Here is a 243,793-nt window from a genome sequence, read left to right on the forward strand (position 1 = left end):
AATTCCAGGTGGCACCAGGGATGGCACCTAGAGCTTTGTACACACTAGGCACAAATTCCATCAAGGCCCCTGCAGAAGAGAAGACAGCAGAAGGAGCAGGAAAACAAATTTTTACCTACTTTGTTTTCTATTTTTGTTTTCAGTTTTCTTGAAGCACAGTCTCATATAGCCCAAGCTGGCTGGGCTGAGCTACACCCCAAGGCACTTTCACTGGCTCTGCAAAATCATGAGCATACGCTCTGCATCATGACACATAGGCTGAGCAGACCCACTATGCGCCTTTCTCTCTTCTAGAAAATAACAGAGGCTTGAGAGTCACGGCCGAGAAGGGCTGTGATGGGGACAGGAAGAAAGGGACTAGGGGCTCTGTCCTCAAGGAACCTTCTAATGCCTCAGGGGCAATAATGAAACTGCCCTATGTGGAAGGCTGTTCTTTTGGGAAGTTCACGGGGGAAAGCAGCCTCACAAGAAAACCTGAGAGGTTTGTTTTCAGTGTATGAGCTCTCCATTAATTCATTCAACATGCTTTTACTAAAAACCTATGTGCCAGGCATGGCTGTAGAGTCTAAGTCCTAGGGAGCAGGGGCCAGGTAAGAGCTCTGCCCTCCGGGACTTTGTGCCTGATGGGAAGACAGGCAATACACAAGTGTGTGTGTGCTATCCCTTTGTAAGGAGATGGCCACACACCCAGGTTCTTAGTCCTGACTGCTCAGGCCAAGAACCGCCTTTGTGGTCACGACACACAGAAACTTAAGGGAATTCTTTCACATTTTCTGGCTCCATTTCTTCATCTGTAAACTGGGAATGGGACTAATAAAATTCAATTCAGAGTTGCTATTCAAATTAGTTCCGTAGCCTAGATAGGGTTCAGAACATCGTCAGCTCTGCTATGCTTGTGTAGTACTGTGTGTGTGTGTGCGTGTGTGTGTCTGTCTGTCTGTCTGTCTGTCTGTGTGTCTGTGTGTCTGTCTGAGTCTGTGAGTGTGCCTATGTATCTCTGTGTGTGTGAACATAGATTCCCTCTTTATAAATACAGATAAGACAATGAGTTCAGGAGCACTTGCTGCTCTTGCCCAACGTCTGGGTTCAGCTCCCATCACCCACATCTGATGCCCTCTTCTGGCCTCCATTGGCACTGTCAACATGACACATATACAAGCAAACATACATACATATAAACACACATACATACATACATACATATAAATGAGAAGAAATGTTTATAAAAGCTTAAAGTTGACGATACAGGGTCATGCTTGGATTGACAAGAGAGCAAGATACTAAAAGTGACTAATAAAAAGAGGGAGAAAAATGGTATGAAACATGATTAGTGAGGGGGCTGGTATTTTCATAGCTTGACATGCCGTGGGGATCTTTGGCAGTATTCTAAGAATAAAAGTCAGTGGAGAGTAACAAGACTTTTATATTTTATATTTTAATTTCTTTGTTTTCACAGAAGTTCATCAGAAATAGGAAAAAAGGCTGCCATCTAATCCCCCAAATCCACTGGAATGGATCCAGAAGTGAAAGTTAAGTTTGGAGAGATATTTGTGTTCGCATGTTCACAGCGCTCAAAAGGCTTCAGCCCGAATGTCATCAGCACCTGAAAGCATGGAACGGCTGTGGTACATCCATGTAAAGGAATATTATTCAGCCTTACAAAGGAGGCAGCTCTGATACAGGCACCACATGGATGGACCTTTTGGGCCTTGTCTAAGTGAAACAAATCAGCTGAGAAAGACAAACACCGGGTTTCACATATATCTAGAAGAGTCATAGGTATTGAAACCAGAAGCAGAACGGGAATTACAAGGAACTAAGGTGGAGAGCTCTTGGTTCGTGGGTCTTGAGTTGTTGAAGAGTTATGGACGTGTAGATTCAGACGCCCCTGGAGCTGGAGTTTCAGGAAATGTAATCCACCCAGTGTGGGTGCTGGAAATTGAACTGGCGTTCCCCGGCAGAGCAGTACATCTCTCCAGGCCTGTTTTCACAATTTATTTTCAAGATTTTATTCTATTTTTTTTAATATTTATTTTATATGCATTAGCATTTTGCCTACTTGTATGTCTGTGTGAGAATGTTGGATCCCCTGGAATTGGAGTTACATTGTTGAAATGCCATATGGGGTGCTAGGTCCTCTGGAAGTGCAGCCAACGCTCTTAACTGCTGAGCCATCTCTACAGACCCCTGATTTTATTCTGTTTTTAATTATGTGCATGTGTGTGCATATGTGAGTACAGATGCCCAGAGTCTAGAAGAGTGCATAGGATGCCCTGGAGCTGGAGTTACAGAGTGAGTCACCCAATGTGGGTGCTGGGAACCAGACTCTAGTTCTATGCAAGAGCTGCATGTGTTCTTGACTGCTGAACCATCTCTCCAGCCCTGTGCCACACTTTCTGAAAGCATCTTCTGTGTCTGAAAAGCAGACTGGCAACAAGTGAAGAGTAGAAGTGGGGACTCCTCGCATGGCCTACTTATCAGTTGCTGTGTAAGGCACCAGTGGAAAACATCACTCACAACAAACCCAGGTTTTGCTGTCTCTGGGGCTCCTGTGGGTCACCTGCACTCAACTAGGTGGTTTTGATTTTGGTTTTTACAAGACAGGGTTTCTCTGTGTAGCCTTTGCTGTCCTGGAACTCAGAAAGAGTTTGAGGCCAGAGGCCAGAGATCCCCCTGCCTCTGCCTCCTGAGCACTAGGATTAAAGGCGCACAGTCCACTGCCTGGCTGTCTCCTGTTTTGTTTTGTTTTGTTTTGTTTTGTTTTGTTTTGTTTTGTTTTTTGAATCAGGTTTTGGCTATGTATCTCAAACTGGCTTTGAAGTCAATTGTAGTAACTCAGGCTGTTCTTAAGTGCAATCCTCCTGCCTCAGTTTCCCAACTGCTGGGATTATAAAATATGTGCCATCACACACAACTTCACATAGTCTTTTCACTCAGAATCTCTAGCAAAGTATTTAGACTTCCCCTAAAGAAATCTAAAGCCTCTCTGGGCTTCTGCTTCCTGACCTAGAAGATGAAATCAGTGGCTTGTTGCTCCCTGTCAGGTCAGTGAGAATCACGGTGTAATGGCAGCTGTCTGGAATCCGTTACCGTACACCTTAGCACTGGGAAAACCACCCACGCTGCAATCCTAAAATGTCTTTCCAGGCACAGGCCCGCGTGAGACTGACTGAAAGCCCTTGGCCAAGTCACTCCACCTCACTCTGTCTGTGAAGGCCGCCTCTAAGTTGGCTGCTATGCCAGTCATTTTTTGTGACACTCAAGCACAAGAAAAGAACACATTCTTGAAAAGGCATAGTGTGTCAGATGGAAGACATCACTATCATGTCAGCCATTATCACGTCCGCCAATGCCTAGGTGAGAGGCGTGGTCACGAGAATGGTTTGGGTTAGAATCCACCCTTTTGCTGAGACCCAGGAGTTCCAGCTGTGCACAGGAGCAGCCTGGAGGGATGTCACCCAGCTGTGCGCAGGAGCAGCCTGGAGGGATGTCCTAGAGAGCTGCTGTAAAACACAACCCTGCCGTGCAAGTCAATCGTCCACATGACACCAGATTCGGTGAGTGCAATATATGCAAACATATATGCAAGCTCAGAGAGAGAAAATGTGTTATTGGATTTCACACACACGCATACACACAGAGATACATACACACACAGGACCGCTAAAGGGTAAAATGTAGCAACTACGACATGGAAGGAAAGAAACAGCAGGCAGTAAGTGGAGACAGAGAAAAACCCAACCAACACCTGTCTTCAAACTGGAGATGTTTCTGGGTCCAGACCTGCTTTGGAATACAGGGCAAGGTGGTGAGACAACTCCAGCGTTCCACTGGCCACAGAGACATTCAGGTCTTAAGGTCTCATCTGAAACACAGCCACACAACCAGACAGCCTGGTGTTCAATTTATTCTCTGCAGAAGGATAAAAGAACCATGTAAAACTTGTGTGGATGTGAAGGTGGGTTCTAAGAGAGGGGAGAGCAGCTGCTTACACACCCAATCATGCCCTTCAGGCAGGGAGCACACGCACACTAAAGACAGAAATGGTCCTTGCTCTCAAAGCGTTCTTCTGTTTTCATTATTATTAAAGGCTATAGTCAGTGTTGACTGGGGGAGGGGGATGCGCCCAAATCAGAGGCATACACAATAAAAATGCTATTATGGACTTTTGTGAATATAAATAGTTTTTAAAATGAGGTGCTGAGACTGGCATCTTAGATGCTGCCTGGAAAAGAGTCTGGGGTATATATTCCAGCATTCGCACTGGTCACCAGGTTCACCTAGATGCTGCAAATTGCTCTGGCTAATTCTTTTGCAATGAATAGCAAATGTAGTCTGGTCTTGGGGCAAAGAAAGGAGATGCGGATTAAAGTCAAGGGCAGATAAAGGGCAGAGGAAAGGGGCTTGAAGCTCCATGAAGGAAAATTGAAGAGGACAAAAGAGTAAGAATAAAATGGAGCCAGAACTGTTTCCCCAGGGACTCTGTCAAACCGTTTGTTCCTCGTTGGATCTAAAGGTGACGGTCAGCTGCCTGGCTAGCTGAGTCAGCAGAACATGGACTCTTAACCAGGGCGGTGAGTTTGAACTCCACACTGGGCAGTGTCTGCTTTTGTCTGGCCATATGGCTGGATATTGGCTCAGTGGTTAAGAGCACTTGTCCTAAAGGGCTCAAGTTTGATTCCCAGTACCCATATGAAGGCTCACCACCTTCTCAGGCACCAGACACACATGTGGTACACAGACCTACCTACAGGCAAAACACTCAGATACATAAAAGAAATAAGGGTTTTTGTTTTTGTTTTTCCATTGTTTTCCAGCCTGATCTACAGAGTAAGTTCAAGGACAGCCAGGGCTACCTACACAAAGAAACTTAGGGTGTTGTTTTTTTAAAGATGAGCATCATAGGATGGTCTTAGCCACCATCCTGGGCACCCAGGGCACCAGTTTGTCTCCCCTGCGTTCTGGGAAAAGAATTGCAATAATTCCTGTGTACTCGACAGAAACGGAATAGTCCCAGAGCAGGTGCTTCCGCCAAGATTGTTAATCGTATCACATGCGCAGAGCTCCAAATTGCTAAGGGAAAAGAGGCCTCTAAGGAACTCCACCATGGAGGTCAAGGTCCACAGAACAATGTAAACCAAGCCTAAGAAGGGGGTTTGTGGTGGGGGAGCAGCGAACACAGGATGTGGGGGTCAGGCCAGGCTGGGGATCCGTGCAGCTGACTCAGTGGGTTAGGGCACCTGCTGCCGAGACTGACCACCTGAGTTCACCGGCCAGAGCCCACATGGCGGAGCGGGAGCGCCACCTGCCAAGTAATTGTCCCCCGATATCTGCACTGAGTGCAAGTGTTCCGTACCCCAACATAAGTAAATATAAAAACTTCAAAAATAATAGTAGGTTGAACCCAGAACCCAGAGTCAGCCCAAGGCTGGAAAGAAGGACTAGAAAGACCTCTGTGCATCTTTTAGATCAGCAAGGCACAAAACACCTGCTCAGCTCTGCCAGGGTGTGGGTGGGTGGTCTTGGGGACCCAAGGCCTGTGGCTGGCAGTTGGAGGAGGCCTGGAGTCTGCCAAGGGAGTTTGCCATCTCTATCGGTCCTGTCACCTACCGGCACCAGATCCTCAGGGTCTAAGGGACAAATAGTCAGAACCAAGCCGGTGGCACATCCTTTAATCCCAGCCCTCTGGGGGGCAGAGGCAGAGTTGCTGTGAGTTCGAGGCCTGCCTGGTCTACAAAGGGAGTCCAGACAAGGTTTTTGGTTTTGTTGGTTTGTGGGTTTTATTTAGGGGTGGAAGTATGGAGACAAGATCAAATGTAGCCCGGGGCCTCTTCCTCCAAAGTGCTAGAACTATAGACATGTGCCACCACACCTGGTTTGTATGATGCTAAGGATCAAATCCAGGGCTTTGTATGTGCTAGACAAGCACTCTACCAATTGAACTACATTACCCCCTTCCTCAAGCCCTGTAACTTGTTATTTATTATTACTATTATTTTACAGGACCCTGAGAGTTTGCCTGGTGTCTTAAAGTTTCTACTGATATGATAAAACACCATGACCAAAAGCATATTGGGGATAAAGGGGATTATTTCATCATACAGCTTGCAGACCATCATCCCATGAAGTCAGGAGGCAGGAGCTGATACAGAGGCTGTGGACAAGTGCTTCTTGTTGACTTGCTTCTCATGTCTTGCTCAGCTTACCCCCCCCTCCTTGAGACAGTGTTTCCCTGTGTAGCCTTGACTGTCCTAGAACTCAATCTGTAAACTAGGCTGACCTCGAACTCAGAGATCCACCTGCCTCTGCCCCAAAAGTGCTGGAATTAAGGATGTACACCACCACGCCAGGTTGTTTCTTTCTTATACCAACTAGGACCACCTGCTCAAGAATGGCACTGCCCACAGTGGGCTGGGCCCTCTCTTACCAATTACTAATTAAGAAAATGCCCCACAGGCTTGGCCACAATGACATTTTTCTCAATTGTGGTTCCCTCTTCTCAGATAACTCTAGTTGTGTCAAAACAAAGCAAAACAAAACCAACTAGGCCAGCTGGTGTCTAGAGGAGACCCTGGGCTCCTGAGTCACCTAGAATTATTGAGACTGTGGTAGTGATTCGGCTATGAGTCTTCCTGGGGCCAAAGGAAGAACAATATGGTTTGAGCAACAAATCTCCGCAGTGGACTCAGTGATATCCAGCATACTGGTGGGATTTGGAGAAGTGGTAGGCTCCTGAGGACTCTGCCCCAGCCGGTGCATTAGTCCCTTGATGGAGTCATAACACAATGGTGCTATTAAAAGGTGATGAAAAGTCAGAAAAAGCAAAAGGAGGTCACTCGGTGTGCATGCTTCAAGTCTATGTCTTGCCCTGGCTCCTTCCCATATTCCCTTGTGCTCTGCTTCCTGGCCGCCATGATGTGAGCTGCTCTGTTCCACCTTGCCCTCCCACCCACCACAGCAAACTGACACTCCCCCGCAAACCATGAGCCAATATAAATCTTTCCTTTCCTCCAGATAAATAATAAATATTCTTCCTAGGGTTCTCCACTCCCCAGAACAACCCCAGACTTGGTGTGCTGACACTAGAGACCTTTCCCAATCCTGCCTTCAACTTCCTGACCTGCATTCTGTCACAACCCAAGCCATGTTCCGTATTGCCACAGACACATAACTGCTGCTATTTCTTTTCTTCTTTGCCTATATTCGGGTCAGCCGTGACCTCTGCTACTCAGCCATCAGGCCCCTAGGGTGCTATTTCTCTTCTGAGTGTACAGACTGTAGAATCCCTGCTTAAACTGTTGACTCTCCGTACACGCAATCTCTTGTCTACCTTGCATTGCATGCTGCCATTGTTGAACACCTTTTCACTGTATATCCTTATACTCCTTAGGCTGAAAGCTCTTTCCTGTTGAGGCACCATCCACATGATTGGCATGTGTACAGTCATGCATGTCCACGGACATGTATGTGTGTGCTTGAGGAGACCAGAGGTCAGTTTCAAGAATCTTCTTCTTATTGCTCTCTGCCATATTCTTTGAGTCAGGGTCTCTCATTGGTCTCTCATTGCACCTGAAACTTGCTGATTCAGAGACTGACTGGACCGGAAGACCGTGGGATCTGCTTGTCTCCATGTCCCCAAACCTGTGCTGGGGTGACAGGTGTGTGCTACTACACTTGGCTTTTGTTTCTGTTCTTAGAATCCTCATTCTGACTGTTAAGCTGGCACAGAAGCCCTAAGCTGATGGATTCATCCCCCTATCCCCACCTGAGGTTTTTGAATGTGTCCTATGCTAGAGCCCTGAACAACTTTTCAGTTAGGAGAAAGCCTGGAGAAGAAAATCACATATTTGCTATACATTGATTTGGGGGGTAGAGGCTACACCATGGCGCACATGTGGAGGTCAGAGGACAAATTACAGGAGCCTGGTTTCCCCCTCACCATATGGTTCCCAGGATATTGAGCTCAGATGGCCAGACTTGGTCATAAGGGATTTTACCTGCTAAAGCATAAGTTTTTACATTTTATTTATTCATTTATTTATTTTGGGGTTTTTTTTGTGGTGGGGGAGTAGACAGGATTTCTCTGTGTAACAACCCTGGCTGTCTTGGAACTCACTTTGTAGAACAGGCTGGCCTTGAACTCACAGAGATCTGTCTGCCTCTGCCTCTCCAGTGCTGGGATTAAAGGCGTGTTTTTGTTTGTTTGTTTGTTTGTTTGTTTGTTTGTTTGTTTTTTAAAGAGTCTCTTAACCCCAGTTCTCGAAGTTACTGTGTAGCCAGTTCCTATCCTCCTGTCTTGGCCTCAAGAGCCAGGATTAGAGGAAGGCACTAAGAACATGCTAAGAATATTCTTCTCCTTGGCTTCTGGGAAGCCTCCAGGTAAGACAGCATTCTCTAGACCCAAGGCAAGTGCTCTGTGTCCTCTGACCTCCACCATCAACTCAGATTAAAAATTCAAGAGCTTCACCAGAAACACCTGCCATGGGTCACCCGAGCCAAAAAATTTTGCAAAGCTGCCAGCTTCTAACTCAATAAGGTTGAGGGCAACTTTGGCTCATGACGGGAATCCCTACCACTAGGGCTACAACAGGCACCAGTCCTCATGGAGTAGCAGCATGTCCATGGCCCCACGAGGACACACACACATCCCTGTACACAGGCAGAGACAGCTTAATAAGCCCTGGCTGGATTCTGAAACTTCTTTCCCCAATAGCCCATGGAATTGAATTTCTGCTCTAAGTGCGTACGTGGATATGCGTTTTCCATTACTTGTTTAGGCAGACTATAAAACATTACTGTTGGAGGAGCCACCGATTTATGAACAGGTTGGAGGCTGTTGTGAGCTATTTGAAACTTTGAATGTGTTCTTTCCCCGGAAGCAAGAGTGTTTAGGTCTGTCAACAGGAGCCCACTTAACCCGTAAAGTGCTGTGCTCAAATGCAAAGATGAAATCTTCATTTTCTTCATTTGGGTTTGCAAGCTTCACACAGATGCCTTCAGCGGCCAAGGTGCAGCATGAAGGCAGAAGTGGGGGTAGGCATGGGAACTGGGGACTGACAGACACTGCGCCACATACAGACCTTCCAAAGGGCCAACCACCCTCCAGTCTCTAGTACAAGGCTGCCACAGGAAAGAACAAACCTAAAGCACCAACCAGGAACAGCCAAAACACAAATTTGTATGTGAAAAGAAATTGGTGACTAATTGGAAAATTTTCTCAGCACAATGCCAACAAAACATGAAACACATCACGCATGCTCAATGATGTTGCTGGTTGGGAAGAAGGTATTTTTATTCTACGTGTCAACAGCAGAGAAGTGTTTCCTCACTTCTGGGTAGGTGGGTGGCTCATCCTGGGCCAAGACAAGGCTCTTCTTTACATGGAGAAGTTTCATGCATCAAAGGGCTCCTGGCTCTGAGCTATCCCTCTCTGGTTCCAAAACCAACTTTAAGGATATAAGCTCTGTATCTGGAGGCCAGAGGTTAGAGTGGAGTGTCTTCCTCAGTCTTTTTCCACCTTATTTTTAAAATCATCTTTACATTGGTTTATACGAGTATGAGTATTTTGCCTGCTTGTATGTATGTGTACCATGCACATGGCTGGTGCATGAGGTCAGAGGAGGGTATCAGATCCCCTGGAAGTGAAGGTGCAAATGCTTGTGGGCCACCAGGTGGGTCTAGGAACCAAATCCGGGGCCTCTGAAGGAGCTGCAAGTGCTCGTAACTGCTGAGCAATCTCTCTGGCCCACCACACCACACCACACATGGACCTTTTTTTTTTTTTTTAAGATTTATTTATTTATTTATTATGTATACAATGTTGTGTCTGTCTCTCACTGAACCTGGAGTTCACTAATTTTGCTAGAATATGCGGCCAGCAATCCACAGGGATTCCGTCTCTGCCGTCCCAGTGCTGAGATCTCAGGTGCACTGGGGACCTGAACTCAAGCCTTCATGCTTGTGTGTCAGGCGCTTTACGCACTGAGCCCCTTCGGAGGTCCCCTCCATTGCTTTTAGATCTGTCACAGTCTGCTGTTTACGGGTTTGTGGAGGTTAGAATGCCATGCTTCGCTTTTGTTGTTGTTAGCATCTGTTACTGCTTTGCCATTGTTGCTCTGACTCGTTGGTGGTGGCGGCTTATCCAAATGGGGTCTGCCATGTTGCCAACGCTGACGTCCATCTTCCTATGCAGCCCAGGCCGTCCTGAGCTCAAAATCCTCCTGCCTCTGCCTCCCAAATGCTGGAATCACTGGCAAGTGCCACCAAGCCCAGTTCTGTTTTATCTGATTATAAATGTGATATGGCTTCACTACAGCAAATTTAGAATTCCTCTAAAAAGAATCATTGTTAGTAGTTTATTTTTCTTTTAATTTTTTTCATTAGATAAGCACAAAGGATTAAATGATATCTCATGCATATGTGTTCCTCTTATCTCTGGAGTCTGTGGACTTAAACAGGGGTCTTGGGAGATACAGTTAAGTTAAAGATGTTGAAATCAAGAGACCATGCTGGGTTTTCCAGGCAGGTTCAAAGTGCACGAGGAATGTTCCCGCCGGACTGTCTTGACCTGACAACTGCCCACATAATGACACGCAGACGTTTTATTAACATGAAAGCTTGGCCTTCGCTTAGCCTTGTTCCCAGCTCATAGAACTTAAATTACCCCGTTTTGCTAATCCGAGTTCTGCCACGGGCTTGTTACCTTTTCTCAGTCCTGGCACCAATTTCTTTCTCCTTATCTGACTGGCGAATCCCCACCCCCATTCTTTCCCAGCATTCCTCTCTCTACCCAGAAGTCCCACCTCGTCTCTCCTGCCTTGCTATAGGCTATGCCGTTTAGTTTTTCTTTTCTTTTTCTTTTTTTTTGGGGGGTGGGGTTTTTGGTTTTGTTTTTTCGGTTTTTTGAAAACAGGGTTTCTCTGTGTAGCCCTGGCTGTCCTAGATTTGCTTTGTTGACCAGGCTAGCCGAGAACTCACAGAGATGTGCCTGGGATTAAAGGTGTGCACCATCTCACCCAGCTGACCAGACAGTTCTTGTGTGTGTGTGTGTGTGTGTGTGTGTGTGTGTGTGTGTGTGTTGATGTTTTGCTTGCATGTATATCTATGTGAGGGTATCTGATCTTGGAGTTACAGACAGTTGTGAACTGCCCTATAGATGCTGGGATTTGAACCTGGGTCCTTTGGAAGAGCAGTCAGTTCTCGTAACTGCTGAGCCATTTCTCCAGCCCCTGACCATTCAGTTCTTTATTAAACCAATCAGAATATGTTGGAGAAGAATGTTTACAAAACACTAAGACAGGTAATGCTTCATAAAAATAACAATACCAAAATCTGGCCTGCACTCAGACCTCTGTCAGGTTCATAAACCAGCACTGGAATAATAAAGACAACCTTTACATGCTGCACAAGGAGATTACCCCAACAGAATATCTTTACAAAAGGCAGACATGAGGGGGTATGGCTCATGGGTAAGGAACACTTGCTGAACAGGCGTGAGGTCCTGACTTCAGATCCCCAGCAGGCATGGAAAAGCTGGGTGTGGACGAACGCCTGTGAAGCCAGCATTATGGGGAGGAGGAGGCAGTAAGGCAGGAACACTGCAGGGCTCTCTGGCCAGTCAACCTGGCGAAGGCACGGGTTCAGTGAGAGGTCCTGTCTCATAGGAATAAGGTGGAGCGTGCAACAGAAAACCACGCCATGACCTGCGCTGACCTCTGTACCCGTGCACAAGCATGTTTGCATGCACACAGAAACGCAGAAGAGGAGGGTGCCCTGTTACTCTGAGACTGGCAGAGTGGAAGAGTGCTGACAGCTCTGTCCTCAGCAGCTTTGGACACCAGCGTGGTTGATGCCATTGCCCAGGACCTAGCTGCTCCATCAGAGGAAGTGAGACAGTTATGAGTTACCCTGTAACTGAACATGTGGGGCCTGAGCCACTCATTGGCCACCGGAGGTGGTGTGGATTGCCGACAGGTGGCTGAGGGCCTCTGAAGCAGCCCACGGGTCTTCAGAACTACCCCATCCACTTGATGGCTTGCCTGCATCCTTTGAGCTGCTTGTCTGTCACTCGGGGCCGGTGGTACCACTGCCTGTCCACCCTGAGGGATTGGAGTCACTGACTACTTGGTCCTGCTTGGTGACTGCTTAGGTCCTACACTGGTGTTACCATCCCGGTGATCCAGCATAACAGTATTGGCCGAAGCTAGCCCTCCATCAGGCCACCCAGAGCTCAGAGGGAATTCCTGCCTGGCTTCCTGACACTTGGACTCTTAGCCTAATTGAATGGACTGACCGTGGGCCAAACTTGCAACGGTTCAGATGAGAAGGAGATTATCTTTCGGTCTGGTGTTTAGAATCCCCTCCTCTAGTCATGGTGGGTGGTGGGTGTACATGTGTGTATAGGTACATGTATGTGTGCATTTCGAGGTCAGAGGACAATCTTCTTGATGGTCATTCCTTAGGTACTATACACATTGGTTTTTCTCTTCTCTTTTTTTTCAAGAAAAGGAAAAAAGACTTTTCTGTGTAGCCTTAGCTGTCCTGTACTCTCTCTCTCTCTGTAGAGCAGGCTGGCCTCAAACTGACAGAAATCTACCTGCCTCTGCCTCCCTGAGTGCTGGGATTACAGGCATGTGCCAAGCTCACATTGTTTTTTGAGGCAAGGCCTCTCATTAGCCAACTATGCTTGGCTGACTGGCCAGCAAACGGCCACAGAACTGTGCCTCTTTGCCTTCCTACCTCTGAGATCACATTCACACCCAGGCTGTTTTCTTTTATACTGGTGTGGTGGTTTGAGAGGATTTGGCCCCCATAGACTCATGTGCTGATTGCTTGGTCGTAGGGAGGGGCACTACTAGGAGGTGTGGCCTTGTTGGAGGAAGTGTGTCACTGTGGAGGTGGGGCTTTGAGGTCTTAAATGCTCAAGCCATGCCCAGTGTGAAACACATCCAGTCTCCTGCTGCCTTCAGATCCAGATGTGGAACTCTCAGCTCCTGCTCCAGCACCGTGTCTGCCTGCACGCTGCCTTGCTCCCCGCCATGTGGATAATGGCTAAACCTCTGAAGCTGTAACCCAGCTTAACTTAAAGGTTTTCCTTTGTGTGCATTGCCTGAGTCATGGTATCTCCTCACAGCAATAAAACCTTAACTAAGGCTGATGGATTCTAGGGATCGAACTCGCTTGTGTTTACAAGGCAAGCTCTTTCCTGACTAATCCATCTCCTCAGCCCTCAGTCTCAGAATTCTGAATTACATCAACAGACGTCTTTGGAACTCTTGGTCTTTCTTGGAGCCCCATGGACAAGCTCCACCTTTGCAGTATGTCATTCACACCTTGTCCTTTGAAAGTTGTCAGTAGTTTTCCTAAGTCTGTGTTGGCCTCGAGGAGAGGTTAGGACTGACTGCTTCCTGTGCTGAGAGACTACCCAGACATCCCCACTCCGCTCTCCAACACACCCACTCCCGTCACACACCCCCTTTCTCTTTGTGGAGCCTTTGGAAAGAATCCTGCCGGACTTCAGATTTCTGATCTCCAGAATCATGACAGAACAAATCTATGTTTTTCCCAGGTCTGTGGTAATTTGACACAGCAGTCCTAGGAAACAAATCCGAACAACTCACAAACATTTGTGACGGTCAGGTTTTCAGCACCATGACAAGTCCCCAAGGGAAATGACTCAGACAGTAAAGAATGATTTGGGCTCATGGTTTCAGCCCCTGGTTGGCTGGCCCTGTGCTTCTGGCCTGAGGTGAAGGAAAAAAACATGGTGTGAGCAAGCAGATTGGGGTCCATAGTTACTTTTCTGTAGTTGTGGTCAAATATGCTGACAAAAGCAACGCAGGGGAGAAAGGGTTCATTTGAGCTCCCAGCTCAAGGGTATCATCCTTCATGGCAGAGAAGTCACAGTGGCAAGAGCATGAGGAGGCCAGTCACATTGCATCTACAGTCAGGAAACAGAATGATGAATGCTGGCACTCAGCTCACTTTTTTATTCCATCTAGGAGTCCATCCCATGGAACCGTGCTGCCCAGAGGTAAGGTAGGTCATGTCACCAAGGTTAACCTAATCTACCTAGTCCCTCACAGGCACGCCAAAGGCTTGTCTCCTAGGTGATTCCAGAGCCTATCAAGTTGACAACAAACAACTATCTTTTTTTATTTTTATTTTTTTTTTGTTTTGTTTTTTGTTTAAGACAGGGTTTCTCTGCATAGCCTTGGCTATCCTGGACTCGCTTTGTAGACCAGACTGACCTTATACTCACAGCGATCCACCTGCCTCTGCCTCCCGGAGTGCTGGGACTAACAGGTGTGGGCTACCCACCCAGCTTAAGTTAACTATTTCTTGAGGACACATGGAAACATGAAGATCTGCCTTTTCCTTCTCAGTGAGTACAGTATGGTCTGAGTGTGCTCTGTCACTGTTTTTCTGGATTTTAAGTGTTTAGGGTACTAATACTGCAATGACAAGCTGGAGTTGGCCCTCTTCCCTTTGCTACCGTGGAAGTCATTTTCACTACCATTGCAGTCATTGTGTATGTGTGGATAGACATATGTAAGGACGTACACAAATAGATATATTTAAGGTGTCATTACCTCTCCACCACGTCCGGCTCAAAGCTGAATGTGCCTGGGTGACTGCTTTGACCATGGATTATAATGCATAAAGACCTCACTGCACATGTTCCTGCTCTTTAAAACAAGCAACTCTCACTCAGACACACATTTCCCATAGAAGACAGCATGGTGGTCCACACCCATAATCTCAGTACTCTGGAGGTAGAGGCAGGAAGGTCACCACACGTTCAAGGCAAGTTTGGGCTATGTAACAGGTTCTAGGTCCACTAGTGTGATAAAGCAAAATACTGTCTAAAAACCAAAATATTCTAATATTGAATAGACTTTTAAAAATGTCCTCCCCCCGAATAGTCACAAAAATGCTTATACTATTACACATAATAGTGGAAATTTTCTAAACATCCATCAAAAGTGAATGAATAAAGCATGGTTTATTGATAAAACGAAATGCTATTGAACAGCTTTTAAAAAATAAAATTGATGACATATGACACGGATAGACCTTAAAAACATTGTGCTTGGAGCTGAATGTGTGACTTAGTGGCAGACAGAGCACTTGCCTAGAATGCACAAGACCATGGGTTCAATACCCAGTAGTGAAGAAAAAGAAAACATTCTAAATGGGAAAAAAAAGGCAGTCACACAGAAATACATACTTCTAATTTTATAAAATGACCATAATATGCCAGTTATAAAGGCACAAAGTAAAATTATGTGTGCTTGGGTAGAAGGGAGTGGGGGGAAGGGGAGTGGGGAAGGGGAGTGGGGGGTAGAGTGAAGAATGGGGTAGGAGGGAGGGGGGATAGAGTGAAGAATGGGGTAGGAGGGAGGGGGGATAGAGTGAAGAATGGGGTAGGAGGGAGGCGGATAGAGGAAGAATGGGGTAGGAGGGAGGGGGATAGAGGAAGAATGGGGTAGGAGGGTGGGGGATAGAGGAAGAATGGGGCTGCAGAAACTGCTCGGCAGCTGTGAGCACTCGCTGTGCTGCATTGGCACAGGGCCAGGTTGAGTGGCCAGCACCCACACTGGGCTGCTCGTGACAAGCTGACAGAGGTCTAACATCCACATCTGGCTTCCTCAAGCACTGCACATACGTGGAACACATTCAGGCAAGCAGGTGCACACATATACACACAAATAAAAATGTTTTGAAAGAATGGGACTTCCTTTTTAGATAATCAAAATGTGTTAAACTTATCTATGAAGGATTGAGCACATCTGTTAATAACCCACGAATTACATACCTAACCTATGTTTGTAATTAGATAGGCGTGGTGCCTGTGACGTGGGGAACATAAAAGGTATATAACCATAATAAATGTGGTTATTTGTATTTCTATTTCGTCGAATATATTTATAATTACATGTGTTTTTATTTCATTCCCTTTTGGTGCTGGGCCTTTGACATGCTGAGCAAGTGCCCTACCACTGAGCTACACTCCCAGCCCCAGAGCACCTCTGAAGGGAGCACCGCGTCCAGAAAGCTGCTAAGAAATTAAGTGGCTGCGGGAAGGAAGCTTGCGCACTGTGAGTGGTGTGCCGTGGCCTGCTTGGTGTTAACCAGCTGTATCCCGTTTATTTGGTTTTCCTTCTTACGTTTCACCCAGGTGATGGACGTAATGGGCCATGGACAGGAAACTCCACGTTACCAGGATCATAAATCTCATGCCAGCATTAGCCAATACGTAGGGTATGTGACTCCAATGCTGCATGTATGGCGGTTAAGTCTGCATCCTCTAATGAAGAGGCTTATGCAGGTTATTGTCTGCAGATTCATATGCACTGAAATAGCAGCACTTCCAGGGCTCAAAGCCTGCCCCTGCCCTCCGACTTCAGGATCAGGGACTGGCAGGTGCTGGGAGCTTCAGAGAAGGGGAGTGCTGTTCTGAGATCACTGTACTGCCTCGAGCTAATTAAAGAACAATGTGTGTAGAACTGGAAGGACACCAAAATGCCTTCCAGTCACAGAAGATAAGGCCTGGGGAGCTAAACGGTAAACACGATCAGATTATTCTGGTTTCTAAGATCTAAGACCGTTCTCTTGTCGAAAAAGACAATGTTTTTTATGATATCTCGTGTGTGTGTGTGTGTGTGTGTGTGTGTGTACATTAAAGCGGGGTGAGGAGAAAGCCTCTCATCTTAAATTTACAATTCTGATCTTCAAGAGATGCTGGCTGTCCCTCACCTGTCACAGGGGTGCTAAGAATGGACCCTGACCTGGAGGACACAGCTCCCCTCCTCTTTGTGAGGAAGTGCTGGTCAGAAGTGTAACCTTGCTGCCCTCCCGAAGGGGGCCCATGCTCTGGGGGAGAGAAGGACTAACTCTGTACAGGGAAGGCTTCAGAGTGAGGTCTGGGCCTAGGGAGATTCAGCTCTGAAGTGTGCAACTGTTGTTCACTGAGCCATCTCACCAGGCTGAGACTGTTGTAAATGATTTTGGTAGACAGAATTCTAACACATTCCAAGATTCTTGGCCCTTGGGTGTAGACACACTTTATCTCAGTTACTTCTTCAAATGAGAATCTTGGTAGTGGCGTGCAGGGCCTTGCAGAGGAGATTCATATCTAAGTGTGGGGGGGCATGCGCCTTTAATCCCAGCGCTAAGGACACCAAGGTACATGCATCTTTGGGAGTTCGAGGCTACCAGACTACACAGAAAGACCCAAAATTAAGAATAACTGCAATTTTTTTCTTTATTCACTTTGTATCCCGAATAACTGCAATTTTAAGTTCTCTTGCTTTATAACCAGATATAAAAGTATTAGTGTGCCTTTCAATTTACTTATTAAACAATGAAAATAAGTAATGTTTCTAATATCTTATTTAACTTATTCTGGAGGTTCAGAATTCTGGTTGAGTATTCCTTGTTTTCTTAAACTTTCTGTTGTATTTCCATAAACTTTCTGTTGTATTTATCTTGATTTCAAAATTCTTAGTCTATTGACACAGATATAAAATGGGATTTGTTCACCCCAGCTCAGATACATTCAGTAACAAAATAGAGTGGAAAAACTTTGTGTGATAAATTTACCTTTGAAATAAGTATTTATCATGACCCACAAAAACACTTCTACAAGATGGGCAAAAACTTAATCTCATCAAAGAAAAATCAATCAAAAAATTAAACCACAACAGCAATGTTTCTATTTTGGAATTGTAATTGGCAAGCCAGGTGACTGAGTTTCTTTCTGTTCTGCCTTGAGACTCAGGGTTTTCTTCTCCCTTTCTGTGTTAATCAATGAAGCTTAGCTTCTAATTAATGTTGAAGTACCCAGACCTTTGAGCTGCTTGAAAAAAGGTATTGTTAAAACACAAACCGGTTTGCTTGTTTCTTTTTTGTCTCCAATAATTGGATACATTTTAACTGTGGTATGTGAAAGGCCAAGGTTTTCACTATCAGATATTCCCATGAAAGGGACTAGGTGAGGCACTTACTTTGAAAAAGAAAAAAAAAAAAGAAAGAAAAAGAAAAAAAAAAAATCAATGAAACAGCACCTCCTAGTGGTAGAACACTGGAGTTATCAGTAGATACAGTGAAAATCTGGTTCAGATAGTTACAAGCGTAAAATCATTTACTCTTAAATTAGATTGAATTAAACCAAGTGCAGTGGCACACACCTTTAATCCCAGTACTTGGGGGAGACCTACAGATCACTGTGAGTCTGAGGCCAGCCTGGTCCAGGACAGCCAAGGCTACACAAAGAAACCCTGTCTCGAAAAAACAAAAAAAAATTAGAGTTAGCAGAACATCTCAAAATAATCATTGGGAGGTGGGTTATTGGGGTTCCTTGAGTGTTGTGAATGCCAAGGCAAATATCAATATTAACCTTCAACATATAGGAAGTGGATTTTTTTTTCCTAAGCTGCCATGGGGTACAAGTGAAAGTAGTTGACTCCTTAGGTGACGGAATAAATGTAGACATCCACGTGACCTTAGAACCACTGATTCATTAGCGTCAGGACCAAGTACCACTGTGCAGCCATGTCTTACAGCAGAGACTGCTAACGCTGCAGAAGTCAGGGAAACGGTAAGGTCAATGCCTGCGCGACTGTTTCCTGTAACCCTGTCACTGTGCTCCTGTGGCCCACTGTGGAACGTGCCCCTGTCCCACAACTCCCCATGTTCACTAGGCAGAAGGCTGTACACCTGGGCCATTGCTCTAAGAATTCAACAGCCTGCTTAGGTTCCAAACTGACTTTGCCACTCACTTGGTGTGTGGCCCGGGCGGTTGAGTCAATCCTTCCTTCCTTCCTCACTTCTTTTCCTGGAAAATATAATGTCTAACAGTAACATTGTCAAGGAAAAGTGCTTTTAGAACTAAATGTGAGAATACAGCAAGCACAAACTGGGCACGAGGCTGCACAGTAGAAGCTGAAGTAGCGGGAATGAAACATGGAGGCCCTGGGCTACACAGCAAGCCTTTCTCCTCAAAGAAAAAGGAAGGAAAGAAGAGGAACAGAAGGGATGTATTCGGTCAATCTCAGCGGTCAGCTTGGCAAACCCCAGAACCACCTGGAGAGGTAGCCTGTGGGGGTGACCTGTAGGGTGACCTGTGGGGAGGTAGGCCTGTGGGGTGGCTTGTGGGGTGACCTGTGGGGGTTCTCTTGATAGGCCGACTGGGGTGAACAGCCCCACTGCGGCAGTACCGTTACCTGGGATAGGATGTGAACACAGCATCACACTCACCCTCTCTGATCCCCAACTGTGGACAGGGGACCCGCTGCCTCGCTCCCCAGCTACCCTGTCTCCCCTGCCTTGATGGACTGCTTCCTGGAGCTGTGGGCCAAGACAACCCGTCTCCATTAAGACGCTTCTGTTGGGCATTTTATTACATTTTATTTCGTTTGTATGTACGCGCATTCCACTGTGCACCTGCCACAGCACACATGTGATGTCAGAGGACAACTTACAGGGGTCCACTCTCTGCTGTGGGCCCTGGGGATCAAGCCTGGGTCCTCAGTCTTGGCAGCAGATTTCCTTGCCACTAAGCCATCTCACCAGCCACGTTTGAGTATTTTATCACAGCAACAGAAAAGGAAGAGGACAGGAAAGAGAAAAAGAGAGAGGAAAGAGGAAAAGAAAAGCCAGAAGCTAGAAGCCAGGCGTGGTGGTCCCGACACTCAGGGAGGCAGATGCAGGCAGTTCACAGAGTTTGAGGCCAGCCTGGACTACAAAGCAAGAAGGGGGGGAGAGGAAAGAAAAGAAAAGAAAAGAAAAGAAAAGAAAAGAAAAAGGTGCTAGAACAATCAGTGGCCAAGAAGCCCCAGCTGTGACTAACGGGTACAACACAGATTGCCCAGCCCTTCAAAGAGTTGCAAGCTTCACATTATCTTTAACTCTTGGGATCATACAAGCTATCAACAGTACTCACTTGATCTAAGCCAAATGGCCGAGAAGCAATCAACAGTAATGTACTGCTTGAGAGCAGACTGCGGATGAGACCAGAACCTCTGCGTTCTTACTTGGCATCCTGCTGCATTGTTTGACTGTTGCAGTAAGCACGTTGTATGCTAGTCAAAACAAATCAATAAGAAGCAAATAGACACGGAATATTTCAACGTGTGCTTCTGCAATGCGCTCTGGTCCTTAGAGCGCATCTTCTGAAATTTCTTCTGTAGATTTACCATCCTGGATCTCTCAGGCCTGGCAAGTTGCTCCTTCCCTCCCAAGGCTAACCTTCAGATGAGACTTTATGATCCAGTGACACCGAGTTCTGCATTCCCCAAGTGCTTCTGTAGGAAGGCCTGTTGGTGCGATGGCTGGTCCGCAGTGTGAACACACTGATGCTCAGACAAGGGAAGATGGAAGCCGTGCACCGGGGAAATGGAACTCTGGGCCACTTTGTGCTGGAAGCTGCCACAGTGCACTGCTATCTGGGCAGCACTCAGTCCATCTACACTTAGGTGGTCAGGAAAGAAGCAACCAAAGAAAGAAGCAGGGCATCGGATGCCCTGCCCAATGTGGCGCTGTTGCTGAACAAAGCCAGAACCCGGCACACCTGCCCCACCCGCTAGAGAACTGCACAGTTTGACATGACTGTAGAAATCACCAAACTGCCCCATGGTGCTCAGTATCTATTGAGGGGTGTTTGCTCATCGTCTGTTTTAAACACAGCCTTGCAACTATTAGACAAGGATCTTAACGTCCTCCACCAAGCCACACCTCTAGCCACCTCAATCTCTTTTAACTGGAAGTACATTTTGGTAATGATAGCTGGTCTTGAACTTGAGCTTGCTTTTCCTTCCCCTGCCTGCCAAGTGCTGGGATTCTCATGTGCTCAGACCCACCCATCCCCCACTATCCCCATGGAAGGGTTTATTTCTCCTGTCCACTGGGTATGGAGAGGCCAAGCTCTGCTCTGCTCTACAGTCTTTCAGGAACCAAAGTAGATAGGAGCTTTACTATCTTTAATGCCAGTTTGCTAATGCCCTAGGCTTTGGCATCCAGCTGGTACAACAATTAGAAAAGGCATGTAGGTAGGGAGTTGGGTGGGGGAGTATTATGAGCCATTGCAGGAAATGGTGCCACTATGACATTCTGCCAAAAGGAACCCAGACACATGGCCACCACCCATCTACCTGTGAGAAAGAACATGGCTCATCCATGTGCCTCGAGAAAATGTGGACATAAATTTTGCAGAGAGTTCTATTATCCTAACTACCATAAGGGGTTGAATGTGAAGTAAGAAATCTAGGTGTAGAGATGGGGGCTTCCGCCCAAAGAGATAGAACACCCAAGCGAAGGATAGACAGTGAGTTCAGCTAAAATTGTCCCAAATAATGAGGGTGAAGTTGGTGGTGAAACGGATTGACTCATTTAGGGTTACTGGGCTTGGGCAGAGCATAACTTGCTTGTTTAGTTCAAAAGGTTCATGTTGTCAGCTTTCAGACCCTGAAGAACACACTTCCTCCTCTGTGTGGTCATGTGACTAGTTCTGACAGCATTTCTCTGTGGTAGAGTTATTTGTTGGTGTGAGCTCTCTAGAGGACTCTCTAGAGCCCAACAATGTTCCAAAGAGAGTCTTCCTCCATTGGTCTGAGTCCTGCAGAAAGTTAGATAAGTGATGTTCGTCACCCATGCAGCATCTTGTCCTGAGAAACCGAGAATGCTTGTAATTAGCTACATTTTATTTAAAGTATATGAGTGTAGTAGAGCAGATGTCTTTACTTGCTGAGCCATCTCACTGGTTTTGTTGGTTTGTTGGTTGATTGGTTTGGTTTGGTTTGGTTTTCAAGACAGGGTTCCTCTGTGTAGGCTGTCCTAGAACTCACTCTGTAAACCAAGATGGCCTTGAACTCAGAGATCCACCTGCCTCAGCCTAGAATTAAAGCTACCACATGAGCTACCACCACCCACCCTTAAAAACTAGTGTTTTTAACTAGTTTGCTCTGCCTTTTTCAATCCAAAGGTCTCAGATGGCCAACAAGACAAAACCCAACCAACCAATCAAAAGATCCTTGCTTATTACAGATCATCACTTCTAAGAACTAAGGAATCATACGGGTGTGGTGGCACATGCCTTTAATCCCAGCACTCCGGCAGACAGAGGCAGGCTGTGAGTTTGAGGCCAGCCTGGTCTACAAAGTGAGTCCAGGACAACCAAGGCTACACAGAGAAACCCTGTCTCAAAAAAAAAAAAAAAAAGTATTAAAAAAAAAAAAGGAGTCATGTTTCTCAACATAATATATAAAGCCAGAGAAGAAAAGGAGAGGGTGGGAGGGAAAGAGAGGCTAAGGATATGGCTCAGTGTTTACCTGGAATGCACAAAGCCCTGAGTTCCATCCCCAGGTACCTGTAATCCCAGCACTTAGCTACCAGAGGGATGATCAGAAGTTCAGCTACATGACAAACTTGAGGCCAGCGTGGGTACCTGAGACGATCTCACAAATAAGTAATTTACACATTATCGTCCTAATACACACACAGGAGATATGCAGTGGGCTTTGTAATTATTTTCTGAGATAGCAGCTTGTGCACCCCAGGCTGGCCTCTGACTGATGGCCTTGAACCTTTGTTTATATTGTTTCTATCTCCCAAGTGATGGACTTAGAAGCCTGTGTGGAGCCACGCCCAGTTTTGGGGGGCTTTTTTGGCGCTTAGGACAGAACTTTGTGCATGCTCGGCAAGCACTCTACAAACTAAAGCTACATCCCTGCCTTATTTTAAATACTGATAAAATCAGCTCTCAATAGAAGCCTAGATATGCCCTATTCCTTAAAGAATTGTTCATTTGCAGACAATTTCAAGCTACAAAGTGCTGAAGAGAGATATTAAGGGCAGATTAGTACCTAATCAAAGTCATTCCTCCAATCCCATAGAACCAGCAGCTCTAAAAAGACAAGAAGGGAACTGGGGACAGACTTGTGGACAGTTGTATAAAGCCTTTTTTATTTTTATCTAGGGAACAACTTGGCCTACTCGCTGTCCTCTGGGCTTTCTGGAACTGACTCCTGCCTGAGAGGGCCTCCCTCTTTGCACGGTCGCCTGCGTGCCAGCTCTACACTATTTTCCCACCTGTGCAGGTCTCCCCTGAGCTTCACCCTGAGTAATTTGACACAGAGGTACAAGGAGGAGGAGAAACTGGACCTGGTTCACCTAGACAGCATTGGAAGAGCCCCGAGTTTGCAGCCAGCTGGGCCCGCTTGCCAAGCAGTAAATTCCTTAGGCGCAGGCCCTGTGTTTTATTCACCTGTGAATAGATACATGAGTTGAGCAGTCTCTACTTTGAACATTGGTTCTGCCACTTAATAACGAGGTATCCTTGGGCGCCTAAGCTCCCTAATGCACAGCCTATAAAACGGGGATACAAGTAAACACCTTTGATTTAAGGAAGCTAAACGACATTCCGACACTGCGCTGTGAGAAGCTGCTAATGTATCTGCAGTGGCCTGAGTGCTTGGAGAAGAGTGTGTGGTCTCCCAAGATACTGTCCTTTTTGTCAAGCGCTACAAGCACAGTACGTTGTGATTGTGTCAATGGCGGTTTTAAGAATCCCTTTGCCAGAGGCTGCCGAGGCTATAAAAGTTGTACAGTGTTCACCCCAGGACTGGCTTTCATTTTATCTGTTTGAATGTTTACATGTATTGAAGTTTAATATAAGCATATTTCGAAGGAGAAAACATGTTTGACCAGCAGGGTTACCAGCTTATTTGCTGAGCCTTTCAATTTTTTCAGATGCTGCAAAAGCAAGAACAAGAAAACTCTAGTTATTATCCCTGCTAATACGGCAGCCTTTCTCACACTCGCCTGTGGCTAGATACAAAGTAAAATAATCTTGTGAGTCGGGGCTTTTAGACTAGCGGCCACCTCCCACCGTCAAGCCCGATGATCCTTCCGGTGAACAGGTTATCTACACTCATCCCGGCCCTGAGGCGACTAGGGCTTAGAGAGGCGGCAGGCGCGGGCGGGGCCGGGCCCAGGCGGCTCTCCGCCCCGGGCGAGGTAGAGCCCGGTGGCGGGAACGCTCCTGCCGCTGCCGGCCGGACCAGGCCTGAGGGGCGGGCCCCAAGCCTCGGCCTCGCCTCCGCCCGCCGCCCGCCGCTTCCCGGCCGCCGTGCCGGGCGACGCGGCCAGCATGCTGCAGAAGCGGGAGAAAGTGCTGCTGCTGAGGACCTTCCAGGGCCGGACGTTGAGGATCGTGCGCGAGCACTACCTGCGGCCCAGCGTGGCCTGCAACAGCCCGCTGTGCCCGCAACCCGCCGCCTGCCGCAACGGTCAGGGCAGGGACGGACGGGGAGGCCGGGGCGGAGCAAGGGAGGCCGGGGCCTGACGTAGCGAGGGCTGCCGAGCGCGAGCGAAGGGAGCCGGGGCCCGAGGAGCCGAGGCAGCCCGGGCCTGGCGTCGCGGTGTGAAGCGAGCCGGGACCTGAGGCGCGGGGGCGGCTTGGGCCTGGCGTCAAGGGCGGAGCCGGGCCCTCGCGGGACCGCGGGCAGCCGGAGCGAGCTGGGGCCGCCGGGGAGACGTCCCGGAGCGTCCCAGTGTCCGGTCGGCCCTCCTGCTGGTCGGAAGTAGGCGGCGCCGGCCTGCTGCGTCAGGGGCGCCTCTCTCAGGACTTGCCTACCGCTATGGCCCGGTCAAACGGGAGGCCCCGAGGGCCCGCAGGCACCGGGTGCTTGGGGTTCCCGAGGGCCCTGAGGCCTCCCTCTTTCCGCCCGCAGCTCGGTGGCAGTGAAGCAGGAGAGGCCCGCCCGAATGTGGCCGCCCTTGTCTTGCTCCTGAACGCGCCGCTGGGCGTTTGGCACAGCCTGCTCTGCTGCTCTGCTCCTCTGCTGGCCCTCCAGCGTGACAGCCTCTTCGTCCAGGATTTGAAACTTGGGCTGGGGACTGCTGAAGGCCCGACCTTTTCAGGCTGCAGGGTTGCTGTTTGTTGCCTCTAGCGGGAAATGAGCGTGAGGGGTCTTTTCACAATGTCCGATTGAGGTCACAGCTTGACCAAACAGTTACCAGCTGAGTGGAAGCCCTACCCACAGCCCCTGGATTGTACAGCACAGCCTTTCTGGGACATTCTCTTCAACCCTTAGGAGCAGTGTAGCCATGTTCAGAAGCTTCCGACAGAACAGCCTTGAAATTTTTGGGTACACACAAGTGATTAACACACATACACTCTTGCACTTATACATATGTGCATATATGTGTACATACGTGTAGAGATAGATGTAGGTGTATAATGGGCATGTAAGAATCCGATAGTTCTCATGGACGTCAGTGGTCCGTTAACAGAAATTTAGCTTCTTCCAAGGATGTACTTATTTTTAAAATATCAGTCATCCTCCTGCGAAGTACAAGCAACAGCATAGACCATGTTCGGCTCGTATTTAATCACAGTTGAGAGAGAGAGAAGGCGGCAGTGAATCTGCTCTGAACTTTGGGCCTCTACCAAAATAGATTTGTCTTGTCTTTTAAAAACTTCAAGGTGAAATTAAGATGAGAAGTTATTTTGCACACCAGGGGCACTGTGACATTGAAATAGTCATAAACCAGGTTTGAAAATGTTACCTAATCGCTTCCGCTCTGAATTATGTTTCAGATGGGAAGCTCTTGTCTGCTGAAGTGACTCATTATGTGATCCCAGACTGGAAAGTTGTCCAGGATTACCTTGAGGTCCTCGAGTTCCCCGAGTTGAAGGGAATTATTTTCATGCAAACGGCTTGTCAAGCTGTGCAGCATCAGAGAGGCCGGAGGTATCTGTTTTGTATTATTTATTTATTTATAGAACAGGTTCCCCTACCCTCTTCAGAAAAGGTCCCTTGTTGGCGGGGAAGAGGAAGAGTTCGTTATTTTGTCAGAAAGGAGTTTTGAAACTAATTTGGTATTCTCTTTGCTGCCGAGGAATGCAGTAACATTTTATATGTGCGGATCAACACCTGGCCAAAAGATCTGACTGTAGATCAATAATCTGCAGTGTCCCCAGGATGTAGGTATTTAAGATTCTATGGTGAATTGGCTTCTGATTTACATATTTATAGGTAGCACAGTTATTTTGCTAGTAATGCATATTATTTAATCCTATTTATAGATATATTGTTTCAGGAGCATTCTTTTCTTGGGAAAAGAATACTTTTAAATCTTATCTTCCTTTGTGGATACAAATTGTACTTACAGTGATTTATTCAATACAATTAAAAAATAGCTCATTCTTATTTTTAGATTAGTCCTGGAACTATCAGCCACAGTAATTGTATTTTCTGAACAAAACATTTCTAATTGGACCAGTTTAAAATACTTGCCTTGTACCTAAATGAAAGAGTAATTGCCCCTTTCTGTGCAAATACCCTAAAATACAGTTTTGCTTCTTTTAACAATGGAAACTTTTATGACCTGAACTTAAAGACTATGGGAAAAGCAGGTTAGAATTTTAAACTCAAACCCTCAACACCCCAAGTTATTTAACAAGCAGAAGCTGTATTTATTCTGTTTTTAAGATGTTTTGGTTTCTTCAGACTTTGGTAGGAAAAGATAAAGTTTTTTATATTTGTATATGAAAATGATAAATTGTCCTTATGCTCAGTTCAGAAAAATATACATTAGCTGGGATGTGCATGGTTTTTTTTTTCAAATTGAGTATTTTAAAATGAGCTTGAAGTTTACTTTATTCAGACACAGAGCTATAGATGTTTACACATCCAGGTTTAAGCACTGCTGCAGGTGTCATATTTCAATTTCTTTTACTAAAATCAATTTGTTGTTACCGTTGTGAGGCTCACACACTGCAAGCCTCTTCAACTTCTGCTTTCTAAAGTGTTTTTAATATTAGGATTGTTTTGCAAACCAATTCCTGGGACAACCGAAAGCAAAGAGTTAGAATTTAAATGTCCTTTCTCCTGAATGTTCATAGTAAACTTGATCAAGAGCTACTGCTGTTGGGTTTTGCTGTGTTTTACCCTGTGTCTTAGTATTCTATATGATAAAGCAAAAGGTGAGAAGTTGGAAAGTGACCTTGCTGCCCCTGATTCTTCATTAGGTAAGCACTTTGTCAGCTTACACTGCTGATGGCTTTAACAGGTGAACCTAGCAGAGAACGTTCTCCTGGATATCTTATAGCCAGGCATAGTGGTAGACACCTGTAATCCCAGCAGTTGTAAAGTAGAAGGGTCAGCTCTAGGTCAGCCTCAGTTATACAGAAAGCTTGAAGCCAGTATAGACTGTATGAGACTCTGTCTTAACAAACAAACATGCATAATTGTGTTGGTATTTAGCTATAAATCTATTTATATTCTTCATCCTTAATAAACCTTAAAACCAAATTAGACCTTTAAGTTTAATAAACAGCACAATATTATAAAACTATAAATGTATTACAGTAGTCCCCTGGTTTATAAAAGGAGTTGGTCCTAGGAACCCAAAGCTACCAAAATCTTCAGCTGTTCAAGTTCTAGATATAAAATGGCATGGGGACAGCTGGAGAGATGGTGCAGCAGTTAAGACCATTTGTCACTGTTACAGAGGACCCAGGTCTGATCCCCTCAACCTCGGGGTGGTTCACAACCATCCAAAACTCCAGTTCCAGGGGATCCAATGCCCTCCCACTTCTGACCTCTGTGGGCACCAAACATTTTTGTGGTATGCAGACATACATTCAGGCAAAACAGCCACACATAAAATGAATAAATATAATTTTAAAAATTTAAAAATAAATCAAATCATAAAATGGCATTGGGCCAACAAAGGGGCTCAGCATGTAAAGGAGCTTGCCACCAAGCCTGAGGACTTAGTTCAGTCCACAGGGTAATGTGGATACAGAGGAGAGAGCCTCAGATCCCTCCGATTGTCCTCTGACCTGCACCTGTACACTATGACCTGCCCATCCCCCCAAAAGATAAGTATACTAACAGTTCCTCCCCCAAAAGATAAGTATACTAACAGTTGTTTTAAATAGCATGGTGTTTGCATATACCCTTCACTCATCAAGGATGAGGCTCTGAATCATCTCTAGGTTACTAAAGCACCGAAAGCAGCCCAAGCTGTGTAGACTGTTGTCATACTGCGTTGTGAGGAACAAGGACAGAGAAAGGCACCCATTCTTGCTGCAGCCAGCTCTTTGGCTTCTAGATGTTCTCCGTCTGTAGATGAAGTGCTCCCCAGTGAGGAACATGGGTACACAGGGGCGGCTCCCGGGAAGTGGAATTGTGTCATTTTAAGGAAATGAAAGCACCAGAGTTAGATTTAACAACAGAGAGATATAACCTGTAATCCTGTTGTGTGTTTTATATTTTGATCTCAAGAATACTAATGCAGAGAGTGCCTGTTTGCATAAATAAACTGCAGAGAACAATTGAATAATGTCAAGTCTCTGATTGTTCAGGATAATCACACATCTGTCACCTAGCAATCCTCAACTGCTTATTTAATGAAGGGGCACTCGATGGCTCCGAGAGGCTCTCACACAGTCACGCATTCAGGTGTCATGTGTTCATCCAGATGTTTATCCAGAGACTGCTAGACTGAGAACACAGCAGTACACAAAAGCAGATCCAGTCCCGAGAGAGGACAGACGCGCTCAAATAATCTTGCACAGATGTAGAGCCACACCTGTAGCAGATGTTCTGCAGTACCAGGACATGGCTAGAGCAGAGCCCCAGCCAACCAGGGAGCAGGGAAGGGCTTTACTGAGTGAGCTGCCTACAGTGAACGCTTACGGACAAGGAGGAGACCAGGCAAAGTGAAAAAGCTCTCTAGGAAAAGGAGGAGAAAAGGCACACTCAAGGAACTGAAAAGACGCTTGGAAGGCCTTACAGGCTTTGGGGATGTCAAGGAAGGGTTTTATTCAAGATAGCATGATGTCAGGTTACTGTTTTAGAAGATTGCTGGGTTCGGGTGAAAAGAGTCCTGGAGGAAAGAAAATGGAGGCTGCAGCTGTAAGAGATGAGGTGTTATATTAGCCTGTTGTACGTTACTCTGACAAACGCTTGAGGTAAATTACTTTTCTCCTTTGTATAAAGCCACCAGCAATTCAGTCCTGGGACTCTACCTGATGACTTTTGAATCCTAACTACTTCCTGGAATCCTACTTTTATGCACAGGAGTTTGGTTGACTTTTCATACTGAATATCTCACGAGGGGATGAAATTTCAATGCACTAGAGAACACATTGAAACCTATAGTGAGGTTACTGGCAGCTTAGATATAGGCGGAAATGGGTGCTCCCAAGACCTATTCAGTAGGTGGGAATCAATAACATTTTCTAAGTATGTAACCATGGGAACTGGAAGTACATCCGTAACCATGGGAACTGGAAGAATGTCCATGTTGAAACCAAAAACACTGGCTTTATTCCTAGTGGATTTGTTTTACGTTAAAATTTTTGTTATTTGTGTGTGTGTGTGTGTGTGTGTATGTGTGTATATACACAATGAAATATATGTGCTATGAGTGTGTGTGAGTGGAGGTCAGAAGACAACCTTTGGGACCCACTACAGGAGCCAGTGATTACACTCATGTTATCAGTTCTGCACAGTTATTTTTTACGGAGCTCTCTCATTGGTCCCACAGCTTAATTCACGATAGCTAGCAAGTAACAACAACCCAAGTGACCTTCAGTTGGTAATGTTTAGGAAAACATGGTATATCCAAAAAAAAGGACTGAACATGTTAACACTTAGATGAACCTTGAAAACATTGTGCTAAGTGAAAGAAGCCAGCTACACACACACACACACACACACACACACACACACACACACATATATATATAAAATAATTATGCTGGAGCCAGAAAGAGGCTCAGGCAGTTGCCACCAAGCCTGACAACCTGAGTTCAATCCCTGGTACATACATGGGGGAAGGAGAGCACTAACTTCTATAGGTTGTCTCCTGACCTGCACGTTTGTGCTGTGCTATGCTATGCACAGGCTTATACACAGGCACATATGCATGCTAAGTAAATCAACTAGCTTAAAAAGTTAATCACATACAATTTTATTTACATAAAATGTCCTGAATAGACAAAAATAGAGATAGAAAATCGGTTAGTGTTTGCCAGGGGTTGGGGACTAACTGCTTAATGAACACAAGTTTCTTTTTAGGGGAATGAAATGCTCTGGAATTAGAGAGTGATAATATTTGCATAACTGTGGGTAAAAGCTATCGGGTTACACATTTTCAAAGGGTAATTTTTTTTTATCTTTTTTCTGAGACAGGGTTTCTCTGTGTAGCCCTGCCTGTCCTGGACTTGCTTTGTACACCAGGCTGGCCTCAAACTCACTGAGATCTGCCTGCCTCTGTCTCCTGGAGTGCTGGGATTATAGACGTGTGCCACCGAGCCCAATGGTTAAATGAATCTGTGTGTGTGTGAATTATATATGGATAAAGTTATTTTATAAATATTTATTTATTTACTTATTTTTGAGATAGGGGTTCTTACTATAGCCCTGGCTGGCCTGGAACTTACTGTGTAGACCAGCCTGGCCTAAACTCATAGAGATCCTCTTGCATCTTATGTCCCAAGCAGTGGTATTGAAGGTGTGTGCAACCATGCATGGCTTTAATTTATAGAACTTAGTAATGATTTTAGATGTGTGATGGGGAGAAGGTGGTGTCAAGGATAGCCCTAAGGTTTGGCTCAGGTAACTAGACAGAGGAAGAACACTTGAGGCAAGAACAGGAAATTCTACATAGATCCTGGGTTGTCTGAGGCCTCGAAAAGAGTAGCATTTTAGTCAGCATTGCAGACACAGTGGTGTATTAGCCAGTTTTCTGTTGCTGTAACAAGTTTACCGAGATCATTGACTCACAAAAAAGAAAGATTTGTTTTCACATGTGACTTGATATGTTCCAGTCTGTGATCTCTTGGTCCTGTTGCTTTGGGCCTGTAATGAGGTGGCACATCAGGTGAGGAACATTTGGCAGGGCAAAGCCACACCCTCATGACTGGGAAGCTGAGACCAGAGTCCTGGAGTCTTCTTTAGGTGCACATCCCAAATGACCTGAAGACCTCTTCTCTGGGGGAGTCCGAGAGGTCTGCTACCTGCAAAGAAACTAACCACAGGAGGCAAGAAGGAAACTTAGTTCAGCACGGCTTGGTTAGTCCAGCTGGTTCAAAATTCCGGAATCTGACCCCAAGCAGTTTATTTTTTATGTATTTAAACACAGTAAAACTTTGGGGAAAAGTTTCCTCCTGACAGTCCTCACAACAGAACTTAAAGCATGACTGCATCGAAATTCCCTTACAAAGTGCACATCTTTCACAGAGCATCTGTGACCTCTTCCACGAGAATGGGTTCTGTTGGCTGAGAAACAGTGCTCAGGATAAGGGCCTAGGGAGCCAGGGTTTTTAATAAGCATGAGAGCAAACACTGTTGCGAAGTACATGGGACCTCTTTCATAAGAATGGCTGTATAGACTGAGAAACAGTGCCCAGAGTCTGGGAGGTTCAGGTGAGGGCTGGCTGCATAGACTAGCAAAAGGTTACCAGGTTATCACCAACATCCACTCCAGCCTTCCAGGTGAACAGGTGTCAGTTTCTTCTGTTGAAGAAAGAGGTCTGCGTGTATAACAACTCTGGTTTCTCTAGTTCTGTCTGTACGCATGTGGACCTCGAGTCTTCTGTGCTCCTTAAAGGTTCCACCATTCCTAAATAGCATCACTGTGGGTCATTTAACATAACCTTGGAGGACATCCAGATCCAAACTGCAAGTTGGGAGTGCTAGTACAGGCCTACATCCTAACACTTAGGAGGCTGAGGCAGGGGAACAAAGTAAGTTTGAGGCCAGGTATGGTGGTGCACCGCCTTTAATCCCAGCCCTCAGGAGGCAGAGGCAGGCAAAACTCTGGGACTACACAGTGAAACCTGTCTCAAAAAGCATTTGAGTACTGGAAAGATGGCTCAGTGGCTAAAAGCATTCACTGCTCTCCTGAAGGTACTAGTTCAATTCTCAACACCCACATGGCAGCTCACAATTGTCTGATGTTGTCCTCTGGTGTGCAGATGTACATGCAGACAAGTGCCCATTTACATAAAATAAGTAAATAAATCTTTAAAAAAAAAAGAAAAGAAACAATTTGTAACCAACCTGAGTTTGATTTATGGGCGGGCATTGGCTCCATAGCAAGACCCTGTCTCAAAATGTTCTATTTTGTTTTTTGTTTTAAAGCCCAAGCGTTAGCTGGGTGTGTTGGTATGTCCCTGTCATCCTAACTACTTAGGAAGCTGCAACAGGAGAAATGATAGTAGGTCAAAGCCAGCCAAGGCAATAGACCAAGACTCTTAAAAATAAAAATAAAAAAATGAAGGTCAGCAGACAGCTCAGCAGGTGAAGGCACTTGCCACCAAGGCTGGCGACCTGAGGTCAGTCTCTGGGACACAGACAGAAGGAGAAAAGCATGTCCTGCAAGCTGTCCTCTGACCTCCATGTGCCTGAGGAAATAAATGTGGTTTTTATTATTATTATTATTAAGATTACAGCATTTGATTGTTGAGATACTTCAAAATTCACTCCTTAAATTCCATAAAAGTATGGCTGATAGCACTAGAAACATAAACATTGAAATTGTAGAAGGCCTGAAAGTGGATCTAGGAGACCCGAGAGTGGCACTGCGAAGCCTAGCAAAGAAAGACACAGCTGATTTCCCCGTTCTTCCTCTTTCTAGCCCTTGCTGGGTATTACCAGCAGAGGGGGCTGTTGCACCTGTAGGCAAGGCCATCATCAAATAATAAAAAGCCATCAAGCTGGGCATGGTGCCATGCTCGTATACTCCCAGCACTTGGGAAGCCGAGACAGAAGGCTTACCTGAACCCAGGAGTTCAGAGCTAGCCTGGGCAACATAGCAAAATGGTATACCTCTCTCTCTCTACCCCATCCCCAATATTCAGTCTAAAGAAGTTACTTTAGCCATCTCCAGGATTTGGAAAACATCTAAGCCTGTCTATGTTTTTGTTTTGTTTTGTTTTTTCAGTAAGACTGAAACTTGTTTTAAGAGAATCTCATGTAGCCCAGGCTGTCTCAAACTCCTTGTAGCCAAGGATTACCTTAGACATCTAATCTTCCTACCTCTCCCAAGTCCTATGGTCAGAGCTGTTCTCCACATAATCTGGCGTAAGACTGGCATGTTTAAGATTGAAGATCTTGACTGTCTAAACCACTGCCATCACTCTGGTGAAATTTGTTCAAGGTGCTACGAAGCTTCTCTCTGCTAACTTCACACAGGCTGCTGTCTACCTAATGCTATCATAAACACTGCAAAGCCTGACTAACAGAAATTATGACTGTATTGTATGGGTGCACTACTAAATTATAGCCATAAGCCTGCACCTCTCCAAGAAGCCCTGACTGTCGCACTTGGAGTGATTCACTGCTGAGTTGCCTTCTTCCCATCAGTATTCTCATGCTGTTAGTCCATTCCCTTTATCTGGCTGACAAATGGGAACACACAGAACCCTTATAAAGTGGAACAGAGTTGTTCTCTGCCCTCTAAAACAAGCCCCCCCCATCACACATGTACAATAATATCAAATACAATTTAAAATGAAGGTGATGCTGGATATGGCCTTTAATCCCAGCAGTTGGGGGAGAGAGGCAGATTGATCTCTGAGTTCAAGGCCTGCCTGGTTTACATGGGAAAGCCTATCTCAAAAAATGATAAATGAATAAAGTGAGGGCGATGTGTGTAGAGCTGGCAGAGGTAATGGATTATGAAGATGGCACTCTATTCAGACCCCAAAGCCCAGGCTTACGGCAGTGCTGACCCAGGTGCTATGCCTACATTCCTTATGGCCCTTATGGTTGAGGACTGAGGACAGATGGAGCAATGTGTCTGCTGCCCTGAATGCTCTGTCCCCACTCGTCACATTTGGGCTATTTCTCTGGCTTTCTTCTACGTGTGCTTTAGGTCTCAGGCCTGCTCCAGGGAGCCACACCAGCCTTCCCATGTCCTTTCACCATTTATTCCACCAAAGCGAGTGATTCTGTGGGGTTTCTTTGTTGTTGTTGTTTAGCAAAGTACCATAGCTCCTTTTTTTTAATTTTCATAAAATATATATACATACATAAAACTCAATTTTTGGAGGGCAGAGCAATTTGCAGAGTGCGTGTCAATCGTGTGAAGCCCTAGTTTTGGTCCCCAGCACCACATAATCAAGGTAGGTGGAGGCAGAAAGATCACTCCATCATGTTTGACATGAGCCTAGGCTCTATGGGATGCTGTCATTTGTTGTTGTTTGGTTGCTTTGGGTTTTTTGTTTTGTTTTTTGAGGCAAGGTTTCTCTGTATAGCCCTAGCTGTCCTGGAGCTCAATTTGTAGACCAGGCTGGCCTTGAACTCACAGTGATCTTCCTGTTCCTGCTTCCCAAATTCTGTGGGTGTTTTGTTTTGTTTTGTTTTTGAGACAAAGTCTCTCTACATAGCCCTAGCTGTCCAGGAACTCACTATGTGGACCAGGCCAGCCTCTAACTCACAGACAGACATCTGCCTTCCTTTGCCTCCTGAGTGCTAGGATTAAAGGCATGTGCTACCATGCCTGGATGAAAACCTGTCTTTAAAAAAAATTATATTTCCTTAATTCTTAAGTATATAGTTTAGTGACACCATTGTGCAGCTAGGTCCACTACCCCAAGCTTCAGAGTCTTCATCTCCCCGACTAAAAGTCTGGACTGCTCAAATGCCACCTCTCCCTTCCTGACCTCAACCCCTAGAAAGGAGTCTGCTTTCTGCTTCCGTGTCTCTACTCTAGCTGCCTCCACAGCTGGAGCCACGTGTTTGTTCTTTTGTGACTGGCTTATTCACTCAGGGTGTGCCCAGGTTCACGCATGTGACAGCAGGTGCCCGAGCCCCCTTGCAAAGGCTGACTAATATTGACACTGGGTCATTTATTCCTTGTCATTCAGTTGTGTCCACCTTTTGGCTGCTGTAAAAGGTGCCACTGTGAATGCAAGTGCCGAGATAATCTGTCTGAACCCTGTTTTTGTTTGGTTGAGTTTTGTGGTTTTATCTATGTGTATACTTACTTAGTCAACTGGGTTCAGGGTTTGCCCCAGGGCCTCGGGCATGGTAGGCAAGTGCTCCACCCTGAGCTTCATCATGAGCCTCCAGTTCTCTCTTTCTCTTTCACCCAGAAATGGCCTTGCTGAATTATAAGGCAATTCTGATTTTGAGTTTTATCTGGTCAGAATAGCTGTTTGGCTTGCTGTAGTCAGGCTGCTGCATGTGGGGCCTGGCCTGTCTAGATGGTGTCTCCAGGGGCATGTAGTGAAGTAGTGCTCACCCGCTCTAGCCAAAGGCCTGGCCTCGGAAGGTGGCAAACACTTGCTGAAGGAAGGGTGTTATCCAGGGTGATAACCAAAGTAAGCGCAAGGCCTTGGCTTGGATCCCAGCACCTCAAAACTGGCAACCCAACCAATTCCCTTTGAAGTAACTGCCTGAATGTTTTCTGTAATCTCTTGATTACAGGCTCTTAGAAAGCTCTTTTCCAGAAGCTGACCCATGGTAGACTTGCTGTTTGGGCACAGTTCTGCCTCACATCACTAGAAAACTGTCTTGATGGGGAAACTTAGACTTTGTGTTACTGTCTCACAGATGGGTCTCTCTCTATTATCATGGAGACTGCATAAATACAATTCACAGATAAACCTTTAATCTTTTCACTTTACATGACCCTGTCTAGGCCTACCAGCTAATGTGAACTGTATTCATGCTTAAAAGTACCATTTGCCAACAAAATAGGAACCAAAAAAGGTGCCAAGCTCTACTTGCCTCTGTGTGCTGCAGTTACAAGAAGGCAGATAATGTAACTGCATAGTAAAATGGCCAGACATCTCCAAGGGAAAGCAGAAGGCGTCTAATCGATCTGCAAACTAATTAATGAGGCCTTCCCCAAGTGCAGGCAACTAACAGGCACAACTGAGAACCACTAACACCAAGCACACCAAAGTCAATACAAACAGTTGCTCTCGGGTGGGTTGGTCTGTTTCCTTCCTTTTTATTATTATCAGTGTGCATGTGTGTGCGCGCGCATGTGCACATTCCTGTGTGCGTGTGTGTGTGTGTGTGTGTGTACACGTGTGCAGGCGCGCCCGCGATGCCACAGCGTGTGTGGAGGTCAGAGGACGACCTCGGCTGCTGGTCTCTGCCTCTCCCTTTGTTGCCCTGCCGCCCACACCAGACTCACTTCTGGAGCTTTCCTGTTTCCACCTGTCTCCCAGCATAAGCACGGGGATGGCAAACACTCTCACCTGGTTTTATTTGGGTTCTGAAAAATTTGAACTGAGGTCCTCGTGTGTGTGTGGCAAGCACTTTACCTACTTGCCATCCTCACAGCCCTTATTTTGTCTTTCACCACCCTCGAACTCATTGCTCTGCCTCAGTCTCCGGAGTGCTAGGACATTTCTTGGGTTTTAAACAATCCATCTGTCACTCTGAAGTGCCTCATCTGTTTTGATCCTTGGCAGGAGGTGGCAGGAGATGAGTACCTGCTGAGTTAGATTTATTCTGCCCCCTGTGTTGCAGACAGTATAACAAACTGCGAAACCTGCTGAAGGATGCTCGCCATGACTGTGTGCTCTTCGCCAACGAGTTCCAGCAGCGCTGTTACCTCCCCCGGGAAAAGGGGGAGGCCGTGGAGAAGTGGCAGACCAGGTGCGCAGCAAGTCCCGCCCTTCCCACAGGCTGTTCTCTTCCCTTGCCTGTGGCCCTTCGGGGCTGCTCTGTGCTGGGCCAGACTGCAGCAGCAGCTCCTGTACACTGTCAATGTTTCACATATGCCGTCTGAATACATGAGTGTTAGATTTGGGATTAAGGAGGCGAAGGTACCCTCCCTGAGATTGCCTAGACCCAAACCAGGACCGGCAGGTCCTACCAGTGGTGTAGAAGGCTTACCTTTGATGCCTTGAATAAAAACATGACTCAATCTAATGTCCTTGGCCAGTCTCACTAAAAGGAAAGTGTTCTAGAAAATGCAATGACTTAGTTTAGGTCTGCACAGAAGTACAGTGTGAAGCCAGCACTTGGGTGTGGCATGCTTGCAGAGAGTGGTTCCCAGGGCAGGATTGGAAGTGACGACAGTAAGATGGGGGAAGCAGTGGAGGGTGTGAGGCTAATGGAAAGGGGAGGCTCGGTCCTGCTGGGAACTTGGAGAGGCCCCTTGGAGTACTTCACAAGGTGGCCCAAGTGCAAGATCCCAGGCGCTTAGCTAATTGCCCCTGAGTGTTAACTTCAAGGTTCCTTGGAGTGGAATGTGAGTGCCTATAGCACTGCAGAGGAGACAGACACTGCCCACATGGACCTTCCGGGTTTATGTACTTCACTGGGAATGTGGTGCAGTCTTGAACCCAGCTCTCTAGACCCAGACTTCAGCTCTTAGCGGAAGATTGCAGGCCTAGCATGTGGTTTCCTTTCAGGTCTTAGGTTACCAGCTAAAGCCGGGTTTTGTCTTAGCTGGGTCCTTGTTTCTCATCCTCAGCAGTGTTGCCGGTCATTCCCCATGTGAGGGTAGCTCAGCCTCCAGTTAGAAAGTGTTAGACAGAGTCTGGAGCTTTCTAAACAAAAGCAGGAACTAAAAGTGGTTTTATGGGGTGTAAACATCTAGGAAGAAGAGATGGGAGGAGCTTTCTGATTCCTTTTTGTCTCTCACAGAGGGCCCAGCCCCCTGGTCCTCTAGAGTAGATACCCAGGAAGTATTTGTTATATAAAGCAAGAACAAACAAACAAATGAATGAATAATTATGGGCACAGGGTGACAGATAGGGGCCGATGTGTGCTATGGCTGAGGGTCTTACTATGCTTTGCTGTCCCAGGAGCATTTACAACTCGGCTGTTTGGTACTATCACCACTGTGAGGACAGAATGCCCATCGTTATGGTGACAGAAGATGAAGAGGCCATCCAACAGTATGGAAGTGAAACAGAAGGCGTGTTCGTCATTTCTTTCAAGGTATTTCCAATGACGCGTGCCCAGGCACGCACACACATTCAGTATAGACTCAGTATAGAGCCCTTGGCAACACAGATAAGACAAAGACTTCAAACCTGTAGTCCTAATACTAGAGAGGCTGACGCAGGAGGCTTGCTGAAAGTTTGAGGCTACCCTGGGCTACAGAGAGCCTGACTTAGAAACAAATAAGAGGGAGGGGGGGTGCACACCTTTAATCCCAACACTTGGGATGAAGAGGCAGTTATAGCTCTATGATTTTAAGGACAAATCGAGTTCCAGAACAGCCAGCACTGTGCTGTTACACCAAGAAACCCTGTTCCGAAGGATAAAAACAAACAAACAAAGATGGTGGAGGGGGGTTGAGGGGGAACATAGAAGGAAGACTTTAAGATGGTCCATATTGGGAGCTGGAGGAATGGCTTGGTGGTTTGGAGGACTTGTTGCTCTCACAGAGGACCTGGGTTCAGTTCCCAACACCTACAGGGACTTCTGACTTCCTGAAGCACGAGAAGCATCTATGTATGTATGTATGTGGTGCACATACATACAGACAAGTAAAACACTCATGCACATAGAGTAAATAGGTCTTTTAAAAATGGTCCATAGTATTATTGGTGACCAAGTGGCCTTGTAAGACCTGGGGTCTCACAGCTCAGGAGTTCAATCGCGCCCTTCCCAGAAACTCCCCCAGACCAAGACTCGTTGCAAAAGCAAGAGGTTTATTAACCATTGTACAACGGGGTCACCCCTGCCGGTCAGCAAAGAGTGGCACCGGGAGACAAAGGCCTTTAGGTTTTTAAAAGAAAAATTGTGGGAAATTTGAAGTTGCAGTTTTGGTAATTTAGGATTGGATGAGGAAGTTATAAAGTAAGATAATTGGTTAGTTTTAGGTGCTCAAGCTTGGCCAGTCCTGCCAAGTGTGAATGCAGCTGCAATTTAAGGTGGGGGTGGTTAACTCATCCTTGAAGATTAGGGGCTACAGACTTTTGGCTGGAGGTCAAAAGCTACTCAGAAGTCTAGGTTTGTTGCTAAGAAACGCTATCTCAAGGACAAGGGTCTGATCCTTCTTTTGCTGAAGGTCATTGCTTGCTTGCCCTTTTTTTTATATCTGTCCTCACAGATAGGGTCACATTCCTTCACTCTCTGGAAAGGTACTAAGAGGCTTTAGCTTAACCTGGACCTAAAACTCAAAACTATAGGCTTTAGAAGACATATAGGTTACAAAGTTAGCCTAACCCTTTCAGCCCTTTAGCAAGTCCAGGCTGACTCCTGGAACTATGGGGAACACAGAACTCAAGAGCACCCCAGTAAGCCTCTGCTGTCAGTAAGCTGTGCTTGTGTGCGTTGTGTGTTTGTATTCTATGTCACATGTGTATGGTGTGTACATTGGTGTGTGTGTGTGTGTGTGTGTGTGTGTGTCAGTACTGGAGATTGACTGAACCCAGGGTCTCACCATACTAAGCATGCACTACCACTGACCTTCCGCCCCTAGTTGTGTGTGTAGTTTCCATAGGTGACGAGGAAGGCAGGTTAACACTAAAATTGCCAGTGATCTCTCTTTTTTTTAAAAAAAAAAACCTACAAAATGGTAGTTTTATTTGTTTCCTCCTCATTAGCAGTAATCAACATGTTTTTGTGGCCAGCGTAAGTATGTTACTAATAGTAATATGAATGTGTTGTTTCCTTCAGTTCTTGCAGCAGTTCACTGAGGTCGAGCAGAATCCTATTGTACTAGTAAGAAAAATGAAGCACGGAGAAGCTAAGTCACTTGCCCACAGGCATTTGCTACAAAATGGCTGGGGTCAGGCTTCAAAGCTTTTAGCCACTGTGCTGACCTGCCTTCCAGACTATTATTATAATTATCATATACAAAGGCAAACTGTTTTAAGTCCAGTCTCCCTTTTTTTCTTTCATTCTTTCACTCTCTCCTCTCTTCTTCTCACTCCGTGTATGTCTTTCTGTCTGTCTGTATATATGTATATATGCACATATGTGTGTGTGTGTATAATCTGCTCCACCCGAAAGGCTATGTATACCAGACAGATCTCAAACTTCCTGCATAGGTAAGGATGACCTTGAACTTCTGATCTTCCAGTGGAAAGTGGAGACTTGCAAGGGCTAGGATTATAGGTGTGCACCATCACCTGGTTTATGTAGTGCTAAAAATGAAACCCAGGGCTTTGTGCCTTCTACCAGCTGAGCCACGATCCTACCCGTTAAAGCCATTCTTGTATGCCAGCCACCCCTCACTGCTCCCCATCAGAACTGTGAGGAAGAGTAGGGGCACTTGAGGAGTTGGGGTGAGGCATTATTTGTATGCAGGGTCACAGGCACGTCGTTTTATTAGTGTCAGTTGCTTCAAGCTGTCATAGCAACACCATCCTCCTAGCTCTTAAAGTCCTTTCTGAGAGGTCAGACTGACTGTTGACCTCTTCACAGGTGGCAGGGCTCTCCTGTCTGTCCAGTTGGCCAATCAAATCTACTGGCTTTTTGCATTTTCTGATGCAAAAACCAAAATGCAGCCTCCATGATCCCTGTCAGTTTATAGAATGTCCAGCTTGATTTTGAATTATAGATTCCATAAGGGTTCCCATGTGCATGTATTGCTAAAGATTTGCCAATAGAATTTTCTTGACTGTGCTATAAAAATGTGTTCTGGAGTGCCAGAGAATTCCAGGGACGCTAGATATTAATGGCAGTGTCACTTGCTTTTTCTGTTGCAATATATCATGTCTTGTTCCCACAGAGGACAGTTGACTAAAATTACATTTTTCTACTTTTTTGAGAATTACTTTTTGTAGTCCAGTAGTATAGGACAGTTTTATTTTGTAGAGCAGTTCTTGAGCAAATTTTGTGACCAAGGGCCCCATAGAGGTGAATGATAGCAGAAAAAGAGAGAGATGGTCAAGTTCAGATGAGAGAGAGCAGCACTCTTTGGGGACTTCCAAGTTAGATGCAAGAACCAGTTCTGCATGAAGAGGTTGTTTCCTAACACAAGTGTGGCGTTAAGTGACGCATGAGTACAGAGTTGCCATGCTGACGCACATGTGGACAGAACTTTTAGGTGAAAAAAGGGAAGAAAAGCTGTCCAAACAGGATATGAAATTGACAGGAGAAATGCTGGCTTCCACACAGGGATGTTTTCTTTCCTTTATAATTTGAGAAAAGAGAATGTATCTTAGCCTTAAACTAAGTTGAAATCACATGTAAGAAGGTAAAAATACATAATAGGTTTTCCTATATATAGATAGGATTCCTTGTAGACCATCATGTGCAGATGGAAAACAGATTGTGTATGTGTGTGTGTGTTCATCTGTGTGTGCAGGTACAGCCACAGAAACCAGAGGAGGACACTGGCTGTCTTGCTCTATTGCTCTCTAACCTTATTTATCCCCTTGAAATAATTTACTTACTGACCCAGAAGCTAGGCCATTGGCTAGCAGGCCCCAGCAATCCTCCTGTCTCCTAAGTCCTCACTGCTCAGCACAGGCATATCTGTAGCCAAGCCACACTTTTTATGCAGGTGCTGGGATTTGAACTCAGGTCTTCATGCAAGTACTCTTACACTCTTGGTTTTGTGGTAGTGCTAGGATGAAGGATCAGCATCTCACTGCATTTCTCTGTGCCTTTACTAAACACAGAATTACCTGGACAACTTCTGGCCGGATTTAAAGGCTGCCCATGAGCTCTGTGATTCCATCCTTCAGTCTCGCCGGGAAAGGGAGAGTGAGAGTCAGGAAACCCATGGGAAGGAGTACCCAGAACACCTTCCCTTGGAAGTGCTTGAGGCAGGCATCAAATCTGGACGCTACATCCAGGTGAGCGTGGCAGTGAAGGGTGGGGTCAGTAACAACCGGCATACTTTTTTCTCCTCTCAGCTTGCGTTTCACTCCAGGGCTCTGAGTCTGATGCCTGTCCACAGGATGGGCTTCAGTAAGCAGAGGTGCCCAGCTCAACATTGTTTGGGAACCATTTTCCCATAGTTCTTAACTGTCTAGTTCTAAGCTTTCCATGTGTCATACAAGTATACCGGTAGCCTCAGTCACTGAAAAAGACACATTTTTGCATTAGGGTGTAGAGGTAATAGCAGCATCCTCACATCTGTGAATTTGTCTTCACTCCTTTGCAATTTTCCTGCCCAGCTGGAGGATTAGAATCTTTGTGGTTTCCCAGGACCCAGAACCCAGGGGCTCTCAAAGTTTGGGGAAAGATGTGGATACAGTAAGTCCTCAGCTTTGACCTGTTTACCCACATCCATTTCCTGTGTTCCTGGGTGGCTGTGTGCAGTCTTGTGCTTCCACCACAATCAAGAATCAGAACTACTCTATTTTTCAATTCTAACCAGCAATGTACAAGTATCTGATGGTAGCCAAAGCCTGAGGGTAGCAAGCTAAAGTCCATGCCTTAGTATAATCAGTATGTCTGGCCCTTGGTGTAGTTCAAGCTAGCAGTGTATTCCTTCAAGGAAAGAGGCCATAGTGGTTAAGGCAGTGATCACAGTCTGCTAAGAATGTGATCTTTTTCATAATTCTTTAAAAACTGGGTCAAGAAAGAACTTTGTTCACACTGATTTTTGCTTATGATTTTAGGGAATTCTGAACGTCAACAAGCATAGAGCTCAGATAGAAGCTTTTGTTCGCCTACAAGGAGCCAGCAGTAAGGACTCAGGTTCGGTACCAACCACACATTTCCATGCTGCTTTTCTGGTTCTGGCATTATACTTGAAGGAAGCATGAACTGTCATGCAGCCCTGTACACACTGGGCTTTACAGATTTTAGGGGTTTCCCCATGTTTACAGTTGGTTGGGAGGTGTTAATCTAGGAACTGAACCTAGGGCTTTGCTTATACTATTTGTCTATCATTTCTGGCTTTTTTTTTTTTTTAATTCTTTAAAAACTAAGCTGGGAATGATGGCACATGCTTTTAATCCTAGTATTTGGAGTCAGAGACAGGATCTTTGTGAATTTAAGGTGAGCCTGGTCTACAAAGAGAGTTCTAGGACAGCCAGGACTGCATAGAGAGACCCTGCCTCAAAAAAAAAATGTCAAGATAATTAAAGGAGCATGTAATACTATGCACATCCACTGCAGTTAGTCTGACTGTGCTGCAGATTTTAAACCACTGTTTCTGGGCAGCTGCAGCCCTAGCCTCTGCTTTGTTGCAGTGCCTAAAATGCTGTACAGGGAGAGGCGGCTTGCAGCCCAGGCTGTGGTATGAATGCTCCTGTACTGCCTCTGTGTGCTCTCCCGTGATCACTTCTCAGGCAGAATGAGAAAACAGACGAAATACAAAGAGGGGGAAGAAGAAACTTTGGTGATGAGAAGGGGTGTCTGGGTTGAAGGCGGCTGAGGAACAGTGGCTCCAGGGCTTTTGTTGTCGGCCCCTCTGCAGGTTTGCATCTTGTCTGTGTGGTTGATCAACACACTGACCATTCCTTTGGCTATGCAGGGCCCTGAAAGGATGAGCATAAGTCTAGTGTAGGCTCACAGTTACATGCAGAAAAGTAATATCAACCTTGAAAGCAATGGGATAGAATCAAAACAAAAGAACAGAACGGTGAAATGTGGTCATTATACATTATATACCTGTGTGAGACTGTCTCAAATTTAATAACTTTTTATTTAAAAAAACTGATGGATGGTGCCTTGTATGAGCTCATTATCCACAGTGGCATGGGAGCAGTCTAAGTTCACCCCAACCGGGTAGAACACAAGTTTAAGCCAAACATGGTGGCACCTGTAACCCCAAAGCTCAGGAGATGAGGAGGACAGTCACATGTCTGAGGCCACCCTGGGGCCAGGGTGTATGTGTGTGTGCTATAGGAGCAGAACTAATAGAATGGATGTATACACTGGCTTGCACACACGGTCCTGGTAGTCCAACAATAGCTGACTCGCACTGGAGAGCCTGAGCATCCAGTGACTGCCCTGTCCGTGAGCCGCTTGTCTCAGCAGGCCTGATACGGTGCTGAAGGCCTAGAGGATTTCTGCAGGGCTGCTGGCCTTCAGTGTACACCGGAAGCCTGAAGAGGTTAGCTCTGATATCAGTGAAGGCTGCTGCAGCAGCAGGACAGTGGACTTGCCATCCAGGGTGAAGAGAGCAGGGAGAGCAAATCCACATCCTTCCATCTGGCTCCCGCCAGAAGGTGCCACCACAGTTAGGGTGGGTTTTCTTGCTTCCAATAATCTATGAAGGACATCCCTCACAGCGCCTGGCCACTTGTGTTCAGTTGATTTCAGAAGCAGTCAAGTTGACAGCCAAGGTTACATAGGAGAGCCATGGGGCGTGTCCAAGTACACTCACCGTTACGTGCGCTTTTGGAGGTTGATGTTGAATATCTTCCTCTGTTGTTCTCTACTTTTATTTGTGTGTGTGTGTGTGTGTGTGTGTGTGTGTGTGTGTATAGTAGTATATTGCATGTTTGTGTGTCCCTGGCTTTTATGTGGGTGCTGGGGTTCAGGACTCAGGTAGTCATGCTTATAAGGCAGGCTGACCCATTTTCCCATCTCCTCCACATTCTTTGAAACAGCATCTCTCACTGAATATGAAGCCTCTTTTGGCTAGACTGACTGGCCAGTGAGCTCCCAGGATCCCCGTCTCCAGCCCTCCCAATGCATGGGTTACTGCCTCACTGTACCTGGCATTTTACATAGTTTCCAAAGCTAAACTCAGATCCTCATGCTTATTTGGCAAGCACTTCACTCGATGAGCCATCTCTCGAGCCCCCTGGCAGGAGGAAACTTAGCAGCAGTATGACTCGGTTTGGGGTACAGTGCATTTGAAATGCCTACTGCTGTGGCAGCCACCGACTCACAGCTTCTCTGTGCTGTGCACACAGGCTTGGTCAGTGACGTCCTCATCCATGGCACGAAGGCTCGGAACCGCTCCATCCATGGAGATGTGGTGGTAGTGGAGCTGCTCCCCAAAAACGAGTGGAAAGGAAGAACTGCTGCCCTGTGTGAGAATGACAGTGAAGACAAGGCCTCAGGCGAGTCCCCAAGTGAGCCCATGCCCACAGGTGAGCCCCCCAGGAAGTAGAATTCTGCCCTGATTTTGTGCTTGTTTAATGAAAATTGTGTCTCTTCATCCTGTATAATGTGATGTTTTGATACTGGTATATATTGCTAATGGCTAAATCCAGCTAATTGGCGAATGTATTACCTCACACACCATGGTTTTAGAAAGTAACCTTATATTTATTTTTATGCATAGGGGTGTTTAACCTGTGCATGTCTGGTGCCCACTGAGGCTAGAGTAGGGTATTGACTGCCCTGGAATTTGAATTATAGATGCTGGTGAGCTATCACGGGTGCTGGAAACTAAACCCAGATCCTCTGGAAGAGCAGCTCTTAACCACGAAGTCCTCTCATCAGCCCCCAAATATGATCGTTTATTATATGATGTGTCTGTGTGTGCCTGCTCATGAGCGCTGGTGAGCATGCCATGTCATATGTGTAGAGGTCAAAGAACAACCTCCAGTGTTGGTTCTGCTTCTGCCTACTTAAGAAGGCTACCTGGCTTTACATGAGTTCTGAGGATTTGAACTCAGGTTCTCATACTTGTGTGGCAGTGCTTTTATTCACTGAGCCATCTCTCTAGCCACCTTGTGTGTGTGGTGAGAACTTACAATCTGCTCTTCTGCTGACAGGTTAGATTCAAAGCATTGATGTTACTAAAATAAGACATGCTCTCTACGTTATCTGCAGTTTATTTAATTGTTGTTTTTTTGGCATGTTTTTTGTTGTTGTTGTTTTGTTTTGTTTTTTGTTTGGTTTGGTTTTTTGAGGTGCTCTGGCTGTCCTGGAACTCCTCCTGTCTCCACCCCCATAGCAGTGGGATCATAAGTATACACAACCATACCTGACCCCTTGTGGGTTTATTTTAACTTCTTCAGCACCTAAAGCAACAAAAAGTCACTCGTGGCATTATATGGTTCCCAGCTTCTGCCTCTTTTCTCTGCCTCAGTTTAGGATGACATTTTCCTTCCACATCCTCTCTTTTTTTCATCCTACAGGATGTTTTCTTGCCAGTTTGAAATTCCTCTCCTACTCCTCTAAATCTGCTTGTATCCAATGTCCCAGGACCCTCATGCCCAATAATGAGCACAAGGTCACCTCCTTGTGCTCATTATTGTGGATGTGCTGCTCCGTGGACTTCAGGGAGCCCAGGTCCCCTTACCTCCTGCCCTCCTGGCTGCCTGTCTCAGCCTCTTTCCTGGCTCTTCTCTTTCTGCCACTTCCTGGGTGTGCAGTGCTCTGCCCTGGGCTTCTGTTCTCTGCACTCTCTAGACTGTCTTTGACTTTGTGTCTACAGCCAGTATCTCTTCCTCCAGTTGCCTTTATGGCATCTTTTCCTGGATGTCCAGTGGATGTCTCTGCCTGAAGATGCTTCAAAAGATTCCTGACTTCTCTTTGTGGAAGACAACCCAGCACCAACATGCATGAGATTGTTTACAGGGCACTGTAGAAGATTAGACATGCACCTGCAGCCAGATATGCTGGAATAAAAAATGAAAAATGAGTTGTTTGTAAATGGATAATTGTTTGTTTGTTTTGTTTTGTTTTAGATTTTTCAAGACAGGCTTTCTCTGTGTAGCCTTGGCTGTCCTGGACTCATTTTGTAGACCAGCTGCCCTCAAACTCACAGCAATCTACCTGCCTCTGCTTCCCCAAATGCTGGGATTACAGGTGTGTACCACTGCACCCAGCTTGTTACTGTTTTTAATTCTTCAATTATTCTTCAATATTCTTTAGAATTCTTCAGTTCTTTAATGGTAATCATTTGTTAAAGTTATATAAATTACTGTCAAATTTGAAAAAAATGATTCCTGACTTCTTCCCTAAGCCTGCTTTCCCTGCATTGTTCCTCGTCTCAGTTCTAACAAACAGTTGGACCACCCAAGAGGCTGGAACTGTCTCAGACGTTTTACACATCCACAGTGAATCTGCAGGCACTGGATCAGGTGCCCTGTGGTGGGATCATCACATTAGCCTCCCAGTATTCTCTCAGTCGTCCTTTAAAATGAGTTGAGTGGCAAGTGGCCGAGTTAGTAACACGCATGCCGTGAGGAGGACCTGAATATGATAGTGAGAACTCACGTTTGAAAATAGGCACAGTGGCACATGCTTGCAGTCACAGCACTGAGGGGGTGGATCACACAAGAGGATTGCTGGGACTTGCTGGCCACCCAGCTTAGCCTCAGGTGGGCTTCAGGTCAATGAGAGACCGCATCTCAAACATGAAGGTTACTGGCTCTCATAGAATGATGCCTGAGATTGACTTCTCTCTGAAAACATATACATACACACATATAAAATTTTTGGAAGAAAAGGAAAAAGCATTTGTAGTTAGTGTGGTTATCTTTTCTTGGCTTCAGTGCTATATATTAGATGTAAGATGTGTATTCTTTGCTGCACTGCACCGAGTGGAGCTGTTGAGAGAACACAGGTGACTGTGGAAGCACAGGGGTTAAAGACAAGTGACAAGCCAGGCATGGAGATACACACCTTTAATCCCAGCATTGGGAGACAGGGGCAGGTGGATCTGAGTTTGAGACCAGCCATTCTTCATAGTGAGTTCTAGGACAGCCAGAGCTACACAGAGAAGCCCTATCTCAAAAACAAACAACAGGCAAATGAAAGGCTGGGCCCACTGGCCACACTTCTGTCTTAGCACTGAGGAGACAGAGGCAAGGGATTACCTTGATTTCTAGACCAGGTCTAGCAACACCTTGTTTGAAAAAAAGCATTGGCCAGAGCTGGGCTTGGTGTTGCATACCTTTAATTCTTGCATTTGAGAAGCAGAGGCAGCCAGATCTCTGTGGAGTTCAAAGCCAGTCTGGTTTACATAATGAGTTCCAAGACAGCCAGGTTTACTTGTGATGAGACCCTAACTCAAAAAAAAAAAAAAAAAAAAAAAACAAAAACAGTGACTAAATAAGTAAGTCAGGAGTGAAAAGCATTAGCTATTCCTGGTATAGACAATCTGAGTTTGGGGAGATAATGGCAGTTGAGTCAATGAGACACAGTCTGAATGTCATGTTGGGAGCTGCAGAAAAAGGAAATGCTGACAGTATTTTTTGTTGTTGTTTTTGTTTGAGACAGGGTCTCTCTATGTAGCCTTGACTGTCCTGGAACTCTCTTTGTAGACCAGGCTGGCTTTGAACTCACAGAAATTCACCTGCCTCTGCCTCCCTAGTGCTGGAGGTGTGAATGGTTTCTTTTTTTTTTTTTTAAGTTATTCATCTTTTTTTAAAAATTCACATTCAAAATGCTAAGAAAGCAGGTCTTGGACTGCATCTGAGCTATGTGGATGAGCTTAAAAGCAAGGGCTGTGCATTCCTCTTTTTGTTTTACTTTATTTTTTATTTGTATTTACTTACTTACTTATTTTTGGGTTTTTTGAGACAAGGTTTCTCTGTGTAACAGCCCTGGCTATTCTGGATGCACTTTGTAGACCAGGCTGGCCTCAGACCCACAGAGATCCACATGCCTCTGCTTCTTGAGTTCTGGGACTAAAGGCGTGCGACATCGCCGCTCAGTGGGCTGTGCATTTCTTGTTCACTTCCTTGCTGCTCTGCCCTCACAGCGCAGAGGTAATAACCAGTCTTTACTATGTTTGTCTTCCTGAAGGCCGGGTAGTGGGCATCCTTCAGAAGAACTGGCGAGATTATGTAGTGACATTTCCATCCAAAGAAGAGGTCCAGTCTCAGGGCAAAAATGCTCAGAAGATCCTCGTCACACCATGGGATTACAGAATCCCCAAAATCCGCATCAGCACTCAGCAGGCAGAGGCCCTCCAGGTACTGCCATTGTGCTCCTATTCTGCCTGTCTTTGCAGGCTTTTGAGCAGCACCAGGAAGCATTGTTAATTCTTTGCATATGAGGAAATAAATTATTGATGGTATCTGGCACTCTGAGATACTGTTTTTAAACATTCTAAATATATAAGAACCATCTATTAAGTAGTCCATGGTTAATAAATGAAGGCCAGAGAGAAATTGTCCTAGAAAGAGCTGTCTAGGACAATCTGATGAACATATATTATCCAGCTGTCCAGCTCAGAAACTTTGAGTACACAGAGTTTGCCAACACAAACAAGCACCCTTCCAGGGAAAGATCCAGATACGATCCGAGCATCCTGCAGGGGTGATGTAGTATGTCTGCACAGATCGATTGTCCATGTAGGATGGAGCACCAGAGAGAAGGTATAAACAAGAAAGGCAGATGTAGCTTTTGCTCGGGGCACAGTGGAGGCAATGCATGACTTAATTCCACTAGTGCTTTGCAGTTTGTAAATGAGACACTGAAGCAGAGCGTCCTCAAGCCTTGTCTGTCAGCCTTCTGTGGACCCTCAGAGGCCAGTTAAGACTATTGTACTTTCCATTTCCAGGGTGTCTGGAGTTGCTGGGCAATGGAGAGGTCCAGCTTACACTGATACCATCTTTCCTGCCAAGGAGCATCTTAAGACTAAAAAGAAATTAGAAAGTAATCCCCATACTAGAAACTGAGAGCATTGTTTTAGTTATTTTTTTAGGATTTACTTTACTTTTAATTACATGTGTGTGGGCATGTGTCTATGAGTGCAGGTGCTCATACAGCAGGAGTAGGTGTCGGTCTCCTGGCACTAGACTTACAGGGGATTGTGAGCTGTTGTTTTAAAAGTTAATTATAGCCGGGTGTGGTGGTGCATGCCTTTAAATCCCAGCACTGGGGAGGCAGAGGCAGAGAGCTCGGATCTCTGAGCTCAAGGCCAGCATGATCTACAAAGCTATTTCCAGGCCAGCCAGAGCTATTTAGAAAAACCCTGTCTCAGAAAACAAAAAAGAAAAAAAAAAGTTAATTAGGTCCTTACATTATTGGGTTGTTCACCTTGTATTTCAGGTGTTAACTAAAATGTATTACAGTTGGCTTTAACAGACTTAAGTTTCTGTCCCAGTTGTTTGAAGGAAAGGGATAATGCCTCCTTGCATACCATCAGGCCATCTGGAAGAGTGGCAAGAACCACAACCGGGAAGCAAAATAAGCTACTGCAAGCCACTGTTTGAAGACTGGCCTCTCGGTGCTCTGTGTGGCTCATCTGGGCTAGTTTGATGCTTTAGATTGGACCACCTAACCCCAGCTTTGGTTCACACTGTAATCTTTTTCTCTTTGTACAGGACTTCAGGGTGGTTGTGCGCATTGATACCTGGGAGACAACATCAGTGTATCCAAATGGACACTTCGTGCGTGTCTTGGGGAGAATTGGTGATCTGGAAGGGGAGATTGCAACCATCCTGGTAGAGAACAGTATTTCTGTTGCCCCCTTCTCGGAAGCCCAGGTAAGAATTCCCTTAGGTCTTTGATCCAGAGACATATATTTCTTTCTGTTTTTGTTGCTGTTTCATCATAAAGAAAAAAGAAAATTGTGGCGGGGGGAGGGAGGGAGAGGAGGGAGGTAGAGAGAGTTAAATTGTGCATGCAATTGGAGGCCAGAAGTCAACATCTAGCCGTATTCTTCTTGATCCCTCTCTGCCTTATTTTAATTTTATTTATGTATGCACGTGTCTGTTTGTGCAGAGCCACATGGGTAGCAAGAAAAGGATATTGGATCCCTGGATCTGGCTGTAGTAAGCTGACATGGGTGCTAGGAATCAAACTTGGGTCCTCTGGAAAAGCAGCAAATGCCCGTAACTGCTGAGCTCTCTCTCCAGCCCCTTCCTCCTCAATTTTTGCGACAGGATGTCCCACAGAATGTGGAACTCTCTAAATCAGTAAGGCTGGGAGCCATTGAGCCCCAGAGGTCCTCTTGGCTCCACCTCTTCAGCCCTAGGATTACAGGTGTGCACTGATGCTCCCAGCTTTTTATGTGGGAGCTAGGGGTCCAAACTTGGGTCCTCATGTTTGTGTAGCAGGCCCTTTCCTCACTGAGCCATCTCCCCATCTCTGAAAAAACTTCATAGTATGTAACAACCCATTGTCTAAAGCCACAGAAAAAGGAAAACAAAATCTCACCCATCCCAATTCTGAACTTGAACCAAACTAAAGTCAACTCCAAGTACAGCCTTACAACTTTCCAACTGTGCTCAATATGGCATGTCAGAGCCTTGTAGTCAGTGTCCACCCCCCCAGCCCTAGGCCACCATGATCACCCCCTCCCTCCTCCTCTTTTTTCTTGTCCTTCTCCTCTTCTTCTTCCCTTTTTTTTTTTTTTTTTTTTTTAATGTTGTTTGGAGACAAGGTCATATTATGTAGCCATGGCTGGACTTAAACTCACAGAGATTGACCTGCCTCTGCCTGAGGAGTGCTGGGATTAAGGCAGAGGAAGAGTGCACCACACCTGTCCTGCATATCTTCTTTACAGACCCAGCAGAGCTCTGCCCCACCAGAGGTGGATGGGTCAAAAGATGAGGCTCATTGGGAAGTGGTTTTTGTAACCTTTACAGAAAACACACGTCCAATGGACATGAAATACCAGGGATTCTATTACTTTATGGCCTTTCACAATCTCATAAATCTCCTTTATTATTCTCTCATGGCCATATCCATTGTATGCACTTATATTACATTCTGCCTTTTTCACATAAAATTGTTTCTATATATTGACATAGCCTACTTATTTTTAGTAGTTAAGACAAATTGCTGAAATTAATTTACCCTAGTTTGCTTAAACATTCCTCAATTGTTGGACATTGGTAGTGTTTAATTTTTCAGTATTAGGGAAAAATGTTACTTGAAACATTTTTTTAATCAGTTGCCTTTTCTATTCTTTTTGATCATTCTCTTGTAATGTAATCCTTAAAGTTAAATTACCAAGTCAAAGGGCATAAAAATTTAAATAGGTTTGTTATATATTGGCTGATAGTTTTCCAGAAAAACATTGCCCCAGTGTGAATTACCATCAAGAACACATGGGTGTTCCTATTTTTATTATAGCTTCTGACAGAACAGGAGCCACAGTAAGAAAATGTTTTAAACTATTTTACATTATTAAATTTAGAATATTTTACATAATTAAAATTTTATGTTTAACATTAGTTTCTGAAAATTATTTGTTGGCTTGCTTGGCACCTCTTCGTGGAAATGTTAGACTGAAATGAAGTAGGACTCCAACTTCCCCAGGACTACAGCTCTCTCTCCCCTGTAGCCTACTTAGCTGCAAATTGATAGTGGAAACAGGTAATCATAGAGAGAAAGTGCCCAGATTGCTCATGCCCCAGGTATCTTGAAGGAATAAACTTTTTTTAAAATTTTTGCTTTTTGTTTGTTTGTTTTGGTTTTTTTGTTTTGGTTTTTTTGGAGACAGGGTTTCTCTGTGTCGCCTTGGTTATCCTGGACTCACTTTGCAGACCAGGATAACCGGCAGAAATCCACCTGCCTCAGCCTCCCGGAGTGCTGGGATAACAAATGCACACCACCATGCCTGGCTCAGGAATAAACTTTTTTTAAAAAAGATTTGTTTATTTATTTTGCATTTATGCCTGCATTTATGCTGCATGCCCGAAGAGGGCACCAGATGGTTGTGAGCCACCGTGTGGTTGCTGGGAATTGAACTCAGGACCTCTGGAAGAGCAGCCAGTGCTCTTAACCTGTGAGCCATCTCTTTAGCCCAGGAATACACCTTTTTGGGGGAAAAAATCATGTTTTGTTTTTTTTTTTCTCCCCAGGGCTTGGCTTGAATTAAAAGCTCAACTCAGGGAGCAGGGCTTTCTCTGACATGAACTCAGTAGCTGGCTCTTTGATCACCCGCCCCCCTCGAGGGGGGAGCAGCCTTACCAGGCCACAGAAGAAGACAATGCAGCCAGTCCTGATGAGACCTGATAGACTAGGGTCAGATGGAAGGGGAGGAGGACATCCCCTATCAGTGGACTAGGGGAGATGCAGAGGGGGAGAAGAGGGAAGGAGGGTGGGATTGGAAACAACGGAGGGGGCCACAGCTGGGATACAAATTGAATAAATTGTAATAAATGATAATAATTGAAAAAGTTAAAAAAATAAATGCAGAAAAAAAACTCTAAAAAAAAAAAAAAGCTCAACTCAAGGATGCATTGTCACCTATTCACTCTTGCTGACAGAAGTCAGGGGACATTTCCTACAAGACCACAAGGTCTTCAAAACTGTCTTTTCTGCTGACTCCTGACTTCCAGAGCCCAGCCCAGTACCTGATTCTTACAAGCCACTTAATGAAGTTATTAATCAAAAGAAGACAAATAAGGCTAGGAAGATGCCTAGTCAGTAACATACTTCCTATACAATCTTGAAAATCTGAGTTCCAATCCAAACCCACTTAAATAGCTGGGCATGATGACACATGCTTGTAATAATCCTAGTTCTGCAGGAGACAGAAAGAGAGTTTTAGGGTTTAATGGCCATCCAGTCTAGCATGATTGGAGCGTTCCAGGCCAGTGAACAATGACTGTCTCAAGGAACAGGGTAGGTGGTGTCTTCATGGATGTCTGATGCCAAAAGAGGCCAGAAGAGGACATAGGAACCCCAGGAATTGGGGTTACAGACAGTTGTGAGCCACCATATGAGTGCTAAGAATTGACCATGGGTCCTCTGGAAGAGTAGCCATTGATCTTAACCACTGCGCCATTTCTCCAGCCGCTTTCAAGAAAGTGAAGTTTTGTTATTGTAAGCTTTCTCTGTGTAGCCTTGGCTGTCCTGGACTTGCTTTGTAGACCAGGCTGGCCTCAAGCTCAGCATTCCGCCTGTCTCTGCCTCCTGAGTGCTGGGATTTCAGGAATGCGCCACCATGCCCAGCTAAGAGTGGGTTTTTAAAGATCCTGTGATGCATGGAATTCTGAATATTTGGTCTCTGGTGCAGATGTGTGAGATGCCAGTGAACACACCAGAAAACCCTTGGAAAGTGAGTCCCAAGGAAGAACGAGAACGGAAGGACCTGAGGAACACCCACCTTGTATTCAGCATCGACCCCAAAGGTTGTGAAGATGTAGATGACACACTTTCAGTCAGAACCTTGAGTAATGGCAACCTGGAGCTGGGGGTCCACATAGCTGACGTCACACACTTCGTGGCCCCAAACTCTTACACTGATATTGAAGCCAGAACGAGGTAACCCTGTTGGAAGTCAGCACTGTATGTGTGTTTGTGTCTGTGCTAGTTTCAGATTAGTTAGCTCTCCTGTTTGTGCAGTTCTAACAGGCTCTTCTGGGTTTTCCGAAGGCCCCCTCCTTCTGGAAAATAGTGCCTTGCTTAGTTTCTGTCCTTTCTTAACCTTTTTTACTCATGGTTTCCTCTAAAGTTAAAATGAGTAATTTTCACATGTAATACAGAATTCCATATAGATGCTGGATCATTACGCCAATATTCTTCTCATACAACCAAGATTCATGTCACTTTTACTTTCTACATCAGTGGAAGAATATTCAGCCAAAGCAGTGTGACTTGGTCAAGTAGGCACACGGGAACCATTTAATTAGGCAGCCGCTCCGCTTTATGAAAAGCAGTAGCCCCAGGGGAATCCAGCCTGGGGCTTGGCTGTTTACCTCCTGCTGCCCACACTGTCAGAAGTTCCCTGGGCTGCTGAAGGTCAGTCACCAAATGTGTCTTTCCAGGGCCACCACTTACTACCTAGCAGACCGCCGCTACGACATGCTGCCCGCCGTCCTCAGCGCAGATCTCTGCTCCCTCCTGGGGGGCGTGGACAGGTGAGCCTGAGTCTCCACTGCAGGGCTGTCTCCGCCCGCAGCTTCCCCCCCCCCCCCGCAGCCTCCCCACTCCTCTCTCTGCTCCCCACTTCCTCCTTCCCTTCCATCTTCCATATATGGTTTCAGGGAGCTTTCTTTTTCCAGCCGCCTCCCTTCTTTCTGCTCTCCTGATGCTCGCTCTCTGAAGCCAGGCACAGGCTGAGGAGAATGCAGTACACTCCCCAGTGGTACGCCTCCTCAGAAGGCTCAGGAGCTTAGGAGTTTGCGGTAATCAGTGAATACACAATTAAGTCAGATAGCCCAGAACTAGCAGGCTCGAAAAGACAGAAGAAAGATCCCTTCCTATTATTTTTCTCCTCAGGTACTGATTTCTTGGATATTTTTGTATAAGCCTGACTTTGGTGGCACAGACCTTTAATCCCAGCACTCAGGGAGGCAAGGGCAGGCAGATTGCTGTGGGTTCAAGGACAGAAACCCTGTCTTGAAAAACAAAGCAAGCATAAACACACATACACAGCTGGAGCAATAGCCCAGAGGTTAAGAACACTGACTGTTCTTCCAAAGGTCCTGAGTTCAATTCACACAACCACAAGGTGGCTCACAACCATCTATAATGAGATCTGATGCCCCCTCTTCTGGCGTTCAGGTGTACATGCAGGCAGAACACAGTATACAGAAATAAGTAAATAAATAAATCTTTTTAAAAACCAGATATGGATGTGTAACTTTATTTTTTATAAAAATACTAGAATAAAGTGGGTATAAAGAGCAGACTCACGTTAAAAATGCTGACCTTTCTGAGCAAAGTGCTTCTGTTTCTAACAAAATATATATATGTTGAAACAGAGCATGTGTGTGTGTGTGCCATTATATATATATTTTGTACACACACGTTATTCAGCACTTAAATTTATTTCCCTTTTTTTTTTTGAGAGAAGGTAGCAGGGATACTGTTCTTAAACTCAATTGGAAGCAAAGGGTTACGTATGTTGAACTTCTGACCCTCCTGCTTCCACGTGTACACCAGCATATCTGGCGTACACAGTGCTGGGGATCCAGGCCAGAGCTTCATTCAAGCTCAGCAAAGCAACTGAGCCTCCAATTCCTTTTTTAAAACATTCGTTTTATTTTACTCTGTGTCTTGAGTATTTGGCCTGCATGTATGTATGTGCCCCTTATATGTGTATAGTGCTTGCAGAGGCCGGAAGAGGGCATCAGATCCCCTGGAACTGGAGTTACAGACAGTCGTGAGCCCCCCGTGGGTTCTAGGAACTGAACCCGAACTGCTGCTCTGGAAGAGCAGCCAGCTCTGGGACGCCTCACCAGCACTGTTCTCTCTCTCTCTCTTAAAGTACTTAAATCTCTCTGGAGAAATTGATGGAAGCAGAACTTATGTCAGGGTGTTTAGGGCCATACAGTCCGATTGCCCTCACAGAGGCAGCAGCCATCTGTTCTACAGCAATAGACTGGAGAATGCTTTCCCACAGCCTGACCCGTCTACCCTGCTGTGTCCTTTCATCCAAGTCAGTCTTCTGGAGAAGGAGTATATTAATTTTAGTTTCTGTTATGTGTAAAGTTAAGCATTTTTGTTAAAGGATACGTATGTGTTCTTTGCTGTGAACGACTTCATATTCCTTTCTATTTTTATTTGGGTTTGTGATTTATTACTGATTTGTAAAAACTCTTTACATACTAGGAATATTGGCCCCTTTAAAAATGTATGAGTTGTAAATATATTGGCTTTTTTAATAAAATGTTTTGGTAGAAGAATGGCTCTTTGCTAAATGAGCTTTTTGCTAATTAACCTATCATCAAGATTGATACTGAGCTGGCTGTCACCTTGTAGGATTTAAAGGCTTTGCTCTAGTTTCCTGGGTACCAAACAGACTTGACTCGGTGCCAAGCTATTCTCATCAAAATGAAGAACTGTAAGGTTTTTCATATTGTGTGTGAACTCCTTTCAGAGTTGCTCAAAGTTTAACAGAGCCCAGTCAGACTTCGTTACTGACACAGGGTCTCGCTATGTAGCCCTAACTGGCCTGGAACTCACTGTGGCTGGCTGGCCGCAGACTGTCTCAGACTGTCTTTGGGAGGCCTATTTTTGCCTCCCAGGTGCTGGCGTTAAAAGCATGTACCACCACATCCAGTCTGATTTAGTTTTTAAGGTTAAACTATGTGTGTATATGAGTGTGTGCATGCACGTGTACATAGAAGGGAGATTATGTGTGTGATGGAGTGATTAAAGAAGTGGCACCAAAACTCTGTAGCAAGTCATTTCTTTCAAATTCGATTCAATATCAAGTTCTGCTCGCTTCTAAAATAGAAAGGATCAGGGCTGGAGAGATGGCCCAGGAGCTAAGAGTGCTGGCCACTCTTCCGGCCAACTCCAGGTTTGATTGCCAGCTCCTACATAAAGCTCACAACTGCCTGTAATTTCAGTTTCAGGAGATCTGACACTCTCTCCTGGCCTCCTTGAACAGCAGGCACAAACCTGGTGTTCAGACATACATGCAGGCAAAACAGCCGTAGACATTAAATGAAGAATAACAATTTTACAAAAAAGAGTGGAAGCCCTGCAAGACAGCACAGTGGTAAAGACACCTGCTGCTTTGTCTTGAGTTTGATCTTCAGGGCCAACATGGTGGAGGAGATCTGGCTCTCACAAGCTGTCCCCTGACCTCCACACGTCACAGTACTCACATGTGCACCCATACACATAAACACACATCAAATAAATAAAATTTATAACTTCTTAAGAAAATAAAATGGAATAGTGATACTGTTGCTGTCCCTGACTGTATAGGTATGCTGTGAGTATCCTGTGGGAATTGGATAAAACCTCGTATGAAATTAAGAAGGTGTGGTATGGCAGAACCATTATCCGATCAGGCTACAAACTCTTCTACGAGGCAGCCCAGGAGCTGCTGGATGGAAACTTCGACATCGTTGAGGACATCCCAGAGTTCAAAGCCTTAGAAGAGCAGAGCCGACAGGCCAAACTGGAGGAGTTAGTGTGGGCCATTGGAAAGTTGACAGACATAGCTCGCCATGTCCGAGCAAAAAGAGACCGCTGCGGTGCCCTGGAGCTGGAAGGTGTAGAGGTTCGAGTCCAGCTGGATGACAAGAAGAACATTCATGACCTCATTCCCAAGCAGCCCCTGGAGGTTCATGAGACGGTGGCCGAATGCATGATCCTCGCCAACCACTGGGTGGCCAAGAAGATCTGGGAGAGTTTCCCCCACCAGGCTTTGCTGCGCCAGCACCCTCCTCCACACCAGGAGTTTTTCTCAGAGCTCCGGGAATGTGCTAAAGCAAAAGGCTTCTTCATAGACACACGGTAAATCCTCTTGAGGAGGCAGAGGGATAGCAGAGAGTACTGTGCTTTTGTTTATCTTATGGTTACTCCTAAAATAGAGTGTGTAGCCAGGCACATTGATGTATTGGAGCCTGAGGCAGCCAGATCACCAGATTGAGGCCAGCCTAGCCTACCCAAAGAGGAGTTAAAAATTATGTTGTCATCAAGCACAAGGTCCTAATTAAAATGCCTTTTCTCAGTTTAGCAAATGGGTTTCTCTAGCTTCTGTGTTCCAGTCACAGAGTCTGGGGTCATTGGTTGAGTCGCCTGCGCACAGATCACACAGACCAGGGCCTGTCAAACATCCTTTTGGTGGATCTGTAGAATGCTGAGGTGGTGACCCTGTCATTCATGGTTTACTTACGGGATAGGTAGCCTAGCAGAATTAAGTGCTTTGCCATAATTTACGTGTTGGGTCAACCAGGGTTAGGATCTTCATCCAAGGCCATTGGGCCTAGAAGCTCCTCTCAGTGGTCATTTTCCAGTTCACCTCTGTCTTCCATATCTCTCTTATCCAGCTGCTCAGAATTATGTTACATTCCTGGTTTTATTTTTAATATAAAAATATGTTCCTAAAGATTTAAAATTTTATATTCAGAGTAAATAAATCTCTCTCTGGCTCTTTAAAAAACGTAAAGCGAGTTGGAGGTGGCACACGCCTTTAATCCCAGCACTTGGGAGGCAGAGGCAGGTGGGTCTCTGTGACTTCAAGGCCAGCCCGGTCTACAGACTTGAGTTCCAGCACAGCCAGGACTACACAGAGAAACCTTGTCAAAAAAAAAACAAAGCCATAAAAGCAACGTAGGTCCACTTGTGAGTGTCAAGTTTCATTCTGCTTTTGGAGTCGCTGTTCCCCCGCTCAGCCTCTGGAATGCAAACTCGTGGAGTATGCCCCCATGCCGATTCCTTTGTTTTTTAAAACTCCCTCTGGCTAAATGAGTCTTGATAAATAAAAAACAAAAAGCCCATTCTTTGGGCTGTATATGATGCTTACAGTTGAGTGTATTAAAAATGTAGCTCTCCAGAAGTGGTGGTTGACCCCTTTAATCCTGGCACTCAGGAGGCAGAGGCAGGCAGATCTCTTAAGTTTCAGGCCAGCCTGGTCCACAGAGTAAGTTCTAGACTGCCACGGCTATACAGAGAAATCCTGTCTCAAAAAAGCAAAATAAATAAATCCATAAATTCTGATAGTCTTTCTTTGTTTAAGCTTTAAAAGCAAACTATGTTTCTGTATTAAAAGAAAATTGTGGCAAAAACTGCTGGCATATGAAGATATTTAAAGTGTGGAGTGGAAAGTGCTACTTGTACATTGCCTTTGGGGACTCATCAAGGTTTCTCTGTTTCTTGTTAGGTCCAATAAAACCCTGGCTGACTCTCTGGATAGTGCCAACGACCCCAACGACCCTCTGGTAAACAAGCTGCTACGCTCCATGGCTACCCAGGCCATGTCCAATGCTCTCTACTTCTCTACCGGGTCCTGTGCAGAGCAGGAGTTCCAGCATTACGGTGACTGACAGCTTTGTCTTAACGCAGGGCTTAGCCCTGAGTGCAGCCTCTCCAGGGTGCCCGGGTGTGTCTTTTATTCTGATGTCTTGATTTCTTTTGAAGGTCTTGCGTTAGATAAATACACCCACTTTACTTCTCCAATAAGAAGATATTCAGACATTGTAGTACATCGACTACTAATGGCAGCCATTTCAAAAGACAAGAAAATGGAAAGTAAAGAAAATTTGTTCAGCAACAAAGATCTCGAGGAGTTATGCAGACATATCAACAACAGAAACCGAGTAAGAAGGAATTTCAAACTCTTACCCCTCATCTCATAAGAAAGTATCCACTTTGCTGCGTAAAACAGTGGAGTACCATGTGTATTTAAAACGCCATAGTTATCGTAACCAGTGCACTTAGGAGCATTCTGAGATAACATGAATCTGAGGGCTTTTTGCTGTTGCCTGATGTTTGTTTGTGAGACAGCGTCTCACTCTGTAGACCAGTGGTGTGCACCCCCGTGCCTGGCACTTCTGTTTTGTGTTGTGTTTTTAGATGAGGTCTCACTGTTCTTCTCCGGCTTAGTTTCCACTCCGGGGACTCAAGTGACCCTCCAGCTCAGCTGCTCTGTGCACTATGCCAGGCTTAGCTGAGGCTTGACAGTGGAGTAGAGATCTAACCCAAAAGGTAGCGATAAAAAGGTTTAAGCAGCTGGGTGTGGTGTAACCCCCACATTCAGGAAGCTACGCTGGTCTACATTAAAAAGACTTCATATATAATAAAAGCCAGGCATGGTGGCAGATGCCTTCAGTCCAGTACTTGGGAGGCAGAGGCAGGCAGATCTCTGTGAGTTTGAGGCCAGCCTGGTCTACAAGAGTGAGTTCCAGGACAGCATGGGCTACATAGTGAGAGCCTGTCTCAAAAAAAAAAAAAAAAAAAGTTAGCATTGGCTAGATTTAATAGTGGGTATCTCTGTACAACAAGATCATAGGTAATAATTTTTCTTTAAATTATAATTACATACATATACATATATGTATATATTAAACATACATATATGTGTATTATGCATACATATATATATGTATGTATTATAATTTAAGAAAATTTAAGAATATATATGTATGTATATTCAAGTAAAAGTCAAAGGACAATTTGTAGGAGTTGGTAATCTCCTTCTACCATCTTCATCCCAAGGATGGCACTCAGGTTTGGCAATAAATGCCTTTAACCACTAAACCATCTCATCAGTCTTTAAATTTGTGTGTGTGTGTGTGTGTGTGTGTGTGTGTGTGTGTGTGTGTTTGTGAGAGAGAGAGAGAGAGAGAGAGAGAGAGAGAGAGAGAGAGAGACAGAGCAAGAATTCATGTGTAACGGCACCTGTGGGTGTACAGGGCAACCTCTGAGAGTTAGCTCTTGCCTTCCTTCCATCTTGTTTCTGAGACAGCCTTGCTTGTGCTGCTGCACTGTGCGCACCGGGCTGGCCAGCCGGTGTGGCTGTGAGCTTCTGGCCAGTTCTCCAGCTCTGCCTGTCCCTCCATCGTGTGGTAGGAGTGCTGGGATTACAGATGTGCACCCCACGGCCAACCTGTACACGGGTCTGGGGCTTCACATGGGTGAGAAGGTTTCCATTTGCCACTGAGCCCTTCCTTCACATCTCATCTGCTGCTCGAGCTTTTGTTTTGTTTTGAGGAGGAGTTGCTCTGTCTCTTTTTTTTGGTTTAGTTGAGACAAGGGCTTACTCTGGATGGCCTTAAACTTATGGTGATCCTTCTGTCTCAGCCTCCCAAGTGCTGGTGTTGGAGGCATGTAAAAGCTGTCTCTGTGGGAGTGTTTGGGGTTTCTTCCTGGACGTCAGGGAACTCTGCTGTGGTTGCACTTCTTACAGGCGGCACAGCGTGCTCAGAAGCAGTCCACCGAGCTCTTCCAGTGCATGTACTTTAAAGACAGAGACCCAGACACCGAGGAGCGCTGCGTCGCTGATGGAGTTATTTATTCAATTAGAACAAATGGTGTACTTGTGTTTATACCAAGGTATGTTACTTCTCATGTGGTAGTTAGGAAGAAATCATAGGTAAACTTTTACCAGTGTTAAACACAATTCTATATAACTTACTAAAGTATTTATTTAAACCTGGGTTGTGTAGATCAAAGGTGGAGTGCTTGCCTAACACATCTGGAGTCTAGCATCACATGAAACCAGGTGGGGTGACACATGCCTGTAAAGCAAGATGGTCAGACGTTCTGGATTTTGATGCCAGATTATGCTATATGAGACCTTATCTCAAAAAAAGAATATAAACTTGGCATGGTGGCACAGCACTCCAGAAGCAGAAACAAGGCCAGCCTGGTCTTCAAAGCAAGCTCTAGGCCAGCCAGGGCTACACAGGGAGACCTTCGCAAACAAACTATATATTCACATATATAATGCTATTATGCATATGTAGATGTATGTATGTATAGATATATACTATAGATATATAGTAGTCATGAAACTGCTGTATGTACATGGTGTAATATACAGTCAGGAAATACAGGGAGCAATTGGGAACACATGTAGACGCACACCTCTATCAGCCTTGGATTTTTTCTTAGCTAGAAAAATACTGTTTTTCATCTGCTCTTGTAAAAATGTTTTTGGAGGTAAACCACAGGAAAAGTGACTAAGCAGACTAAGACCTGCGTGCTAAGAATACATCAACTGTTTTTCCCCGTCAATATTCAGGTTTGGGATTAAAGGTGCTGCTTATCTAAAGAATAAAGATGGCTTAGTGATCTCATGTGGCCCAGAGAACAGCTCCGAATGGAAACCAGGATCCCTGCACCGATCTCAAAACAAGGTCACCTCTACCACAGCGGGAGGGCAGTCTGTTACATTTCATCTTTTTGACCATGTAACAGTAAGTGTGCATTGTGTTGTTTTTACGGTGAAGGGGAAAGAACAAGATGTAGTAACACGGATTTCTCTGTACCAGGTACGAATTTCTGTTCAAGCCTTGCGCTGCCATTCTGATACAATCAGGCTTGAAATAATAAGCAACAAACCATATATGACACCCAGCACAGAACTCTGTCATCAGAGCGCCCTCTTGCTGAAGAGTGAGTTAGTGAAAGAAGTGACCCGATCTGTGGAGGAAGCTCAGCTTGCCCAGGAGGTGAAAGACAAGGTTCTTCAGGAGGAGTATCAGGAATACTGCCAGACAAAGGGAAGAAGTCTTTACATGCTTCTGGAGGAGATAAGGGACCTCGCTCTTCTGGATGTTTCAGACAGCTGTACAATGTGAAATACTTGTGCTTCATTAAAGAGCGTTGTTTTAGGTGTTGTGCTTCTCAGTCTTTTGTGTCACATGATGCTTAAGATGGTGATTAAGTGGGTACCTCATATAGGCATGCTATGCTCTCATACCTCATTGAAGTACAGCAGTCAGGCACGCTGGCACATACATGTGATCCCAGCACTGAAGGCAGAGGCAGGTAAATCTCTGTGGGTTTGAGGCCAGCCAAGGCTACACAGAGAAACCCCGTCTTGGAAAACAAAACAAACATGAAGTAGAACTATACAAACTGGCCTCTCTATTTGGTTGCTTTGTTTTTTCAAGATAGTCTCACTCTGTGGCCTTGGCTAGCCTAGAACACACTATGTAGACCAAGTTATTCATTGAGCTCCTCCTACCGCTGCCTCCTGACTGCTGGGATTTAAGGTAATGTGCTACTACACTTGGCTCAAACCAGTTCTTTCAAATGAAGTTTTATTTGTTTGAGTTTGGTTAGATTGGGGGGGAAGGGATGTCGTTTTTGTTTTTTCAAGACAGGGTTTCACGTATAGCCCTGGCTGTCCCTGAACTCACTTTGTGGAACGGGCTAACCTTGAACTCAGAGCTCACTTGTGTCTACCTCCTGGGGTGCTGGGTGGGCATCACTTATCCTGGCTTAGGAATGGAAGCCACTGCAGCACCCTCACCCTTCCCTAAGGCAAAGCTCAAAGACCACCCCCCCCCTTTCTTTTTGGACCATTTCTTTAAAACGACCATCTTTGTTACTAAAAGCTGTCTCCAGTCTTCAGTTTTTTTCTCCACTCATGTGGGAACTTGCTGCCAAGAAAAAGACCATAAACTTCAACTCTAGTTAGTCCCTCCAAGCTCATAAAGCAAGCAAAAGCTCCAGTCAAGTTCTCTCTTCATCTAGCCCCATCACTCCTGGCCTCCTAGTCATCAATCCCAAATCCTAAATATTTTTTGCACACATGCTACCCAATCCTCAGAATCCCTTCTGCCAACTGTTTCCTATGACCCTTGTTAAACACTGTCTCTCACAATACTCTCCAAGGCTCTTCCAACAAATCAGTAACATGGAGTTGGAGTAGCACCGTTTCTGGAAGGTCTTACACACCCTCCAGAAGCCCTCCAGCACACTCACAGCCTGAAAACATTCTCTGAACTTGCCTGCCATCATTAATGGGGAGGCAGCGTCAGCCTTTTATGTGATATTTTAAACGTTAAAGCGACTCATCAAAATACGCAAGCCAGGTGTTGTGGGACACACCTTTAATCTCACCACACTAGGCAGACAAGCAGGCAGATCCCTTTAAGTTTTGAGACCAACTGAGGTAACAGTCTGGGAGAAAAGACCAGATGATGTATACACTTGTGGTCCTACCACTTAAAGACAAAAGCAGGAAGTTCACCAGGACAATGGAATGAAGTCTCAACAAAACTGTCAAAACCCTTAATCAGCAAAAAGTTTAATTAACTAAACCATGGTGAGAAACTCGACTTCTGACAGTTTGCAAAATACATTTATTTCTTTATAAAAACTGACCTAATAGTCAGTACATATTTACATTTTAAAACATCATTCAATTTAGTGAGAAAGAGTTCAGTGCAAACTAAAAATAACTTAAAAAGGCAGATTTATACAGAACACCAAAAAGAATAGACTTACTAAAATAGGAAACACAATTACAAAGTCACTGTATTTTAAAGAGGAATCCACAGAAGTCTTATAACACAAAGTAGAAAAAAAAATTACAAATAACTCCATATTTGCAGGATTCTGTTGTGGAGGGCTGGCTCCTTGGAACATTCTGGATTAGTCTGAGTTACTATGGTCCAGCTGTGTTTCCTCTTCTTTGAACTGTTCCTCCTCATTTGTACTGGCAGAAGGAACATCAGGTGGACCATTTGCAGTGTCTGTGTTTAATCCATTTGACTCCTCTTGATCCTCACCAATACTGCTCTCAACTGTCGGTGCCCAGGATGTACTCATTAACACGTCTGAAAAAGAAATATCATTACTCATTATAAGCAACTGATCCAATCTTAGCAAATACAACTCTCTCTAAACTTAGTTGGTAGAAATCAAATCTATAATCACCTAATTATGTTACTAAGTCTAAATATAAGCCAGTTTCTCACACATGCATAAAGCACACTTCAAATGCCAAGGGTCCTGGGGAAGTGGGTGTAACTCAGTCATAGAATCAACAGCTTAGCAAACATGAGATCCTGCAATCAATCCTGACACTCTCAACAGTGAAAGCTCAAACTCTACAATCTTAATCTTCAATCTTACTCAAATGTAACTTCTCATTCAAAATGAAACAAGAGATTCAAAAAATCAGATGCAGGAGAGGCAAGATGACTCTGTGGGCAAAGGTCAAGCCTGACTGACCTAATAGTGGGAGGAAAGGACCAACTCCCAAGTTATCCTGACTTGTATACGAAAGCATATATGTGCACATGCGTGTACGCATGCAAACAGAGTGTCAAGAAAAATAGTTAAGCTTTATGTCAAAGTAATTGATAATTCAGAAAATTTAAGCCCGGGATAATGGCATATGTCTGTTAATGCCAGCATTTAGAACCCTGTCTGAAGAAAAAGAAACTTGAAGATAATTTGTATTTGGGCAAATTTATAGAAAGAAAACAAGCCGTAAATCCCTATTGTCTGGTAAACTTTGAAATGGCAAGAGGCCACTGATAATCTTCATTACATCATATGAAGATTTTTAGTGTCATTTTTACTTATGTGCTGGTCATGTGTAGGAGCCTCTTGAGGTCAGATATCCTGGAACTATAGTTACAATCATGAAACACCTGACATGGGTGCAGGGAAGCCAATTCTGGTACTCTGGAACTGTAGCAAGTGCTCCTAACCAATGAGCCATCTCTCAATCCCATCACGACTTTTCACATTATAAACTTTTTTTGTGAAGATAAAAACTAAGCATTACCTTAACTGAAAATTAAGACTAGGTCACAACAATGGCTTGAGAATTGTTGTATTTGATGACTTTTTTTTTTTTTTTTTTTTTTTTAGTTTTTCAACAGAGTGTTTCTCTGTGCAGCCTTGGCTGTCCTAACTTACTAAGTAGGCCAGGCTGGCCTCAAACTCAAGAGATCCTCTGCCTCCAAGACCTGGGATTAAAAGGCGTGCACTACCACCACAGCTAGCTTTTCTTTTCTTTTTTTTTTTTTTGAGACAGGGTTTCTCTGTATAGCCTTGATTGGTCCTGGATCTTCCTTTGTAGAACAGACTGGCCTCAAACTCACAGGGATCTGCCCGCCTACCTCTTAAGTGCTGGCCTTGAACTCAACAGAGATCTGCCTGTCTCTGCCTCCCAGGGTGCTGGTATCAAAGATGTGAGGCACTGCTCCCAGCTTGGATGAGACATTTTATAACATGGTATTTACTTACTATAGTTCTTCTTTTTTAGGCATTTATGTATTTATTTCCTTTCTTTCTTCTGAAATAGGGTTTCTCTGTGTAACAAGTCCTGGTTGTCCTGGAATTCCTTTTTGAACAACTTGATGTCAAACTCAGAGAGCTTCACCTGCCTCTGCCTCTGCCTCCAGAGCAGGGGTTAAAGGCGAGTGTCACACCTCTCAACTGGGTGAGACATTTTGCAACATGGTTATTTACTTACTATCATCTTTTTGTTTGTTTTTATTTATATGTACATGTGTCTGTAGCACAAGTGTGCAGGACAAAGGAGGCCAGAAAAGGGCACTGGATCTCCTAGAACTGCAGTTGTAAACACACAATGTAGGTACTGAGAACCAAACTCAAGTCCTTTGCAGGAGTAGCAGGTGCTTTTATTCAAGCAAAATGTATACATAAAAAAAATTTAAGGACAGTTTTGGGGCTGGAGAGATGGCTCAGGAGTTAAGAGTATACTGTTCTTGCAGACCTGAGTTCAGTTCCAGCACCCACATCAAGCAGCTTACCATACCCTAAAACTCAATGCCTCTAGACTCACCTGAACTCACATACAGATATACATACATACATACATATATATATATATATATATATATATATATATATCAGACACATAATTTAAAATAATAATATATAGGTTTAATAAACATACTGGTTCTGAAACCAGTTTGTTTAGAAAAAACAAAACAAAACAAAACAGATTTTTGCTGATGTCCAGAGTAGAACATAGGCATTAATATGAATAAAGACTTGGGTCCAATTCCAAATATCAAAAATAATGAAATATAAACAGGAAGTTTGGCTAGCCCGTAGTGGTGCACATCTTTAATCCCAGCACTTGGAAGGCAGAGGCTGACAAATCTTTTAGTTTGAGGCCAGCCTGGTCTACATAATGAGTTCCAGGACAGCCAAGGCTACAGGGAGACACCCTGTCTTAAAATACAAACAGGCGGCCTAGAAAGATGGCTCAGAGGTTAAGAACACGCGCTGTTCTTCAAAAGGTCCTGAGTTCAATTCCTAGCAACCACATGGTGGCTCATAACCATCCATAGTAAGATCTGGTGTGCAGGCAGAATGTTGTATAAATAATAAATAAATCTTAAAAAACAAAAACCAAAAAAACTAGCTGGCTTGGTTTAAAACAAACAAACAAAAAACTACAAAGTTTAAGGTAATTCTTAAAGTGAAAAAGAGATGTACAGGTAAGTAAACTATAAAAAGTACAACTCAAAAAAAAAAAATGTAATAAAAAGCTTTTTAGTAGCCAAGTGCATGGCACACACCTGTAATCCCATCTCCAAGGAGGCAGAAGACTGTTAAGTGGGTAAGTGGGAAGTTAACTTGTGTAACGCAGGAAGACCTGAACTCAAACTACAAATGTAATGAAAGGATGAGGGTACAGTTCAGTTTAAGAGTGCTCACCCATTTCAATCTCCAGTTTCTGCCAGTCCCTAAAAAAGCATTTAGTACCCTATTTACAACATAGGAAATGATTGCTAATCTTCAGTGAACACAGAAGACACTATATTTACTACTTTCATGAACTGGGGCTGTGGGGAAAGGCTATAATCTGAGCTCTCAGGAGGCTGAGGAAAGATAAAGGCAAGTTCAAGGCCTGTCTATGTTACAGAATTAGGTTAAAGCTAGCCTGGGAAACCTATTAATATCCTGTCTCACAAAAAAGAAAAAAAGGGGGGGATCATTGAGGATGTAGCTCAGTATTATCCTGCCTGCCTAGTATGTGCAAAGTGGTGGATTCAATCCCCAGGACTAAAATGTATTGATTCCACTATAAGAATTTTCCTAAGTATAATCCTAAAAATGAGTATAGAGTGCTTTGAAGTCAAAGAATATATTGTTGAAAAATTTGGCACTATTAGACAGTTATTCAGAAAACCATCTTAAACTTAAAACATTCTTTAAGGATTCCAATAACAAACATAGATACACTGACATACTCTCTAAAATACACATAAACTTAACATCATTTCTCTATTCCTAGAGGTATGTTATTTCAAGAGACAGTAAAGAAGTTAAAATTTCTAACATGCCCTTGATATTATATGGTAGCTCATAAAAAAAACAGCATAAAATTTACCATTTTCTAGGGACTGGCTATTACTCAGTAGCTTTGCCTGCCTTCTTTCCAAGGCCAGCTGTTTATTTCTCTCAATTCTCTGTTGCTGCTCTTCTGTTAGGCTTCTACTTGATTCAGAAGCCAAATTCTTGCTGTCAGATGAACTTGTCACAAAGGGATCAAATCCAGCAGTAGTTGCATCGAGGTTGTTAGTTTCCTCAACTTCATCTGTGCAGAAAATAAAAAAGTTAATACAACTGTAGTAATAGACATGCTAGAGAAAGAACTTACACAACATTCAACTCAAGAAGTTTTAAAGAGGCCAGTGGCCTGACCTGAAGAAACAATTTGTGAGGTAAGAGAATATAGCCAGTACTGGATGATTCAGGTAAAAGAAAGAGTCCCAAATCACTCTTATGGCAAGCTGTATGTTCCATCAAGTGGACATGTTAAACATGTTAAAGGGGTCTGGAGCAGTGGGTCAGTTGGTAAGCATGCACAAAGCCCTGGGTTGAGCCCTAGGACTTCATAAACTGGGTGTGGTGGCAAGCTCCTGTAATCCCAGTACATGGGAGGTAGAGGCCAGGGATCGTCATCAGTAGTGAGCTCAAGGTGAACCTGAGAAATAAAAGACCCTGTCTCAAAAAGAAAAACACACAGGAAGTCAAATGTGGTAGCATAGACCTGTAATTCCAGCACACCAGAGGTGGAAGCAGGGGGATTAAAAGTTCTAGGCTCTAGGTTTAAATCCAGCAAGTTTAAAGCTAGCCTGAGCTACCTAAGCTCCCCTCCCCCATTCTTTCCTTTTGGTTTTTCGTGACAGGATTTCTCTGTGTAGCCCTGGCTGTCCTGAACCTCAATCTGTAGATCAGGAAGGTCTTGCTCTCGGAGATCCAAAAGCTTTCAAATTCCAGTCTATTTAAACAAGTGGTTCTTAACCTATGGGTCATAACCCCTTGCAGAGCAGCAAACAACTCTTTCACAGGGTTGCCTAATACCACCAGAAAGTAGAGATTATTACAGTTTTGAAGTAGGAGCAAAAAGAATGTTAAGGTGGGAGTCACCACATCAACATAAGGAACTGTATTAAAGGGTCACAGCATTCGGAAGGTTGAGAACCACTGATTTAAACCATGAGAGGATGCTGAATGGAGCCAATTATTACCCACCATATATATTACTAGTTAAAAAAAAAATAAGTATAAGGGGCTGGAGAGACAGCTTAGTGGTTAAGAGTACTTGCTGCTCTTGCAGAGAGGACCAGTTTGTTTCCAGCATCCAAGTGAGGCAGTTCACAAACTCCTGTAAACCCAGCTCCAGTGTATAGGTAACTATACTCACACATGCACATATCCACATACAGATGCACCCATAATTAAAAATAAACATTTAAGGTTTTAAAAATATTTATGTATGGAACCATCGCACAGAAGATCTGATAACTCTACAGACTCTGTCGGCAGGAACCATTTGTTTTAATGTGTGTGACTGTCTACGGTTGCACTGTATAACTAACAATGCAATCAATACCAGGAACAGTCACATACAACTTCCTAAAGTCCCATAGGAATGGATCTGGTTTTTTGGATTTTCTTTTGAAACATAGTCTTGTATAAACAAAGTTAGCATCAAATCCACTATGTAGTCAAGGATGGCCTTGAACTTTCGAGTCTCCTACTTTCCCCCTCACATGTGTTGGGATTTACAGGCATGTGTTATCACACACAGCTCAAGGGTCTACATGTTGAGTGTAATGGAAATATTCATTAACAAATTATTCTACCTAATTCCCCAGAGCCAGTTTTTCTAATGACTTCTATGGACATGAACACTCTAGTTTGATATGTGTATGTACTAACAAAAACTGTAAAAGATCAATGAAGTCCGCAGCTTCTCAAACAAGCTTCACAACCTTTCTTTAATCCCTGGAACCTATATAATAGAAAAACCAACTCCAGAAGTTTTCTTGATCTCCACACACACGCCATGGCACATGAACACAAAATTAACATAAATGTTTAAAAATTCCCTATTTTGTACATAAATACTTTCTTTTTTTAAAGATTTATTTATTTATTAAGTATACAATGATTTGTCTGCATGTGTACCTGCAGGCCACAAGAGGGCACCTGTTGGTATAATGTTCTTTTAGAATGTATATACTTTATCCTTGTTCATTCAAATGCTGATTTCTCTCCCCCACTCTCTGGTTTCAATCCGAACACTGCATTGTGATACCTATTTTAAGCATCACCTATCTCAGCTTTGTGTAAACATGACAAAATAAAACAACCAGCCACAATGTTGAGCAATGGAGAGGAAGGAGTAGGATGAAGAGGGGAGGAGCCAGAGAACAGGAAGGAGTGGGAGACAGAGGAGAAGGAGAGGAAGAGGTGCAGAGGCTGGGAGAGCAGAAGCTGGAGGAGGTCTTGGAAGGCGGTGGAGAGATGGATGGGACCTAAGATATCACTAAAAGCAAGTATAATGGGTAAAATCTGAATGGTAGGAAACTACGTGGGCTTGGAGCTTATAGGATGGAATGACTATTGCCCAGCATTGTGATCTAGGTTAATCCAGCCCCATAAATACTTTCCATAACACATCTAATGACATTAAAATCATATCTTTTTTGATTGCTTATATGTATGAGACAGGGTCTCAGTATGTGGTCCTGGCTGTCCTTAGAGCTCCTTATGCAGACCAAGCTGGCCTCAAACTCAGAGAGCTCTGCTAGCTTCTGCTTCCTGAGTGCTGGGATTAAAGGTAAGTGTTACTACCATGCCAGGCCAAATTGGATTAGGAAATTTCAAAAGTGAAGGAGTCAAGGAAGATAACATGGACTTGTGGAAAGTACAATGACATACATATCAAAATCTCATAATAAAGACATCCTTTTGGGGAGAGGAGGTAAGACAAGGTCTCTTTCTATGTAGCCTTGGCTGTCCTGAAACTCACTATGTAGATCAGGTTGGCCTTCAACTCCTAAGTGCTACAGTTAAAAGCATGTGCCACCACACCTAGCTGAAACTCATTCTTTCACATGCTAACTAAATATTATAATAATAATAAACAAGTATCAAATATAAATACTGCTGGGCCGAGGAGATTTCTCAGTGGGTAAAGGCACCTGCTGCCAAGCCTGGTGACCGAAGTGCAATCCCTGGGATTGACAAGGTAGTGGTTGTCCTCTGTGGCCTATACCCACAGGAATAAACAGGAGTTCATTACACGTACACTTAACTACAGTCTAGATTTAACTCAAAGTACAGCGATTAACTACAATTACATAAATATGAGCCTAGGCTGTATATATTGCCTACTACAGCTAAACCCATTTCTAAAAACTAAGTTATAATAAAGTAAATAAACTTGTGATTACCATTATTGTTAACAAAATCTTCATGTACAATAGGGAGATCAAGTCGAATTCGTTTTAAACAGGTCTGAAAAAAAAAACATTTTTTTCCATTTTTATCAATAAGTTAGGGAGGGAACAATCACTTATTCATATCTGAAAGAGCTGTTCTTCTAATAATGACTATTAATTTTCCTGTCTAACAAGACAGATTTCAAAAGGAAGACTCCTAAATAGCAATTCAGCCTTAAGTAAGCCCATCCTTGTACTACTTAGCATTGTGAATGACATTCACGATAATCACACTTACCTGAACCTCCTTTTTATTTCCTAGGTTTTCAACTCTGTCAATAAAATCTTCAAACTGCAGTTTGGGGAATAGCCTATGTGCCCAGTGCTCCATGTGTCTGATTAGCGTTTTCAAGTCTTCAGCCTGGCACATAAAAATAAAAATGCTGAACAGAAGACTCAATCTCACAACTGACCCTGTCAGCAGATTTTAGCATTTAAAGGCAATGCCAAAGTCACTGCTATCATATTTATAAGGCTAAGAAACTTTCAGAAAGAAACAGAAAAATCTAAAAGCTTGAAGAATCACAATCTCAAAAAGCATTGGGTAAAAAAGCAGTGGATATAGATTTTGTTTTAGACACAGATTTTTAGAAATTCAAGGGAAAAATAGCACTACAAGACTGGGAAGACAATTTGGTTGGTTAAGTGGCTGGGGAATAAGCTATCTCTAGCCCCACATTAAAAAATAAATAAAAATAAAAACATAGTGGCTTGTTCTGGCTAGTTTTATGTAAACTTGAGGGAGCCTCAATTGAGAAAATGCCTCAGTGAGGCTGGGCTATAGGAAGCCCTATAGGGTATTTTCTCAATTAGTGATTGATGTAGGAGGGCCCAGCCTATTGTGGGTGGGGCCACCCTGGCAGGTGGTCCTGAGTTCTGTAAGAAAGCAGGCTGAGCAGGCCAGAGAGCAAGCCAGGGAGCAGCCTTAGCCTTTGAGCTTCAGCTCCTGCCTCCAATTCCTGCCTTGTTTAGAGTACCTGTCCGACTACCTTCAATGTAACAGTGATATGGAAGTGGAAGCCAAATAAATGCTTCGCTCCCTAACTTGCTTTTTGTCGTGGTGTTTCACCACAGCGACAGAAATAATCGGACAGTGGCAGATCTTATAATCTTAGTGGCAAAGAAACAAAAACAGGTTGATTCTGAGGCTCACTGGATAGAGCGGGAGGAGACACACCTGAGGTTGACCTCTGGCGACCACACCCACACATGCATAAGCACATACAAACACTGCGAGGAAACAGCAATACACAAATAGAAAAATGTTTTAAAATAATCATATGTGCGTCTTTTCAGACGTGTACAGTAAAACCATGTCAAGGTCCGTTATAGGAATTACTAAATACTCTGAGTTTCCTGAATCAAAGAGAACAAAGCTTTGAGAATTCAGAAATATACTCTATAACCCCATAGGGGAAAAAAAGAGACTGGTGCTAACAGTTAAACACTCTCAAACCATAACATCCCTCTGAATTTAAAACACAAATTAAGATTACTAAAAAATCAAGTCCCATAAGCTTAACATGTTATAAATTCCTGGCTTTATTGTAAAACACCACATTTTTCACTAACAATACCATAATCTATAAGAATGATTAAAAGCACAGACCCTGGAATAGAAAACAAATTTAAATACAAATTTTCTAGCTTTCTGTGCCTACTTCTTGAAACATTTAAACGATATACATCCACAGGATTATTGTGAGAGTTTAAACAAGCAAAGTACCCCACAGTGTCAACACTGACACACTGGCTACTGCTCTAATCTAAACTTGACTAGAAGGCAACAGCACTGAGGAGGCAGAGGCAGGCAGATCTCTGAGCTCAGGGTCAGCCTGGTCAACAAAGCAAGTTCCAGGACAGACGGCCTACACAAAGAAACCCCATCTCAAACAAACAAACAAAAAAAAAACACATACTGCTCTTCCAGAGGACTGAGTTCAGTTTCTGCACCCACATCAGACATCTTACAATTGCCTCTAACTCTAACTCCATGGGATTAGAGACTCTGATGTAAATTTTTCAAAAGCCATGTTAAACATGGTAGCAAAAAAAAAATGAGACTACACAAGATGTTCTTTTAATTCTTCCACCTACCCTTTCTATGTCACTGCAGCTATTTCTCTAGAGGTGATGATTAACAATAGTTATCTCTGATATATTAAGTGATTCCTACAAACGTAATAGAGCCAGTTTCAGTGTTATTTGAAAAAAAAAAAAAAAAAAAAAAAAAGCTCTAAAATAAGACAGGTGTGATGACACAAGCCTTTAATCCCACCACTTGGGAGGCAGATCTCTATGGGTTCTGCTCTATGGCTGTGAAGGGACACCATGACCAATGCAACTCTTACAAAAGAAAGCATTTAAGTGGTGTCTTGCTTATAGTTTCAAAGGCTTATTATCATATGATTGGGAGCATAGTGACATGCAGGCAGGGCAGGCACTGAGCAGCAGCTGAGAGCTACAACTCTGACCCATGCGCAGAGAGAGCAGGCCTGGGCCTGGTATTAGTTTTTGAAACCTCAAAGCCCAACCACAACCACAGTGACACACTTCCTCCAGCAGGGCACACCTCCTCAATCTCTCCAATCCTTTCCAACAGTGCCACTCCCTGGTGAGTAGGTGCTTGAATACATGAGGGTAACATTCTTGTTCAAACACAGCTAGCCAGGGCTATATAGTGGGACTGGCTCAAAAAAATTTATAATAAATAAATAAATAGAAGGCTAAATTAAAACCAGGACTAGGATGCACTCCAGTAGTAACGTTTAGTATATGTTCTAGCACTTGCCCTGGATCCAATGCTCATTACTAAGAAATAAAGATCAATCAAACATTTCTTACCTCATGGCCTTTCCCCTTGAATTTTACCTTATCAAATACATGCCTTAAGGCTGGAAGCCCTCTCTCTGAAGTTAATCTGTAGGAGAAATATATTTCAAATTAGGTTTTCTAGCCATGTCATAACGAAGACCATGAGAAGAAAACATTTCTTTCTGAATTGGAAAAGCAAATGTTTACAGGGGAAGAAACATATTTACGGAACTCTATGTGACCAGTGAATCATCCAACCAAAGCTTGTAACAGTAGAAGAAAAACACTAACTGTGTGAAAATCTGTAAGTGTATAAAAGCAAATGTGCAGGGCTCAGGCTGCTCTTACCAGAGGTCCTGAGTTCAATTCCCAGCAACATGGTGACTCACAACCATCTGAGATCTGGTGTCCTCTTCTGGCATGCAGGTGCATATGCAGATAGAGCACTCATAAAATAAATAAGTCTTAAAAAACAAAAGACAGTAAATGTGCATACCTAGTGGCATCTAACTTGGGTAGATTCCTTTTAACTGTTCTCTTTGGCGGCACAGGAACAGGTGCTCCACTCCCTGATTCTAGTGAAACAGACCAAGATTTAGTATTTAAAAGTTTAAGCACTGGGCTATCAAAATAGCTCAGTGGATAAAGGAACTAGCCACAAAGCATGACTATCTAAGTTCAATTCCCCATATCCACATGGCGGAAGGGAGAGCTGGCAAGTTGTCCTCTATCTCCATATGCACATAGTGGCACCTGTGTGCCCACATATATTCAGATCCTGGCTGTCCTGTAACTCACTCTGTACACAAGGCTGGCCTAGAGTTCACAGACATCTGCCTGCCTCTACCTCCCAAGTGCTGAGATTAAAGGCCTTATGTCACCAGCCAGGATTTTCTTTTTTTCAGTTCGAGCCTTATTTGCAAAATATATCATTTCTAAGCTAATCTGACAGATAACTGAACAAGGAACATTTCAGCAGGCTAAAGCAGGAGGACTGTGAGAACAAGCCTTGTCCAGGATACACTGTGAGACGACAAGCTTGGTGACACACACATTTAATCCCAGTACTTGGAAGACAGAGGCAAATGGATCTCTGAGTTTGAGGCCACCCTGATCTACAGAGTTCCAGGGCAGCCTGCACTATATGAAGAAATTCTGTCTCATAAAACCAAACAATAACAAAACCAACAAATTAAAGGGACAGGTTTGTAAAAAAAAATTTTTTTAATCTTTTACGTATACGGGTGTAACATCTGCACATACGTGTGCACAGGAGGACATCAGATCCTGTAGTGTTTGTGAACCTCTATGCAGTTGCTAAGAACTGGACTCAGGACCTCTGGAAGAGCAGCCAGTACTCTTAAACACTTAGCCAGCTCTCCAGCCCCTGTGAAATTCTTGATACAGACCTTCATCAGGTTCAGCTTCTGCACGATCTCTCTCTGGAGAGGCTGGAGGTGGGAAGGGAGGAAAAGTTTCATCTTCTGTATGTTCATAATCTGGCATGTCAAAGAAACCATTTTCTTCTTGCTCTAACATCTTTTCCTCCAAGAGAAAAATAAAGTTATTTTTACCCATCAAAACAATCTTATCAAACAATCTAGTTCATCAACAGTGAAAGCTTTGTTCCAATCACTTAAGCCATATTTCAAATTCACACAAGATTTTTTTAAAGTAGAGAAGTTAGTAAGTTTAGAAAATGACTAATCAGAACTGAGTTGTAATACAGCCTCTACCACTAAATAACTGCATTTTTTAAAATGTTTATGCACATTGGTGTTTTGCCTGCATAAATGTCTGTGTAGCACATGCATACAGTGCCCGTGAAGACCAAAGACATCACACCACTAAAATCTGAGTTATAGTTATGAACTGCCAAGAACGTGGGAATCAAACCCAGGCCCTCTGGAAGAGCAGCCAGTGCTCTTTAATACTGATCCATCTCTCCAGCCCCCAGATTACTAATTGTTATTCTTCCAACCTAGACTACAACATGGGACTGTAGATCTCTAAAGACTTTTTTTTTTTTTTTTTTTTGCTCTTTGGAGACAGAGTTTCTCTGTGTAGCCCTGGCTGTCCTAAAACTCGCTTTGTAGACCATGCTGGCCTCAAACTCAGAGGTCCAACTGCCTCTGCCTCCTAAATGCTGGGATTAAGGTCGTGCACCACCACCACCACCACCACCAGGGGAGATTGCAGATCTCTACTGTCCATTTGCAGCGCTCAACTGTCTCAAGGGCATTTATTAACTAATATACAAAACTGGATTTTTTTGGTTTTGGTTTTTTGAGATAAGGTTTGTGTAGTGTAGTCGTCTGTCCTGGAACTCACTCTGCAGAGCAGGCTGGCCTTGCACTCAAGAGATCTGCCTGCCTCTGCCTCCCTAGTGATGGGATTAAGGGTGTGTGCCATCACCTCCAAGACTACAAACCCGAATTTCTAAATGTCCTCAATTCAGCGACACCCATCAAGCTGTTCAAGTTAAAAACTTACAAGCCATCTTTGACACTTCCTCCCTGTATTTAATATAACCTGTCTGTAGAAAGAATTGTGTTTAAAAAAAAAAAAAAGTAACAGAAATGTTATGTGAATGTTTTTGTTTCTAACCCAGGTGTGGGATACGGGCTGCTTCAGAGTGACCACAGCAGCTAACTAGCAGGGACGTGATCTTGCCAGCTGAAAATAGTTTACGTTTGGAATTATGGGGACTCTTGAGAGGGTATAAATCCAAGAGCCCCAAGAGGGACTGGGGTGGCTGCTGCTCCCCCTGCCTCCACCACCGTCCCTCTTGCTGATGCTGTTTGCTCCTGCTGCTGTTGCTGGATGCTGAAGAGATATCCTGACCACGAAGACCCAACTGACCCCAAGAAACGTAACATCCCTAATCAGCAGGAAGTAGTCTAACCGTATCAATGGCCCTTTCCCTCTAACCTTCTTTCTCTCCTACCTAGTGTTGGAGGAGGATAGAAGGGATAGGGGTGTAAGGAGTAGGAAAAAACTCATAGTCAAAAGTCCAGCTAATTTAATTTCCTAAGTATTTCTTTAATATTTCTCCTTACCTCTATGATCACTTCCCAATACTTCTTGTTTCAAGCACACCATTATTTCCATTCCTCTGCCTCTTTCAACAAATTCGTAATACAGCTGGACTGAACTTTTGAAAATGTAAAGCTGACATCACGCTGAATTCAGTTTAAGGACTCTGGTAGAGCTGGATGCTATGGGACACATGTTAATTCCAGCACTCAGGAGGCAGAGGCAGACAGATCTCTGAATTGAGGCCAACAACTCCCAGGACAGCTGGGGCTTAAGAGACACCATCTCCAAAAAAAGAAAAAAATCTCAATGGGGGAAAAAAAAGCTTTAAAATATACATTATCATAATATAAATTTTGCCAGGCTACAGGAGAAACCCATTCTTTAAAAATCTTGGGCTGCAGAGATGGCTGGGGGCTGAGAACACACACTGCTTCTACAAGGACCTGAGTTCGGTTGCCAGCACCCACAGCTGGGTAGCTCACTAACACCTGTAACTACAGCTTCAGGCGGTCTGACACACCTGGCCTCCTCATGTGCACACATCCCCCACCACACAACTCTGAAAACTACAGATATTAGACTCAGGACATGTCAGAAACATCCCAAACCTAAACTTTTAAGCTTCATTATTATATTTTTATTTATTTTTGGTGTTGTGTGTGTAATGTCCATGGACATATTGGCATGGCGGAGGTCAGAGGGCAACCCTGGAGTCAGTTCCCTCCACCTTTACCTGAGATCTGGGTATCAAACTCAGTAAGACTTACTTCCCAAGCACTTTGTTTACCTTACAAGCTAGCCCCAATTCTATGTTTCTATGACCATAAATACACAAAAACAAAGTCCTGCCTCCTGATAATAAACCCGCTAAGTCTTTGAGTAAGTTTTATGAACCACAGAATTTGGGAACCGAGGGCTAGTGATTGTAGCTCTACCTACGACCACTCAGCCTTGGGTTCTAGCCCACAACAAGCACCCCAAGTCTCCAAACATCAAGTACATTGAATCCCATGCTAATGGGAGTTTGAAAACAGGACTTAAAACTACAATAACCAGCAAATCACCAGTAAAGCGCGAGGTGGGGCTTATTAGGAAACAGGTCTCTCTTAGTATTTGTAAAGAATTAGGTATTCACCTCGCTACTTTCCTTGACAACTCTCACAGCATTTTAGACACTGATGAGTATGTCTCTATTTCCTCTCCTGGTCCTCCTCCTAGAGAACCGTGGGTAACAAAACCAACATCCGACCCACGATTCCTTCCCAGACCTGTTTGCAACGTACAACTTTTCCCAGCATCCTCACTCAGGCCCCAGCCTGGCTGCCATCTCTAAGACCCCACAGCTCCCCTGCCTCCTCCCTCCCCTCCAGGCAGCTTCATCCCATTCTCTGTTCCGACGCTCGGTGCCAAGGTTTGTGCGCCGCGGAAGACGCTGCCTCGGGTGCAGGTCCGCCATCTTCACCCTCGGGGCGCCTCCTCCCGCACCCCCGGTCCTTCTCAGCCCCACGTCAGCCTGGCTCTTGCGACCCCAGTTCCCGCGCCCCGTGCCGGACGAGGAGCACGGACGCTCCTTCCAACACTGACCTCACAGAACCCCGGTCTCACCTCCCCTAACGGCGGCCGCGGCCGAGCGCGCGAACAACGATTCTCGCGAGAATTTCCCTCCGCGAGAACAGCTTGGCGCCAAAGGTGTGGGCGGGGCTCGTGACCTCAGGCCCCGCCCCCGGAATCCCACCTTCCCATCCCGCGCATCTTGAAAAGCGTGTGAAGTTCTAGGCACTTTATTAACTTCGGAAATAGGTGTCCGAGCCTGGCACGGCTGCGCAAGCCTGTAATGCTAGCACTTAGGGAGTCAGAGGCAGGCGATCTCTGTGAGTTCGAGGCCAACCTCGTCTACAAAGTGAGTCCAGGACAGCCAAGGCTACACAAGAAACCTTGTCTTGAAAAAACAAAAGAAAAGAAACGAGAAATAGGTTTCTGGTCTTAGAAACCGAGTGGTGGAAGCCAGGCATGATAGTGCATGCCTGGAATCCCAGCACTAGGGAAGCTGAGAAAGGAGGATCGTCAAAAAATAAAAATAAGAAAAAAAGTAAAAGAAAGAAAATTACTGCTTCTTCAAAATAGCAAGATGTCTTGACTATGAATTTTATTTATTAAATAAAGATATGAGGAAAAGATTATAGTTTAGAATTAGAAGAAATATATCCAAAGAAATATATCCAAACTGTTCTGTTTTCTTTTAAAATATTAAGTCCGGGTCACCCCTTTCATCACAAGCAGATCTCTTGAAGTTCAAGCCTGGGTCTACAAGGAAAGCTCCAGTGCTACACAGTGATACCCTGTTTCCAAAGCAAACAATAAGAAGGGAGGCCAGGACAGTGGAGAGAGCTCAGGGGGTGAAGTGCTTACCTCACAAACGCCTCTGAGTTCAGATCTCCATTACCTAGTTAAAAACAGCCTGATAAAGCCCATAATCCCAGTTAAGGGGAGGCATAATAGGGTTTCTGGAGCTGGCTAACCAGCCATTCTAGCTTAACTGTTTAGCACCAGGTACAAAGAGAGACCCCGTCTCAAAAAAAAAAAGGGGGGGGGAGAGGGGACTTGTTGCTCATGGAGAGGACTAAAGTTTGGCTTCCAGTATTCACATAATGAATGACACACAGCCAAATCTAAGACCAAAGTATCTGAGGCCCTTTTCTGTCCTCCAGGGCATCCAGCACGCTAGTGGTTTACATACAAAACCACATATTAAAAAAATAAAAAAAAAAAAAGATTGGTGGGACTGGAGAAATGGCTCAGAGTTGAAGAGCACTTGGCTGCTCTTCCAGAGGCCCAGAGTTCAATGCCAAGCCACCCACAACCATCTATAATCTGCTGCCCTCTTCTGGCCTGCAGATGTGCAAATAAATCTTAAAAAAAATAAATAAATAAAATTATGAGATTGTGAACAACCAATGCTCACTCCTCTTGACTCTGTACTCCCACATCTACATACAAAATAAAAATAGAGCTGGGTGGGGCCTGAAAGATTGCTCAACAGTTAAGAGTATTTGCTGCTCCTGTGTTAATCCCAAAGATTTGAGGAAAAAGACACAACCAATTCATGGCCAAAGCAAGCTTTTCTTTTTTGGGGGGGGGGTGGTGTTTGTTCTAGACAGAATTTCTCAGTGTAGCCTTATCTGTCCTGGAACTCTAAGAGCAGGCTACAGAGCAGGCGGGCTTCGAACTCACAAAGATCCTCCTGCCTCAGCTTCCCAAGTGCTGAGATTAAAGGAGTGTGCCACCACACCTGGAAAAGCAAGCTTTTTTTTTTTTAATTTTCTTTTTTATTCCTATGCAAGTGGGGTTCAAGAGATCAGCCTTGGGCTGGAGAGATGGCTCAGAGTACTGCCTGCTCTTCCAGAGGTCCTGAGTTCAATTTCCAGCAACCACATGGTGGCTTACAACCATCTATAATAAGGTCCAGTGTCTTCTTCTGGCATGCAAGTGTATGTGCAGATAGAACATTGTATACATAATAAATAAAATATTTTAAAAAAAAAGAGATCAGCCTTAGATGTGAGAAAGACAAGGTGTTTAAAGCTCAGGAGTGAGGATTTCCAAATGGGGGGGTTGGTGGGCAAAATAGGGTTACAAGAGCAGAACATAAGCATAGCAAACTAATCAAAATGACTTCCTAAAACAAACACTGATTGTGCCATGGTCATAACAAGGCAGTCATAACAACTTTTTGAACCAATAGGGTTGCAAGATGATTATTACAACTTTTTAAAACCAAGACACTACAATACAGTACAGAAACATTTGTAGCGAAGGTTACAGGTGGGGCATTGCTCAATCCTTGAAAAACAGAAGTTTAATTATATACATGAGTGAGCCTAACTTGTCTTTACTATAAGATGGCTTGTAAGCCTAAAATGGAGGCAGGCTGGTTCATCACTTACAGAGAATGGAAGTTCTCTTCCCAGAACCCACATGGCTACTCACAAACACCTGTAATTCAAGTTCCAGGGGATCTGGTGCCCTCTTCTTCTAAACTCTGGGGGCACTGCACACACCAGTGTAGTTAACATGCAGATAAACTAGTCATACATATAAAATAAAAATAAATAAATCTTTAAAACATAATTAGAACTGGAACAATCTCTTATCAGATGAAGGTACTTGCCACCAAACCTGACTGAGCTCAGTCCTGAGACCCTCTAAGTGAAAGAGAACTCTTTTTTTATTTTCTTTACAGTTTTCTAAAAAAGATTTATTTATTTACTATGTATATAGATCTCATTCTAGATAGTTGTGAGCCATTATGTGATTGCTGGGAATCGAACTCAGGTTCTCTAGGAAGAGCAGCCAGTAGCTCTTAACCTCTGAGCCATCTCTCCAGGCCCTGAGAACACACTCTTAAAACATGTTCTTTGTTTTCTACCTGTCAACTATAATGTACCCCCCACAATTAATTAATTGATTTCAAGCCAGGGTTTCTCTGTGTAGCCCTAGCTATCCTGGAACTCAATCTATGGACCAAGCTGGCCTCACACTCAAAGATCTGCCTGCCTCTACTTCCCAAGTGCTGGAATTAAAGGCGTGCACCACTGTCACCACCATCCAGTGATAATATAACTCTTAAAAGTTTAAAAATACAAGCCAGGAACTCAGGAGTCAGAGGCAGGTGGGTCTCTGACTTTCAGGCCATCCTCAAAGGTCCAGGACAGCCAGGGCTACACAGAGAAACCCCGGCTTGAAAAACCATAAATTAATAAATAAGTATAAAAATATAACTTACTGCTCTCTGGAAGCCTGGGGTTGGATTCCCAGCACCTACAAACAAAACAATACAGACAATTTTATTATTGTAAATAAATAAATATTGTTAATAATGTAATGTTTAAAAACAAAAAGAAAGCATAAACATGTAATTCAACCTGACACCAAGTTAATGTTTTTCATCTGACTATATATTTGTCTCCTTTCCTATTCCCCTGTACCTCATCCTACTACAGCTTTCTTTTTTTTTCCCTTCTTCCTCTTTTTTTCTTTCTTTTTTTAACAGAATATTACTATATAGCCCTGGCTGGCCTGCTGAGATTAAAGATGCTCATCATTACACCCAGATTTTGTTCTTTCTTCCTTTCTTTCCTTCTTTTTCTTTTTTCTTTCTTTTTTTTTATATTTTGATTTTTTTTTAAGACAGGGTTTCCCTGTATAGACTTGGCCATCCTGGACTCCTTTTAGACCAGGCTGGCCTTGAACTCACAGTGCTCCACCCGCCTCCGCCTCCCTGAGTGCTGGGGTTAAAGGTGAGCACCACCACACCGGCTTTCTCAGCTTTCTTAGGCTTAGAGCCAGCTGACACGCCCAGGATGGGAGTAGTAGGCACGTATGTGGCCACTGCAACGAGCTAAGGAGGGTACAGTGTTCTTCCATCAGCACTTCTCTCTCTAACGGGACTGCATCTATCAGGGCAAGAAAAGTGTTCTCTCTGTTATCCAAATAGAATTTGATTCAATCGGAATGGCGGAGGAGGTTTGTTCTCTTTGAAGATCTCTTTGTAGACCAGGCTGGCCTGGAACTCAGAGATCTTCCTGCCTCTAACCCCCGAGTGCTGGAGACAGCCATTGTTGAATCACAGCCTATATGTCACTCTAACAAATCCCACATAATTTTTCATATGTATGTTCTATATTTTCATAGACATATCTATGTATATACACTTTAATTCTATGTGTTCTGTTTCTTTACAGAACCCTAATATACACTACTAAACAGTGTCCTTGAGATGTCTTCGCTCATCTGGCCTGTCCCCATTTCAGCTTGTGTTTTCTAGAATATCTGAGCTGGAGAGATGCCTCCGTAGTCAAGAGCTCTTGCTGCTCTTGCAGAGAACTGAAGTTCAGTTCCCAGCACCTAACTGAACTGCTCACATACACCTGCGACTCCAGCTACAGGGCATCTATAGTGGCTGAAATGAGAAGAGGTTGTTTGAATGTTTGGTCCTATTTGGTGGACCTGTTTGGGAAGGATTTAGAGGTGTGGTCTCGTTGGAGGAGGTGTGTCACTGAGGGGGAGCTTTGAGGATTCAAAAAGCCCTCACCATTCCCAGTTAGTTCTCTCCGGCTCATGTTTGTGGATCAGAATGTAAATGCTCCGCTAGTGCCCCAGTGCCATGCCTGCCTGCTCGCTGCCATGTACCCAACCATGATGCTCTAACTAACCTCCTGAAACTGCAGGCCCCAAATAAACTCTCTCATAAGTTGCCTTGGTCATGGTTTCTTGTCACAGCAATGTAAAAGTAACTAAGCCTGTTAGGAGCCTTTCTGTTAAAGGAGCTCTCATAAAGCAGGTGGGCTTTCTGGAAGGGGATCCCATATTTTTGCAAGATCTGTTGCTTCCAGTCTCTGACACTCATTCTTTGTGCACAGCTGCATCTCTCTAAATTCTGGTATGGTGTGACTCATTACTTTCCAGGTATTTATTGCTGTTCAGAATAATCAATTCTTGCTTATAGAATTTTTGATTTGATTCAAACAATTTAAATGTGAAATTGTTTTAAAACTTCTAAAACAACTTTAGAAAGTTTATGGCTTCAATAAATACCTTTGTGGACCTCCAGATACCTCTAGGATACAGGTTTGAGACAGATTTGTGTCCTCAAGATAAGCCTTCATTACAAATCCTGGTATACACCATAAATATAGGCAAGTTGGTTTAAACTTCCCATGAACCCAAATTATATTGGGACTACCAAACAATTTTTAATTAAGTACAAACCTTGAAGAAAGTATACACAAACTGTTCTGTTATAATTCCTTATACCTTGTCACCTTATGGCATTATATACTGTCATTTTAATTTTACTTTGTTTCTTGGAATGAAAGACAGTTAAGATTATTACCCCAAAGGTAACTGAAAAATGTGTAGCCAGGTCAGTCTTAATTGAAAAGACAGATATTTTTGTAACTTTTAGTCTGTACTAACCTTTAGGCCTTGTCAACCTTTGTCACTATGAGCTCACTATGAACTTATGTAATGGATACATAGATAAGAAATGTTTAGTTTTAAAACATGTAACCTGTTGTATTTTAGAATTCAGATGTGTTTGTACTTAATTGCCTTCTTTGACTATGAGGTAATTCCTTTTCTGAGTATAAATACCATAAAAAAAAGTTTTAAAAGTTCTTAACTTCATCCATCCTCTTCCTTGAGCATGTGTGTGTACGAATGGTCTTGCTTACTTTCTCCCCCTTTTTCCTTTTCTTAGCGATTAACAAACAAGTTGACAGCGATTCAGTATCCAACTAGGACAAGCAGGAAAAAGTTACTTGAGCCTGTGGAGGCCTGCCCCTCGGCAGGAACTAACCTCGTATCAAAGGGCCCCTTTTTTACAACCCCTTGCAGTTTTGGCTAGAAATCACTTTTTACAGTCCTGGCTGCAGGGAAACGGTGACCAGTTAAAGTTTTCCTCCTTGGTAGCAGTGTAGCCAGTCCCTAGACCTAGAGAAGGAATCCTGGGCTCCCTCCCCACTTCTTTTTCTTTCAATCATCCTTCCTGATCTGTTGCTCATAGGTTGCCTGAGCCATCAGCTCAACGACCCAAGAGATAAAGCGAACTGGGAACTCTGTATTCCAGTCCCAGATCCTACCCGGGCCCTGGAACCTGGCCAAAGCAGAGAGAGACTTTGGCAATCGGACCCTAGACTTTAACATAAAGACAGGATCTGATGCCTTCCTGTCCCCCATGCTCCTGAGTGCTGGGATCAAAGGCATCACCACCACGCCCAGAAAAAAAATGTTTTTAAAAACTTAGAATGTTATGTAAGTGGAGTTGTACGATAAGAACCTATTTGGCGCACGGCTTCTTTGATTCATCACGGTTATTCTAAGATTCACCCATGTTGCAGAGGTTAAAAGTTCTGAGTAGGATGCTATTTTACAGATACACCTCAGTTTCTGACCTCGCAAATGCTAGGCAAATGCTCTACCACTGAGCCATATTGACAACCACCGGTCACCCTTTCTCGTTTAAAAGATTTTTAGCTGAGTTTTGGTGACTCAGACCTTTAATCCCGGCACTCAAGAGGCAGAGGCAAAGCTCTGAGTTTGAAGCCAGCTTAGTCTACAATGAGTTCTAGAACAGCCAAGGCTGCATGGAAAAACCTTGTCTGAAAAAAAAATTTTAAGTTTTATTTTTAATTATTGGTGAGAGACGACAGAGACAAAGAAACAGAGAGACCAAGAGAGGCAGAGAGGAAAGATTGCATGAACATGAATGCAGTGCTAGGGGAGGCCGGAAGAGGGCAGTAGAAGCCATTTTAGATAAATAGTTCAGACGTATACCCAGAGCGGTGGCACACCTTGAGGCAGAGGCAGGAGGATCTTTGTGGGTTTGAGGCCAGTCTGGTCTACAAAGCGGGTTCAGGACAGCCAGGGCTACACAGAGAGACCCTGTCAATCTGGCAGCAGCAGCTCCTGATGAAGAGTCAAGGGTGAAGCCTAAATCCTCTGCAATGGCCTCTTCTGCTTCCTCAGTTCCTCAGGGCAGCCATTCCAACTGCAATGAAACCACTGGGGACATTTTGATGACCTTTTTTTGTTTGTTTTGTTTTTCGTTTGTTTGCTTGTTTGTTTGTTTTTCAAGATAGGGTTTCTCTATGTAGCCTTGTCTTTCCTGGGCTCCAGCTCACAGAGATCTGCCTGCCTCTGCCTCCTTGAGTGCTGGGATTACAGGCTTGCACCACCTTGCCCAGCCTGTAACCATTTTTAACGGTCACTTATCCTTAATTTAAAGAGATGATCCACCGAGGTGGAGGATGATGTGAGCTCAGCCACTGTCTGAGGGTGTGGCCTAAACCAGTTGGGATGCCAGATCCTGTAACCTTCTTCGGAGGAGCCCAGGGGTTGTCAGATGTGGTGCCTTGGCACTTCCCCCACCCCTGTGTAGCACAGTGAAAGAAGACACTCAGGACATACCAGCTCCTTAAGAAAAGTCTTACTTCCTTTTCATTCCAAATCCCAGACCTCGTAGGTTATTCTCAAATCTGATTGAGATTAAACAGATCTCTATCTCTTTGCCAGGACATTCACCCAAATGCTCGTGGTGGCGGCCTCACCCTTCTCCTCCTCTTTTACACGTTTTTCTACCCTGTGGGAAATTCCTGCATCATCCTTTTCCTGCCAAGTGCTTTGCAAAGATTACACACAGGAAATGTAAATGGAGGGAGTGACCTTTTGAGCTGCAGCGATCTTGGAGGCTGTGAGAAGAGCCTCTTAGGTGGAAGTGTGCTGTGTATCTCTAAAAACACTCTTGCTCAGAGGCAGGTTGGTTTATATTTAGATTTTTATTTCCGAAAATTAACCACATGACACCTAATCCTGAACTTGTGCATATTTTAAGGTATTGTAAACTGGACTGGAGAAACAGCTCAGTGGTTAAGAGCACTGGCTGCTCTTCCAGGTGGTCCTGAGTGCAATTCCCAGCAACCACATGGTGGCTCACAACCATCTGTAATGAGATCTGGTGCCCTCGTCCAGTGTGCACGAAAACAGAGCACTCGTATGTGTAAATTAATTAATTAAATTTAAAAAAAATGTATTAGAAACTAATTATTGGTATCCCTGATGTATTTTATAGTTTTATGTGCCCCCAAGGAACAAGAAATCTCTCCACAATGTGCCAGATTACTGTACCAGAACAGGCCCATAAAATATGAAGTATCGCTTATTTTATGATGGTGATAACATCATGTCACTAGGTTTCTGCTAAACCATACAGGATTTATCTTTGCTCTTTTCTAGATTTTCTCTGAATCAGAGACCTTTGGGATTGAAGCCCATATCAGCATTTGATACTGGACTTACATTTAAAGAAAGAGTGGGAAACTGGGGGGCCAGAGAAATGGCTCAGCAGTTACAAGCACTTGCATACAAACATAGACAAACACACATACATGTTAAGAAACAAAAATAAAACTGAATGGAAAGAATCACAGGACAAGGGAAATGATGGTAAGAAAAGCATTTGGGCTGGAGCTGCAGCTCAGTTGGTACTGTTGGTATCGTGTTCTTGTGGAATGTACACAATTCACCTTTGTTCATTCAAATGCTGATTTCTCTACCCCACTCTCTGGTTTCAGTCCAGACATTGCATCACGATGTTTATTCTAAGCATCACCTGTCTCAAGTTTGTGTAAACATGCCACCATTTGTTCTCTATATTGTCAATAAAACAACCAGCCAATGCTGTGCAATGGAGAGAAGGAAGGAGAAAGAAGCCAGTGGGAAGAGTCAGAGAGTAGAGTTGGCAGAAGAGGACTTGGAACCATGAGGAGAGATGAACCAGACCCAAGATATGACTAAAACCAAATATGATGTGGGAAATCTGACTGGGAGGAAACTATGCAGACTTGGGGATTTAGGGTGGAGTAATTATTGCCCAGCACTGTGTTCAAGGTTAACTAAATACATCTTAGTCTCTGTGTGGTGATTTGGGTATACAGCTGGTTTAGGAATAACCGCTATTTAACTAAAAGAATAAATATTAATATTTAACAACATGGTATAATGCTTGCTTAGCCGTCAAGAAACCTTGAGTTTGAGGATCCCCATTACAATATAACCCAAAAGTGCTGTGCTCATTTGTAGTCTCAGAACCCAGGAGACAGACAGGAGGAAGAGATACCCAAAGTTATCCGTGTTTAGAGTACATGAGACCCTGTGTCAAATAAAGTAAATAAATGGTAAAAAGCATCTGGCGGAGTCAGAACTCGAATACCTGACTATAGTGTAGGGTGTGAAGTATGATAGTGAAAGCAAAACCAAAAGTGCCATTTCCTCATATTAAATAACTTCGGATTGCGATAATCAGGAATTTCTTTTTCAGAAGTTTTGGGGTTGTGTTTATTTCTTAAAGGTCATTACTTTTTTCTTTTTTTAAAAAATAATTTATTTAATTTTACCTTACGTTCATTAGTGTGAAGGTATGATGTTGTAAGCCACCATGTGGGTGCTGAGATTGAACCCTGGTCCTCTGGAAGAGCAGACAGTGCTCTTAACCACTGAACCATCTTTCTATCCCCTCTGGTTTTTGTTTTTTTGTTTTGTTTTGTTTTGTTGTTTTGCATTTATTTTTGCTTTTTCTTTTGAGACCACGTTTCTCTGTGTAGCTTTGGCTGTCCTGGACTCACTTTGTAGAACAGGCTTGCCTCGAACTCATAGAGCTCCGCCTGCTTCTGCTTCTCTAAACACTGGGATTAAAGGCGTGTGCCACCATGCCTGGGTTTTTACAAGTTTTTTAAAATATTTATTTATTTACTTACTTACTTATTGTTTATGAGTGTTTTGCCTGCATGTATGTATATGTGTGTGTGTGTGTGTGTGTATGTATGTACATATGTATTCAAGTGCACACCATTTGCACACCTGGTACCAGTGGAGGCCAGAAGAGATTACTGGATCCTCTGGAACTGGAGTCACAGACAGTTGTGAGAGGACATGCAGGTTCCAGGAACCAAACCTGGGGTTCTGCGAGAGCAGCTAGTGGGATGGAGGTAGGCTCACCAGCGAAGAAAACTTGTTGCTCTTGCAGAGAGTGAGTTTGGTTTCTAGCACCCATGTCAGCGGCCCACAACTGCCTGGAACTCCAGCTCCAGGGGACCAGATGCCTTGGGCTTCCAAGAACACCTCCACCCATATGCACACATGCACACACGCACATCTGTACACAGTTAAGAATAATAAAAATGGCTGTTTTAAAGAAAGAAGGCATGCTCTTCACTGCTGCTCCAGCTCTCCAGGCCCCGGTCAGAAAATTCTTCTTTTGGATTTCACAAATGTATCTTCTCTAAGAGCAAAAGACTGTACTTTTTAAGGGAACAAATATGAGCTGGCCTCTAAAATAAAACGGTAGTGGGCTGTTGAGTAGCTGTGCAGAGCATCGGCTGCTCTTCAGAGGACCAGATTTGGTTCCCAGCAGCTTTGGTGGCTCGTACCCATCTGTTAACTCCGTTTCCGGGAATCTGACACCGTTTCTGGTCTCCATAGGCACCAGGGGTGCAAATGGTACTCGGACACACATGCAGTCAGAACACCCATACCCACAAAATAAAATGGCTGGATGGTGGTGGCACACGCCTTTAATCCTAGCACTCAGGAGTCAGAGGCAGGCGTATCTCTGTGAGTTCGAGGACAGCCTGGTCTACACACACACACACACACACACACACACACACACAAACACACACAAACACAAACAGCTTGTAAGCTGGTAGTCTGCGCAGCCATACTCACTAGAAGCAGCTAGTCATGAAGCCAGCACAGCTGCTTCTCGCCGTTCCAGCAAAGCTGAGTGGACTGCTGCACTTGTGGTTGTTCTGTCTCTAACCTGCATTATGGTTCAAGTTATGTCTTTTCCTGAGAAAAGTTATGTCTGAGTACTTTTAGGAAAATTTAAAATTAACTTTATCTGGCCACTATTTGGAAGAATTCCTTGTGCCCTGGAGATCATTAAGCACAGATAAGCACATAGCTAGAGGAGGCCATTACTCCAGGAATTTTCTTGGGGTATCTGCCCCTGAGCTAACTCAAACAGTATATTGCTGCAGGGTAAACAGAGACTATTGACAAACCCTGAGCGGCCAGGAGAATAAGTTACAGATTCAAGGCCTCTTTGTATTATAGGCTTAGAGGTCTCTAAAAATGGAGTTTAAAGATAGGGGGTTGTACAGGATACACTCCTGAAGGAATAAAATTCAGTAAATAGAGCAGATTGACTGACGTAAACTTTTCCTACTTTATAGCATAAATGATGATATATTTAGTAGATGATGTTAGGTATTAGTATTTGCTATTCATCAAAAGTCTGGTTCGGATAGTTTCTGTTTGTCTGCAGTGCTCTCATACTACAAACATTGCCAGCCTAAAAGCAGGCTGTCATATAATAAGTGTTTGCTTTGGAGGAGACCTTCTTTAGATTCTTCAGATTAGAGTTATAGGCCTAAGAATAATAAAATCTGTCCTGTTTGTATTTCTAATTGTAACTGAACTTACAACCCTGGACACATAACGAAAAATCAAATACATACTCTGTACCACTTGGATAATCATTAGTTTGTCTTTGTTCTATGAAGCTTGTATAAATAAAGTAGCACCTGGTGGCTAGTAAGTCAGAGCCACACAAGCGGCCTGATGGCTAGACAGTCAGCCATGAGATTCCCGGACCATCTCGCCTGGCTCACTCCCTCCCCTCACTGATCCTTTCATCTTCGGGCTGCCCTGTCGGCAAAGACCCTAGGACTCTTTCCCTGTGCTAGGGAAGCCCCTCCCCACACAGGGCCCTGGGCAGGTAGCATACGAAGATTCAGTGATGCTGTGCTCGGTGATAGCAGTGATGTGAATGTGGCTGAGGGTAGTAAGCTCGGGACTCCCTCAGGTGAACAGACTGTCACTGACAGTTAGGACAGTTGATACTGCTTTTCTATACTTTATGCTTATACAAATACACTAATTATACCAGAGTTTTGTGGCTTTGGGGTTTTTGCTTAGTTGTTAGGTTTTGTTTTGCTGGGTGGTTTTTTGAGACAGAGTCTCTAGAACCCAGGCTGCCCCCAACTTACCACAAAGCTGATTTTTTCCTGGAAACCTAGTTCTCTTACCACTCTCTCCTGTCAGCTGTGTAAATCTAAAAGCACGAAACGCTCAGAGAAAAGAATGTTTTATTTTGTGTAACTCGACAACAACACAGAGCCTTGCCATAGTGCTGGCTGGCCTGGGACTCTCTGTGGAGCAGGCTGGCTTCAATTGCACAACATATCTCTTGCATCTGTAGTGCTGGGGTTAAAGGCATGCGTTGCTATGCCAAGCTTTTCTTTATTTTTCTTGTCACGGTAGAAAATATTTCTCCCATTAAATCATTTGTATAGCCACAAGGGTGGCAAATGCCTTCAATCCAAGTTCTTGGGTGGCAAAGGTAGTTGCAGCTCCTTGAATTTGAGGTCTACGTAGCAAGTCCAAAGCCAGCCTGATTCAAAGCACCTTGAAAACCCTGCCAGCTCACCTTCCTGTTGCCCCTGAAGAAAACCACCATTACAGCTTCTGTCACTGTAGATTGGGTTTGGCAGTTTTTAAACTTCATATACAATAAGAAAAAATGGGTGGCAGTGGTACATGCCTTTAATCCCAGCACTAGGGGCAAAGAGGCAGGAGAATCTTTAAAGGCCAGAGAGTTAAAAAAAAAAAAAAAAAAAAGTACTACATTATTGTGTCTAATTTTTTTTTTCTAATTTGGGGGCAAAGAGCATTTTCTGCTCTTCCAGAAGACCTGGATTTGCTTCCTATCCCCCACATCAGGTAGCTCACAATCACTTGCAAACTCTAGCTCCAGAGGGACCTCTGTGGTCACCTGTACTCAGGTGCATATAGTCAACATATAGACAACAACACATAAACATAAATAATTGTGAATATATATTTTAATGTAGGGGGCTGCAGAGGCATGGGCATGTAAGAGCAGACGAGCTGGCCCTTCCCCTCACCTGGACACCGGGAGAGCTGGCCCCCATGGTGTAGGCATGGGAGAGCTGGCAGGCTGACCAGCTTAGCTGCCTCCCGGGGCCCAGATGCAGGGCCTTGAGTGGCTCACCCCCAAATCTTCCCCATCTATGAGCTGCTGGAGCTCGTGAAGGGGCCGGCCCTGCACATCCAGAGCTGCAAAAGCTCCATGACTCGGGGTAACAGCAAGAGGTCCATGAGTCTCGGTGAGGGTCTAGGACTGACAGTGCAGCAGAAGGCAGAGGCCTCAAGCTAGCCAGTGACTCAGTGCGGTAAACATTCGCAAGTGAAGATGCTGGTGCCAAGTGGCATACTGTGTGGCACTGCAACTTCCAATGCCACCATGACAAACGAATATGTGATGGAGAGGTGGGAAAGATGGAGGAAGGATTGGCTCGGGATGGTGCATGCACAGAAGGCTGTGGTTAATAGAGGAGCAGGCCATTGCCCAGAGGGGTCACAGAGACGGGATTTTGTTGGTTTGTTTGTTTGGTTTTTCTTTTTTCTTTTCCTCTTTTCTTTTTCTTTCTTTTTTTTTAAGATTTATTGTTTATGCAGAATACTGCCTGCATGTATATGTACGCACCAGAAGAGCCCCCAGGTGCTTGCTAGGAATAGAACTTAGGACCTTTGGAAGAACAGTCAGTGCTTTTGACCTCTGAGCCATCTCTCTGGCCCTTCTTTTTTTTTTTTAAATTTTAAATTTTAATTTTCTTTTGGGGTGGAGATTTCAAGGGTGAAGGGCAGATATAGAAGGACTGGAAGATGAGGAGGATTGGGGTACTTATGTGAAATTTCCAAAGATTCAATAAAAAATATGTGAAGAACATTTAGGGGGCTGGTGCGTTGATTCATCAGGTAAATGTGCTTGCCACCAGGCTGACAACCTGATTTCAGTCCTGGAACCTACGTGGTGGGAGGAAAGAACTGATTCCTGAAAGTTTCCACTGACCTTCGTGAGTACTCCGTGGTACATGCACACCCAGACAAACATACACGGCTCTGCATACCCATACATGCTCTTGCTCTCTCTGTCTCTGTCTCTCTCACATGCACACACACGCAAGTATAAGATGTTCAATTAATTCGGTTTAGTGTGTATGTGTGTGTGATGTATGAACACATATATGTACAGGTGTGCAAGCTTGTGTGTGCACAAGGACATCAGAGGAAAACACTGAGTGCCTGTTCCATCACTCTCCCTCTGACTCCCCTGAGCCTCTCACTGACCCTGAAGTGAGGCTGCCAGCTACCAGCCTGTCATCTTCCTGCCTCTCCTCCCCAAACAGTGTTGGGGCCACACCTGGCTTTATGAGGGTTCTTGGGATTCCATGTGCTTGAGCAGCAAGTGTCTTAACCCGACAAATCCTTTCCCCATTGTTATTTTTTTCTTTCTCCCCAATGGGAAGTTTGTGATTCATTTGTTGGCGTTTTGGTCACTTTACAATGACCTACAGCATGGGATAAATGGTGGATAAATGTGCTATTTACCTGCTCACTGTTAGTGGACACTTGGGCTGTTTCTCCAAAACTATTACAAACAGTGTCGTTATGAACATGTTTGAACATGTTTGCCTGGACACGGACATTGATTTCTATAGGTGTACAGTGCATCAAACAGAATAGCTGTGTGGCAGGGGAGATGTGCAGTGTTAGTCTTAGCAGACACGGTCAGGCAGACTTCCAAATTAGTTACACAAATTTCTTTGCCTAGCCTTGGTGGGAGGGAGCCACAGGGGTCTGTCTGATGAGTGTTTCTATGGCTGTGATGAAACGCCGTGGCCAAAATGCGACTTGGGGAGGAAAGGTTTGCTTTGCTTACCCATCCACATCACAGTTCATCACTGGGGAAGTCAAGGCAAGAACCTGGAGGCAGAACCTGACGTAAAGGCCACGGAGGCACCCCACCACCTACTTCATCCCTGTGGCTTGCTCTGCCTGTTTTCTTACGTCATCCAGGACTACCCGCCCAGGAGTGGCACCACGCATGTCAATCATCAATCCACAAAATACACAGAGGCTTGTCAGAGGGCCAGTCTGGTGTGGGGGCCATGTTCTCAATTCAGGTTCCTTCTAGTGATTCTAGTGTGTGCCTAATAGAACAATCGGGCAGCACAGCCTTCCACATCCTTATCAATAGTTTTTCTGTTGTTCCTGTTCCATTTTATTTTGTTTTTTCTTATGATGTTGGGACTCAAACCAGGGCTTTTCGGATGCTTGACGAGCGCTCTAATATCAAGCCACATGTTGAGCCCAGAAATTAACTTGGGTGAATGAATCTTTTGGGATGGGGAATTATGAATACTGGGAAGGGCAGAGAAGAAAGGAACAAATTAAAACAGACCCCCCCCCCTTTTTGTTTTACTTGAGACAGGGTTTCTCTGTGTAGCCTTGGTGGTCTTTTTTTTTTTTTTAAGATTTATTTCTTTATTATTTATACAGTATATAGTATTCTGCCTGCATGTGTGCCTGTAAGGCAGAAAGAGGGCACCAGATCTCATTATTGATGGCTGGAGTCACCATGTGGTTGCTGGGAATTGAACTCAGGACCTTTGGAAGAACACCAAGTGCTCTTAACCTCCGAGCCATCTCTCCAGCCCTGCCTTGGTGATCTTGTACTCACTTTGTAGACCAAGCTGGCCTCAGAGATCTGCCTGCCTCAGCCTCCCGGAGTGCTGGGAAAACAGACCCCTTCACCCAAAGATCTTTGGCTTACAGTTCTAAAACGTATTAATTCTTACTGGTTGAAAATTCTGGACAAGGGGCTGGAGAGATGGCTCAGAGGTTAAGAGCACTGGCTGCTTTTCCAGAGGTCCTGAGTTCAATTCCCAGCAACCACATTATGGCTCACAATCATCTACAATGAGATCTGGTGCCCTCTTCTGGCGTGCAGATGTACATGCAAACACAACATTATATATGTAATAAATAATAAATCTTAAAACAAAAGATTCTTTGCTTTAAAAAAAAAAAGAAATTTCTGGACTAAAAAAAGCATTCTTGCCCAATATTTCATCATATAGCTGCGCTCCTGATGATGTGATCATTTCTCTTTTGCTGTCTATCTAGGCAGTTTCAGCCATTTAAGCTATTCGTGGATCATTCTTTTATATGGTTTCCTAATTTCCCCACAAAAGATTCATCAAAATGGGATTACTGAGTCAAATTGTGCAAATATTTTTGAAACCAAATTGTTTCCCAGAATGCCTCCATAAACGATTCTTCTCCCACCAGATTATGTTCACATGAAGAAAACCCACCCACAGCTATTTATGTAGCTCCTGTGTGTTAGGCTCTGTTCACAGTTTCATTTAGGACACTCCTCTGCTGTAGTAGCTAGCATAATTCTCATGTTATAGGTGAATTAGCTGAGATCCAAGAACATTACATGTCACACTGAAAGGCAGAAATAGAAGTACTCCCGCGTACCACTGTTTCAAATTCATATTCTTTGTACATTTTATCATACAGTGTGGGACAGTAATGGCCCAGGATTAATGGAGTAAGGCTCAAGGCAGCTTCAACCCTGGAAGCCTCAGAGGAGGACAACCGGAGTTGGCTCCCTCCCCTCCCAGCCTTGTGACATACAGTCGCTGCCCCCCCAACAAGCCCAGTAAGAAGTCAGTACCTTGACAATTGTCAGGCTCCTTGTTTGACCTTATGGGGTCTTCCACCCGTGAGTATGCAGATGATGTGTGTCTTCCAACACTTCCGTCCTGGCCAATTATACACAGCCGTACAAAATCTTGCCCCAGAGACCCTGGCTACCTTCCCAAGGGCATAAATATCGCTCTCCAACCAACAAACAAATTCTTTTCTGAAGCTGTTCCCAGGTGTGTATTGCCTGTGCACTAACTGAACTGACCAAGATCAAGATTGCACCCACAGACCCACTCTACTCCCCCACATCCCTCCACACTCCATCCCACCCCAACCCTTACACCCATGGCTAAGCTTCCCTCCAGCCCTGCCTCATGTGCAATGGGCCTGGTGTTGTGAAATATAATGTGTGAGGGGGTACCTTGGCGGACCTATGCCAAGTATGCCCCTGAGAAATTACAACATGCAGCAGATCTGGTATAAGCAGGCTTATTGGGGGAAGGGAGAGGAGTGAGGGCCTGGAGTAGGAGTAGAGGCAAATGGGAGCAGAGCCATGAATGCAGAGAGAGGGGAGAGAGAGAAGGGGGCACTGAGGACAGAAGGGGGAGAGAGAGAGAGCTGAGGTGGCAGATGGTCCTTTTATCAGGCTGCACACAGCTGTCCCACCTGGTGTAGGTAACAGGTTATGATGTAATTGCTAGGTCCCTGAGGGCAGGCCAGCAGAATAGCCTGTGTGCTGACATTCCACCCTTTTTGCTTAATTAAAAATGAGAAACTAGGAAGGGAGGGTGAGGCAGGAATGAAGGGTTATGTTCTTTAGACTGCTTCCTGCTGACTTGGGGCAACACATCTTTGCAGCCCCTAAGAAAATTGGGATGCTGGCCAAGTCCTGGGGAAGGTAGCTGTTTCACTGCTGTTCAGGATCTGTGAGACCATCGGTAGCTAGGAAAGCCCAGGACTAGCAGTCTGTGAGCCTGGACAGGAGCACCTGGGGCTATCCTGGATGTAGATCTTGGGGAAACACCTGGATTTGGCAGGATGCTCAGGAGTGGATTTGAGAGAAACTGCTGTGGTGGAAAAGGTGCAGCGTTGTCCTTTGTCCCATCTGGCTCTGACCTGTTGCATACTTGGAGAGGAGACATTTACAAAGCATGGGGAGGGAAAGCAGACAGAAAGAAACAGGGCTTGGAGAAAAGAAAAAAGTAATTAAAAAAAAATTTTTTTTCATGTTCCCCCGATTGGTGGTGTATTGAGGCCAGACTTGGTACATTTAAAAGCTAGGTGTATCAGGACACAGCTTCCATGGATGAGGTACAGATGAGTTCCAAGCCTGGATTCCCAGATTCCCAAAGAACCCAGGGGAGACTAAACTGAGAAGTCACAAGCTGTCCTGGCAAATCTTCATCCATCCAGACAGGGGCCAGGGCTAAAAGCACAAGCAGATATTGCTTATTCAGTACCAGGATTTTCGAGAGAAGCCAGGAAGGTGAAAAACCGTGCTGGAAAAATAAAGCCTCATTCAGGGAAGTGGTCAGACTCAGACAAGGATTTAAGCTGAGGTAGAGAGAGAACTCACAAAGTGCTGGTGTTTGGGTGGAATGCCATTGGTGGAGCAGAGACAGTCATTGGTGGAGCAGAAACAGCCATTGGTGGAGCAGAGACAGCCATTGGTGGAGCAGAGACAGCCATTGGTGGAGCAGAAAGCCAATCTGTTGCAGGTGGGTATAGAAGCTGAAGAGAGCTCAGTGTGCCCAGATACCAGGAGAGGCCCCGAAGTCACAGCACCAATGCTAGGAAATATAATGTGGTGAGGCGGTACCGTGGTGGGCCCGTGTCAAGGTGTGTCCCTGAGAAATTACACCATGTAATAGATCTGGCATAAGGAGGTTTATTGGGGGGAGGGAGAGGAGTGAGGGCCTGGAGTAGGGGCAGAGACAGAGGAGTGGACATGCAGACAGGCAGACAGGTGAGAGCAGGGCCATGAGGGCAGAGAAGAGGAGTCAGAGAGAGGGGAGGCACCAAGGACAGGAGGGGGAGAGAGATAGCTGGGAACAGAGGGAGCTGGGGTGGCAGGCTGTCCTTTTATTGGGCCACACATACCTGTTGGCTCGTGGTAGCGGCTGCAGGTCATGATTTTAGCTTCTTACTGACTGGGGACTACGACATCTTTATGGACTCTAAAAAAACTGTGATGCTGGCCAAGTCCTGCGAGAGCTGGATGTTTCACTGCTGTCCAGGATCTGTGATACCATCTGTGGCTAGGAAAGTGCGGGCCTAGCTGAAGCAGTCTGTGAGACTTGGGGCTGTCTTGGGTATAGATCTTGAGGAAACACCCATTTCCTTCCTATTCCTGATGGTGGGATCTATTTCCCTTTCCCTTGTCCTGGGACACACCCCTCTTCCAAATACCAAGACCACAGGCCTAAACATTTCAAATGCACACTCAAGAAAAAAAATTTCTCCCTAAATTCCTTTAACTTTATCTTCTACCCCTAACATACACATCTGTTCCATGCGTGGGATACTTGATATTGTCAACTTAACAGGATCGAGACCTGTCAGAGATAACCCTCTGGGCATGTCTATGAGGGAGCCTCTACCTCGGGTTAACTCAAGAGGGAACACCCACGCTAAATGTGGATGACACTATTCCCTGGGCTGGGGTTCACCACTAAGTGACAAGGAGAAAGAGAACTGAAACTGTTTCCATCTCTGAGCTTCCTGACCATGGATGTTGTCACCTCAGGCTCCTGCCACCATGTTTTCCTACCATGAAGACATAAGCCTATCCTACTTTAAGTGCTAAGAGGACAGTAACTAATGCAGTTGTATCTATCATACTAGCTATTGGATCAACCATGTTGTACATAAACAACCTTCCATCTAAATTGCCAGGCCTTCTTCACCTGGATGTCTTGCTGGCTGGACCTGGAGCTCTTTGGCTACTAGAAAAAAAATCCACTTAGGGCTTCCTCTCTGCCTGGAAGTTAGGTCTCCTCCCTCCACTTTCTAAAGCCTCCTGGCCTGCTAGGTGGCCCACACCTGCCCTGGAACGCCCAGCGCAGATGCTTATTTGTTCCTTATGACTAGTATCTTTAAGTCTGAGCAGTTTTGTTTTTCGAGACAAGAGTTTCTCCGTGTAGCCCTGGCTGTCCTGGAACTTGCTCTGTAGACCAGGCTGGCCTCTAACTCAGAGATTTGCCTGCCCCTGCCTCCCAAGTGCTGAGATCAAACGCATGGCTCAAGTCTGAGTAGTTTAAAAAGAGGAAGTTTGAATGTGCTATGCATTTTCAGTAATTTATTTATTTTGTTTTATGTGTGTGTTTTGCCTGCATGTACATATGTGTACCATGTGTGTGCCTGGTGCCCTTGGAGGTCAGCAGAGAATGGGGCTGTCCTGGAACTGGAGGGCTGGATACATGTGAACCACCATGCAGGTGCTGGGAGCAAACCTGGGCTCTCAGCAAGAGCAACAAGTCCTCTAACCATTGAGCCATGCCTCTAGCTCCTGAAACTGCGTTTTCTTCCTTAATGTTCCACCTCTTTGTATTTAACCAAAAAGTCTATGCTGAGGCTATGACCATTCTATGCTGCCCAGGCTCATTGTGAAGACATATGAACCACTGAACTATTTGATCAATTCCCATCTTATGCTCCAACAAGTATCATAGAATGATAGGATGAATTAATACTTGTTTATTTTGGTGTTGGCAGCTTAAATGGAAAGTCTGTAGACTAAACTCAGGGTCTTTGGGTGGGGGCCCAGGGTAGACAGAGTCTTATGTGGCTTAGGTTAGGCTTGAACTTGCTGGGTACCTGAGGATAACTTTCTGATCCTCTGGTCTCCATTTGCTGATTGTAGGCCCCACTATATTTATGCAGTGCTGAATTTACTTTTTTAAGATTTACTTTATTTATTATTATAATTATCATAACATCATCATCATTTTGGTATTTCAAGACAGGTTTCTCTGTGTAGCTTTGGCTGTCCTGGAACTTACTTTGTAGATGTGGCTAGCCTCAAACTCAGAGATCTGCCTGTCTCTGCCTCCTGAGTACTTGGGTTAAAGGTGTGTGCCTGATTTTATTTTTAATGATGTTTGTATGTGTGTGGCTAGGTATGTGCACAAAAGTACAAGTACCTCAGAGGCCAAAGACATTGGATTCCCTAGAGCTGGAGCTACAGGTGGTTGTCAATTGCCCAAACATGAATTCAGGGAACCCAACTCAGGTCCTGCAAGAGCAATAAACAGTCTCCACTTCTGCACTCTCTGTCCAGGCTTGAAGGAGAGTTTTTAAGGCTTGGAAAACAAAAAAAGAGGATGTGCGATCGGTTCCATTTAGGTTGGCTGACCCATTAATTAGATTTCAATCTGCTCTCAAAATAGGCTGCACCAATTTACCACCTCATTAGCACGGATGTAGCTGTCTACAGCTATTTTAGCAGAATTAAAATAGAAAAATACATGCCAGTTTGGCGTAAGGAGTCTCTCGACAAGTTTTCTTGTATTTTGACCCAGGGTCTCACAATGCATACCTGACTGGCCTTGGACTTGCTATGTTGACCAAGCTGTCCTCAAACGCAGACATCAGGGTAGACAGAGTCTTATGTGGCTTAGGTTGTTAGAATCTGTTACTCTATTCCACCTGGCCTCAGACACGCAAAGGGGTCCTTTTTTGTTTATTTTGTACTTGTTTCTGGGTCACCATGACCCAGCCCAGGGAAGGAGATAAGGAGGCAGTGCAGCACTAAGCCGAGGCATTAACCTACGCGCAAACATCTCCTTCGGCACCCACCTGGGTACGGCTGGTCAGCAGAGGGCGCCGGAAAGCCTGCCTTTGACCCCGCCCGAGGCCAGCGCGCCGCGCCCCCGTGACGTATTTCCGCGTCATCTGCCGCTGAGGTCAGCTCCCATTGGCTGTCGGGGAAGCGCGGAGGCGGAGTCAAGCAGGCGTGCGGGAAGCGCTGCAGCCCAGCGGAGGCGGGGCTTGTCCGCTTCCCCGCCCCTCCTCCGCCCTCCGGTCTCCACTGGGACGTCTGTGCGCGGCGTCGGGGTGCGCGGTGGCGGCTGAGGCTTGTACTTTCTCCGTGGTCGGGGCTGTAGCTGAGCTGTGGGGAGTGCGCAGCGGGGCCGCCGGAGCCGAGGAACGCGCGCGCGGAGACAGGAGAGTCCCGGGCCGCCGAACGCGCGCAGCGGGTTCTCCGCGTGGGTTGGGCGGAGGGTCCCGGGAGCGCGGCACAGACACAGCCGCCGGGACTAAGGGCAGAGCCGAGGGAGGAAGCGAGAAGCGGCCGCGCGCTCCCTGCTGAGTTGCAGGCTGTTTCCCCGCTGCAAGATGCCCAAGAAGAAGCCGACGCCCATCCAGCTGAACCCGGCCCCCGATGGCTCGGCGGTTAACGGGACCAGCTCGGCCGAGTGAGTACCGGGAGTGGCCGGGAGGCCGCCACTGCCAGGCTCGGCTCCGTCACGTACGGCCCTGCTGGCGGGGGTCGAGGAACTCTGGCTGCCGGGCTATCGGTGACTAAGCACTGATTGCGCGCCTGACTCACACCGGCCGTGCACCCTGCGAGTCCCGATCCCCTCTATCTCCCAACCCGGTGTGTCGCCCCTGGCCACCGATGTCAGTCTTCGCCTAAGAAAACGAAACATAGTCTCCCCTGCTATTGCCTGAAGGGCAGTCTCTTGGATTCTGGCCTGTAATGGGAAGCAGAGCAGATTTAGGTCGCTTCTGCGTCTTTGAGACCTCCTCGGGGTCTGAGTGTGGACTTGGGATGGGTGAGCCCCATTACTTTCGGTGCCTGACACCTGTGGGGCCTTGTGGCCGGTTGATCGCCTGGCCAGCGGGGGCGTGTGTGCAGACTTCCCCATGGCTTTCCTCTGGCTCACTTTGGGGACTCCCTATCCGTGGCCTTTCTGGGGAACTGCCTTGCTCGAGAGAAGAGTCTTTCCTTGTCTGTCCGGTCATGCAACAGTTCGTCCCCTCACCAGGTAGTCTCCTAGCTTTGCCTTTTTGACCGCGAGCCGGAAATTGGCCCCAGACATAAGAACCTTGACCATGGAAATAAAACCAAAGGTGCTCAGTATCTGCAGCAGCCAGAATTGTTTACAGAAGGCAGTTTATTTCATAAGGTGGGTTTCTGAGCCCATCTGTTGGCTTCTTCCTACTAGATGGAGAAATCGCTAGAACAGATTAAATTCTTTATCATTACCTGACAGCAGGAGACTTGAGGTATCTGACAAAATGAAAGTAGCTTCGGACATTCTGCCCTTTGGAGAGTATGGTAACTCCCTTCTTTAGATTGTAACCACTTGGGACCTGTTGTCATTGTATCTATCATTGATAAAGGCTGTAATGGCAGGGCTGGTAGTGGATTTGTGCGAGCTTAGCCAGGTTATTAAGACCTCCTCCAGACATCTCTTCTTTAGTCCATCTCGGACCATGGGAGTTGTCCTTGATGTTGAGTTGGGGCAGTATTACCAGCGCTTGTTCAGTTTGTATGTTTAGCATTTTGCCCCCAGTAAAACAGACAGCAAGCCTCCTCCCCCCCTAGTAAAACAGACAGCAAGCCTCCCTCCCCCAGTAAAACAGACAGCAAGCCTCCTCCCCCCCCCCCCTTCTAGGAAGGTATTCTTCGGTAACTATTTTCAGGACAGACGTTTATGTGAGAGGTTGGAGTGGGATGGGCAGGGTCTGTATATGTAACCCAAGCTGGTGCAGAACTTGAAATTCTGACTTACCTTCCTGAGAGCTGGAGTTATGGGCGGGCAGTTGCTATGATGTTAGATTAGCACAAGCTTTTTATTTTTAATTATTGTACTTTTAATTATGGATGTGTATTGTGTCTGCATGAGGGCCTGTGCACGAGTGCAGTTGCTAAAGGCATCAGATTCCCTGGACTAGTTAGAGGCAGTTGTGAGCCACGGGTGCTGCAAACTGAGCTCAGGTCCCCTGTCCCCTGCAAAAACAGTAATGGCTCTTAACTCCAAACTGCTGAGCCATCTGTCCAGCCCTTGGGATAAGGTTTGTTCACTGTGGAGTCTTGTCAAAGGTTAGGGCCTTATCTTCCTTCAAATCTTTGAGTTTGGAAGTGGAAATACCTGTGGTCGTTCTCTTGTACATTCTGATATTGTAGCTGTACTCTTGTAAAGGGAAGGGAGGCTCATAAAAAGAACTGAGTAGGGTACCACGGGAGGGGCCCTGTGAAAGTGCATGCCCGGCAAACCTGATGACCTGAAATCGTCCCCAGATCCTGCAGTGGATGTAGAGAATCAGCTCCTGAAAGTTATCCCTTGACCTCAACACAAATAACTGTGGAATGTGCATGCTCACACTTACACATAATAATAAAATAATTTCTTAATTAAGTTTTTTGTTTGTTTGAGATAGGGTCTCGCTATGGAGTTTTGACTGTGCTGGAACTCTCTGTATAGACCAGGCTGACCTCTAACTTGAAAAGGTCCGTCTGCCTCTGTATCCCAAGTGCTAGATTACAGGCATATACCACCATTCCCAGCTGTTTTTTTTTTTTTTTTCCCATCCCATCTATGTTTTTGTTTTGTTTTAGAAACAGAATCAGGAATCTAAGAAGAAACTACCTCTGAGTTGATGGCAGAAAAATTTGGATGGAATTGTGAGGTTTTTAACAGTAGTTAGCTTTAGAGGTTGTATGCTGGATCAGGCTGGACTTGAAGCCTGGTTCTGTTACTTGCAGTTTTGTGAGCGTGAGCCTGAAAAAGTCTCTTATAATCTCTGAGCCTAGGCTTCCTTGTTTATTTTTTTTTCATAATAGGTGGTCCGAATAATAGAACCAACTTAGAGTGATTCATTGTGATTGAATGAACCTTCCCAGACTGTCCACCTCTGGTGCCTTGTATTGGTTGTTGAGAAGGCTGCTGGACCTTGACAGGTCATGTCCGTTGGTGGTGGTGGATGGGTGTGTTAAGGTGCCTTTGGACAAACAACCCTTTAGCTTGGTTTTCTGTGCAATCTGTGTCTACCTCCATGACTCATTGCTGGGTGACAATAGGACACATTTCTGTGTAGGCTGCTGCAGACAAACAGGGACTGTTCCCCTTGTTTCCTAGCACTAATGGTGAGGGTGCACAGTGAGCTGTACACAACCTCACATCTCACCCAGGGGTGTGTTCACATTCACCCAGGGCTGTGTTTCTCAAGCAGAGCCTCCTATCTTGAACTGTCAGCAGAAAAAACCCTTGTGCTTCTGATCTTTGTGCTTACACCATGGCCTATTTCAAACATGAGACAATGTGAAGTAAAAAAGAGGAAGAAGAAAATACCCACTGATGGGTGAAGAATTCTTGGTGTCAAACTGTCAAGGTTGCTTTTCCTCAGGTATCCTGAACTTGCTGTTGATATAACACTTACTCATCCTAGGAAGAAGCTAGTAATATGGGCCCTGTAGTAATATGGGTCCCTAGGGAAAAGTGTAGAAATAATCTTTTTTACTTAAAATATGAGAGCATATTGCTAGACTCCTAAGTATTATAATGAAATAAATTAAAAGTAAGATTGCGTCGCTGTGCCCTCCCTGTTCCATTGCAGTTAGAATAAAGTCCCAACTCCTCCTGCTGGGCTGAGGAACTCTGAGTTGCCTGCCTGCGCCCCTATCCCTGCCTGCGCCCCACCACTCCCTTCTCTAACCACATTTCCTGTGGCTTCTTTCTCTTGCCCTCTTTCGCTTCCTCCAGAGATGGGCCGTACTCCCTCCTGGCCTTTGTACATACTGTTTTCTTTGTAGTTAATCCATTTTTTCTTTCTTGCTAGAAAAGAAGCAATTCTCACCTTTGGTTAAAAATCCTGTCCTTATAGACCACCAAAAGTATGTCCCCTCTTCATATCTCTTCATGTTTTAATGAGACTTACCTACCATTGTGATATTGTGATTTTTGGTTTTTTGTTTGCTTTTTTTTTTTTTTTTTTTAGTACTGGGGACTGAACTCAGAGTCCGACACATACATTAAGAGACAGTTCCACCCGTGCACAATGGCACAGACCTGTAATCCCAGCACTCTGGGAGGCAGAGGCAGGCAGATCTCTTGAGTTTGAGGCCAGCTTGGTCTACAAAATGAATCCAGAAAAGCCAAGGCCACACAGAAATCCTGTCTGAAAAAACCAAAAATGACAACAACAAAACAACATAGAGTTCCAACATATATAGATGTGTATTTATATATATATATATATATATATATATATAATTATTATTTTTTTAACACGGGAATTTAAACATCCTTTACACGGAGCTGGAGGGATGGCTCAGTGGTTAAGAGCACTAACTGCTCTTCCAAGTTGGATTGCCAGCACCTACATGGCAGCTTACAACTGTCTGTAGCTTCAGTTTCAGGGGACCCGACATCTACATACAGATATCCATGCTGGCAAAACACCAATGCACCCAAAAATAAAAATAAATAAATTATAAAAGTCCTTTACATCGTAAATGGTAAGCACTGAGTTTCCCTTCTTTTGACTAAACACTCTGTAAACAAAAGCTAGAATTGTACCTGAGACAGCATAGGTACACAATTGTTGAACGAACCAATGGGCCAATAAGATTTCTAATATGAGGCAGAGGCAGGCAGATCTCTTGAGTTTGAGGCTAGCCTGGTCTACAGAGCCAGTCCAGGACAGTCAGGGTGACACAGAGAAACCCTGCCTCATTTTTTTGGAGCCAGTCTCACTGTGCAGTCTTGGCTGTTTTGGAACTCGTGAAATAGACCAGGCTGGCCTGAAACTCACAGAGATTTGCTTGCTTCTCTCTTCCCAGTGTTGGGATTAAAAGTGTGTGCCACCACACCCAGCCTTATTTTCTTTATATAGTTTATTCTACATTTTTATTTATCACTGCTTTTCACGTATAAAATGGGAATTTATTTGAGGAATACTTCATAGGCCACTTTATACAGTAAAACAGACAATTGTATGTTTTTACAATGAGTTCAATGATACAGAAGTTTTGAATAGACAAAACCATATTTGTAAAAACACAGGTCAGAAGGTATGGGGCATATATTCGTGTCACGGTGGGTAGCTACTCCCAGCTTTACAGTTGCAGGCAGCTGAAGTACTGTTACGGGCGGCCCTGGTCTGGGCTGACACATACATTAAGAGACAGTTCCACCCGTGCACAATGGCACAGACCTGTAATCCCAGCACTCTGGGAGGCAGAGGCAGGCAGATTCAAAATGTGCTGGGGTCCCTAATTTCAGGCAGTTACTGAAGAGGCTGAGATTTTAAGAAACCTCTTTCCACAAGGCAGCTGTGGCTGTTGAGTGTGGAGGAGTCAGCTTTGCTAGCATACAGAAAACAAGTGAGAACTATTTCACTGTTTACAAAATGTGGACATGGTTGTAAATAACATAAAGATGTGTATCACAGCAAGTTTTTGAGGAAAATCATTGCTGGTGTTTTAACATAGCAAAAGAAAAATTGAAAACAAAAACAAAACAAGTGTGAAAGAAAATTGCCCTTAAAACTTTATAGCGGATCACAAATAGCTGCACATATGTTGTCTGTGACTTGGCGCTTTCTCCTTCCATAGGTTTAAAGCCCAGTGTAGGGAATGGCTTTCCTTAGAAACGGTCACATTTTTTTTTTCTTTCTTTCTTTCTTTTTTTTTTTTTTTGGTTTTTGGAGACAGGCTTTCTCTGTGTAGCCTTGGCTGTCCTGGACTCACTTTGTAGACCAGGCTGGCCTGGAACTCAGAGATCCATTTGTCTCTGCCTCTCTGAGTGCTGGGATTACAGGCATGCGTCACTGTGCCCGGCTTTTAGACTCACATTTTTTTTCTGCATTTTGAAACTTGTCTGTGATTTTTTTTATACATTTTTTATCTATAACTTTTGTGTGTGCGCGCATGTGTGTGCCACACACACCAGTGAGGGTCAGAGGGCAGCTTCCGGGGTCTATTCTACTCCATGGGTCCCAGGCTTTAAACTTAGGTTGCTGTGTTTGGTGCTAGTGCCCTCACCTGAGGAGCCATCTCTGGCTTTCCTCATTTTCTTCAAAACAGTGCTTTTAATCTTTTGAGAAGCCGTGTGTTCTGAGTAGAAATGGAGGTGCTGAGGTCAGCTATTTCCCAGGACTTAACTTCTGTTTGATGACAGGCAAGTCCCTTGTATTTTCATTGTAAGTTTCCTTATCTGTGAAGTGGGATGTTAATGGTTCACCCTGACCAACCTGTCTTGACCTAGTCAGGTTGTCTGTTTTTTTCCGCTGGGCTTCAGAGTCCTCTGCACTATAGGTTAGGCACATCTCCATCTTAGAGTGACTGATGCTTGAACTTTCCCTTCATTCTCTACCCTTTTATTTTGTCTGTTTTTTGTTGTTTGTTTGTACTGCTGACCATTAATATTGCATAGAACATGTCTAGCTGTCCTCTGCCCCTACTGAAGTGCAGACTTTTTTATGGCTGGGCCTTTGTTTTGTCCTTATGCAGTTTGTAGAACAGCATCTGGCACATAGTAGGTATTCAGTCATCTGCTGATGAAGTGGTTGGACAGGTTCTATCTTAATTATTTAATTTTAATTAATTATTTATTTAGGTTGTTTGAGACAGGGTTTTTCTCTGTGGCACTGGCTGTCCTAGACTCATTTTGTAGACCAGGCTGACCTCAAACTCACAGAGATCCACCTGCCTTTGCCTCCCGAGTGCTGTGATTAAAGGCATGCACCACCACTGCCCGGCTTCTACCTTAAATTTTAAGCTAGGCACGGTGGCACATGGTTTTAATCCCAGTGCTTTGGGCTCAGAGACAGGCAGCTCTCTATGAGTCTGAGGCCAGCTTGGTCTGAATGGTAAGCTGCAGGCCCGTCAGGGAGACATAGTTCCTGCCTCAAAAATAAGGGGTTAGAGGCAGCTCAGTGGTTAAGAGCACATGACTGCTTTTCCAGAAGACTAGTACGATGGCTCACAACTTCTATAACTTGAGTCCCAGCATTTATAACTTGATCCAGCATTTCCTGGCCTCCATGGCACTACTATATGGATGTGATGCACAGATGTACATTCAGGCAAAACATACACATACAATTAATAAATAAAATGTTCAAAAATATCAAAGACAAAAAACCAAACAACAAAAAGAACTGAATTGTTTCATTACTTCTGTATTCTATGGTCTTAGCTGTCCTGGAAGATTTTTTTTTTGGTTTTTCAAAACAGGGTTTCTCTGTGTAGCCCTGACTGTCCTAGAAATCACTCTGTAGACCAGGCTGTCCTCGAACTCAAAGATATATGCCTGCTTCTGCCTCCCAAGTGCTGGGATGAAAGGCATGTGCCACCAAACCCGGCTGACAAAAGTGCTTGCTGTGTAGGCTGGTCTGGAACTCTCCATCTTCCTATCTCTGCCTCCTGAGTCATGTGGTTATAGATAGGTTACTACCATGTCTGCTTTATGTGCTTGTGACATGATTACCTGGAGGTTTTGAATTGGTTTTGCACTGAATTTTGAACTTGGATGCTTCCTTGATTCATTAAAGCAATTCCTAACACTGGTGCTGTCCTTTAGAACAGATCAGGTGAAAAGTAAGGTCTTGTGAGGTGTGTGTCTGAGAAGAATGTCTGCTGTTTTAGCGGGCTTGGTGTGGTGAAGAGACTCAAAAATTACAGCCTGGGACGGGGAATGGCTCACGTGGTAGAGTGTGTCCCTAGCCTTCACGATGCCTTGGGTTTGATCTCCAGCACTGACTAGACTGGGCAGAGTACTTGCAAGTGAAGGCATAAGGGAAATAGGAGCTCCAGGTCATCTGCAGCTATGTAGTTTGAGGCAGCCTGGGCTACCTGATGAGACCCAGTCTCGTGAGTGTGAGATGCAACCTTTTACTCTCATGTATTGATGACCTTTGAAAAAAAGAGAGAGACTAGCCCTTGCTACTATCCATTCAGTTTGGTTTTCCTGTTTCCCAAGCTTATCTAGTCATGCCCTACTCAAGTTGCTACTTTACTGGCCTGACTTTCCCTCAGCACACTGTTCCTTAGCCTGTCTGGTCAGGCTCACTTGAGCCTTTACCATCCTGCTTTACTTTGCTGCATTGTTGATTGCTGCTTCTTTCTTTCTTAGTTTGTGGTGCTGAGGTTCAAACCTAGGGTCTTATTCAACACTCCCCCCGCTATGCTGCATGCCAGAAGAGCGCACCAGATCACTACAGATGGTTATGAGCCACCATGTGGTTGCTGGGAATTGAACTCAGGACCTTTAGGAAGAACAGCCAGTGTTCTTAATCTCTGAGCCATCTCTCCCGCCCCCTCTTTCTGCTCTTTTTTAACGTTTTCATTTTGAGAGAGGGTCTCATTGAGTGTTATATTGCCACACAACAGATCTGGTATGAAGGAGATTTATTGTGGGAAAGGGGTAGGGGAGAGACAGAGACAGACAGAGGGACAGAGGGAGAAACAGCGATGGTGGGCTGGTCCTTTTTATCTGGTGTATATCTGGTGAGCACTCTGCAGTGGCAGATGAAGGCATCAGAGGTTGCTAGGCAACCTAGAAGCAGGCTGTTGGAATAACACTGAGTGACCCAAGCTAGCCTTGAACTCTGTAGGGCTGGCAGGCCTTACACTCATGAGCCTCCTGCCTCAGCCTCCTGGGGATACAGGTCTGTACTACCGCTTTAATTTTAGTGTCATTGTTTTTAATGAATTGTATATATTTACACATATTACATCATCATACAATTTTTAATTTACATATTTTTCTCCTTCACTTGGTAGGGAAACACCCTGTGTGAGCCTCTGGGTTGACAGTACTGATGAGGTACTTAGCAGAGTTAAGAAGACCAAACCTGGCTTGGTGCTGCATACTTGATTTCTAGCTACTCAGGAGTGTGAGAGGTAGGAGAATGGCCTGAGCTCAAGAGTGGAAGACCAGTCTGGGTAATTTAGTGAGGTCCTATCTCAGAGGAAAAAAACAAATAAACACAACAACAACCTAGCCACATTCACAAACTCTGAAAGGACTGGACACACCAACACCGAAATCTCAACACAAAGGAGATTTATTTGCCCCAGAGGGACAAAGGGCAGGGGGTAGGAGACAAAGACAGGAGACAGAGGACTAGGGAGAAGGGGACAGGAACAAGGGATATTTGCCTGGGAGGGACAAAGGACTGCCTCTGGATAGAGTGGAGACAGATGTGGCCCATAGGTAAATGGAAATTTAGGAAGGGAAAAGGGAAACCCTGTGTTATAATGAGGTGTTTAATTTTGATTGGGTGTGTTAATTAGGTGAGTGGAAAGGGGGCTTTTGAGTGCTATCAATACTTTGGTAGCTGGACCTTGGTGGTCAGCCTCAGGAGGAGGAAGTGGCCAATTAAGGAAATAGTCCTTGGTGGCTAGTTTTAGGAATTTAATCTTGTTTAGCAAGGCAGAGGGAGTGGGGGGAGGGCAAGGCTTGCAAGAACCATGTTTGCTCTATTCCAGACTATGAGAGCCCTTCAGATTCCGTGATACCTTTCCTGGTGTGAGTGGTTGATTCCACCAGCATCATGAAGTCTGGGTCAAGCAATGGTGAATCTTGCAGACATTTTGAGAAACTGAATCCAGAAAACTCATGGATGGGAAGCCAATGAAGTAGGCCTGAGAAGAAATTTAAGGATTCCAGTTTTTTAAAACTATCCAGCTTTCTTGTTGCCGCTTACTACGAATATTTTCCCCCAAGTTTGGTTTAAATTTTTTTTTCAATAAATGTAATTACATCATTTCTCTCTCCAGAGCCTTCCATATACCCTTCCTTGCTCTATTTCAAATCCATTGCCTCCGTTTTCATTAATTGTGGTTACATATGTGTATATACATACATATTCATATTCCTAGGCATAACCTGTTCAGTTTGTATAATGTTATTCATATGTACGTTTTCAGGGCTGGCTATTCGGTATTGGATAATCAACGTGCTCTTCCCTGGGGAAAAGGATTCGTCCCGCTCTCAGCATTCTCTAGTTGCCTGTAGGTCTTTGTGTGGGTCGAGGCCTGCTGGGCTTTCCCTGTGCCTGCTTTGGCATGTGCATTGGCATGTGTTTCCACCCCCTCTTCTCCAGTATTCCCTGAGTTTTAGGTGTGAGAGTGCTTTGTAGATGTCGTTGGGACTGGGCTTTGTGACTGCATTTTGATTGGTTGTGGTTTTCTGTAATAGTCTTTGTTGCAAAGAGAAGATCCCTGAGAGTTGAGGACTACACTTTTCTGTGGGTATAAGGACAAATGTTTGGATTGTTGTAGGAATTAATGCTGGTTTAGTAAAGGGAGTGTAAGTCCTTTAAGATCCGTGACTTCAGTAGCCCTGGGAAGTTTGCTAGGTTTCCAGTACCAGGCAGTACTTTTGTTGAGCTGTGTCCATTTATTTGTTTGTTTTTGACCTCATGCTCTGTGCCCTGGTTCTGTTGTCCTAGATGCTAGGAAAGCTGTTGGGAGGCTGATTTTACCTCTTTGCTGAGTTAACTTTGTCTGAATGAATGGAGTTCTGTTTTAAAAGCACAGGTGTTCTGAGTCCTGGTAAAGGGCCAGACTTGAAATGCTGATCCTGCCTCAGATTTCTCCCTATCTTTGTCAGGGGCATCCTGCTTTGATGTCAGAGAGGAGTCAGATTAAGTAGGGGCTTGGGAGCTAAACAAAGAGCTGTGACCTTTTCTCTTTGAATAGTTGACCTTCCAGGCCAACTCTAGAAATCTTGATATATAAACAGTCTTTTAAGAACCTGCACCCACCAAATTCTCCACCTTTGCTTATTCTGTTATGTACTTTCATTTTTAACTATTTATTTATTTAGCGAGAACACAACTTGCCAGAGCGGGTTCTCTCCTACCAGGTAATTCCCAGGGGTTGAACAGGCTTGGCCTCAAGTGCCTTTACCTGCTGAGCCAAAACTTACTGGCCCAAACCAGCATCTTTCAGATCTTTTGCTTTAGACAGGGTTGAAAGGCTGACCTCAACTTTGAGATCTTTTGCCTCCGATTCCCAAGAGCTGGGATTATAAGTGTGTGCCCTCATGTATGGTTTAGCTAGCCCCATGTCTGGTTTAGCCAGCTGAGATCAGCTGATGATTGTTGCCCCTTTTACACGTAGACACACTCATTACACTTGCCACTTTTAGTGAAGAGTAGATGTGATCAAGTTTGGCTTTCTATGCATGTGACTTCCTTGGTCATTTAGGTAATTTCCATGTTGGATTTTTTTTTTTTTTGTGTGTGTGTGTGTGTGTGGTTTTTTTTTTCTTTCTTTCTTTCTTTTTTTAAGAAAGGGTCTCAATATGTAGCCCTGAGTGTCCTGGAACTCACTCTGTAGACCAGGCTGGCCTCAAAAATCGGAGAGATCTGCCTGCCTCTGCCTCCTTCGTGCTGTGATTAAAGACGTGTGCCATTGCCTTAGTTAGGGTGACTATTACTGTGATGAAACACCATTACCAAAAGCAACTTGTGGAGGAAAGGGTTTATTTAGCTTCCACTTCCTTAGTCTAATCACTAAAGGAAGTCAGGACAAGAACTCAAGCAGGGCAGGAACCTGGAGGCAGGAGCTGATGCAGAGGCCACTGAGGGGTTCTGCTTACTGGTTGCTCTCTGTGGCTTGCTCAGCCTACCTTCTTACAGAACTGAGGACCACCAATCCAGGATGGCAACCACAGCGGGCTGGGTCCTCCCACATCACTAATTAAGAACATGCCACCTGCCAGGTGCAGGGCTTTAATCCCAGCACTCTGGAGGCAGAGGCAGGTGGATCTCTGAATTCTTGGATCTCTGATTTCTCGGCCAGCCTTGTCTACAAAGTGAGTTTCAGCAGAGCTGGGGCTAAACAGAGAAACCCTGTCTCAAAAAACAAACAAGAACAAAAAGATAAAAAAGGTAAGAAAAACACACACGCAAGGAATTGCTCCACGACTTGCCTACACCCAATGTTATGGTCGAGTCCTCTTAATTAAGCCTTCTGTCTCTCAAGTGACAATAGTTTGTATCAAGTTGACATAAAACTATGTAGCACAGCCATGATTTCCAGAGTTTTATTACTTAATGATACTCTGGTAAATGTTTTCAAACTAGTATATTTTATTTGCCAAATCATAGGTAATAAACCCTGCTACTTCTGTTATTACAGAAATAGGTTAGACTGAGGCTTAGGACATTTTTTTTTAGGTATTTTTTTAATAGTTTCTTGATAGTTCAGAGGCAGTATGAGGGCTCCTTTAAATAGCCAAGTTCATTCCTTTAGTTAGTCACTTATTTATTTGTTTGTTTGTCTGTTTTGAGGTAGGGTCTTTCTGTGTAGCCTTGGTGATCCTGAACTCCGTCTGTAGACCAGGCTGGCCTCGAACTCACAGAGTTCCAATTGCTTCTGCCTCCGAGTCCTGGGATTAGAGTGGAAAGCCACCACTGTCCCGTTTATTCACCATATTTTTGAGATGGAATTATTTTCTGCTTTTCATATTAGTTTAGTACTTACTGGGTTCTTACTGGATCTTCTGTGCTGGGAGCTGCCTGTAGGTAACTCAGACGGGTAAGAGACTCTGCCTCTAAGGTCTTCAGGTGCAATATGGAAAGGAAAGGAGGTGACTGCAGGGGGGAAAATGGCTGCAGAGTAAGAAAAGTACCCCCAAAGAGTACAAAGACAGCCGTGTAGCAGTCCTCCCTGCGAGGAGGACCAACCCGCCATCCGGGAGATGAGGAGCTGCTGTCCCTGAGGTGATGACATTTGAACTGGGTCTTGAAGGATAGCTAGTATTTCCATGGGAATGGGGGAGGGGCGTGGCAGGAAGAGCTAGAAGAGCAGTTCACAGCAGAGGGAAGCTGGAGAAGTGTCTGGAGGGACAAGGCGGCCAGCTCTTCAACAGTCACCCCAGCAGGTCACGGGAGATGAAGCTGGAGAGGTAGGTTGGGGTTGTGCTGTTTTACCAGCTGAACATTTGGACAAGTCACATTCAGCCCCCAACCTTTTCTGATTTTATTTTATATATTTTTTTGAGATAGGATCTTGCAGCCCAGATTGGCCACCAAGGGTAGATCACCTTACCTAGGCTGCCAAAGGCTGGGATATCAGGCATGTGCCACACAGTGCCTGGCTTGTGCTTTGATTGTCAAGTTTTCTAAATTTTTTTAACCTTCACAAGTATGCCATGTGTACAGGATAGCCTACTTTTCATCAGCATTAGAAATTTGCTGCTTCTCCAAATCGGCTGGAGTATGTGGCTTCCTTTTTGCTCTCCATCTGTCCCATGTGGGATTAGTGTATTGGAGAGAGGTATCAGCTGAAGTTAATTTTTTTCCACCGTGTGTTCTAGTGTTTTACTGGACTTTATTAAATGTTATTTACTCCTTTGCTTACATTTACTTGTTTTTTGTGGTATTTTGACTTACTTTATTTTATTTTTTAAATAGTTTGGATAGTCCTTTTTTTTTTTTCTTCTTAAGTTGATGGGGTTAAAGAAAACAGTATTTTCACAGGGTATCTTACCAGGTGTTCTTGTGTTTTGGCTTTCTCGTTCTGATCTGATTTTCTTTTGAGTAATGTTCTCATGTCCTTAGTTAATATTTGATGCTATTATAATTGAGCATTTTAATTTGTTTTTAAAAAATCAGTTGTAGTTAAAGTTGGATGAAGTGTTCATGTGTATGCTTTGTTAAGTGTATTACCTTTGATTGACTGTATATACAGTTTTGGATTGATTGGTGTTGTCTGCAAGACTCAGCTTTCCCATCCACAGTCGTGGTTGCTCTCAGGGCCAGCTCTTGTGTCTCAGGAGTATCATGGATGAGGCTTCCAGAGGATGTCCTGCAGGGACGCATCTGTTCTTTTAGCTAACAAGCTCTATAGGAGAGATTGCTGGAACAGATGAGCCCGCGACTCCTCATGCTGGAGCCTGGTACTTTAACCAAGGAGGGGAGGGGCTGCTACACCCCCAGGGCTGAGGTGGGAGATAGTGGACTTTTAACTGTCTTGTGGATATAGTGCATGATTTCAGACACTCAATGGCTTGGAAAGTTGCCAAGTTTCCCCAGTGCTGATATTTGGTAACTTTATCCAAAAGTGTTTTCAAGCAATAATGTCAGTCTTTCAGAAAGTGTAAATGTAACAATAAGAAAATTTGAGAGCCAGTCATGGTATTCCATGTCTTTAATCTCAGCAGTCTGTTCTGTGTGAGTTCAAAGCCAGCCTACTCTACCTAACAAGTTCCAGGCCAGCCAAAGCCTGGGACTTTAAATAAAATAAAATAAAATAAAATAAAATAAAATAAAATAAAAAAAAAAAGAGAAGAAAATGGTACAGGGGACAAGCCTGTTGGAAGGTTAGTTGTAGAAGTAGAGGCAGTGGTCCCCTTGAGATGGACGCCATTCTGAAACTGACTTACTGACTCTAACTATTCACAAGAAAATTTCAGTACCTCAGATACACTTAGGTGCATTCCCCTTTCAGAAAGAAGCTAGCAGAGTGACTAATCTGCCCGGGCTCCAGACCCAGGGAGTTTAAGGGACAAGCCTGGCCAACTAGACTATCTTTGTTGTCCTTAGAGTTTTGTGTGGATCCAGGGTGATTCCATTTCCTTTTTTACTGAGTTACGGTAGATCATATGAGATACTAGGTTTGATACCAGGACTACAAAATAAAACAAAATAAAATGAAAGAGCTTCACCACAGTGAGTCCGGAGTTGAAGTTCTTTGTCCTCTTTGCCTTTGTACTTCCCTCTGGTAAACAGCCCCTCAGAGAGTCTCCTTGTCCGATGAGACTTCAGAATCTTAACAGAAATTCCAGCTGAATGTTTGTATAATGGCTTATTCAGATTCACACACAAGTCCTGCCTTTTTGAGCTTTATGGCTTTAGGGAGACAGGAAGGGAAGAGCCTCTTAATATCCCAATAATTACTACTGTTGGAGAAAATTTCTGTGTTTCTCTGACTCATTTGTGTCTACTAATAAACCTTTGTCATTGAGGGCTGGCAAGATGTTTTAGCGGTTTCCGGGCACCTGCCTTGCTTGATGACCCTGGGATCCGTATGGTGGAAGGTGAGAACCAGCCTCTGTCTACACCTTGTCCAGTGGCACATGTCTACACACAGACACATGCATCAGTGTAATAACTGTAACAGCTTAGTCCTTGAAGCCACAGGCTGGCTGGTGCCTCCGTTTCAGGAAGGACCAATGGGCTGCCTGGGCTAGGCTTCTTACCACATCACATTAATGTAGAGACTTTAGCACTTTTATTATTCTTTTTGTTGTTGTTTGTTTTGATTTTTGAGACAGGGTTTCTCAGTGTAGCTCTGGCTGTCCTGGACTCACTTTGTAGACCAGGCTGGACTTAAACTCAGAGATCTACCTGCCTCTGCCTCCTGAGTGCTGGGAGCAAATGTGTGCGCTCCCACCACTGCTGAGCTACTTTTATTATTCTTATACTGGAGCATTTCTTTTACAACAGTCTCTTGTCTTATTTAGTTTTGGTAACTAAGTTACTCCTAGGTTAACCATAAATGGAATTTGTCGCATTCCCGTTTCAGAGTGTGGTAATTAGAAAACAGTCCTAAGGAATTTTCATATAAAAAAACAGTATGTCATCCTAGGCAGGGGAAGAGAAGGGGAGAGAGTTAGGAAAGTACCAGAACAAGCAACAGGTGTTCCAGTTGCATTGAGTCATGTTTCAGCTTGGTTACAGTCACAGGAGGAGTGTAAATCGCCTGACCATGTGAGCAGAGGTGACAGAGGGTGAGCGGAAGTCAGTGGTTCCGGAGGCACTGAGCTTTTGCATTACCAGAGGCTTGCCCACCACTGGGGGGGAACAGCTGGGGTCCTGGAACAGCTCCTGCTTTCCTAATGGACAAGGCTATGTGTGAGACCAAAGCTTTCAGTCTACAAGGTAATAAAAGTGATGCATGCAGGAAGGAGGGTAGATGGAGTCAAGACTAAAGGGGAACTGGAGGGACAGCTGGCACACGGGGGGGCCTTTTGGTCTCTGTAGTCACTGACAGTCTACAGGAACGGTCATAGGAGTCCATTATACCAATATCGGATGTGAAGCTCAGGGAAGCTGAGTGATTTCATAAGCTTGTGTAACTGGTAAGTTGTGGATCTGGGTTTAGAGCCTAGGTGGGCCTAGACCAGCATCATTTCCCACTCTACTGTGTAAAGCACAGGAGGATTTTGTACTTTTCAAAGCGAGACATTACCCATATAGAGCTACTTATATCTAAGTTAACTGAAATCCATTACAGTTTAAATACCAGTTTTTCTCAGCTGCACTAGTCACCTTTAAAAGCCTTTAAATTTAAATGGCCACTGTGGCAACTGTATTGGGTAGCATACATATGGATCATTTCTATCATTGCATAATGTTTGTGGGTGCTGGTCTAAAAGTCAGTCTTATCCCTTAGTTAATTCATGCCCCTCCGCTTAAAGGATAAAATGAGGGATGAAAAAGGAGGCAACACTTAATCCATGCCATCAGCCTGGCTGCACAGTGGAGTCTCTTATGCCCTCCATTACCCCTTAAAACACGTCATAGAATAGAGAGATAAAAAAGGAGTGACTTTTCTATGCCTCCAGCTTCACTCAGGCTGTAGCTACATTCTTTCTTCTGAAGCTTTTCTCTCAAGTTCAAAGGCCATATCCCGTTGGCTTCCCCCAAGGAAATGAAAGATGTTGGTTGGAAAGGAATTCCACGCTTAATGTATGAAGTGGCACTTGGATCCCTCTGCTTCCTTCTCTGCCTTCCTTCCAGGCACTTTGTAATTGAACTTGCAGCTGCTAACCATGTGTCTTCCAAACGTTCGAATGACAGAGGTTTGTCTGCCTCAGATGCTAGCAGCTGCCTGCTCTTTGCTGTCAACGTACATGTGGGTCAGATAGATTTAGATTCTCACCAGAAAGACAATGGATATTTTTTTCTTTTAATTCTCCTGCCTCTGTCTACCTGGTACTGGGATTGTAGGCATGTACCACCACACCTAGCTCCAAAATTACAGTGGGCTTCTAATTTAGTTAAGGATAAAGATACTTAATGTTCCCCTTTTTTTTTTTTAAAGTTTTATTTATTTATTATGTATACAATGTTCTGTCTGCATGTAGACCCTCACAGAAAGGGCACCAGATCTCATTATAGATGGTTATGAGGCACCATGTGCTTCCTGGGAATTGAACTCAGGACGTTTGGAAGAGCAGCCAGTGCTCTTAATCTCTGAGCCATCTCTCCAGCCCCATTAATGTTCTTTTAACTGATACTGGGTGCATATCTGATATTCTAGGAACTGGCTTGTAAGATAGACTAAAAAGACTTCCTCCCTCTCTCCTTCCCTCCTTCCTTTTTTCTTTTGACAGGGACTCACTATGAAGCTCTGATTAACCTGCCTCTTCCTAAGTGCTGGGACTAAAGGTGTGTGTCACCATGCCTGACCCTAAAAGGACTTCAGATGAAAACTGAAAAATGGGGCTGGGTGTGGTGGTGCATGCTTTTAATCTCAGCACTTGGGAGGCAGAGGCAGGTGGATCTTCTGTTATTTTATGGCCAGCCTGGTCTAAGTATCATGATAGCCAGCCAAGGCTACATAGTGAGAACATGTCTCACCAAAAAAATTTTTTTTTTGAAAAATGCATTGAATTCTTATCTGAATTATGTGTCAATATTTGCCATCTATGCATCTGCCTATTTAGTCTCTGAGTTGAGTAGAGGCTTCTTTTAGTTCATAGCTCTAAAGTAAACTGAAGAATCATGTATAAATATCCTCGGAGTCAAGCTATTAAAGACATTTAAATTATACTCTCCAGTGTCTAAATGGCAATCTGAAGAGCATGTGCTTGCATTTGGGGGATGGGCATGTGGGAGTGAAAAAGGAGGCATTGTATGGAGATAATATTTTTAAGACATCAGTGTGATTAACAGACTCAGGGTTTAGAAAATTACCCTTTAGAAACTGAGAAATTAAAGTTTATGTTTCTTCTTAAATGTTAAAGCCCAATGTAGGAATCTGTTCAGAGTGATTAGAGTGCAGACATTGGAATAATAGAAAGTATCTGGAAAAGTGTCTTCTTGGAGTGCAAGGACAGGAAGAGACAGGACATTAATGATGGTGGAAACAGCTGGAAAGGGTCTCCAGGAGCTCTGACATCTGGCCAGATGATGCGGGGAGGAAGCAGAGTATCTAGAGGACCATTGTTTTGGGAAGTTTGGTTTGTCTAATTTCTAGACACTTAAGATGGGCTGAGAATTTTGGTGTGAGGAGGATTCCATACTTAACTCTGTGGTGCTCATGTGGTGCAGACTGTTCAGCGCAAAGTCCAGCATCCTAAAAGGATTAGGGATGGGCCATCACTTCTCTGGTTCATCTGAATTCAGAGACTAACCATTTTTCAAGGGATCTAAAAGTCTTCAGCCTTCAATCTTCACCTTAGGGCTTTGGAATGGAGGTACTGTATATGTAAAGTGTGTGCTTTGAGCTTCTTCCCTGGTATAGCTGTTAGCCTGACACTTGACCATTCTGTGCCCAGGCTGCTTCTCTAGAGTGGTGGTGACAGTAATGGCTTTGTGTCTTAGGGTGTAGACCAGATGGGCCACCATGCAGCATATTTTTAGGTTTCAAGTAGGTAGATTAAATTTTATTCATGGAAGGAACCTTAGAGATGTCCTTTTGTGGTCCTGTTGTTTGGCAGAAAAAGAATCTGGGTCTAGAAAGAAGGGTTAGGAGAAGTTGGCGTGCACATAGCAATTCTATTTTGAATCTTCGTTCTGAGCGGCACAGCCTCTGCTAGTGCTGTACAGCAGAAAGGGTTGGCATCAGCCAACTTAAGTCTGAATTGTGATTCTGCTTTTTACTCTCTTTGTGCTCTTATGCATGTGCCTTCACCTCCCTGAGTCTGTTTCCGCATCTGTAAAATGAGGTAAAACATGTCCCAACAGAAAGGATTCCTATACTCTTGTGGAGTAGACAGTGTTGTGTGATTAACAGGAATGATGGTAATGGGCAGGACTAGACCCCAGCCTAGGGCCTTTACTCTCTTTGAGGTGAGCCGAGAGAAAATTCTCACCTTTCAGAGAGCCTCTAATGCTAGAACTCTTCAGCTGTTCTTTATCCACACAGATTCGGAATAGAGACAACACCGGACATTCTTGCAATTTTTTGTGATGTGCAGGAAGCAGACGAATTATTTTCAGTGAAACAGGAGTCTGCAAAAGGTGCCTAGGAAACAACTGCCTAGTGCGTCCTAATATAGACTCCTCCCGGCCCTGCTGGCTGGCCATCTGCCTGTCCGACACCACCAGGAAGCTTAGCTTTTTTCTTCAGTTTAAGGAGGATTTCCTGGGCTTTGCGTGGATGTGTGACCCGGTTGGGGAGGTGTAGTAAGGAGGGGCAGTCACTGGCCCTTGTGAACTGGGAGATGATATCCCAGTGACTGAAGCCAGCTGGTGGAGATCAGCAGAAGGTTCATCTAAACATGTTTCTCTGACCCCTGCCCATACTGTCTTCACTGGGGAGTCCCTTTGAGTCCTCAGTGAGTGTTGAAACCCAAATCTATGTCAGAGTAAAGTGTAGGTCACCTCTTCAGTAGGTCCATTGAAGACCTTTCTTTCACCCCTCCTACCCTTCACACCTCAGTCCGTCCAGTCCACTCTGACTTGGGGAAGTCTGGGCTAATGATTCTCTGTGTGTGTGATGTGTGTCAGTGTAGGCTTGCATGTCACAATCTACATTAGAGGTCGGGAGCAGCTTTTAGGAGTCTGTTCTGTATACTCCAGGCTAGCTGGCCCATGGACTTCTGGGAGATTTTCTTGTCTCTTGTTTCTTGTTTTCTACCTCACAGTAGGAGTGCTGGCTGAGATTACAGATACGATGAGCTACTGAATCCGACTTTCAGGGGGTTCTGAGGATTTAACTCAGGTTATTATGCTTGCGTGACAAATGCTTTTACTCATTGAGCCATCTCATTGCCTCTGGATCATCATGTTGAAACAAAAACAAACTGCGTTTATTTATGTGGTGTGTGTGTGTATGTGTATGCGTGCGTGTGCGTGTACATATGTACAGGTGTATGTGACCTACAGTGTGTGTATAGGTCAGAGGACTGTTTGCTCTTTCCCTCTCCCATATGTACCCGGGGTGGAAATCCGACGGTCAGGCTTGCAGCAAGCACCTTTACTTGTTGAGCTAGGGCAGGCTTGTCTTCTTTGCCCTCATTGTATAACACATCCCCTATTGTCTGTGTCAACTTCCTTCCCCATAACAAAATTCCGAGAAAATCAGATCATTAAAAAAAAAAAAAAAAAAGAGACTGGGACTGGGTATTCAGAAGGTGGAGTCAGAAAAATTGAGAGATTGAGGTCAGCCTGGCCTATAGAGCAAGACCTGGTCCCCTCATCCCACAAGAGAAAGGGAAAAGAGGGAGCAGGAAGGGGAGATAGAGGAGGGAGGCGAGAAGGAGGTTTGTGGTATTGAGGTTCCCATCCATTGATTGCTGCCATTGATTTGGGCCTTGATTAGGCACTACATCATGATGGCAGCGCATATTAGAGTAAAACTGCTCCCTTCGTTATAAGAAAAAATAAAAGAGAAAAGGAAGAGAATGGGGCCTGACAGGTCCCCTTGTGGGCACCTTCCATGATGTGGGTTAGTACCTAGCTCCATGCCCCCATCACCTTCCAATACAACTCAGGGTGAAGGCTATACCTCTTACACTTGGGCCTTTGGGGACTTTTCAGAGCCAACGGAAGCTCTTGGGATCTGATTTGGAAGTCGTGCTGATGACTAAACAAGAGCTGACATGGAATCAAGACAGGGTAGAGACTATGGTGGTAAAGGGCACATCTGATAGTCTCTGAGGTCCAACTTTAGCTTTATTAGTGGTTGCTGGTTTTGTCTTATATAGCATTTGTGCTGTTAGATTCAGTGTGCTCGCTCTTGTTTTCATGTCTGTTTGTTCCCTTATGAAATCCTATGGCATGGGATGTGCCCTCTCTACTTGATGGGCAGGGAAGCAGTTTCCTGTTGCAGGACTTGTGCATGTCACACAGGCCATTGAGTTCTGTTTCCTGCTCTTCAGCAGACAGCCCCTTCCCAGCCCAGACTAGGAAACATTTAGCAAGCATATACTGGCGGTGACATTATATTGTTTTATGTTGTGCTCTCAGCCCTGTGCCTGTCATGGAGGGAGGTTCAATGAAGGCTTGAGAGGCTGAATGGATTGGCAAGCCTTTTTAGAATGCCATGCTTTCAGCTCTCCCTAGCAACCTGTAAATGCTGTGCTCATGATGGATATGTGACATGGTGGCTGAATTTACAAGGCACCTGGTGGCTTTTCACACTCCCCCTCATGCCTCTCTGGGGACTAGGATAGGACAGATGGCCACAGACACAGTATTCTCAGCTTTGCACCCTCTCTGCAAATCACAGTTGAGGGAAAGTTAAGTTTTTGCAGCAACACAGTTTTGGTGGTGTGATTTCATGCTGCCGGTAAGTTGCTTTAACACCAGCTAGAGCACACCTCAGCAGCACTCATTTAGGAACAGCTTAAGCTCATGGGGTGGCTGTGGTTCCCACCAAACCTCCTACCCCCTTAATAAATTGAGACTGGTCAGGTTAACTTTCTGAGCCAGGCCGTTTCTGGGTCCAAAATTAAATTAATCATCTTTTTCTCATTAACACCTTTAATTCCTTCTCCCCTAGTATTGACATCTGCCTTTAAAATGTTAGAGGTGAAAACACTTATAATGGTTCAGCTTCCTTCTCATGTGTGGGCTCAAAGAGACCAATGCCAGAGAGACTGAGCAGCTTACTTGGGATGGGAATTGGTGAAGACCTGAACCCGGGGCTCCTGCCTTCTCTGAGAGCAGGGCTCTTGCTTTCTGTTCTGGCCTACTGCCTGCCCTTCACTGCTGTCTTAAGAACGGGAAAGCTCTATGATAAAGAATGGAATAAAGGTAGATCTTTGTTCATGCTAAAGGCCCCAGTATTAGGATATATTTAAAAATGCCATGCACTCAACAGATCCAGAAATGAATAGATTTATTTGGGGGAGGGAAAGGGAAGAGGAGTTAGAGGAGAAAGAGCTCCGCCCCCCCCCCCCCCAAAAAAAAAGTCAGAGAGGAGGGAAGGGGAAAGAAACCAAAGCAGAGAGAGAGTAGGTGGGAGTGGCAGATGGGTTCTATCTGGAGCACCTGGGCCAGGTGATGACATAGAAGGCAGGTGGTGACTTTGTCAGGACCCTAAAGGTCCCTGAGGGCAGGCCAGTTGAATTGCCTGAACAACAACGTAACACCCAGCCCAGAGTGAATTAACTTCCTTGTATTGGTTTTTTGTTTTTTTTGGGTTTTTTTCCTTTGTTTTTTTTTTTTTTTTTTCTAAGATAGGATTTTTCTGTGTAGCCCTGGCTATGCTGGAACTCACTCTGTAGACCAGGCTGGCTTTGGATTCAGAGATTTACCTGCCTCTGCCTCCTGAGTGCTAGGATTGAAGTTTTATGCCACCATTGCCCAGCTTTTGTTTAAATTTTTTTGAAAGCTCTGTCTGTCTATCTATCTATCCATCCATCCATCCATCCATCCATCCATCCGGTATTCTGCCATACACACCAGAAGAGGGCATCAGATCTCACTATAGATGGTTGTAAGCCACCATGTGGTTGCTGGGAATTGAATTCAGGACCTCTGGAAGAACAGCCAGTGTTCTTAATCTTTTAGCCATCTCTCCAGCTCCTGTTTTTTAAATTTTTAATTATTGTTGGTATTATTATTATTGACAGGGTCTTGCTGTATTCCTGGCTGGTCTGAAATTCAGCTTTATAGCCCAGGCTGGTCTTAAGCTTATGCCAGTTTTCCTGCCTCAGCTCCTTGACTGGTTGAGCTACCATGAATGATGAGCTGCCATGCCCAGATCTAGATTTCTTGATTAAAAACAAAACAAAAAACTTCCTCTTAGCTGGGCTTGGTGGGGCGGAGGCAGGCAGATCTCTGTGAGTTTGAGGCCAGCCTGGTCTACAAAGTGAGTCCAGGATAGCCAAGGCTACACAGAGAAACCCTGTCTCAAAAACAAAAAACCCACAAAACAACAAAACCCAAAACAAACAAACAAACCCTTCTTCCTAAACCAGGCAGTGTTGACAAAACCCTTTAATACCAACACTTGAGAGGCAGAGGCAGGTGGATCTCTGTGAGTTTGAGGCCAGCCAGGTTTACAGAGTTCCAGGACAGCCAAGTCTACACAGAGAAACCATGTCTCAAAAACCCAAACCAAACCAACCAAACAAAGAAAAAATGCTCCTTCAAAAAAAGAAAAAAGAAAAGAAAAGAAAAAACAAAACAACCAAAAACCCAACAACACCTCCTTACCCCTTATTCCCCCCCCCTTCAGCCAATCTTCCTCTAACCAGATTTGGTAGGACAGTCTTGTAATCCCAGCATTCAGGAAGCTGAGGCAGGTGGGTTGGCAGTTTCAGGCCAGTCTGGGCTACATTGCAAGCCCTATCTCAAAAATAAAACAATACTGCCCTCAGTAATTGTGCTGCTTGGACTAGTTTCTTACCACTCTTACTCATCATTTTCTCATGTGGCAGTTAGCCATTTCTAAGTCCTGAAAGAGTTAATGCTCCTCTCAGAATAGCCAGGTGCCACCCAGGAAGCCGTGGAGAGGCAGGATGTGGCAAACCCGTGGGTAAATTGGACCCTTCTCTTTTGGAAGAAAAGAAAGTGAAGTGTAGAGAACAGGCAGGTCTCTGCTCTGAGAATGTGGTTCTTCTCTAACCTGGGCAGACCCAGAGTGACCCAGGTCCTGAGAGTGCAAGGTGTGCTGACTTTGGAGTGACCAGCTTGTCCCACAGCTAATGCTATGCAGTGGACTGTTGTCTTTTGCTTTGTAATCTCAATCACTGCTGCGTTCTCACCTCCCTAGTGGTCTTTCTTCTGTCTTGTTTTGTTTTTTTGAGAGAGGGTTTCTCTTGTGTAGCCCTGGCTGTCCTGGAACTCACTCTGTAGACCAGTAGATCCATCTCCCAAGTGCTAGGATTACAGGTGTGTACCACCATGCCCAGCTAGGTCTATCTTTTAATTGCCTCTGAGCATCTACATTAGTTGTAATTTAGAATCCAAGAAGCTAGATAGGTGTACAGCTTCTGGAAAATCACCTCTCTAGTGCATTTACCTAAGTATTCGTTCAGAACACATTCCTACCCATTCTCATGCTCATAGCAGCCCCCACGCCACAGGGCAGCATTGTTCTGCTCACCGCTAGAGAGCTCTTTTCTCAGCCGCCCAGCTGCCCGCCGGGTTGCTCGTTGCTCGTTGCCTTCTTGCCTTCCCCTTTCATATTTGCCTCAGGCCTTTGTTACCAATTCCTGGCCTACTGTGTCAGGTACACTACTTTGTTAGTGTGTCTGCTACTTGTAAGCCTGTAGCTCTCGGCTGGTTCCAAGAGTAGATTTAGAATCCTCCTGCCCCTATGGTAACTTTGGGAACTAACTTAGACGATTTAGGTCACACTGGACTGGTTAAGGGCATAGTCTTTTTCAAGACTGCTCTTATTTTAGACACTGCCAGGCTGCTTGCACTTCTGACGAAGTAGCTACGAATCCACGGTTCTCATTACCTTCTCAGGTTCCAGAATATGCTGGAGTAATTATAGAATGCCAGGAAGTACTGATTGCTATTCTAATTACAATTTATTACATGAAAAGTGTAATAATCAAGATCATTCAAAAGAAGAGACACAAAGAGAGAGGCTTGGGAGAGCTGCAAAAAAGCACTAGTGTCCTCTCCTTGTGCTCCTCTATATGTGTACACACACACACACACACACACACACACACACACACACCACATACCCAAGTCTTGGTGTCTGGGGTTCTTTGCAGTGTTAGCTTAATCACTGGCCCTGTGATAAAATTCAGTCTTCAGCCTCCTACATTCTCTGCAAATTTTGCTGATAACACTTGTTTCAAAGCCCAGTTAATTAGTTGTATGCTTAGCCTTTCTACTATGGCCAACCTTTCTCTCTATCTTTTTTAATTAAGATTTATTTATTCACTTATGTATACAATGTTCCATCTGCATGTAGGCTTGCAGGCCGTAAGAGGGCACCAGATCTCACTATAGATAGTTATGAGCCACCATATGGTTGCTAGGAATAGAACTCAGGACCTCTGGAAGAGCAGCTGGTACTCTTTACCTCTGAGCCATCTCTCCAGCCCCTTCCTTTTTTTTTTTTTTATCTCTTCAGTAGATGGTCTAGGGACCCACTAGGAGTCAGTTATCCCTAGGGCGTACCATGAAGAACGGACACACCAATTACTCAGGAATTGCATGGTGTACAGGCTGCCTCCCACAGAGGACAAAGTCCAGCCGAGTTGTTCATTATACAACAACCCCCTACCACAAAGCTGGCTCCTCATTTGCCAGAAATGTGGTCTCACTGTTACTCTCTCTCTCTCTCTCCTGTTCAGATGTTTATACAGTGTACCAGCTAACTTTAATTTGTCCCATATCATTGTCACTGTCCACAGGTACTGTGCGTTCTCCTTGTCTCTAAGTTCCCTGCCCTGTAAATTCCATCCTCCTTCCTGTTAGACCCCTGGCTCTCAATACAAAACTCATTTTACTTTCTTACTTTAGAATTTGTTCTTGTACCAGCACTCTGGAGGCTGAGGCAGAGGGATTGCCCTGAGTTTGAGGCCAGCATGGGTTATAGAAACTGTATCTCAAACAAAACAACCAAAAACACGCACAAAATCTCACCAAAACCAAACCAGTTTGTTATTGAATAATAAAATGTATATTATAACCTCATATGTATAAAATACACTAGAGCTAGATGTGGTAGTACACATCTCTAATTCCAGTACTTTGTGGGTGGATGCCAGAAGATCAGAGAGTCCAAGGTCCTTTCAGTGCTGATAAGCTGCCTAAAACATAATGAATATTCTTAAAACTCACTGAATTTATTGCAAGAAAGGTGGCACGCACCAGCCCCACAAAGTGACAGAGTATGAGAAGGATAAGGATTCTCTGTGTGTCCAGGGAAAGTAGCATTGTGACAGGAAGCAGAGTGGCTGTGGTGGGAGATTAAGCCTACTTTACGGATAAAGGCTAAAACTACAGAGGAGGTTGAACCCTGGGTTGAGTGTCATGAGCCCAGTTGCCGCTCTAATAGAGTGCTGCCTGTTAAGATGCAAGCTGCTTGGACTGGGAGTTCAAAGGGCCTATGATCCAGTTCAAAGCTGATTTAATTATATATACAAAATCGTGAGGTTATATTCACTTCATTTGGTTGTAGTTGGTCTTTTGAGGGGAGAAAATAAACTGTTGCTGCCAACAACAACAAAAAGAATTCAAGGTCTTTTTGCATAAAAAGAAAATTTGAGGCTACTCTAGACTGCTGGAGAGCCTATCTGGAAAACAGATAGAAATGGACTTAGGAGGAGTGTCTTAGTTACAGTTTACTGATGTGATGAAAGCTCATGACCAAAAGAAACTTACAGAGGAGAGACTTTATTTTGCTTATACTTCTAGGTAATAGTTATTTACTGAGGAAGTCATGACAGGAAATCAAGCAGGGTGGGAATCTGGAGGCAAGAGCTGATACAGAGGTCATGGAAGGGTACTGCTTACTAGATTGCTCCTCATGGCTTGCTCAGTCTGCTTTCTTTGTTCCTTTTTAACTTTTTGATTCAGTGTGAATTTCATATCATACACGCCAGTTTACTCATCTCCTCATTCCTCCATATCTGCCTTCTGCCCTTACAACCTCTCCCCAAAAGAAAACAAACCAAAAAAGTCTAGCCATAGAAGTTGTAGTGTGTCACAGTGTATGTCACACAGTATACTCTTTTGCCCAAACAGCTTTTCTTGCAAATGATCACTGCAGTGAGTTATTGGTCTGGTTCAAGGCCTCTGGCTTTTGTTACACTGTACTCCCTGGGACTCCTCTTGGATATTTTGTTGATGCCCTGTGTCATGGAGACCTTGCAGCTTTGGTTTCGGAGGGACAGCCCCTTCATGCATTCCAGCAGTTTATAGATGACTTTGGGCTGGGCCAGCTCAAAGCCCTGGATCTGGGTCTGGTGATAGCTGAGTTGGTCTGCCTGGTAACTTGCCCATGCTCATGCCAGCTGGGCCAGCTCACCAATATTGCCCAGGCAGGGAGCACAGCCAGCTCTCCTGAGTGCTGCAGCTGGTGAGGGGCAGGGTCAGCTAGCTCATCCACTCTCTTGCCCTTGGGCCCAGCTCTCCCACACTGCCCAGTTGAGGGGCATGGCCAGTTCTCCCGTGGTCACGCCCAGGGGTGGCTCACTCACAGTCATGCCTCCAGGACCAGCTCTTCTGTGCTGCACATCACCCTGCCTTCTTACAGCCCAGAGGTGTCACCTGCCACAATGGGCTTGTCCCCCCCCCCAATGCTGATCACTAATGCTCCAGAGCAGTGGTTCTCAACCTTCCTAATGCTACAACCCTTTAATACAGTTCCTTATGCTGTGGTGGTGACCCTGCAACTGTAAATTTATATTCATTACTCTAAGTTAGCTACTTGAATGGTAATGTAAATATCTGTGTTTTCTGATGGTCTTAGGCAACCTGTGAACGAAAGGCTCTTTCGACCCCAAAAGGAGTCTCAACCCAGAGCTTGAGAACTACTATCCTACAGGCTACATAAAGCCAGATTTTATGGAGACCTTTTCTCAGTTGAGGTTAGCTCTTTTCAGATGACTCCAGCTTGTGTCAAGTTGGCAAAAAAAGCTAGACAGCATGAGGAATCTGGGAGAATGTCTACTCAATATTAACAGTTCTCTGAGGGAAGCTAACACGTTACTTTTTTCTAGACTGGTTGGAAGTTTATATAATGAGCACCCATTATTTATATGCTTAGGAAAAATCACCTCCAATTCCTTACCATGGTGTATTGTGTCCTTCCTAGTCTGACTCACCTCTACTCTTGACTTTCTGAATGCAGTTTTTCTTTGGCTACTTGGAACATGCAAATTACAGATGACCAAGCCGACCTCTTTTCACTTTCTATGTCCCTCAAGACTTAGAAATTACCATTTCTGACCTCTGCTTTCTTTTCTTCACCTTAGATGGAATGTGGGGTGTCGTCTCTATTGTGCCTGTCGCCCTCTATGCCCACCTCACCTTCTGCATTTTGACTCACCTTATGAGTAGAGTGTTTGCTGGCTGTGTTTGGCTAACACCAAAATACCCTACCTGTCTGCTTACTACCTGCCTTAGTTACCTGTTGTTTATCTCTTTGCTTGTCTTCCTGTCTCTTACACATCCACTGCACACAGAATATTGCCTTGGGAGGTCAGGGATCAGGTGGCCTTCCCCAGCCCTGTCTCCCAGCCTTTACACATAGGTCCTGCATGTATGCTCCAGAAGTCCTTCTGGCCCTTTCATGGCTATAGGATAGCTGGATGTTACCAGAGGTTTACTCACTTTTCCTGTCCCATGTCTTCCTCTGCATCAGAGCAGTCTAGAAGTTTCCATTCTCACAGTTAGTCTTTGGGAATCCCTCTTCCCTTTATGTGACCTTTCTGTTTGTTTTTGCTGTGTCTTGAAGAAGTATGGAATTTGGCCTCCTTGTTTGTTTTTCCCCAAACAAGAGCGAGACCAAAATATACACAAAGCTGCTGTGTGCTAAAGGTCTAGGGTGGGGAGGGTGTTCTCTGCTGCAGCAATAAAGACACATTAACATGGAGGCGTCTTTGGGCTTAAAGGACATTTGGCTTTCTGCTGTGGTCTATCCTTTCCTTCCTCTCTGGCTGCTTCTCAGCTTCTCCCCAAAGAAGACTTCTATTTATTTCATTTTGTAAAATAGTTGTCTTCTTCAGTGTCCTCTCTTATGTGTTGCTAGACTCTCTGCCTGTTTCTAGGCTTAGGCCCAGGAGCAGAGCAGAAGCTTGGAACTGTAGGTGCTTGCTTCCTGCTCTTGATAGTCTGTGCTATGAATAGGATTATTAGCACAGACCTCTTTGCCCACCTTCCACTTTCTTTCAGAAGATAGAAGCAAACACTGGCAGCTGATGCCATTCATTCATTCATTCACTTATTTATTTCGAGGCAGAGGCAGAGTTTCTCTGTGTAACAGCCCTGGCTGTCCTGGAACTCACTCCGTAGAACAGGCTGGCCTCGAACTCACAAACATTCACTTGCCTCTCCCCCCCCCCCCCCCCCCCGTACAAGGATTGGTTTTGTGCCACACCCAGCTCTCCAGCTCCTAGTCTCACATGTGCTGAGTACCCATTTCACCTCTGAGCTAAACTGGAGCCCAGCTAAAATGTGGTTGGTTTGTTTGTGGTTTTTGTTTTTCTTAACTCTTTGCCAGTTTGTTTTTTTGGGGGGAGGGTGTTGAGGCAGGGTCTCTATACATATCCCTGACTGTCTGGCACTCACTATTTAGACTAGGTTGGCCTCAAATTCACAGAGATCCGTCTGCTTCTGCCTCCTGACTGCTGGGGTAAAGGTGTGTGCCACCATACCCAGCTTACCAGTCTGATTCAGATAATTAGTTTTTCTGGGTCTCAGGTTGTCTTCCAGGTAGATTTGACTTCTGTCAGGCTAGTTGCTGTTAACTTGGAGGCCTGACTAGTAATTTTCCATCATTAGTTGAAAAACTCCAGAATCTAAGCAATCACATTTATACTGCTGGTCCTGATAAAGAGTGGGCTGGGTTAGACTGTTTCCCAGAGGGGATTTGTCCTAAGGGTTGAGACTTGTGACTCAGCTTTAGGCTGGGACAAGGGTTCCTTAGTAACAAACATGCTTCTGTGTGTAAGGGAGAATACAGAGCTAGAGAATTGAATCTTTCTCAGAGTAAACACAATTGCACATACATTTTAATTTAATTTAATTTTGGCGTGTGTGTGTGTGTGTGTGTGTGTTGTCTGCCTGCCTGCCTGCCTGTCTGTCTTTCTAGAAGAGGGTGTTGGATATGCTGGTGCTGGAGTTACAGGTAGTTCTGAGCTACCTGATGCTGGGAAGCGAACTTGGGTCCTTTGGAAGAACAGTGAGTGCTCTTAAATGCTGAGCCATTTGTCCAGCCCTGTTTTGTTTTGTTTTGTTTAAATTATTTATTACAATTTATTCACTTTGTATTCCAGCTGTAGCCCCCTCCCTCATCCCCTCTCAATCCCACCCTCCCTCCCTTATCTCCTCCCATGCTCCTCTCCAAGTCCACTGATAGGGGAGGTCCTCCTCCCCTTCCATCTGACCCTAGTCTATCAGGTCTCATCAGGACTGGCTGCATTGTCTTTCTCTGTGGCCTGGTAAGACTGTCCCCCCCCCCGGGGGGGGTGATCAAAGAGCCAGCCACAGAGTTAAAAATATGGAAGCTTCAGGAATTTGCGTGTCATCCTTGAGCAGGGGCTATGCTAATCCTCTCTGTATCAGTCCAATTATATGTGCTGCTGAAATGAGCACTGGTTTTGTTTTTTGAGACAGTGTTTCTCTTAGGCCAGGCTGGTCTTGACCTGTCTATGAAGCCAAGGAAAACCTTTAACACTTGCTGCTCCTGTCTCTAAGAATTTGGCCCGTTTTATTTGATATGGATCAAACCCAGGCCTTTGAGCATGCTGAGCAAGCACTCTCTCAGCCTGGCCACATTCCATTAGAGACACATTGCACCTCACGGTTTGTCTCCTCGGGCTACTTCTGAGCTCTGGTGTTGATCTTCTCCTTGGGAGTCTGGCTGCCTGCTGATGGAGTCTGCAGTCTAGGATGTGGTCACATTGCACCTTCTCCCTCACTGGAGAGCTGTGTAGACCAGGAGTGGTGGTGCAGTGCATGAATTCTAGGCAAAATTTGGTCCCCCCCACTGGGGTCTGGACAAACAGCCCAGCAGTTAACAGCACTGGCTGCTTGGTTCCCAGCATCCCACATGGCTGTTCACACCCTTTCCAACTGTAGTTCAAGGAGATCCAGTGCCCTCTTCTGGCCTCTGTGAGCACTGCATGCTTGTGGTGCACAGCAGATATGCAGGCAAAACACCCATTCACATAGAAATAAATAAAAATTTAAAAACTCAAACCTCAAAACCCCAGACGTTTGCACAGGGAGTTCTTTTTTTTTTTTTTTTTTTTTGAGACAAGGGCTCCTTCAAACTTACTATGTAACCAAGGCTAATCTTGAATCATCCTCATCCTGCCTCCGGCATATGAACCACCAACACTTCCTGGCTTGTTTGGGGAGTTTCTAAGAATTCTTTGTTTGTCTGTTTTTGTTTTTTGAAACAGGGTTTCTCTGTGTATCCTTGGCTGTCCTGGACTCATTTTGTAGACCCGCTTGGCCTTGAACTCAGATCCAACTGCCTGTGCCTCCCTGAGTGCTGGGATCACAGGTGTGCGGCACTGCACCCAGCTGCTAAGGATTCGTTACTCAGATTCTCAAGAACAGGAAATGACTATTTCTAAGGTGATAGTGCGGCAGCTTGTTCTTTAGAAACAACCAGCTCCACCTTCCCACAGAGCCAGGCTCATATGCTTCTGTGAGGAAGACGATGGAGTTTTCATCTGGGTTGCCCTTAGTCACGTCTTCCTGTTTAGCGTTCTGGGGCTTCCTAGAGTACTAGCTTTGATCCTTTAGGGCCTCCACCGTCTTCTCCATCTCTTCCACCAGCGAGCCTTGTTTCAGCAGTGTTCATCCTCTTCCCTCAGAGTGTCAGCCTGGGAGTTCCTCATCACTTTTTGCAGAGTCCTAATCCCTTTACCTTGGGGAACAAAGTCACTAATAGGGAAGTGCCTGGTCTCGGGATGAGCCACGGCGTTTTGTCTGGAAGACTGGAGCCTCTTCATTTGTGCTTTGGAGGAAAAGTCAAAGCTTGGTGTTCCAGACCCTACCATGGAAGGATTCCATAATTGTTACTAGTCTCAAATGAATTAATAGGTATGCCTTGTCCTAGTATTTGAGAGGCTCATCCCTGCATCTAAATTTTACTTTGTATCAGATTATCATATCTCTTTGTCCTTCCATCTTTTTATTTGTTTCCCCTCCCCCAGAACTTTTAATTCCTTCCTGTACTGTAGAAGAGTCATCCTTTAGGAATTGTTTCATTGGTGCTAGTTTTTTCTACCGTGGTTAGAAGGAACTCGGGGCTGTTACCGTCGTCAGGAAGCAGCGTGCCGCCACCCTCTGACTCAGGGTGTTGTTCGGCAGTTTGTTCAGCCTGTGTCTGGGAGTGGGTGGTCCCATCACTCTAGGAGTATATGCGTGTGTCTGTCCTAGTGTGACTGAAAAAACATGTTGTGGGAAGGTAATTTGTTTGATTGCAGAATCCTGCTGGATTCCCACGGGTAAATTTTTGTCATTTTTGCTTAGGAGGATAGGAATATGACTCTTCTTTTTAATTAAATCTGTTTTGTTTTTGTTTTGGCTTCTGTACAAGTTTGTTTATTGGTTGGAAGCTACCTGATTTCAAAGGGAGATAAACATTTGTTCTAACTCTGATTTTTTTTTTCTTTCTCTTTCAGATTTTTTTTTTCTTTCTTTTCTGTGACAAGGTTTCTCTGTGTATCTCTGGCTGTCCTGAACTCACTTTATAGACTAGGCTGGTCTTGAACTCATAGAATCCGACTACCTCTGCCTCCCCGACTGCTGGTTTTACAGGCATGTGCTACCATGGCTTGCTTCTTTTAGATTTTCAAGACAAGGTTTCTCTGTGTAGCACTGGCTGTCCTTGAATCACTCTGTAGTCCAGGCTGACCTTGAACGCTGAGATTTATCTGCCTCTGCCTTCCAAGTGCCAGGACTAAAGACATGCACTACCACTGCTCAGTAGATATTTTTTCTGTTAAGCACTGTTTTCCCAACACTTACTTTTTGATTATATATATTTTCACAACTTCTGTTTTTCTTCTTTTAAACAAGGTCTCACTTTGTAGCTCTGGCTGGCCTACAGTGTAGACCAGCTGACCTTAAATTCCCAGAGTTTCTGTAGGCCAATTGCTAGGATAAAAAAGCATGTGCCACCTAACCCAGGTGATTAATTCTATTTATGATCATTTTCTGCAGAATAAGTGCCCTTTTGGTTCTCCCCTGCTCTCCCCTCCCCCCAACACACAAGGCTTTAACTCTGTAGCCCAGGCTGGCCTGAATGTCTTGGCAGCCATTGACCTTCACCTTCTAGGATTATAGTGTGGAATGCTATACCTGGCTTTCCATTCTTTTTGTTACCTAAATTCTGTTTATCTTAGTCCAATTCCTTAGTTCAACTCAAATCCCTTATCACTACAAAACTAGTAGATTTTGGTTACCTAAAACCTCAGCCTTCTGTGAGCATTAGGGAAGCCTTTGGGCACTAGGCATGCTTGTGTTGCACGGGCATACATTCAGGCAAAACATTTAGACACACAAAAATAAAATAAATGAATAAGAACAAACCTGTGGGAGCCCCCTGGAGCTGGAATTACAAATGGGTGTCCTCTGTAAGAACAGAGAGGGCTCTGAACCTCGGAGCCACCCACTCCCGTGTCCCTGAAAAAGCCTTTGAAGCATGGTTTCCCCTGATGCTCATGTCACTCACTGCACTCATAAAAAGCATACTATCTAAATAAGTTGTACATTTCCCCTACATTAGTTATTTGTTGTGGAAACATTAATATAGGAATTTTAATTTTATACTTCACCATAACTGATTTCAGTAATTCTGTTTCCTCTTAGTGCTTATTGAGATTGATTCATTTTCCCTAATAGACTGTCATGCCCAGCTTCTTTTCTGCCTTAACTACTCTTTGCCCCACTAACCTGCAGTCAGTCACCCATGGTTTGACTGGAGACTGATAGAGCTATTTCTCTTCATCTTTTTGTTTCTTACTCCCACTGGAGCTCTTCAGCCTCTCAACTTGAGACTCTCAGCCTTATTCTGCACATCCATTGCTTGCTGTTCTATTGATATGACACACTTGGAGCTCAGAGATAGGCAAAAAGCTTTCCCTTCCCAATTTTCTTTCTCCCGCATCTTTTTCTTTGTGGTGTGGAAACTGAGAACCAGAAAAGTGGATGGAGAGTGGTGGAGGGTGTGTAAGGGGCGTCGCCCTCTCTTCTTCCCTGCTTCCTGCAGCAGCTTCATTTCTGCTGCCAAATACCGTGGGCTAGGGGAGACTTGATAGCTCCCTGGTTCTCTAGTGAGGCGTCCCCTACGTGGGGGTTCTTATCCCCTTGCAGCACAATGACTGGTTGTTTTTCTTTGCTCTCTTATTAGTGCACTCTTGGCAAAGACAGAGCCTGCCACCAAGCCACCAAGCCTCGTCAAGCTGGCTGTGCTGATGTGCACTTATGGTTTGTGTCTGGAAGCTTTAGAATCCCAGTTCTTTTGTCATGACAACGTATATATCAACCTTAGGCCAGCTTCTAACTTCAGTAGCTATAAGAGGGAAGTGTGAGATCTTGAAAATTGTGTGTCATGCTTGTGTGTAATTCCTGTACTTGGGAGGTGTAGGCAGGAAGATCAGAAGTTCTAGGCCAGTCTTGACATAATGAGTTCAGGGCCGACCTGAGCTACCTGAGACTGTCTCAAAAAAAAAACAAAAACAAAAACAAAAACAAAACAAAACAACAACAACAAAAAAAAACAACTTAAATAAGCTGGCCATAGTGGCACACATCTTTAATCCAAGGACTTAGGAGGCAGGAGCAGGCAGATCTCTGTGAGTTGGAGGCAGCCTGGTCTATATAATGAGTTCCAGGACAGCTACAGGCACAAGTAAGACCCTGTCTTGGGAGGGTGGGCATCTTGTCCTCTCTGGCCCTCAGTTTCCTGTTCTATAAAATGAGGATTGAATGTATTTGGTGTTCTTTAAGGTCTCTCCTTACTGCTTAACTGAAACTGTTAAGCTACAATTGAAAAATCCCAGTATGGCAAGGTAATTATAATTAGGCTCTGCAGGTCAGGGAGGAAGAGGGAAGAGCTGTTTTTATCTGGAGGATCAGCCTTTCATTGTGCTTTTCTGATGTCTCCAGGATTCAAGTGACAACCGTTGTTTTTCTATGCATTGCCATCTCAAGCCCATAATCTTCTTGTAGCTCTGTGAACCTGTGTTTACAGTTAGACAGCCGCGGTGCAGAATTCACATTTCACTGCGCTGCTTTTCACATGAGGGGGTTTGAGTGGATCACAGTTGGTCTCTGGAGAGAGGGAGGAGAGGGGGAAAGAGAGAGAGAGAGACTTGGCTTGGCTATTAGAGCTCTAGTTTTGTTTTAAAATCTCTAGGGTCATTTTTGTTGATTTTAGTTAAAAAGGGTCCTCTGAGCTTTGTGGGTTTGTGATGTGGATCAGGTGTGACACCCTCTCTCCTAATTTACCTTTACCTGAAGCATTTCATCTTGGAAGGAAAAACAACTTCCCTGTGCAGGAGGAAGTGAATAATTTCCCTTATTGATTGGTTTCTTTTCAGTGAGTGGAAGCCGAGTTGCTGCCAGAATCTTCACTTACCTCAGATCCACTGGTTTGTCTTTCGTTCTCTGAAAAGAATAGTGAAAGTGCTTTAAGAATTCTTGAGGGAAGTCGGGAAAGAGACCCTGTTGTTGCTGCCCTGGTGCCCCTCCTGCTTCCACTCTTTTAGAAGCAGGTTAGAATGTCAGGACTTCTCCTGAGCTTGCTGCTTGTCTCTGCCTTGCTGAGGTATGACCGTCACAGCAGACAGCCCATCCTGAGGGTCTAGTGGGACTAGGACTTTGAAAAGCACAAATCAGCAATCATTTCTTTAGCAAGGAAGGGATTAGACCCTGGGCATGGAGGTAAGAAAGGAGAGAAGGAAGGAACCCATGGACTTGGTTTCTCCTGGAAGATGCTAACTTGATTTGTACCTGTTCTGCTCCTTTCCTCCCATTCCCTTCCTCCCCCCTCAGCTCTCTCCGTAGACCAGGCTGGCATCAGAGATCTGCCTGCTTTTGCCTTCTGAGTGCTGGGATCGAAGGTGTGTGTCACACCAGCCTGGCTTCTCCTTCCTTTTAAATCCATCTTGGGAATAGAACTCGGGTCACCAGGCTTGCATCCCAGTTTCCTTTCCTCACTGAGCCATCTCTCTGGCCCTCTTCTTTCCTTTTAGACAACATCACTGTGGAGCGCAGGCTGGCCTGAGACTTGTGGCAATCCTTCTGCCTCTGTCTCTTGTGTGCTAGGATTAGCATTTGCCATAACAGTTAAGGTTGTTTCTGCAGAGCTAGGCAAGTGATGAGTCAGCACCCCCTTTCTCACCTTGGGGAGCAAGATCCTACTGGCATGAAGGATTTCTAGTTGAGAGGCAGAGGTGCTGTGCCCCTGTGGGGCCGATAACAGCTTGTTGTGCAGGGGGATGTACTTGTATCTGAGACAAAGGCCTTGTGTGTGGGTGCTATCCTCAGATGCCATTGAGCCCTGGGATGGAAGTTGACTCCTTTGAAATATGCAACTTGTGGAGTAGGCATTAGGTTCAGGTCAGTTCTCTGTTGCTGCTTTGAATCTTGTCTGTGCTGCTCACTCAGAGCTGCTTGGGTCTCTTCCCCCGCCTGCCTGTTCTTGACTTGGCGCTAGTGATCTGTTTGGTCTGTTCTAGTGGCAGGGTGTTGGTGGGTGACTGCGCAGGTGTAAAGCACTGAGTACAGTGTGAGGAAAGAGCATGCTCTCTCCCGGCTGCTCTTCAGCTCTCCTTACGCATGAGGTGCATGCGTGCGTGCGTGTGTGTGTTGGGGAATTTCTGTTCTGAGATAATGTCTTACTATGTATTCCAGTCCAGTCTGGCTTAGATCTCAGGTTCTTCCTGTTTTTTTTTTTTTGTTTGTTTGTTTTTTGTTGTTTTTTTTTTTTTTTTTTTTTGAGATAGTGTTTCTTTGTGTAACAGCTCTGGTTGTCCTGGAACTCATTTTGTAGACCAGGCTGGCCTTGAATTTACAGAGATCTGCCTGCCTCTGCCTCCCAAGTGCTGGGATTAAAGGTGAGCACTGCCACGCTTGGTTGCCTCCGCCTCTTGAATGTTTGGGTTATAGTAAGTATCCTCTATCCTGCCGAATTTATGTGGTGGTCAGACTCAGGCAGGGCCCTGTGCATGTTAGCTGATCATTACTAGCTGAGCTACATCCTTACTCTTAGCCTATTTAACTTTGACAGTAGCTTTTGGATTCTGAATTCTGTTTGTCCTCCTAAGCTGTCTAGGCAGCTGTAATGTCACCCAGGTTTGGGGGACGGTGTCTGTCTGCATTTGACATGTGTTTCGAAATGTGGCTACAGTGGGTGCTTTTGTGAAGAGATCTGAGAGGGAGGAGAGCAGAGTGCGAGTGCACCTCTGACCCTTAGTGTGCTCAGGGTCTCACAAGCAAGGGGCATGGCCCTGTGAAGCTTACTAAATAAACATTTTAGCAGGATGAGAGCATTTGACCAACTGCTTCAGGCTTCTCACCAACCTTGACAAAAGGCTGTTGGGTGGCTTAAGTGGACATTTACTTTGTCATGCTGTTGCAGCTGGATGTCTAAGAGCAGAGTATCAGCGCAGTATGGTTCTGGGGAAGGCCCTCTTCCTGGTTTGAGAAAAGCTGCCTTCTCTTTGTGTGCTTGTGTGGAACTGACTGTGTGTACTGGGAGCAAGAGGGTCACTCAAGAGGGTCAAGCAAGAGGTTCCTGACTAGCATCCTACTTTATGACCTCCTTTAGTCTTACCTACCTTCTGAAAGGCCTGTTCCATATACATGTGTGTATGAGTGTGGGAGGGTGCGCACGGGCATGGCACCATCCTTTTTCCCCAGAGCTACTCAGTGAGGCATGCCAGTATCTTCATCCTGTGGCTTCTCCTGCCCCATGGTGGACCAACCTGTATGTATGCTGGAGCCATGCAGTCTCTGTTCCCTGTCTTCTTGGCTTTTGGAGAGGGTGTGAAGGAAGAGTGAAGGATTGTTTCTACCTTGACTGGCATATCTGGGGGTCACCAGCATTCTGATGTCCTGTTTGTCGCTTGTATCCTTTGGGAAATGAAATCAGATTAACCCACAACCCACAAGATTAACCAACAGGCTTCACTGAACATTCCCAAAGCTCTATATGAAACACTGAGGTGTCTGCGGCATTGCCACATGGTGACTGCTTCCTGCCATGCCCACCTGATTTCTGCAAGATAGTTGTTCCCAAGCCCATTTACACAGTTGGAGGCCTCGTAGCTCAGTTGTTTACATCAGATAGACTGATGAAATGCAGCTGCAAATCAAGTGCTTTTCTGTTTTAAAGACCAGGTAAAAGCTGATGAAATAGTAAGGCCAAGTTGCTGTCAGATTAGAGGAGCAATAAGACTGGGGGAATGAGAAGTGCTGGTCTGTGGACTGGACTTGCTCTCCATGTGTCTACATTTCCACTTTATCTCAGAGAGTCAGGACTTGGAAATCATGATGATATTTTGTATTCTGGTTCACATAAGAACTCTTTTAATCTCAGCACTTGGGAGGCAGGTAGATCTCTGTGAGTTCAAGGCCTGGTCTACATAGCAAATTCCAGGATGGCTAGGACTGCAAAGAGAGACCCTGTGCATTTCTGTGTGTGTATATATGAGTACAGGTCCAAAGGCCTTGGATCCTCTGGTGCTGGAGTTACACGTGGTTGTAAGCAGCCTAACATGTGTGCTGGGAACAGAGTTCCTGTCCTCTAGAAGCAGTAAGTACTCTTAACTTCGGAGCCATCTCTTCAGCTTCTGGTGAGGCTTCTTAAACTGGGATTTTAATGTAGTTTTAGGTTGCTTATTCTCACTTTCAGTAGATTCCTTGTTCCTCTTGTAGACCTTTAGTGTAAGGAGAGAAATCCAGGGTCCTCATTTTTCTAATGAGGAAGCTGCATTGTGAGAAGTACAGCAGGTTGGTGGGAAAGCCTGAGGGGTGACTGGAATGGGCAGAGCCCTGTGAGTAGAACTTTTCCTTTTAACTTTTTCCTTGGATTCCCTGTGGACTTGGCCTCCAAGGTGGAGGACTTCAGGGCAGAGTGCCTGTGGGTGCTGACATGGGTCCTCTCTTTGCAGGACCAACCTGGAGGCCTTACAGAAGAAACTGGAGGAGCTGGAGCTGGACGAGCAGCAGCGGAAGCGGCTGGAGGCCTTCCTGACGCAGAAGCAGAAGGTGGGCGAGCTGAAGGATGATGACTTTGACAAGATCAGTGAGCTGGGGGCCGGCAACGGCGGAGTGGTGTTCAAGGTCTCCCACAAGCCATCAGGCCTGGTGATGGCCAGGAAGGTGAGCTCATGATTGTCCTATCAATTGGTAGTCCATGAATGGGTGAAAGTCTATCTATCTATCTTTGGTGCAGTTTGTGAACTTGCTGTCTGTCAGACTGGGAAATACTAAGGTCTGAGAGTGTGATAATCCCGGTTTCTAGTCTGGGGAATAACAATGGTTGGTTCTCCTTCCACTTTCTGTGCTCTGGAAAGGACACCACATAGATTTGTCAAAGTGTAAAAGGGGCTGCTTTTTTCACACCCAGACCAGTGAATGGTGCTCAGAGCAAAGCCGAGTGGCATGCTTAGTCTTCAGCTGATTCCTTTTCCTGTCTACTCTGAGTTGTCTGTCTGTAGAGAGCTGCGTTCTTTCATGTTTTCCAGCGTGCCGTGGTGTCCCCCCCCCTTGTTTTTGTTGTGCTGTTCCTTCTAGCTTCCCAACAACGTCCATCTTTGGTACTCAGCTCTGTGTATCCCCTGTCAGCTGTTGCAGCTCCTCAGTGTCATATGTCATACTTACTGTCTATGGCTTGACCTTATTCAAAACATTAAACGTGTCTGTCACTTGTCTCCTGGTTGGAGCAAGGGACATTGTTGAAACACATTAGGGAGCAGCTGAGCTGATTTTGGATAATCAATCCTATCAGATTCCTGAAGTCAAGGAGGAACCTCGTGGTTGCCTCAGTTCTGCATGCCTGTGTACACCACAGCCCAACTGAATCCTGTCCAGAAGGCCACATTCTCCTCATCTCTTAGCTCCTCAGGTCATTTTGGAGTAAGCCTTCTACTTAGCTTTGTTCTTCAGATGGGTGAGCTCCCTGATTGCCATTCTTGGAGCCCAGACTGGAGACACAGCTGACTCCTCATTACAGCACCTGTGCTAACACCTGCTTGTGCATTGGCATTCAGCCCTCAATTAATAGAGACTTGGCTTTAAAAATGGCCTGTTTGGGGCGGGGAAGGGGAAGATGTGCTCAGTGGGTCAAAGTTTGTAAGTATGCTATACAGGTAGGAGTACTCATTCAAATCACCAGACCCTACAGAACAGCTAGATTTGTGGCATGAGTATCTGTGATCCCAGCATTTCCACAGTGTGATAGGAGCTTGTGGCCCAATTCGCCTGCATATGTAGCAGGAAATCAGAGACCAGGGGCAGAACAGATGGTTCAGTGGGTAAAAGCAGTTACTGCTCTTGCAGAGGATCTTGGTGGGTTCCAACAGCTACATGGCTGCTTGAAACCGTTTGTAACTCCAGTTCCAGGGGTTCTTGCACACACATGGTGCACATACACATACTCAGATATACACACAATAAAAAGACAACAAATAAAAAACAAAACAGATGCTGTCTCAAACAGAAGTTAAGGACAGATGTACAAGGTTGTCCTCTGAGCTCCATGTGCACCATGGCCTGAGGGCTCTTATATTCACACACCTACTTGCGCACACACACATACATAGACACTCTCGTATATACACACAGAAAGCAGAGGTAAATTAATAGTAATTCTAATAAGCAACTTTTAAGTAGCTTATTTTTGCAAGTGTAGTGTTTCCTGCCTATAATAAGTGCTTGAGAGACTGAGGCAGGAGGACTGTGATTTTCCTGACTCAGCTACAAACTGAGTTTAAGGCTAACCTGGGCAATATAGTGAGGTCCTTTTTCAAAATAATAAAGAGAGAGCTGGAATGTAGCTTAGTGGTGGAATACTCATATAGCATATGCAAGGTTCTGTGTCCAGTCATCAGTACTGTAAAAAACAAAGCCAAAAGCAGTTTCTCTTCAGGAACTTAAATCGTTGAAGAGAGACTTTCTTAATCCTTTTCTTAAGCTTTCCCCTCACATCTCTCCCTCAGCTAATTCACCTGGAGATCAAACCTGCAATCCGGAACCAGATCATCCGGGAGCTGCAGGTGCTGCACGAGTGCAACTCCCCGTACATCGTGGGCTTCTACGGGGCCTTCTACAGCGACGGCGAGATCAGCATCTGCATGGAGCACATGGTATGCAGCTGCCTGTCGGCCTGGTGGCCTGGGAGCAGGCTCCCTCTGACCTACTGCTCCTCACTCTGACCACAACTCTTCCCTGGCTTCCCAGTCCACACCCCAGAAGCCAGGGAACCTGAGGGCCTGACTTTGGGATCTGGTATAGTCACAGGATGACAGCCCTGCTCTCTTTTTTTAAAGAGTGCTAGATACCAGGAATTCTGACAGGCTTTTCTAGAGTATATTTCCTAGTTTCCTAGTTTTCTCCTATTTTGATGACCATAAACTTTTGATATGGCTCAGAGTGAGCTAGTTACAAGGTTCTGGGGTAATGAAGATAAAGACAGGGTTATGAAGTTTCTGTCTTCAGAAGGTTTATAACATACTTTAAGGGCAACCTGAGTGCTGGAACCAGCCGCAGGTAATTTGGGACACGACGGAGAGAGTGGGGATTAGGAAATTACAGGTTAAAGGAAAGATACAGAAAACTTGGGATAGTTAGGGAGGGCATTCAGTTAATACTGAAGCCCCAAGTTTATCCAACAGCTCCTTTTTAAAGACAAAGCAAAATAATTCACATCAGTACAAGGATGGGGTTCATGGAACAGTCAAACTTGCTTTCCTAAACCATTTCTCTGTATAGCATATGTGGTCCAAGGTTACACAGACACGTTAAAGAAACTTGGCAAAACATCCTGCATATTGCTGTTTCAAGGTAAAGGACAGGGTAAAAACATGTTTTTCACAGAATACTCAATAACAAAGCAGTTTGCCAAGCAAGCAGCTGTCCAAACACACAGCTTGAGAAAGAACTGTGGCTTCTCACACCTGAGAGGTTTTTTTGGGGGGATGAAGAGAGCAGTAATCCCCCCACCTCCATACACTAGTGAAAGGTTAGGGTGAGTAAGTGAGTGAGTGTTTATGGGCCAATTAAGTGATCAGGAGCTAGACTGCAGCCTTCCTTTTCTTCCCAGCAACGATGACAATAACAATGTCAAAATGTTTATGCTTGTTGGGTGTATAGTATGTCAAGTGTCATCCTAACAAATTAGTATTTTCTTGTATTCTCATAGTCCCCTTTAAAAAGACACATTTCATTTATTTTGTGTGCATGTGCGCGCTCAAGTACCATGGCATACATATGGAGGCTAACTTGTGAGAGTTGGTTCTTTCCTTTCATTCTGTGGTCCTAGGAATCAACTCAGGTTGTGAAGTGTTGAGGCAAGTACCTTTCCTCACTGAGCCATCTCACTAGCCCCACAGCCAGATTTTTATCTCACCTAGGGAGGAATTAATGCACAAAGAAACTCAGGCCATTCAGTTAGTAAGCCCTGATCAGCTATGCCCACTGCCTGTACTTGGTTGCCTGGATAGAGACAGGACTGGAGTTCTTTCTGTCCCTTAAGCCTAGGATCGCTGGTTTTGTAGCTGATGGACTGGCACGGGAACTCTGGGAATTGGTTGTTTATTTTTTTTATTGCATAAATATAAGTAAGGCTATTGTCATGTCTGCCACCATGCCCTATCCCTATCTGGTATCATTCCCCAGCTCCCTCTGCGCCCGCGCCTTTTCAGTGTGCAGGGGACGGGGATGTAGGCCCTTGTGCATAGTGGGTAAGTGCTTTACTCCTAAGCTAATCCCGGCTCGGCCACTGTCTTAAAAATTCACAGTATTCCTGACACCCTGGTATAGCGCAGGTACTTAGTAAGTCTGTGGTTACTTAACACCATTTGTCTTAGTTAGGCACCTATTGCTATGATAAACACCACAACCAAAAGCAACTTGGAGAGAATAGAGTCTATTTCAACTTTCAACTCCCAGGTGATACTCCATTATTGAGAGAAGTCAGGGAGGGAGCTGATGCAGAGGCCATGGATGAGTGCTGCTTGCTGGCTTGCTCCCAGTGGCTTCTTCAGCCTGCTTTCTCATAGCACCTAGGACCAGCAGCCCAGGGGTGGCACTGCCCACAACAGTGTGGGCCTTCCCACAGCAATCATCGTTCAGGAGAATGTACCACAGGTTGCCCACAGGCTGATCTGGTGGAGGGATTTTCTCAGTTAAGGTTCCCTCTTCTAAAATAGCTCTGGCTTGTGTCAACCTGACATAAAACACACCGTTTCATTGTGACCTTGAGTAGACGTCATCTGTTTTGGTGCTGGGCAGGTTAGAATGACAGATGTCAGTCTGTCAGTCTCCCCTCCAATTCAGAGTATGCATTTTGCAAGCGCTAGCTCCTGCTTTATTCCCATGGGCCTGCCAGTTCAGAGTCAGGGAGTCTACAGTCCTGATAGCTTTTGTGCTTTCAGCCTGCCACAGTGGCTGGTGTCTCCTGTGCCCATTTCCTTTCTGACTGACTTTCAGAATGGTGCCTGGTCTGAATGGATCTTTCCTCCTCCACCTGAGGAGTCTTTGCTGGTCTCCCTGCCACCCACCCCCACCCTAACACATGCACCCCCCCACACTGTTTTGATATCTCATTTTTATGATCAAAAGGGCCATATGTACTGTTGCAGGCATCTGCCAACAATTGTGGGTGCGGTTTAGAACTTGGGGCCTGGAACCAACTTCTGTATGTCTCAAGGTAGAGAGAAGGCTTTCGTTCCTTTTTGCTTCAGCTAGAGTGTGGCTGTGTTGGTGGGAGCGTGGAGCTCTTCTGGATCTGCTGCAGCCCTGGCTGGGGGAAGGGGATTCCAGCTTGGGCCTTGGCTGAGGCCCCTTAGCACTTCCCAGACAGGGTCTCGTTATATAACCCTGACTGGCTTGAAATTACTCAGAGATCTGCCTGGCTTTGTCTTCTGAGCCTTGGGGTTAAAGGCCATGCCACCAAGCCTGACAGGACTGTTGCACAACTTTTCCTTCTCCTTCCTCCTTCTCCTGTTTTTGCTGTTGTTTGTTTGCTTGTTTTTTTTAAGGGTCTTTCTATGTAGCCATGTAGGGCTTGTAACTTACAATGTAGACCAGACTGGCTTTGAAGTTACAGTGTTCCTCCTGCCTGTGCCTATTTTTTCTTTTTCCTTTTTTTTTTTTTTTTTTTTTTTTTTTTTAGTTTTAGCCCAAAAAGAGTTTTGGTGCAATTAGAAAGGGAAGAAGAGAACTTAGATCAATGCTGATAAGCCAGAAAGAGAGAGGGCCAGAGTAGCCTCTGTCTACTTAGGTCTTGCTAAAAGCAGTAGAAGGTGGGTGGTGGCATCACCAGTTATAATAGCATCTACCTTTCAACTCTGTTGTCACTTGCCAAGGCCTTTTCACATTATGTAAGTTATTAATCGTGTCACTGCCATCTCATGAGATGGATTGTCAAATCCCTCAGCTGACAGGTTGAGCTAGCTACTAAGGTCCTGGGAGGTTTTTATAATTGGCTTAAATCACGTAGCCAGTGAGTGTCGGAGTCTAAGCGGGTCTGCTTCCTTTGGTTTCATGCTCTCCCCTCTCTGCACAGGTGCTATACTTGTGGGATTCTGCTTCTCAGCAGAGAAATGATTGGATGATCTTCTCTAGGGCTCTCTTTCTGAGTGTACACTCGGTGTTTTTATGGTTTTGGACACTTGCAGCCAGTCACAATTAACATTAGTTAATCAACATGGGTCCTGATTCACAAACACTTATTTTCTGTGCTTATCGTGTGCAAGGTGTCACATGAGTTGCCCTGAGGACTGGGATGATGGAGCTGTGCACAGGCGAGTGGCTGTGTCTCTGTGCTCTCAGTTTAGCTGTCAGAGCTGCTGAGCACCTCTGCCATTCAAACCCACTCTGCCGAGGGAGGCATCAGAAGTTCTCTCCACTACCTGCTGGCTCCATGCACCCAAATGTCTCCATCTAATGTGGGAGCGAAGAAGCGGCTCGTAGGTTAGTGGGATTGCACTTGAGGGGACTTGCTGTGGGGGCTGAGTTTAGGCCCCAAACATTGATAATGGGCCGAAAGGGCCTTGGTCAGGACAGGCGCTGGGAGGGAAAGAGTTTAGCCATGGAAACAGCAACAAGGCTTCAGTTGCTGTGAGAAAGAACGGTACCTTTTCCTTCTTTCATTTTATTTTGTACATTTTTTTTCTGTGGTGCTGTGGCTAGAACTCTGTGCTTAGTCCATGCTGGGATAAGGGCTGTCCCAGTGACCTCCAGCCCAGAGACAGTGTTTTTACACTAGAGAAGAACTCAGTGTCCTGAGGGTCTAGAAAGGACTCTGTCTGGACCCTTGTGATCCTTCCTCGGTCTCTGACAGGCCAGCCTGCATCAGAGCCTCTTAACTGTAAAAACTGGCTGCCGCTTGCCTCCAAGGTGAGGTCATGTGAAGAACTCTGCTCTGTGGTCACATCCCAATCTCTAAAAGGTTTTGGTCCCCACTGTCACAGTCTGTTTGACATTCTGTGTCATTAATATGAATTTCCAAAAGGTGATTAGAAAAAATTCCAAGCCTTTTGAAAGCCAAAGGAATTTACACTGTACAGTAACCACTACTTTTTTGAGATGCATCTTAATGTCAGTTTGTGTCATCAGCATGCACTGTCCATTTTCTGGTGCACTCAGCCAGGGATTTACCTCCCATAGAAGTAAATCTGAATTTTGAGAGCCAAGGGAAAAGGACACTCCCTTACCAGAATGGAATGCGCTTGTCTTCAGAGAGGAGGATTTCTGCTTAATTGGTAGCTGAGCAACCAGGGAGAAGGGAGTTGGAGTTGATGGTTTTAAGGCAAGAGTAAAAGCTTTTGAGCTATTATTTTCATAAAGCATTTGTCTCTTCTATAGAACACCATCACAAAAGTACCATTGACTTAGTTAATAATTGGCTTCTAAAAATAAGCACCATGTCAGCAGTGGTAGTCAGTGATGGCAAGTTCTTGGCAGCAGTGAAGCAGAACTAGAGTGCTGCAGGGTTGGTGCAGGGGGCTGGGCAGTCCTGATTAGCTCGCGCTCCTGGTGTCTTGAGAGCCCATTGTTCTCCCTCAACACTGCTTGTCACTCCAGAGGGTAAAGGGAAGGAGTCTTTTTAACAGCTTTCCTTTCTTTCTCTTCTTTCTTTTGGCTAGGGAAGCATGCACTGTAAGCTGAGAGCTTGCTCTCTATCCTTTGCCCTTTCTCCCTCTCTCCTTTTATTCTTCCCTTTCTCCCTCCTTCCCTTCATGTCTCTCAGCTGATGTTCTCATCTTAAAATACTAGGAGCAGATCCCTTTACTTCTTCCTCCTTCACTTCTGCCTCCATCAAGTATCAGTTTTCCAGATGGAAACTTGGCCACTTCTAATCCAATCTGATCAGCCATTCATGGGCCCTTCATGGACCCATGGTGAAATAGAAATACTTCCTCACCAACCCCTGGAAAGGTCGTATGTATTCGGTTAGCTGCCTTACCCTCTGTCCTTTGCTGAGGGTAGGGTCATTTGAAAGGTAGTGCCATTATTCCTTGCCTAAATGGAGGAAGAAACAAGAGAAACCCAGGGTTAGCTTTCTGTTCCATTTGAATCCAGTTTCACAGAGCAGCTTTGTTACCTTATTTTATATAGTCTTCATGATTAAGTCAAACTATTCAAACTAAGGAGCCAAAACTATATTTAGTTAGAGGCAAATTAGAAGTAGCTTGTCAGCTGGTTGTGCTGGCGCACTCCTTTAATCCCAGCGCTCAGGAGAGGCAGAGGCAGGTGGATCACTGTGAGTTCGAGGCCAGCCTAGTCTACAAAGACAGTCCAGGATAGGCAAGGCTACCCAGAGAAACCTTGTCTCGACGGTTTTCTGTGCTCTCCGCATTGGTGGAGGAAACTGAGAGATGCTGTGGTGTTTGTAGGAGCCTGCTGACATGGGGAGGGGGTGTTCCTTGGATGTGGTATTGCCCTGATTAGGCCAGAAGAGGCCTGTGGCACTGAAGGCAGCCAGAATCACGGGACCAGTTTGATGGCACGAGCTCAGCATGGCCACAGCCTGGGTAGAGGCTCTTGGACAGTAAGTGTATGTTTAAAGCATGTTCTCTGACTCTGTGCTTCTAATCCCTGGAGGTTCACTGTCACATGGAAGCTCTAGTTTGAGTTTCAGAATTCTCTACTCTTCTTGGTTGGCTCACCTTACCAAGATTGTGCTAGGGTATTCATTGTGATCAGATTGTGCTAGGGTATTCATTGTGTGATACTCAGGGATGTCCCTGTGCTAAACTGTCCTGTGCTTGATAGTCTATACTGTTATATTTGTGAGCACCTCTGTGTGTGTGTGTCGATGTGCATGCACATGCTTATCACCCGTATGTGCACATGAGAAGTCCAGAGGTTGGCAGCAATTGTGTTCTTTAGTTACTCTTAACCTTACTGTTTTGAAACATAGTGAACCTGGAGCTCAGTTTCATCTAGAGTGGCTGGCCGGCGAACTTCCAGGGTTTCCTCGTCTCCCAGCCCTTTAGTGTTAACCCCAACCCTGTAGCCTTCTCTCCGCAAAAGAAAATAAAAGTTAATGAAAAACAAGTTGGGCATGATGGCCCACGCCTTTGATCCCAGCACTCGGGAGGCAGAGGCAGGCAGATCTCTGTGAGTTCAAGGCCAGCCTGGTCTATAAAGCAAGTTCCAGTACAGCCAGGGGAACCCTGTCTCAAAAAATAAACAGATGAACAACAACAAAAACCTTAATTTAAAAAAATGACCAAAAAACCATCTCACCAACTGCTCTGGGGAGCAAGCTGCTCCTCCAACAACCTCAGCGTTTTCTCTCATATATCATAGCTGTCTAGTCTCCAGTTTCTCATGTACTGCTCGCTCCTGGTCTTTCTTGCCTCTCCATCACATATTTCTTCAACGTAGTGTCATGCAGATCCTGGGTGGTTCTGCAGGGCCAGCCCCTTCACATGCTCCAGCAGCTCATCGGTGGAGTAGATGTTGGGGTCGTTCAACTCAAAGCCCTGGTTCTGGGCCTCCACTGGGCCCCAGGCTGCTTTGTTGCATCCTGGAGAGAGGTGAGGCTATCTTGGCAGGGTCCTTAGCTGGCAGCTCAGACGGAAGACATCTGGATGGCCTTGGGTGGTAACAGGGGCCACTGACAGCAACACAGCCTCTGGCTGTATTTATACCAGCAATCCACTTAAGGCCCTCAGTGGCTCCATGGGCCTCAGGCCTAATCATGGCCTCTGGTGGCTACACATGACACTCACACCAATGTGGTCCCCAAGACCACAAAGCCTGAGAGCATCACCAAGTCAGCAGCACAGACCTTCTTTCTTGCCTACCTAGTGGTGGGGGGTTGGAAGGGTGGAGAAGGGTGCTAGAAAAAGGAACCAAATAAAGTAGCCAAAAGGCTCAGCCACAGTGCTATTCATCTTACATGGTTCTGGATTTATTAGTTAAAAAGTTTGAGGCTAGAAGGTAGAACTTTTTATATATTTCCCCGTTTGTTATTTGCTATAGGCCACACCATTTTGTAAGACTTGTAGAATGAATGATTGTCTCCTATGACGTTTTTCTTTTGATTTTTTGTTGATTGATAGAAGAAGACTAGATTCAATTGAAATGAAAGTGATAAAGCAACTAATGCTTCTGGCTTAGAGCACACCTGCTGTTCTTGCAGAGGACCCAGGCTTGGTTCCCAGCACCCACATTGTGGCTTAAGCTGTTCCTAACTCCAAGTCTAAGAGATCCAGTCCTCTCTTCTGTTCCTGGAGGATATTTATTTATTATGATTTCATGTGTGTGAGTGTTTGCCTGCATGTACATGTGTGCACCACATGTACGCTGGTCCCCTGAGAGACCAAAAGAAGACATTGGAACCCTCGGAACTGGAATTAAAGATGGCTATGAGATGCCATGTGGGTTCTGAGAGCCAAAGAGTCCTTTCCATGAACAAGTACTCAACTGTTGAGCCATCTCTCCCAAGACCCCATTAAATTTTTTTTTGTGTTTATTTTTATTTTTTATACATTGGTGTTTGACTGCATGTGTGTCTATGTGAGGGTGTTGGATCCCCTGGAGCAGGACTTACAGATAGTTGTAAGCTGCCATGTGGGTGCTGGGAATTGAACCTGGGTTCTCTGGAAGAGTAGTCAATACTCTTAACCATTGAGCTTTCCAGCCCTCCCCCCCCCATTTATAATTTTAAAAGTGTGTGTGCGTGCGTGCGCGCGCCCCAGCACACATGTGGAGGACAAAGGACAGCTTTTGCGAATTGTTTTTCTCTTTCTGCTATGGGTTCTGGGCACTGAACTCAAGCATTTTAATCACTGAGCTGTGGCGTTGCCCCCAAGGAGATCACTACTATATCAAATTCTTATGATACTTTAAATGTTGAGTGCTGCATGTGTATTACAGCCCATGATTACAGTAGTAGCGTTAGAATTATTCACAGCACTTTACGAGTTGAAGAACTTGTTTAGAGTCCACTAGTTAGTAAGCCGCAGAGTTCGTGCTCAGACTTGTCGGGTTGGCTGTGGAGCCTGCACAGCTGACACTGTCCTATGCTGTCAGTCAGTGCAAAGCAAGCCTTTCTCATGACCATTGTGTATAAGCCATTTGTTTAAAGAAGCTCAGAGGATTTCGTTTGATCATTTGAAGCCTGCCTCAGTTCTTTGACAGCTGGATCAAACTGAAGGATAGTAATTTGTCAGGCAGGTGTGTTGCATGTGAGATTCACTTTCTTCTGAAGTTTAATAGTTGAGGTGATCGAAACATTGTCACTAACTGGTCTGATATTCTTGTTTTTAGGATGGTGGATCCTTGGATCAAGTTCTGAAGAAAGCTGGAAGAATTCCTGAGCAAATTTTAGGAAAAGTTAGCATTGCTGTAAGTATGTAATAAAGTTTTTTCTTCTAAAGTAATGAATTGAGAGGAATTGGATAAGAGAGAAAGGTAAGTCAGTGAAGGGAGTTTATTTCAAAAATAGTGGGTGTTTTTGTTTGTTTGTTTGTTTGTTTTTTAATGGAGGATGGCCTGGAATTTCTGATCCTTAAGCTCCTGCTGATCCCACTGTGCTCCCTGGTTTATGCTGTGCTCAGGATTGAACTATGGCCCTGTGTATGCAAGGCAAGCCAGTTGAGCGAAACTTGTGTCTGAAAAACAGGGCAAGATATCTGAGAAAATTGTTATTGGTAGTAGCAAAAAAGCCCTTTAAAATTGCCAATTTAGAAAATAATTTCTCACAGGGTGTTTTGAAAAGTTACTTTGGCCATCCTTAGCTTAAGCTAATAGTAATAGAACACGTGTTTATAGAACTTGAGTTACAGCTGCTTGATAAGGCAGACTTGTTGTTAGTGTAAATGTTTAAGAAGAGCTGCTGTAAGCTAGGCTTGAGGTATTACATGCCTGTCATACCAGCACTCTGAGGCAGAGGCAAGAGGATATCTGTGAGTCCAAGGCCAGCCTGGTCTACTGAGCAAGTTCCAGCACAGCCAGGGCTACACAGAGAAACCCTGCTTCAGAAAAACAAAACAAAAACCAGAAGAGTTGTTTTTCTAAGCCAGTACCATTTCAGTTTCCCTTCTTTTTACCTTCTTCTTTTCCAGGTGATAAAAGGCCTGACGTATCTTCGGGAGAAGCACAAGATTATGCACAGAGGTGAGAAAGTATTGCTAGATGTTTTATTCTAAAGGTTGTCACATCTTTTTTTTATGTGTTTAGTTTTGTTTTGGAATAAAAATTCTTTACTAAACTGGGTATAGTGGTGCATACCTTTAGTCCTAGCACTTGGGAGGCAGGCACAGGTATATCTCTGTAAGTTTGAGGGCAGCCAGAGCTAGATAGTGAGACCCTGTTTCAAAACAAAACAAAACAAAACAAACCCAGCCATGGTGCCGTGTGCATTTAATATTAGCCCTTGGGAGGCAGAAGTAGGTGAATAGCTGAGTTCAGGGCCACCCTGAACTACAAATCAAGCTCCAGGACAGCTAGGACTACTGGAGAGATCCTGCCTCAAACAAAACAAAAAGCTTAATGTCCATAAATACAGTTGTGCTGGAACACAGCCGTATTTTCTTGCTTGAATATTTTCTGTGGTTGCTTTGGCATTTTTGAACAGTCACTTGTGAAAGAAATGACTCAAATCCTAAAATTTTACTGTCTAGTTTTTTACTAAAAAAAGCTTCTTGAGAGGCTTGGATAGCTCAATTGGTAAGGCTCCTGAGCCTGAATCTGAGAGTTCAGGGTTCAGTTCCCTGCCACCTTTCCAGGCAGCCCCTGGAAGTGTAAGAGTGGCTCAGATCGTGGCTCAGAATTCAAACAAAAGAGAGCACTGAGAAAAATAAGAAAGCTTCCTGACCTGAGTTAAGAGGAAGAACTGCCTTGGAAAATGTAAGCACAAAACTTGGCTTTCAGCTTGTCTCTGTAAGTTCTCGAAGAATGACAGCTTTATGTTCTGAATAGATTGTACAGGTGGGAGAGAAGATACTTTTCCTGACCCTTGAGCTCTGGAAAGAATTCCTTTCATACCAAACTTTTGATGTAGTCTGGTCTTTGTGCTCCCAGTAACACATCCACAGTAAGTGGGAGGTTTTTATTTGTTGGGTTTGGTTTTTTGTTTGGTTGGGTTTGGTTTTGTTCTTTTGAAACAGGGTTTTTCTAGGTAGCTCTGGCTGCTTGGAAATCTCTGTGTAGACCAGGGTGGCTTAAAATTCACAGAGCTCTGCCTGCCTCTGCCTTCCGAGTGCTTGAAACTAAAGGTGTGTACTGCCACAAGCCAGCATAGTTTTGAAGGGGACACAGAGCTGAGTGTGAGCAGTGGTGGCGTATCCCTTGACCGCTGTCCTATTGACATGCACTCTAGAAGAGGGCCTGAATGCCTTGGCACGAGTTATGTGAAAGTGTGGTTTTCAGAGCCTTGTCCCCCCTGAGCGCCAAGACACTCCACAACAGCTTAGCAGAAGCCGGGATTTCAGCCTCTAAATTCTTGTCACTTCAGACATGTCATCCATCCATAAGCAGGATCTGAAGGGGCTCAGGTCTGGTTCTGTCTTAATATGTAAGCTGTTGTAGTGAACTCATGCATAGCGTGTTTCTAGATGACTTCTGTGTTTCGTCAGGCACTGTCCTGCCTGCCGGGCTCTTCTGACAGAAAGTCAGGGTGACCAGCCGGCATCTGTTTGAGACTCTCCTCCCATCTTTGTATGCGGAGGCATGCCTCCTGTGCCTTAAGTTGTAGGAGGCTGCCCTTCCTCCTTGTCTCAGCTGTATGAGCAGGAGTGCCAAGAGGACAGTGGAGTACTGGGAGAGGGGCCTCCCTCCTCTTGCCTCTGTCTAGACTGTTCAGCCTTGCAGATGGAGGGTGAGAGGCTGATTTTAGCTGGAATCCAGTAGGCTGGTTTCTTGGCTAGAAATATTAGTCTTTCTCTCTGGAACTATCCTGTATGCCAATCCCTATGGCTGCATATGATTTTATCTCTCAGTTCCTCAAGAGCCAGGCAGGACCAGACACTGGAAGATGAGAGTTTTCCTGCTTGGGAAGAGTCATGGAGGGGGAGGTATTTGAGGTAGCTTTGAAGCTAAGTTCAAAGTTGTACATGTGGTTGTAGCCTAGAAAGGCTTCCTAGGTGGAATGAAACAGGCATACAGAGACTGGAGAGACAGAATCCTCCGTGCAGAGGTGAGGGTCAGGAACTAAAGAAGTGGTTCCTGCGTTGGGAAGGGGCTTCCGCTTGCCTGGCGTTGGAGTTTCCTGTGGCTCCTGGGAGCAGTGGAGTGTTCTTGCACAGGGTGAGTGGGGCTGGTCTCTAAGGATAAGGATGCTGTGACTAAGGCAGTCTTGTTAAGGGAAGGCAGTTCTTGAGGAGTTGCCACAGCCACTGACAGAATGTGAGTGAGTGAGGGTGGTGGCACTGTGAAGGGGCAGGAGGGCACATCGGGGAGAGGTGGATAGGTTTTCTCAACAGCCCCTAGAGAGCAGAGGGCAGGTACCAGCTGGGAGGGGTGGTGTCAGGAGGACTTGCTCTTGGTCATTTTGGAGGCAGTGTCACATTAAGAGGGACCCATCTGCTGTCCTGGTAACAAACCTGGGGCCAGGGCTGCCAGTCTCTTAAGAGGTAACATCCAGAAAGCATCTCATCCACCGAGAAACTGGCTTCATCTGGAAGTTTCATTACATGGTTATCACTCTAAAGGTGGTTTTATTAACCACTATCAAAACAATATGGAAGCCAGCTCATAAGGCCTGACATCATGTAGGAACAACAGAGTCATTCTCAGCTTGAGGCTAGGAGCCATGTTAATTAGAGGCAGCTGTTGTGGGATTGTCTTCTACATGGGAATAGCTGATTTCAAGTTTTCTTGCTTGGAGGTAAGTGCTGATTGGCCCCACACAGTGCCTGCCCCCCCCCCCCCCAAGTTCCTGTTACTAGGTGGTGGCTGCAATACTGTATATTCTGGGAGCTACTGTCTATCAGGTGGCCTCCAAACCATGTCTTTCCTTTTGGCATTCTGGTTGCAGGTCACACTTTGTGGGTGGTTCCTTCCAACTCTACCATTGGAAGGAGAGTGGTCCCAGCAGAGAGATCCCAGCAAAGTTGTCAGTAATTTTTCAGGCTTACCTCTTCCATTTTTTGGGATAGCCCAAGACCAGATGACACTCTGGCCAATGATTGTCTAATAGCACCAAGGAGATGGCATTTAGTAAAAGCCCACAGGGCTGGATGTGGTGGTACATGCCTTTAATCTCCTAGCATTTGGGAGTTGAAGACAGGCAGATCTCTGGGTTCAAGGCCAGCATGCTTTACATCACAAGTTCCAGGCCATCCAGGGCTAAGAAATGAGACTTTTCTCTCTTCTCTCTCACTCCCCCCAATTAAAACCCAGAAGGCAAACATTGAACGCATAGTTCTGGAAGGTAGTTCATGCCCTAACAGGTTCTGGTCCAAGTTGGAGAAACAAGACTATAGGAAAAGTCAGATTAAAGATTGATGGGTAGACTGATGCAAAAGGGTTGGAATATGTTCCCTTTCTCCCTGTCAGGAAAAGGCTAGGAGTTTAGAAGGAGTATGATCGGCAGCAAGTGAGCTGCAGATGAAGCTGGTGTTGACCACATTGTTACTGGTTACTGTCTGTCTGGGTCTAGACTCAACAAGGACTAAATTCTGTCCTTAAATTGTCAGTCTGTTGGGGTTATTAATGTTTATTATTGACATATCTTTTAGTTAAGCAGTGGTTATTCCTAAACAGTGCTATAACCAAATCACCACACAGAGACTAGGATTTATTTAATTAACCTAGAGCACAATGCTGGACAATAGTTACTCCATCCTAAACCTCCAAGCCGGCATAGTTTTCTACCATTCAGATTTCATCCATTATACTTGCTTTTAGTCATATCTTAGGTCCAGTTCATTTGTCCACGTGGTTCCAAGACCTTTCCTGCTGATTCTCCTCCTCTCCTCCCTCCTCTTCCACACCGGACCAGGATGTCCCACTCCATCCTCTCCATTGCTCAGCATTGTGGCTGGTTGTTTAATTGACAATATAGAGAACAAATGGTGGCGTGTTTACACAAACTTGAGACAGGTGAAGCTTAGAGTAAGCATCACAATGCAATGTCTGGATTGAAACCAGATAGTGGGGGAGAGAAATCAGCATTTGAGTGAACAAGGGTAAATTGTATACATTCCAAAAGAACATTATACCAACATTTCCCCGTTTAAGTCCAATAAAAGGCTTCTTTTAATGTAATAATAATTATGAAATTATGAAAACTGTTAGGTAAAATCTACATGTGCAATATCCAGTTCATGTGTATTTAGCAACTTAGGAGAAAGTATCTGATTATCCTATCTATCTTGACAAGTTAAAAGTTCTATACCTAAATTAACTTTTATCCTTATTGGTATTAACTATGTGAAAGGATTTCTTAACTTCTAAACAACTTAAGCTTAATTGTAGAACTATAACTATTTGGTCTTCAACCCCATCAGAGACTTGAGAAGGAATAAAATTAGTTAGCTAGAGTAAATAGGAAGTGTATGTTAGCAGCTTCCAAAAAAATGAAAAAAATAGACAGAGACAATTTGCTGCCTGAACAGTTACCCATAAGTCTCTATAACTTTAGTTGGAGCATCATCTTCAGCCTTCTGGCTCAGAATATTTGACAGATATAAATGTGAACCAGGAGCTATTTAAGACTTGCTTACCCTGTCTTGGCAGAGTTCAGCAGTCGACTTGTCCTGCATTTATGTTTGCCCATTTCTGGCAGAATTTGTCTGTTATGAAGCAAGAGTATTTTCTTTACCCGAGTGGCTTGTTTGCCATCTCCATATGGAGGTTCTTCGATGCTCATCATCTTCTTTGAGATAGGCTGGGTGCTGCCAGGAAATGACCTGTTTCATTTTCAAAGAATCTTTAAAATAATAAGGACATTTTAAAATGCCATATTCTGTAGGTCTCTGAAGTTTTTGAAGACTACCTGTCTTTATGTAATCCACCTAGCTATAAAACCGCATCTATCTGTTAAACCTAGGATGTATACTCCTGAGATAAATTAGACTAGCATCTGACATGACTAGGAGGTGATTAGCAATTAACTTGCATTACCTAATACCCTAAACAGTTTGTAATAGCAGTTCAAAAATATTGGAAGTAAGCTTGAATCAATATACTAAATATTATACTAAATAATATTTAGTATGCTAAATATACTAAAATTTACCAATATCAGTCTCTCCTAAGTGGTCCTTTAAGGACCTCTCTAGACCAAGAAGGACTGGTTAGTGGCCTCTTGTCTTCTTGTCTGTTTTTTTTTTTTTTTTTTTTTTAAATGATGCCTAACTTTGGTGGAGCCTGGGTCCACATAGAACCATGTTCCCTACCCGAGTTAAAGCAAATATGAGGCCTGTCACCTCATACCTCTTATTTTCCTCCTTTTCCTCTTACTGAGCAGATAGGATGAACAGGTTAAAACAGATTTTTAGCTAATTTTTCTTCTTGAATCGTGTCTGATTAGTATGCAAGGTAGTGAGGTCTGTTCCTGTCAGCAAGGGGCTGATTGGCTTTGAGATGGACAGCAAGCCTGCTTTTCTTCTACGGTAACACAAATAGCACTTAAAGCAGGTGTCCTGGTGAGTGAGGTGTTTGTGTGTGTTTTGTTTTGTTTGTTAACAAGCTAGGGTTATCTAGAAAGAAGGAAAGATTGAGAAAAATTCATCCATAAGATTGACCTTCAGGGAGCTGGAGAGATGACTCAGTGGCTAAGAGCACTGTCTGCTCTTCCAGAAGTCCTGAGTTCAATTCCCAGCAACCACATGGTGGCTCACAACCATCTATACTGGGATCTGATGGCTTCTGGTGTGCAGGTGTACATGCAGATATAACATTCATGTATATAAAATAAGTAAGTAAATAAATCTTTAAAAAAAAAGATTGACCTTTAGGCAAGTCTTTGTTTGTTTTGTGTGTGGCTTTTTGAGATAAGCTTTCTCTGTGTAACTCTGTCTGTTCTGGAACTCACTCTGTAGACCAGGCTGTTCTGGACCTCAAAGGAGATTTGCCTGCCTCTGCCTTCCAAGTGCTGGGACTAAAGGCGTACGCTGCTGCTGCTGCCATTACCACCCAGCTAAGTCTTATTTTCTGGATTAATAATTTATGTAGGAGGGCTCAGCTTACTCTGAATGGTGCCACCGCTGGGCTAGTCATCCTGAGTGGTGTAAGACAGCAAGCTGAGCAAACCATGGGGAGAAGGCAGTAAGCAGCGCTCTGCCATGGCTTCTGCTTCAGCTGCTGCTTCCACGTTCCTGCCCTGGCTTCCTTCAGTGATGCAGTATGATTTGAGTGTTGCTTTTGGTCATAATGGTTTTTGTTTGGTTTGATTTTTTTTTTTTTTTGAGACAGGGTTTCTCTGTGTAGCCTTGGCTTTGTAGACCAGGCTGACCTCAAACTCACAGAGATCTACTTGCCTCTGCCTCCTGAATGCTGGAATTAAAGACATGCACCACTTCCGCCCGGCTTGGTCAGAGTGTTTTATCACAACAGTAGAAATATAACTAAGCAGGGTTCGTGTGTGTGTGTGTGTGTGTGTGTGTGTGTGTGTGTGTGTGTGTATGTATGTGCAAGTGGGTGTGTGCATGTAGGTGTGGAGGCTTAGAAGTCAACATTATATGTCTTCCTTAGTTGGTTTGCTCTATTTTTTGAGACAAGGTCTCTCACTGGGCCTGGAGCTCACTGAACCTTTAGCTAGCCTGGTTGGTCAGTGAGCCTCAGGGATCCTTCTGTTTCTGCCTTAAGCACTGAGATTACAAGTGTTTACTATTATGACCCACATTTTATATGTGTGCTGGGGATCAAACACGTGTCTGTGCACACACTCCACTGCATTGGCCATCACCCTAACTTCAGTGTAGGTGTCTTTGATAGGAAGGCTAGTTTTTTCTCAAGGAACTTCATTGTGAGGCCTCAGTTTCCATGTCTATATCTTTGTCAGATGTTGCTATAGGGTCATAGAAATGAGAAAACAGAGACCCAGGGTTGGAAGGATTTCCCTTGCTGACTCCTTTTTCCTTCCTCCCGAACCCCACTTACTATGCTTGCTGAGTGTGACGCCTATATGTCTTGCTCTGGCTTCTCTTATATTCTGTTCAGAATGGTATGTGCTATCACAAGGGAACCCTGGACCCAGTAATGTTTCAGTGACAAGATAGTGTGCCCATTGCTGTCAGTCTTGGTGAACATTGAGTTGGTGAAAGGGTACAGGAGGGCAGAACATGAAAGCATTTCAAAACCTAATGTGTCTTAGATAGGAGAGAGAAAAGTCTTCTATTTGTTTTGTTTGTTTATTTATTTATTATTTATATAGTGTTCTACCCACATATATACCTGCATGCCAGAAGAGGGCACCAGATCTCACTGTAGATGGGTGTGGTTGCTGGGAATTGGAACTCAGGACCTTTGGAAGAACAGCCAGTGCTCTTAACCTCTGAGCCATCTCTCCAGCCTGAGAGAAAAATCTTTTAAATGTGGTTGCTGGGCTCAGCTGTAAAATTTTGAGAGTGGAGGGGATAAAAATAGTTGCTGGTTAGGACTGACAAGCATTCCTCTGTGGCTCTGCTTGCTGCTTGAACTCAGCTGTAACCAGAGGAGGAAGACACCTGAAAGGCCTCTTGCAGTTAGATTCTGGAGGAGGAGAATGGGCTGGAGCTGTGAAAGCAGCATCATGTGGTGACTAGACAGGTAGGGTTTCTCTCACACCTGGATTTCCGGGATTTCAGCCTGCCCCAAGTCTGCCCATTGCCAGAAAGGCTTGTTGCCACAGCCAACTACATCTTGCTGATGGCTTTGCCAAGCCTCAAGGCATGCCTCCTATGGTATGTGTGAGCTTTGTAGTCAGCGCCCAGGCTGTCTAGTCTGGCTAGAGCACTCCATCAGTAGTCTGGAATTCAAACCCTAAAATTTGCTCTCAGGTTGCCCAGCTGTTAGGACAGAGCCATGGTTTTCATCTGCTCAGAGTTCCTAGTACCCTCACATTGCTACTGTGAGGAGCAAAGGAAGGGTGTTAAACAGATCTAAACCTTCAGGTTGGGTCTGTTGGCTTGCCCACAGTCCTAGCCTGCCCCAGCTGCCCTTAGCTGCCCCAACGACATCCATTCTTCTTAGGAAGCGGAACACCGGGTAGGACTGGAACCTCTGTCAGCTCTCTGGGGAAAGAAGTTTATGTGGAAAAAAGATTACATTTACAGGTGATGGCTAATTGAAGGCTTTGGATTTTTTGGAGGTTTTTTTGTTTACTTTTTTGTTAAATCTTTGCTTCTTAGTTCTCTGAGGTCACGGGTAGCCACACAAAGCTCTATGAAGAATATGAGTAGAGTCATTTGAGTAAGCTCGTTTCTCCATCTTAGGAAGGCTCTTTATGCTCTGCTGAGCATGCTGGGAGCAGGGCTCATTTGAAACCTAAAGTCACCATTTCAAAAAAAATCTCATTAGGGAATGGGGATGTAGCTCAGCTGGTACTGTTTGCCGAGCATGCATGAGGTCCTAGGTGTATCACCAGCACTGCTTAAACCTTGTGTGGTGGCCTACATTCTTAATCCCAGTACTTGGGAGGTGGGGGCAAGAGGATCCGAAGTTCAGTATCATCCTCAGCTTCATTGCGAGTTTGAAGCCAGCCTAGATTCACAAGACCCCTGTCTTAAAAATAAGTAAATAATAGCAAATACAATAGCTCATTTACCTTTAAAACAATTTCAGTCCTCACCGTCCACGGTCCTCACTTCTGGATCCAGCCACAGATGCTGCTGCCAGGCATCTGTACGTCACTCTGCTTGCTCCTCTGTGGGGCTCTTGCCCCTTCTTCCCATTCCCTCCTGATTCTCTTGGGTTCCCACCCCTACACCTGTCTCCTGCCCTTCTTTTCCTCTGCACCTGTCCATTAAGTTTCATCTTAGGGAATGCAGCTTAACAAAAAAAAACAACAAAAAAAACAAAAACAACAACAACAACAAAAAGGAACCATAGAGGGAATTCCCGGAAGGGCTGCTCTGCCTCTTTCAACTGCCTGCTAGTCTGGCCAGCTGCCATCAGGTGGGTGACACCAGTTCACCTCTCACAGAGGATTGAGGCACAGCTCTGTGCTCTCATGGCCTGTGTATACTATCCTTCTGGGGAATCACAGCCTTGAGGACAAGGACTGTGCACTTTTGCTCATTGCTTAGTGCAGGAGCTCTATGTTTGTAACATAACCAAGTGGCTCCTGAAGCATTTTACATAGATCCCTTGTTTTAACAGGTATCCAGAATATTAATATCCAGAATATAAAATATCCAGAAGTTAAACTTGCCAATATGTGCTTTGAACAGTGGTTATTTTGGTGGCAAAAAAGAGTACTTTATTCACTTAGCTATACATGAAACTTCTGTTGTTGTTGTTTGTTTTGTTTTCCTATTTGGTGCTAGGGATAGAGCCCAGGCCTCCAGAGTGCTAGCTACATAAGCACCCTTCCACTGAGCTGAACCCTCTGCCCTGATCCTTGCTGTGTTTTGAAGAAGAGATTCCACATTGCCGAAGACAGTGGACCAGATCGGGCAGGAAAGGGAGCCCCGTTTAGCGTCCTGTGGGCCTCTTAGCACTTTACACAGAATGCTGTTGGCTTAGCAGCGCCTGGTCCTGAAGGGTTGGGAGAGAACTGGAGGCTGGAGAAGCCATTCAGAAGGGCTGGGCCTCTCTTATCAGTCACCTTTGAGGCTTCTGCTGGGAGTGTGGGAAGAAGCTAAGGTAACTCTCCCACATTAGGAAGGGGACTCAGAGGGACTAGACACCAGAAGTGGACACCAGAGGGTGGGTAGACAGGAGGACATTTCAGATATAGGGAACAGCAAAAAGAGGGCGAGGAGGCAGGACTTACGCTGGGCAGTTAGAGGCAGGCCAGCTTGAGTTAGAGCGAGGTAGGTGGGAAGATGAGAAACACTGGAAAGTTTGCAAAGCCAGGAAAGGGAGCTTTGGACTGTGTTTCAAGACAGATGGGAGCCATGGCAGTGTTTGTCTCAGAGCTATCCCGGAGGAGTTGTGGTTGCCATGTTTGGGGTAGAGGGGAAACCTGGGGAGAGGAGGAATATGGGGAGGGGCTGGTGGCTTTGGGGAGCTATCCCAAGGTGCCTTTCGAGATTAGGAAAGTAATTCATTCTGGCCTTGTTCTGTACTTTTTATTTCCAAAGAAGAGTTATCCGGGCTAACTGGGTGGGGGTGGGGTGAGGTGGGGGTGAGGGTTCATACTCTGGCAGCATAGCGTGTTAGGTCCCCTGGTCACCAGGAGGGACCCTGTGCAGTGGATCTGACTCTCAGGACCTGAAGGGTAAGAACAGGGTAAAGCCTCTCATTCTCTCCAGCTCCAGTGATCTCTGCAGCCTGGGGCGGGTCTAGGAGACTGAAGCTAGAGCTCAGAACCACATAAGGGAGAGCAGGGTTATGTAAGCTTGAATGCAGAGGCCTGCTTGCCATGTGACTAGAAATCAGATGCAAAGACAGCTAGAGGCAGCTCAGCCTCAGAGAGCAGCAGCTGCAGTGGAGAGGGAGAGAAGCAGCAGGGTCAGCGAGTGCAGCCACCAGAGGGGATGCTCTGGGCTGAGGAAGTCAAGGCAGCTATCTCTGGGGATGGTGTAGGTGTAGCATACGTGTGGATTAGATCTGCGCTCTGTGATGTGAGCCGCCCTGGTCAGAGAGGCCAGGGGTAGCTAAAGACTGCATGTAGTGTGGGTAGCAGGGCTCAAGCCAGTGCACCCCTCTTGCTTCAGGTCAAACCAGAAAGGCCATGGGAAGCATCTGGGATGGCTGAGGGGTGGTGGGAGAAGGCTCATGTTGGAAGGCCTCTCATGTGTTGTTCCTACCACCCCTCAAGCACACCTCATCCTTGGCTCTTTCTAGGTTGGCTCCATACCCTGAACATGTGACCTCTGAGGTCTGTTTTCCGAGAGGGCCACTGCAGGGCAAGGACTAGGGCCTCTTCTTAGAAGCTGCTGTTGGAAAAGGGACAGCTGGCCTCTTGCCACCTAACTAGTGTTCCGTAGTCCTCCAGTGGAGGTCCCTGCAGACATGTGCTTACACCTGCACTCAGTGCATTTTTACTCTGCTCTCACCTGGCTGTGTACAAAGACCACCTGGCATCTTACACCATTCACTGGTTGGTTGATCTCTTCACACCAGTAGCGTGTGCACTGGATGTTACTGGGAACTTGGCAGCATGTCCCTCCCTGCCCTTTCCCTGGTACTGCAGGGTTTTTACCTTTGAGGCAAGTGCTCAGTTAGTTACCAGTCTGTGAGAGACTGCTGAGGAATGTGCTATCAGGATGCTACACAGAGGGAAATTTTTGCTCTGTAACCTTGAATAAGCCCTGGACCCTTAGATCTGCGTTGGAAGTGGGGAAGGAGCCAGATACACATAAGATTTCTCCTAGTGCTTCAACTCTGAGGGTCTCTGTAGGAGGTGGAGTTGCAGAGAGGTCTCTGGCTCCTTAGAGATGCTAGACCTGGACCCAGCTCTAGCGTTTAGGAGTGATAGTGAAGGCTGCATCTTGGAAAGATCACACTTCGGTGTTCTTTGTGTATCATGTATCATGTACATGGCGAGTGTAGATATGCTCATTCAGTGGGGTTTGTGTTAGCTTGGGGCTTACCAAGGTGAGGCAGACTTGAAGAGCCCTTTCTGCCTTGCCTGGTGTGAAATGAGGCAGAAGATGACATGGGCCAGCTGCAATATTAGAAGGCAGTGTCCCCTCCACCCCCAGTTTATCCTTGGGAAGATTTTAGAATCTGTTTAAGAATAAACAAGTGAACCAGGCAGGTGGTGCCATTGCATGCCTTTAATCCCAGCACTCTGGAGGCAGACACAGATGGATCTCTTGAGTTCAAGGACACCCTGGTCTACAGAGCAAGTTCCAGGAAAGCCAGGACTATACAGAATAGTCTCTGTCTCAAATAATAAGAAGTTAGCTGGGTTTGGTGGCACACACCTGTGGCCCCAGTACTGGGAGCTGAGGAAGAGCTTATGGTTACACTGTGTCTTGCTAGTAGGGCTGCCTGAAATAACAGACTTTTTTTTTTTTTTTTCCCTCTGTAAAGACAGGGTTTCTCTGTAGCTCTGGTTGTCCTAGAACTGGCTCTGTAGACTAAGCTAACCTCAAGTTCAAAGGTCTGCCTGCCTCTGCCTCCTAAGAGCTGGCATACCCTGCTCCAGACTTTGAAATTTTGACTGTTTGAAATTATGACTCCTTCTGGTGAGTCATATGGCCAGGTCTGATTCCTCAAGGAGTAGACATCTATTACCTTTGGAGTTTGCAAGTCAAAGACTGCCTGTGATGGCGCTTGTGATGTGGTATATAGAGCACTGACTCCTCCCCTTCCCAAGCCACCCTGCGTTAATGCTCTCATTTCCTGTTTTTAATTCTTCACAGATGTCAAGCCTTCCAACATTCTAGTGAACTCACGTGGGGAGATAAAACTCTGTGATTTTGGGGTCAGCGGGCAGCTGATTGATTCCATGGCCAACTCCTTCGTGGGCACAAGGTCCTACATGTCGGTAGGAACTGAAGTTCTTTTTCTCTGGTGTCTCTGTAGGCTTCATTCTTAGCATCAGCAGTCACGTTTTATAGACCATGGAGCCCCAGATTTGTGCTGCGTGGTGATGGATAAGGATTAAGAAATGAGGCACAGTGGGCCTCTTGGGGCGAGCAAGTGTCTTACTTTCATAAGTATTCACATATAATTGGGGTCTCAGGCACCAGAAGAGATTGCGCTGTCCTCACTCCAGAGTCTGGCTTCCATTCTAAAGAGACTGAGAATCTACCAGACATCTTATGTGATTGTCAGACCCTCAAACCCAAGAGACTTGCGCCTGAGCACACCCTTCCTGGCCTTCCTGGTCCCAAACGTTTTATCCTCTGGGGGCCCTGCTTGGAAAGTCTGTTTGGAATTGTTTTCTGCATTCTGCCCCTTTCCTCCCTGTCTACTCCCTGTCTACTGCATGACTCTAACAGGAGCTGGACTGCCCTTTAGTCCAGTTCCTGTTAGAGTCTGCTCTAGTGTAACCAGTACCCTATCTTAGCAGTCTTCTCTCCTGAGCCCAACTCTCTTGGCTCTCACTGTCACCGGAGTGCTGCATGAAGTGGTCCCGAGCCCATGATTGTGTCATGGAGTTTTTCTCCTTCCTATACCATAAGCTTCAGCCCAGGGGTCTTTCCTCGGGCTTGGCGGCAGTCTGGCACATTGAGGGTGTTAGGAAAGGCTGGTGAGTGGGTGATGTGGGGTTGACTAAATGAGAGCGTCTTTGGATAGCTTATTTCTAAGTATAGCAGGGAAAGATGGAAGTCTGTGGGGAGTGCCTTAGAGGCAGTGCACGGGAGGGTGAGAGTAAGGGTAGTTTCCACAGAACCAAGGTAGAAGTCCAGAGAGTCAGGACAGGTCTATGGGCCAGAGTGTTTCCAGCACAGTCAAAGAGCTGTCACATCCTTGAAGGTCTCATATATCTGCAGTTGCACTATCAGCAGAGATGATGGTTCCTATGTAGGGGGTGAGCAAAGCTAGAGCTAGGAAGCCAGCAGCCCTTATGTGGGGGTTAGGTCCATCTCCCCATTGCTCCCTGCTGGTCCGCAGCCCCACTGTGGCTTTAGGTACTGTCAGTATCACAACACTCTTACCCCACACCTCCTCTCCAGTGGCTACAGGGGAGTTGTGCTCTTTGCATCCTGATTGTTTCTTCTCTAGATGGGGAAGCTGAGTAGCTTGCACCTTCAGTTGCCAACTCTCAAGTTCAAATTCAGTTAGGCCTTGAGACTTTCTGATCCATAGTTTAGTTGGGTTTTTGTGGTTATATGGTCAGATTAAGTAGTCTGGTGTTAGAATTGGTGGCAAATCCTGTGGGAGAAGCTAGTTAGGCGTCTAAATAAATGCACTATGATCAGAATGAAGGTTTTTTTGTAGGGTCCTTGAAATGCATGTCTGCTTGAACTAATGCTCAGTATGGACTCTATGCTGTTTGCTCCCTCGTGTTTCCCACTGTTGTCAGCACGTGCTCCAATAGTGCCCTTCCACATCTAAAGGTTCTCATTTCATTTGACCACGTGTTCTAGAGTAGTAAGTAGAATGGACATTGTGTTGTTATCACTGTTTCCAGTTAGCACCAGTGATGATTTTTATATATAAAAAATTCCATGTTATATGTAGGGAGCCTGAAGTTCAGGATCCCATTGTGTACAGTCTCCTAGTTGGAATTCATGTTCAGCCTCTCATGTGGGTTTGACAGGCTACCTGTGTGTGCAGGACAGGGCCCAGTCTGGACAAAGCAGGAACCACAAGCAGCCGGGACCTGACTTTGCAGATGCTGCCAGCTGAGGCAGGGGCCAGGGAAAATGGAACAGTAAGGAAAGGTTAGAAATGGAGGCCACATGCAAGATGCTGGAAGAGCTCTTAACTCTGTGAGGTGCCAGAGTAAGGGACCCTAGAAGCGGAAGGCACCAGAGCAGTGCTAGGAGCCTGGCTAGAGCAAGTGGTGTGACCATCTGTTTCCTCCGTAGCCTGAGAGACTCCAGGGGACTCACTATTCCGTGCAGTCGGACATCTGGAGCATGGGGCTCTCTCTGGTGGAGATGGCGGTTGGGAGGTACCCCATCCCTCCTCCTGACACCAAGGAGCTGGAGCTGCTGTTTGGATGCCATGTGGAGGGAGATGCAGCTGAAACACCACCCAGGCCGAGGACCCCTGGGAGGCCCCTCAGCTGTGAGTAGCTTGCTGTCCCCAGTGAGGACTGTGGGATCCCTCACTGTTGCAGATCTTTGGGCGGAGGCTGGGTCCTGGCTGTGTAGCAGGGTCATTGGGTGTAGAGAACTGTTGCTCTTGCTGACGATGTCTACTCTGCTGGATGCTCGCTGGGACCCAGGTGTGTGCACTTACCGACCATAGTTTGCTTTTTTAATAATGTGGATCTTTTAAAATTATGATGAGGTTCACATGACATAAAAATCTATATGATTAAGTATATATAATCATTAAGTGGTTTGTAGTATATCTTTCTCTGGTGTACAGCCACCACCACAGTGTTTTTCTAGAAAGTTTTTATCACCCCGGGATCATCTTTCCCATCACCAGTTACTCTTCCTTTCCCCGTAGCCCTTCCCTGGCAACTACTAATCTACTCACTTCCTGTCTCCATGGATCTGCCTAGCATGTCTGATTTTGAAAGCAGTCTGGTCACAAGCACTGCTATAATCTCTGTTTTAGAGAAGAAGAACCTGAGGCACAGAACACTGTCCTTCCAAGGCCACATAGACTTAGAAGTGGCTGGTCTGACTGCTGAGTACCAACTTTGGAGCAGCACGTGCTTCTGAGTGGTGTACACGGAGGGAGATACTTGACACTTGGGGAGTGTTCTCATCCATCCTTTTCAGTTTTGCTTATTAGGGTTTTTGTTTATTTTTGGGGTTTTGTTTGTTCTGTTTTTTAAGATTTTTTTTTTTTTTTTAAGTTTTGTTTTGGTTTTTGAGGCACGATGTAACTCTGAGTGACCAAAACTTGCTATGTAGACCAGCCTGGCCTCCACTCCCTGCCTTTGCCTTCTGAGTGCTAGAATTAAATACATGTGCCAACACATCTGGCCAGCCTTGTAATTTTTATGAGACTTCTGCTGGAGTGCCCACCCGACCAGGGAGACGGTCTTTATCCTGACCATACCCATGTGGCTGAATATGTGCAGGAAGGGAGAGGTTCATAAGCAACCGATGGAGGGGCTGGCTTGTGATGTTGGGCTAGGAAAGGAAGAAGTCCATGCTCAGGCAGAATTAAAAACAAGTTCTGGGCCTGAGTGTGTGGCTTAGTGATAAGGCTTGCTTACCGCTTGGGAGGCTGTGGGTTCTACCTACACAAGCCAAGCCCAAATGTAGCCTGGCGCTTATTTAGTTATGTCATTGGCTGCCCTGTACGTGCAGAGATGGGAAGATGAATTCCCTTTCCAAAGCTGTACACTTTGACTCCGTGGTTAACCGCTTTGCCCGAGGTCACACATCTAGACTGGTGCTGAGCCCAGACTGGTAGCCACGCCTTCTGGAGCCCCTCAGGTTCAGGCGTTGTCCAAAGTGGCCTTTTACGGTCCTCCATCCATGTTTAACCCTTTGACTCAGATTGATGAGTATCTACATGTTTGTCATTTTCTTCCTTCTTTTTCTTTATAAATCTTCAGCATATGGAATGGATAGCCGACCTCCCATGGCAATTTTTGAATTGTTGGATTACATAGTCAATGAGGTAAGTGCTGCCAGGTTTCCTTGACGTTGGGTTTAATTACTCAAGAAAGTAGTTACGGGCTGGTGAGATGGCTTAGTGGTTAAGCACAGTAGCTGCTCTTACAGAAAACCGGGTTCAATTCCCATCACCCACAGAACAGCTCACAACCACCCATAACTTAAGGTCCAAGGGAACTGACACCCTTCTCTGTGGGCGCTGCATGCATGTGGTGCACAGACATGCATCCTGGCAAAAAAAATAAAAACAAAACAAAAATCCAAACAACCAGCTAAATAAACAAACAAAAATAAAAAAAAAACCATATATAAAATAAAACGGGGGGGGGGAGGAACAAGGGAAAAGAAAAACAACAATAAAAATAGTACTTATGAGTGTGTAGCGGCAGACCTGTGATGCCAATACTCAGTGAGACAGAAGAGTTCCCAGCCTGAGGCAGGCCTTGAACTGCATACATAGTAAGGTCCCTGTCTCAGAAGAGGGGTGAGAGGGAAAGCCATGGCTGATTTGGTCAAGATGCCTGTGATTGTTCACATGCTGTGGTCCTCGGGATGCCTGTGCTTTGCTCTTGGAATTGTCAGCTCAGAGTCCTTCCTTCTTTCCCAACTTCAGGGGCCTCTCAGTCACCCAGTGATATTTGCCTGTCTTCATTTACTAGGCTGTCCAGTGCATTTACAAAGTTCTGAGCACAAGAGGTGTGAGGAGGGGGAAGTGGGATGGACCAACGATGGAAAAGCAGGAGCCCCTAGTCTCCATGGTGGTTAAGTGGGGCGAGGGAGGGGTTCATGAATGTAGAACTACAACATAAAGGTTCGGGTTCTTATTTTAAGTGCTGCTAAAAAGCTGTGACTATAGAAAGAGATGTGGAATATGTTATCAATTCTGTGAAAGAAGGAAATTACTTCTGGGGGAGGTGGCTCAGACCTGTAATCTGAGCACCTGGGAGGCCAAGGGAGAATGTCATGAATTCTAGGCTAGTCTGTATTATGTCTCAAAGTAAAGGAGGGAGGGGGGTGAGAAAAATATTTTTTAATGTATATGTCTATAAAATGATTAAAAATTTCAAACTCTTGCTACTCTTGGCTGACTGTAAAGAACATACCACTTGGAAAGTCTACTTATAATTAAGTGTACATTAAGGAAAGAGGAGACTTGCCCCAAGGTTTGTTCAGGAGTAGCCTGGGGCAATACAGGACGTGAGAGGACCCAGTGGGCCAGCACTCTGCCTTGAAGGAGGAGCAGCCTTGGCAGTTGATCAGAAGGGATGAGTGCTGGCATGTTTCAGAGGCAGCACCAGGCTCAGATAAGGCCATCACCTGTCCATGACTTCTAGAAATTATAGGTTATCTTCTTGTGTCCTTCTCTGAAAACAGACCCTTGAAGGTACAGAAAAGCCCATTTTCTATTAGGAAAACTTCTGGTTACTTCTCTACTGGGTGCAGAGCAGTATAGCAGGCAGCAAGGGGCAAGGCAGAGCAGCACAGGCTTGAGGGCTTCATCAGTGCAGGCTAGGCCATCCATCATCCTCTGTCTGTTGGAGCCCAGATGGCTCCGGGTGGGAGGCCTGTTGAGGAGGTGGGCTGGAGCACCTGTGAGCTCTGCACACTGTGCTCACTTTGTTCTCACTGTTCTTCAAACCAGCTGGGTAGGCCAAACTGCTTTTGCCCTCTTCACTTAGGTAAGGAAACTGAGGCTCCGGAATGGGCAATAGCCTTCTTTTATTCATTCCCCGACCCCAAGAGCATTTGCTAGCACCTAGTCTTTTCTTGCCTTGCCCCCTGCTGCTCAGGAGCAAACATTGTCTTCTCTTGAATATTCCACACAACATCTCAGCAGCTGGAGGGGGGTGCTCAGTTTACAGGGTGGGTGGGGCTTGTCTTGGGCTTCTGTTCTATAATCTTGGTTGTAGCTGACCTTAAATTGATTGACAAGGCCTTCAGGGTGAGAGGGCTTGCTGGGCTTTTTAGTAGGGGGCTTTTATTGTGGTGTTCTGCCGTGCAGGGGTTCAAACCCATGCTTCATGCATGCTATGCAAGCCCTCTATCACTGAACTGAGCCACTCCTACGGAACCAGTGTTAGTTCCATTTGTTTTAGATAGGGTCTCATGTAGCCTGGACTAGTCTGAAATGCCTCAGCACCCCCAAATGCTGGGACTGTAAGCAGGCACCACCTAGCTGTTTTTTGTTTTATTTTGCTTTTCCTCAGACAGCGTTTCACTGTGGGGCCTGACTGGGACTCGCTATGTAGACCAGGGTGGCCTAGAACTCAAGAGATCCGCCTGCCTTTCATTACAGCTATATCTTAAGTAATGTTTCTCCCAGAAGAGCTACACAGTTATGGATACAGGTCACATCAACTGAGATTTCCTAGCGCTGCCGCCAGGATCCTTCCAGGGACCTGGGAGCAGCCTCCTTGCTGCAGCTATGGGCAGTCCTCATCCATATCAGCCTCTGCCAGTGAACGATTTATCAACCGCCTTCCTTGGGGTTCAGAGACAGGTTTTGTTTTGTGGCTTTTAGGGTTACTGTCAGGTCTGAGTGGTGCCTCCTATTTTGTGCATCCCTGGAGCTTTTGCTGTTGGCACACCCAAGCCTGTCACCACTCTTACACGATTATTCATCTGCATTTGAGTGTCTAAGCTTAGAGGGTTCTAGAGCTAAAGTTCAACCTTACTCCATAGGAGAGTGAACAGGCTGAGGGGAACATGGTTTGTTCAGTCACCAGAGTGGTAGAACACTTGAAGTGGGCCCAGCAAGGTGAGACAGGAGGAGCTGGACTTCCTAAGGCCACTTTCCTGGATCTGATGAGGGCAGCAGTGGCCAGAGGCATGGGTGTGATGGGCAGGTGACTGGAGCGGGAGTTAAAAGAGTGTCTGACATGTTGACATGTTTACAGCCTCCTCCAAAACTGCCCAGTGGAGTATTCAGTCTGGAATTTCAGGATTTTGTGAATAAATGGTAAGTTTGTGTCATGTTTCTGAGAACCCCCTAGCCTTATCCTTTTCCCTCTTGATTAACCCTTGCTGTTGCCATACCCCTTTTAGTGCTGGGACTCAGGACTATCTGATCCTGGGTGCTACTCTTACTGGAGCTGCAGTGATCATCCTGTTGCTTTCTGACCTTGATTTAACTGATCAAGACTTACATGCGTAGGCATGATGGCATGCCTATCAATGGAGGATGAGCAAGGCTCAGGCACTGGCTCCTCAGCTTTCAGTTTATGGGCAGACATGTGACTGGGAACCATACTCTCACATTATTTCTTTCTTCTTTTCAGCTTAATAAAAAACCCCGCAGAGAGAGCAGATCTAAAGCAGCTTATGGTGAGTCGCAGAGCTTCTTTACTCATTTCACTGAGCCATTTTTCTGCCCTGCCCCACTCCTCATACTTGAGGCTGCACAGTGCCAGACGTCAGTCTTCTCTGGCCTCTTGTGAGTTACAGGGGGACGTGGGACGCACTTTGCTGAGGATAGCCCCCTTGGTCGATCTCCATCTGGTTCTCGCTTGATGGCAGTGGCACAGGAATGTGACACTCTTAAGATCCAGATGACTCCATGACCAATGCAGCCTTGATAATAAGCCATTGAACTGCCCAGAGACACAGGTGCCAGAGCCAGCCAGCAAAGTCGAACAGTATCTGGATGGGGAGTGAGGACTGAAAGAAATAAAGCACGACACAAGGGATCATCTGAGAGGACCGTCAGTGACTGCTGAAGCCCTGAGCTTATTCAGCAGCTCCTTTTTATAAGCAAAACAAGGCACATCAAGACAAGGAAGGGGTTCATGGAGCAGTCAAACTTGTTTTTTTAGGCCACTTCTCTGTATAGCAGAAAGGGTCCAGGGTCACACAAACAAGCTAAAGGAACTTGGCAAAACATCTTGCTTATCTCTATTTTAAGGTAACGGCCAGGGCAGACATGTTTTCCGATGAATACTCAATAACAAAGCAGCTTGCCAGGCAAACAGCTCTCTCCACACAAGGGTTTCCCCCAGGCCTTCACGGCTTCTGTGTGTGGCAGATGGGGTCTCTGGGATGCAGCTGGCCTACTTACTGCTCAGTGGTGAGCAGCATCCAGGAGGTGCCCAGGCCAAGACTCTTGCTTTTCCTCCCTGGTCGTTTTTAACAGCATCTTCTTTCCCTGTTCTCCTGCACACAGGTTCACGCCTTCATCAAGAGGTCTGATGCAGAGGAGGTAGACTTTGCAGGCTGGCTCTGCTCCACTATCGGGCTTAACCAGCCCAGCACACCGACCCATGCCGCCAGCATCTGAGCCTTTGGGAAGCAGCAAAGAGGAATCCTCTGCCCAGTGGCATGCCATGTTGCTTTCAAGCTTCTCCCATGCTTGTCTCTGTTCAGACGTGCATCCCATCTGTGACAAAGGATGAAGAACACAGCATGTGCCAAATCGTACTTGTCATTTTTTAATATCACTGTCTTATCACTATGGTTACTCCCCTGAGTGGATTGGCTTTGTGCTTGGGGCTATTTATATGTTGATCAAACACATGCCAAGCTGAACTACAGTGAAACCCTGGTGGCCTGGGTGGTCATCCTTCCTGATGTTTGCACTGCTGTTGATGTTCTGTGACTAACTGGCTGGCTGGATTGTCAGGATTTTCGGACCCTTGGTACTTCACTCTTGCTGGTGACCTCTCAGTGTGGAGAGGGAGCCTTGTGAGACCTTTCACAGGCAGTGCATGGAAAGCATGCTTTACTGCTACTGAAATGATCATCCGAATGTGTACATCATGGCATTTTTATTTTTTGCTTTTGGTATAGAACTCAGCAATTCCTGTCAAAAAGCTAACCAGAGCCCATCACTGCCATGATAGCTCGGGCTTCAGTCTGTCTACTGTGGTGATTTTCCCAACTTCTGGTTGTATTTCTATGTTTTTAAATATACCGTGTGGGGTATTTAGTGGCTTATGTCTCTCAGTTTGGGTTAGGGTCTCTAAGTTGGTGGTTATTTTGAATGTGTCAGAGCTGTCCTTCCTGGAACCCAAGCAGCAGTGCTACTGTAAACAACGTGCGCAGTGCCTACAGACTGTGTGAGGCCCTTTAGCCATTTTAACCCAGATGGCTATCAAGTCCAGCCTCCTGTTCTAATAAAAATACTATCAGGTTAAACTAAAGAGGACACAGAAGATATTCCTGCTTTTGTGGCGGTCCTTTCCGTTTCTTTTAGGGTGTGGTGGTTTAAACACGTATAGTCATGTGTTTGAATGACTGGCCCTTAAAGAGTGGCACTATTAGGAGGGGTGGGTCACTGTAGAGGGCTTTTTGGAGGGGTGGGTCACTGTAGAGGGTTTTGAGGTTTTCTGTGTTCAAACTCTGCTCAGTGTTCAGTCTCCTGCTGCCTTCAGCATCAAGTGCTCTCGACTCCTCCAGCACCCTATCTGCCTGCATGGTGCCATCCTTTCTGCCATGATTTAATGGACTAAACCCCTGAAACTGTAAGGCAGCCCCAATTGAAGGTTTTCCCTTATTGCTGGGAGTTTGAGGCCAACCTGGTCTACAAAGTGAGTCCAGGACAGTCAAGGCTACACAGAGAAGCCCTGTCTCAAAAAAGCAAAACAAAACCAGGAAAGGGGAGGGGAAGAAAATTGCTGTGGTCATAGTGTCTCTTCACAGTAATGAAAGCCCTAACTAAGATTTAGCCAGGCACTGAGGTGGGAGTGAAGACAGGAACACAGCTGGAAGGCGTAACTACACTGTCTTTTGAGAGTTTCTGTTTCTGATAAGAACACCCAGGGACAAAGGGGTTTATTTCAGCTTACAGCTAGCTTTTATTTAGCCACCATACTTGGGAAGCTCTGTGAGGTTGAGGCTGACCTGGCCTATACAGTGAGTTCCAGAACAGCCAGGGCTGTGTAGAGACCTTGTCTCAAAAGCGAGGTGTTAGAGGTGCACGCCTTTGATCCCAGTGCTTACTTCTCTTAGAAGATAGAGGCAGGTAGAACTCTTGAGTTTGAGGCCAGCCCAAACTATACTGAGAAACCCTCTCTTGAAAAACACAAAAGACACTCCCCTCCCCCCCAAAAAAAGTCAAAACTAGGCAGTACACACACACTGCTCTGCGCAGTGGGCTAATGGGTCTCCTGCAACTCCAGTCTTTGGACCAACTCTTCTCAGGCAGAAGAGTGACTCCTACCACCCTTAGGACCTGTGCCTGAGGATAGTTTATTTACACAAGGGGAAAAACTGTAGGTGGGTGTCTTACAGTTTCTGCTGCTGTGGTAAAACACCGTGGGATTTACTTGGCTTACATATCCTGAATCACAGTCCACTGAAGTAAACCAAGGCAGGTATTGACAATGGGGAGGAGGGAGGGGCACCATAGGAATGCTGCTTAGTGACTTGTTCAGTTTCTTTAATAATAGCACCCAGGACCGCCAGCCCAGGGGCTGGGCCCTCCCACCGCAATAAGAAATGCCCAAAGCCCGGTCTTAAAAGAGACAATTTCTCAATTGAGATTTCCTCCTCTCAAATGACTGTGGCTTGGTCAAGTTGACATACACCCAGCCAACACAGTGGGCTTAGAAACCTGCCTGAGCAAAATTATGAGCTAGTTCTCACAGACCATTCCTTTGATGTAGCAGGACCTTCCAGCAGCCACGCTCACATGAGGGCCTTGCTGGTGTGAGAGCCTTCATCACAGTCTGGTCAGTCTGCTGTGCTGGGAAATGGTTTCCCTTCAGTACTTTGAATTAACTACACCTTCCGGGGAGGAGAGATACTCCAGCTGCTGGCTTCATTGTGACTGAGGCAGCTGTAAAATCAGAAAAATAAGATGTGGGACCCAGGACCCAGGCGTACTTTTTAAGGGTACAGTTGTGCAATTACGAGGTACAGTTGAGATACCAGCTACATTAGAAACTAGGTACCCCACAAACATTTGCTACTCAGCTCTGAGGGATTACTCTTTGGACACACGTATGCTTACACACATATGTACGTACACAAGCAAAATATATCTTAAAAAAAACAACAACAACAACAAAACAACCCAGCAGTCATATGCAGGTGACGTTGTTCTGTGGTAAGGTAGTGATGCTTGTTGACCAAAGTTCAACCCTTGGGACCCACGTGGAAGACTTCTGTAAATTGTCCTGTGACTTCCTCATGTATACTGTGATATACATGTACACGCATACACGCACATGCAAAATAAAGGAAATATAAACCGTGGTGACAATGTCAGCTACCCTTGAGACCATCTCATCAATATTCCTTGATTTCTTCTTTGGGAGAATACCTTACACAAAATTGATGTGTGTACTGTGTTGTATAGGTAACTGTCAGCATGGGTGTGTGTATGTAAGATGCATTTGGTATGCACATGTGTGGTGATGGCCAGAGGTTGCCAGCAGTTTTCTTTTTCTCTATTAATTTGTTGAGACAGGGTCTCTCTATGTAGTCCTGGCTATCCCAGAATTTGTTGTGTAGACCATCACACTGGCCTCACATCCAGCCTCTGCCTCGCCCCCTTGACTGTCCCTGGTAATGACTGAAGCTTTTTCAGAAAAAAAAAAAAAAGATGGAATAGAGTACAAGTTTATCTCACTTAGCATAATGCTCCAGCGATTAACCCATGCTCAGACCTTGTATCGGGTTTTGTTTTGGTTATAGTCTAGGTGGACTCAAAGCGGATGGCAATCACTCCTGCTAGAACATGCCAAAACCTGAGATTATAGGTGTGTATATGCCAACGCTAGCTGAAAGTCCTCTTTTTTTGTTTTGATTTTTTTGAGAAAGCGTTTCTCTGTAGTCTTGGACTTGCTTTGTGGTCTCAAGCTCACAGAGATCTGCCTGCCTCTGCCTCCCTGAGTGCTAGGATTAAAGGCGTGTACCATATGGCTAAAGAACACTTTCTGAAGCTTGCTCTTCTGAACCCTTTCTCTGAGTGTTGGGATTAACAGAGCGCATCTCCAAGCCCAGTGTCACTACTTCAGATAGGGTCTTTCAGTGAACTCAAGACTCACTGGTTTGGCTAGGCGGGCTGGCCAGTGAGCTACAGGGATCTGTTGGTCTTATCCAAAGTGCTGGGGTTATAGGACTATAACACTGTGCCCAGCTTCTTACATGGATTTTGGGGCTCCAAACACAGGTCTTCATATTTGTATGTAGACACTGTACCGACTGGGCCTCACCCATTCACAGGTATAAACCCTCTTTCCTATAGGCCCTACAGCCCAAGATGACATCTTTGAGATTAAGTGCCAGAGACTTAGGAGTTTTGTTTGTATAACTAACCCTAGCTCTTGTCCCCTTTTACGAATCAGATTCTTCCTCCTCCTCTTCTTCCATCTCTTCCTCCATAGGGTTCCTTGTGCTCAGCTTCAGTGTGGTTTGGTTGATTGATGCTTCATTGTCTACATGCATGGACATCTGTATAAAATAAGAGCATTAGTATTAACTGGAAAGGAGCCAAGCCTCAAAACAGCAAATTCTTTAAAATCAAATCTCATTTGTGGTATTGGAAAGATACCGTTAAAGAGTACTTGTTGCATGCCAGGCACACACCTTTACTTCCAGGACTCAGGAAGCAGAGGCAGGTGGATCCTGAGTTCGAGGACAGCCTGGTGTACAAAGTGAGTTATAGGACAGCCAAAGCTACACAGAGAAACCCTGTCTCAAAAAAACTAAAACAAAACAAAAATTTGGGTCTTTAGGCCCAAGTTCCAGTCCTAACATCCATGCTGGACAGCCCACAAGCCCTAACCCTAGGGTATCTGACACTTCTATGGGCACCAGCGTTCATTCGTTTGTCCATCCATCCATTCATATACATACACACAGTATAAAGAAATCTTTAAAGCTAAAAAAATTCAATTGTATGTTCCTCACATCTTTATGACCGAGAGACATGAGCACTTCCCTGTTTCCTGTTTCTCCCATTACTGAAAAGGGGTAAGAATAACTGCTTCATATTTACTAAAATGTTAACTGATTAAATATAAAGTCCTTTTCAAAACCATCAACAAAATAACTGTGTAGACTACACAGCTAATCACAGAATTTTGGAAATACGAGGTATTTAGGAGGAGTCTGATTGGCTTTGCTGAAGGCTCTTGGTAAGAGTGAGTGGCCTAACACCTGCAACTCAGCCGTTAGCCCCTGCTTTGTACTTGAAGCCACACTCACAGAGCAGTAGCTATGACATCTTTTTAAAACCAGTCACGTTTCTAAGTAGGATGTGAGGGCACAGGCCTGTAATCTTAGGCAGAAGGAAGAACATCGGAAGGCCGGCATGGGTCCATAAGACACCGCTTCAAAGCAAAACCCAGCACCTCTACCACAACCACTACTGGTTTCTTGGGGTGCATCTGAGCAACTGGAAAGAAGGGCGTAATCTGAGATGAGGGCAGGCTGGGCATAGTGGTGCACACCAGGAGAGTAGAAGCTGCCTAAAATCTGACAAAGGATGAAAGACAAGCTATTGATTGAAGTGCAAATCATAGGGGCTGGAGATGCAGCTTACTGGTTGCTCACCATGTACGAAGTTCCAGGTTCAGTGCATAGGAAGTTCCCCTGTGCCCCCAAATATTTGATTGGCAGTTCCCAGAGTCCTCTGGACTTGATAATAATTTGCCACACAGTATTTGTCTGCCCAAGCAGCAAGGGCACACAATGGGACTTCACACTCTATTTAGAAGGCTATCCTTGACTGCACTTACATCATGGAGCTGCTCAGGTGCCGGCTGAGAGGAAGGCATCGCAGTCCCTCCTCGAGAACTTATCATGGATTGGAGGGCCAATTCTTCAACCTAGGAAAGAGGAGTGGATGACATTTTACTGAGTATTCTGCTGGCTTACCAAAGAGAATGAACTCTACTGGATGCTGTAAAGGTTGGCATGATGAGAAAGAACTGCTCATAATCCCTGTACTGCTCTAGAAGAGCAGGGGGAACCTTAACTCTTTTTTTCTTACCTTTTCCCCCACCCCCTCAGACAAGGTCTCACTATGTAGTTTTGGCTGTCCTGGAACTAGATTTGTAGACCTGGTTAGAGGTGTTGAGTTTACAGATATCTGCCTGCCTATACCTCCCAAGAGCTAGGATTAAAGACATGTACTGCCACGCCCAGTTCAGTAATGTAGCTGGGTGTGAAACTGTATGCCCGTAATCCCCGCACTGGAGGAGGCAGAAGGATCAACTTTGAAGAAAACCTGGGCTACAGATTCAAGACCAGCCTGGGTTACATAGGGAAGCAATTTCTCTCTCTCTGAGACACATACACACAACACAAAGCCAGAAGTCAGCTGGCTCCACAGACACAGATGGATGTCCTAAGCCTGAGCTTGTCTACTCATTAATGAGAAAGTGAAGGCAGAGAATTATAAATGCACGTGCTTCCTGGGGTCATCTGCAATCCATGATAATTAAGTGCTTCAAGAGGTACTGTTCCAATAGCTGCCCCGAGGAAAACTGCTTATCATTTTCTATACCACAGGTATACAAGCTCAGACTACAAAGGGCTTCTGTAATCTCCCTGTCACACTTAAAGATCTTGCCTATGAGTGGTGAGCAGGGGTTACCACGGTCATTTCACAAGGGCCAAATTACCCCTACATCTAGGAAGTGATCAAGGCAGCTCGAGCGGACAAGTTTCTCTCCCGGACCTCATTCGCACCACAGGAGGATCTACGATTCTCTTCTAGCTTTGCAACACTAAAGCCCTTTTCAGGGAATATAAACACTAGTAAGCAGTAGCTGATACGTGGGCGGGCGGGCGGGCCGGGGTGGTGGTGGGCTTAGGGGTAAACCCGACGAACACCTAGTGGCCGGGAGCGGTGGGGAGCGAGCTGCCCGGGGCTTCACCGCCGCGCCGGGGGCCCGCTTACCTTGAGGCGGTTCAGTTGGTCGTGCAGGACCGCCTTTAGACGCAGCAACGTCTCCTCCTCCTTGCGGAGCTCCTGCAGCCGGCTCAACATCCCCTTCCACCTCCTTAGGGCACTGCCTTCTGCCGGGCGCGCGGCGATGACGCCACTTCCGCCTGCCGGAAGCAGCCGCGGGCCGCAGGTTCATTGTTTTCCAGCTGCATGCCGGTCCAGTAGGAATCTGGAGTGTGAAAGCACGGTACAATGGAATCCCAAGGAGCACGGAGACTCTAGTCCACCTCCTTCCACGTGCCACAGAAAGCGCCTTCACTGCAGCACTTTCAACGTGCTCTTCCAAGTGGCTTTACTCCACAAAGGCTGGAGACATTTTCAAGCATAAACTAAATTAGCAATTCATAGCTCACAACTTGTGCGGGACCTTTAAGTTGTTCAAGAAACTTCCATTTTCCAGGGGAGAAGAAAGCTAACTTGTTATAACGTAGTTTTACCCGAGTTTACCTGCCTGTCAACAGTTTTGACCAAGTACCATGAAGGCAACAGGAACCGAAGCTAATTCTAGGATCACCAGATTGACATTTACAGTAGAGGTCACCGGGTCACCATTAAACAAGTAGCCACAATGTAAAAGTAATTAGCAAAGCTACCCGCTCTATTGAAAAACCATTTGTTTTCCATGTACTTGAGGCTCCTTGTAACATCATGCTCTCTGGTGGGTGCTCTAACTGCACTATTCATAGACCCTGGACCTTTGGGATTTCCTGATTTTTTTCATGTCTTACAACATCTGCTAATAGACTAAGTATCATTCCAGGTTTGAGGAAATCTCAAATTCATTTTATAAGACACTGTGATGTTGTACAAATTACAGCCTCAAGGATAAAATTTTATTAATAAGTTCTTGTTCCCCAATTCTGATGAGCTTGATCCATGGAAAACTTTCCACATGTAATGACACTCCCACCACCACCATTCCTGCTTAAAAAAAAAAAAAGTCTTTGGGAAATCCATAAAGATTCATACAAATTGTTTCTCACTGCATCTTTGATTAGGTTTTTATTCAAATAGACCTGTCTCTATTTGTTCTATGGAATGATACAAATTTTAATAGTTTATGCAGCAGGCTTTTTTTCTTCTGCAGTAGGTTTCTTCTCGGCTGGCTTCTTCTCAGCTGCTGGCTTCTTCTCAGCTGCTGGCTTCTTGACTGGGGCAGCCTTCTTTCCTGCAGGCTTCTTCATCTTCTTAACATCTACAGGCTTCTTTTCTTTCTTGCCTGCAGCCCCCTTCTCTGCCACAACCTTCTCTGACTTGGCTGCCAGTGCTGCTGCTGCTGCTTCCAGTTTCTTCACTCGGAGTTTGTGCTGGGGGGGAGGGGTGGAATAAGAGAATTAATAAGCGAATTGGCACACATCTTTCAACCCAGCACTTAGGGAAGGAAGGAGAAGCAGGTGATCTGTCATTTGCAGTGCAGCCTGGTTTAAACACAATGAATTCCAGGACAGCCAGGGCCATACAAAGAGACTGTCTCAGGGGAAATAAAAAGTATCAAATCTTAAAAAAACAAAAAAACCAGAACATAGCTTGAGACAGCAAATTATGGCTTACATTTCTGGCCTGGCGAAGAATGGTATTCCTGCGCATAGTCTTTGCGTAAGGGTTCAGCTTCAACATGATTCTCAGATTCTTCAGTGGATTCTTCTTCAAGACTCTACGCTGAATCTTCTTGCTATAAAGAGGTGGCATTCAATCAACATGTGTTCCTTTAAAAAGTCAAAGGGGGCTGTATCAAATGTTGTGCGGCAAGCCTCAAAACTTACCGTGGTGCTCGGAGGGCTCTTTGGATTTCCGGGCTTTTCAAGATTCTGCTAAGGTCTGTGTTCATCATCTTGTGCATGGGAAGGCTGGGGGGAAAAAAAACCCCACAAGTCCATATTCTTATCTAACTGAACACAAACCATAGGAATTATAATTTAAAAAGCTTAGCTCTCTAGGCAACTTCCACCTTAATTTTCATAATCATGGATCAACATTACCCCTCCAAGCAATAGGAAATACATAAAAAAATTAATGCATAATTTAGGAAAAATGTGGGGCAGGAGATATGGTAGATGGGTGAGGAGGCACACACCAGTAATCCTAAGGCAGGCGGTCAAGTCACAGGGCAGCCAAGACTAACACACAGAGAAACCCTGTCTCACACAAACAAAAGAGCACTGGCTACTACTCTCCCATAGGACCCAGATTAAATCCCTAGCAACATGGCAGGTCACAACTGCCTACCATTTTGGGAGGTCTGACACTCTCTCACAGACATACATGCAGTCAAAATACCAATGTACATAAAATAAAAAGAAACTCACTTATAGTTACTCTTGAGGGTAGCAGCCTTACGCCAAGTGCCATATAATTCATCTAACTTCCGGAAAGCACTTTCAGTCCAAATGCAGAAACGTCCCACATGCCCACCAGGAGCAAGTTTCAAAATGTTCAACTTGCTTACATTGAGCAGAGTAATACCTTTTAAAGGAAAGACGGGGAAACCTGCATTACTCAACAGGGGAAATACAATTTCTATGGCTTATTGAGCCAAATAGGCATTTAAAATGAATTGTGAGTCTTAGGCCACCATACTGGATGAACTCACTCATCTAGGCATCAGAACTTCCAAAAAATCATTATTATTTCAGAAACACGGACCATGAAGTGGAATCTCATCATAACCACATCTGAGTGAGCTTACGGAGAGCAGGCAGTTAAAATGTGTACAAGAATTTACCAGGGATGTTTCTGAAGGCCTTGATGATCCCATTGTCTTCGTTATAGATGATGCAAGGTCCCCTGCGCTGGATGCGCCGTCGGTTTCTCATTTTGCCCTTGCCAGCTCTCATCCTCTGAGAGGCATAGACCTAGAGAAGTACAACCTTTCTAACAGATCAATTTAAAAACAATCTGAGCCAGAGCGATGTCTCAACAAGTAAACGAGTTTTCAGCTAAGCCTCATGATTTGTTTGATATCTAGAAATTCACAATTTTTTCTATTATTCCATGTCTCAGATCTCAATTACCAAATGGTTATGACTTGCTCAGTAATAATCTTCGTCAACCTTCTGATTCAGCTTAATGACAGCAGGCAACTGTCACTGAAAACAGAGTAAGACGCAAATTACAACATCATTGCAAACAAAATTTTCATCAAGCCCTTTCTGTAAGAAAAAGACAGCAAAAAGACTTCACATTGTCTTCTTGCTTATACAGATGAATAAATTACTATTTTCTAAAAACAGAAATGACACCTACACTGCACTTGATAGGTGACCTACAGAGAACTTTATTTATTAACCACAACTCTCCCTTTGAAAGGAAGCTTTTGTAGTCAATATCCAATAACAACTCAAGTCTAATCACCTACCTTTAAATCTCAACTTATTTAAAACCAAAATCTTACAGTGTGATCACCAGACTGGGAGCACACATGTTGAACCTACCTTTTTGATGTCATTCCAGGCTTTAAGTTTCTTAAGCAACTGAACAGCCTCCTTGGTCTTCTTATATCCCTCAACCTTATCTTCCACCACCAAAGGCAGCTCAGGAACTTCCTCAATTCGATGACCTAACAAGGCCAAAATAATACATAATAGCAAAGTCTCAATTTTTGACAGGTCTCTCCTGGCTCTAGCATTGCCTAGCATCTCATCTCTTTCCACACCCCCAAATAAAAACAACATGCAGTCTGCCAGATCAGAATTTCCACTAATATCATGGAGTTCAGAAACACGGACCAATTTAGTGGAGTTTCATCATTTTGACAGTTAATCTAAATCTAAGGCTTATTAGTTGAAGCAAACAGAAACAATTCACAGAAGCAATTCACTTAACAAAGTTTAAGGTGTAAGATAGAACTAAACATCCTGTACCAAAGCATCACAGACCTTTAGACATCACCAAAGCTGGTAAGGCTGAGGCAGCCAGAGCAGAACAGATGGCATATCGCTTTTGGGTTGTGTTCACTCTGCGGTGCCAACGACGCCAGGTTTTGGTTGGCGCAAACATGCGGCCCCCACGACACATCTGTTTTCCTCGTCAAGAATAAACATTTTTTCAAATTTGGAGAATTAAGAAAGTTATGACTCGCTCAGTAACAATGTTCGTCAACCTTCTGAACCAGCTTACTGACAGCAGGCAACTGTCACTGTGAACAGAGTAAGACGCAAATTACGACATCACTGCAAGTTACCCCCCATAAAACATCTCCAGATTGTTGTCTGGCGATCTGATCCTTATTAAATAGTAATAATCCAAATCTAAGTGCAGTTGGTTAACTGCAAATGCCAACAACTAGAGAAACAGGATACATTTCCAAAGGCACCCTGGCCAGAACGGTGGGTCCCACCACCTCGAACTCTTGGAATTCGAGCCACAGCTCTGCCAGTACCCCAAGACTCAGCACTGGTCTGGTGACCTAAAATTAAGAAGAGAGAAGTTTTAGGTACTAAGCCAGTTTAACTCAAGACTTACTTCATGCATGATTAAGGCAGTATCAGAATAGCCAAGGCAAATCATATGATTCAGAAACACGGACCAATGGGATTTCATCACCAACTGCAAAGAACTTCTCAAAGAGCATACCCATGATAAATTAAGTCCATACCTGCCAATTCACTGACGGCATAGGGCTGCCTGTTGTTTTTCCTCAGGTTGGTGTGAACAAAGTTCACGATATCCGGTCGAATGGGGGCTTTAAACACAGCTGGCAATTTGACATTCTTGCCAGATGACTCCCCCTTTTCAGAGTACACTGATATGAGGGGACGGGCACAAGCCTGGAAGGGAAGAGAAAGCTAACTAAGACACAAAGCAAGTATTATCTCCTGGATCGGAAACCTAGATTTTTCTAAGTACAAATATAAGACTTGCAAGCAAATATAGTTAACAAGCCACAAGCCAGTACATAAATACACAGAATCCCCCAACAGAACCATATCATGCTGTAATAAGGAATATTCACTTGAGAGAACAAAAGCGTATTTATACCCACAACATTGGAGGCAAACTCTTCTCATCATTAAATGTGAGGAACTGATCTCTGTGAATGAGGCCACCCTGGTCTACAGAGTCCAGGACAGCCAAGCTACACACAGAAACTCTGCCTCAACTCCCACTCCCCCCAAAAAATTTTAAGGTACTATTTAATGAGATCATGTAAACTTTACCCTCCAAATTCAGAAAACCTTCCCTGCGAGGCCACATTTGTCCACTATTCCAGTTCCCCCCTCAATCTCATAGTCACTGTCTTCAACAAAGACTCTCACCTGAGGATGTTTCAGAACACCTGCTCACTTCTCTCTGACCTCATGTCCTATATGCTTTTCAGATTCCGCGATCAGAAGCACCTGTTCCATCCTCTCTCCCTAAAGTTATCACTAATCTATCCATAATCAATTTAAAGATGCACCTCAGGCCTGTCTCCAGCTTTTAATTTACTGTGGTCAGACCAACCTTAACCCGTTTTAAGTGTAGCAGAGATTTTTTTGTTTGTGGAAAAACAGTTTTAACTACTGTCTGTTCACTAGCTTAAGGTTCAGGCACCTAGATTTAATCAACGCAATTACTTTTTAAGCATTGGAGACCTTGCTTTTCTAAAAACGCTTTCACAGAGGCAGAGACAACGCTTCCCCTCCACGCTTTTCTTTGGAGATGGAGGCATTGCAACTTCACTGGACGGCAAGCACATGCCGCGCCAAGGCCCATGCCGAGTTGCCGTCGGGCGACCCCCAACCCCTGACAAGCCTCCGGCACCGGCTGGGTTTCCAGAAGCCTGGTTTCCCTAGAATTAAGGAAAGCGAGGATCACAAAGGTGCCTCTGCCATCCACCCTGCGCTGTCTCCCACGTTGCCTCTAAGATGGCTGCCGCAGTGCCCACAACCCAGCTCCCAACCATAAAAGGCGCCAGGAGATCCTCCCTTTGCCTCCTCTCCGCCAGGTTCCATGCTCTGCCCCCTGCTCCCTGCCCCACGGTGCGCAGAATGCAGGGCAAAGTCTGCTGTGGCAGCACTCCACTCACCATGGCGGGGAGAGGAGAAGGCCACGATCCTCTCAACCCGGCTGCTCCCGCAGGAAAAGGAAATGCCTCTCACCGCTACTCTCTATATATCCTTACACTCCTCTCGGCGCGCTGCCTCGCAACAAAGCCAAGTCCGAGACACAAGTTAGCGCTCTACGACACTGAAATATTAAAAAACAATCATATCATTACGTTACGTGTGTTAAAACCCTGTATCTATTCCTTTTTAAAGCTAAAAAGTGTCATTAGAAACGAGGGACTTCTTTTCGCGGAGTAATTCGTATCTCAACAAAATCTCGCGAGATGAGAGTTCTTGCTTTCTCCCCCCCCCCACCTCCTGTCACATATCTCTTTTAACTCTTTTTTTTTTCCCCTGACAGACGTGGAAGACTTTTGGAAGAGTAACTATCAAGGGATGCTTTAATAACTTGAAATGAGGTGTCAGCGTTGAGTCCAGGCGTCACTTAATACTGTCGTGTAGTTCCGGCGGGGCGGGGTCACGGCCTCTGACGTCACGGCGGGGCGCGCTCTTCGGTTCAGCTGCTCCGGGATGGACCGCGTCCCGGGCGGGACGTGGGCGCGTACGAACGGCGCAGCCGAGAGGCTTTACTCTGGCCTTCTGCAGTGAGTTGTGTTTGGGGAAAGGGATGGCACTTGTCGCTCTCGGCCTTTGTTCCCCGAGTCCTCGCCGCAGCCGAAGCTTCCGCGCTCTGCCGCTTCGCTGTGCGCTGGGCCGGGGAGGCGGGTCCCCGCTGTCCGGCGGGCTTTGGCTCTGCGGAGGCCCAGCCGCTAGCCTCCCGAGAAAACGTCAGTATTCACCTCAGAGAGTCGTAGCGACAAACGAGGAAAGGTCAATTTACTGTTCTTGCGGATGCGCACGCTTCTAAGTAGAGGCTCCCGGGGTACGGAGAAGTAGCTGTCACTCTCCTGCCTGTTGAGTGGCTCCTAAAAATAGAATTGGGTGGTTGTCCAGTCCGCTAGTTACCGTGTGGGCTACACTTGTGAGGATACTGAGAACGTGAGCTGGCTTTAAAAGACGCGATTGTTTCACTCTTTTCTTGATATTCTTGAGACCGGGTCTCTCATGGCCTAAAGTAGACACAGAATTCTCAGCAACCTTCCTGCCCAGCCTCCTGAGGCTGACATTAGAGGTGTGGGCCACCGTGCAAGAATTCATTCTGTTCCTTTATGTTACGAGTGGATTCTGTCAACATGAACATCTGAGCCAGTGACTCATCAGAATCATCCTGGAGGTTGTCAGACTACAGATTGATGGCCCCTGCCTCCAAGGCTTGTGATGTAAGAGGTCTGAAGTGAACCCAAAAAGTTTACCTTTCTAAATAAATTCTAGGTTCAAGGTGTTGCTGGCTGGGTATAGCCCGTTTTTTTCAAAAATGCTATAATTTTTAACTGCCATTATTGCTCTTCTGTTTACAAAAGCAGTAATGCTTTTTAATTTTATAGGAAATGAACTAGCGTGTGTATTTTTCTGCGTACACCCAGCTGTTGTGGAATTCTTTCTGTAGACCAGACTGGCTTTGAACTCAAGAGATCCGCCTGCCTCTGCCTCCTATACCAGACTAAATGCTTAAGAACGAGTGTTTTTAAAGAAGCTAATGATGTCTTTGAGCTTAGAAACTTTTGTTAGTTTTAACTGTTGTGGTCTAATGTAGCCCAGGCTGTCTTACTAGCAAAGGAGAGGTTTGGACTCTAACCATCCTGCCTCCATCTCCAGTGTGCTGTCATTACCGGCATGTACCATTATGCCCAATTTTTGAGGTGCTGGCAATGAAACCGAGGACTTCACACATATGTGAAGCACTCATATGCCTGAGTTATGTTCCCAGCTTCTGTGTTTGCTCTATGTTGGATAAAATTTACTTAGACCCATTATCATTACTAATTATTTCCTGGGTGTTGTTTGTCTTTCCATGTACAAACTCAGAAGTTTTCATTTATTGTATCTCACAGTGCCTACTAAAAAGATTCTCAGGGCTTCTCCAAGTCATTGCCACTAACCTGGGAAGAAATTACCATTCTTTCCAATATGACGTTTAACTCCAGAATTCCTTCAAGAGTTCTAAAGCTGGGCTAGAGAGAGGGCTCATTGGTTCAGAGCACTGTCTGCTCTTTCAGAGGTCCTGAGTTCAATTTCCAGTCAACCACGTGGTGGCTTGCACCATCTATACTGGGATCTGATGCTCTCTTCTGACCTGCAGGTGTACATGCAGATAGAGCATTCATCTACTTTAAATAAATAAATAAATCTTTAAAGGGGGGGGTGTGGAAAAAAAGAGAACTGACTCTAGCTTCCTTCTTTTCCCCTTTCCCGGCCTCCCCACCACTTCTGTTGCTTTCTTTTTTTGCTGAGGCTTGGAGATGGGGTCCTTGAGCATGCTAGACCCATACTCTACCATTGACCCCAGTCTCTGTGTTCTTGCCCATCCCCACTGTTCTGCTTTGGGCCATTATCATGTCTCTAAAATATTACAAGTTGTTCACAGTTATTTTTCTCCCATAGCTCTCAGTACCCCATAACTGATGGTTTACTTTTTGGATTCCTGTCAAGACTGCAGTTTTGTTTGCTATCCCTAGTAACTAGCAAGAGTGCTTGGGGAACAGTTGCTGAATGACTAAGCATTATCCTTGAACTATATGTAAAGGATAACCATCTTTAAGAGAAATTCACAGTCGTGGGCCAGAGAGATGGTTCAGCAGGTAAAAGTCTTATGCCATGGGACCACATAGTAGGAGGAGAAAATATCTCACGAATTTGTCCTCTGACTTTCACAAGCACACACTCACACACACATACACACAGGTGTAAGAAAATATAATAAGAGTCATATGTTTTCTTGTTCCTAGACCAGTTAGGTCAAATATCAGATCAAAATCATACATATCCTGAGATAACTGTTGGGCTCTTTCCCTGTAGATTAGGCTGGTATAGTACATATTTTGGTGTTTTATTTGAGTTGGCTAATGGTTTATAACTTTTTTTACGTTCTTTGAGATCACTGTTGAATACAGTAATCACAAAATAGGACTGAGCAGTTGGAGTACCACCTCTGGTGCATCACAGCCGCCTGCAGCTCCAGCTTTGGTGGAAGGGTCCAGTGTCACCTTCTGACCTCTTATCTTTTCCTAGTCTAATTGTTTCCCTTTCTGTAGCTATCCTTAGAGCTGTTGTAAGAACTAAGCTTTCACACTAATACATGAAGTACTAGCTAATTTCTGAGTTTAAATAACAAGACAGCCCCAGCAGCTCTATTTTTCATACATGGTTCTGCATTTCAGGAAATTTAATGAAGAAAAGAAAGGAGTCTCTAAAGACCCATTCATCTATGAGGTATGAACAATTTATTTGGTTTTAAACACAATGATCCTAAAAATCATAGCTTTTTAATCATGTTTTTTTTTTAATTAATTTACATATGCTAAATTTTACGCCTTTTGGATTTTGACAAATAGCATCAGGAGTGCTGCTATCCTCATTATCAAAATATACACAACTTCATGTCTAAAAATGTGCTCATTGTAGAGGAATTTTAATTCAGAACGTGGTTGCTCTGGCAAGAAATCACATCCAAAGACACCTTCTAGATCTGTGTGATTTGGTTGGAATACAAACACACCTTTAATCTAAGAGACAGAGGCAAGCAGGTCTCAGTTCAAGGTCAGCCTGGTATAGAGGAAGTTTCCAATAAAGAAAAGCTTTTCCAGGTGAGGTACATACCTTTAATCCCAAACATGAAGATGAAGTTAATTTGTAGAAGGAAGCACCCATGTTTGAAAGTGATGTCTAATTGAGTGGCAGAAAAGGTGACAAATCAGAGAAAGACTTGATAGAGTAGGATCTGCTTAACTCTCATGAGAAGAGAAAAAAAGGGAAGCTTCTTTTTTTTTTTTTTTTTTTTTTTTAAAAGGGAAGCTTCTTAATGGACAAGAGAGAGGAGGCAGTTTTATTGGGAGAGGTTTACAGAGAGAGGAAAACAGCAAGCCAGAGAATGAAAAGGAGCCAGATTAGAAAAGGTTGCAGGAGTTAGTTTGAGACCAAACAGAACAATTTAGAAGCTGAGAGAAAAACCAAATTGAATAAGTCAGCTGGGAGAGGAGTTTGAGCCAGAACAGCTAAGTTGAACCAGCCAGCCAAGAGCTCAGTAAGAGCAAGAAAGGGTGAGCTTATTAAGCAGTAAAATGTCAGAGGTTGAAAACACTCTAGGCCTAGGTTAGATCGTACGGAGGCTAGAGACTCCCAGGACGAGGCCTCGGTTAGCAGACGGAGGCAGTGAGCCTCCCAGACAACAATTCAAACAGCAAATAAAAGTTTCTTTTACAGCTCATGTTCCTGTATAAGCGTTTTCGTGTATCTAGTACCTGTAGCTGCTAATTTGCTTTCTGTCTCCATAGTTTTGCCATTTCCAGAATGTTGGTAAAGAAAAATAATATGGTTTCTTAGCTTTAGCTTTCTTTTTTGTTTGAGGCAGGTTCCCGCTGTGTAGCCTTGGCTTTCCTTAAACTTGATTTTTTAGGCCAAGCTGGCCTTGAGCTCAAGAGATCTGCCTGCTTTGCCCTCTGAGTGCTAAGATGAAAGACATGTGCTACCATGCCTGGCCCAGTGTTAGCTTTTTAATTGAGTATACACAATTCAGAATCATCCTTGTTGCTATGTTTCAATAGTTCATCTTTTTACTGTTAGTGTACTAGTTTGGTTATCCGGTCATGGTTTGAAGGACGCTTGGGTTGCTTGCAGATTTTTATAAGTATGAATACGGTTGCTGTAAATGCTTATATATTTATTAAGAATCTTGACTGGGTGTGGTGGCACAGGGCTTTAATCCCAGCACTTGGGAGGCAGGGGTGGCAGATCTCTTGAGTTTGAAGCCAGCCTAGTCTTCAGAACTAGCTTCAGGACAGCTAGGGCTACACAGGAAAACTTTGTCTTGAAAAACAAACAAAAAAGAAGAATCTGGTATGTGTTAGATGTTCCATAGTTAAATTCCTCATAGTTGGGAAGATAAAATCTGTATCTGTGAGAGAAAGAACCAGTAAATTATTTTTTTAAAAAAATGGCTAGGGCCTGAAGAGATGGCTCGACTATTAAGAACACTTGTCTTGCAGAGGACCTGAGTTCAGTTCTCAACACCGCATTGCAACTCATTGCAACTCAGCTGTCTCTTAACTCCAGTGCCAGAGAATCTGATGCCTTTTTATGACTTCTGAGAGCACGAGGCACACACATGTTACAGACATACATGCAGGCGAACGGACACATAAAATGAATAAATTTTTTTCCAAAACCAACCAAGTAGGGAGAAATAATTATGAATGGAGGTTAATGTCTATACATATCTACAATTACATAGGTACATGGGTAAAAATAATTTTTAACTTAAAAATCAGCAGATGGATAAAAACTAATAAAGACAAAGGACACGAATGAAAAATCAGCAGATGGATAAAAACTAATAAAGACAAAGGACACGAATGAATGCAAAATACAAATGCCATTCTCTCTCTTCTCTGTGTAGCCTTGGCTGTCCTAGAATCACTTTTTAGACTAGGCTGGCCTGGAACTCAGAGATCTGCCTGCTTCTGCCTCCCTGAGTGCTGAGATTAAAGGAGCTGCAATTCTCTTTCACTGTCAGAATTCTCACTAATCAGACTAAGAAACCAAGCACAGTCCCACCTGAGCATGGCTCTCTGCGTTCTTCCTCTGGGCTCTGGGTTCATTTTCTACAGCTTCAGTAGAGTAGCTTCAAGCCAAATTCATTTTCTTAACAGTTTTGGAAACAAAAGGTGTGAGATGAAGGTGTAGGCAGGTTGCGTTCCCCCTGGAGGCTTCAGAAAGCAACTCTTCCTGGATTCTTCCTGCTTGTTCCCAGCAGTCTCTGGTGTTAGATAGACCCTACTCCCCAACTCAAGTTATCTTCAGCTTAACTTGATTACACTTGCATATAAGGTCACATTTGCAAGAACTGTGGGTATCTTTAAGGGACACAGCTCAGCCCACAATAACTGAAATTTCAAAGGCTAGACTAACAGTATCCATATTCTCTGAACTGGTGTCCACAAGCTTCCGTGTCTGAGATTCAAATAAGCAGGGACAGTTACTATTAAGTACATTGGAGAGTGGTCACCTTAATTAGGGATCAAATACATGACAGTATACGTACTGCTAGATGATGAAAATAGCCATTGTGTTGATTAGGTTTTCTGACATATTTGAAGGACAACTTGGTTGTACCAGTATGATTTTAGGTATTCATTTTTAAAAAGTAATTCATGAATATTCAGTGTTTTTATTGCAACACTTAACTAGAAACTACCAAAACATAACATAGTATAGAATTACTATACCAGTAGAGCTGTGGTCTTAGGTATCCACAGGCCCTTAATAACAAGAAGGCGATTCATGATGTGAAATCTCTAGAACATCTTGTCTTGGTTATATGAATCATACCTGGATATCTGTTAGATGAGTATAATAGTTGACTCCCCAGAACCCACATAAAGCTGGAGGCAAGAACAGCTCCTGCATGCTGTCCTGAACCTCCAGATGTGTGCCCGTCATACGCATGCATAATAAATTTCTTTTTAAAGAAGAATGGTAAAAAGCTGCTTTCATGTTTTTATACAATGTATGTGTAGTACATTAGACACAAAGACACTTTATGAACTAAAGTTTTATAGTTTCATAGTGCAGTAGAAGAAAGGGTGATATTTCTTGCTGTTTCTATCATATATTATACTGTGATTAGAGGAAGATGTCAGTGAAGGCCTAAGCCAAGAGGACTTTGCAAGGCAGCCATCTTCAGGTGGACTTGGATGACTTCAGTGTGGCTAGATGGCAAATACAAGCTAGATTTTTGTGTGTGCACACGCATGTGTGCCTGTGGGTACATGTGGAGGCCAGAGGGCAATGATGAGTGTCTTTCTCTGTGTCTGTGCACCTTAGTTATTTCCTTGGCTGTACTGACTGGCCAGCGAGCCCCAGGGGTCTCCTGTCTGCCTGCACAGCCCTGGAGGCACAGGTGCATGCCCTGTGCTCAGCTGAGCACAGTGAGCTTGTGCAGCAAACCTTTCCAGCTGAGTCAGCCTAAGCATGAGAAACATGGCAAATAAGTGAAACCTTTCAAAACACTGCCTCGTTCAAATGCCTTTTTTCGTAGTTTTCATGTAGCTGGTCTGTAGTAGTTAGATTACCTATAAAAATACTGCGATCTGTTTTCAACAGGGTGAAGTGCAAGTGCAGATCAGCCAAGGCCAGCCAGATCTTTTGAAAGCTATTCCGAATGAAAATGACTTAGTGTTTCTTGTGGAAAAGGTGGTAAGTCTTGGACTTTGTGGCTAATTCTTAGTAGCTAAATTTGCTTCTTTGGGGAATAATCTCATACTGCATGTTTTCCTATTAATGAAGGTGGACGCTAAGTCTTTTGGGAGTAAGCACGGTCCTTTTTATAGTAGTTTAAATAAAAACAAAGCTGGGTGTGATGGCACACACCTTTAATTTCTAGCACTCTTGAGGCATAGGCTATGGCTGGGTGAGATGCTGAATACCTGTGATCACAGCATGTGAACCCTGTGTCTAAATAAGTCAATAAAAGGTAAAATTGAGGGCTGTGTACTCTTAAGCTCCTATCCCAGAAACAGGTTGTTCCATTTGGGAAGTGAAAAAATACCTGCATATGGACATCTCCAGTGGCTCTCCTTTAGCTCATCATGCTGTGCCTGTTAGAGCATTTTCTACTTACTGTCTTTGCTTCCTTTACAGTCAAGATTTTGGGGGCTGAAAGTTGGCTCAGTGGGTAAGAGCACCTGCTTTTAATTGCACAGGACCTGGGTTTGGTTTGGAGCATCTACATGGCAGCTTCCTACTGTCCGTAACTCCAGGGCCAGTACTCTTAACTGCTGAGCCATTTCCTCAGCCTCCTGTGTAACTCTTTTCTATCATGGAAGAGAATTGACTCTTCCATCTGATTAAATACTTTAAAACATTTTTAAAGCTTGTGGAGAAGGAAGAAACAAGTCATGTTGAAGAACCACAGTCTGAAGAAACTGCTATTTCTGATTTCTCTACTGATGAAAATGTTAGGCCACTGGCCTTGCCAGTTTGGAGAGCAAGGTAAGTTATGTGTGTTTGTTTTGTTTTTGTAAGTTTAGGGTTAGGGATAGAGAATAGGGTTTGAATTGGAAACACTGGGACTGAGGATGTAGCTCAGTTGTAGACTGCTGGATCAGCATACATGAAACCTTGGGGTTGAGCTCCATCACTGCATAAAGCCACACATGGTGGCACACACCTCTAATTCTAGCACTTGGGAGACAGGAGGAGAATCAGAACTTCAGGGTCACCCTTGAATATGAAATAAGTTTGCCGCAGACTTAGCTACATAAAGACCTTGATTCAAAAGGAAAAAATATTTGAACCATTTCTCATTCTTCTAGGCATTGGAAAACTGCACCTAGCCCTAAGGTATCTCCTGTCTTCCTCTCACCTTCCCATCAGAACAATATGCCTAGTTCTCTAAGGACTAGCCCTCCTTAGATACTCTGTAGTAGCCCTAACATTACCTACAAGACTGCAGTCACTTTCCTCTTTCCCGCCTTCCTCTGCTAGTTCATTTCTGTTGCATTTTGTTTGCCTTGAATCTAGCCCAGCCCAGTCCCCTTCTAGTCTCTCTTCCTTACTTACTACTGCCAGAGTTCCTTTTTTAAAATGAAAGCGTGATTGTGTTGCTTTGATACTTAAAGTCCTGCCTAGTTCTTCATTGCCTTCATGGTAAAATCTATCATTATGCTTGGTTCATAGGAGCCTTCATTTCCCAACTAACCCCAGAGGTTCTCCACCAGGGACAGTACCAGGTTGGCATTGAAACTATTCAGGAGTGTTTTTAGGGTTCACAATGACTACAGGTCTGCATTTAGTCGGTAACTGTCCTATACAACATGAATTATCATGTTCAAGAAACTAGGATGCTTCTAGAATATACATGTTTGCTTCTTAAACTTTCTGTTTTGCCCTCCTGCTATATGTGGTGGCCTCCACCTTGTCACCTGCAACCCAACTCTTTGCCTTCAAGGAGTTCTGGAGGATAGAGCAAAAGGGTCTAACATAATAGAGAGCAAGTGCTATACATAGAATATATATGTGTGTGTGTGTGTATGTATATATATATATATAACATTAATATGTATGTGCATGCATACTGGTTAAAGTTTTCTTTCGTGGCTTCTTGGGCTATTGTCCTATGTGGCCTCTTTTCTCTGTTCCCTAAGACTTATGCATTATTTGGTTTTCTGCTGATATGGTGTGTGTGTGCGCGCGTGCATGCTCACATGTGTGTATATGTGGGAGGGGATGTCCATAGATATGCAGGTCAGATGACAAACCTCAGCTGTTTGTTTGTTTTTTAAAGATTTTATTTATTTTATGTATAAGTATTCTATCAGAATCCAGTATCGGTATTTGGAAGTCACCGTGTGGTTGCTGGGAATTGAACTCAGGACCTTTGGAGGAGCAGACAGTGCTCTTATGCACTGAGCCATATCTCCAGTGTTCACGTGTTGTTTCTTAGGTGCAGTCCAGGGTCTTTTATGGCCTAGAACTTGCCAGATAGACCAGGAGGGCTGACCTGATTCTTGGATCCTCCTGTCTCCCCCTCTCCAGTGCTGGGATTAAATAGTGCACCAGTCACCCACGCCCAAATTTTGTTTTATTTATATGTATGTATATATATATATTTATGTATATATATGTATGTATATATACATGTATGTATATATGTATATATATATATATATACGTATATATGTATATATATGTATGTGTGCATTATGCCATATGTGCATGCTACTGTGGAGTTCAAAAGGGTAGTTAGATCCCCTGGAGCTGGAGTTTTAGGCAGTTATGAGCCACTGGACATGGCTGCTGGAATAAACTAGTGTTTTAAACCAATAAGCTATCTCTCCAGCCGCTCTGGAACACACGTTGTAGGCTGGCCTCAGGCTCACAGTGATCCACTTCCCTCCTAAGCGCTGCAATTAAAGGCGTGCGCCACCATTGCCCTGCATGCGTGTTTTAACACAGTTCTGGAGATGACCTCAGGACCTTACGCTTGCAAGGGAAGCACTTCATCAACTGAGATGGCTCCCTAACCCTGTCACTTCTTGCTTTTCTATTTCTTTATGCCTTTCATACTGTCTTAAGATTTCTTAAGACTTCAAGTTGAATGCCTTAGAAATTCCTTTCTTGAATATATGATAGTAAATTGTTTCTCTCTCTTGGAAAAATAGAAATTTAAGCTGCATTTTTTAGTCATCCTTTAATTTTGAGATATATATATATATATATATATATTTCATTTTGAATGGTAGAAAGACTTCTGTATACCTTAATGCATGTGCCAGAGCCTGCCAGCAGAGTGAAATGGTTCCTGAGTGGGGAATAGGGATTGAAATAATTAAAGCAAGTCACACTACACACGGGATCGGCTTGTGAGGGCTGTCAGTAAGACTGCAGCGTGAGTTTATTCCACAATTCCTTTTTTATAAGCAAAGCAAAAACAAGTCACATCAATACAAGAAAAAAGTTCATGTTACTGCCAGACTTGTTTTCTAAAACTACTTCCCTAGAGTAGATATGGTCCAAGGTCATACAAACCAAGCTTTAATGAACTTGGCAAAACATCCTCTTTTCTCTTGTCTCAAGGTGAAGGCCAGGGTGAAAGCATGTTTTTCACTAAATAACAAGGCAGCTTGATAAACAAGCAGCTCTCCACATGTATTTTCACCAGTTGTGTATATTCGATATGTCTATATTGTCACTTTTCTCTTACAGCAACTATAGATTTATGTATGCAAAGTAGTGTATGGTACATGTTTACAGAATATGACATGTTATATTTTCATATTTTTATGTATGTAAGTTTAATTTTTTAATTATGCAGAGGTGGCATGCAAGGCCTCTGTGGATGCCAAAAGTATTGGATCCCCCTGGCGCTGGAGTTACAGGCAGTTCTAAGCCACCCAGTGTGGGTGCCGAGAACTGACCTCTGGTCCTCTGCAAGAGTAGCGCATGGAGAGTAGCGCATGTTCTTAACTGCTAGACTTGTAACTAGTAGACCATGTAGTATGCCCTGTTCTTCTCTTGCTGGACTGTGTAAACACACAGGTATTCACGTCCTATCTCTTCATTTCCAGATTGTTGTTTCTGTGAGACCCTTCACGTTACCTTTTTTAGATAATTGGGGGTGGGGATTAAACTTAGGGTTATTTTCATTTTCACGTGCATTGGTGTTTTGCATGCATGTCTGTGTGAGAGGGTCAGATCTTAGAGATACAGACAGTTGTGAGCTGCTATGTGGGTGCTGGAATTTGAACCTGGGTCCTCTGGAAGAGTGGAAGAGCAGTCAGTGCTCTTAACTGCTGAGCCATCTCTTCAGCCCTGGGATTTCACACATTTAAGCATGTGCTCTACCACTGAACCACACCTTCAGCTTCAAAGATAATATTTGATTGGCACTTTATAATTGGTTTTTCTATCTTTTGTTTTCAAGGCAGTTAATTGGGCTTTATACCATGGCTCACAATCCTAATATGACCCATTTGAAGATTAAACAACCAGTTACTGCCCTTCCTCCTCTTTGGGTGAGATGTGACAGTTCAGATCCTGAAGGTACCTGTTGGCTAGGAGCAGAGACTATTACAGAAAAAGACATCATTACAGGCATTGTTTTATATGTGGTCACTTGTAAAGGTGAGTGCTCAGTCTTGCTATGTTTATTTGCATAGTTTGGTGGTACTTCTGAGCTTCCATACAAGTGGGGATTGTAACAGCGAGCATTGAGGCTCAAGTTTGCTTTCAACAGCAGGGATGAGCTAATGCAGAAATTGCTGAAAGTCTTGTGCCTACTTTGTTTGGGTTTAATTTGTACTTTTTTTTTTTTTTTTTTTTTTAATTATAAGCCTAAGCTGGATCTGGTGGTGTATAGCTTTAATTCCAGCACTCAGGAGGCAGAGGCAGGTGGATCTCATGAGTTCCTAACAGCCAGGGCTAATGCAGAGAAACCCTGCCTGGAATGAATGAATGAATGAATGATTACATTTTTAGAAGGAGTGGGTTAAAGCAAGGTTGGCCTTGAACTTATTATGCTCTGCTTCAGCCATGGTATAAAGTTCAATTATTCATAGCTATGCATCTCCACCTAGACTTTTTTTCATGTTGTTTTTTTTGTGGCTCAAGCTAGTCTTAAACCCTTGGGCACAAATGAGCCTCCCACTTTAGACTCCTAAGTATGGGACTTCTGGGCACATGCCAGTGTGCCTAGCTATTAAATTTTCCATATATATGTGCTAGTGTACATTTGTTTGCAGAGTGCTGATATAGCTCAATCTGGTCTCAAATTCAATATTTTTCTGCCTCAGCCTCCAGAGTAGCTAGGATTTCAGATGTGAGTTTCCATGCTTTCCTTTAATTACATATATTTTTTGAGACAAGGCCTCACTAGGTAGCCCTGGTGGGCCTTAACTCAGTACACTGACTAGAGTGGTTTGGAACTCAAAGAGACCCACCTACCTCTGTCTATTGAGTGCTAGGATTAAAGGCATGTGCCACCATGCCTACTTAATTATGTTTTTTTTTTTAATTAAAAATATTTTTTTCATACAAAAATATATTTTGATGACAGTTTTTCCTTCTTCAATTCCCAGATTCCCCCCATTTCCCTAAACACTGAACTCTACTTTCTTTCTCTATTTAACACTCTTGTTTGATTTTTTGTTTTTGTTTTGAGGCTGGGTCTCTCTGTGTAGCCCTGGCTAACCTGGAACTCACTTTGTAGACCAGACTGGCCTCAAACTCACAGAGATCTGCCTGCCTGTGCCTCTTTAGTGCTGGGATCAAAAGCATACACCACCACCACCTGGCATAACTTTCTTGGTTCACCAGTATAATTTGGAATTAAATCTCCCCTTTTTTTTTTTCCATCTCATTTCCTGTAGCTAATAAAAATTACTCTGAAGATCTAGAAAATCTAAAATACTTACATAAGAAAAGACATCATTTGTCTGCTGTGAGTATTTTTCTTGTTAGCTTACCTTAGACGGTGCTTGGTTGACCTGCCTTCTTCATTTAACAGCTTTCTTCTCCCTCTCATATGACCAGATGTTTCCCTGTAGTGTTAGAGTATTTGTCTTTATTTTTTACCAGTCAGCGCACAGTTTTTGTGTTTTGTTTTGTTTTGTTTTGGTAGCTTTGGGGTTGGTTTGTTTTGTTTTGGTAGCTTTGGGGTTGGCTCTAGGACCGTGCATGTACATTCTGTATGTGTGTTCTCCTCTCTTTGGCTAATGTTTGTGGCTTAAAAGAACTGTCTTAGTTTTTCATTTTCTTTTGGGACAGAAATCAAAGTGATTTTTGATAATGGTTTGGTTGTGTGACGATGTTGCTAATCTTCCTATCTTCAGGTAACAGCCAGGGGCTTTGCCCAGTATGAGCTCTTTAAGTCTACTGACTTGGATGAGATTGTCACCCCATCCCAAACTACGGTCACTTTGGATCTTTCCTGGAGTCCTGTGGATGAGATTCTTCAAACCCCTCCCTTGTCTTCAACTGCAACTCTGGTAGAAATGGGCTGTCTTCTCTTTAGGTTGCTTAGGCTCCTGAGTGGCGGTTTACTTGTTTATTGCTAGTTCTCTATTCTCCTAGCCCTGCCTGACATTCACTGAAGGTTAGGCTGTACCACTCAGAAAACCCTGATTGGCTCCCAGGATCTTACCAGACAACCAGTGAAGGCTTTGCCAAGGTAGCTGAACTGTCAGTTGCTCATATCCCTGTTAGTGTGGAACTTTACTTTTTCAAGAGGTGATTACAGTCTCTTGCATGGAGACTTAACACAAGTCCGCTTTTTTCTGTTCCCAGGCAGGGTGGTTGATGCTTTTAATCCCAGCACTCAGGAGGCAGAGGCAGGAGTTCCAACACAGTCAGATCTACACAGTGAGACCCTGACTCAAAAAAAAAAAGACAGAAAGAAATTAAAATTGCTAACAAAAAGCTGAGTTCTCAAAACATTAAGAACAGAACTTGCTGAACACTCATTTAACAAAAAATAATGGCTAGGGGCCTGGAGAGGTGGCTCTGCAGATAAGAACACTGTTGGCTCTTTCAGAGGTCCTGAGTTAAATTTCCAGCACCCACCCACATGGTGGCTTAGCCATCCATACTGGAACATGATGCCCTTTTCTGTCACGCAGGTGTATGTGCAGATAGAGCCCTCATATATAAAATTAAAAAAAATGGATAAAAAGAGTTTTCATAATAATACACTGTGTAGACTTAAAATTAAGATTATTTTTGGTGGAGCTGGAGAGATAGCTCAGCAGTTAAGAGCACCCACATGACTGTTCATAACTGTAACTCCTGTTCAAGGGGATCTGGCACACTCAATGCACATACTTGCAGGCAGAACACCAGTGCACATAAAAAGACAAAATGTTTAAGTTTATTTATTTATTTATTTGTATTGACTCTAAGTCTCATGCGTAACGTAATGGGCATAGTTGACTTATGCCCCAGCTAGCCCACTGCTTCTGGAATTAAAGGTGGTTGTGAGCTTCCCAACGGTGGTGCTGGAAATCAAGCTGAGGCGCCCTGCATGAGCAGCATGTGATCCTAACTACTGAATGTAGAGGAATTTTAACTCAGAACATGGCTGCTCTGGCAAGAGATCACATCCAAAGACCTTCTAGGTTTGGAATACAAACACATCTTTTATGCAGGAGACGGAAGCACACAGGTCTGAGTTCAAGGCCAGCCTAGTATTAAGCAAGTTTCAGGTAAAGAAAAGCTTAGGTGCAGGCATGGTGGTACCCACCTTTAATCCCAAACAATGAAGGTAAAGTTAGTTTGTAGAAGGAAGCACCCATGTTTGAAAGTGATGTCAAATTGAGTGGCAGAAAAGGTGACGAAACAGAGAAAGATTTGTCAGAATAGGATACAACCAACACTCATGAGAAGAGAGAGGAAAGGGAAGACTTAAGGAGCAATGGAGAGAGAAGGGTATGGGGGGGTTGTTGCAGTTTTACTGGGAGAATTTTATAGCGAGAAGTTGAATGAGAGAACAAGCTAGACACAGGTGAAGGCAGAACAAGCAACCAGAGAATGAGAAGGAACCAGGAGATTAGAAAAAATTGCTGAAGTTGTTTGAGGCCAAGCAGAACAATTTAGTCCCTGAGAGAAAAACCAGATTGAATAACTCAGCTGGAAGAGGAGTTTAAGCCAGAACAGCTGAGTTGAACCAGGCAGCCAAGAGCTGTCAGCAGTGGATATCAGAGGCTGAAAACACTCTAGGCCCAGGTTAGAGTATATGGAGGCTTGAGACTCTCAGGACGAGGCCTCGGTTAGCAGACGGAGGCAGTGAGCCTCCAAGACAATAGTTGAACCAGGAAAATAAAAGTTGCTTTTACGGGCTGGAGAGGTGGCTCAGAGGTTAAAAGCACTGGCTGCTCTTCCAGAGGTCCTGAGCTCAGTTCCCAGCACCCACATGGTGGCTCTCAGCCATCTATAGTGAGATCTGCTGCCCTCTTCTGGTGTGGAGGCGTGCATGTGTGTAAAACACTATATATAATAAATAAATAAAAAAATTAAAAAAAAAAAAGTTGCTTTTACAATTGAACCATTTCTCCAGGACAACACCCTAGTGCCCGTACCAAGCCCCCGCCCCCCATTTTTTTAAATTGAGGCAGGCCAGTATCAGGCATGTTGAACTCTGGGAGTTCCAGGCCAGGCACAGATACACAATGTGATCCAGGTTCTAATGCTGGCCTTACACTTGCTGCTTAATCCAGACTGGTCTTGAATTTGTGACTTCTTGCCTTAGTATCCAGAGTAGCTGGGACTATAGACCTGCAGCACCAGGTTTGGCTCTTCTACAACATTTTAAAATTATGTTTTTTTAAACTGGGTGGTGGGTCCACATACCTTTAATCCCAGCAGTTAGGAAGCAGAGGCCAGCAGATCTCTGTGAATTCCAGGACAGTCTGGTCTACAGAGTGAGTCTCAGGACAGCCAGGGCTACGTGGAGAAACCCAGTCTTGAAAAACCACAGGAGGCAAAATAGGTTTTAAAAAGTCTAGGGCTGGGGTTATAGCTCAGTGGTAAAGTACTTGCCTACATCCAGTCACTAGGCTGCATGGTGTGCGGATAGATATTGAAAAAGAACAGGAAAATCTTTTTAAGCACAAGTTAGAAAGAGAATAACACTGGATGTGTTGTCAAATATGTTTTGTGTTAAAAAAAAAAAAAAAAAAGGTGTATCCAGAAGCCTTCATCATATAACACTGGCTTTCTTAGAGGGTAAGATTGTGGGTAATTATATTTGTGTTTTTCCTCTCCTGTAGTAGGAATTTTATTTGTTTTTAAGGATTTAAGGTTATAAAGCTGTAGCTTCTAGCTAGACTAGTGTGTTGGTTTAGTTAGGAGAGTGACACACTGATTTATTGGGACTTGGTTTTCAGTGTGTCGTAATGCTAAGTATCACTGAGATTTGAGCTGTTTATTTAAATTTCTCCCACCTGTCCTCTTGGAACTTCCCTGAGGAGAGGCAGAGAGCATGTGAAGGAGGCAGTTCTGTCTTCCTGGTACCAGATTGTATGTCAGGGTAGCTGGATCTGTGAGGTGTTGCGATGTGATCTGATTGTGTTGTGGACGTAATTTAATTTACTGTGCAGTTGAAAAGCAAGTCCCAGTGGACAGAGAAGATGGGTTGCCAATGAAAACTGATGGTCTTGGATGTTTTTTAGAATATCAGAGTACAGTCAGGAGAGTCCAGCAGTCGTTTGAATCATCTCCACAGAGAACTGAAATTTCTCCTTGTGAGTATCCTTCCGAAATTTTTTTCCTTGAATTACATACTGTCCTGAAAGATGTTTCACAATGTAACTATGTCTTTCTTTAAAATTTGTTGTAAATGTTGCATTTTATTATAGTTGACAATGTGGACAGTTACTCATGTGGTTGTCTTCAAGATGAAAGGGAGTGCCACTTAGATAACAGCTACAGTCTTCACCACTCTAGTTGACTGGCTGAATTGTGCAAGCCATCATTTCAGTTAGTTTTAAAACATTTTCATTACTCCTAAATGAAACCCTGTATCCATAGTACTTTTAGCACTCACCAGTCTGTGGCAACCACTATCTGCTTATAGTGTTGTGTGACTTTTGATTGTCAAATAGCATCTAACTTATGGCTATACTGTTGCATTGTGTTCATCCTTTTATCAACTAATAAACATTTCAATTTTTTGTACTTTTGGCTTTAGGAATAATATTGGAAGCCAGGTACAGTGAATGGCCAAAATTGTAATCCCAGTACTTGGGAGGCAGAAGCAGGCAGGTCTCTGTGAATTTGAGGCCAGCCTGAGTCCAGGACAGCCAAAGCTACACAGAGAAACACTGTCTGGAAAATCAAAAAAAAAAAAAGACATTGCTACAAATTTTTGTGTGGCTGTATGTTTTCTGCATTTCTGGTGAAATTGCTAGGTCATATGGCAACTGTTGAAACCATCCTTTCCTTTGACACTGACACACATGCACAGAGTCACACAGGGTCTTCAGAGTCTTCAGTCTTTTCAGATTCAGTCCTTGCGTTTTATAAGTGGATATAATTGTTTCTCTTTTATTCTTATGCATACCTGCCCTCTTTCCCTGGTGATCCTCTTTTTGTCTTAATTTTACTGCCCTTTTTTCCTTTTTAAAATTTTATTTTATCTACTTTGTGTATGTACTTTAAATTATATGTATTGTGCAGTAGGTCAGAAGCCAGCTTGTGGATGGTGGAGATAGAACTCAGGTCATCAGGCTTGAGAGCAAGCACACTTACCCTTTGAGCCATCTTGCTCGTCCTCACGATGCTAATCAATTACAGCCCTCTCACCTCCTCTTGACACCCTCTCAAGACCAGGCATTGGTTTTCAGTAGAGACCCGTGGGCCTTTCACACTGCCCATTCTTTGGGATTTGGGCCATACTACACATAGCAATATGTTTAACATTCCTGACCTTCACAAGTTAAATGTCTCAGTCATTTTGATACATAAAAAATTATCTTTACCTTTTCATAGACCCCTCTGTAAGTAGGAAGTGATCTCTTTTCTGTGAAGTAACATTTTTCCCCCAGGGAATAAAGGAGTTAACTACTTAATCCTGTCAGTAGTGGATATCATTTCTCATACGAAGCAAAAGCTTGTGAAGTTTCTCGGTCTTTTGGTTTGTTCTCTCTGTTTCTAGATGTTGTTCACTGATTGGCATCATCCCTCATGCTCCTTCCCCTCCCCCTTCCCTGCTGTAGACATTGGTCTCTGCTGAGTTGCTGTGCCTCAGGTAGCCTCTCCTGACTGCCTTTCCTAAACTCTAATTGTGTGTGTGTCTGCACGTGTGATTATATTGTGTTTGGATAAACTTGCTTTCAGTTTCACATTTGTGATTTCGTCGTTACTTTATAATGTATTCTTCTTTACCTAGGATCGTATGTTATTCCTGTGTGCATAGCATTACAGTTGAGAATACCATTCTTAGAACCAGTGTGCTGGAAGTGTCTCCTGCTACTGTTTGTTATAACCTCAGCTAGTTACTGAAGCTTTCTTAGCCGCAATAAAATGAGGGTAGAAGTAGTACCTGCCTCGGAGAGTGTTGGGATTAAAGAACACATGTACAAAGTCCTGTGAGGATGCCAGCTAGTGGCCAGCATTCAAGAGCCCGTGCCATAGCGCTGGAGAGAGGGCTCGGTAGTTAAGAGTGCTTGTTCTTTCAGGAGACCTGGGTTTGACTCCTAGTACCCACGTGGTGGTTCACAATCATCTGTATCTCCATCTCCAGGGGATTCAGTGCCCTCTTTTTAATTCTGAAAGCACCAGGCACTTATGTGGTACACAGACATATGTGCAGGCAAAACACTCAATTCATGAAATAAAAGAAATAAATCAGAAAAAATTGTTCTAAAGAACTGCTACCTTAGTTTGGCAGTGATGGCCTTTGCCTTTAATCCCAGCACTTAGGAGACAGAGGAAGGAGAATCTGAGTTTGATGCCAACCTGGTCTACAAGGGGAGATCCAAAGGTTACGCAGAGAGACCTTGTCTTAAAAAACGACAGTCGAGAGAAAAAAAGATAAGAAAAACCATTGGGGGAGGGGAGAGAGGAAAAGCTGCTGCCTTAATTGGTACTGTTAAGCACATCTCTATTAATTAAGCTGTTGTTTCTGCTAACATGTTTTCTGGCTGTTAAATCATTCTCCAGGCTTTGGCTGATGGCTTGAGGACCGGTGTAACAGAATGGCTTGAACCTCTGGAAATAAAATCTGCTGTTGAACTTGTGCAGGAGTTTCTAAATGGTATTTGTTTTCATAATTCATTCTTGTTGGTTGCTTGTTTTTAAGATGCTTGTTACATTTAAATAACAGTTGGTTCTAGGCTTTATATAGCTTTGAGTTAGAATACATTTAAAGCTGTGATCTGATATGGTTGGAGGGACGGCTTTGGTACTAAAATGTCAAAGGTAGATGTTATTATAAAAATTATAAGGTTGTGTTTGAACCAAGACTGGCATCACAGACCTGTCATCTTAGCTGTTTGAGAGTCAGAGGAAGGAGCTTGAGCTCAATGAGTTCAGTGTCAAGATGGGCAGTTTAGGGACACCTTGTCACAAAATAAAAAACACACACGTAAGAAGAGGGCTGAGGATGTAGCTCAGTGGTAGAGCACTTGCCAATTGTACCTGAGTGATGAAATGGTATCTGTGTGTCCTCCCCATGCCTGTCATGTGTCACACTCCTTGTAGGGTAACTGCTCCTGCTGTTTCCATTTGCTAATTGAAAGCAGGATTAGGATGGAAATAATGTAGAAAGCAGAAAAATAAAGTTAAGGTTATAAGCTTTTTCTACTTTCTAGACTTAAATAAAGTGGATGAATTTGATGACTCTACAAAAAAAGACACACAAAAAGAGGTAAGCAGTTACTATCAGAAACTTACCCTGCTTTTGAAATTTGGTGTACTGCTACCTTTCATTTTGTAGCATCTCTGATCTTCTGCTTTTGTTTTTGGTGAACTGCAGAGAGCAAAAACAGTTATATTAATAAATACACTGTAGCGAGTATTACTATAGTATATGAATACAACATAAAATGCTGTTACTATGCCATAATGTGGCATTATGAAACTAAAATTCTTTCCATCTGTTGAAAAGGCAAGGGACAGAGGCAACTTAATATTTTCATGTAGAAAGAAAACTGAGAGCTTCCTTTTAAGCATACTGCTGTTGTTATTGTTTTGTGTTTGATTTTTGTTTTGAGAGGGTTTTGCCATCTAGCTCAGGCTCTCATTTTATGTCTGCCTCAGCCTCCTGAGTGCTGGGCTTTATCGATATGCAGTTGCCACCATGCCTGGTTAATCAGATTTAAAACAACTTTAGGACTCTAGTTTTTTACTCTATGTCTCCTTATTAGTAAATGAAATTCTGAGGAAAATAATATTTATAAAATTGTTTGTGTGTGTTCACGTCACAGCTTTCAGTGTTTAAAGCTTAAGCTACTTCACTTTAAATAAGTTGAGTGTTCTCTGAATTTGCTTCTATTTTAGACAGTGAACCATGAAGCAGCAGCAGTTGACAGGTCTGTGCTTATCACAGTGCGGGGGGATCTCGATTTTGCCGAACAGCTTTGGTGCAAAATGAGCAGCAGTATGTATCCATAATTAAAGTGGAGTTTTTTGTTTGTTTGTTTTAATTTTCTGTGTATTGGTATTTTGCCTGCATGTATGTATGTACATCACATGAGATCTGCCTGCTTGTGTAGGCCTGTAGCCAGCTTCAGATCTCTGGAAGTAGGGTTATAGATGGCTGTGAGCCATCATGTGGTTCCTGGTATTGAACCCTAGTCCTCTGGAAGAGCAGCCAGTGCTCTTAACCACTGTGCCATCTTTCTAGCCCCTTCTCATGCCTTTTACATATAAAACTTAACTATGTTTATATGAGATGTAAATATATTAACATGTAAATACATCAAAAATACCTAAATAAAATTGTTTAAAACAAAATATATTCCTACCAAATGTTATTTGGCAATCTGAACCAATCTTTTTGTCTTCTTTTTCTCTTCCATTTTAAATTCCCCTTCTAACAGTACATTGCAGGGTTTTTGCTTGTTTCATGTGTGTGCCATTAAAATTCTTGGATCAGTAGAGAAAATCAGAGTGAAAATGATTTTGTGTGTCTTGGTTTTTAAGGTGTGGTTTCGTATCAAGACTTGGTGAAGTGTTTCACATTGATCCTGCAGAGCCTGCAGCGTGGTGATATACAGCCATGGGTAGGTTGAATGCTGTGACTAGAGTGGTTTTCTCCGAAATATACAGAAATTAAACCAAACAAAAAGACCGTGTTTGATAAAAGACTGGATCAAACAGTCCGAGTTGAATCCCAGCTCTGCTACCTTCTAGCTGTGTGAACGTGGGCCCCTTTGCTTCTCTGGACCTCACTGCCCTCATCTGCAGTGGGAGGGCTGGAGTCTGCCCACATCATAGTGTTGTGTAGGGGTGAGCTGATCTAATGCATGCACAGTGCCTCGTGCCTGGCTGCTGATAACGTTATCTGTTCTGGGAATAATACTTTCATAGGCCACTGATGAGACTTAAAAACTAGGGTTCTCAGCCAGATGTAGTGGCCTGTGCCTTTAATCCCAGCCCTTGGGGGGCAGAGGCAGGTGGATCTCTCTAAGTTCAAGACTGATCTACAAATCCAGTCCAGGAAAGCCAGGGCTCTGTTACACAGAGAAACTCTGTTTCAAAACAAACAAACCTAGTGCACTCTTTTTTTTTTTTAATTAATCAGTTTGATCATTACAATTTATTCACTTTGTATCCCAGCTGTAGCCCTCTCCCTCATCCCCTCCGAATCTTATCCTCCCTCCTCCTCCTCCCATGCCTGCCCCTCCTCAGTTCACTGATAGAGGAGTTCCTCCTCCCCTTCCATCTGACCCTAGCCTATCAGGGCTCATCAGGACTGGCTGCCTTATCTTCCTTTGTGGCCTGGTAAGGCTTCTCCTCCCTCAGGGGGAGGTAATCAAGAGCCAGCCACTGCCTTCAATGTCAGAAACAGCCCTGCTCCCCTTCCTGAGGAACCCACTTGGAGGCTGAGTTGCCATGGGTTATATCTGAGCAGGGGTTCTAGGTTATCTTCATGCATGGTCGTTGGTTGGAGTATTGTTCTTTGCAAAGACCCCTGGCCCAAGATGTTTTGGTTCTGTTGGTCTCCTTGTGGTGCTTATGTCCCCTCCAGGTCTTTATCTCCCCCCTTCTTTCTTAAGATTCCCTGCCCTCTGCTCAAAGTTTGGCTATGAGTCTGAGCATCTGCTTTAATACCTGTACTCTTTTTCAAAGGAGTTTTGATGAGGACTTGAGATTCTCAAAATGTAATATGATCTTTGAATCAAAAAAATCAAAACAAAAAGATTTTTCTCCATCAGAAGACTTGGTTTTGTTTATAGGAGCCAAAAACATTAAATGATGTACATTTTCCTTGTTGATCAGATGTCTAAGTAACAATAATGTAGTCACGAAATGGTGTATATAATTGCGCTAAAACAGTGTTGACAAGTGATTCAGAATACATATAACTTTATAAAATGTAAATTTTGAAAAAAAACAAACATATTTTGCCACCAGCTGGGCCAAATTCTTAGCAACAACCTCTAGGAGAAGCCTTGCAAATAACTGTGTCTCTGCACTTGATGAATGTTTTTGTCACTGTATCAATTTTCCAAAGTGTGGTTGTGTTACTTTTACCTGAACAAAAGGGTTAGAAATAGCTTATTAGGAACCAGTTTAATAACTAGCTACCAGTTCATCATGATGACATTTAGAATTTTTGTAGCAGTGTGAAGCCCTAAGTTTGATCCCCAGCACAGGGAACAATAATCGACTTTGAGTGTTTTGGAGAGAAATGCACAGAACAAGCATGAGAGCTCATTCAGCGGGCAGCAGCAATTGTGGTGTTTACAGTTTAGTGAGATGAGATTCTGTATTTGTGGGGTGTTGATTAGCATGAGCCTGCTGCATGCAGTAAGTGCAAACCAAGAGAATCTCATTTTAAAAAACAAACGCAGAAGACTAAAGAAGCAGAGATACTAGAAAGTAGTAGTGAAGTGACATCTCATAGATTTTAATGTTTGGTAGCTAAGTTAAGTCTGAATTGATAGCTCCTTCTAATTTGTAAATTACCTGTGATATTGGCTGTCACAGCATAGGACAAAGAGTAACTTTGTCCTATGACCTTGAGTTTGTGTTCCTTCAGTCTGCTTTTGTTAGTGAAAGTACAGAAGTTTAGTAAAAGATGCCCAGTGGTGCTGATGTTGCCCAGGAAAAAAAGTCTTGGTTGCAAAGCTTCCAAAAACCAACTCTGACTTCTCTTTGGTAAAATTAAGCTTCCTACTTTAGACCTTCTTATGGTTGCTTTGGGGTTTTAAAACACAAGTGAAGTAGGAATGGCTTTTCATTTTCTTCTTGGTTTATTAAAAAATTGGGTATCAAACTGACTTTGTAGCTGAGGATGATGGACTTTGAACTTCTGATACACCTGCCTCTGCCTTCTAAGTGCTAGGATTACAGACATATGCCACCATTCCCTGTTCATATGGTTCTGGGGATGTTCCCACAGTTTTGAGCATTTGAGGCAAGCCCTCTAAAGTCAATCTCCAGCTGAGAGTGGCACCCTAGGAACTCAGGCTACTGTGAGGGCTTTTATCGAAAGCATTTTATAGTGTCAGGAGACTAAAAATGTACAATTATAATTTTGAACTCATGGTTTTACTTTGCTTGTTCCATGTATTTATACTTACATTTAAGAATTCATAAACTTTTTTCTATTTTTAGCTGCATAGTGGGAGTAACAGTTTACTAAGTAAGCTCATTCATCAGTCTTACCATGGAGCCATGGACAGTGTCTCCCTCTCTGGAACTACTCCACTTCAAATGCTTTTGGAAATTGGTTTGGACAAACTGAAGAAAGATTATATCAGCTTTTTTGTCAGTAAGTCCTTTTTTCCTACTTAAAAGCTTAAAAAACCTGCCGGTTGCCATTCATAAGTACTCTTAGATTTTTACTTTCCTAGTCACTGTAAGTCTGGCTTTGCCTCGGATTGGCTGTGAGACAAGCATTTTCCTTCTCGGATCCTGTTCCCGACTTGATGAGTATAGGTTAAACAGCTGTAGTGTTTGCTTTTTGCATTCAGGTGTGAGTTTTGTGTGTTGAGTGGTGTGGTAGGGTGCCTGTGACGTGTGCTGTGAGAAGACAACTTGCTGGAGTCAGTTCTTGCTCCCCATGTGCACCCGGGATCCAGCCCAGGCTGTCAGGGTTGAAAGCAAGCGCCTTTGCCTGCTGAGCCGTCTTGCTAGCCCTCATTAAAAGAGTTTTTTTCAGTACTTAACACTTAATACTTTTTTTATTAAGGGCAAACTATGATCAGTTTTGAAATAAGTATTAGTATGTCATTATGGTATAGTTGAGGAGCTATTAAAATGGATTACCTCTTTTTTTGTTGTTGTTGTTTTTTGTTTGTTTGTTTGTTTTTTGGTTTTTTGTTTGTTTGTTTGTTTTTTGAGATGGAGTTTCTCGTGAGATAGAGTTTCTTGCTCTCCTGGAACTTACTATGTCGACCAGGCTGGTCTTGAACTCAGAGATCTGCCTATCTCTGCCTCCCATGTACTGAGATTAAAGGTGTGTGCCACCACCACCCAGCTACTTGATCACCTCTCTCTATGATCTATAAATATTTTTCTTAGGTTCTTTTTATTTTTAAAATTTTATTGGAAAATTCCTAAAGCTTATTTGTATATGTTTTTCTTGATAGGTCAGGAACTTGCATCTTTGAATCATTTGGTAAGTTTCTTTCTCTCACATAGTCATTCTACCCACAGTTGCTAAGTGTCTGTAATGTGCCAGCCTCTGTTCTAGGAAGCATCAGTAAGCCAGCTGATGCTAGTCATTACGATTTCTTAAAGTAAGTTAAAAAGTAGCTTGTGGGAGCTGGAGAGATGGCTCAGTGGTGTAAGAGCACTGACTGCTCTTCCAGAGGTTCAATTCCCAGCACCCACATGTTGGCTTGCAACCATTACTAACTCCAATTCCAGGGAATCTGAAAAATTGCATAGACAAAACACCCAAACACTCAAAGACATCAAACAAACAAAAAAAAAAAAAGTAGCTTGTTCTTGTCATTCCTTTATTTGTTGAAGCCAGAATTCTACCAAAACTCTTATCTAGAATGGTTAGGGAATCCATTTGCTCTGTGAGGGAGTATTTTTTTTTTTTTAATGTATTCTCTTAACTGATTTGTATTATTTAAAGGATTATTTGCTAAAGCAGTTAGGACATTCTTTAGGGTGCTGGCTCAGGTTTTGTAGGATGCCGTCCGCATGCAGCCCACCCCATAGCATGAGAGCTCACTCTTGCAGAGCCAGTTAGTGGTGGAGTAGCTTCTTTGCCTCTCAGTCTTCTCACGGCTAGCCTGCGCAGGTTTTTGTTGTTGTGTTTTTCAAGACCTGATCTCTCTCCATAGCCCTGGCTGTCCTGAAATTCCCTTTGTGGACCAGGCTGGTCTCACACTCAGAGACTCCACCTGCTTCTGCCTCCCACATGCTGGGGTCAAAGCATTGCCACTACTCCCGCTCTAGGAAGGTTTTTATAAGGACCAGGTGATAATCTCCCTTTTTAATGGATAGTCCATTAGTGACCTAGGTATGGCAGTAAAACCACATCATGTTTGCAAGTTCCAGGCTCACTCAAGGGTAAGGAATTGTACAAACTATGCACTCCAGGAGGCTAGAGTTTTGAAGGCTTTTGTCAAAGACTGCTTATCATTTCCACTATGGGTTATTAGGTTGAATCTCAGAAATAGAACTGGAAAGTTGAAGATTTCACGGTAATGGCTTAGCTTGCCAAATTTCTTCTCCAAAAGCTGTGCCAATGGACTAATAATATGTGCGAGGGGAAATTTGTCAAACACTTGGTTAGTTTCTCAGACTTGGGTTCACCAAGTACAGAGCGATTCAGAGTGGTCTTTAAAGAAGCCCTTTATGCTGTCCTCAGTAAAAGAGGTGAATTCTGTGGTCGTTTCCTTCCTTCCCCTCCAGACTTAGACTTCCCGGAGGCTCTGCTCAGTCTTTGTTTCCTTACTCTCTTTGCACTTCTTTCTTCCAGGAATACTTCATTTCTTCATCAGTTACCACACAGGAACAGGTTTACCGTGTTCAGAAACTCCACCATATTCTAGAAATAGTGGTCATCTGCATGCTTTTCATTAAACCTCAGCATGAGCTTCTCTTTTCTTTAACACAGTAAGTTTTTTTTGTTTTGTGTTGGCTTTTTTTTTTTTTTTTTTTTTTTCTTTGAGACATTGTCTCATTTGTAGCCTAGGCTGGCTTCACACTCCATGTAATCCTGCCTCGGTTTCCCACGTGCTGGGATTGGAGGTGTGAGTCACCGTAGCAGCCCACAGTAAGTATTGCTCTGTTGTGTGTTTATTTAAAATTTGGCCTCTTCTAATACTGTCTTCTAAAGAGTGCAGTTAAAAGTGTGTGTAGAGATGGAGAGATGGTTCTGCAGGCAAGAGCACTGGCCGCTCTTGCAGAAGACCAGGTTCTATTCCCAGCACCCACAGGGCAGCTCTCAACTGTCTGCAACTCCAGTTCTAGGGGATCTGACACCCTCTTTTGGCCTTCTTGGGCTCCTGCATGGATTTGGTATGGCATACATATATACACTCAAGCACACACAAATATGCATAAAATAAGTTTGTGTGCTTGGTTGCTTTATTTTGGGTTGTTTAATATTCACAGTGTTTATTGCTAGTTAGACTACAACCTATTTGCCTTGTCTTTACTTTTGTGTGGCTTTAGATCAGTGTCATGAAGGAAAGGCTTTAGACTGAAAAAAATGAGATTCGACCCTTGCTCACTCCTGGTTTCATTAGGAGGCCCCTTCTCACTGGATTCTGTTTCTTCTGTAAAAAAGGATATACTAACTCATTTGACTGCTGAAGGTCAAATGGTGTATCCCGTGTAAGGTACCAAATTTGTAATAGGCACTTAGTAACTACTGTTACTCTCTTCTTCGCATCCTTCTAATTTTAAAAAGCAAGTTCTCTGCTCCTCTAAGTCCAGATGAGACAGCACTGCCAACTGTCTGTGATAACTGAAGGAGATCCCTGGACTGTCAGCATGGCTGTAATTGGAGCTGGTTAGTTTAAGTGAGGCAGTTTAGAACAACAACCCTTGCATGTTAAGACACTTATTGATAGGCATGTGAGTGTGAATGCTCTGTACATACCCAAGCACAGGGGCCAGAAAAGAGCCTCCGATGTCCCTCTTTATCACTCTCCATGTATTTTTTATTTATTTAAAAAAAAATTTGGGGGGCTGTGGAGACAGCTCAGCAGTTAAGAGCACTGGCTGCTCTTGCAGAGGACCTGAGTTCAATTCCTAGCACCCACATGATGGCTCACAACCAGCTCTAACTCCAATTCTTCTGACTTCCACGGTCATGTGACACTCCAACATATACATAGGCAAAGCATTTGTACACATAAAATAAAATAAATAAATTTTAAAAAATTTTGGCTGGGTGTGATGACATGTGCTTTTAAACCCAGCATTCAGAAGGCAGAGGCAGTTAGTCTCTTATGTCCAACTTCTGCATAGCAAGTTCAAGGCCAGCCAGGGCTATATAGTGAGACCCTGTCTCCAAAAAATATGATAATAAATAAATAAAATAATCAATTTTACATTTATTTAGTGTGCATGTGTGCAAAGACACATATGTGGCAGTGACAGGACATTTTGCAGGACTCTGTTCTCTCCTACCATGTGAGCTTAAGTTGTCAGGGTTAACAGCAAGCACCTTTCCCAGTAGAATCATCTCACGGCCCCCACTGCCTTGTTTCTTCTTTCTGAGGCAGCAGTCCTCCCTCTGCCTCCCAGCTGAGTTGGCATTACAGATGTGCATGGGATGTCCAGCTTGTTACATGGGCTCAGGGATCTGAATTCTGGTCCTCATGATTCCGTAGCAAACTCTTTTAACTGTTAAGCCATCTTTCCAAACCATGTTTTTGAAATTTAGAATGTGCATAAGGTGTGAAGGGGTAAAGAGGAAAATTTGAAATTGTTACTATTTATCCAGTCTTTTAAAAACCCCCTCTTTTTTTTAAAGTAAGCATCCCTGTTACTAAGCATCAGTACTGTAGACATGTTAGAGCTCTTGCACAGTGGTAGAGCAGCTGCCTAGCATGCAAAAGGCCATAGGTTCATTCCCTAGCACTAGAGAAGGGGAGGAAAAATAGGAGAAAGGAAGAGAAGGAGGGAGGGAGGGAGGGAGAAAAAAGGAAAGTATCAGCAGAATAAATGAATTAGCTTTTTAATTCCCTGAATTCTGGGCAGGAGAGGTGGCTCAGCAGATAATGGCACTCGGTGCCAAATCTGAGGACCTGTGTTCAGTCCCTGGGTCCCAAATGGTAGAAGGAGAAAACCAACTCCTGGAAGTTGTTCTCAAATCTCTGCATGTGTACTTAGACATGGTATCACCCACACATGTACACAAAAACACAGATACACACAATAAATAAATTTACTTGTTTAAACTCCCAGAATTCGGGAAGTCATAGAATCTTTATTTATCTCTCCTGTGCTACTTATTTTTCTCTTTCAGATACGTCCTTCTTCCCACTGTCTTTATTTGTGTTCAACTGTGATTGAACCTTGCCTACCACTTAGCTACAGTCTTAGCCCAGTGTTTTTACATAAGATATCTATGTACTATGATACATTTTTAAGTGAATGGGATTTCCTTCACCAGAAAGAAAACAATCTTTTTTGTTGTTTGTTTGTTTTTCCTTTTTAAGACAGGGTTTCTCTGTGTAGCCTTGGCTGCCCTGGACTCGCTTTGAATACCAGGCTGGCCTGGAACTCACAGAGATCCACCTGCCTCTGCCTCCCAAGCCTTAGGATTACAGGTGTGCCACAACAGCAAAGTTTTGTTTTGCAGCGGGGTGTGTGTAAGTGTGTGAAAGTGTGAGAGAGTAGGATTTGTTAATATTGTGGCTCTAAACTCATTCTTTCTGTCAGTTTCCTGGTTAGTGGGTCTCAGTAAAATGTTTCTCTAGACTAGAAAGCATTCATCTTTCTTGATGGCTCTTATTACCAAAAGAAATTGTTTTATCTTTATCTTTTTAGATCCTGCATAAAATATTACAAACAAAATCCTCTTGATGAGCAACACATTTTTCAGTTGCCAGTCAGACCTGCTGCTGTAAAGAATTTGTATCAAAGGTAAGCACTTAACAATGACATAGTACCTTATGGGCAGTTTGGAGCCCATTTTCCATATGATTAATGAAGCAGCATGGCTTAACCTTAGTCTTTGATCCACTCCCTGATTTGAGTCTTATGACTTTTCGTGTTTCTTCTCACAGAATTTGTGTCACTTAAGACTTTTGAGCCTCTAGTCTTTGTTCTGTCAATTCACAGTTCTGTCACAAAATCAAGGGAAAAAATAATAGCCAGGAAGAAATGACAGACTGAGAGAAAATGCTGAGGATAGATAGGGACAGCAAGACCAAGGATGTAACTGTTGAGTGAGAGAATTGTGGCCATTCACTCTGACATACAGATTCTAATCTCCCTGGCTCTTCTTCATGTCTTCTTCTTGAAGCTTCTCGCATACTGAAAGTAAGCCCCATCCATGCCCAGTGGTTGGTTGGTTTTGGGGATGGGGTCTTAACTATATCACCTAGGCTGTCTTTAAATTTTGTTTCACCTTCCAAAGTTTTGGGATTATAGTCATGCACCACTGTGTCCAGCTTCTAATGGCTTATTAATTTGCCAAATTAAATCGACATGTTATAGAAAAAAAAATGGTTTTGGCTACCTATGATTCTAGGGCTCATATGGGCGCATCTCATGAGTTGAGGCCAGCCTGATCTACATAGCACGTTCTAGGCCAGACAGAACTACGGATTGACACGCTGTCTCAAAAAAGAAAAAAAGTCAAAGCAGAAGTGGGCAAGGTAGCTGCTTACCTGGTGGGAGTCAGCAAATTCCTCCATCTCCAGGATTCATGTGAAAAGCCGCTGTTGTGGCTTGTTTATGTAATTCCAGCTGTGCTAGCTGTGCTAGAGGGGAGACAGAGACAGGAGAAGCCACATGAACCCCAGTGCTCACATCCTGTGCAACAGGGTAATGAGAGCCCCGCCTCAGAAACAAGGCAGAAGCAGGAAGCTGACTCTAAGAGTTGTCCTCTGATCTTCATGTGTGCTGTGGAATATAGCTGTCTGTGCTCACTAAAAGTGTAAAAACACGTTATTGTGTGTGTGTGTGTGTGTGTGTGTGTGTGCGTGCGTGCGTGCGTGCGTGCGTGTGTGCGTGCGTGTGTGCGCGTGCTATATAGAGGAGAGTGCATGCTGTGGCATGCGCATGGAGATCAGAGAAACTTTATGGAGTCCATTCTCCTTTCACCTTTCATTTGTATTCTGAAGATGAGGCTCAGGTTGTCAGCCTTCCATGGCAGGCAGCAAGCACTTTTACTCACTGAGCCATCGTGATATCCCAAAATTAATATTCTTATTACACTTACTTATGCATTTATTCTTGTGTATATGTGTGTTGTTGGGTGCTTGTAAGCTGTGGCACACATGTTGAGGTCAAAGGACAACTCACAGGAGTCAGCTCTCCCCTTCATCATGGAACTCATTCAGGCCTGAACCTGCTGAGCCATCTCTTCTGCCATGATAATCTTTTTAAATTAAGTAAACTAAGTAATTAATTTCATAATTTAATGTGAGTCTTTTGTTAAACTTTTTCCTCGTATTTTATCTTTTTTTTTTTTTTAAGAGATTTATATAGTATTCTGCCTGCATGTGTGCCTGCTCACCAGAAGAGCGCATCAGATCTCACAGATGGTTGTGAGCCACCACATGGTTGCTGGGAATTGAACTCAGGACCTTTGGAAGAACAGCCAGTGCTCCTATCCCAAAGCCATCTCTCCAGCCCGAATTTTATCTGTTAATGACCATCATTAATCACCCAAGGCTCACTCCTGTTCCTTACCAGTTGCTTGTCTGCCTTGGCACCTCCTCCAACTCCTGTACTGCTCTTTCTTTTTTGAGGGAAAATTGGGGGATAGAAATGGGTCTCGCTGTTTACACTAGCCTTGAACTCTATATAGCTCTTGCTGGCCTTGAACATAGAGTGATGCTCCTGCCTCAGCCTCTTACATGGTAGAATTGCTGAGGACACCACCACGCTTGGCTTGCACAGTGTTTCTCTATTACTGCGTGCTCATGCACGCCTGTGTGTGTGTGTGAAGGAGAGAGAATATGTATAATTTATTTGTATTTTATGTTCATTAGTTTTTTGCCTGCATGTGTGTCTTTGTAAGGGTGTCAGAAGCCCTAGAACTGGAGTTAGAGACAGTTGTGAGCTGCATTTGGGTGCTGGGAATAGAACCCAGGTCCTCTGGAAGAGCAGCCAGTGCTCTAACTACTGTCCAGTCTGTTGCTGCTTTTTAAAAATGTTTTCTTTGAAATGTGTGTGTTTGTCTCTCTCCCTTTCTTGACTGTACTTGTCCAGCTCGGGCATTGTGACCTGTTTTTTTTTTGTTTGTTTGTTTTTGTTTTGTTTTGTTTTTTATAGCCCTCCTCAGTGCTTGTCACATAAGGATTTCACTGAATTTCTACAAGGAAGGAAAGGAATAGCTATTGTTTGCTTATTGGTTTAGGGTTGGTTTGTTTTGTGTTACGTTTTCTTTTGGTATTTTTTCTTTAGTGAGAAGCCACAGAAATGGAGAGTGGAAATAAGCGGTGGTCAGAAGAAGGTGAACACAGTATGGCAGCTGAGCGAGAACCCTCCTCTAGACCACTCCAGTTCCCACAAGCCTGGTAAAGACGATTGCTAGTAAATTAAGTCTTTCTGGGAGGAATCATTTTTGTAGGTCTTTTCCTGAACTGTAGGTATAAAATCTGAGCTGCACTTGTTGGCGCACACCTTTAATCCCAGCACTGAGGAAGCAGAGGCCGGCAGATCTCTGAGTTTGAGGCCAGCCTGGTCTACAAAGCAAGTTCCAGGACAGCCAAGGCTACACAGAGAAACCCTGTGACAAAAAAACAAAACAAAAAAGAAAAAGACTAAATTCTAAGAATTTCTTCTCTGAAATTAAATTGTAGCAGGATTTAGAAAACACGCTTGTTGAACCCTAAGTGGTGACACAGAAATTCATGTACTTGTTTGGTTTCCAAGGGAAGGTAGCCATTTTAAAAGGTACCATTTTAAATGGTAAGTTGTTTAATTGTGGCTTAAAAGCATCAGAAGGGTGTACTGTGTAAACAATTGCCCTGCCTGAGCTTTGCCAAACAGATTCTTTTCAAGTGAAAGACAGATGCTGTACTTCTCAGCTGCTAGTCTTGTGGTACACCTCTGACTGACCTCATTGTCTTTCTGCCTGCAGATTTTTCTGAGTTGACACTGAACGGTAGTTTGGAAGAAGGGGCGGTCTTCATTAACATGGCCACCTGCAGCCAGGTGCACTTCAAGTAGCATGCGCTGAAGGTCCCTACAAGGCATCTGTGCACTCTCAAGTATGTTGTGTTGGGCACCTTGTGTTTTAGGTATTTTTACATTGTCATGTTGAATCCACACATCAGGAATGTGATTGTTCTCCAGTCACCCCCTGAATGGCCTGCCAGGTTATTTGCAAGTCTCTGATTCCTTTGTACTTTTTCTTGGCCATTTAACTCTACAGTCAAAAAATAATAATTTTTGAGTGGTAATATCTTATTTTATTTTAAGATTTTATTTATTATGTGTACAATATTCTGCCTGCATGTACACCTGAACACCAGCAGAAGGCACCAGATCCCTGTATAGATGATTATGAGCCACCATGTGGTTGCTGGGAATTGAACTCAGGACCTCTAGAAGAGCAGGCAGTGCTCTTAACTTCCGAGCCATCTCTCCAGCCCTTCCTCCCCTTACTTTGATTTTTAAAATAAATTAAGCACCACCAGGTTGTGCTGACGCACACCTTACGCAGTCTCAGTGCTCTTAAGACAGAGGTCGGAGTAGCTCTGAGTAAGACTAGCCTGGTCTGCAGCGGAAGTTCCAAGACAGCCGCAGCTACACAGAGAAATCCTGTCTCTAAACCTAAAAAATAAAAATCATCTAAGCCAGGCCTGGTGGCGCATGCCTGCTCTGGGAGGCAGAGGCAGGTGGCTTCCTGTGAGTTCAAGGCCAGCCTGGTCTACAAAGTGAGTCTAGAATAGCCAGGGCTACACAGAGAAACCCTGTCTTGAAAAAACCAAAAAGAAGGGGCTGGAGAGATGGCTCAGTGGTTAAGAGCACTGTCAGTTCTTCCAAAGGACCCAGGTTCAATTCCCAGCACCCACATGGCAGCTCACAACTGTCTGTACCTCCAGTTCCAGATGATCTGACACCCTCACACCAATGCACATAAAATAAAGTTAAATAAATTATAAAAAAAAAAGAAATAAGTAAATAAATAAAATCATCTTACATTGAGTTAGTATTAATTAGGAGAATGAATGGAAAGTCCTTTTGTGTTGTTTTTTTTTGAGGAAAAAAAAAACCAGTTCTGTAGGTCTCGCTGGCCTGGAGCTCTCAGAGACCCACCTGGGATTAGAGGTGGGTACTTTGTTGCCCAGCCTCAGGTCTCTTTTGTTTGTTTGCTTGCTTGCTTCAGAAACAAAAATAAAACTAAATAATGAGTGGAATGCCTGACCTTACCATTCCCTCTTCAGCTTCATTTGCCCTCTAAGAAATGGATATTAATTTTATCATAGTTAAAAAACAAATTGAACTTTAATTTGTGTGTGTGTGTGTGTGTTTGCTTTTTCAGACTGTTGTTCTATATAGTCCTAGAGCTCACTGTGTAGACCAGGCAGGCCTTGAACTCATATAGATCTGCCCGCCTCTGCTTCCTGAATGACGGTATTAAAGACATGCATCACTCCACCTGGCTTTCATTGAAATTTTAAAAACCTTTGTTTAGTTTACACCACAGTCTGTACTGCCCTCTGCTGGTGTGGGGCAGTGACTGCAGGCACGGGCTGTGCGTCACTTGCTGCCCACCCGCTGAGCTGATAGTCTGCAGCTTGAAAGGGTTTAGATTGACGGTGTCTGTCAAATAGGGCAGTGCTGGGGTATAGTCATTTGTACATTAAAGAAATATTTTCAGGGCTGGAGAGATGGCTCAGAGGTTAAGAACACCCACTGTGCTTCCAGAGGTCCTGAGTTCAATTCCCAGCAACCACATGGTGGCTCCCAACCATCTATAATGAGATCTGATGTCCTCTTCTGGCCTGTAGAACATTGTATACATAATGAATAAACAAATCTTAAAAAGAAATATTTTCAGATAAATGAGAAATAATCAATACTGTGTTCCTAATTTTGAAAAATGAGATACGTGAATGATATGTAGCAAAATATTAAGTCTGACTTCAGGAGAGTTGAGATTACAGGTCACTTTCATTTTATTTATGCATATTTTTATTTTCTGATTCTTAAATTTCAGCACAAACCAAGAAGGGGGAAGGGAAAGAAAGGTCATTTTCAGCATCTGAAAAATAGACATCACATGAGCTTTTGAAGCAGAAAAGAAGGGTGATCCTGAAGATTCTCTGAAAGATGAAGGTGGAGATGAGATCTTGTCTCAGCTGCAGCTCCTGAAGAGAAGTGTTAACAGCAGGGCAGCAATGAGGATGGAGAGGGCACAGACTGTTGGGACCACGATTTCTGAAGCCACGTGCATGTGCCTGAGCAAGGGCTCTAGAACAGAACATTCCACCAGAAGTGAGCTTTGTTTTGGCCACTGTAGTTTCCAGTTGTTCTCCTTTGTTGTAAAAGGGAACTAATGAATCACACATTATTTTGTAATGAGGTCTGGGGCCGTAGTGTGGACAGAGCTTTCCCTGAGCCTTTGGGAGTCTCTACCGTTACACAAAGCTACTCGAGAGCTGGAAATGTCAGATAGAATCTGGTTCTTTCACTGGCATTTCACTTAGCCTACGTATGGATAACACTTGTGCCGGCATTGCATTAATCTCAAAAAGCTGCCCCCTCTATTCCATGGGTTCCCTAGGTTTTTACTGGGGGCTAGGTGTGATAGTGCACACCTTTAATCCCAGCACTGGGGAGGCAGAGAAGCCTGGTGAGTAATGCTAGTTCCAGAAAAGCCAGAGCTATGCAGAGAAACCCTGTGTCAAAAGGGAAAAAAAAATCCATTGGCAACATTTCTAGCTTTTTGAGTTTGTTATTCTCTATATACTTACAGCTTACATACCTTTAAGTGATGTGGGAATGTCTATATTGCAACTTCTAATGGTAATTCTTAAACTCATTTCTTTGTTGGCACAAAAGTTCATTTAGAAGTAAACATTTATTTGATAATTGTTGCGTGGTATAGTCTTTTAAGAGCTAAGTGATTTATGTGTGCCGACCCAGTGGAAGACCTTCACGTGACCAGTTTGCTGTGTCTGCTGAGCGCCCTGATGACTGCAGTAAACAGGCATGGATATGTTCTCCTGAGGCTCACAGGCTGGCCGGCAAAGCCTGCCTTCCGACCGTGTTGCGGTTGCTCTGTTTTGGTGACCTACAGTTTATAACCGTAGACTGATCACTTAGGAGCATGTCTGCTGCTGCGTGGCCATACCCCAGCCTGTGAAGGGTGAGAGGGCTGCTGCAGCACCTCCTTCGCTCCCACGTTCAAGGAACATTGGTGGCCTTATGTATTTGTGATCCTTTTAGATCCACTGCATAAGAAATGATGCCTTTAGCTAGGTGTGGTGGTCCAGGCCTTTAATCCCAGCACCCAGAGATCCGCAGAGGCAGGCGGGTCTTCTTGATTTCAAGGCCAGCCTGGTGTACAAATTGAGTCCAGGACAGCCAGAGCTATTACACAGAGAAACCCTATCTTAAAAAACAAAAAAGAAAAAAAAAAAAAAAGATGCCATTTTAGCCAGGTGGTGGTAGCAAACACTTCAGTCCCAGCGCTGGGGAAGCAGAGATGGGATCTCAGAGTTCGAGGCCAGCCTGGGCTACAGAGTGACCTGGCTGTTCGAGGACAGCCGGTAGGCCAACACAGAGAAACCCTGTCTCAAAAGAACAAACAGTAACAAACAGCTATGGTTAGGAGCACAGACCACTCTTCCAGAGGACCCGGGTTCAGACCCCAGCATACACAATGGCAACTCACAATTGTAACTCCAGTTCCAGGGGTTCCAACACCCTCACATAGACACATGCACACAGAGCACCAATGCACACATGAAAATCATTGAGAAAAACAGCAGCCAGGCATGGTGGCACACGCCTGTAATCCCAGCACTCAGGGAGGCAGAGGCAGGCAGATCTCTGAGTTTGAGGCCAGCCTGGTCTACAAAGTGAGCTCAAGTAGCCAAGACTACTTTTAAGAGGATAGGGACAGTGTTTTGTTTATTGCTGTTCTCTCTAAGGCGTAAATAACCCTTAAATATTAGAGAATACTGAATAGTTTTTAATACTAGCTACTTGGGAGGCAGGAACAGGAGTATCACAGATTCAAGGCCTGTGAGAGCTGCTGAGTTTAAAGCCACCCTAAGCAAGTTTTTGAGACCTTCTCTCAAAAAGTAGGGCCGTGGCTAGAGAGAGCGCTCAGCAGTCAAGAGCATTGACTGCTCTCCCAGAGGACCCAAGTTTGGTTCCCAGCACACACATAACAGCTCATTGTAACTCTTGATTCCAGGGGATCCAGCACCATCTTCTATCCTCCTTGGGTATCAGACACTCACATGATGCAGGCAAAACACCCATTCACATGAGGAAAAACAAACTTCTTTTTAAAGTAGGGCTGATAAGATGGTTTAGTGGGTAAAGACACTTGCCACCCGATCCTGACTACCTGAGTTCAGTTTCTGGAATCCATGTAAAGAGACAATACACAAAGTCATCCACTGAATGCCTCACAGCACACGCACACACAACAGCAATAAATACAATTAAAATGTAATGTTTTTGAAAAAGTGAAGTGGCTAGGGAGAAAGCTCAGTGGTAGAGCACTTAGTGGTTTTGAACCCTAGGTTTACTCCCTAGCAACGCCACACACACCAAAATTACTTGCTTAATTAGTATAAGACCTGCTTTTTCCTTTTCTTCATTCCAGTTGATAATGGCTGATCTCTTCCACTTGCCCATTTTAACAAAAGCGGTAGACACATAAAATTACAGTATAATTCAGAAGAATGAAATTAAAGTACTTGGGATACAGCGTCAATAAAATGTAACTAATAAAAAATTATAAAAAGTAAAGAAATTACAGTACTTGAACTCATTCTCAGGAATGGGGGCATGGCTCACTCAGTAAGGTGCTTGCCTTGTTTGACTTCTAGACCCTACTTTAAAAGTGATGAAATGGCAACTCCCGAGCTAGCCAGAAGAGCCCAGAACTTGCTGGCTTGCCATAGTAGACTATGTGATGGGCTTCAGGCCAGTGAAGCAAAGAAGCAGTTCAAGCTCCTGAGTGTCCTCTGACTTGCACACATACAGAAGAAATTTACCCTCTGCTATTTCTCTTGTGCTTCATGCTTTCTCTGATATAATTTGTTTTGTTTTTTGAGTGGAGTCTTTAGCCTGTGTTAGTCTGGTCTGATCTGGCCATAGGTAAATAGATTAGGTAGATGGATATTTAAAATGCTATATGGGCTAGGAGGTTAGCCCACTTAGTGTGTATAAAAGCTGCCTCTGGTAACCCAAGTGCCCAAGATATACAAAATTTTAAATGCTTATAAGACAACATTAAAGGTAAAGACATTTGTGGTCATAAATGACTTTAGGTAGGTCATTCTGAGACTTTTAGTAATGCCATCATATGTAAATGACATAGTTATCAAAGAAAAGGATGTCCTCACCTGTGGCAAGCATCTGGTTGTTGATGGAGCAAGTTTCCAAAGCTTGGAGACGCCAGCTTTCCACCTGATGAAAACCCACTGGATAAGCAAGGTTGCCTTACTATTTTTCTGTTTAAAATATTTTTTTTAAATTAAGTGAGGTAATATATATATATATATATATATATATATATATATATATTTTTTTTTTTTTTTTTTTTTTTTTTACAAAATGTATATGCATTTTTGTGTATGTGTACATAGAAGTCGGAGGACAATCTTTCAGAAATCAGTTCTCTCCTAGCACTTAGGTCTCAGGGATCAAACTTACATCATCAGGCTTGGCCAAAAGAGCCTTTACCAGTTCACCAGTCTCACAAAGACAAACACTTTTGTTTTCTGAGACAGGGTTTCTCTGTGTAGCCCTGGCTATCCTGGAACTCTGTAGACCAGGCTGGGCTCCAAACTTACAGACACCTGTCTGTCTCTGCCTCCTGAGAGCTGAGATTAAAGGCGTGCACCACCACTGGCGACAAACACGTAATTTTAAATCTACCCACCGTTTGGGTTTTAATTTTTTTGAGACTTCATTGGAGCCCAGACTGGCCACAAATTGGCTGTGTAGCTGAGGCTGGCCATGAGGTCAACCCCCAGCCTCGTGTGGCTTTCTTGTAATGACAGAATAAACGCCTTCACATCTAGGCCCAATTGGTTCACTTTGAAGCAATTCTAGCAAGCAAGTCATGTTTGTGTTTTGGTTTGGTTTGCTTTTTTGAGACACTGTTTCTCTATGTGATCCTGAGTGCTGGGATTACAGACAGTGTGGGCTGCGCGCCTGGCTCACATTTGTTTTTAACTTATAACTTACAGTCCATGATGTAGAAGCAGTTACAGACAAGGTAGAGCTGATGGGCAATTTGTAAGTTATTAGAACTATTTGGTAGGTTGTTTGTTTGTTTTAATATTTATTTATTTACTCGTTTATTTTGTGGTGCTCCTGTGTTCGCTTTTTGCGCCCAGCAGAGGGTGCTGGATCCCTGGAGCTAGAGTTGTAGGCAGTTGTGCTGAGAACTGAACAAGAGCTCCATGGCTCCTTGTTTAATAGGTTTTAAAAGCTTAAAGTTTAGCTGGATATGGTGGCACGCTTGTAATCCCAGCACTCAGTGAGGCAGAGGCAGGCAGATCTCTGTGAGTTGGAGGCCAGCCTGGTCTACAGAGCAAGTCCAGGACAGCCAAGGCTACACAGAGAGACCCTGTCTCAAAACAAACAAACGAAAAGCTTAAAGTTTGTTTCTGTTTAATCTTGCCTTGGAGGCAGTACATGTATATGGGTCTGCCATCTGGTGGTCCTACGTTTGACTGACAGAGCATTTTACACATTGAATAGTAGGTAGTGTTTGCTTGCATCAGGGTAACGTTTTTAACTCATCAGAATTCCCATCTGATTCCTGTTTTTTAGTCTTACTGTTCAAATGTGTTCTGGATGAAAATAAAGCCCCAAGGGATGGGTAGTGGGAGGGCAACATTTTCAGCTCAGTGGCAGAAGAGGCCGCTCTGCCTGGATAGCCCTCTTTATGGCTTGCTCCGTTGGAACCTAGCTCTGACGGGACTCGTCAGCTTGGTGCTGTCTGGGAGGGGCTGGATTCTGAGGTGTACTCACTCCACGCTGAGCAGAGGTGGGAGGCAGGGAAGCCGTCCCCCACCCCCTTCCTTAAAAAGGAGGGTGTGGTGCATCTCAGTCTTTAGTTCCTGTAAGAGCAGAACAAACGTCATGGGTAGGTTAGCCCCACCTCTCGTGGGTTTGGAAACCCATTGGCTGTGATGATCTCCTTGTAATACTGAACCGACGCCTTGGGGTAGCGAGGCTTGTGTCTCACACTGAAGTCAACGTAGTAGAATCCGTATCTATCTGCATAGCCTTTCTCCCATTCAAACTTATCCAGCAGAGACCAGGAAGTGTACCCTCTTATATTCACGCCATCTTTTATAGCTGTAAAGATAGGATTCCATTCTTAATGCATTTCGCTTAGAGATAGATGGAGAGTATTTCTATGAGGTCTAGAAGCAAGTTTTATTTGATGGTAGGTGATAGACTGAATTTTGTCTAAACAGAAAAACATGAAGCAAATCTTAGTTTTATCTCACCTTTTAACATTTCATTTATGTATCCTTTGAGGTACTGAATTCTCCACTCATCACAGAATTGAGTGCAGTGTAACTTCTGGGATGCTCCATTTTCTGTCACGAGTATGGGAGGATCACCATACTGAGTCTGGAAGGAAGGCAAGAATGGGTGTCAAACAGCTGACCTAGTTAGAGGTGGTCTTCTGGGTCTCATGGCTGCCATAGTCTGAAGAAGTGCATGGAGCTAGTGCTTTCTTAGTGGGTGTCGGGTGACATGTTTATTGAGAGATGAGTGTAGGTAGGCGAGTTGCTGTGGAAGAATATAGTTCTCTGAAAGGGATCTTATTCTCTCCCACAAACTCCCTTTCAAGTTAGATGGGCTTTAAAAGGACTAAATACACCTGAGAGGGGGGGCAGCTGTTTTCTTGTGCCCTCCCACCCTGTGCTTGTAAGCCACCCCATTAAACTTGCTCACTCGTGGGGACACACAAAGACGAGAGTGGGAAGCAAAGTTAGACAGGAGTGGGGGGCGGGAGAACAGATAAGGAAAAGCAGACATGATCAAAATGCATCACATACATGTATGAACTTGTCAAAGGGCAAACTTGGGAGAGGGGCTAGAGGGATGCCTCAGCAGTTGAAAGCATTGCCTGCTTTCCAGAGTACGCAGGTTTGGTTCCCAGCACAAACACGGCAGCCCACAATCCTGTGCCCTCCATGGGCACTAGCCACCCTCGTGGCATACATACCTGTTCTCAGGCAAAAGCTCATGTACATAAAGTGAAAGAAAAAGGTAAATTACGTGTCAGACTTTCAGCTGTAATTGGAGGTGGTTGTTTACATAAGCAACGGTCTGCAGGGCCTCCGTGTAGTAGGCTGTGAGGTGCAGGGGCCTGGATTTATTGGCTAACCAACTTTGTCGTTTTGAGCTGTTCTTGTTTGTTTGGTAGAGTCTCATGCAGTGCAGACTGGCCTTGAGCTCAGTGTGCAGTGTGTAGAGGTTAATATGCAGTCTTGCCAGTTTTCACATGTAACCACCTGTGGCAGTCTGATGGTCTGACGTATTTGATGGGGTAGGTACCTGAGCAAAGTTGAGAAGCCTCCTGAATCCCCATGGCACAGAATAGAGCCATGAAGACCCCATCTCTGGCCAGTTGGGGTCTACAAGCTCTACCAAGTCACGGTCATTCTGGTAGCTGGGACCCTGGAGGGAGGAGTATTTCCTCTGAGTGATGTATCGAGTGGTAAAATGGCCCAGTCCCAGGAAGTCAGATGTGCCTTTAAGGTAGCTCTTCTCCTGAAGGGAGAACGCAGGCAACCTCGATGTCTCCAGGCCTTGCTTTGCACTCTTCATTCCTGACAGGAGTGAACAGGAGAATTTAAGCAGGTCTAACTTCTCACAGTTATTTTGCTTTGTCCCACTGCGCCGCTGGAACTGTCGAGTATAAACTGGGCTTTGGTACTGGAGCAGTGGTTCAGCTCCTGCAGGGGACCCAGGCTCATGTCTCAGCACCCATGTGACAGCTCACAGCGGCCACAACTCTAGTTCTAGAGGTCCAACACCCTCTTCTGACTTCCAGAGGCACAAGGCACATACAAACACTCATAAAGGCAAACACACAAACAAAAAAAGAAAAACTTTTAAAAAAGAACTTGAGCTGTGGTAGCTCACGCCTTTCATCCCAACACTTGGAAGGGAGAGGCAGATCTCTGTAATTAGAGGCCAAGCTGGCCTACAGGACAGCCAAGGCTACACAGAGAAACCCTGTGTCAAAAATCATTTACTTTTTTTAGACAGGATTTCTCTGTATAGCCGTGGCTGTCCTGAAACTTGATCTGTAGACCAGGCTGGCCTTGAACTCACAGTGATCCACCTGCCCCTGCCTCCAGAGTGCTGGGATTAAAGGCGTGTGCCACCACCGCCCTGCCAACTTGTACTTTTACTCATGTCTATGTTTGTGTGTGCCCACATGAGTGCAGTGCCCGCAGAGGTGGTGTCGCCTTCCTGGAGCTGCAGGGAACAGGCAGTTGTGAGCTGCCATTCAGAGCATCAAGCGTTCTTAACTGCTGAGCCATCTCCAGCCTATTTTCAAAAAAAAATTCTAAATTTATATTGCTTACTGTTTGTGGCTAGGAGTGTAGCTTAGCAGAAGAGTACTTGAGAGACACCCTATCAGCCAAAGAATGCAGTATTTTCATGGATTACTCAGTGAATGGTGCGTGGAGAAAAGCACGGCTATACTGCTCCTTCCATTGAAAAATTGGTAATGTGGCTCCTTCTAGGAAGCTGGGAGGACATTGGTGGTAGCGAGAGTCATGACGCGTTCAAATGCCGACAGTGTCGGCTGTGACAGGTCCTGCACTGAGCAGTTTTGCCGTGCTCGGATTGTAGAGGTCAGCTTTTAACTGACAAGCTCCAAACCTTTCTGTCGTGTGTCTCGCCCAAGTGTGGGAAAGGATCTTCAGTCAAGTGTCCTCAGGTAAACTGAGTAGTAGCAAAAGGTTGGAAACAACTTACATTATTACTGCCAAGGGGAGGGCTAAATGAATGATGGAAAACTGAGGATACAGCGTGCATGAGCCCTGGTCTGACCCCCAGCACCACAATACCAAAAACGGGCTGGAGGGACGGCTCAGCAGTTAAGAATACTTGCTGCCAGAGGACCCAGGTTCAGTTCCCCACAGCCACATGGGGCTCACCGACATCTGTAACTCCAGGTCCCGGGGATATGGTGCCCTCTTCCGGCCTCCATAGATACCTCGCTTGCATGCGGTACATGGACACACATTTACATGAAACACTCGTACACACAAAATAAACCCAAGACAGTAAACTCCCCTGAAATAACATAATAAATTATTGCTGAGCGGCCATCCATACCATGGTGGCTGTCTGCTAGAACAAACAAGGCAGCACTTGCCTGCCACCATGTATGCATACATATATGTTTAAGGGGTAAAAGATGCGGGCTGGGGCTGGAGGGGTGGCTCAGAGGTTAAGAGCACTGGCTGTTCTAGAGGTCCTGAGTTCAATTCCCAGCAACCACACGGTAATGGAATCTGATGCCCTCTTCTGGTTTGCAGACAGAGAACTCATGTACATAAATAAATTAATAAAACTAAAAAAAATAAAAAGCTGCAGGCCACTGAATATGACATGAACTACACTCTGGCAAATGTGCAGTGATCTAACAGGAGGACAGTAAGGCACTTGCAGGAAGACTCTTGGTTAGGATGAAAGGAGTGAAAGGTTTGTACTATTAATAATCCTTAAAACTTCAGTAACGGAAAACCACTGGGCCCTGGCCCTGCACTGTCTCCTATGGAAAAAGTTAGCCTACAGAGTAATGGGTTTCCTGATGGCATTTTATACATGTATTTGCTCTCTTTCCCAGTTGGTCCCCTCTTGCCACACGTATTCGAGTACTCTCTCTCTTTCTCACTCCCCCTTCCTTTATGATCTCTTCCTCCTTCCGGCCTCTCTCAAAGGATCTCCTCCATCCCTCTCCAGAAGAGAAGAGGAAACAAGCTCCTGGTGCAGAGCCCCGATTCCTACTCTGTGGATGGGAATGCCCAGATGCTGTAAAATCACCATGGTCTTCAGCCATGCACACACTGTCGCTGTGTGTGGGCTGCTCCACTGTCCTGGCAGCCTATAGGCAGAAAAGCGAGGCTGACAGAAGGTGCTCCTTCAGGAGGAAGCAGCACGGAAAGCACCTGCTTCAAGATGAGCGGGAGCCAGCCCTGTGAACACATTTTGGGAAAAACAAAAACAAAAAACTTCCTTTCTTGCTGATGGCTGTGAGTTGAGGCCAGCCTGGTCTGCAAAGGGAGTTCCATCCAAGACAGGCAGGGCTGTTATACAGAGAAGTGCTCTTAACACTCAATAACAAACAAAAACCCTTTTTCTCCCTTTTTGAAGTATCCCCTACACACATACACACCACTCAAATTTAAATTCTTCATTTGGGAGAAAACACGCAATGTTTATCTTTCTAATTCTGACTTACTTCGCTTAACAGAATTTCCAGTTCCACCAACTTCCTATAAAAGTCATGATTTTTCTTTTTAATGGCTGAATAAAATTCTGTTGTGTCTATATTCAAAATTTCATTAGCCATTCATGTGTTGATGAATATCTAGGTTGCTCCCATTTCCTGGCTGTTGTGAATCATGCCGCAATAAACACGAGTGTCTAAGCATGTCTGCAGTGTGTGGAAGGCCGGCCTAATGGTACAGAGCTGCGCTGGTTAGTAGTTCTTTGGGGCCGGGAAGGCTTGCCGAGGGCAACTGGAAGGAATCTGGTCTCTTCCACCACGTAGGTCCTGGGAAATTCATTTCAGATCATCAAGTTTGAGTAGCAAGCGCTTTTACTCTCTGGCCCTATTTTTTTGTTGTTTTTAAATTTTATTTTGTTTTTGAGTAAAGCCACTTATTTCCATAGTGACTGCACCAGTTTTCACTCCCGTCACTGAATGAGGGTTCTCCTTTCCAGACCCTAGCCAGTGTTTGTTTTCTTGATAGCCGTTCTGACTTGGATGGGATGGACTCTCAAAATTGTTGTAATTTGCATTTTTGGGTGGCTGAGGTTGCTGAAATAAGACAGGCTCTCGCTGAAAGAGCAGCAGATGTAGCGTTAGCTCGGCTGTGCTGCTCCAGAGCCCACCCGTGACTACAAAGCCACTGTCACCAGGAGCAGGGAGCTCTGGCTGGGCAGCTGCCGGCAGAGCACAGTACACTGCGCCTCTCGGAGGCTGGAAGAAAGGGAGAGTATTCATCAAGCTGGGTGGTGGCGCACACCTTTGATCCCAGCACCTAGGAGGCAGAGGCAGGTGGATCTCTGAGTTGGAGGACAGCCTGGTGTACAAAGTGACTTCCAGGACAGCCCTGTCTCAAAAAACAAAAAAATTAATTTTCTCCACAAAGCAAGGATAAGGTGCTGGAGAGATGGCTCAGAGGTTAAGAACACTGACTGCTCTTCCACAGTTCCTGAGTTCAATTCCCAGCAACTACATGGTGGCTCACAATCATCTGTAATGAGATCTAGTGCCCTCTTCTGGTCGTCATGTGTACATGCAGGCAGAACACTATATACATAATAAACATTAAAAAAAAAAAAAAAAAACAGTGGTAGCCTATTTAACCAGATATAACATCAATATACATAGTAAACTGAAACATCACACAGCCTAATAAATATGTATAGTTTTTAAAGGTTTAGGGCTGGGGAAGTAGCTTGCCTTGTAAGCAGGAGGACCTGATTCCCAGAACCCACGTTTTAAAAAAAGCAAAAGAACTGAGTGTGGGCCGTTGACATGGCTCAGCAGTTAAATATGTTTTGTGAGCAAACCGGAGGACCTGCATTCATTCCCTGGACTCCATGGTAGGAAAGAACCAACTCTAGAGTGTCTTCTGACTTCCATACTTGTGCCTTGACATGAACACACACAGTAATAATACACGTACGTGTGTGTGTGTGTGTGTGTGTGTGTGTTCTAAGCCGAGCATGGTGGTCTGTGCTTGAATCCCAGCAGGGGGAAGGCAGACTCTCACAGCTCACTGGCCAGTTAGCCTTGTATACTCGGCAAATTCTACCCCAGTGAGAGACCCTGTCTCAAAAAACAAACAAGGTGGATGAGGACTGAGGACAACTAAGGAGATTGTCCTCTGACTTCCACACACATACGCATCCCTGTGCACATGTATACCTGCACACACACGAACACACATACAAAACTACGGTAAAAACAAAAACATGACTCACCAATGTGGTCCTTCATGACTTGGGGATAGTCACCAGCGTAAATGGGATTGGCAAACCAGCCAAGGCAGAACTGTAGGTACCTCTCAGCAGCCTCAATGTCGTCGGGGCTGTTGGTGTCCACAGGTTCTCCCCAGTCACAGTTCAGTGAGATCCCCACTTGGCCTTAAAGGAGGAAAATCAGGGTAGGCAGAGGCAGGACGGGGCTGCTCTGGGTCGTGTGTGAGCCCGAGGGTCCCAGCTCACCTTGCTGTTTGCTGCGCCATGTGTTGTTGTAAGAGTGCCAAGCTTGGGCGTGCGCCTGAAAAAAAGGAATCCGAAAATGTCTCTGGCTCATCCATTCCCCTGCCTCATGCCTGCCTGCCTGCCTGCCTGCCTGCCTTCCTTTCTCCATCCATTTATTTTTTCTTTTCTTTTGTTTGTTTACTTATTGGGAGGAGGCGGGATCAGAGGACAACAGGAATCAATTCTCTCCTTCCACCATGCCAGGAAGTGAACTCAAGTTGTCAGTCTCAGCAAGTGTCTTCCGTGTGTGGAGCCATCTTGCTGCCTGGGGGGAAGGGGGTTTTGCCCTTTTTTGCCTTCCTAACTCTAGAGCTCCAACATCAAGCTTCCCATGTCTTGAATCCAGGCTCAAACACCACAGATCCTTCCCTGACTGCCAGGGGCATTTGCTTCCTTTGTACTGTGGAGGAAGCACAGTCTAAATGGGGCAGAAGCCACTTTGCTACCCAGCCCCATCAGGGCAACACCTCAGTCTTGCCCTCTGCCAAACCAGCACTGTACCAGCTGAACGATCCCTGCCCATCATTTACTGTGTCTAAACTGTTCGTGCGGGTCTCTAGAAAGGCAGCACTTCTGAGGGCTTGGTGGAAGTGTGAGTTCATGGGGCCCTTTCAGGACCCGCTGACACAAGCTCTGAGAGCAGGGCCCAGCCACCTCTGCGGTTTGTTTCTGGTTTGTTTGGGGCCAAGGTCTCAGGGAACCTAGACTGTCCTCACACTAGCTGTGAAAAGAAAGCTGGCTTTGAACTATTAGTCCCCCTGTCTCCCCCTCCCAGATGCTGGGGTTCAGGCATGTTATCACAGAGCCCAACTTCATCCTGTGTTTAAACAAGGTCTCCAAGTGTTTCTGACATTTGCTAAAGTTTGAGATTCATTCATTTCAGGCTATAATGGTTGCAAATGTTGCTTTCTGCTCTAGGAAAGCCCTTATTCCTCAGCATTCTCTTTCTGCTCTGTGCTTCTGTGTGTGCTAGTGAATGCTTACATGTGCATGTAGATGCACATGCCTGTACATGTGAAGGCCAGAAGTGAGTCTTGGGTGTTGTTCCTCATGAGTCATCGGCTTGGCCTCTCACTGCGCCCTGGATGGTACACCCTCTGGTAAGTGCCTTCTGGCCAGCGGGCCCCAAGAACCCTCCTTGTCTCAGCCTCCACAGCATGCTTCACCACACCCAGGGTCCTGGCTAGTTTTCTGTCAACCTGACACAAGCTAGGGTCATCAGGGAGGAGGGACCCTCAGTTGAGAAAATGTCTCCATGAGACCTGCTTTAGGCAAGCCTGCGGGGCATCTTCCACACTAGTGACTGGGCTGGCGGTCCTGGGTTCCGTAAGAAAGGCTAGAGCAGAGACTCAGCAACCACCTAGATCTCCAATCCAAGAGATCCAGCTCCCTGTTCTTGAACTGCAGGCACACGGTGTATAGACATGCAGGCCAAACACTCACATAACAAATACCAATCTTAAAAAAAAAAAACAAAAAAAAAAAAACAAAAAAACCTTTCTGGGTGTGGTAGCAAACACCTTTAATCTCAGCACTCCGGGAGGCAGAGGCAGGTGGATCTCTGGTGAGTTGGAGGCCAGCCTGGTCCACAAAGAGAGCCCAGGGCAACCATTGCTATTACACAGAGAAACCCTGCCTCAAAAATAAGTAAATAAATAAATAAATAAATGAAATTTCAAGTCAATTTTGTAAAAAGTAAGAGAAATGTAAGAGCCTTTTCCCTGACGGGAGCTCATGTGAGTGTATCACCAGCAGTTTGTCCTTCCAGCCAAGTGTTCACCAGGACAAGTTTCATTAGGCTTTGCATCCTCAACATCACGTCCTGTATCTTTACCCGTGATCGTGTAAGCCTCTTCTTGCCTCTCCCCTTCCCCAGCTTGCAGTGCAGGCTGAGCACCGGCCAAGCTCTGAGAGCCAGCTGGCTGCCGTGCACGCTTCCCCTCAGCCCACATGTCGTAAGCTGGAAAAGGACGTGTCTGGGTTGCTTTGTTGATGCTTCCAAACTGCTCCTCCCCCTTCCTTCCAAAACCCCAGGTCATGACCAGCGACCACTCTGAGTCCTTCCTTCTCGTCTTCGCAATCTCTGCTTTCTTCCTTTTATTTTTGCAGATGGTCCTTACCTACTGTCACATACCCACTTCCCATCGCCATTCCTCACAAAATTTATGCCTGGGCATGGGGCCGCACACCTTCAGCCCCAGCACTTGGGAGGCAGATGCAGGTGGATCTCTGTGAGTTCGAGGCCAGCCTGGTCTACAAAGTGAGTTCCAGGACAGCCAGGGCTACACAGAGAGACCCTGTCTCAAAAAACCAAAGTTTATACCTGCACATGACAAGTTTCCAAATGTCTGCCCACCCTTTCGGTAAGATCAGAAGTGGCAACTGCTAGAGTACTCTGCCGACTGGAGTGACGGTGAGGTGGTAGGGCTTGCCCTCTGCATATCCTCAGAGTACGAGAGCCCATGGCCCATGCTGGTGTGGGAGAGGATCAGTGTGACCCCTGGTGTGCTGGCCCCACCTGGAGCCCAGCCTTCGCCCCAGAAGGACCTGGCTTACCTTGATTATATGGTGTGCAGCCATGTACAGGCCAGTGCCCTGGAGCCTCAGGCCTGGTGCGTGGAGGCCAGTCTCATAGCCTTTTTCTACCATTGTCTGCAGAGACAGCAATGGGGGCCCAGGATCATGAGAGACGGCGGAGGACATCCCCATCCCCCATCTGAAAAGGAGCCCCTACCTACCCTAGGATCACTGAACGTGAGCCCATTCCCCCATCTGAAGAGGGGCCCCTACCTACCCGAGGATCACTGAATGTGAGCCAATGCTTCACTCGGTCTCCGAAGACCTCAAAGCAGAGGTCAGCATAGTCCCTGAAGTACCGGGTCATGCTCGCGTTCTGCCACCCACCATATGTGACCTGGAGCATCTGTCAACGGAGAGAGAAGCTGGTGCCCTGGGGAGGCTCTGGAGTGGGGGGTGAAGGGTCTGGGTAAAGCGTGGGTGACCACAGTACAGGAATGGGAGCAGAGATGCAGGATGAGGCACAGAGCTAAGGCAAGGGAATGCATCCTCCATGCAGAAACCGGAGGCGGCGGAGGAAGCTGGGGACGCCTGCTTAGGAAGAAGCTGTCAGGCTGGATAGGAGACGTAAACATGGAGGGTGCATCGTCCTCACCCCTGAGGAGGCCAGAAGGGCAGGGCCGTGCTCAGGTGCTTAGCAAGCTTGAGGTCTACCTGGCTGGGTTCTGGGTGATGCACTGAATTCCCACTGTGACAGCAGGAGGCCTGGCACTGGTAGGGGAGCCCCGGTGAGGATCTGGAGGGTCTCCCTGAAGTCAGGACACTCTCTGGTGCCTCAGCTATTAGTGTGCTGTCATAAGACCTCCAGGCGGAAGCCTGCTCTCCTGCACGTGTGCTTAGACATCGTCGGCCAAGGCTACTTAGTGCCCTCCCGGCATGCTTGAAGAGATGCCCCTGGACAGCTCAGTGGAAGGTGCAAACTTCTGCCCCAGCTAAAAAGCCTTTGCTAGCTCCCCAACCCAGTTTCCAGTCACCTTAGCTTGCAGTTAGAGGCCTCAGGCCACCCCTCCAGCCCCCAGCGCTCTCCACATGCCACTCCCACTTAGACGCTTACAGCCTCCCGCCTCCTCCTTTTCCCCTTCTGTGCACGGACTACACCCCACCTTTTCTGCAAATCCCTGGACCCGGGCACCATCTGGCACAGGGCACAGGCAGCCATGCCCTTGGTATCCCCGTGACCTCTGTGGAGCCCAGTTGAAGGAAAACTGCCTGACCGTTAATAGCAATTTTCAAAGCGTTTTGGGAAATGGCTGGGCATGATGGTCATGGATGAGGGCAAGCGGAACTGCCTCAAACAGAGGAAAGAAGGGTTGAGCGAAACCTGTGGAGTACACCAAACCCGAGTCCAAAGGCTTCTTCAGCTCAACGGGACAGTGCTTGCCTGGCAGGCACAGGGTCCCGGGCTCGGCAGCAGACATACACACAGAACTTCTTTTCCTTTTGGTTATTTCTTCCTTATGCCAAATGTTGTGGAAAACATTAGGTACAGGTGCGCGGGGGGTGGGGCCAGAAATCAGCGTCAGCCGTCTCTGCCGCTGCAGCTCATTTTTGAGACCGGAGCTCGTGGATTTGATTCTGCTAGGCCGGATGGCTGTGTCCGCCAAATGCACAAGGCCGCTGGCTTTTTATGTGGGCCCTGGGGATGGTCGTCAAGTCCTCAAGCTTTGTCATCAACGGAGCCATCTCTCCAGCCCGTGGATGTTATGACCCCCTCATGAATGACACAGCTAGTTCATTGCTTTTGCCTTTTCTCCTCTGCCTTGCGGGGACACAGCGCCCCCTAGTGGACACAGTGTTCAATACATCATCTTGGAAGCACAGACTAGTTTCCCACCTTGATCCATTGTGCTCCAAAACTGAGACAGGGTAATGTTTTTTGTTTATTTGTTTGTTTTGTTGTTGTTTTAGAAACAGGGTTTCTCTGGGTAGCCTTGGCTGTCCTGGAACTCCCTCTGTAGACAAAGCTGACCTTGAACTCATAGATCTGCCTGCCTCTGCCTCTCAAATGCTGGGATCAAAAGCGTGCACCACCATTGCTGGGCTCTAATAATGTTTTTAACTTCATCACTCTGTAGCATTTTGTCACAGCAGCACAGATGAGCTAAGACAGTCACTCCTCACATCTTTCTGTCCAGAGCCCGACCCCAGGCTCTGCCCCCTTTCTTGGTCACTTCAGGCCCTCACACCAGGCTCCCTCCTGCCGAACCAAGTTCCCTAGACGCAGCCCCCCACCCATCTACCCTCCTCCCCGGCCCTCACCTGTGGCAGATCCCAGTGGTGCAAGGTCACAATGGGGGTGATGTTGCTCTCCAGCAGGGCATCAATGAAATCGCTGTAGAATTCGATCCCTCTCTTGTTCACCTGTTCATCTGTAAGTGAAACAGAACTTGGCTTTTCCTCTGGGGTACAGCATTCCTGGGTCCCTTGGCCTTCTGCAGGCTGAGGCACCCGCAGCCCAGTGTCCTGAGCCATGGAAGAATGCTGTTGGTATGCCTGGAGCCAGTTACCTGCTGAGCCCAGCAGGTCACCCTCCGCTCACACTGATCCCTGAGCACTAGGGAAGGGACAATGGTAACTCACCTCTGACACCTGTGGGCAGGAGCCGCGGCCAAGACAGGGAAAATCGGTAGTGGCTGACTTGCAGCTCCTTCAGCAGGGCGATGTCCTCCTGGGTAGACAGGGGAAGCAGGGCTGGGCGACCTGGGCTACAGGGGAGGGGGAGACAAGTCTTGGGGGCCTCGGGGATCATGTGTATGTGCAGCTCCAAGAGGTATGCCCTCTAAGGACTGTCCTATGAGTTCCTCCTCCATGCTGGCAGTGTGCTCACAGAGAGAAGCTTGGGGAACCCTTGAGGAGTCCATGCAAGATTCAAGATAAACCTGACTGGGCTGGAGAGCACTGTCTGCTCTTCCAGAGGTCCTGAGTTCAATTCCCAGTAACCACATGGCGGCTCACAACCATCTATAATAAGATCTGGTGCCCTCTTCTGTCATGCAGATGTACATGCAAATAGAGCACTTATACGTAAAATAAAGAAATACATCTTAAAAAAAAAAAGAGTGTAAAAAAAAAAGATAAACCTGACTGAAAATGGGGGCTCTAAGGCTGAGCTGTCCCATGCTCTCCTGCAGGCTCTGGGGCCACGTCACTGGCTTTTTGGCACCTGATTGTTTGGACTAAGGTACTAGCCCATCTCTTTTTGGCACCTGATTGTTTGGACTAAGGTACTAGCCCATCTCTTTTCCTTCTTCCTACATCCTGGTACTCACAGCCCCAGCCATCACTGTCCTACCCGCTTTGGCTCCGCTGGGTACATGGCGTTTAGCAGAACATCAGGTGGACACTGTCAGGGAGCTGTCCCCACACTTTGCTCCCCACTTCCCGGGCAGGATGGCACACACAGGCCCCTTCACTCACCTGAACTTTATAGTAGCTGTCACAGGCTGCATCTGCTGTGTCTGCTGGCACCTGCCCCTTCCCGCCATGTGTGAAGGCATCCCAGATGCTGGGTCCTTTCCCATCCTGGTCCCACGCACCTTCTGTCTGGTAGGCAGAGCTGCCCACGCCCCAGGAGAAGCCTGTAGAGAGAGACCCACCCAAGCCCTGGCTGCTCCGCTTCTTCCCTTCTCGGGCCAGCGCACCCACCCCACGGCCTGCCCTAGCTCCCTGGACTAGGAATGCAGGAGGCAAGGAGAGGGAAGATACAGCAATTAAAAACCTTCTGTGTGCAATTACAGCTCCACTTAGCATCTATTGTCTGTAGATATTAATAACTTGTTTTAGAATTTTATTTTATTATTATTTTATCAATTTGTGTGTTGGTTGGAGGGGTTGAGGGGGTAAGGTAAGGTTGGTGAGTGCAGGAGTCTGAAGAGGCTAGAAGAAAGCCTGGATACCTTGGAGCTGGAAATCCAGGCAGTTCTAATTCACCAGATGGATGAGGATGCTGGGAACTGAACCCTTACAGGAGCAGGAAGCGCTTTTAGCTGATGGGTCACTTCTCCGGCCTCAAGTCTAGTAACTTTTAAAAACTCTCTAGGCTGGGGATGCATCTCAGTGCTTGCTTAGCATTGACAAGGCTGTAAGTTGAACTCTTAGCACCACATAGACACACTGATGGGCAGAGCCCTGCCCCCAGCACACATCCACACTTCGGTACCAGAAAGTTTTCTTTCCAAACATCCACACGGAGCTGTTTCCCATCCTACCAGACCAGAAGCCAAAGCATCTAATTCCTTGGCAAGCCAGCCAAGGCAGGAAGGCCATCAGAGACAGACAAATGGATTGATAGACGGACAGTCTGAGGACAAAATGGCAGAGGAGTTGACGTACCAGGCGGAAAGGTTCCGTAGTAGAAAGCTGCCTCTTCCGGGGTTCCTCTCCTGGCAGCCCCTACCCTGAGCACCAGCGCGATCCACCCAAGGATGATGACCCACACTGGCTTCATGACACCCTGCCCTGCTCCATGCCTAGGAGCCCCTTTCAGGGCTCAGGGACAGAGGCCAGGAGGGGAGGAAAGCAGGCCGCAGAGTGACTTGTCTGGGCAGAGTGAGGGGGCCCTGTGTTAGACAATGGGCAGAAGCTGGGCTAACGGGCCAAGCTTCCAGCCAGGCCCTCTTCTGACCCTGGTGTGATGGAAAAGTATGTTGCACACCTCTCCAGAGGCTCCAGTCTGGTGGGGAGCCCGCCCCTGCCTCAGAAAGTTCCAGTCTGCTGGGAGAGCCCACCAACCTGGAGTCCCTCAGCCCTCTTGCCTCTGCTGTGGAGCCTTCCTGGGGTGCTCTCCGATCTAGGGCCCTCTGTCCTTAGCCGTCAGCAAGACCTGTTCCCATGGGGACCCCCTGTCTGACTGAGCCCACCAGCTTACCCAAGATGATCTCAGCCCTCGATACCCCTGGAGCCACTGTTGTCAGCCACAGCTCCCTTTGACTGACTCCTGGTCTCTGCACTTCCCCCAGAGCAGAGCCCACAGGCCTGGAAGCCTCTGGTAGGGGGTGTGGTCTGTGGCCTGACCCCAACAAAGAGTTTCAGTAATCCCACAGGGAGGGCATAGGCTAGAGTGCTGAGCTGGCCAGAAGGAACTGAGCCAGCACTAGCCTGGGCCCTGGGGCTAGCTGCCTCCCAGGGAAGAAGGGCAGCATGGGAGGAGGTGACCTAGTCCCGGCTCCCTCTGGTCCTGACTTCAGCACAGCCCTGGGCGTCCTGAGGTGGGTGTGAACTTGGAGCCAGCAGCGTTGAGGATGCCTCAGTTTACCTTCTCGCTGCCACAGGAAATCTCTCAAAAAGGCGCTGCTGGGCTTTCCGCTTGAGCCTCCTCTCCTCAGCTTATCTCCTTCTCAGCTTGCTTCTCAGCCTGCGCATTCTGGCATTCTGCCGTTGAGCTCTGTGAACCGAGGCTTCTCCCACTCACTTCCATCCCAAGGCAGCTTCCCTAGCAACCAGCCTCCCCTCAGCCGGGCACGCGGCACAAACCCTAATCCCAGCACTCAGGGAGGATCAGGCAAGCGGATTGCTGTGAGCTTGAGGCCAACCTGGTCTACAAAGCAAGTCCAGGTCTACACAAAAAAACTCTGTCTGGGGGAGGGGGAGAGGTGGGGGAGAGGAAGCGTCACCTCTAAGGTCTCCTCACTCCTTAGCTGCTGCATCTCTCTCAGCCTGTAGGCCTCTTTGTGGTTGACTTTTTTCTAGCCATTCTCCAAGCATCTCCTAGGCCACCACCTCCTCTTTCAGGAAGTCCCTACATATTTTGTGTCCTAGCCCTCCAGCCCTGCAGTTCCATGTCACCTGTGGATTTGTCTTTGCCTCATCTCGGAGACCCACTCCCCTAGGACACAGAGGTATTCCTGCGCCTTCACCCAGGTCGCTATAACCAGTGCAGTAAACTCTCAGTGGTGTGGGACAAACTAAGGTTTACAGCTCCAGCCAGGTGTGGTGGCGCAGGCCTGTAACCCCGGCACTCAGGGTGGCAAGCCAGGTGGATCTCTGTGAGTCTGAGGCCAGCCTGGTCTACAAATCCAGGACAGGACAGCCAAGGCGACACAGAGAAACCCTGTCCGAACTAACTAACTAACTAACTAACTAACTAACTAAACTAAACTAAACTAAACTAAATTTTACAATTGCCATAAAAATGGCTAACATTAGCCAGGGGTGGTGGCGCATGCCTGTGATCCCAGCACTCTGGGAGGCAGAGGCAGGAAGATCTCTGTGAGTTTGAGGCCAGCCTGGTCTGCAGAGTGAGTCCAGGATGGCCAAGGCTACACAGAGAAACCCTGTCTGGAAAAACCAAACCAAACCAAACCAACAACAAATGGCTAACACTGTCAACTTGTCAACTTGATGGGACTTAGACTCACCATGGAGGCAAATCTGAGTCAGTCTGTTAGGAATTATCTCCATAGTTAATTAAAGCAGGAAGACCCATACTGAATGTGGGCAGCCCTGTGGGCTGAGGACTCGACTGAATGAAAAGAAGTAAGCCGAGCCGAGCACCAGCAGGCACCTCTGTCTGCTTCCTGACTGCGAAGGCACTATAACCAGCCACTCAGCGCTCCTGCGTCACTCTTGTCATGCATTCTGTCCCAGCAGCAAGGAACTGAGACGCTGCCTGGGTGGGCGGTTCACAGCTTCACGGGTTGTTTTAGTCAGTCCCAGTGCCTGATTCGGTGAGACTGACACAGCTCAGGTCTGAGGGGAGTCTTTCCTAGATGCGGTCTTGCCCAAAGGCTGGTCCTTTAAAGGCCCATGCTGAGGTACAGAAAATCTGAGCTCCCTGCACCCTCCCCATTGCTCGCCTGCGTACCTCAGGCCCTCCCTCTGCGGTCCAGAGCCACACTGTGCGGGAGAGAAAGCAACAAGGTGGGTGCCCACACACTAAGGGGTCCAGTTGGGGACTGAGGCTGAATCCTCAGGCTCCCATTGCAAAACCTGGGGTCAGGGGTCAGTGTCACCTCCCAGCTCGAAGGGTCCCCGGCATATTTGACATGTCTGTGGATGATGAATGCTCCTCCGAGTGGATGCTAGGGCTGGCTCCATTGCCAAGAGTGTGCTGACGAAAGGGGAATGATCAATAGGAGTGCCTATCTTACTTTTGTTTCAATTGCTGTGATAAAGTACTCCAATAAAAGTCACTCAGGGAGAAAGGGTTTATTTAGCTAATGTCCGGTTTATGGTCTACTACTTCCAGGAAGTCAAAACAGCAAGAGCTCAAGACAGCTAATCACATTGCATCTCTAGCCAAGAAGCAGAGAGGAGAGAACTGCTGTATGCATATTCCCACTCAGCTCACTTTCCTCTTTACGCAGTCCAGGACGCCAAGCCCAGGGCATGGTGCTACCCACAGTGGCAGGCCTTCCCACTAGATGTGGTTAAGATAACCCCTCACAGATGTCCTTGGAGCGTCTCCTCCCGAGTGATTCTACCTCGTGCCAAATTGACGGCTGACATTAACCCTCACAACCCCTCCCTCCCCTCTTACTTGGGTCTCCTGGGTCCTCCTCTACAAGCCTGCCAGCATCTGGAGTCTGAGGGGCTGGAAGGCTGGAGAAGGATGCATGGGATGATGGGTGGAATGAGGGTTGGCCTCACAGTCTTGAGAGATGTTGGACCTGGTCCTTGAAGGTTGTGGGAACAAAGCAGGAAGGGCACGGCTACTGATGGAGGGGACAACTGGAACACCCACCCCAGGTGTGCCTGAGGACCTTCTCTTTCCTTTATCATCCCTTCACTGCCAGCCCAGGTCATGTTCACAACTGAGAGGGCTGCTGGGCATCTTTCCTAGTGACCACAGCCCACATGTACTATTTTTGTGGTGCCCACTTTGCAACCAGTGGGCTCTAGGCCCGCTGTGTTCTGGGCTGACATTGGCAGGAAACATAACACTTTAAGAGCTGATGTCATCTCTGAAAAATGTCCCTACCCAGGAGCCCGGGCCTCGTGTTTATGTTGGAAAGGCTGGTCAGCCCAGCGTGGCAGGGCTGCCTGGGAGAGAGAGAGGAGAGGCCTGGCTCTCATCCCACTGACTCCAGGCCTGGCTCTGACTGGAAGGGGGTAGGGCCTCATGGCTTGTGCCCCCTCCTCGCTGTTTCCTGCTACAAACACACATACACACACACACACACACACACACACACACACACACACACACACAGAGCATTGACTGCCTGAGGGCTGCACAGGGCTCAAAGTTCCTGATGACCAGACTCGGCTGAGGAACACAGTATGTTAAAAGACTGAGTGGCACTCTTACTCCACCAGGCCTAGCTTCTTCCTCTTTCTCAAGATGGCGTCCTTTACTGACAGCCCTGTCAGGACCCCGGGCTCTGCCTGGACTCTGCCTGTGATGATGCATTTCACCAAGGATCTGGTTCCCAGTCCTGATGGTGGGTCCTTCGGCATAGGCCACGTGGGAACCATTACTGTCCTGGCAGGAGTGAAATTATTCTAAAGACAGACACTTGTGCCCCTTTCACACTCATGAAGCCTGGTGCCAGTCAGAGAAAGTTTGTCTTCCCGAAAGAGATTTCACACAGTTCTGACGAAGGGTAAGACCACCTTGCAAGGGAGACTGGAGCTGAGACACGGCGGGTAGTGAGCAGGGCCTCACCCTGACCAGGACTGTCCTTCACTACATAGCTCTGACCATCTACTTAAATATGTGTGTGTGTGTGTGTGTGTGTGTGTGTGTGTGTGTGTGTACATGTGCGCCTGTGAATTGGTTATCTGCAGAGGCCAGATCAGGGTGTCTGATGCCCTGGAGCCAGAGTTAGAGGCAGTTTTGAGTCACCCAGTGTGGGTGCTGGGACCTGAGCGTGGGTTGGGTTCTCTAGAAGGGTGGTCTTGACCACTGGGCCATCTCTCTGCCCCCTTTGGCCTTCTATTTATACCTAAAACTTGTGTCCAGGTTCTGAAGCTGAACGTGGGGCCTCTATGGACCGCTTTGTCCTCTCCAGTGAAATCCTGCTACCTACTTCTCCCGGGGAGATGGAAATGCTATTCGCCTTAAATAAACAGGCCACAGGCAGGGCTGGTGGGATGGTTCAGCAGGTAAACACCCTTGCCAGGAAGCTTGAGTTTAGTCACCAAGTCTGGCATTGTAGTAGGTGAGGACAACCAACTCCTAAAAATTGTCTTCTGACCTCAACATTCAAGCTGGGGTGTGCGTGTGTGTGCTTGTACATATGTACACAGGCACACACACACACACACACACACACACACACACACACACACACACACACACACACACACACACACACAATGTAGCATAATAAAAGAGGTGCCCAGGACATGCTGGTTTAGATTTTGCGGTAAAAGGAAGGTAACCAGAACATCCTGGAAGCTGGCAGAGGGAGCTTGGCAGGGACAGAGGGGCTGGCTCAGCTTGTCAGGCCAGTGTCTGTGCATGCGGTGGTTCCAGGGCTCAGTGCGGCACAGAGCCTGTGCCGAGCTGTGAGTGCAGCTGGCTCGAAGGGCCAGGGGCCTGTGTGGAGGGCTGTAGAGAGGAGGGGTGTGTGGCGGGAGGTCAGCAGGTGGAGTCCTCCCTCAGAATTCTGCCAGCGCAGTGCTGTGTCCTGAGGCCAACCTCCTGGCTTCGGGTCGCCTGGCTGAGAGGACAACACCAGCCTCCTGAGATCGCTTTTCCATCGAACGCCATGATGGCTGTAAGTGCCTTACCCAGCAGTGCCAACAGAGCAGTTCCTTCACAAGAATCCTGTCACCGGTGCCACCATATTGTCCAGGCCGAAATCTAGTCTTGCTTCCTTTCGGGGAGCTCTGGGTGGGGCATAGCACCTCTGGAGATGGGGACTCTGTGAGGGCGTGAATGTGGGCTGGGCAGCGAGGGGGCGGGGCGGCAGCGAGGGGGCGGGGCGGCAGCGAGGGGGCGGGGCGGAAGACACCGTACCACAGTCCACACTGGAGACTGTCACCACCTGTGGTCATCAGGACTCAGGATTTCCCCCCACAGACGAGGAAGCCACTGATGCTGCTGTGGGCCTTCCGATCTCATTCCACAGCTGCAGGTGTGTGTGTTGGGATAAATGCGGTGTGGGGGGAGGGGTGTGCCTTCGGAGGGCCGTGCCAAGATGCATCCCCGAGAAATTACGCCACACAATAGATCCAGTGTAAGAGGTTTATTGGGGAAGGGAGAGAGAAGGGCCACCTCAGAGTAGCGACATGAGGGAGAGAGAGAGGCAGACAGACAGGTAGACAGAGGGAACAGGGGGTGGGGGCAGGGAGGAGAGACAGAGAGAGAGAGAGAGATGGCAGAGAGAAAGACACACATAGGCACACACGGGGTAGGGGGCCCCTGGCAGCAATGGGCTATGACGAAAGCTGGTGCTGGGTCCCTGAGGACAGGCCAGTGGGAATGCTTGATTGCTAACAGAATGGACTGGGTCAGACTCACCTGCTGAGGCCGGAGTCCCCAAGACTGCTCTTCCTTCGGTAAAAACAAAACCATGACAAAAACCGGGCTTGGCATGGTGTCAAATTCGTTTAATCTCAGCACTCAGAGGCATCAGAAGGATCTATGTGAATTTAAGGTCAGCATGGTCTACATAGTAAGCAGCAGGATAGCCAGGACTATATAGAGATACCCTGTCCCAAAAATCAACAAATTTTTATTTTTATTTTTGGCTTTTTGAGTCAGGGTTTCTTTGTGTAGCCCTGACTGCTCTAGAACTCACTGGGTTTGTTTGTTTGTTTTCATTTTTTCAAGACAGGGTTTCTCTGTATAGCCTTGGCTGTCCTGGACTCACTCTGTAGACCAGGCTGGCCTAGAACTCACAGTGATCCACTTGCCTCT

General features: G+C 45.0%; 7 protein-coding genes, 1 long non-coding RNA gene and 7 other non-coding genes across 36 annotated transcripts; 4 read left to right on the top strand and 11 right to left on the bottom strand.

Annotated features, from left to right (window-relative positions):
• Positions 1-23,883: 23,883 nt before the first annotated feature.
• Positions 23,884-62,740, top strand: Dis3l (DIS3 like exosome 3'-5' exoribonuclease). 3 transcript variants are annotated; one of them, XM_021654216.2, is made up of 17 exons: positions 24,024-24,287; positions 25,601-25,754; positions 36,510-36,638; positions 37,796-37,931; positions 41,573-41,749; positions 42,521-42,599; positions 44,771-44,950; positions 48,564-48,733; positions 50,090-50,251; positions 53,737-53,984; positions 54,488-54,580; positions 57,384-57,917; positions 59,287-59,441; positions 59,544-59,722; positions 61,312-61,457; positions 62,149-62,323; positions 62,399-62,740. In XM_021654216.2, the coding sequence occupies exons 1-17, from the start codon at positions 24,149-24,151 to the stop codon at positions 62,705-62,707; spliced, it is 3,165 nt and encodes a 1,054-aa protein (XP_021509891.1). In that variant the 5' UTR covers positions 24,024-24,148; the 3' UTR covers positions 62,708-62,740. The 3 variants fall into 3 exon arrangements, with proteins under 3 accessions (XP_060240903.1, XP_021509891.1, XP_021509892.1); XM_060384920.1 differs by lacking the exon at positions 25,601-25,754 and having other exon boundaries at positions 23,884-24,287; XM_021654217.1 differs by lacking the exons at positions 24,024-24,287; positions 25,601-25,754; positions 36,510-36,638; ... (2 more) ...; positions 42,521-42,599; positions 48,564-48,733 and having other exon boundaries at positions 44,897-44,950.
• A 1,456-nt stretch (positions 62,741-64,196) lies between these two features.
• Positions 64,197-79,198, bottom strand: Tipin (TIMELESS interacting protein). 5 transcript variants are annotated; one of them, XM_021654225.2, is made up of 8 exons: positions 79,106-79,198; positions 75,871-76,000; positions 74,958-75,036; positions 74,492-74,567; positions 71,886-72,008; positions 71,600-71,663; positions 68,242-68,448; positions 64,197-64,696 (listed from the first exon to the last, which is right to left on the bottom strand). In XM_021654225.2, the coding sequence occupies exons 2-8, from the start codon at positions 75,998-76,000 to the stop codon at positions 64,512-64,514; spliced, it is 864 nt and encodes a 287-aa protein (XP_021509900.1). In that variant the 5' UTR covers positions 79,106-79,198; the 3' UTR covers positions 64,197-64,511. The 5 variants fall into 5 exon arrangements, with proteins under 5 accessions (XP_021509900.1, XP_021509899.1, XP_021509902.1 ...); XM_021654224.2 differs by having other exon boundaries at positions 75,871-76,006; positions 79,106-79,172; XM_021654227.2 differs by having other exon boundaries at positions 79,085-79,157.
• LOC132655016 (small Cajal body-specific RNA 14) lies at positions 69,629-69,763 on the bottom strand. The gene has a single exon (XR_009592600.1). It is a non-coding gene; the product is annotated as a small Cajal body-specific RNA 14 (non-coding RNA).
• Positions 79,199-100,633: 21,435 nt separating the features above from the next.
• On the top strand, positions 100,634-172,508 carry Map2k1 (mitogen-activated protein kinase kinase 1). The gene is made up of 11 exons (XM_021654213.2): positions 100,634-101,058; positions 139,564-139,774; positions 141,613-141,759; positions 150,401-150,478; positions 151,198-151,249; positions 163,537-163,661; positions 165,655-165,856; positions 167,313-167,377; positions 170,271-170,332; positions 170,652-170,697; positions 171,533-172,508. The coding sequence occupies exons 1-11, from the start codon at positions 100,979-100,981 to the stop codon at positions 171,644-171,646; spliced, it is 1,182 nt and encodes a 393-aa protein (XP_021509888.1). The 5' UTR covers positions 100,634-100,978; the 3' UTR covers positions 171,647-172,508.
• On the top strand, positions 109,082-110,362 carry LOC132654900 (uncharacterized). The gene is made up of 2 exons (XR_009592507.1): positions 109,082-109,496; positions 110,085-110,362. It is a non-coding gene; the product is annotated as an uncharacterized LOC132654900 (long non-coding RNA).
• On the bottom strand, positions 130,919-131,020 carry LOC132655040 (U6 spliceosomal RNA). Its single transcript, XR_009592622.1, has one exon. It is a non-coding gene; the product is annotated as a U6 spliceosomal RNA (small nuclear RNA).
• Positions 171,065-178,375, bottom strand: Snapc5 (small nuclear RNA activating complex polypeptide 5). Of its 2 annotated transcripts, none has more exons than XM_021654214.2 (4): positions 178,220-178,375; positions 177,054-177,143; positions 175,630-175,764; positions 171,065-171,745 (listed from the first exon to the last, which is right to left on the bottom strand). In XM_021654214.2, exons 1-3 carry the CDS (start codon positions 178,307-178,309, stop codon positions 175,648-175,650), a joined length of 297 nt encoding a protein of 98 aa, XP_021509889.1. In that variant the 5' UTR covers positions 178,310-178,375; the 3' UTR covers positions 171,065-171,745; positions 175,630-175,647. The 2 variants fall into 2 exon arrangements, with proteins under 2 accessions (XP_021509889.1, XP_021509890.1); XM_021654215.2 differs by lacking the exon at positions 171,065-171,745 and adding an exon at positions 172,682-174,145.
• An 864-nt stretch (positions 178,376-179,239) lies between these two features.
• On the bottom strand, positions 179,240-184,431 carry Rpl4 (ribosomal protein L4). Its single transcript, XM_021654220.2, has 10 exons — positions 184,275-184,431; positions 182,862-183,033; positions 182,566-182,672; positions 182,143-182,281; positions 181,699-181,823; positions 180,990-181,119; positions 180,574-180,730; positions 180,031-180,114; positions 179,819-179,939; positions 179,240-179,574 (listed from the first exon to the last, which is right to left on the bottom strand). The coding sequence occupies exons 1-10, from the start codon at positions 184,275-184,277 to the stop codon at positions 179,326-179,328; spliced, it is 1,287 nt and encodes a 428-aa protein (XP_021509895.1). The 5' UTR covers positions 184,278-184,431; the 3' UTR covers positions 179,240-179,325.
• On the bottom strand, positions 180,865-180,936 carry LOC132654932 (small nucleolar RNA SNORD18). Its single transcript, XR_009592533.1, has one exon. It is a non-coding gene; the product is annotated as a small nucleolar RNA SNORD18 (small nucleolar RNA).
• LOC132654935 (small nucleolar RNA SNORD16) lies at positions 181,294-181,392 on the bottom strand. The gene has a single exon (XR_009592536.1). It is a non-coding gene; the product is annotated as a small nucleolar RNA SNORD16 (small nucleolar RNA).
• Positions 181,948-182,019, bottom strand: LOC132654933 (small nucleolar RNA SNORD18). The gene has a single exon (XR_009592534.1). It is a non-coding gene; the product is annotated as a small nucleolar RNA SNORD18 (small nucleolar RNA).
• On the bottom strand, positions 182,343-182,441 carry LOC132654936 (small nucleolar RNA SNORD16). Its single transcript, XR_009592537.1, has one exon. It is a non-coding gene; the product is annotated as a small nucleolar RNA SNORD16 (small nucleolar RNA).
• LOC132654934 (small nucleolar RNA SNORD18) lies at positions 182,747-182,814 on the bottom strand. The gene has a single exon (XR_009592535.1). It is a non-coding gene; the product is annotated as a small nucleolar RNA SNORD18 (small nucleolar RNA).
• A 287-nt stretch (positions 184,432-184,718) lies between the features above and the next one.
• Positions 184,719-219,765, top strand: Zwilch (zwilch kinetochore protein). 8 transcript variants are annotated; one of them, XM_021654221.2, is made up of 19 exons: positions 184,752-184,898; positions 187,572-187,623; positions 191,512-191,604; positions 192,281-192,399; positions 195,833-196,032; positions 197,277-197,347; positions 197,739-197,894; positions 201,072-201,143; positions 203,563-203,656; positions 204,213-204,268; positions 204,901-205,000; positions 205,546-205,625; positions 208,186-208,342; positions 209,163-209,191; positions 210,512-210,648; positions 213,538-213,633; positions 216,127-216,239; positions 216,806-216,935; positions 218,891-219,765. In XM_021654221.2, the coding sequence occupies exons 1-18, from the start codon at positions 184,825-184,827 to the stop codon at positions 216,892-216,894; spliced, it is 1,788 nt and encodes a 595-aa protein (XP_021509896.1). In that variant the 5' UTR covers positions 184,752-184,824; the 3' UTR covers positions 216,895-216,935; positions 218,891-219,765. The 8 variants fall into 8 exon arrangements, 7 of the variants coding, with proteins under 7 accessions (XP_021509896.1, XP_060240905.1, XP_060240908.1 ...); XM_060384922.1 differs by having other exon boundaries at positions 191,512-191,601; XM_060384923.1 differs by lacking the exon at positions 184,752-184,898 and adding an exon at positions 185,158-185,176.
• Positions 219,010-238,344, bottom strand: Lctl (lactase like). Of its 8 annotated transcripts, none has more exons than XM_021654223.2 (14): positions 238,241-238,344; positions 237,319-237,545; positions 236,404-236,564; positions 235,567-235,654; positions 235,246-235,355; positions 233,204-233,332; positions 232,966-233,061; positions 230,371-230,425; positions 230,128-230,289; positions 225,445-225,719; positions 224,385-224,511; positions 224,030-224,229; positions 222,261-222,324; positions 219,010-219,144 (listed from the first exon to the last, which is right to left on the bottom strand). In XM_021654223.2, exons 2-14 carry the CDS (start codon positions 237,431-237,433, stop codon positions 219,029-219,031), a joined length of 1,698 nt encoding a protein of 565 aa, XP_021509898.1. In that variant the 5' UTR covers positions 237,434-237,545; positions 238,241-238,344; the 3' UTR covers positions 219,010-219,028. The 8 variants fall into 8 exon arrangements, with proteins under 8 accessions (XP_021509898.1, XP_060240913.1, XP_060240912.1 ...); XM_060384930.1 differs by having other exon boundaries at positions 237,319-237,525; positions 238,241-238,340; XM_060384929.1 differs by lacking the exon at positions 238,241-238,344 and adding an exon at positions 237,854-238,231 and having other exon boundaries at positions 237,319-237,525.
• Between the last annotated feature and the right edge of the window lie 5,449 nt (positions 238,345-243,793).

This window comes from Meriones unguiculatus, chromosome 6, assembly GCF_030254825.1.
Source record: "Meriones unguiculatus strain TT.TT164.6M chromosome 6, Bangor_MerUng_6.1, whole genome shotgun sequence".
Classification (NCBI taxonomy): Eukaryota; Metazoa; Chordata; class Mammalia; order Rodentia; family Muridae; genus Meriones; species Meriones unguiculatus.

Excerpts from the sequence above, each read along its gene's own strand:
- Dis3l (XM_060384920.1), top strand. The coding sequence starts at position 23,899 with ATGATCCTTCCGGTGAACAGGTTATCTACACTCATCCCGGCCCTGAGG. Across the intron at positions 36,639-37,795 it reads GTGGAGAAGTGGCAGACCAG|GAGCATTTACAACTCGGCTG; the intron begins GTGCGCAGCAAG and ends TTGCTGTCCCAG. Across the intron at positions 57,918-59,286 it reads GGCTTCTTCATAGACACACG|GTCCAATAAAACCCTGGCTG; the intron begins GTAAATCCTCTT and ends GTTTCTTGTTAG.
- Tipin (XM_021654225.2), bottom strand. The coding sequence starts at position 76,000 with ATGTTAGAGCAAGAAGAAAATGGTTTCTTTGACATGCCAGATTATGAA. Across the intron at positions 75,037-75,870 it reads AGAAGCTGAACCTGATGAAG|AATCAGGGAGTGGAGCACCT; the intron begins GTCTGTATCAAG and ends CTGTTTCACTAG. Across the intron at positions 74,568-74,957 it reads CCCAAGTTAGATGCCACTAG|ATTAACTTCAGAGAGAGGGC; the intron begins GTATGCACATTT and ends TTTCTCCTACAG.
- Map2k1 (XM_021654213.2), top strand. The coding sequence starts at position 100,979 with ATGCCCAAGAAGAAGCCGACGCCCATCCAGCTGAACCCGGCCCCCGAT. Across the intron at positions 101,059-139,563 it reads AACGGGACCAGCTCGGCCGA|GACCAACCTGGAGGCCTTAC; the intron begins GTGAGTACCGGG and ends CTCTCTTTGCAG. Across the intron at positions 167,378-170,270 it reads TGGATTACATAGTCAATGAG|CCTCCTCCAAAACTGCCCAG; the intron begins GTAAGTGCTGCC and ends ACATGTTTACAG.
- Snapc5 (XM_021654214.2), bottom strand. The coding sequence starts at position 178,309 with ATGTTGAGCCGGCTGCAGGAGCTCCGCAAGGAGGAGGAGACGTTGCTG. Across the intron at positions 177,144-178,219 it reads ACCAACTGAACCGCCTCAAG|GTTGAAGAATTGGCCCTCCA; the intron begins GTAAGCGGGCCC and ends CCTCTTTCCTAG. Across the intron at positions 175,765-177,053 it reads CACCTGAGCAGCTCCATGAT|ATGTCCATGCATGTAGACAA; the intron begins GTAAGTGCAGTC and ends TATTTTATACAG.
- Rpl4 (XM_021654220.2), bottom strand. Across the intron at positions 181,824-182,142 it reads AGCTTTGGTGATGTCTAAAG|GTCATCGAATTGAGGAAGTT; the intron begins GTCTGTGATGCT and ends TGGCCTTGTTAG. Across the intron at positions 180,115-180,573 it reads ACCCTCAAGAGTAACTATAA|CCTTCCCATGCACAAGATGA; the intron begins GTGAGTTTCTTT and ends TTTTCCCCCCAG.
- Zwilch (XM_021654221.2), top strand. The coding sequence starts at position 184,825 with ATGGACCGCGTCCCGGGCGGGACGTGGGCGCGTACGAACGGCGCAGCC. Across the intron at positions 203,657-204,212 it reads TGTGCAGGAGTTTCTAAATG|ACTTAAATAAAGTGGATGAA; the intron begins GTATTTGTTTTC and ends TCTACTTTCTAG. Across the intron at positions 208,343-209,162 it reads TTATATCAGCTTTTTTGTCA|GTCAGGAACTTGCATCTTTG; the intron begins GTAAGTCCTTTT and ends TTTTCTTGATAG.
- Lctl (XM_021654223.2), bottom strand. The coding sequence starts at position 237,433 with ATGAAGCCAGTGTGGGTCATCATCCTTGGGTGGATCGCGCTGGTGCTC. Across the intron at positions 235,356-235,566 it reads CCTGCCCACAGGTGTCAGAG|ATGAACAGGTGAACAAGAGA; the intron begins GTGAGTTACCAT and ends TTTCACTTACAG. Across the intron at positions 233,333-235,245 it reads ACCACTGGGATCTGCCACAG|ATGCTCCAGGTCACATATGG; the intron begins GTGAGGGCCGGG and ends CTCCGTTGACAG.